Below are 260,505 nucleotides of genomic sequence, written 5' to 3'. Positions count from 1 at the left end.
GTTGCCGTGTCCTCCAGGGGATCTTCCCGATCCAGGAATCAAACCTGGGTCTCCTGCCCTGCAGGCAGACTCTTCACCACCTGCGCCACCAGGGAAGCCCTCCTGACCCCAAATCTCCTTTCTCGCTCCATGGCCTCCCCAGCCCCCAGGCTTGTGTTTTCCCTTTCTGGTCTCACTTTCCTCCTTCAGCCAAAGAAGAAAATATCTTCAAAAGAAGAAAATGACTTCAAAGGGTTTATTACAGTCAAATGAGTTCACAGATCCTAACAGCAGTCGCCAACTTGTATTGAAACTTTATCCCACATCTGACCACGAGCTAAGAACTTACAAGCATGTGAGTGCGAGCTCAGTCACTAAATCGCATCCGACCCCTTTTTGCCAACCCCATGGACTGCATTCTGTCAGGCTCCTCTGTCCATGGGACTCTCCAAGCAAGGATTCTGGAGAGGGTTGCCGTTTCCTTCTATAAGGGAATCTCCCTGACCCAGGGATAGAACCTGTGTCTAATGCGTTGGCATGAGCATTATTTTCCGCTGAGTCACCTGGGGAAGCTTTCAAGAGTCTCACATGGATTACTGCAATGAACTTTCTCTGAAACTGTGAGGTCAAAGGCCATATCCTCTTGGAGGTTACAGATAAGCAAACAGAGGCTCCAGGAGGGTAATTTATTGAGGTTTCCTCACTGGAAGAGTGAAGATCTGAGTCCAGTAGCTCAAGTTCTGAACTGCAAGGCTTTCCTCTCTGTATAAAAGGGTTCTAGACTGTGGTTGCCAAGGGGTGGTGGTGGGGAGAGGAAGGGCTGGGAGTCTGGAATTAGCAGATGCATACTACCGAATATTATATCAAGAATTCATAAACAACAAGGGCCTACTGGATAGTACAGGGAACCGCATTCACTCTCCCGGGTAAACTGCAGCAGAAAAGCATATGAGGAAGAATATCCACGTGCATCGCTGAGTCACTTGGCTGCAGAGCAGAAATTAACTATTGAAAGTCAACTACACTTCAATAAAATAAATAATTAAAAAGTTTTAATATCCTGGGGGTCCAGTGGTTAGGACTCCATGCTGTCACTGCCGAAGGCCTGGGTTCAACCCCTGGTCAGGGAACTAGGATCCTGCAAAGCTCACAGCACAGCCAAAAAGAAGGGGGGAGGCTCTGAGAACTGAACGAGGCTCCCTGAGTATAGGCATCATGGTCGTCATGGTTATTACACTTCCCTGTGTATGATCTGATCCCCGAAGTCGTCGAGTGATAGGTATCATGCTTCCGTGTGTGTGACAGGTTGTTTAGCCCCCAGAATACTCCACTAGTGGCACCCAGTGGCACTCGTAGGCATTGCTTAACCCCACCCAGACCCACGGCCCTAATCCATCAGCCTTGGAAGAACCGTTTGGCTGTGAGCAGTAAAGTAGCAGCAGACCAGCTCACCCCGAAGGACATTGTGCAGTTCCCAGTCCTGCCCAGAGCCCCTCCTCGGGGTCTAATCTTGGCCATGATGCCTTGGCTTTCCCAGGTCTGAGATGGGCAGGACCAGGCAGAGGGACCCAACAGGAAGTTTGGTTTCTGTCAGATAAGAGAGTCATCAAGATCCTTGTGGAGCTCTGTACTGGCACTAGAATTTGCTATCATCACATGTAAACAGGCGCGTTAAATGCCCACCTATGAGATCTGTATGAATCCATCTGCCCCTCAGGGGCTCCCGGGGCCAGCAGGGGAAGTTGGGGTGTCAGTGCGGTGTCCCGCCCTCCCCTACAGACACCCCTGTTTCATGGGCCTCCCTCTGCCCAGCCAGCGAGTGACCGATCCGACCGGACAGAAGTCCCACCGCTCTGCTTTGCATTTTCCCTCTTCCGGCCCCAGCTTTGCAGGGCCCCACTGGTAAGTGGGCGCCAATTTGCCTAACAGGCAGAAAGGCGGGGTTGTGTGTCATCAGTGCAGAGGCGGAGGGAAGTGACACCCCGAGGGCGCCCTGGAGCTGCGGGATCTGACTAAGGCAGTAAAACCACGAGGTTCACACATCTGAGGGACGGGGGCCAGCAGGTAGAAGAAAGACTTGCTTCTGCTGATACTGGCTCTGGAAAGCTGGGAGGAAAGCAGGGACCCCCGAACCTCCAGACCTCCTCCCAATCGGGGCTTTGGGTGGGAGGGGGGAATGTTGGGGAGGGTCCTCTTGTCCCGCAGGGGCCTCCCTGGTGGCTCAGACAGTAAAGAATCGCCTGCAACGCAGGAGACCCAGGTTCGATCCCTGGGTCAGGAAGATCCCCTGGAGGAGGGAAAGGCTACCCACCCCAGTATTCTGGCCTGGGAAATCCCATGGACAGAGGAGCCTGGTGGGCTACAGTCCACAGGGTTGCACAGAGTCAGACACAATTGAGCTATGACACTTTCACTTTCATTTCTCGTCCCCCTGAGGAGGTTGAGACCCAGAAGAGCATCAGGACAGGAACAGGAAGGCCCAGATGCTTAAGGACAGAGCCAGCAACCAAGCCAGGTCTGGCCCGGTCTCCAGCACGCCCCCACCACGGGTTAACCTCCCACATTCAAGGCTGAGCAAACATGAAGCTGTCAAATGAATACTGCATATGGGCTCATGCAGAAGCCATAGCTTAAGCCTGTCAGACAAGAACTCTCGGGGGAAGGAGCTCTTCTAAGACGGCTTGGCCGGTTGTCAGGACGTCTGCCTACCCAACGGGGCGGCCAAATACAGTCGTTCAGGTGTTGCACTGTGCAAGAGCGTCCTGCTGAGAGGCAAGTGGGCTGGTTCCCGGCTTTATCGCCACTCACTCAGCCTTGTGTCCTGGACCTGCAGTGGCTTTCCGCCCAAAGGAAGTTGGGTGCCATCAGCCCCCTAAACGGTGGGTGCACCAAGCTGCATTAGCCTGGAGGGGGTGCCCAGCTGTGGTTCACAAGGGGTCCCATAGAGGGTAGCTACAGTGCTCTGCAGCCATTCCCCCTTCTGAAAGTTTTTTTCTCTGCAGAAACCCCAACCTAAATTCAGTCCCCTGGTTTCGTGGAGTGGGCTGCATTCCCATCTCCAGGAATGGACCAAGGACTGAAAGCTGTGATCAGTTTAAGGTTGGGCGCCTCACTCAATGAGAATGCGTTCCAGAATCATTGCTGGAAGTCTTGGTAGGGCTTTCCTAGTGGCTCAGTAAATAAGAATCTGCCTGCCAAGGCAGGGAACGTGGGTTTGATCCCTGATCCTGGAAAATCCCACATATCGAGGAGCAACTAAGCCTGGGCAGCACAACCACTGAAGTCCGTGCTCCAGAGCCTGGAGCCCTGAGTACTGGTCCACACAGCACAGCCACTGAAGTCTGTGCTCCAGAGCCTGGGGCCCCGAGTACTGGTCCACACGGCACAGCCACTGAAGTCCGTGCTCCAGAGCCTAGAGCCCCAACAAGAGACACCACTGCCGTGAGAACTCCACACACCGCAGCTAGAGACCGGCCCCCACTCATCAAAACTAGAGAGAAGCCCTAGCAGTAATAAAGACCCAGCGCAGGAAATAAATAAAATTACAAAAATAAATAAATAAAATTTAAAAATTTTAATAAATCTTTTTTAAAAAGGAAGTATCCCAGGCAACCCTTTCATTGGAATTGTTCTTCTTGGCAGAGTCAAGGGAAGAAAGAAAGTGAATGGCACTGTTTGAGCTTCGGAATCAATTGTCTGGCCAGATTCGCTCTCTCAAACGTCCCGGGTCTAGGAACCGACTCTCTTCTGTGCTTAGGCTGGGCTGTACTGCGTTCTGCCTCCGGCAGAGTACCGGCCACTGGAGCGACCATCGGAGTTTCACCGTCCAGGGAGGCTCCTGTCGCCTCCTCCGCTGGGTCGGTCAAGCCTGAGCCGATCATAAGCACCCGGCCCGCCCGGCTTGTTAGGAGGACTGGGCAGTGGACTCTCGGCAGCTCACACCTGTCACTCTGCCCTTCTCCTGGTTCTGGGAGAGGCGGCCGCACTGACCTCTCACGTCACTAACAGGACTGTCAAGCAAAGGCCCGAAATTGAAATTCCATTTAAGCTCTTTCTGCAGAGCTGGGTAACCAAATGAGACAACCGTGGAAAATAGATGACTTTCATTTGACGTGGAAAGCAGAGCTGTCTAATTGCTTTTGTCCACTGGTGTATAAAGATTGAGACCAGATGTGTTAAAAAAAATAAATAAATAAAAGGGTGGCAGTGAGCTGGGGAAAGAGAGAGAGAGAAGGTTTCTGCTCGCTGTTGCTTGGAACAGTGCAGCCCGATTTCCTCTGTCTCTCTCTTTTTCTCCGTCTCTCTCTGTCTCTCCGTCTCTGTCTGTTGTCTCTTTCTGGGTCTCTGTTTCCCTGCCCAAGGCAAGGGCCACACGGAAATCTTCTAACTGCTTGTAAGTTTTCAGAGCCTCGTTGATTTTGCTTTTCACAGAAGATAAAATTGTGACATTGGCCTCAGAAACTTTATTTTCACTTTCCTCAATTCAAAGGGCCGCCTGTGGGAGGAAAGGGCTGAGCCGAGGTCGCCGCCTGCCCCTCTCGGGGGCGGCCCCGCCAAGCGCGGGGGAGGAGCTGTCCCCGCCCGCCCCGGCTCAGCGCCAGGAATACAGGCTTCACGTGTAGCTCCACGGGAACGGTGAGATGGTGATCGCCTTTAAATAGAACCACCCAGGGCTCAGCTTCTGGGTTTCATTTTGCAGAAGAGCCCTTAAATCTGCTTCCACATTTTTTTTTTTAACCTCTCCGGTTATTTTTAGCACCCGCAGCCACAGAGCCCAGCAGGGCCGCTGAGGCCGTAATGACGTCCTGAGTTGGACGGGTGGAGTTCATATCCTTCGCCAAAGATGCATTTGAAGCATAAAAAAAAAAAAAAAGAAGAAGTGCAGACTCCAGAGAGAGGTGATGGAGACCCAGGGTGCACAGCCCTGCTGCTTCTGTGTCTGGTGAGGGCGGTCCACCAAAAATGGAGTTCATTTCATTGTTACCTTGTTTTTTCCAAAATTAATTATTTTCCTGAAAATGAAGAATGGGTGGGGGGTATTGGGAAAAGAGAAGTCTTCCCAAGCGTCATTTCCTGAAGGCCACTGTGAACCTTGCCTGGGAGGAAGGAGAGGCAGACTCCGCCATGAAACCTCAGGGGGGGTCCCCCAGCCCCTTCCCGGGCAGTCAGCCTGTCGCTTGCCTGGCAAAGGTGCCCCTTCCCATCTCTGCATCTGACGCTGTGTAGTTTTATCTCCAAACATAAACAGGAATCTCAGAGCTGCCAGGGGTCCTTCTTGTGCTCTGCTAGAGTCCCCCACCGTTAATCCCTGGCTGGGGGAAGATAAATAACTTTGATTTATTTCCTTCACATGATTTACAGGCATCCTGCCCTCAGTGACCATACCAGAAGAGAAAGAAAAGACGGAGGGAAAGAGGCTGAGGTCCCCAAGCTTGTGCTGGGGCCAGCGGAGCCCCCACTTCCAGGAGGGCCCGTCCTCCACCCCCACTCCCCTCCACAGGCCTATGATGGTGCCAGATCAGAGTGCCGCAGAATTCAGGCGTCTTTTCTAACACGGCACCCTTGTGCACCCGTGCTACATAGCTTCAGTCTGGTCTGACTCTTTGTGACCCCATGGATTGTAGGCCCTCAGGCTCCTCTGTCCGTGGGATTCTCCAGGCAAGAACACTGGAGAGGGTTGCCATGCCCTCCTCCAGGGGGTCTTCCTGACCCAGGGACTGAACCTGCATCTCCTGCATCTCCTGCATTGGCAGGCGGGTTCTTTACCACTAGCGCCACGTGGGACGCCCACGCCACCCTTGCTATTAACGCCGACGTGATTTCCAAAGGGAGTGACTAGTGTGCGGCGTTAACAAAAGCAGTCATTACTGAAAAGAAGGTGATGGGATGCTGAGAAGGCGGCGGGCTTGTCTGGCTCTGTACTTGGCCGCCAGGTGGCCTCGGGCAAGTCATTTGGCGGCTCTAGGCCTCGTGTCCTTGATGGCTCCGTGGGGGTTGGGGCAGGGCTGGGGACTCCTGGGCAGTTCTGTTGCAAAACTTCAATGAGAAATGAGAGGGATGATGAATCAGTGGAAGGACCACTCTGATTACATCATTACCAGAGCCTCCCTTATAACGCGACCCCAGGATTCCGGCTGACGTCTCCCCGAAAACGTGTCTCCTTGTAAAAAGGAGTTTGGCACTTCAGTGAATGGAGCTCAGCCCCAGGTACAGTGTGGAACCCAGGATTCCACCGTGTTCTCCTCCAAGGGCCCATGCAAGGCTGTCTACCACGGCCCCCTCCCCTCCCCCTGCTTAAGGAGATGCTCTCCACCCCCTCGAGGAGCAGGCCTGGGGGACCCTTTCAGAGTCACATGTTTCTGCCATCCCCACCCTACAGGACCCCAGGTGACTGGTCCAAGGAAACACACCTGAGCCAAGATCAGCCTGTCCCGGGCTGGCCAGCGCCTGTCAACAGTTGGGAATCTGAAGGGGAAACCTGAAGGCCCTGGGTGAAGCAGGGGATCCAAAGCTGCGGGTCGGGAAGCAGGGGGCAGGGGTGCGGGGAGCATGGTGGGAACCGGGAGCATCCGGAGGAAGAAGACTGGGCAAGCGGTCCTTGAACCCCTTTCCCCATGCTGGTCCCCAGCCACGGAGCGCCCTTCTCCCGGGGTAGAGAGGGGAGGCGCACCCCACGCCTGGGGCAGTGGCTGACCTGGGCTCCGGGGAAGACAGGGCCGTGTCTTAATGCCTGGAAACTGTGAACACAACCTTATTTGTGATGGATTAATAATTAAGGAACTGGCCGTGACATCACCTTGGATCATATGGGTGGACCCTAAATCCAGTGACAAGTGTCTTTCTAGGAGAGAAAAGAAGATGTACAGAGAGACACGTGGGGGAGGCAAGGCCTGGAATTCTGCCCCCAGGAGGCAGATGCCTGGATGCCTGGGGCATCCCCCTCCCAGGCTGGGGGGCAGGCCAGGGAGATGCCCACCTCGAGCCCCTGGAGGTGGCCAGGGCTGCCCACACGTCCATTTCTGACTTCTAGCCTCTGGAACTGAGAGAACACATTTCTGTTTCCTTTTTTTATCATTGAGTTTTATTTTTTAATTTAGTTTTTATCTCAGGTTGGACTAGAGTTGATAAAAGTGAATCATATATATAGATATACATATAACTGAATCACTTAGCCTACAGCTGAAACTAACACACTGCAAATGAACTATACTCCCAACATAAAATGAAAATTAAATTGAAAAATAAAACCTAATGATAAAAAAAAAAAAAAAAGAAACAGAAGTGTGTTCTCTCAGTTCTAGAGGCTAGCAAGCTCCGGGAGCTGGTGATGGACAGGGAGGCCTGGCATGCTGCAGTCCACGGGGTCACAACAAGTCGGACGCGGCCGAACAACAAAATCCTTTTTTCCTTCGGGTTCTTTTCCTGTACAGCCCATTCGAGAATCCTGAGGAGAGTGTCCGGTGCTGTCTATAGGGCCTGTTGATCACCTACTTTATGTATAGTGGTGTGTGTGCGTTAATCCCAAAGTCCTTATTGGTACTCCCCACCCCATCACATTTCCCCTTCGGTAACACATCTCTGTTATTTTGAGTCACCACGTTTGTGGTGATCTGTACCAGAGGCCACAGGAAACTAATACACCTTGTGAACCAAAACCATCTGACTACACCTGATGTGTCAGAACTCAGGGAAAGTTTCTCTTTGAGGAGCCATGCCCTAAACACCTCCTTAGTTTTCATCCCTAAATTTTGCGTCCTGCTGCAGCTGCAAGAAAATAACAGAAATGGCTCCCATGCACCAAGCATGCACTAGGCACTGGGACATGGAATGTGTTTTATCCTTAACCCTCACCGAAAGCCTTTTTCTTTAACCCTGCCCTCATGCCATTCCCATTTCATAGGTAAGGAGATGGAGGTTTGGAGAAGAGAGGGAACCAGGGCTGGAAGCCAGAGGAAGCCCTCCAGCCCCAAGGCTGGGCATGTTCCCTGCTCCCACCCCTTGGGGCAGAGGAGGGGAGGGAAAGAGGGAGAGGTCCTGATAGGCTGACTCATCGGATTGGTACACGTGCCGGCGCCCTGGCCACTGGAAAGAAGTTGGTCTGAATCAGGTCCTGCTTCTCCTTCCTGGCTGAGGGACCTCGGGCCACCACCCACCCTCTCAGAGCCTCCGTCCCCTCCTGAGCAATGGGATTAGAAAGCTCCTTGTCTGGTTTTAGGATTAAGGCAGAACTCTGTTCAGCAGGGCTCAGAGGTCCAGCGAGGCTTGTGTGAGCAGGCAGAAAGCCTCAGGGCCCAGGCTGCTCTGAGAGGCGTTTACAGTCTCTCTCGGGGATTTCCCCCTTTGCCTTTAAAACTATTCATTTCAAGTATTGCTTAGCAGAGTTCTCTGAGCCGAAGACTCACAGGGAGGCCTGGTACAGATGCCCACTCCAGGGCCTCACCCTGGGTGCACTGGATTAACCTCTACTCCCCGGTTAGCCTAGGAATCTGAATTCTTTCATAAGCAATTCCATATGGTTGTTCAAATAAAAAAAGTTAGGAATCTCAGCACTAAGGCAGCACTTTTTTAAAAAGTTTTTAATTTTATAATGGTATATAGTTGATTCACCCCTGGAGAAGGAAATGGCAACCCACTCCAGCATTCTTGGCCAGAAGAGCCTGGTGGGCTACAGCCCATGGGGGTGGCAAAAGAGACACAAGTTAGCGACTAAATGACAGCAAATAGTTGATTCTCAGTGGTGTGTTAGTTTCAGAGTACCGCAAAGCGATGCAGGTATACATATGCATATATATTCTTTTCAGCATCTTTTCCATATGGGTCATTACAGACTACTGGGTAGAGGCCCCTGTGCTGTACAAGAGAGCCTTGCTGATTATCTATTTTACATATTTGCTGTTGTTCAGTTGCTAAGTCACGTTTGATATAGTGGGTGCAGAAGCTGTGCTTCTTAAGCTCTAAGTGAAATGTTAGTTGCTCAGTCGTGTCTGACTTTTTTCGACCCCATGGACTGTAGCCCGCCAGGCTCCTCTGTCCATGGAATACTCCAGGCAAGAATACTGGAGTGGGTTCCCACGCCCTCCTCCAGGGGATCTTCCTGACCCAGGGATTGAACCCGGGTTTCCTGCACTGCAGACCAACTCTTAACCCTCTGCCCAGGGAAGGCCCTTAATCTCCAGTGAGCTTGCCAAATACCTGCGGATCTTGTTGAAATGCAGATTCTGGTTCCTCCAACTGGGGGGGCCTGAGAGTCTGCATTTCTCACAAGCTCCTGGGGTATCACCGTGGGGCTGGTTAGGGAGCCACAGGCTGAGCTGCAAGAGGACTGACCGAGCCGGATGTGGATGGAATTTACAGGCTTTAGTCATAATCCTCAAGGTTTGTCAGCGCCTTCCAGGACCCGCACTGTCTGCTTTCAGTATCGGCGCAGTCATGGGGGGAACTTTACCCTCTTTCTACTCACGAGGGTCCCAGAAGCCCGACACCCAGGCAGCTTTCTGCAGGGGAAACGGCGGTGCCCACGGATGCGTGGATGAAAGTGCAGTATTGGTGCAAGCTCACTCCGCCTGCGTGCGCCGCAGGGTAGTAGCGAACCTCCGCCCAGACAGTGGGGCGCCCCGTGCGCCCTCCGCGTTCCCCGGGCTGGGTTTCTGGTCCTGGAAGTGCTGGGGTAGCACTTTCAGACTGTGTCACCCCTGACAGAAGTTTCCACTCCGGAATCTCGAGCTGCCCCACCTGACACTCTCACCCTCCCAGTCTCCACGACGGTCTGCTCGGTGGGGTTAAGCACTCGGCCCTTCCCACTTTCCCGAATTTTGGTTGCCTTTCCCTTCTGCCTGGGTGCACACACAGATTTGTTAACTTTTTACTTTGAAATAATTTCAAGCTCTGAGAAGAGTTGTAAGAGCAGTACACATAGTAAAATGACGCAGCCCCTTTGAAAACAGGCTTTGGCAGCTCCTTTTAAAAGTTAAGCCCCCATTTACCGTCGGACCCGGCAGTTCTACTCCTAGGCATATTCCGCAAGTGAAAACAGCGACTTGAACACCTAGCAGCATTATTCACAGTAGCCAAAGGCGGAAAACAGCACAGGCATCCACTAACAGACAAGTGGATAAACGAAATGCGGTCTCTGCACAACAGATACTAGTCCTCCAAGATAAGGACTGACGTTCCACAAATGCTGCAATGGGAATGAGCCTCAAAGAAACAATAGTAAGAAAGTAAAAAAAAAAGAAACCATATAAACCCACATATTGTCTGACCCCATTCGCAGGAACTCCAGAATAGGCAGATTCATAGCTGTAGAAAATAAACACCAGCGAAGCAGGCAAGATGGAAAGGGACACGGACTGCTTCATGGGTAGCAGGGATTTTTCGGTTGTTGTTGCTGTCGTTCTGGATTTTTGGCCACACCACCTGCCATGTGGGAACTTAGTTCCCTGACCAGGGGTCAAACCCAAGACCCCGGCAGCGGAGTCTCAAGAGTCTCAACCACTGGATGACAGTCCTGGAGGTTTTCTTTTGAGATGATGAAAGCGACTCGCAACTGGAGAGAGGGGGTGGGTGCACAGACCCGTGGCTCTATTAAACGTCCTCGAATTGTGCACTTTTACATGGACAACTTTATCTTGTGGGGATTTCACCTCGAATTTTAAAAATTGTGCTAAAATTTATGGGATTCTATTTTTTCTTTCTCTGAACCGTTTATGCCAACTAAATAGTTCAGCATGTATCCCCTAAGAACAAAAACAGCTTACATAACTCCAGTAAAATTATCAAATTCAGAAAATTTAATATTATGCCGTACTAATACCTAAGCTACAGTCCACAATCAAATTTTGCCAATTTCCCAAGGATGTCATTTACGGCAATTTTTCTCCCAGTGCCAGATCCAGGATTACGTAATGTATGAGTTGTCAAGTCTCTTTGCTCTCCTTCAATCTGGAACACTCTCTCAACCTTCAAATCTTTTTAAAAAATTATTTCTTTTTATTAAAGTATAAATTTGCCTTTTATTGAAGTATAAATTTATAATTTTTTGTTAGCTTCAGGTGTATAGCAAAAGGATTCAGTAATAACATATATATATATATATATATATATACTTTCTCAGATTCTTTTCTATTATAGGTTATTATCAGGTTCGTGCAAAAGTAATTAGGGTTTTGCATTGTTAAACTCTGCTGTTTGATATTGGATTACATTCTTAAATAAATGTGGTTATGTTATACCTCATTTTAATGTGCATTTCTCAATTCTTTTTTTTTTTTGCTAATGACTTATTACTAGCTATTTATTTTATATTTATTTTAGACTAGGGAAATGATGCTAGACAAAAAGCAAATTGAGAGATTTTCTCACTGGAGTTCAAAACGGGTCGTAAAAGCAGTGGAGACAACTTGCAGCATCAACACATTTGGCCCAGGAGCTGCTTCCAAATGTGCTTCAGGAAGCTTTGCAAAGGAGACAAGAGCCTTGAAGCCTAGTAGGGCAGTGACCGCCACGGGAAGCTCACAGTGACCAACTGAGAGGATCAGCGAAGCTGATATTCTTACAGCTACACGAGAAATTGCCAAGGAACTCAGTGTTGAGCTTTCTACAGTCATTCAGCATTTGAAGCAAATTGGAAAGGTGAAAAGGCTCAGTAAGTGGGTGCCTCCTCAGCTGATCACAAGTCAAAAAATCATCCTTTTGAAGTGTCATCTTCTCTTATTCTACAAAACAACTACAAACCACTTTTCGATCGGATTGTGATGTGCGACAGAAAGTGGATTTTACACAACTGGCAATGACCAGCGCAGTGGCTGGATTGAGAAGAAGCTGCAAAGCACTTCCAAAGCCAAACTTGCACCAAAATAAGGTCCTGGTCACTGCTCGGCGGTCTCCTGCCGGTCTGACCCACTACAGCTTTCTGAATCCTGGTGAAACCATTCCATCTGAGAAGTACGCTCAGCAAATCGGTGAGATGCACCAAAAACTGCAATGCCCATAGCCGGTACTGGTCCTCAGAGAGGGCCCAGTTCTCTCCATCCAACCCTCACCGCGTGTAGCACAACCAGCGCTTCAAAAGTTGAACAGATTGGCCCACACTCTTGCCTCTTCCGCCATATTCACCTGAACTCTCGCCAACCGACTACCACTTCTTCAAGCATCTCGACAACTTTTTGCAGGGAAAACTCTCACAACCAGCAGGAGGCAGAAAATGCTTTCCAAGAGTTCACAGAATCCCGAAGCACAGATTTTTAGGCTCTGGGGAATAAACAAAGTTATTTTTTGTGGGCAAAAATGTGTTGATTGTACTGGTTCCTGTTTTGATTAATAAAGATGTGTTTGAGCCTAGTTATAATGATTTAAAATTCACGGTCCAAAACCACAGTTACACTGGCACCAAACTCATACAAGGTATTGAATACAATTCCCTGTGCTAAAGAGTAGATCCTTGTTGGTTACCTATTTTATAGGTAGGAGTATCTGTTCACCCTAAACTTTTAATTTCTCCCTCCCCACCTTTCCCCTCTGGTAACCATGGCTTGTTTTCTGAGTCTGAGAGTCTGCGAGTCTGAGGGTCTGTTTCTGTTTTGTGAGTAAGTTCGTCTGTGTCATGTTGAGACTTCACATGTTGGTCTCTGACTTACTCCACTTAGCGTGATAATCATCGATAGCTCCCTTTTTCTCTGTGTGTGGTCTTTGCTGACATCGCCATTTCTGAAGAGCCTAGATCTGGGTTTTTTTGTAGCTTTTCTCTTGATATGAGTCTGTCTCACGTTGCCTTGTGACTTGATTCAGGACATGTACCTTTGGCAGGAATACCCTGAGGTGATGCTGTCCTTCTCAAGGCACCGGGTCAGTTTGTCCCCTTACTGACAGCATCTACTTTTTTGATATTTATTTATTTGATTGCTCTGGATCTTTAGTTGTTCCACGTGGGAGCTAGTTCCCCGACCAGGGATCGAACCCGGATCCCCGGTATTGGGAACAGAGTCTCAGCCACTGGGCCACCTGGGACGTCCCTGATGTTCACTTTAATCACTTGTTTTAGGCACTGTCTGCCAGCTCTCTCCATGCTAAAGCTTCCATTTTCTCTTTGCATTTAATAATAGTGTATAGTGTTTTTAAGGCCTAGAAAAACTAGCAATTCACAGAATCAGGTTTTGGTGCCAGGTGCTGTTCTTGCCATTCATTCACTCAGCCTCTGTTTCGTCTGCAGGTGTGCACGCCTAGTTGCTCAGTCATGTCTGGCCCCGTGGACTGCAGCCTGCCAGTCTCCTCTATCCACGGAATTCTCCAGGCAAGAGTGCTGGAGCAGGGCGCCATGCCCTCCTCCAGGGGATCCCAAGCATCAGACTCGTGTCTCCTGCGGCTCCTGCTTTAGTAGGCGGACCCTTCACCACTGAGCCACCTGGGCAGCCCCCTGTTTAGTCTAGGGAGAATATAAAGCCATATATATATATAATGATTTAAGGTAGTCCCTGCCTTCAAAGAGCTCATTGTTTTGTTGGGGTGACAAGTCTCAAAGTCTCCAAATTCTAGAGGAGTGATTCTGTCCATTATATTAACTACTTCTTTTATCAGTTTTATAGCTGAAGGCATAAAATGCCCCGATCCTGGGAAAGATTGAAGGCAGGAGGAAAAGGGAAGACGGAGGGTGAGGTGGTTGATGGCATCACCAACTCAATGGACATGAGTTTGAGCAAGCTCCGGCAGATGGTGAAGAACAGGAAGCCTGGTGTACTGCAGTCCGTGGGGTCACAAAGAGTCAGACACGACTGAGCGACTGAACAACAAGCTGAAAGCAAGAGAGACGTGTATGAAAACCAAGGACAGATGTGTTGTCAGGATGGTCATGCAAACCAAGTACTTGCTGAACCTCTTGCAAACGGTAGGACTGTTTGGTTTAGAATATTCCACTAGACTGAGCAAAGAACTGAAATAATCTTAAACAGGCCAATGCACCGAGTTTTATTGGGAAAACTGTTTCAATATTGTGTGCTTTTAAAATGATCAATACTTTTTCTTTAATATTTTTAGTGGACTGATTCTTTGAACTGTTGGAATAAAACTTCAAAGGAACTGAGAGTCTAGTGAGTCCCACCGAGAGGTGGGTTAAAGGGCTGCCACGTGCCTATAAACAGACTCGTCTTCATCTGTTCATTTCCCCCATGTGACTAATCTTTCTCGTCTTCCACGCGCATTGTCTGAAGGAGGGGGAAGAGCACACTGACAAAACCACGTGTCTTGTGCTGCTGGCAAGTACTTCTCACGCCGCATCACTTTGTCCATTTTGAGGGCTAGAAACGTGATAATGCCTTGTACAGTTAAAGAACAATATATATATGGCTCAGATATTTGAGAGTTCCCACTCTATTATTTGCTTGATTTTCATAATTTCAGATCGATTTTACTATAAAATTACCTATTTTACCGCATAATATATATATGTGTGTGCGCATGTAGATAAATCACTTAACAGAATGGAGGCTCAGTGGCTAACGATTGGACAGTGGCTTGGAATAAATGCACTGGAGGGTCAGGTTTTCCATGACTTTTTCTAGAAAAGGGCACAACCACCACCTTGTACCTGACAACAGAGACAAGTAAACAGCCCAGGGAAGGGAGGGGTCAATGGGCATTTCAAGTCACCACCTTTCAAATGTAAAAAATGCTTATTTGCTCTCAACCTGCCTTTGCATAGGTCTGGTTACATTTCTAAATCCGTCAGCTTTGATGTCATTTTAAAAGCAGCTCTTATTTTGTACTATTTAAGTCCTATATACTCACCGTAGAAAACGTAGAATACAGCACAATAAAAGAAAGAAATCACTCACCGTTCCCATCCAGAAATCATCTCTTAGGGACTCCCACAGCGGTCCAGGGGTTAGGACCCCAGAATCGCTGCTTGGGGAGCTAAGATCCTGCAGGCCACATGGTGCGAGGGGCGGGGCGGGGCCAGCGGGGGGGGGCGGACCAGAAATAATCTCATAGAAATGATTGCAGGTGTGAAACTTTTAAGGCGCGTTGTGTTCTCTTTCTATGAGAAAGACACGTGCGTGTGTGCAAAACCCATGAAAAATGAAAGCTCATCTCTCCACCCTTCCATCCTTCTCCCGCCAGAACTCATGCAGGTCCTCGGAGGCCCAGTCAGGGAGCAAGGGCATCTTTCCCTGCCCTCGATTCCCAGTATACAAATAGGGACTGTTCCGACTGGCCTCCCCAGCTCCAGCGCCGGCCTAGGATGGTCTAAGCCTCCGTGCTCCCAGTCCAGGGGTCCCGGGTTCGACCGCTGGTCAGGGAACTGGATCCCACATGCTGCAGGTAGAGAGACACACGCTGCAGCTAAGACCTGGCAAAGCCACGGAAGCACACATTTGGAAAAAGGAAAAAAGCAGTCACCGTCTTCAAGGCTCTCCCAGCAAAGGAGACACTGCTGGTTAGCCCTGACCACACACTTGGCAGGCCACACGTGGCCCCTTTGTCTGTCAAACGAAGCTGCCTGTCCAGGCCTTTCCAACCTCGTGGTACCTGACGCTGGGAGCCAGGCAGCCAGAGGGCGTGGAGGCCTCAGGTCACACCCAGGCCCGGGCCTGCTGCAGCAGCAGCAGCAGCAAGGCTGTCTCTGTTCCCAGACAGCCTTCCGGTGGCCTTGGGCTGGCAGAAGCTGGGGCTTTGCCCTCCGTACGGAAGATGGGCAGAGAGTCTGGGCAGTCTCTGGGCCTGGCACACAGCCCCAAAGGACACACAGATGTCTTTGTGGTGGGTGCCAGGGCCAAACCATGCCATGGAGAGCCATGTGACGGCTTTTAGGGGGAAAAAAAAAAAAGAGGCATCTTTCCTTTCAAAGGAAAACCCGTGTTTCAGAGCAAGCCAACAACACGAAATCATTATCCTCTGTCCCTCTGGGACTGGGGGTGAGATTGCAAGGTTCCCAAGGAACGCATGTGACTTTTTTCCTCTAAGGCATGACTCAGTCCAGAAAAGCCCGCCTTGTTCTCCGAGTGACAGAGTTAGAGGCAGTACCTTAAGCATATACCGGAGCAGTGTCCCCTCGTATCACAACACAGAAGGCACCCAACTCTGCAAGATTCTTTGAAAGAGGAAGAAAAAGGGGTTCCAGGTTTTCAGAACGTTATTACTATCTCAGATTGTGGGAAGATCCATTTTAGGTACACATCTCTATTTTACATTAAAATCTGCTTTCGCATGGGGCATGCTTTGAAGTCTGTTGCGGCAACTCTGACGGCAGCACCCGGGGGCTCTGGATTTGCAGGAAGGACCCAGGTCCGCGTGGAGCAGTAGGCAGCCCTCCACAGAGAACCCGCCTGCCAGTGCAGGAGACACAAGAGACTCGGGTTCGATCCCTGGGACAGGAAGATCCTCTGAAGTGGGAAACGGCAACCCACTCCAGTTTTCTTGCCTGGAGAATCCCACAGACGGAGGAGCCTGGCAGGCTACAGTCAGTGGGGTCTCAGAGAGTCAGACACGCACGCAATCCCCAGGTGGGCAGGAAGCAGCCCTCCTCGCAGAGGCCAGCAGGTGCCACCAGCCACTGGGCACCTGCACCGACCCCTTCAGGCTAACCTTCAGCAGCAGGCGCTCAGGCCTTGCTCCCCGCAGAGCCCACGCCGCACACGGTCCGGAAGGCAGGTCCCTTCCCGCCACTTCCAGCGCGCATGCGCTCTCCCACTCTCGGAAGCAGCCTAGTCTCTGCAGCCTAACCCTGTCCTCCCAGCCGCCCCCTGCTTGTGGCCCTTTGGAAAAGCCCACGGGCCCTTTTCACAGCGAGCTGACATCACAGATTGCAGGCAGGTACACGAGGAGGAAGACCCACAAACACGGGAAAGATTCTTTTTTTTAACCATCATCAAATTACAGAACGTATCTTGTGAGGATTCAGCGAGGTTTATAGAGCAAAAGTATCCAATCCGAGGGGAGAAGAGAAACGGTAGAACTGCAAGGTTGTGACGCGGGCTGCGCCGGGCTGAGACGTCTCGGCCGCCCCTTAACAGCCCCGCAGGAGGGGGTTAGCTCAGAGCCGTCTACAGGAGACAGTGCAACCCACGGCTATGATAGATTGTCTAGCAGCCGCATTTTAAAAAGTAAAAAGGAGCAGGTAAAATCCACCTTAATGGCATGTTTTTAGCCCACTATTATAACTTCAACTTGGAATCAATATAAAAATTATTGAGACCATTTACCATCTTTTTTTCACTAAGTTCTAAGTCATTTTTCTGCAGTCATACACAACGAGACCAGATATGTTCAGGTTCCACGGGCTTAACGGCCACGGTCATCTTTTTTTCACAGAGACTCTGAAATCTGGTATGGTCTGAGCCGGCTGGTCCCGGTTCAGACCAGCCGCGTGTGGATAGCGGCTGTCATACCAGACAGCCTTGGTCTAACGAGCCTTATTTTATTTCTCCTCTCCGCGGGCGAGAGCCAGCACCACTTGCATCGAACAGGGAGGGGACTGAGGCTCAGAGCTGATAGTGGCGGTCATGGGATCAGCAGCAACAGTGGTTTGCTCACTGAACAGGGTTCTGTTTGAGCCCTGATTTTGCCACTTCCGATTTCCGTGACCTCTGGCAGGCTGTTTCAAGTCTCCTAGGCGGTTTCCCTACAACTGAAGTAAAAGAGAAAAAATAACTCCTACTCATAGAGTGCAAGGATTAGAGAGCGTGTTTGCAAAGGACTCTCAGGTGGCTGGCACATACAAAAGGGTTAATAAATGCTGGCGATTCTGATAGCAATGGACCAGGCAGAACCTCTCCACTGGAGGTAAGTGACTCACTGCTTCCCCGGCTCTATGAGCCTGAATGGGCCCCTCTCCCTTTGTCAACCTGCCCTCGGCACCTCGTGCACCTGTTTGCCCGGCGCAGAACCAGGCTGCCCTGCCCGCTGGTACCTGCGTCTCTGGCAGCTCCCAGTCCCTCCTCTGGGGCCCAGGAATCCCTCCCCACCACCCCATTTTTCTCCCTGTGAGACCTGTTTTCTCCCGAGTGACTGTGAGGCCCATGGAACCTCAATATATCTGGTCTCGATGTGTAAGACTGCATAAAAACGACCATAAAACAGTTTCTTAGAATAACTTTTATTGTGCTCACAAATCTGCAAACGTGGGCATAAATCCAGCTGCCAAATTTGAGAGGTGTTTGTGTTGCCTGTTCGGTGCCAGGCACTCTGCAGATTCTGTGGACGTGGAAACATGAGGCCTCCCTGGGACATGCCTGCCTCCTCTGCTCCCAACAGCCATTCTACAAAACTCCTCAGGGAGCTCAGGCCTCAGAAATTCTGGGTCCGTTTGCGGGGTGGAATCTTTAATCCAGGTAGCCCCGTCAGCACTTCCCGGGCTCTGGAAGCCCAGGGTGAGGCTGAGAGGACCTCTGTGTAGGGAGGCTTTGGGTGGGACCTCTGTGTCAGAAATGGACCACCAGGAATTCCCACTAAGTATTTTCATTTGAATCCTGAAGCTGAAATTTTTTTTTCCAGTGGTTTAAAAAAATTTTTAATTGAAATACAGTTGATTTACAATGTTGTGCTGGCTTCAGATGTATAGCAAAATGACTCATTTATACGTAAATGAAAAAGTGAAGCTGTTAGTCACTCAGTCGTGTCCAACTCTTTGCAATCCCATGGACTGTAGCCCATAGGCTCTTAAGTTCCTGGAATTCTCCAGGCAAGAATCCTGGAGTGGGTGAAGTGAAGTGAAAGTCGCTCAGTCATGTACAGCTCTGTATAGTCCATGGAATTCTCTAGGCAAGAACACTGGAGTGGGTAGCCTTTTCCTTCTCCAGGGGATCTTCTGACCCAGGGATCAAACCTGGGTCTCCTGCATTGCAGGCAGATTCTTTACCAACTGAGCCACAGGGAAGCCCTGATACATATACACGTAGCCACATGTTTTCATTTTTACATTATCTTCCATTATAGTTTATTATAAGACATTGAGTAGAGTTCCCTGTGCTATAAAGGAGGTCCTTGTTGTTTACCTGTTTTATATATAGCAGTGTGTGTATGTTAATCCCAAACTCCTAATTTATCCTCCCCCTCTCCCCTTTGATAAACATAAGCTGGTTTTTTATGTCTGTGAGTGTATTTCTTTTTTATAAAGAAGTTCATTTGCATTGTTGGGATTTTTTTAAGTTAAGAAAACTTCACTGTGTTGTTGAGAGAGAAAACCCTAAGAGTTCTCAGACAACTAGAGACTTTGATGAGATCTGTGAAAGAGACAAGAGGGTGTTAGAGAGAGTGAGGAAGGGAAGGCTTCCCAGGAGCGGGGACATCTTTAGGAGACACAGAACCAGAGAATCATCCAGCAAAGTGAGGAGCTATAAGACGACCCACTTAGATTGAAGAAAAGCAAGAGCAAACACCTGGAAAAGGAAAAGGGCTTGTATGTCCAAGCAAGAGAAACAAGCAACCGAGCAAAAGGCAGCTGGGAGAGTGGGAGAGAGGTGTTGGTCTGAGAGCAGTGTCTGTGGTTGGGTTGGGTACCGTGACTGGTGCTGCCAAGACAAAGCTGTGATGGGAGATGGATGCTGGGGATGGGGAACAAGTTACTGACAGGTCAGGGAACTAAGAGACCCTGATGTGTGTTGAAATGACCCAGAATAGAGACGGGAGTCAGACGGAGAGGAAGCTGAGAGAGTAGATCCTTGGTGTATCGAGTGCAGCAGGAAGGCAGCAGGTTGACGGCTGTGTGGAGAGATGCCACGGAGCGGAGTGACGCTGTCCTGACAGTCCAAAGCCATTCAGGTCTTAAGAGAAAGGAGGCAGGTTGGTTCTGCCAAAGCCCTGGGGAGCAAAGTGAAAGTGAAAGTCGCTCAGTTGTGTCTGACTCTTTGCAACCCCATGGAGTTCTCCAGGCCAGAATACTGGACTGGGTAGCCTTTCCCTTCCCCAGGGGATCTTCCCAACCCAGGGATGGAACCCAGGTCTCCCGCATTGCAGGCGGATTCTTTACCAGCTGAGCCGCCAGGGAAGCCCAGGGGAGCCAAGTGAACATCTGTCCCTTTCCCTGTGGCCTAAAGGACATTTTTTTTCAACTCTTCAAAAATGGTCTGGAATGACATGACCCAACCTAGAAGCGTGGGGCTCTGGGTGTGGATCTAGGCCAGGCAAGGGGTTGTGGGGCTCTTCTGTTTTGACTTACATGCTTGTGTTTTGTTTGTTTGAACAAGAAATGTCTGTGCATGATATGAGCATTTTTAAAACAATGGAAACATAAGACAGGATTCATGGGGAGAAAGCCAACATAAAGTCTCTACCACCGCCATCCGATAAAGAATCTGCCTGCAGTGCAGGAGACCCAGGTTCGATCCCTGGGTCAGGAAGCTCCCCTGGAGGAGGGCATGGCAACCCATTCCAGTATTCTTGCCTGGAGAATCCCATGGACAGAGGAGCCTAGCGGGCTACAGTCTATAGGGAAGCAAAGAGTTGGATACAACGGAGGGACTAATACTTTCCTTTCTTTCACTCCCATCGCAACTATTAACTGAAGCCTTATCACAGGCTATAGTAGCTCTCAGGGTGTGCGGTTTGCAGGCCGTTTCCCCAGACCCCCTGAGCTCAGCCCCTGGGCGTCTCTGATGGAGGAGCCGGGCTCAGCTCCAGGTCACTCTTCTAGAGCCAGAAACGAGCAGTAAGAAACCAGAGCGGGTTCAGAGAGGCCGCTATAACTGACACGGTGAGTTCAAGACAGTCTCGAGTGTTAAAAGGAGGTATCCTTATCACTCTGTCATCTGAAAGCTTGTCTTGACAGGATTAACGAGAATTATCTTTTGATAATTGCCAGAGAGAGTTTGCAAAATGTCGGAGGCTTCCGAGTCAGTCTCTATTAAGTGCTGTATCTTGGGGTGTTTGTTTCTTCTCAGCCCCTTGTCTGCCCTCCTTTCTAGGGAGATCCCTCAGTTGGTTCCCGGAGAACATTCCAGAAGAGCTGTCTCAGCCTCAGAACCTCTAAGGAGGCCCTGGGTGGAGTCTGTGGCATTCGGTGGCGCGGTCCTCGCCTCGAAGGGATCCCGGCTCTCTGGGAGCTCCGCTGCACCTCACTCCAGGGTACCGGCTTTGCCAGCTCCCTCTCAGGGGGATCCAGATCTCGCTGCGTGGCGCCCAGGAATCCACACACACTGAACAGGACTCCCTAGGTGATTTTTTCCACCTCATAAAGTTTTGAGAAATATTGACCTAGGAGCTTGACTGAGGTTGTGAAGGGTCATTTCAGAGACATAACGTCCACTCGTGAAATAAACACGCTCCGTTTCTCCTGGGCTTCTGGCTTGACAAATGCCAGTCATGAAATTAAACAGTAGACTTGGTACATACAAAGATGGAAAGGAAGTTGTCAGGCCGGTGCGTTGTTGAGGGGGGCGGGGGGGCGCTCCGCAGAAAGAGGAGCAGTGGAACTTCCCTCAGCAAAGCCGAGGGGTCCCAAGGAGAGGTGAGCCTGCTGTCCGCCAACCCAGCCCCTCGGCGAACAAGAGACAGTCAGACACAACAATGATTCTGTCTAAACCGTTCCACTTTATTGTCTCAAGCTCTTGGTTTATATAGGCAAGCAAGGGGGTTTTGCGAGGGTTAGGCCAATCACGTTAAAGGTCAAATTGTAATATGCCGTAGTTGCACCAATCACATTAAAGGTCAAGTCGTCATACTCTTCATTGTAACAAGAGTCTATGGTGATCACGTGCTATCCACGTGCACGGAAATCAAGAGAGCCAATCAAAAGTTTTAACAAACTTAGGCCACGCCCTCATCTCGACCGCCAGGCGCCATCTTAGTGCTAAACCGCAAAGCTAGCCCTTTTTTAAGGTTTCCCACGTAGGGCCCCACACATTGTCAGTGAACTTAGACAATTTTTTAAATGCATTTATTTTTACTTACTTATCTGACTGCACTGGGTGTTAGCTGCAGCACGTGGGATCTAGTTCCCTGACCGGGGATCGAACCCCGGCTCCCTGCATTGGGAGCTTGGAGTCTCAGCCACTGGGCCACCAGGGAAGTTCTAGACAAGGTTTTTTAATAGGCTAAACCGAAACTCGGGCTTTCCAGGTGACGCAAGTGGTAAAGAACCCGCCTGCCAATGCAGGAGAGCCACAGAACCACAGGTTTAATCCTTGGGGCGGGAAGACCCTCTGGGGAAGGGCCCGGCAACCCACTCCAGTATCCATGCCTGGAGAATCCCATGGACAGAGGACTTGGGTGGGCTACGGTCCGTAGGGTCTCAAAGAGTCAGACACGACTGAAGCGACTTAGCACGCACGAAAACCAAACACAAGCTATCTGTTATACTGAGTTTTGCACGAATTTGTGACTTTTCAAAAAGTTTTTCCTTTAAATCAGGTTGAGGAAAGTCATCTCGCACCCCCTGAATGTTTTGAACCTTTGCATTTAAACTTCAGGCCTCATACCTGGCCCTACAGTCCCGCAGCTAAATATGGAAAACAATGCCAGAAGCCCTCCCAACCTCCGGCTCTCTGGCCTTCCTTAAATAACCCAGGAAACCCAGGCGCACAGGCAGAGTCAGATGGCCACTGTTCCTGAGCCTTGTTTGTGGAGCAAATGGAAAAGACTCACTTCATGTTTTATGACATTTCAGAATCGATTTACAACTGCCTACTCCTTCTGAGTCTGGATTTTCCTTTGAAATAAAAAACACTGTAATAAAAAATAATAGGAACATTGAATTGGAAAAATGGTAATGGTACAAAAATGGTATGAAAATAAAATAAAATCATACCATTGCTGTTCTTTAAGATTCATTCAATATTCACTTAAAAAAAAAATTAGAATGCAGGCAAGGTTCTAGGCCCTGGACGACAGCAGTAAACTGAGCAAGCATGCTTGTTCTCAGGGAGCTTCTTTTCTAGTTGGGAAAAGACAAAGAAACAAATATATCAAGTGTCGTGTGGTGAAAGATGCAATGCAGAAGAATAACGCAGGTTTGCGGGTAGAGAGGGCTTCCCAGGTGGCACTCGTGGTAAAGAACCCGCCTGCCAGTGCAAGAGACTAAGACAGCAGGTTCGATCCCTGGGTCAGGAAGACCCCCTGGAGGAGGGTACAGGAACCCACTCCAGTATTCACGCCTGGAGAATCCCATGGACAGAAGAGCCTGGTGGGCTACAGTCCACGGGGTCACAAAGAGTCAGGCACGACTGAAGCGGCTTAGCACATATGCATGCATGGGGGTAGAAAGTGGGGCAGGGTGTGGGCAAGGTTCCTGCTTTTGGGTGGACCAGGTAAGACATCTGAGCAGAGGAGTGCGGGAGTGAGGCGGGGCGGAGCCTGGGGTGGGGACAGAGCAGCAGGAGTAGAGAGAGCAGGGGCAGAGAAGCAGGAGATGGGTCAGAAGGCTGGCAGAGAATGCCACGTCACACGGGGCCGCGTCGATGTCGGGTCAGATTCTGCTCAGAGCCGGGAGGCCACTGCAGGGCTTGGGGCGGAGCCGCCACCTGATTACTGGGAATCTGTAGGCGCAAACGGGCAGAGGCTGCGGGTGGAAGCAGAGGGGTTCATGATGGGGGTGCAGCGAAGACCGCTGGCTGCAGGGGTGGCGGGGAGGCGGCGGGGGCTGCACCCCGTCTTGCTTCCTCTTGGTTGTCAACTGAAGAGCCAGCTGAGAGATTTAAGATTCTCCCACAAAGATGACAAGCGGCAAATCCAAGTTCCTGAGCCCCACCTCAATTCAGGCGTGTCTTCGCTCAGTCCTGCTCGCCACTAGCCCTTCCCAGAGCAAAAGTCTCCAGGTTAGCTATATGCCAACAAAAATTCATTTAAAAATTTTTAAAATAAATAAATACCATTTCCAGGCACACACACAGAGACACACACACACACACACACACACACACACAGTCTCCAGGTTGTAGGGGCCACATGGCCCTCACCAGATGATTCCATCCTTGCCAGGGAACAAAATGTCACACCCTAAGATCTTTCAGTGCGAAGATTCTATGATCTCTCTGCTTCAGACATTCCTCGAGCTTCCTAAGGCAAAGTCTCCTTGCTCCTGGAGACAATACCCTTAAAGGGCAGACAATTTATGAATATTCAAAAGAACAGAGAACTCAGTTTAGGAAGCTGGTTTACCTACAGTATTGCTGACTATGGCAAATGGGAGGAAAGCCTTTTCCTAAAATCCCACATCAACATATTTGCAAAGGCCGATAAATGTAACGGGAGTCCTCCCAGGGGTGCTCGGTTGTAAAAGCAGGCCCTTGAAGACTGCTGCAAGGAAGTAATCTCGTGGTGGAGCTTGAGGCACAGACAGGCCAAACGGGTGTGTGCACTTAGTCATGTCTGACTCTTAGTGACCACATGGATGGAGGCCCACCAGGCTCCATGGGATTCTCCAGGCGAGAATACTGGAGTGGGTTGACATCTCCTCCTCCAGGAGATCTTTCCTATCTGGGGATGGAACTCGGGTCTCCTGCATTGCAGGCAGATTCCTTACCACTGAACCATCTGGAAAGCCCCCCCAGCACAGGGCCAAGGGAGGGCAGAAGAGATGCCTTGTGTATACCCTTAGGCAGCGGCCCGCCTTCTCCACTTCCCTCCTTTATCCATTCACCAGCTCATGTACTGACCCATCCATTCACCCGTCAGATTTATTCCATCCCTACCACGTGCCGGGCATGTGCTGAGCACTGGGACACGGAGACTTAAAAGCAGAAACCAGACAGTTCCTGCTTGGAAGGAGTTCGCACAGTTGGAGCCCCAGATCTCATTCCTCACCCCACAGGTGGAGGGGCTGCGACGCCCAGAAAAAGGTGGGCTCCCACAGGGTCCTACAGTCTCCCTGACCTGCCTCCAGCCCCCCCACCCCCTTTTCATGAGCTTTTCACTCTAAACCATGGATTTATCTCTGAAATACTCAAGCACAGGGCAGTCTCAATTTTAATTCTTAAATTGATGGATTTAATTCTTTTCTTTTTAGTACTCAGAATTTTAATAAAAAAAATTTTTTTTCAGGTGATGATGGTTCAGCCCATCTGACTTGTGAGAAGCGCTGGAGTAAATCATTTGCTTTTGTTTTTCCTTGACATTTTCTTACAAAAGTTTTCAGGCATCCAAGAATGTTAAAAGCCTAGAATATTCCATCCTGATTTACGAGTTGTTAGTATTTCGCCATACTTTGTGTACACTTAACCAAAATTAAGAGTAGTCCATAATATGATACAATATCCTGTGCATATGAAAAAGCATATATATTTCTATACAGTGAAAATTAACACAACATTGTAAATCAACTGCACTTCAATAAAATTTACAAAAACAAACAAAACTAGGTGGAAAGAACTTTCTGACCCAGAGTCTGGGCCCTGGAAGGCAGTTTTTGTATTCACGAGCTTAAAGTAATTTTTAAGTGCTCATCATGTAAATGTGAAGAGAAATAAATTCAGGATATGAATGTATACATATAGAATGATCCCTATTTGGGAAAAATAATATATTTAATCATAAACATATACATGGAGAGAAAATACTGGGAAGAAAGTCAACTAAATGTTTCCTTGGTTATCTCAGGATTGTGGATTTACGGGAAAACTTTGTTTTCTCCATCTTTATTTTCCAAATCTCCTATACTGAGTGCGTATTACTTCTATTGTCATTCAAATGTAGCTTTTTGAAAATCAGGTTTTAATTATTGCTGCTAATTGCATAGTGCTGTTTACTCAAACTTCAAAAATGCTGCACAGAAACCTTTAGAAAGCGGCTGCTAAGTCCCACTGAATTCTCCACGACAATCGTGAGCCCATCTTCATGTTAGGGATAAGCAACTGAGCTTTCTGAGAACCCCAGAGGGTCAGGATAAGAACTGGGCTCAGTGCCAGAGGGGAAGGTGTAGACGGATCGCCCTGGGGGGCTTGTGAAAACACAGATTGCAAATACGGCTGAGGCAGGACCACACAGGAGAAGCAGGGCCTGGGGGCAGAGACCCATGTCAGGACCCCCGCTCTAAGACTGTGTCTCGGTTTCCTCACCTGTAGATCAGGAAGATTCGTTTCTGCCTCATGGGGTGGTTATGAAGGTCAAACAGGAAGCTCATGTCTATGGGCTTCCCAGACTGCAGTGGTAAAGAACCCGCCTGCCAATGCAGGAGACACAGGAGAGGAAGAATTGATCCCTGAGTCGAGAAGATCCCCTGGAGCAGGAAATGGCAACCCAGTCTGGTATTCTTGCCTGGAGAATCCCAAGGACAGAGGAGCCTGGCGGGCTGCAGTCCACAGGGTCGCAGAGTCGGACAGGACTGAACGCCCGAGCACACGCGCGCACACAGGGCGCTTGGCACAGGGCGTGGTCCTCGCGCACACTCCACCACTGTGAGATCTTTCTCACGACTCAGGGCTTGCTCCCTGGGTTACAGCATCCTCACGCCTCAATGCCCGCCAGCCTTACTGGAAGCTCTCAAAGCCTCTCTTATTTAAAGTGCCCGGAGCACAGTCTCCACTCACCCACACGTAGATGTAAATATTGTCTAAGGGGCCTCTGTTTGCAAGAAAGCTTGGGAAAATACTAGGTCTTTCTTTGCTGCAGAAACTTACTTGGCACTTTTTTTTTTAAAGGTAAGGGGAATCTTTGGTTGAAATGTTTGCTTGGAGGCTGAGAATTAAAACTTATGTTCCTGAACCCACCAAAATCATTTTCTGTGACAATTTCAGTCTTGAAAAGGAGTGCCAGGAACCTTGGAGGAAGAAGACAGCCTTGTGGGTTGTTTGTTTGTTTCGCAGATGCTTCAAGGGGTTTCCTCTGACACAGATGGAAGCAGAGGGTGGTGACAGGGAGCACGGGCGGGGACGGGGTGCAGGGAGGGGTAAGGAAGACCCAAGGGAGAGGCATCATTTATACGCAAGCTCCCCGCTCCCTGGGCGGTCCTTTCTCTAAGGCCTGCCGGTCAGAGCCGAGGCTGGGGGTCACACGTGCTCGGGGAAACCCAGCAAGGAGGAAAGCATCTTAGAATGGGAGCCATCTGCGTCTTATTTTCCCCCTTTTGCTCTATAGGGATGGAATTGCCCTAGGTGAAATAGATGGCCAGTGCAAGTTCGATGCATGAAGCAGGGCCCCCAAAGAGAGTGCACGGGTCAGCCCAGAGGGATGGGGTGGGGAGGGAGGTGGGAGGGGGTCCAGGACAGGGCGGGGGAGGGGGGACACATGTATACCCGTGGCTGATTCGTGTCGATGAACGGCAGAAACCATCACAGTATTGTAAAGTAATTATCCTCCAATTAAACTATGTTAATTGAATACATTTAAAAAAAAAAAAAGGCTGGATGGGGAGGGAAAGGTGGGGCGCTGCCTCCTCGTGGCTCCTGGACCGCCCACCTGGCCAGGTGCTGGGCTGGAGCCCAGCGTGTCTCTCAGCCCTTGCTGTCTCCAGGGTGACCGCACGGCTTAATTACACGGTCAGGTTGTTGGCTCCGTCTAGACAGCGAGGGTGGCGAAGGCTGAGACGGAGACGAGGAAGAGCAAGGGGCCTCTGGAGGTCTCTGAGGCGTCCAGGCGCTGTTTCCTGGGCCTCCTCCAGGTGGGAGCAGGCTGCTGGCCTCCTCTGCTCCTGGACGCACACGCAGGGCCTGGCTTCAGGGATGTCCTAGTCTGGCCCGTTAGTTTTGCTCTGGTAGATGGCATCAGGGAGCCCTGAATTCTCTCCGAGGCACCGCCCCCGGGCAGACAGGTCGCCCACCTCCACTGAAAGCGCAAAGGCCGCAGAGAGCGGGGGCTGGTGGTGGTGGGGGGGTTGCAGGGAACACAGGACAGGCAGCATCGGCGCACCGGCCCACGTGCCCTCACGGGACCACCGGGGCAGTCTGGGAGGATAACTTTTTTCTATCATACATGGTTTATTTGCTTTTTTTATATTATTATGGAAATATTGGAGATACAGATAAAAAGTAAATAAGTCACAGTTATCAAAGACAGTAACATCATTATCTAGGTATTTATGATTCCAGATATTTTTAATATGACAATGTACATTTTTTTAAAGCAGGGTTTGTTTGTTTGTTTTTTAATTTGGGGGAAGGATAACTGAATAACATCATTTTAGGGGACCTCCCTGGCAGTCCAATGGTTAAGACTCAGCTTCCAATGCAAGGGGCGAGAGTTCGATCCCTGGTCAGGGAGCTAAGATCCCACAAGCCATGTGGTACAGCCGAGAAAATATTTTAAAAAACAATAATCATAATTTTATAAGAAAACAAGGAGGAGAGATTAAGTGTCTGGCCCCAGTCACACAGAAAGTAAAGTACAGAATAACAAAGAGGGCTTCTCTCGCGGTCCAGTGGTTAAGAATCCAGCTTGCAATGCAAGGGACACTGGTTCGATCCCTGGTCAGGGAAGGTCCCACGTGCCGCGGAGCTACTAAGCTTAGGCATCACAACTACTGAGCCAGCGCTTTAGAGCCCGGGAGAAATACTGAGCCCACCAGCCACAAGGCCTGAAACCTGAGCGCCCTTGAGCCTGTGCTCCAAAATGAGAGGAGTCACCACAGCAAGAAGCCCGCACGCGGCGACTAGGAAGTAGCCCTCACTCACCAACTGGGGAAAGTCGTTCAGCAACGAAGACCCAGCGCAGCCGATAAATAAATGAAATTTAAAAAGAGTAACATTGAGGCAGCCAAGTATGCAATGTGAGTAAATAATACGATATCTAATGAAGAATAAATTAATGTTGCCCGACTTCATATGAAGTTTAGTTAAATCTATACTCTGGTCTTCAGACGGTAACAAATCAGCCTGCAGTGAGGATACCTGGGTTCGGTCCCTGGGTCAGGAAGATCCCCTGGAGGAGGGCGTGGCAGTGTTCTTGTCTGGAGAAGCCCCATGGACAGAGGGGCCTGGCAGGCAGGCTCAGTAGTTGTGGCTCATGGGCTTAGTTGCCCTGAGGCATGTAGAGTCTTCTTGGACCAGGGATTGAACCTGTGTTTCCTGCATCGGCAGGCGGATTCTTAACCACTGGACCATCAGGGAAATCCCCAAATGATCATTTTTAGTAGCTTTAGAGTGGAAATAGGCTATGTGAAATTTCAGGAAACTTTTCTTTTTGGAAACATCCAGGCATGACAAAAGATCCTCTTTCAATTTCGTGACATAGTTATCTTAACCACAGCTTGCTGAGATCTTGTCTCTCTCCCATATTAGGCTGATGTCTACACATTTTAAATCTGTTCCAAGTATCCTGAGTGTGTGTGTGCTAAGTTGCTCAGTTGTGTCTGACTCTTTGCGACCCCATGGACTGTAGCCCACCAGGCTCCTCTGTCCATGGGATTCCCCAGGCGGGAATACTGGAATGGGCTGCCATGCCCTCCTCCAGGGGATCTTCCTGACCCAGGGATCGAACCCTCGTCTCTTGTGTCTCCTGCACTGGCAGGCGGGTGCTTTACCACTAGCGCCACCTGCAAGCCCTCAAATATCTTACTGGTGTTTATACAAGTTACAGTAAATATTTCCAGGATTGGGATTATTACAGTTATCAAAGTAAACATACTGTTATTCCTGATATTTGTAGCAGAATGAAAAGGGCAGGAAAAAAACCTACTAGCGATTTCAGTGGCAGAAATCTGGTGAAGACTGCACAGAGTTTTCACAGCTATCTTTACTGTGTGTGGATGAAAAACGCGACGGCTCTGACTGAGGGTTCTGGGGGTTGCGATGCCTTTTGCCAAGTATGATTTCATACCTTGGAGAGGACAGATGCTCATCTGAGAGGTTTAACCCAGAGGACCCACTGACAGCCGTGCCTTTTAAAACTGACTCAACCACAGCCTTTAAAAGAGAAATTGCATGGTCATCGTGTTTGGGTATAATTGACCAACGAACTCTCTTGACTCAAAAATCCTGGGGAAGAGGAACCTAAACATCTTTTATAGAAACAGCAGAACAGATCCTTCCAAAAACCCACATGGTGTGTCAATATTGTTTTAGGACCACGTGAAGCTATTTGGAAATCAATATTTAAACGTTTTTATGAAGTGAGCCATATGTCAAATGAGAAAGGACAAAAGGAACTGAATTGCAAAGAAGAAAATAAAGAGTGTCTGTTTATGGCATCACTTAATATGTCTATTTTCCTCTAGGCAAAGTTTCTTTATTATTGTTGATGTGATTCTTTTTATTCCATTTTCTGTACCACAAGCAGAGTGCAGGTAAGTAGCAAATGATTCTGATGGTTATTTTATATCCATGCTGTATGTCTTCCTCTGTAAATGCCTATTCATACTGCGGTTATACAAGTAATAGGATAACATCAGTGAAAGGCTGAAAAAAAAGAGAAAAGAACAGAAACAGAAAAACACCTTCTCCATCTGCTAACGCAACACCCAGTGGTATTTCTGGTCACTGCTTCGCTATTATATGGTACACGCATATGGTGACTTCCCGCCCGGGCCTTGCAGTCAGGCGGGTTGAGTTTACACTCATCTCCCCTTCTCACCAGCAGTTTGACGGTGGCTAAACTGAGTTTGAGCAAGCTCCGGGAGTTGGTGATGAACAGGGAAGCCTGGCGTGCTGCAGTCTACGGGGTTGCAGAGTCAGACACGACTGAGCGACTGAACTGAAATGGCTTAAACTTTTTTGTGCCTCAGTTTCTCAGCTATACAACGGAGATGATAAGAATAGTACCTCTTGGGTTTTGAATCAGGGGATTCAACCAAGTGCAGAATAGAAATACTGGGGGGAAAAAGTGCCAAAAAGCAAAACCTGATGGATGGACACCAAGGAAGTGAGGGAGGGGCGGGAGGATGAGCTGGAAGGTTGGGGTTGACTTATATACACACACGATTGATATTATGTATGAACTAGATGCCTGATGAGAACCTGCTGCATAGCACAGGGGACTCTACTCGATGCTCGGTGGTGACCTGAAGGAGAAGGAAGTTCAGAAAAGAGGGGATAGGAGTCTGCTGCTGCTGCTGCTAAGTCGCTTCAGTCGTGTCCGACTCTGTGCGACCCCAGAGACGGCAGCCCACCAGGCTCCTCCATCCCTTGGGATTCTCCAGGCAAGAACACTGGAGTGGGTTGCCATTTCCTTCTCCAGTGGGTGAAAGGGAAAAGGGAAAGTGAGTCGCTCAGTCGTGTCTCACCCTCAGCAACCCCATGGACTGCAGCCTTCCAGGCTCCTCCGTCCGTGGGATTTTCCAGGCAGGAGCACTGGAATGGGGTGCCATTGCCTTCTCCGGGATATGCATATATGCATCGCCAATTCATTTTGCTGTACACCTGAACCTACCACAGCATTGTAAAGCGACTACACTCTAATAAAAGTTAATTTTTAAAAAAGCCTAAATATTAGGTGAAAATTTTTAAAATAAAAAAAAAGTTTTTAAAAACTTGAATTTGCTGCATCCTGGAAATTATTCACATAGCATTGACATTGCATTCACAATTATGTAGCGTTTATTTGTTATTTAAATAGCCTTTACATTGCTTTAGGTATTGCAAGTAATCCAGAGATGATTTCAAGTGTACGAGCGGATGTATAGGTCATACTTATATACTACGGCATTTTACATAGAGACTTGAGCATCCTTGGATTTTGGCATCAGTGGGGGACCAATCCCCCAGCCATACCGAGTGCCACCGAGTGCCAAATGTATTGGTTTTATCTCTTGCAAGCAAACTGAAGATCAGAGAGGCTAAATGACCTTCACAGCTCTGAATTCAGGTCCAGAGGTGTTTTTTAAGACACATGAGAAATGGTACGTGTTTCAGCTGCTCCAGAGATGCCTTTGAAGGAAGAAATCTTCGCCTCCTAATGTCACGCAGTAGGAAGGATCTGGTGTCACCCAGGTCTGGACTGTCTCGCTCCCCATGTTTAACTGGAATGAATCACACCTTTCTAGGGAAACTCAGGTTTACAAGATACAGAAGAGATAAAGGGGTCATGTAAACAGTACCACAAGGAAAACAGTCAAGCAAATCTAAACCACGGAACATTCTGCAAAACAAACTGGCCGAGTCTTTTCAACAAGCCAATGCTACGGTTGAGGGAAGGCAGGAGAGGTGGAACAGCTGGGCGTGGCTCTGGGTTAAAAGAGACGAAATAAACCCAGAACATGTGGTCTTGAATAGGACTTTGATTTGATCCTAAAGGGAAATCAGAGAATTGAATATATACAGAATATTTAGACAAAACTAGGGTCAAGGCTGTATACTGTCACCCTGCTTATTTAACTTATATGCAGAGTACATCATGAGAAACACTGGGCTGAAAGAAGCAAAAGCTGGAATCAAGATTGCCAGGAGAAGTATCAATAACCTCAGATATGCAGATAACACCACCCTTATGGCAGAAAGTGAAGAGGAACTAAAAGCCTCTTGATGAAAGTAAAAGAGGAGAGTGAAAAAGTTGGCTTAAAGCCCAACATTCAGAAAATAAAGATCATGGCATCTGGTCCCATCATTTCATGGACTTCGAGGAAATCCAAGCAGTCCATTCTAAAGGAGATCAGCCCTGGGATTTCTTTGGAAGGAATGATGCTAAAGCTGAAACTCCAGTACTTTGGCCACCTCATGCAAAGAGTTGACTCATTGGAAAAGACTCTGATGATAGGAGGGATTGGGGGCAGGAGGAGAAGGGGATGATAGAGGATGAGATGGCTGGAGGGCATCACTGACTTGATGGATGTGAGTCTGAGTGAACTCCAGGAGTTGGTGATGGACAGGAGGCCTGGTGTGCTGTGATTCATGGGGTCGCAAAGAGTCAGACATGACTGAGCAACTGAACTGAATTGAACTCAATAATGAAAGTAAAAAAGGTTCAGTCGAATTCAATTCTTTCTGACCCCATGGACTGTAGAGTCCATGGAATCCTCCAGGCCAGAATACTTGCGTGGGTAGCCTTTCCCTTCTCCAGGGGATCTTCCCAACCCAGGGATCGAACCCAGGTCTCCTGCATTGCAGGCAGATTCTTTACCAGCTGACCCACCAGGGAAGCCCAAGAATACTGGAGTGGGTAGCCTATCCCTTCTCCAGAGGATCTTCCCGACCTAGGAATTGAACTGGGATCTCCTGCATTGCAGGCAGATTCTTTACCAGCTGAGCTACTGGGTAAGTATAATGATGGCATGTGTTTTTTGTTCGTTTTTTGAAGAAGAAGCAGGTTGAAGAATTTAGGGTAAATTGTCTTGACATAGGTTTACTTTAAACTGTTTTAGTAAATTAAAAGACAAATATGACAAATATCAGTTCTTCAATGTAAGTGTTGAGGTGAGTGTAGGGGGATCCTTGTACTATGCCTTCTACTTTTATGAATGTTTCAAGTTTTTCATAATAAAAAGGAAACGAATGAAACAGACAGAAAAGGACTTTTCTAGAAAGCAGAAGCTATGTGTTAAAGATGTTGCAGAGAGGGCCTAGCTCCACACAAGACCAGGTGTGCACGCTCGGCGATGGTGCGCACACACAGCTCTGCCTTCACATCTTTCACATCACGCACATTCCACGCGTGCTGCTCACTCAGTCCTGTCCGACTCTGTGCGACCCCATGGACTGTAACCCGCCAGCCTCCTCTGTCCGTGGAACTCTCCAGGCAAGAAGACTGGAGTGGGTTGCCATTCCCTTCCCCAGGGGATCTTCCCGACCCAGGGAAGGTTTCATAAGAAGAGGACACAGAAGTCCCATTTAAAAAACTAAACTAAAACACCCTGTGCTCCTAAGGAAAACCTGTCCAGCCATTCCTATAAAGGGCCAAACCTAAATTATCTGTGTAGCATTTATGTGCAATAAATAAACAATGGGATGGTATCAATAATATGTGTTTATGATGCAAATATATTGGAGTACCAATACTTATTTTTTAAAATAAGAGGATGAGGGACAATTTTGGTAACGATGGATCCATAAATGGGGACAGAACTAAGAAAACCTCTATATAATTTGAGCTCCCTATTCTGGGCTCTGCTCTAAGCCATTCGTTTACAAGTTAGAAATTCTGAGCAGAGTAAATGTATGCACCTCCAAGTTCATAAAATCTTGATCTTACTCTCAAGCCAAGTTCAAGGAAAATCACAAGTTTTCATTTCATTCTCTAGCAGCTTCCAAAAATAACATCTTAAATACATACCTCTTTAGACCAACCACCATCCCAAGGATTTATTTTAAGCTAAGACACAACTAGAACTAAATAAACTCTAAATATCGGAACATAAATCTCAGGCTTAGAAAGGATCCTTCTCGTTTTCCCATCTCTGTTGCTGAAGGACACAGCAGTGCAGAGGGGTGACCCAGAGTTGTGAGTAATGAGCTTTTCCACTGTTGAAGGGTTTCCGAATACAAATTTCTATACAATTATATGAAAAAAAAAATCTGTTTTCAAAAAATGTTATGTTCTCAACTCCATAATGTAGTAAAAATTTAGAACTCTAAGAGGACAAATATTCCCCCCAGTTACCCAGTTCTAAATCTCTGTCTTAGAACAGATGGAACCTAAATAGCTCATAGACGGTGCAAAAAAAGACCTTTACAAACCCGAACTGCTGCTGCTGATGGTGTAGTTGCTTTTGGGAATCCAGTGTGCAAATCTGGCAGCAGAGAAGCATGTAGGCAGTGAGACGGTTCCACCACCATTTTCCACGCTCGACCACACTGTGATCCTCAAACTGTCCAGAGACACTTCCTTGCGTTTCAAGCATCTTTGAAAACCCCAGCTTACCCACTGCCAGTTTCCTTTCAGACCTCTTGATTTAACACTTTGAAGAGGCCGGACTAACCTGCCATCTACAGAGAAAGAGAATGAATTCCGTACAAGAGACACAAATCCTCTGGAATGACCCTTCACCTGACAGTTCTCCAAACAACTGAAGCGAAAGCGTCACATACTCGGCCGTTCTCACTCACTCACTGAGAGAGAGGAGGGCTTCTGGGCAAACTCAGACGATTTCTGACTTACCTGTTTGTTCAGCCTCTCAGACTCGCGCTACGATGCCCTCCACTCAGCAGGTGGCCATGCAGCTCCCTGGATGTGGCCTTGGGCTCAAGCTAGAATGGGGCAGAGGTCCCTCAAGGCAGTGCCTCCTGGAGACAGGAAGCAACCAAAACAGTGTACAAGTACAGGGTTGGCTGTATGTGCTTTTAATTTGTTAACTCTGGGACAGCCAAAGGAAGTCGAGGTTGCTGGATTAAGTCCTGAAAAATACTAATTAGACCAGAATAATGTGTTAGAGTCAGCGATGATAGCTCTGGTCATTCCAGGCCCTGGACTAAGCAGTTTATAGATGTTTCTTATTTAACCTTAAAAAAAAAAAAACATATGGATAAGCAACAAGGTCCTACTGTATAGCACAGGGGAGCCATATTCAAGATACTATGATAAACCATCATGAAAAAGAATGTGTATATCTGAATCACTTTGCTGAACAGCAGAAAGTAACCCATTATAAATCAACTACGCTATTGCTCACTCACTCCGTCGTGTCCATCTCTTTGCGACCCCATGGACTACAGTACACCAGGCTTCCCTGTCCTTCACCATCTCCCGGAGCTTGCTCAAGTTCATGTCCATTGAGTCGGTGATGCCATTCAACCATCTCATCCCCTTCTCCTCCTGCCCTCAATCTTTCCCAGCATCAGGGTCTTTCCTAATCATCAACTATACTTCTATAAAAAATGAAAAAAAAAAAAAAAGAAAGAAATCAGGTTTATTAACCCAGTTTTACCTAGGCAGCAGCAAAAGTTGGGCAGGCTGAAGAACTTTCCAGACGTCACTGTCCGTCAGAGGGAGTGTGGGTCTGGGAAGAGGCCTGCTTCTTCCTTAACTGTGTTCCTCCCCGGGATGGAGTCGCGGGGAAGGTCGGGGCCATGGGAAAACCTGGCATGGCTGATTTACAATGCTGCGTTCATTACTGCTGTACAGAACAGTATTCAGGTATTCATACATACACATTCCTTTTTTTTAAGAAATATATTCTTTTCTGTGATGGTTTATCATAGGACTTCCCTCGTGGCTCAGATGGTAGAGTCTGCCTGCAATGCAGGAGACCTGGGTTCGATGCCTGGGTCAGGAAGATCCCCTGGAGGAGGCATGGCAACCCACTCCAGTATTCTTGCCTGGAGAATCCCATGGACAGAGGGGCCTGGCGGGCTACAGTCCATGGGGTCACAACAAGTTGGAGATGACTGAGCGACTAATACACGCATAGGACTTTGAAGATTCTCCGTGCTATCCAGTGGATCTTGTTGTCCATCCATCTTACACTTTAAAACTTCCATTTGCTGACCCCAACTTCCCACTCCATCCCTCTTGGCAACCACAAGTCTGTTCCTAAAGAGACTTTTCAAGGAGACTGAAGTCAGGGATGAGGAAGGGCAAGCCAGGATATTTGCTTCTACCTTCACAGTCACGTGGGGCCAACATCCATCCCCACTCCACTGTGAGATTAAAGATTGTCTTCCATTCCGTGAGTGTAATTCAGGAAGCAAGGGGTGTGCATGGGTACGCACACACGCTGGAGAGGTGAGTCTGTGCCTGGCCTGATGTCTGCGGCAGAGGGTCTGTGAAGTGGATGACCCGGCCCAGTCTACAGAGAGCAGTGCCGGCTGGCTAGGACGGCGGTGCACTCAGCCCTTGGAGGTTCCCTCTGGCTGCGAGCGTCCCCACGGGCACCCCAAGTTTGAGGCGCAGCCATGTGGAAGCCACCAGTCCCCACAGTCCACTTGGATTCCTTCAAGGGAAAGTTCTGTGGCTAACCAGTTGCCTGACCTTAGAAAACTCATCCAGCATTTCTGGGGGGTGGCAAGGCGTCGTTTCAGGCCTCACCTTGGGGCCACGCATGCTTTCCTGGGAAAAGCAACACAGACCCAGCATGTCCCTTATTGAGAGCTTGATAGCATCATCCCACGCCTGTGAACCATGGGCCACTGGAAGAGGTAGGGGAAGGGAAAGAGGACACTATCCACGCCAAGGATGATGTCCATCCCCTGCCTTCTAAGACTGTGTCAGTTCAGTCCAGTTGCTAGTCATGTCCGACTCTTTGCAACCCCATGGGCTGCAGCACGCCAGGCCTCCCTGTCCATCACCAGCTCCTGGAGCGCGCTCACACTCATGTCCATTGAGTCAATGATGCCATCCAACCACCTCATCCTCTGTAGTCCCCGTCTCCTATGGCTGTGTACTGCGTGCCTACCAAGTGCAAGGCACTGTTCTAGAATACTTCTAAGGAGACATGTTCTCAGCTATCACGGGCTTTAAATTCCCAGAGCTTCAGCATTAAACGTGATTAATTAAAATGAGCGCAGAGAATTAGGACTCATGAGCAGGTTCCCTAAGCCCAGTCTCCCCCAGTGTCTTCCTCCTGGTTTGCAGACTTCTTCCTCTTCTTCCTGGCTTTCCTATCAAACTAATCTTCTTACGACACCCCTTAGGCTAAAATGCCTCTAGTGTCTTTCTCTTGTACTTTGATCCTGTAATGAAGTCTGGGCTTCTCAGCTCACCGTGGAACCCTCTGCAAATGCCAGGCGACTTCTTTTCACCCTTCCAGCCACCACTCACTTCTTTTGAACAAATTTGTCTACTTGTGGTCTCTCCAGTAACTTCCGGAGTTTTTCTGCCTCCATATATTGTTTTTATTATTTAAAGATATAATGGTTTGACTTTTACAACATACTAAAAGGCGGCACAGGCTTCTCAGGTGGCTCACTGGTAAAGATTCCGCCTGCTAAGCGGGAGACTGGGGTTTGATCCCTGGGTCGGGAAGATCCCCTAGAGGAGGAAACGGCAACCACTCCAGTGTTCTTGCCTGGAGAAAGAATCCCAGGAGCAGAAGAGCCTGGCGAGCTAAACTGCAAGGTATCCCAAAGAGGCAATGCAGCTGAAGCACACAGAGAATGCCTCTCAGACTTTATTTCTACCGCAACACCTCTCGCTGTGCTCAGCACACACAGGGCAGTTAATACGTATTTGCTGTTTAATTGATTTGGGGCTGAGCCTTGAGTCCTGTCTGCTGCAAAGACAGAACTCATCAAGTAGGCTTAGCAAGTCCACATTGGTGTCTTTGCTGCCAACTGCTTCTGGGCCTTGCAGTTACTGAGGTAACTTGGATTCAAAACTGGATCCTTGACTCGTGATTTGCCACACCAAGGAACCGAGGGGAAGTTGATCTTTTTAAAAAAGTTTCACAACAGCTACTTAAGAGCGTGAAATAATTTTCCCGTACTCTTTCATCCCTCCAAATTTCAGGAAACTGAAAATGTGTTCTGTTCAAGAAAAGGTTTCAGAAACTAATGGACCAACCTGCTCAAGCTGCAATCCAGTATGTTCGAATACAGTGTGTCCTTATGTTATCAACGTGTAGGAGGCTGAAGGCTAGTGTGTTTAGAGAACAGGTTCCTCAGAGGAGATGCTAAATTATAAACTGGGAAGAATGCTTCCATACTAAGTGCCAGCCATTTGTCGACATCAAACCCACCTTTTTGCTGTTGCCTGAGAAACCTTTCAACTCTTACCAAATCTTGGTAAAATTTGAAAATCACACGGTTGTTCAATGCCTCCATGTGGTAGAAAAAATAATTTAGCTCTGTCCTAGCTTTGTGATAGCAACCTTCAGGACTGAGTCAGACAATGCTTAGAGTCCTTGAAAGGAATTAGTGTCTTTTTGGGGAAAAAAAAAAAAAAAAAAACAAGCCTGTGGAAAAAACAACCCAAATTGAAGATAAAAACCCCAGATCGTATTAGGCCTCATGGAACTGATCTTCTTTGCAAACCTTCTTTATCCTTCTATCCTTCTGTATAAGGAATGACTTTTTTCAAGCAAAGGAGCAACGTAAAATAATACAAGTTGAATGAAATCTGCAGTGAGTCCATCTTTTCGGAAAAGCTTTATAGAAATTCTTTTTATATTCCCAACATGAGAGCTTTTTCCTTTTGACCAAAAAAAAAAAAAAAAAAAAAGTCTTTCTATCCAGTCATAAGGTAGCTTTAAAAAGTCATAGTAACTAATGTTAATTTGTTTGACAATTCTTTGCATGTGACATTGGCCAAAGAGAACAATCAGCTTCATGAAACATTTGAAGTTCCGTGCAAGCAACAAACCAAAAACAGCAGTGCTCGAAAGTTAGATGGGGTCTCTTTCTTTTGAATCAACTATGTCATTTCACCTCCTAGGGATCAGTCAATACATTGCACTTCAAGTGCTTCTACTTAAAGATACTCGATACGCTAAAGATGGCTTGAGGAAGAGAATTGGATCATTTTGAGAATCAGAAAGAGGCATTACTAAACCGGAGCCCAATTTTTCAAAGCCCAGGGACGGCAGAGTGCTGCACCACGTGGGCCTTTTGGCCTTTTAAATGTAGATTGAGCCTTCTAATCAAAGCAGCCACTATATATATGTGCATTTGCCTGCCCTTGACTTTCAGAGTTGGGGGGAGGGGTGGAGGGAGATTTTCCTGGCACACCCTTTGGTTTCTTCAGGATAATATAGCATGAGAATGTAGCACCTACTTAAAATATGCCAATCAATATGAAATAAAGACACAATAAGGATTATTCTGAGTAGGGAGCAGGGAACTTCAATAGTGATCATTAATTGGTTCAAGTACAATACATGTTATAAATTCAGCGATTCCCTTCACTTGCTTCCATTTCTTTCCACCTTCCCAACTACGCTGATGGCTTATGTTCTTTAAAATATTATCAGAGTTCTTCATATATTAAATATATTTAATATATTGTTCTTTAACATAATTGAGACTCTCCCTTCTTCCCCCTACCAGACATTGCCAGAAGAAACAAGATCATCTCTAGACACGATGGACCACAGCTGTAATTCTGCCACCGACTTTCTGCTTGACCTTGGATAAGACACTGGGTTTCTTGTCCTGAATTTCTTCATCTGCAACATGAAGAGTTTGAACTCAAAGATATTATATCTTAGGCCCCATTTGGTAAATAAAATCCTCTGATTCCTCCACTGTTATCTTTCTCCTGAGGAGGTTTCTTATACTATCATCAATTTCGAGTCATAAAGACCCTGTGTCCTAACAAAATTCCTGAGAAGTAGGATCAGGGTGGGATTATGAGCACTTTGAGCAACAGTTAATAAACCATCTAATTATAGATACATATTTGTTCTTTCTTACAACTTACCAGTCACTATGGCACAGGTATGGACCTTCATAGATGAGGAAAGGGAGGCTTAGAGAAGTCAGTTTGGCTCCTTAGGCCTTGCAGCTAATTAGCAGAAGAGCTAGAAGGTTATAAATGAATTATTATTATTTTTTTATGACAGAGACAACTGTCGATTTAAAATAATCTGACATAAAAAATAGTCTTCCGAGAGCAGCAGATTCTTTTCTTAACATTTTGAGGTTTTTATTCCCCCTACGGCAGGCAGGTCATTCCTGAACCCGTAAAGCACTAACCAGGGTTAGAGATAAGAAAGACACAAAAGAGAGCTAGTGTCCCTCCAGACTGGTGGTTGGGAAGGCACTCCCCTATGGAGGGGCCCTTCCATTGCATGATTTATTTCCCCAGGGCCCAGTGTAATCTAAGCATCAATGAAACACAAAATACCATGTTAGGTTTTTTTAAAAAAAATATTATTATAGTTAGTATCCAAACATATGATTTACGCAAACCAAAATTAAAGAAAAAACTCAGCCACCATCCTAGTCATGTGAGCACTTCAAACCTTTTCTTTTCCTGCATTTTTTACTGGTTGTACTCACCCTGTTCAGTTCAGTTCAGTCGCTCAGTCGTGTCTGACTCTGTGACCCCGTGGACTACAGAGCGCCAGGCTTCCACGTCCATTACCAAAACTCTTGGAAATTGGTCAAACACATGTCCGTCGAGTCGATGACACTGACAGTGTAGATATGTATTTCAAAGAATCAGGAACCCAAATTTTTGTTAAGAGGAAGTCTCAGTTTTAAGAACTATCTTCAGATTTTTTCATCCCTACTGAGTTCATGTTTGTTTACTGTTTTCCCTTAAATTTATATCTTTTACATCCAAAGTACATGTATACAGCCTGGTTTTAGCAGATTCTTTTGGATTGTTTTCATATAACATACAGCAGAGAATGTTATTATTTTTATATGTCTACTAGGACTCCTGAAATCAAACACACATCTGGGATCTTTTCAAAATTTCTAAGCATCTGAGTGACTGAGGGATTGCTCTGTCTGGAGATAGGAGGCTGAAATGATGACCTATATGTATTTTCTTTCTCAGCTTTTAGACCCCTTGATTCCATGACAATTCTTGGTAGGTACATGTTTCCTGGTCCCTCACAATTACTTTATGAGTCTTAATAAAGTTGGAGTTTCCTGTTGAGGGCTCGGAGGGGTTTAGGTGGGTGGTAAGAACGCTTGTTTTCCTGGTTAGCGGATACGCCTCGGGCTTTATAAATTGTGTTGTACTGTGGTAACTGCAGCCACACTGCTGCCATGGGAAAGGACGGCAATTTGGATGAGATAATTCAGTGGCCCATGGAAATCTGACTGGACAGTGGCTTAATGTACTACACTTCCTACCTGTAACATCATACCTATTTCTTCAATTTCCTTCAATTGAAATGAGGAATAAATGTGAAACATAATCAATTTGATGGCTTGAAAAAAGTAATCTTGTTAAGAATACTAAATGAACAATTCAGAATTAGAGGGACTTTTAGAAAAATTGTATGATTATTTGAATGGCGTTTGTATTGTAGCTGAAGAATGTACAGCGGTCCCCCAAACTTTTAATCCAAATTCTGACACCAAAAATTCTAAATCCAGTCTAATGCAGTAGTACAGAGTGTATTCCCATTGATTTCTCACATTCGTGAGACTGTCACACGTTGGTTGGTTTTTTCTGTCACGAAATTCTTTGTATCACTTTTAGAAAACACCACCTCTGTCTATAAAAATGACTGGAAATACCTAAAATTGTAAAACGGCACGTGTCTGGGCAGAAAAGTCCCGTTCCTCACAGGCGAGCCTGCACCTACTTCTGCTCCTAGCAGGTAAACCGTCAGAGGGAGAAGCCAGGTCAGCCCATAGGAAAGCCTGTCGTGGGATTTCTCATTTCCCCTTAGGCTGATCACTTTTAGGAGCAGTTCCCGGGGCCATTCTCTCGTCCAAAGTCCTGGCTACCGGATCACCTGTTGTTTTTTTTTTTAAACCAGTCGGCCACCCTCGAGTCTCCCTGGCAAAAGCCCCTCGCGGGAGGACTTCCTCAGGTCACCTCCCCACTCGGAGCAGTTCTCGGCACCCGCACCCACTCCCAGCGCGGGCGGGGGCGGGGGCGGGGTCCCCAGGCCACGCGAGACCTCGGCCCCCCGCCCGGCGCCCGAGGTGCTGAGGTGCGCGCTGGGGGGAGGGCGCGCGTGCGGGGGGAGGGGCGCGGGGCGGGGCCTGCGCGGGCGGGGGCGGGGCCTGCGCGGGGCGGGGCCTGCGCGGGGCGGGGCGGGGCGCGGGCGAGCGTGTGTGGCGGGGGAAGCCATTGCCTGTTTAATAGTTGCTGCTGCTGCACTTCCGCTTCTCTCCCGGCGAGAGAGAGACACGAGTGGCCAGGCCCAGCCGCAGCCGCAGCAGCAGCCGCCGCGGCGGCACGGAGCAGCCAGACACAAAGAGAGGTACGGGGATCCCCCGCGCCGCCCGCCGGCCCCCGGCCGCGCCGCCGGGCCTCGGGGCCGCCCCTAGCCGCCCGGGCGGCCGCCGGGCGCGGGGCCGGGGCTGGGGGACGGCGGGGGGCCGGGCCCGCCCGCGGGGGGATGGGCGGGGACCCCGGGCCGCGTGGGGCGCGAGGGCCGCCCGCGGCGGGGGCGGGGGGGGGCTGCCGGGGCTCGAACTGTCAGCGCGGCCACGGGGGGCTCCCGGGGCCGCCGAGGCCCGTGGAGGGGGAGGGGAGGGGCGCCCCGTGTCCCCGAGGCGGGGGCCCGCGGGGCTAGCTCCCCAGGGCGGCCGCGCTCATTGTTACCCCTCCGCCGGGGAGGCCCCGTACCCCGACCCCGGCGGCGCCCTTGCCAGTGCTGGGACCCCCGCCCGGCCGCGCCCCCGGGGGCCGGCCCGGGACTGGGGGGGGGGGGCCTGGCCTCGGCGCCCCCGCCCGCCGCCCGGCTCCCCACCACCCACCGGCGCCCGCTCCCCGTCCCCGTCCCCCCTTTCGGCTTCCTCCCTCGCCCCTCCCCGGCCTCCCCGCCCCGCCGAACTCCGTTCCCGGCCCCCGCGACCCCCGGGGGCCGCCGCACACCAATCGAGGCCGGCCGGCCCGGCCCCCGCCCGGAGGGGAGCCTCGAGGGCGGCGGAGGGGCGGCGCGCCGCGCTCCCGGCCGGTCCCCACCGCGGCCCCCACTCGGGGCCAGGAATATAGACAAACAGCCCGCGTCCGACTCGCAGAGGCCGTGATGGGCCTGGAGATTCGGGAAAGCGCGTGGAGGGCGGGGGGGCGGCCGGGGCCCGAGCCCTCCTGACAGCGCCCGAGTTCCGTGTCTACACCGGCCTTTCTGTTTTGTCTCCCTCCTCCTGCAGGGGCTGTTTGCGGGGTGGGGCGGGGGGTTCGCTATGTCGGATGACGATTCGAGGGCCAGCACCAGCTCCTCCTCGTCTTCGTCCTCCAACCAGCAAACTGAGAAAGAAGCAAACACCCCCAAGAAGAAGGAGAGCAAAGTCAGCATGAGCAAAAACTCCAAACTCCTCTCCACCAGCGCCAAGAGGTACCCAAACCCCACCCCCGCCCCCCAAAGCAGGCTTCCTATTGCCCGCACGGCCTCCGGTTGCATTGGGTCCGCTTCCAGTGAGGGTAGCTTACACGCTCCTCAGGGCTTATGTGTTCATAAAAAGGGAAAAAAGGACCTTGAAAGCCCGAATTATTTCTCTCTCTTGCTGCTTCTGTTTTTACTTCTGATCATTGTCTCCATGCAGCTGTTGTGGCTTGCCTTCCCCGTATCTTGCTGCAGTTTGTAAGAATCCGCATGAGTGTTACTAGTGACCTCCAAATCTGATTTCAAATTATTTGTCCTGTTAATCACTAATCTGTGACCCTCCCCAAGACTGTCATCCCACTTAATTATTAATACCTGCCCGGACAGCTCTATCACGACGATTTCTATCTCTGTCTTACTGCCTTCTCACCTGTTGCACATAGGATCTCTCTTTGAATAGTGCTTTCTCCACACATGGCGTAAGGAATAACTAACTCACGTTAGCAGAGTGAAAAATTTAATAGATGGAGATGGATGTTTTCAGATGGGATTTAAAGAGATTTTTCTGATTTAGAGAGTTGAGGCAAATTAATGAGTCAATAAGTGATGTAAATTAGTTATTCTAGGCTGTTTTGGGGATTCTTTGTGTTTTTTTGAGAACCTCCACTTAAATTTCCGGGAAGCTCAAATTTTTTTTCATGCTGTTTTCTTTTATGCTGTAAACAAAACAAAAACACTTTTGTCAACACAAGTTGAATTCAAGCAGTAGCTCTTTTTCTTTTTTCTCTCCCTCTTATGTCTCTGATAGAAGTTACTTTTAATCTCCATCATCCTTCAGTAGTATCCTCTGATCCTCACGAGCCTTAGTCTACAGCAGATTCCTTGGAGCCTCCATTCCTTTTCATAAATCCGGTTGTCCAGTGTACAGTCATTAAACTTTAAAGTGGCAAACCAGGAAGATAATAAGGAATTGAAATGGTAGCTTAGGTAAAGATGTCTGTCTTAAAAGATCGTTAAAAAAATGGAACAGGAGGCTTTAAGTCTCTCCACTGAGTAGTGAGCCAAAACTTTTAGTTAGAAAGTTTGTCCTGTCATTTTCCCTGAAATTTGGAAAGTTGATAAAATGCTTTGGTGACCTAAGCACAGGAGATGAAGAAAAGACTCTGGCTTACTGTAAACAGTGTATATGTGTAGAGTTACGTGGCAAGGTGCCTTGGCAAGATTCTCATTTTCAGCGAGGTTGTTTGATCGCATCTCAGCTTCCCAGGAGTCCTGAGCGGCCCTCCGCTATCAGCCCTGTGCTGGTTCTCCCCAAGCCTGGCATCTCCCCTGCCTGCTTTGGATGGACCCTTCTCTTCATTCCCCCTCCCTTTTTCTGGGCTCTCTGATCCAAGCTGAGGGCAGCTTTTGGCCTGACCTAAGGCAGAATATTTGCGTTAGTTCATTAGCACTTTTATATTTTGCTGGATTACCCTAGTGTCCAGGAATATATTTGGGGATAAAGGCACAGGTGTCAAATATAAAATTGTCTGCTTTATGTAAGCAAATTAGAGACAGTTTTTTTTCTTCATTAGACACAATTTGTCCATTTATGCTACGGGAGTTAAAAACTCATTTGGAAATGCCTGGGAAAGAGATGGTAGGTGTAAAATAAATGAAAGGTGGGACGCTTCCAACAGTAATTTTATCAAATTAACATCAGCTTTAGCTCCCTGGGAATCTTGCTGAAAGAGTGGCTGTTACCATAAAGCAGAGCTGTGGTTAATAGTAAAGGTGAAAAAACAGAGGAGGCCTCATATCCACAGAAGAACAAGGGGAAAAGAGGTCACTGGGACCCTGTAGCTGCTGGTCTGGGAAATTGATTTGGAAGGTAGGAATAGAATTGGGATGGGCACATATACTAGGAGATGGAAAGAAAGAAGCCTGAGTTGGCCCACAGAAGGTTACTGAACTGCATATTAGAAGGAAGCTGTTGGTTTTTAGTCCACAGCTGAAGGAAAAGCCCCCACTGCTGGTGGACTGGATAAGAAATACTCCGTGGAACATGTGTGGATTACTCTTAGAAATCTTTTCCCAGTATTCTAGAAGTAGTATGAATGTTTGCTGTAGAAATGAAGTGGATAAAGCTGTCTGGTATCTTTTTTAGGTATTAAAGAAACAGCTCCCTTTTCGGTGAATATTTTATCAGAGAGATTGGATTGACAAGGAAAATTTATACCAGTTGTGCTTAGGGGGAGGTGATTTTTGCCCCTGTACATAGGCCTTAACGTACACAGCCACTGTAGTAGATGCAGGTAAAGAAGCGGGAATCCCAGGATCCCAGCTTTGCCTGACATACAATAATGAGTCAAACACCAGGGATGCCAAGGGCCCAGAGCTGATAGATGATTGACAGCAAAAGAATTGAGCAGGACACAGATAAGTAGACACCAGAGATAGCAAAGCCCTTTCTACAGTGAGCCAGATTTGCAGGGGACAAATGTCCTCCACTCGGGAAAGTTTACGGAACTTCCCTAATCACCACCCCCAATCCGAAGTAAATTTCTCTTGACTTATAAATGAAAAAAACTGCCTTCATAAACCTTTTGCAATCGCAGCTAGCTAGTCCTGTCATCCTACCCTCAACACCTTTGGGAAGGGAAGAGCAGAGCATCCATTAGGATTGATTGCTTTTAGACTGTGTGTTTTTTACTCCTGTATTGCCTATGTGGGATTTTTAAATTGTAGCATAGCCCTTTAGGGCTTGATACGATAGGGGCGGGAAAGGTGGTAAAGACAGCAGGCTGGGTCTGGAAGGTGGCGGAGGCTTCACGGCCACAAACTTTGGTCTGAACTGATGCTCTGGGCGCCTAGGTAGGCCGAAGACAAAGGCCGGCCCGGAGTAAAGGCCGGGCGGCGTCGGCCCGGGGCGGGGGATGGGCTCCGTGCAGTGGCGGGGCGCTGCGGGGAAGGGGGGACGGGAGCCCGGGGGCGGAGGGGGGGGGGTCCCGGGTTCAGAACCCGTGCGGGTGCGGCCGGGGCCGCCGGGGAGTGCGGGCCAGCGGGGCGGGCCGGGGGCCGGGCCCGGTGCACCTTGCGGGCCGCGGGCGGGGTGTCCGGGCGGGGCGCGGGGGGCCGCGGCCGGGCCGCTGCTGTGTGCGCCGCGGGCGGGGCCCTCCGGGGGCGCCGCGCGGCCTGCGCCGCCCCCGCCCGACGGCCCGGCGGCGGGGCGGTCAGCGGCCATGTTGGCTGCGTCCCGGGCCGCGGGCGGCCGGAGGGGGGCGCCGTGCGGGGCGGGGGCGGGGGCGGCGGGCGGGCGGCTGCGGGCGGGAAGCCGGCCGCGGGCGAGGCGCTCCAGAAGGGTCGCGGCGGCGGCGCCGAGCGGGAGCCGAGGGGCGGTGCGCGAGGCGGGCCTCGAACCCGGGCGGGGGGTTCAGCCCTGCGCGCGGCCGCCCTGACGCGCTGTCTTTCTCTCCCCTCGCCTCCCGATCCAGGATTCAGAAGGAGCTGGCGGACATCACTCTAGACCCTCCGCCCAACTGCAGGTGAGCGCCTCTCCCCGGTCCCCGCTCTGAGCGGTAGGTCTCCGCTCCCTGTTGCAGACTGCTGCTTTTGTGCCTTGGCCGGCGGTTGTGGGCCGCCGACCCCGAGCTCCCGCCGGAAGCCGGCCGGGCCGGGGCCGAGTCCGCGCCGCCGCGCGCCGGGTCGTCCGAGGGGACCCCCTCATGGCCCCCGAGGGCGGTGAGCCCTGGACGCGTAGGGACGTTTCAGTTCAGAAAGCTGCCGGCTTTGTTCTTCAAGCTGATGGAGCCGCATCTTCACAAGTTAGGTTGTATGCATTTTTGTGTTGGACTTTGGGCTGAGCGGTTCAGGATGTAGTTTGTGGCTTTGATAAAGAGGTTTTTACTTTATTTCATAGATTTTAACTCTTCCGTAGAGATGTTTTTCCTCAAAATTGCATTACTCTGTGTGTATGTAATGCGTGTTTCAGTTTCAAAACAATTTGATACACGCTTTTGAAGGATTTGGTGATGACTTGATTTAAAATGGCCGCTTGGCTTTTGTTGGGTCGAGGTGGAAGACTGGATGATTTTACTAAATCAGCGTGAAGTGACGGAGGACTTGCTGCTGCTGCGAAGTCGCCCCAGTCGTGTCTGACTCTGTGCGACCCCGTAGACGGCAGCCCACCAGGCTGCCCCGTCCCTGGGATTCTCCAGGCAAGAACTCGGGAGCGGGTTGCCATTGCCTTCTCCAGTGCGTGAAAGTGAAACGTGACAGGGAAGTCGCTCAGTGGTGTCCCACCCTCAGCGACCCCGGGGACTGCAGCCCACCAGGCTCCTCTGTCCGTGGGATTTTCCAGGCAAGAGCACTGGAGTGGGGTGCCATCGCCTTCTGCGACCAAGGACTTAGGTGCTAGAGATTAATTATTCAATTCTGTTACTCCCACAGTCTGAAAATTAACTGTAACAGTGAAGCTGATTCTTAGTTCTCAGGATTGATAATTGGAATAGGATGTGGTGTTTTAGAAGTGTACTGAACTTACATGGCATAGGAGGAAGTTGTTACTAGCAGATAACAGTGGTGATAAACACAGAATTTAAAATGCGCCTGTGGAAATATTCAGGTTGAAAAACTAAAGGGAATGTTTTGCTTATGAACACTGAGCTTTCTAAGCTATGGTTAATAGATTAAGTGGGGAAAGCTCTAATACTGCCGTTTTCCTAACATGTTCTTACAGTCGGTCAGGTGTGGGGTGTTGCTTGGTAAAATCTTGTCCTGTTTTCTGAGTTTAAAATGCCCTTAAACTATAGTTTGTAGCCAGTTAATCGTTCTGGAGGATTTCTCTCTTGGCTTTTAAGAATCTTTTCAGACTGTCTTTCTGCGCAGTTGAGAAATGGGCCAGGCTTAGGCCTGGGATATTTTCCTCTTTCATCTTGGTGGCAGCCTCGTTGGGCTGGAGGCCTGTGGCTCAAGGTACGTCTTCTCCCGTCCTTATCACCCACACATCTGATATCACATCTCTTCCATGCGTGTCTTGTGCGTTCAGACAGCTTTAGCTGATTTAGGTACCAAGCTTTTAAAGCATGACTTCAAAACTAATAATGTTTATCAAGGCATAAACTGCTTTATTAAATTTACAGTTTAAAATTGTAAACAGTTTGAAGGTTTTCATGGGATTAGTCATTTTCTTTAAAAAATCAGTTCTCAGTACACTTTAGTTTCCAACCATTTTAGCTGAGTTCCCGTGCGAGAGATTTGTGTTGCTCAACATGTAGAACTTCTTATCCTTGGAAAACCTTCCTAAGGACCTTTCAAGGTGAAACCTCTGACCATTAATCACTTGGGCACGAGGGGAAGCCCCAAACTGGATGGATGTTGGGTTGTGGGTGGTGGGGACACCAGCTTTAACATGCTTAAACATTTTGAAAGAATTTCTCTTCAGTTTCAGAGAAAACACAAGACATTTTTATTTTGGGAGGGACATGTGTATTATGTTGTCTTTCAAAAGTAAACACTGCCTTATTTTTCTGAAGGTGTTTTCCAGTAGGGCTGTTTAAGTACCATGAACTGTGATTTCTACTTTTGGTTGGTTTACTAGTGTTACTGACAGAATGTTATACAATACCCCAACAGTCAGCTAACATAAACGAGTTTGGTTTTAGGTTTTGTGTTGGTACCTTATGGGATTGAATCATTTACTATTTTAATGTACATTGTTATTTGAGATGGAAATGGATAATTTAAAGCTACTTTTTGAAGTTCATGTTCAACTCTTTGTGATCCCATGGACTGTAGCTCACCAGGCTCCTCTGTCCATGAGATTCTCCAGGCAAGAATACTGGAGTGGGTAGCCTTTCCCTTCTCCAGGGGATCTTCCCCACCCAGGGATTCAAACCAGGTCTCCCGCATTGCAGGCAGATTCTTTACCTTCAGAGCCACCAGGGAGGCTGCTGCGAAGTCGCTTCATCGTGTCTGACTCTGTGTGACCCCATAGACGGCAGCCCACCAGGCTCCCCTGTCCCTGGGATTCTCCAGGCAAGAGCACTGGAGTGGGTTGCCATTTCCTTCTCCAGTGCATGAAAGTGAAAAGTGAAAGGGAAGTGGCTCAGTCGTGTCCGACTCTTCGGGACCCCATGGACTGCAGCCCACCAGGCTCCTCTGTCCATGGGATTCTCCAGGCAAGAGTACTGGAGTGGGGTGCCATCGCCTTCTCCGACCAGGGAAGCTAGCTTCCAATTAAAATGTGTGAATTAAGTGATAAAGTGAATGTATGGATGTTTATTTCTTTATAATGTTCTTAATGTTACTCAGCATGAAAACTTGATAGCTTGATTCTTAAAAATTTTTAATTTCGACAATTGTAAACTGCATTTTGAGTTAAATAATTAGCTTTCAATTAATGTATATTAAGCTTTTGTAGAACTTCCTTTTTTCAGACACTATTGAGTGTGTGGCTTTAAAATTACCTACGTTACTTTATTAAAGTATAGTAGCTGGCACATAGTAACCTTTCAGTCAACCATTGATTATTGCAAATCAATGGGAGAATTGCTTCTCCTGAAGGTGCACTGGATGTGTTGAGTACTTTCAGCACTTGACAAATACATGTGAACTTACTGAGCTTCCAAACCTGTGTGAAATGCAGTTTCTAACAAAGTTATGACTGAGCACATCAAGCTAAGCCCTCAGCGTTTTATGTTGAAGAACGGAATGAGGGCTGTATTCGATCGGTGGTGTTGGTTTGTGTGCTGCTGTGCGACCCCGTGGACTGCGGCGCCCCAGCTTCTAGTCCTTCACCGTCTCCCTGAGTTTGTTCACATTCATGCTCATTGAGTCGGTGATGCCGTCCAGCCATCTAATCCTGTCACCTCCTTCTCCTGCCCTCAGTCATTCCCACCACCAGGGTCTTTGCCAGTGAGTCAGCTTTTCGCATTTGGTAGCCAAAGTATTGGAGCTTCAGCATCAGTCTTTCCAGTGAATATTCGGGGTTGATTTCCTTTAGGATTGACTGGTTTGATCTTGCTGTCCAAGGAACTCTCAAGAGTCTTCTCTTGCACCACAGTTCGAAGGCATCAGTTATTTAGCGCTCAGCCTTCTTTATGGTTTAGCTCTCACGTCTGTATGTGACTACCGGGAGAACCGTAGATAGCTTCGACTAGATGGACCTCTGTCTCAGGTTTTTAAAATGCTGTCTAGATGTGTTACAGTTTTTCTTCCAAGGAGCAAGCGTTTTCTAGTTTCATGGCTGCAGGAACCGTCTGCAGTGATTTTGGAGCCCGAGAAAATGAAACGTCACTGTTGCCACTTTTTCACCATCTATTTGCCATGAAGTGATGGGATGGGATGCCACGATCTTAGTTTTTTGAATGTTGAGTTTTAAGCCAGCTTTTTTGTTCCCTTCTTTAATACAGTCAGTGACCTCAAAAGTATTTTAAACTGTATTTTTAAAATTACTGTGTATTGCCATTTAAATGAAATTCCTTGGTATCTCTGAACGATTACGTTTGTACGTATAAATACGGTCATAACTCGTCTCCCAGTTCATGTACTGTGCTTTTGGTGAGGCTTTTGCCCCTACATTTTGGCTCTCACTCATTTAGAAGAAGAATGCAGTCTTAACTACTGTAATGATTTCCTAAAGCATTGGATTGTAAAATGATGCCTTTTAGATAGCTGGTGAACTCTGGGCCCCCAGAGTCAGTTTTGTAGCTGTTACGTTCAGCCTGAGGCTCAAGCTTTGCTAAACTGACTAGTTATAGCTACATAACTAACCTGTATCCATAAATGTCTGTGGCCTGTATGTCTGCACATAATAAATGACACATTTTGTGCAAGTCCTTTAAACTTCAGATTTCTCTTATTAGATATATCAGAATTTTAAGTAAATACTCATTTAGTGCCTCAAAACCTAAAAATTAAGATTTGAGGCAGGGTGCTATCTAGGACAAAGTGTCTTAGAGAAGTCATTAAACATTTCAGGCATGTATGAATAATAAAAATAAAATTTCATTTTATATGAGATGACTTTATTACATTTTGAGCATTATTTTTCTAAGTATATAAACCCAACGAAGTCAGTGCTTTTTATTTTGGGGGGAGACCTAGAATGAAATCAGATACAGTGGTTTTAAAGTTTTACGGCTACACTTACCCTTTTTTTAATATGATACAAAGGCTAATGTCAGGAGCGTTAACCATAAAGCAGTGTTCTCAGCCCTCTTTTCCTCGGTCACTGAAAGGGCTGGGCCCCTGGCCAGCCTGCCTCAGGGTGTCGTACAGTTCATGTGAGATTGAGGGCTTCCTGATTGCGTTCTGCGCTGACGCTATTGGAGCTGCCCACTGAGCCCCCTTTACTAGCTCATCTTTTTTCCTAACGTTGCGTTTTGTAGCTTGTATTCTAAGCACAGTTTTAGGCTGTTACTTGATTGTAAGAATGGATGTTTTTGAGAGGCTGAGAGGCAGAAGTTGTGGAGTAAAGAGTGGAAGATACTCCTGGTGGTCTCCTCTGCCCTTGCCCTTACAGAGGTGCTCTGGGTCAGCACTGATGGTGTCTGTGACTTTACATGTTTGTATTCTGTTGGTTCTGTAAAGTCTCCTGGCGTTGGTGGTAATAATAGTGAGATATCAGTTTAGAAATCCCAGACTGCTAAGCTTGGACTGAAAAGAGATGACCCTCTTCTTACAGCAGTAAAGGCCGGTCATTTTGCCCAAGCATGTTTTGTGTGCTTGCTTGGGTTTAAGAAACAGGTTCAATAGAAGTCTTCCTGTACCAAAACCCTGTCTCACCTTACCTGCTGAAAAATAGCCTTCCTTGTATGTATCTTTCATTTATCTGTTACCTGTCTAAAAGTGAATTGTTTCCTAAATGAGTAGGAACTCTTGTGGGTGTTGTGCTTCCCAAAAGACCGCATGTGTAAATTGTAAAACTATACTGCTGTTGTTCCCTATAAAGCGGAAAAGAATTCCTGTGTGACCCAGCAATTCTGCTCCTAAGTGTTGTCCCAAAAGGGTTGAAAGCAGGGACTCTGCATTGAGTCGGTGTTCATAGCTGCTCATAGTAGTCAAAACGTGCACATAACCAAGTGTCCATCAGCAGATAAGTGGATAAACAAAATGTGGCCTATCCGTATAATGGAACATTTTTCAGCCCCGAAAAGCTGTCCCCACCCGCTGCTGCACTGCACAGCACATGGGATCTTAGTTCTCCCAGGGAAGTGAGGGGTGATCGAACCCTCACCCCCCTCAGTGGAAGTGAGAGTCAGCCATTGGACTGCCAAGGAAGCCCCGTGGAATGAAGTTCTGATTTGTGCTATACACCATGAATGAGCTGGAAAATAAGCTAGACAGAAGGACAAACATTATTACATGATTCCAATTACATGATGAAATAATTAGAACAGGCAGATTGGAGGGTTCCCAGGGGCAGGAGGAAGGGAGAATAGGTAGTTATTTCTTAACAGGGGCAGTTTCTGTTTGGGGTGATGAAAATTTGGCCAACGGATAGTGGTGATAGTTGCATGGTGTTGTCATTGTAATTAGTGGCACTGAATTTTACACTTTCAAGTGGTTTAAAATGGCAAATTTTGTGTTATATATTTTACCACACTAAAAGAGGGAAAAAAAAAAGACTATACTGCTGTTAAAATGTCGTTGGCATCTTAAGGGAAAATTGCCGGCGGTTTAGGAGGCAGCACTACAGTTTTTTTGGATTTGTGTAAAGGAATGTTAGGTTCCTGTCATAAACCTTGAGTGCCTGTCACATGTGGAAAGTCATTGCCTTCAGGGACTTCATTGTTTAGGAATCTTGGTGAGAGGCGCACATACAGATTTTGGGTTGTACTTGGAAGTGTCAGTAGTGCTTGGAAAGTAGTATGTGCATGTGACATTATTTTAAAGGTTCAGAGGAGTGCGCTATTTCCTGGTGTGAGGGTTTGTGTCTGGGGCCGTGCAGGAGAGCAGAAGTGAGTGGGGAGAGTGAGGGAGCCTGTTGGGGGAGAAGGGGCGCCTGTGCAGGCCCATGGGGTCACACAGGAAAGCAGCCAGGGCGCTGCTGGGCGCCAGGGAGCCAGCGTGTGGCCAGGGGCTTCCCAGGGGGCTCTGTGGGGAAGAACCTTCCCGATGAGTGGGAGCCATGGGTTCCATCCCTGGGTGGGGAAGATCCCCTGGAGGAGGAAATGGCAACCCGCTCCAGTATTCTTGCCTGGGAGAGCCCATGGACAGAGGAGCCTGGTGGGCTGTGGTCCACAGGGTTGCAAAGCGTTGGACGCAACTTGACAACTACACAACAGCAAACGAGGCAGTGGGAAGGGGTGGGAGAAGCGGCGACGAGACGCGTGCTCCTCAGGGTCGCCCCGAGGCTTCGGTGTGACTTCCTGGTGCTGGAGGGTTGCCAGAAACCCTTCAGACCAGAAGTATGGTCCAGTTAGAGCTGAGCATCCAGACAGAGAAGCAAGGGCTGCGTGGAACTTCTGCCGCAGGGTCCAGGTGGGAGGGCAGGTGGGCCTGGGAGGGGGACAGGTGGTGGCCTCAGTGGAGAGGGGAGAGCAGCGGAGAGTACTGGAAGCACAGACCTTGGCCCCTGATGGAGGTGTGGGCAGCTTGAGAGGGCTCAGGGGTCCGGGAGGACGGCGGTGCCATGAGCACAGGCCGGGGAGGCCAGGAGATGGCTCCCGCTCCCGGGGAGAGTGCTTGTGGACCCCGTACACACAGCGTACACACAGCGCCGAGCGCCCTGCTGCTCCCTGCCGGGCGTCAGCCAGGACTTGCATGCTGATGGTACACTTAGGCTTGTTATCATCAGCTGTCGAGCTCTCAGATCTTCCTCACCTATTGAGATTAGGCAAGCTACACTTACAAACTGCCCAGAGAACAGCAGCCACGATTCCTGTTTTTATTCTGAGCCTACATATTTTTTTGCCCCAATTTTTTAAATCTGGAAACTTGGAAACTACAGAAGAGCTGAAGGGGTGTTACAGGGAGCACCAGCGCTCACCCGCGCGCATCAGCTGTCAGACTTCTGCCTGTGCTTTGCCTCCGTCTCGTCTCTACTTTGCAGAACAGTTTGGAAGTGAGCTGTGGGCGTTGGGACGCCTGTGTGTGGGGTTCTGTGCATTGAGTTTGCGGTGGGCTGGCGGGGTGCTGGGGCTGGGGCTGGCTGTGGGCGTCTCCCGGAGATGCGAAGGTGGGGGATGAGGTGCGCCCGACCGCCCGGGAGGAGGAGAGTTGAGATTTGCGCTCTGAGGGATGGGGGAGCAGCGAGGCCCTGGTCAACACAGATGCCAAGTAGGGGAGAGCTCCGAGCCGTAGGGGAGGGCAGGGAGGCTCTTCCTGTGGACTTGAGGCACGCGCGTGCGCTCTGTAGCCGGAGAACGGAGGCGTGAGAAGGCAGGAGAGGCAGCGGCGGGGTGAGCACAGTTTGTAGGGAAGACAGTAGGATCGGACCTGAGACGGGAAAGTGAGCGCTAGGCCACTGCCGTCGCGCCCAACCCTTTGAGCCCCGTGGACTGTCGCCTGCCAGGCCCTCCTGTCCACGGGCTTCTCCAGACACCCACACTGGGGTGGGTGGCCATGCCTGCCTCTAGGGGCTCCAGGGACCAGGGACCAAACCCCTGTCTCTCCTGTCACTGCGTGGGCGGCGGGCTCTTTGCCACTAGCACCACCTGGGAGGAGGGCAGTGGAAAAGCGTGTGTTTTGGAAGGCTGCTGGCCCGAACCTGATGGTGGAGGGGCCGTGTCTAGAGCACTGATGCCTTCGTGGCCCTCGGGGAGCACTCCAGCTGCTGGAAAGGCAGTACCCGCCCCGTGTTCTTCCGTTCTTTCCTGGGAGACTTGAAGGTCCTTGAGAGCAGGGATTACGTCTTTGCATCCCTACATTGTCCGAGAGAGAGTAAACAGTACACATTTGTTAAATTAAAACACGAACACAGAACCCCAACTTGAGTCTGATGGTTTAATGGGATGCCCTCATTACCCTCTTCAGAAAGTACTGGAAAGAGCTGGAGAGACGGCCGTCGCAGTTTACAGCTATCCATTGCTGGCAGTCTTTCCGAGGTGGCATCCATCTGTCTTGGCAATTTTCACCTTCCCGGCATTACAGAGGAACTCGGGGGGGGGGGGGGGGGGGGGGCGGGGACGAAAGCCAGTGCTGTGGCTTGTGTGGGAAGATGTATGCGGAAAATGCTAGTACCTTTGTTCATGGGTTTTGACTTCAAAAGATTACTGTTTGCCAAGAAGTGAGCATGGGTTTAGGGGTGCTGAGTAAATTGGGCTTCCCCGAGCGGCTCCCTGTGCCCAGAGCCTTTCCTGAGTGGGGTGCGTGCAGGTGCGGGCAACGCCGGAGGCCTCTGACGGAGCCCCCAGCACCGGCGAGTGAGGCGGGGCTGCGCAGTGAGCCGTGCTTGCTCTGCCCCTCCCGTGCAGTCGTGCCCTGAGTGAAGCAGCAGGCCCGGTAATGCTGTCAGGGAGTGCTCCTCCCCCCGGAAACCCCCTTCTGCAGAGGTGAGGCTCTCCGCAGGGCTCCTTGCTGGAGAGCTGCTATCCGGGAGCCGCCCTGTGCGGACAGCTCCTTGCTGGAAACGTGCCAGTGACGGTGGGTTGTTGCAGAGGCCCTGCCACACTTCATTGTTGAATCGCGGAGTCATGTCCCACTGCTTGTGACTCTGTGGACTGTAGCCCACCAGGCTCCTCTGTCCATGGGATTCTCTAGGTAAGCATACGGGAGTGGGTTGCCATTTTCTTCTCCAGGGGATCTTCCTGACCAGGGAATCGAACCCACGTCTCCTGCATTCTGGGTGGACTCTTTACCACTGAGCCGCCAGGGAAGCCCTGTGCCACACTACGTAGCTTATGATAAACTTGCAGGAGGCCAAGGTGATGTCTCCGTCAGGAGGGCCCTGTTGACTTTGCGTGACTGTAAGTTATCACTGGGTTCTGTTACCTGGGCAGCATACTGTTCGCTAATACTGTAATTACAGGGGGTGCAGAGCTCTCCTGGGCCAGGCCTAAGCTGCTTTTTTGGTATTTTGGCGCATCAGTCACCTTCCCTGGTGGCTCAGATGGTAAAGCGTCTGCCTGCAACGTGGGAGACCCGAGTTCGATCCCTGGGTCTGGAAGGTTCCCCTGGAGAAGGAAATGGCAACCCATTCCAGTATCCTGCTTGGAAAATCCCATGGATGGAGGGGTCACAAAGAGTCGGACACGACTGAGCGACTTCCCTTTCCTTTTCCTGAGGAGGAGCATGGACTCGAGACACAGAGAGTTGAGGTGTGTGCGCTTGGGAGAAGCCAGCTTGTAGAGGCTCTCGGAAGCCTCCAGCTCACCTGGAGAGGAAGGCGCGAGAAGAGGGCCAGGCTGAAGACTCGGACGCCTTCTAGACAGAGGTGGTGGAGGCAGGAGGAGAAGCCAGAGGAGGAGACAGAGAGAAAGAAGGAAAAGGAAGAGACGGGGGTCAGGAAGCAGCGAGGGGGAAGAGTTCTGGGTGGCGTGGCCGTCAGCTCTGAACAGTGCCGCTGCGTGGGAGAAGCGGCGACCGGCAGGTGTCTGTCGGGTTTTATGCACCTTCACGAGGCAGAGCCAGTAGTGGGGCTGACTGTCGAGAAGGAGAAGGTGCTTATTTGTGTTGCTCTTCCCAACTAGCAGGTTTCATCGTGTTCATCCAGGGAAGTGGGTCAGTGTTGCCAGATGTCTGCACTAGTGTGATTGTTCTTGACATTGTGTCTGTTATTTCTCTTGGGAGGGGGTCTGCCATTTTCAGTGAATTCTCAGGATGAGGGGGGTCCTTTTCCCTCCCTCCACGAGAAAAGTTCCCGCTTTCCTAGATTCGAGGCTGTTGTGATCGTTGCGGCTAACACCTGTGGCGTGGATGCCACATGTAAACAGTGCAGAGGTTCAGATGTTGTGTTTTGATAAATCCCTTCTGGTGGACTTGGTTTGAAAATACTAGGTAGTGGGTAAATTGGAAAATCAGTGAATTGCTGCTGCCATCCTTAAACTTCCTTACCTGCTTTGATTTGCAGTGGTTCGTGCTCTTCATACCTGTGGATGCCCTAGAATAAATGGGTTTATGTGTTTACTTTTAACACAGCGGAAGTTATTCACCATAGTCGATTGTTTTTTCAGCCTTTTAAGGCTGACTGTTACGTTGTCTTACATGGAATGTACCTGGAACTCCAAAGATCTTACAAGCATCACCTTTCCAATCATCTTCCAGTCCTATTTTATTAATTTGTTTCAGATTATCCCAGGCACTCTTGGGGCTGTGTCACTTGGGAATTGAAAGTGACCCTTTTTCTGAGGTTGATTCTCAAGACACATACTTGTAAATTGCACACCATAAGCCACAGGCAGTAAGACACCTGGAGTCACCGCTGCGCGTGGGTAATAGTTTCATATAAGACAGTGCAAACGTTGGTCTTCCCTGGTTCTCCCCATCAGAGCCCCATGTTTAAACAGCAGTTACGCAGAGAAACAGACGCCAGGTTCCCATTCCGAGTTGGAGCAGGGGTGGGGGATTGCACAGCTGTCCTAAGGCGTCTGGTTGTTGTCTGTTTACTCACCTCACTAAAGTTGTCAGTCAAAGCACTAGCTCCAAAATACACTGTATTTCATTGACATTGTTCCACTGTGTTGAAAAGTGGAATTTTGGATTATGATTGATATTTTTCACTTTTTAAAACTGGCAGAGGTCATTATAGTAAATGAGTATTTGGAGGAGAAATTATTTATGATCTCTCTTATTCAAATAATTTTGACAAATGTGTAAGGTAAAACTGACGACACAGAGCCTGCCTTCACTTGTACGGTGGGGAGCTTCTGCCTTGTGTCCCGGTGCGGGCTCGCCTTGTGCGGCGAGGCGTCTGATTTAAGACTGGCTCAGGTCGTTTGTCGGTCTGCCGGTCAGTTCCTCAGCAGTGTCTGACTCTACGACCCCGTGCCTCCCTGGTGGCTCGGATGGTAAAGCGTCTGCCCGCAAGGCGGGAGGCCTCGGTTCCATCTCTGGTTCGAACCTGAGAAGGAAATGACAACCCGTTCCAGTGTTCTTCTCTGGAGAATCACATGGGCAGAGGAGTCTGGCCTCCAGTAGATGGGGTCGATTGGGTAAGTTAGTGGCTTAGACCACCTGGAAGAGTGAGAGCAAAGGTCTGGGGGTCGACGACAGAATAAAGAACTTTTCTGGGCTGGGAGACGACATTCAGCTTGTTCAGAGTATTTGTTGGCGTCACAGAAGCATTAGGTACTGGCAGAGGAAGACAGACAGTAACTGTGAAACCACAAGGGTTTTGGTTACTTTGCTCCCCCAGTAACTTAAATTTCTCCTGCCGCCACTCATAACCCTTCCTCCTTTATGGAGATGTATGTCAGTGTCAGGAAGGTTACTGGGATTGGCTTTGTAAAATTTTATTTCTTAGCTGAGTCTGCTAGAACACATTGATCCTAAAGAAAAGAAGATGGTTAAAGTGGTAACCATCAAAGATTCTGAAAGAAAATGTTTGTTGCATAACAAGCACCCAGGAGGATTTTATATACACACACACACACACACACACAAACATGAGAGCGAGCTTTTCCTCTAACCTGCGTAACCAGTTGGGCAAATGTGCCTTACGTGCTGATAGTGATGTGTGAGCAGAGACTGGCAGGAAAGGCAGCAGCGCCTTATATTGCTGATAGGATGCGGTTCTGCTTTGGCCTCAGTCCTTTCCTGAGTGACCCTTTTAAGGAAAGTCCTCAGAGTGCATACATTTATTTTTCAGCCTGATTGGCAGGCCCCCAGAAACAGCCGCTGCTTTGTAGCTCAGAATACTGAGATGTTTTCACATCCAAAATGCATTTCTTATATAGTAAACATTGCCAAGGGGTTCACAGGTGGCTCAGTGGTAAAGAATTCACCTGCCATAGCAGGAGATAATGGGCTTGATGCCTGGGTAGGGAAGATTCTCAGGAGAAGGAAGTGACAACCTGTTCCCTGGAGAATCACGTGGACAGAGGAGCCTGGCCTGCAGTCCGTGGGGTCGTAGTGAAAGAAAGTGAAAGTGAAATCGCTCAGTCGTGTCCGACTCTTTGCCACCCGGTGGGCTGTAGCCTGTCAGACTCCTCCGTCCGGGGGATTCTCTAGGCAAGAATACTGGAGTGGGTTGCCATTTCCTTCTCCAGGGGATCTTCCTGACCCAGGGATCAAACCAAGGCCTCCCGCCTTGCAGGCAGACGCTTTACCGTCTGAGCCGCCAGGGAGGCACGGGGTGGTAGAGTCAGATACAGTAACTGACCAGCAGCTTGGCAAATAATCTGGGCCAGTCTTACACCACACACTAGGGCGCAGTTCTCGTTAGAACCGAAGTTTGAAGTCGGTTCTTGTTCTTCCCGGCCATAGCTGCTGGGCGCTGTGTGGATGTAAGAATTTCTGTTACTGCCGTGTGCTCTGACTGCCTTCAGACAGACTGGGAGGAACTCCTGTCTTACAGTGCTCGCGAGTTAGAATGCGTGGTTATGGAAGAAGCCCTGAGAAGTTACCCAGGTCAGTTGTCGTGACGGGGACTCTGGGGCTTGGAGGATTGGATGTCCCCTTCTCTCTTTCTGTGGCCTGTTCACTGTGGGATGAGTGGCGTTTCATTCACAGGTGACAAGTACTACGTTTGTCTTTTTCCAGGGCTCCTCTTGAAACCTTTCTACAGTTAGAGGTCATAGTCCAACTCTCGTAGCTTTCCAGAGGTTAAACTTTGGAACCTGGTAGGAAGCCCCTCCAGTTCTGAAGCTTCTCTGAGGTCGGGCCAGCCCATGCAGTGCGATGATAACACTTGTCGGCTGACCTGGAGGTGCAGGAAAAGAAATGCTGTCTTGTTGTTTAAAGGGCCAAGTCAAATCTTGAGTCTTAATGACATAATGCGGGCTTAGTCTGCCACTTCCTTTCGGGCTGAAATCTTCACAGCTTTGCTCTGGCATTTCTGGCTTCCTTAGTCCTTGCTGTGCACCCTCCCTCCCCCCCGTCCCTTCAGAACAAAAAAGTTAGCCAGTTGGGGGAAGTTTTCTGTTTGTTCTGAACATGTTCACTTGAATCAGAAAGGTTTGTGACGCTGGACTTGTGAGGAAAAGACGTAAGTGTGAGTCGCTGTCGGCTGAACTGTGAAAGTGTGGTTCGTTCCCCAGCAGATGTTCACCAGGCCCAGTAGGTTAGTGAGTTATGTTCCTTGAATGACTTTTTACAGCATGTGACACCCTGAATACACGTGATTTGCATCAGAAGAATTGTCTGCGATAATGACAGATTTTTGTTTGTTCCAGTTCAATCTTACCACTAGCTTTGCAAGTGTCTTGAGGCCTGGCACGGTTGTCAGTGCCGAGCTGGGGTGCGCGGGGTGCCCCCGCCTGCCTGGCACAGCTGTCAGTGCCGAGCTGGGGTGCGCGGGGTGCCCCCGCCTGCCTGGCACGGCTGTCAGTGCCGAGCTGGAGTGCGCGGGGTGCCCCCGCCTGCCTGTGTCCCTGGGGCCCGTGGAGCGGTCTGCAAGTCTCTGCGCCGAGTCTGCCGCAGCGTCCTCCAGCCGGCGGCCCTTTGAGTTAAAACGCAGCTGTGTTAGGCTGTTCCACCCCACACTCAGTTGCTCGTCCTAACATATCTGGGCACTTCCTGTTGCGCCAGGTACATGAGATAGAGCCGTGGGACAGTGCTCGTGGAGCTTACGTGCATGCGGAGGAGGAACAAGTTAAAAACGTATGAAACCGTTCTCATCACAAGAAAAACAAGGTTTTCTGTTTCTTTAATTTTGTGTCCAGTATGAGATGATGGATATTCACTTACTGTGATCATCACTTCGTGATGTATTCATAAGTCAGAACGTTACGCTGTACACCTTAAACTTATGCAGTGCTGTATGCCTATTACTTTTCAATGAAACTGGAAGGAAAGTGTACAAAAAAGCAATTTTAGGTAGCAGTACTAAGAAATTAAGAGTAATGGCTTAACTAAGAGTAGTGAGTGACAGGGCCAGTGGGAGCATTGGTTGATGCCGGTTGGGAGAGATGGCCCCGAGTGATGACAAGGAGCCAGCCACGAGAGGACGTTTTTAAGCCCAAAGACAACAAATAGAAGCCTAGACATTATGCATGAGGGTCTAGAGGAGTAGGAGGTGAGGTGGGCAGCCGTCAGATTGTATTGATTTCAGTAGAAGGCCATTGGAAAGTTTTAAATAGAGGAATGGTCTATACCACCGTGATCGGCCTGCTGCTGCTGCTAAGTCGCTTCAGTCGTGTCTGACTCTGTGCAACCCCATAGACGGCAGCCCACCAGGCCCCTGTCGCTGGGATTCTCCAGGCAAGAACACTGGAGTGGGTTGCCATTTCCTTCTCCAATGCATGAAGGTGGAAAGGGAAAGTAAAGTCGCTCAGTCGTGTTCGACTCTTTGCTACCCCAGGGACTGCAGCCCACCAGGCTCCTCCGTCCATGGGATTCTCAAGGCGAGAGGACTGGAGTGGGGTGCCAACGCCTTCTCCAATGATTGGCCTAGTAGTCTCACACAAAATTTCCAGCTCATAAAAAGAGAGCTTATGGAGTTACTCTTTGTAAATACCCCTGTTGTTTTTTGGGTTTTTTGCCTTGTGAACAGATTCACGGGCATTTCTTCATGTAGCTTTCTGTTGTATCTGGATGGAGTAGCTCTGTCGTGCCTGCTGTGTGGGTAGCTCTGTCATGCCTGCTGTGTCTGGACATCTTACATCTGGAAATTTCGTAACAGTGAGAGATGTGCCGCCCAGAGTCTGTGTCTGAACCCGCGAGGGGCCGTGTCACGGCGCTCCGCTCGCCTTTCTGATGCACCGGGTGGGTGAGAGTGACTGCCCTGTGGCATCTGCATAGCTGACAGAAGCGGCTTCTTGGTTGGGTCTCTCCTGCTTGCCCAGCTTCCAGCTGAAGGGTAGGTGGCGTGGGGCTTCTGGGGGGAAGCCTCAGGACCTCGGCCTCTCTCCCCAGCAGAGCAGGGGCCGCAGACAGAGCTGGGCCGGCAGGCAGTGCAGCCCCGGTGGGCTGGGCACAGCCTGCTGGTCTCCCAGGCCCGCCTCAGTTCCCGCGGCCCTTCCAGGCTGGCTCTCGCAGCCGGAAGCGCCACGTCTGTGCCATGGACTGTGGGGCAGCGTCCTTGGCTTGGTAGACTCTTCGGTGGAGTGATAGTTTGCCCTACCTTTTAGTTAGTGAAAGTGGAAATACTGGAACTAAAAGGGACATGTAGGCCAAACACAGGTAGTATTACTAACAAATTGGTTACTGTTCTAATCATTCTCAGGTGTGTGTTTGAAACTTTAGCTACTGAAATTCTGATGTTCTAGAAATGACCTGTAAAATGTAATTCCAGCCTATTTAATAAATGATTCCAGGAGGTTTGGAGTTGGCATTGATAAGAAATTACATAATTTCTTACAGAAGAGTAGGTTTTCTTACTGAAGAAATGGTCCTCGTGATTTTTTTCGACTGACCTAATAACAGCTAAGTTAGGAGGCCTCTAGGAAATTTTCACTTATTTACCGTTATAGAAAAAATTACACACTTAGAATTTATGCATGTCATCCAAAATTTTTAAAAGGGGCACAATTTCAGTGCAAATGAAACATGGGTATTTTGCTCGAAGGGAAGCTACACCGATAATACAAAATAATCGATACAAAAACGCTTCAAGTTTTTTGACTTTTAAATGAACTGTGGTAATTATACTATAAAATGAATGGATGTGTCCAATATTCTGGGTATTCACTTTATGCAAAATAATGAAGGAACAGTGTGAGAAAGCCTGATTTATGATACTCTGGACAGCTCTTTTTAAAAAATATTTGTGTTTTTGACTGTGCTTGGTTTTAGTTGTGGCATGTGGGATCTAGCTATCCTGTTCAGGAATCGGACCCCAGGCCCCCTGCATTGGGGAGTGCAGGGTCTCAGCCACTGGACCACCAGGAGAAGTCCCCTGGACAACTCTTTATAGAGTTCACATACGTATCATATCTTGTTCAGCTTCTTTCTGCCTCATACTCTGTGCTGTGGAGATTTTTAAAATAGCTTAAAATTTAGTGATGATAGCAGCTAACACGTCAGTATGATTTTTATTCCCATTGTAAAGATGAGGAAAGAGAAACTTAAAATGGTCAGGTAGCTAGTCCAAGATCACTTGGCTCTTAACTGGGGGAGCTGGTGTTTAGGCCCTGGCCCATTAGAGCCTCCTCCCTAACCATCCTCTGAGTTAGACCTCACTTCACGATACTGCCCATTCAGTTTTTACTCAGCTAAGCTGTGTAGATTTAAAAAGACGGGGCTATTCACAAGTTAGCCCTGACTTTGTTTCATCAGGCTGGCCATTTACCCCTCTGTGTGTTCTCCAGCATAGTTTAATCACCAGTGCATTCCTCTTGAAGAGCCTGAAAGACTCGGGCTGCCCTTCGGATTCAGCGCCCCCATTCTTTCTGAGGGCCGAGCCGGCTCTTTGTTGCGTCGTGTGGCTGTCTGTTTCCGAGCGCGGCTCTGCAGCGCCCGGCTCCGCGGGTGTGGTGCGTGGCGTGGTTTAGTTGCCAAGTCGTGCTGCAGTCTGCCAGGCTCCTCTTTCTATGGGATTCTCCAGGCAGGAATACTGGAGTGGGTTGTCATTTCCTCCTCCAGGGGATCTTCCCGGCCCAGGGATGGAGCCTGGGTCTCCTGCTTTGCAGGCAGATTCTTTACCGACTGAGCTGTATAGAAATCCCTCACAGGCTGACTCCAGGAGGCCTGGCTCCTGTTCGTTACTCCCCCTCTGTAACTTGGCCACATTCCTCTCACTCCCCGGTGCATTCCCGCTCCAGTTTCCATCCTTACTGTTCTTACAGCCCAGACGGAGGTGATTCATCCCTCGCAGCGCTCTCATCCGTGCCCTGTAGCACTTCATAGTCTCCTCTTTACAGCATTGATCACACTCGGTTACCGCTGTTTATGTTTTCTTTAAGACCTGATTGCTTTATTTCTCGGGCTCCTCAGGTGGCGCAGTGGTGAAGAATCCCCCTGCCAGTGTGGGAGACACAAGAGATGAGGGTTTGATCCCCGAGTTGTGAAGACCCCCTGGAGGAGGGCGATAGTCCACGAGGTTGCTAAGAGTAGGGTATGGCTGAACACACACGCACTTTTTATTTCGTGAGCCCAACACCAGGAGACGCCTAAAAGGTTTGATTCTGAAACAAAATACTGATTAGCAGTAATTGTATAGATGTTTCTTTAGTCACTGAAGAAATTATAGTCAAGTTGAAGTGATGAAACCACAGTCAGTTTTAATCTTTCATGGATAGAAATAGGACTATTTCTGCTACTTTGCATAAATGTAATACATATCTCTAAGATTTTAAATATAGGTTTGGTTTTTAAGAAAATAGACAGTGTATCCAGTGATTGAAAATTCAGATCAGAAGGAGAAAATGGGATTGTGACTTGGGTGCTTAGCAGTGCTGGTCGAAGCATTGGCGGGTGAAGGCGTGGAAGTCGCTGCATTCTGTTAAAAGAGGTGGATGTGAATGACTTTGCAATAACATGCTAAGAGTAGCAGGCACCGTCAGGAAAAGAATCAGGAACGGCGCGTCCTTGGCTGTGCTGCGTCTTTGTTGCTCCTGTGCGGGCTTTCTCCAGTTGGCCGAGTGGAGGCCCGTCTTGGCTGCTGAGCGGTGGCTTCTCGGGGTGTGCACTTCAGCAGCTGCGGCCTGCGGGCTCAGTGTGGCACGCGGCCTCAGTCGCCCCGTGGCACGGGGGGATCCCATCTGTGTCCTCTGCTTTGGCAGGTAGATTCTTAACCACTGTGCCCCAGCGAAGTCCTGAAAGTTACTTGACTAAAATTGTAAACTGAGCATTTATATGTGTCTCTGTATGTATAGCACTGAGTTAGATTGTTTGGAGATAGATGTTCTCAGCATAAAATGGCATAGAGCAGGTCCTGAGCTGGACACTGTATACTAAGGTTCATAGGACAGGACTGTTCAGTGTTTTCTCTTCATCATACCTTCCTTCCATCCAAGCTTTCTGTCCTGTGACGGCAGTGATTCCCCGTCGTGCCTCTGACCAAGCACACCCGGGGGCTGGGGAGCCCAAGCCCGCCTTCAGAGCTGAGGGTGGAGAGGAGGGAAGAACCCCAGCAGTCCCACAGCCTGAGCGGGGCAGATGGGGGTGGCCGGCGGCCTGAGGGGCAGCCCCAGCCTCGCTGCTAGGGGCTGACAGGGAGGATGGGGGTGTGGAGGGTTCACGGGCTGGGGGCCTCCATGGAGGGGGGCTGGGGCTCTGGAAGGCTCTGCCCTGAGAAGGGAAAGGGTCTGAAGAGGGCTGACCTATTTCTCAAGGTTAGAAATGGGGCCTCGCTTGTTCTCCCCACAGGCTGCATTACATCCCTACATGTGCTCTTTTGTATAAATGAGATCCATCTGAAAGAGAAGCAGAAAAAGGCGTAGGAGAAACCCGGAGCTGGGTTCCAGGAAGAGGCGCCCGGACTTTGCCATCACTCCAGACATGCCTGGCCTGCCCTCCCCTGCGCTGCCTCTGCGGTGGCCCGCCGGGGGTTTGGGCTCTAGAGTAATTTTGAAAACAGTTTTGCCAAGAAAATATCTTTGGGAAAATCGTGTATGTATGCTTTGTGAAACTCGTTCTCTGACCCTTGAGAAACCTTTGTTTTCTGCGCCTTCCTTCCTCTCCCCGCTCTCGGTCTCTCTTCCTGATTTCTTTCTGGGGCGTGATTGACATGCAGCACATTGCCTTCAGGAAGACGGCGCAGGGACTGGGTGTTCGTGTGTGTTCTGAAATGATCGCCACAGCAAGTCCAGCTAATGTGTTACCATACGTAATTCCAGATGATTTTCCTTGTGATGAGAACTTCTGAGATACCCTCTGCTGCTGCTGCTGCTGCTGCTGCTAAGTCACTTCAGGCGTGTCTGACTCTGTGGGACCCCACAGACGCGGCCCACCAGGCTCCCCCGTCCCTGGGATTCTCCAGGCAAGAGCACTGGAGTGGGGTGCCATTGCCTTCTCCACTGAGATCCTCTCTGCCGGCAGCTTTCCGCACGCGGTGGTGCTGACTGCAGCCTCCGCGCTGTCTGTGGCCCCCGTGCCTTCTTACCGAGAACTTGTGTTTTCTGCCGCCCTTCACCCAGTCTGCTCTGTCTGTGAGCTTGGTGGTGGGTGTTGGGTTCTACGTGTCAGTGAGATCACGCGCCGTCTGTCTGTCTCTGGCTGACTTGGCTCAGCATCGTGTGCTCAGGTCCACTCACATCACTGCCGGCAGCTCACCGCAGGCTTTCCGCGGCAGAGTAGTACTGCTCTGTGTGTGTGCTGGCGCCTCTTCGTGCCTCGCTCAAGGGGGCACGTGGGCGGCTTCTGTACCCTGGCTGTCGTGAAGAGTGCCGCAGTGGACCTGGGGTGTATTCAGACAGTCCCAGAAGTGGGATTCCCAGGTCAGAGGGTAGTTCGGTGTTTAGTTTTTTGAGGAAGTTCCATCTTCAACAACTGTTTTCCTTCCCACCAACAGCGCACAAGGTGGAACCCTCTTCTTTTTTAAATTGAAGTATGGTCATTCACAATACTATGTTCCAGGTATACAACATAGTGATTCAGTATCTTTGTGGATTATGTTGCATTGAAAGTTACCACGTGTAATGGCTTGTTTCCTGTGCGGCCCAGTACATCCTTGTTGCTTATCTCCTGTATACATGGTGATCTGTGTCTTGACCCCACACCCTAACTCCCCCCATGCCCCCCTCCCAGCTGGGAGCCCCTCACTTGCTCTCTGTGTCTTGACCCCACACCCTAACTCCCCCCATGTCCCCCTCCCAGCTGGGAGCCCCTCACTTGCTCTCTGTGTCTTGACCCCACACCCTAACTCCCCCCCTGTCCCCCTCCCAGCTGGGAGCCCCTCACTTGCTCTCTGTGTCTTGACCCCACACCCTAACTCCCCCCATGCCCCCCTCCCAGCTGGGAGCCCCTCACTTGCTCTCTGTGTCTTGACCCCACACCCTAACTCCCCCCATGCCCCCCTCCCAGCTGGGAGCCCCTCACTTGCTCTCTGTGTCTTGACCCCACACCCTAACTCCCCCCATGTCCCCCTCCCAGCTGGGAGCCCCTCACTTGCTCTCTGTGTCTGTCTATTTCTGTTTTGTTACATGCGTTCTTTTTTTTTTAGATTCCACATGAAAGTGATAACTGGAATATTTGCCTTTTTCCTGTCTGACTTATTTCACTAAGCATAATACCCTGTGGTCTGCCCATGTTGTTGCAGATGGCAGAATTTCATTCTTTTTCATGGCTCAGTAATAATTACACTGTGTACTGTCCATCTTTATCCCCTCTGTTGATGGACACTAACGTTGCTTCCATATCTTGACTCTTGTAAATAATGCTGCAGGGAACGGTGGGGTACATGTATCTTTTCGAGTTATGGCTTTCTCCAGGTCTGCGCCCGGGAGCGGGGTTGCTGGGTCCTGCAGTGGTTCTTAGTCTCTCAGGGACTCTCCACCCTGCTCTCCGCAGTGGCTGCCCCGCTTTACGCCCACTCACGGTGCCTGAGCACCGCCTTCCTCCACACCCTCACCAGCACTTGTAGACTTTCTGCGGATGGCCGTTCTGATGGGTGTGCGGTGCTGTCGCGTCGTGGGTCTGGTTTGCGCTTCTCTGATGGCTGGTAATGTTGGGCGTCTTCTGGTGTCCCGTTGGCCATCTGTGTGTCTTTGGAAACGTTTCTGCGCAGGTCTCCTGCTCACTGTTTCGTAGCGGTTTTTTTTGGGTCCTGAGTTGTATTAGCTGCTTATTTATTAGCGCCATCGATTTCTTAGACGCTTGCTCTCTGGACCATGCCTGGGCCACGCTTCAGTCTAGCTCAGTGAGCCCTGCAGGATGGTCTTCAGTTTTATTCTCAGCTCTGTGTGTCAGGCCTTCTGATATCCCCTTGACAGGACCGCGGGTGGGTGTAGCGTCTCAGCCGTCAGACACTGTAAATGGATTCACGATCCACAGATGTCAGTAGTCTAACTGCCCAATTCCCGTTACACATGCAAAAATAAAATCACAAATAACGAAGTGACGTTTACACCAGTCGGGGATGCTTTGTTTCTGGCAAGCTGAAATCATCTGTTGAGTCTGAAAACGTGCTGAAATCTTCAGGTTTAGAAAATGGACAGAACGTAAGGAAGGGCCGTGTGACTGAACGTTGGGGTGGGACGTTCAGGTTCTGGTCGTGTGGTGTCTGGGCTGTGGGCACCCTCACTGCTCCGCTCCGCTCCATCCACCAGTGTGGAACCTGCCCCTCGTGAGGGTGGCCCTGCCAAAGGGGTGTGTGCTGCCCCCACCTCCCCCCCCCAAGAGCAGCAGGGGTGTGTGCTGCCCCCATGCCCCTGCCCCCACTGAGAGCAGCAGGGGTGTGTGCTGCCCCCATGCCCCCTGCTCCCTGAGAGCGGCAGGGGTGTGTGCTGCCCTCCTCCCCCGCCCCGAGAGCGGCAGGGGTGTGTGTGCCTCCCCCCCCCAAGAGCAGCAGGGGTGTGTGCTGCCCCCATGCCCCCCCCCAACTGAGAGCAGCAGGGGTGTGTGCTGCTCCCATGCCCCCCCTTGCCAAGAGCAGCAGGGGTGTGTGCTGCCCCAACCTCCCTGAGAGCGGCAGGGGTGTGTGCTGCCCCCCTCTCCCCAACCCAGAGCGGCAGGGGTGTGTGCTGCCCCCCTCTCCCCAACCCAGAGCGGCAGGGGTGTGTGCTGCCCCCATGCCCCCCGCTCCCTGAGAGCGGCAGGGGTGTGTGCTGTCCCCCCTCCCTGAGAGCGGCAGGGGTGTGTGTGCCCCCCCCCCCCCAAGAGCGGCAGGGGTGTGTGCTGCCCTCCTCCCCTGCCCCGAGAGCGGCAGGGGTGTGTGGCGCAGGCCTCGGTTGGAGCGCGGGCTGCCCCTGGGCTGTGCCACTGGAGCAGCAGAAGCAGGAGCTCCTGTGAGGCGGTTGCCGTGGGGCAAGCTTTGCTTCAGATGTAGAGAAATCATCCAAAATTTAAAGCGTCTGTATTGGTGGGCACTGTCAGGCCCATTCTACAGACGATAGAGTGAACGCACGGGTCCTAGGTGGTGAGTGAGCGGGGGGCTGAGGAGGAGCCCAGGCCCTCCGGCTCAGGGCCCATGTTCTCCACCCTTCCGCTTTGTTACTGCCTAAGACTGTCTGTGTTGCAGGTAACGAGAGTTCAGTTTTAATGCATTCAAATAGAAAGGGGTTGCTATAAGGACACGCAGGTGTGTGACGTCCTCAGTCTGACCTGGGACGTTCTGGGCGACAGCGGAGGCAGGTCCTCGCCCTCCGTCCCGTCTGTGCTGCTCTCTGCGCACGGGCCTCGTCTTTCTCACACCGCAGGTCGCTGCTGCCTGACCCCCTGCCTGCAGCAACGGCACTGTAGGGACTCAGGGAGAAGCTGCCTTTTTTTTTTTGGTCCAGTTCCAAAACTTCTGGGTGAGGGCCCAGTTAGTGCTGTTTGATTGACTCCTGGACCAACCAGCTAGTTTGGTCACTGGTCCAAATAACACCAGTGTTGATGGTTAATTTAAGAAAATGGAAGGAGTCCGTCCATTTGGTTCCTAATAACCGGCTGTTGAGGTTCCTGGGCACTCTGCGCCCCCTGAGGATGGGACCGTGCCAGCCACCCAGCCGCAGTGTCTGGGAAATGGTCGGTGCTCAGATGTTTACCAAGTGGGGAAAGGAATAAGTGAATGATCTTCCTGAAAAAGGAGCATGTCTAAAAATAGACTTCAGTTTTCTGATGGCGTCCAGGGAGTGCCGTAGACGCAAACCGCCTGCTGGAGCGCGCTCAGCGGGGAGCAGGGCTGCTGCTCCTGGGCCGGGAGCGCGCGTTCTGACTGCAGCACTGCCGTCTTTCCCTTCCTCTCTTCTCCCTCAGTTTCTGTCTCAGGACTGCCTAGTGTAAAGTGGAGACGTTTATTTTTTATTCTGTACTATTTGAAGAGAAGTTCTGTGCTGCTGTCCTAAGCGAAAAAAGAGTCGTGAGTGTGCCTCCCTTGGAAATGAACCATTGATAGCCATATGTTAAGACGTAAGAATTTAGTAGGCTATCCCAGGGGGAGAATTTGTTTCTGAGACACCTTTGGAAGCAACTACGTTAATTAATTACATGTGATACATAAATTACTTTAATTTGACTTCTTATTTTCGAGAACCTTTGTTTTCCCCATCTTTAGATGATTGACAGTGATTCAGGCAGCGCCGGCGGTCTGAAAGCCGTCCTGAAGCAGCGGCTCAAGAACGAAGTGTCAGCCGTAGAGAAGGGCGCTGCAGAGCCGCGGCAGCGTCAGCGAAGCTGGCGGGAGGGTGAGCTTCTGTGTTCAGCCGCAGACTTTGCTGCCCATGGGAAGAAATTGCAGGCTTGAGTGAAGAAGGCTGCCTCAAGATACCGAAAGTTTTACATCAGACAGTGTCAGCTTTTGGTATTGGCCACTTAACAGCTTGACTCTTGTTGTGTGCAGATGGGTTTTGCGATGTCTTGGGGCAAGACCTGCACTGCTTCGTTATTACAAAGCCAGCCTGTTGTCTTTGCTCTGAGGAGAGCTGGCTTTCTAGTCTCACAAAATGTGATTCACATCTTAACTCTGCCCCTTAGCGCTCTAACCTGGGCAGACCACCTAGCCCCTTACAACTTTCTCATCTGTGAACTGCAGATAATAACCCCTACCAAGTTCTGCGGAGGGCAAGCATTCGTCACCGTTTAGGGCAGTTTTTCTAAAACGTATCAAGTCGCTTCACTCTCTCATGCGGAGCCCTTCCTCTCCCCTTCGGGAGCCTCAGGCCCGTCTCAAGCCGCCCCTCTGAGGCTGCTCCTGACCTCCCTCCCCTAGTCTGCTGGTCCCGTTGAGATGAGAAACTGGACTGTGGGTTTTCCTACACTTTCCTTGCGCTGTCTTCATGATGGAGAATCCGCCTCGGGTCAGTCCTGCAGTCCCGATGCGCCCTGGGTGCGCACTGCACGCAGTGCCCGGAGCCCCGCAGCTCTGCGACTCTGTGGACCCTCTCTGGAGCTCTCCAGGCTCCTCTGTCCAGGGGATCCTCCAGGCCAGAACACTGCAGTGGGGTGCCATGCCCTCCTCCAGGGGGTCTCCTGGACTCGGGGATCGAACCCACATCTGGGTGCATCTCCTGTGTTGCAGGCGGAATCTTCACTGCTGAGTCACCGGGCCCTTTTGAGTTACCTGATAGGTAAGCGGAAAAGACAGACCAAGGCTGGAACCTTTTTCTAACTTTGTAATGTTTGAGGAGGACGTGTTTCAGAAACTTAATTTTAGGAGGGTAATTATGGTAGATGTCATTAGTTGGCTTTGGGTTTACTAAAGCTATTGACGTTTGCCATATCTTGGAGCTTTGAAAAGGAGCTACAGGGTTCCCTTTCCCCTTCTTTTACGTTGAGGAATTTCTTTTAAAAATTAAAGTAAATTTATATTGAATTTTGTTTTAGGACTTGTGGTATTTCCTGGAATACATACAAATCAGTATGAGGAATCAGTGTTTGAATCAATAATACTTAAAATTTAGAAGATGCTGAGTTAATTACTTGCTTAAAGCAAGTGAGCATTAAGTGTGTGTTTTATTTTAATATTCATTTATTTGGCTCTGCTGGGGCTTAATTGAGGCATGCAGGGCCTAGTTCCCTGAGCAGGGCTTGAGCTCGGGTGCTCTGCGCTGGGCCACCCAGGAAGGCCCGAGGGGTGTATGTTTAGTGCCGTGGTTCTTGAACTGTTTTCTCAGTTACATGTAACATTTTAAAAAATATTCAGAAGCCACTCAGCGACTCATTGCCAGAGGAGTGTTGAGACACTTGCATTAAGACTGCGCACAGGCCAGTTGCCAGAAGGCATGTAGTGTATATGCTGCCTGTGGCATAGCTTGGCTCCTAATTTCTGTTTTCATGGCAGAATCATAGATTACTGAACAAAATAAAAAGATAGTTGGTCAGTTTGGGAAACGGTTTTTTCTTTACTTTTTGAACTTTTAGAAAGAAAACCTCAGGGTAACGATGTGTATAGCTTTAGTCAGTTCATAAATAATTGAACCCTGGTGAATTGAGACTGTGTTAAATTTCAGTGTGTGGTTCTCTGCATAATCAGCAGAAACAATCCACAAAGTAAACGGTTTATTTCAGCTTGTAGCAGCTTTGTATCCAAAGGCATCCGGCGGAAGGTGGGCAGAGGGGTTCAGTACCTGTTCGCCCTGCGTCCTGAGCTGTGTCTGATGACTTCTGCCGCTGCTTTCGTGGCCTAGTCTAGGCTTAGACAAGATATGTGTATCTCAGGAAAAAGTTTCTGAGAGTTTACTACTGATGTTATAAGACTACGTTTTCTGTTCCATGGGCCTTTTGGAACAAAATTGCTTAGATGTAGTTGAAATATATTGAAACAGCAAGAACTGAAGCATTTTAAAGTCTTGTGAACAAGTTTTTAGAGCAGTTTTTATAACTTAAATAGATATATTTAAAGTGAACATTCAGCTAATAAAAGTAGCCATTCAAAAAAATTTTGGAAACAGCTGATTTAGAGTTCTCCATAAAAGTACTTTTTCATTTCATTTATTGCTCATAAATTTTCACTGATAATGCATTCACTCATTGAACATCAGATGCTGTCCCTGTAACACAAGTAAGTGACACAGGCTAGGCTGAGGCCCTGTTGAAGGTCTTAGTCTGGAGGAGCAAGCAATTTTAAACGAGAAACAAAAGGGCTGTAATTTTACGCTGAAAACTAAGCTGTTAGGATTCTCCTGGTCAGAGGCAACTCTGGTTCTTTCTTCCAAAGAGTGATACAGGCTTTTCTTGGAGTTTTTAGAGCTCAGTTTTTCTAGTCCAGTTCCTCACTTTATGAATGAGAACACTTAGATCTGGGGAGGTGACGTGACCTTCCTGCAGTGGCAGAGCTGAGGGCTGGTGTGTTTGGCAGAGAGCACCAGGCTTCTGTTTGCTCCCCATGCCCTAGTCAGTGACAGACCGAACCGTGCACGCCGGGTCCATCAGCACCTTCTGCTGACGGGCTTCACGCTCCCTGTGTGCTGGTGTCTCAGTTTACTCAGAAAGAAGGCAAAACTCTTAGCATTAAACAGTTCATAGTCCAGAGTGAGAGACTGGCAACTTTGAAAGCAGGTTTATGGAGCAGGTATTCGCTTAGCATGTGGATTAAGATGACAGGTTCTGAATTAGATCAGATTAAAATTGTAGTTCCCCACTTAGTAGATCTGTAAATTTGGGAGAAACATAAATCTCTGCACCTCAGTTTCCTTATTTGTCAAATGGAGATAAAAGTGCTTACGACCTCACAGGTTTTTAGGATTTGAGTACATATTGTACATAAAACAGTTTTAACAGAGCTCTATTCATAGTGAGCCCTTAATATGCAATAGCTACTGATACTAAAAATGCATTATTTAAAAAAATTTTCATTGGAGTATAGATGATTTTCAGTGCTGTGTTAATTTTCGGTATACAGCAGAGTGAGTTAATCACGCACATATATCCACTTAAAAAAATATTTCTTTATTTGCCTCTGTCACGTGGGATCTTTTGTCTTCGATATTTCTTTACTTGGCTGTGTCATGTGGGACCTTTTGGTGAGGTACAGGAGCTCTGGTGGTAGTGCACCAGGTTTGGGGGTGGGCAGACTTGGGCTTCCTTATCTCGTGGCACGTGGGAGTTTTGTTCCTTGACCAGGAATCTGAACCCGTGTCCCCTGCATTGCAAGGCAGATTCTCAACCGCTGGACCACCAGGGACGTCTCCACTGTTTTCTTTCTTTTTTAATTAAAAAAAAAATTTTATCAGAGCAGAGTTGATTTTGCATTGTTGTGTTTCAGATGGCCAAGAAAGGGAATCAGTTTCCCGCTTGCATACATCCACTCCTCTAGACTCTTCCCAGATGCGTCATTAGAGCGTTGAGCAGAGTTCCCTGTACTATAAATAGACCTTAAATAGATAGCTAATGAAAGCATTCTCTTCAGAAAGTTATACTCTTCTGGTTTTCCTCCAGTTTGCAGAAGAAGAAGTTGAAGCGTGAAGGTAGATAACTTGCCCCTGATCACACCGCTGGGAACTTGGGGAGCCAGGACTTACAGACTGGGAATCTAACCAAGTGCTCTCTGTGTAGACCTAGGCCAGTGTGTTCCAGACTCACTGCCAATACCAGGGAAGTATTTGGTTGGTTGGTTTTGGTTTTGGCTTTTGTTTTGTTTTTTAATAGGATCGCCTGCATATGATTTGAGTGAGAATGGTTTATTTGATAAATAGCATTTATTTTTTGAGGAACTTTTGACTTGAGGATTAAATGTTAATAGTATATGGTATGTACTTTCAATAGAAAACAGACTCTGATAATGTGGAAAATTGAAAATTATAAATCTTTGTCCATCTCCTGTAAATTTCCCTCCCTTTCCACCTACCCATTAATCGCTGTTGCTTTATACGGCACATTGATGTTTTCAGGTCTCTGCAGGTGAAGTGTTCATACTGTTAGCACATAAGCGGTAGCTGGTGCGTGACTCTCAAAACTGAATAAGGGTTTCTTTTCAGCAGCCTTGGCTTCCCCGGCAGCTCAGTCAGTAGAGTCTGCCCGCGTGCGGAAGACCTGGGTTTCATCCCTGGGTTGGGAAGATTCCCTGGAGAAGGAAATGGCTGCCCACTCCAGTGTTCTTCTGGACAGAGGAGCCTGGTGGGCTGCAGTACATGGACTCACAAAGAGCTGGACACGACGGAGGGACTAGCTTCCACTTTTCAAGGGTTCCCTTTAAGCAGGGCGGAGTGGCGATTTCTTTTCTAATCTGACAATCTTTGTGTTTAAATTGGAATGTTTAGCCCATTTACATTTAGTGTTATTGTTGATGTGATTGGGTTTAAAATCTATTGTCTTACTATTTGTTTTCAATTTCTCCCATCTGTTCTTCATTGCCTATTTCCTTTTTTATGCCATCTTTTAGGTTCAGTTTATCTTTCAGTGATAACATATGCTTTGTTGGGTTACTGGCTGTAACTTTTTTTGTTTTCTTGGTGGTTGTTTTAGAGTGTATAGGATTCCCTTGTGGCTCAGAGGGTAAAGAGGCTGCCCGCAATTCTGGAGACTTGAGTTCAATCACTGGGTGGGAAAGATCCCTTGGAGAAGAAAATGGCAACCCACTAGTACTCTTGCCTGGAAAATCCCACTGACGGAGGAGCCTGGTGGGCTGCAGTTCACAGAGTCAGCGCGACTGAGCGACTTCACGCTCGCATTCGCTCAGAGCTTCTGAGCCACGTCTCCGGCATGTTTCGGTCTGCCTTCAGGTGAAATCATGCCCTTCATGGCACAGAGCCCTTCAGCATTTATTCCTTCTGTGGATACGCTGTTGTTGTCATGAATTTTATTTCTGCAGGTGATAAACCCCGTAATACTTTGGTACTATTTCCACTTTACCCTTTGAAGAGATTTAAGAAATTAAAATTTTATGTTTTCCAAATATATTACTGATTCTGGTGGTGTTTATTCTTTTTTATAATTGCAGGTACACACCTATTATCATTTCCTTCCAGCTGAGAGATTGCCTTTTAACATTTCTTGCAATCAGGTTTGCTGGTGATGAATTCTTTCAGCTTTTGTATATCTGAAAAAAAGCTTTGTTTTGCCTTTGTTCTTGGCACGCTTGCTGGGTGTGGAGCTCTGTGGGAAAGTCTTCTCTTCGCACATCACACTGGCTCTCCTGCTTCCGGCTGGCTCTGTCTCCTGAGCGGGCCGCCGGCGTCCTCGTGAGCCACCCCACGCCTCCCCCAGCGCGCGCTCGGTGCTGAGCGGCAGTCGCTCCGCTTGGAGGGTGGTCGCGACAGCGCACGGCCTCTCAGCTTTGCTGTCGGTCGTTGCTGGGTTTGTTCCTGGTGATTGGTTTCTCTCCTTGCATTTTCAGACTTTTCTGTATCTGGTAGTTTTCACAATGCCAGACATTGTGAATCTGCCGTTGTGGGTGCTGGGTGTGTTGGATTGTAAGCTGGTCTGGGTCTCTTCCTCAAGGCTGTATTTCTGGCCGTCTCTAGCCTTCGCTGCCGCGTGCGGACTCCCCTAGCCGTGCTGCGGCTTCTCGTTGCAGTGCCTGCTGCAGCGCTCGGCTTGGGCGTGTGTGCTCAGCAGCTGTGGCTCACAGCCTCAGTTCCCCACGGCACGTGGAACCTTCTGGACCAGGGATCGAACCTACGTCCCCTGTCTTGGCACGTGGATCCTTAACCACTGGGACACTCAGAAAGCCCTTAAATATATTTTGAGCTTTATGTTGAGGTACAATTAAGTTACTTGGAAATAATCTGATCCTTTCAAACTTTGTTTAAAGTGATAAGAACAGCTGAAGGTTTAACTTTCTGTCGCCTCTGCAGAGGCAGTACCGTTCTGAGTGCCCTGGGGACTAGGAGATTCTTCTTCTCTGACAAGTGGAAACGTAGACTCCTCTTAGCCTTGAGGGAGCCCTGGGCTGTCCCCTCGTTCCCTGTGTGCGTGCTCTCCCTGGTGTTGTAAGGCGGCGCCTCTGGTGCGTGCGCCAGACCTCCGGGTTCTCCCGGGCAGCTCTCTGCCTTCTAGCACTCGTGTGCCCTGGCCACCTGAGTTCTATCTCTGCACCATAGGGAACACGGGTGTGTGTGTGTGCATGCGTGCGCGCGTTCAGGGTCTGCACCGTAGGGAACATGGGTGTGTGTGTGCGTGTGTGCGTGCATTTGTTCTTTCTGGGTCTGTTCCATAGGGAACACGGGTGTGCGTGTGCGTGCGTGTGTGCGTGCGTGTGCGCGCGTGTGCGCGCGTTCAGGGTCTGCACCATAGGGAACACAGATGTGTGTGTGTGCACGCTTGCGTTCTGGGTCTGCACCGCAGGGAACACGGGTGTGTGTGTGTGTGCGTGCGTGCGTGCGTGCGTTCTGGGTCTGTACCGTAGGGAACACTGGTGTGTGTGTGCGCGCGTGCGTTCTGGGTCTGCCCCGCAGGGAACACGGGTGTGTGTGTGTGTGCGTGCGTGCATTCGTTAATTCTGGGTCTGCACCATAGGAAACACTGAGTGTCTGTGTGTGTGTTTCTTTCTCAGGAAATACTGCCCTGAACTGCCTGATGTCCAGTGTTTAAAAATCCTTGTTTCATGTATTTTTTCCCTCTGTTGTTCACAGTGTTTGGGAAAATTTGGTCCCTGTTTTATCCATGTTGACCAGAAGTTGAAGTGACATAAAAAGGCCAGGATATTTTTTTCATGAATAAAAGTCATTACAAAGCAGTACTTTTTATGTTGTTCCAGTTTTTATACATTTATTATAGTAATACTTTAAGAAATGTAGGTGAACCGTTTCGAAAAGATATAAAGTTACTGGATTCTTGTTGCAATGATGGAGGGATGGGAATTAAGTTCATCTTACGTGGCTTGTGGTTCACATTTCATCTGCTATAAATGAATAAAAGATTATATTTAAACTTTATCTTGATGTTTGGAGACTAGTACTGGTTCTGGTGGATCAGCTGCACATTGCACTTGGAGAATTTTTAGTTATTTTGGACTGTTGGTCTCTTTTACTCCTACTTTTACTGACTTAGGATTAAGTGTGCTTTGAGTGTATACTAATTCTAATATGATTGTAGGTCAGATCACATCAGGAAGATGTGTTGATTATAATAAGACATTGTAAATTGTTAGAGATTACAGTTCTCTTTTCCAGGAATTTCTGTTGGATTTGCAGATGAAGTGTTCTGAATCCGATAGGAGATGTAAATGTCAGATACTCAGCTCTTGGCTTCTTTCATTTCTAACATTTGCCTCTTCTGAGCCAGTGCCCTTCAGCATGGGCTTCTGGAGCTCCTCTGTGGTCACCATCAGCCCCGAAGCCCGCGCAACTTCTGCTTTGAGCACAGCGGTGCGCTGTACTCTTCTGACTCAGACTTGAAATCCTGTGGGCTGGTGAGTGAAAGAGTCGCATGGAGCCAAGAGTCCCAGTTTTATATCACCGTCCTCGATCTGCTTGTTTGGTGGCAGTGTGTTTGTGGGTGGTGGTTTGGGGTTCTGGTAGGAGAGGGCTGAGGGCATTTTGAGGGGGAGCTGCTGTCGGGGCAAAAAGGACGACTTCATGCTGTGGTTACTCTCGAGATTGTTACACTGGACCAGAAGGTTAGTTCACCTTGGAACGGGTAACTAGATAGAAGTGAGGAGGGTGTGACTGTAACAGTCTGGCTGTAACAGACGGTAGATCTCAGATGTTCTAGGCTCTGTGTTTCTAGGATCAGGTGAGAAAATGAATCCGCGCTCCTTTTGGGAGCTCATTCTGGATTTCCTTTTGTGGTCACCTTTTATGGCTCATTGGGGGTTTTTGTTGGTTTGAGGTGAATAGCAGTTTTTATGACGAACTTGAAAAAACTGTAAGTATATTTTTACTTGTATTTCGAACTTTTCATTTTATGCTGGAGTATAGCTGGTTAGTGTTAGGATAGTTTCAGGTGAACAGTGAAGGGACTCAGCTATTCACATGCGTGTATCCATTCTCTCCCCAACTCCCTCCCATCCAGGCTGCCGCCCAACAGTGAGCAGAGTCCCCTGTGCGTAGAGTGGGTCCTTGCTGGCGATCCATTGTGGACACAGCAGTGTGTGTGTGTCCGTCCAGCCTCCCTGACTGTCCTTCTCCCATGCCCCCCTGATCTGGCGACCGTAAATTTCTCCAAGCCTGTCAGTCTGTTTCTGTTTTGAGAATAAGCTCGTTTGTTCCACGTCTCTTTAAATTCTGCATGTAAGGGATGTCATAAAGTATATCTGCTTCTCTGTCTGACTGACCTCACTCAGTGTGATTGCCGCTCGGTCCGTCGATGTTGCTGCAGATGGCATTATTTCATGCTTTTGATGGCTGAGTAGTATATTCCATTGTATATAGTTTACATTTTCAGAATTTTGGTTCTTAAAGTCATGTGTAAGATTTATACTTTTTGAGGGAAGGAAGATCCCATACCGCAGAGGGCTGAATGGGACAGACGCCTACAGCTTACGCTTCTGGGATGGGTGCTCGAAACTTTCGTTTCCCATACTTGGTAGTTGCGACCTCTGAGGAGAGCAGGGGCTTGTTTTACTGAACAGCCCTTCTGATGCTGTGCTCGCAGTAAATCAGCGGTAAAGTGTACCGTGCATTAGTGCGACGTGGTGTATGTCCAGTAATATAAACACGCGACACGATGCTTACTGCTCTTGTATGCCATGGTATGTGTGCTGTGCGTGAATGTCTAGATTTCAAGCTGTTTTATTAAAATGTAGAGTACGGCATGAAGCTCTTTCTCTGGCTTTGAGGACAACTTTCTTCAGATTTCTGAGATGGAAATTGACTTTCTTTCTGTCACCTCAGGGGAGGCTTTGTTGCGGGCGGGGAGAGGGACCAGAGGGCTTTTCATGACACTGTGACTTAGTCTGTGGACTTGTGAGGCTAATGCCAGTCTTGTCAGCTGTGATCCCTAACAGGCTGTCGAGCGCGTGTGCGCGTGCTGAGTCGCTCCATCGTGTCTGGCTCTTGTGACCCTGTGGACTGTAGCCCGCCAGGCTTCTCTGTCCATGGGATTCTCCAGGCAAGAATACTGGAGTGGGTTCCCATGCCCTCATCCTCCAGGGGATCTTCCCGACCAGGGATGGGACCTGGGTCTCTGGCATTGCAGGCGCATTCTTTACCACTGAGCCACCAGGACAGCCTGCCTACCACGCAGTGGATGTGGGATGTTTACTGACTGGCACTGCACGTTTCGTGGTGCTTGCTGCTACTGCAGGAACGTCAGGGCACTGGACCGCACGCCTCTGTGGAGCACCATTCACGTCAAGACACTGCAGGTCTTCTCAGTTCTCTGTTTGCAGAGATTCCTTAAATCTTTCAGTGCCTTCTGCTGTTAAAGTAGAATATAATGGCACATGAACTTAGCTTTTATTGAGTAAATGAGAGCTGTAGCTATTCACTCCCTGCCTCGTCTCGCACCTCTCCGTGCCCCCAGAGCGTCCGTGGCATTAGCCCCCCGCGTGTCCTCTGTGCTGTGGCCATCTCTAATAACTGTGGCAGCTAGAACAGCGGCGCACCCAGGTGAGTCTCAGAATCCGTGTCCGACCATCCTGGACTGCCCTCTGGAGGTAGTGCTTTCAGCCGAACATTGGAACCGAGCAGCGACACGTGTCAGACGCCACTTCCCCGGCTGCCCCTCCACGTTCCCTTCGCTCGTCCGTGGTGTCGTGCGTCCCTTCGCTCTCCGTGGTGTCGTGCGTTTGCCCAGCTTAGCGGGGCTGCCGTCCTCACGCTGCCTGCTGGCTGTTCCAGTGCCAGTGTGAGGTGTCCTTTCGATGTTGTTGCCCTTTTTATGATCTCTTCTTCTTCTTTTTTTTCCTTTATGATTTCTTGTGCTCAGACTCCTCCATCAAAGGTCTTTCAGATGTAAACTGGAGCGCGCGAAGACATCGCCCGGGCTGCGTGTGAGCGCGTGTGCTGTGCTTGGGCGGGCCCTCCGGGCTCTGCTGCAGTAGCCAGTGTGGTGTGCGTGAGCATTCCCTCTACTCCCAATGCCCCCCGAAGTCAGGAGTTTGTGTAAACTAGGCTCCTTTTCCCCTCTTCCCTTCTCGCTTGTCTTAGCCCCAGTTTCCCCTCTGTTGACGCCCAGAGCGCCCATCCTGGCGTCTCACTGTCATCAGTGCGTGCTCTTAACCAGGTGCTCAGTTTCTTTATAGCTCTTGCTTGCGTAAATGCCCCTCCCTCCATCTTTCTGGAGTGCTTTCAGCTCTAGTCCTTGACTTGGTCTGCTGCGTGGCGCTCCACCTTGGGGCATGCCCCCTCTGCCTGCACAGGCGCAGCCTCCCTGCAGCTCCGTCATGACCGGCCGAGCCCCGCCAGCGTTCCAGTACGTGTCTGCCTGCCGATGGCCTCTGTAAGAGTTGAGCGAGACTGTGGGGGTCGTGGGGGTCGCTTAAATTTCAGTTGTGCCAGGAGTACTGCAGAACGGCTAAGCCCTCTCCACGCCCCTGGCGCAGGGCGTGGGGGTCTGCACGCCCACACGTCCCTGTGGCAGTGCTGGGGTTCTGGATTTTGCCAGTCTGCAAGCAGAAGGTGGTGTCTGCAGCTTGGCGTGTGTTTCTGGGGTTAGGCCGCTTGTTGGCCTCTTGGCCCATCCTCGTCAGATTCCTGTGTGTCCTGTGCCGTATGCTGTCTGACCAGCATTTGTCCACTTTCCTACTGAAGTGCTCTTTGATACCTTAGATATTAAAGCTTTGTTCCAGACTTGGCAAATGTTTTCTCTCTGACCACTGTTAACTTTATGATACAGTATATCTCTTATATCTGTTCTTCCCCATTATAAGTTTTAAGTCTGTCTCAAATATCGTAAGGCAACCCTGTGAACTTACTGTAAACTTACACATGGGAACTATATCCAGGCAGCTAGGTCAGTCTTAGGAAAAAAAAAGATGTTGGGTGGAGGGCAGGAATTGTTGTTTTGCCAGAGGTGAAGGCATGCCCCAGTATTAAACTGTTTTATTGCCCTGGCCGTGCGGTAAGGTAAGGAAATGAAGCAGATTTAGGGTGCTTAGAGAGAGAGAGACGGGCGGGAACTTCGCTGGTGGCCCAGTAGTTAAGACTCCGCGCTTCAGTGCAGGGAGCACAGGTTTGGTCCCTGGTCAGACACTGAAGCGACTTAGCAGCAGCAGCAGAAACTTAAGGTCCTGCATGCCACATGGTACAGCCAGAAAATCAATAAATAAGTAGAAGAGCCGTGTGTATATAGCATTTTAATATATGTTACAGCGACAGAGGAAAACAGTGGGAGAAACAGTGGATTGGTCTGATAGATGATGTGGGGGAGACTGACTCACCCTGTGGAGGCAAATAAAAGTGGGCTCCTACCCAGCACCATGTGTGAAGAGCTCTGGGTGGATTAAAGGCCTGCGCTGGGAAGCTGAACTGCAGAGCCAGGGGAGAACGGGTGACCCGCAGGCCAGGAAGCACCTTTTCAGCACATGTTCAAAAGCAACAGACCTTAAGGTGAAATGAAATAAGTTTATCACATGGAATTAAAATGTTCGGGGTCGTGGACCGCTCTTTGCCTCAGGCTCCGATGACAGGTGGGGTGCCCGGCAGGACCCTTGGGGGAGGGCCGGGTGGCGGAGTGCGGCCCGGTGCGCAGCAGGGGGCTCAGTCCTGCCGTCCTGCGCGGCTCTGAGCACCTGAGGAGGAACAGTCCAGATCAGCCTTCCGAATAATGCACGGTCTGCAGCAGAATTGCTTGTGGTGGCTGTTTAAAAGGCGTATTCCTCTCTTCGCCATGTCTCCCTTCCTGTGTCTCAGTATGTGGAGTGGAAAGGATCTGCCTTTTTTCTGAAAGCCTCAGCGCAGTGGTGGCAAAACTTAAAGTAAAGATTCAAATAAATGGTGATTATTTTAGGACTTGGAGGCTCTGTTAAAACTATTCAGTTCTTCCCCATAGTATGAAGCAGAAGCGAGAGCCGTGGGTTTGACCCCTAGGTCCGGAAGATGCCATGGAGAAGGAAATGGCAGCCCGCTCCAGTATCCTTGCCTGGAGAACCCCACGGTGGGCCACAGTCCATGGGGTCACAAAGAGCTGGACATGACTTAAGCGACTGAACAGCAGAGTCGCCGCAGAGGAACTGTAACCGTGTGTGTGCTGGTGGCTTTTTCAAAAGCTACGAATCCTGTTAAATACCTAGACTTGTGATACTGCTTTTGTGGAAGACTGAGTTAAGTCCCAAGGTTAAATGAGAATAAACTGAGAAGTACATCTTTTAAGTATCTGCTTTTAATGAATGTATGGGTTAATTGTTCATTTGAGCAACCTCTTGATGGTATTTTATGTGAGAGTTAAATGCTTGATAGATGCTTCACATTTATGAAAGCAGTGTTCGCTGAACAGGTTAGAGTTTTTGAGTGTAATTTTTACTACTTTAATTATTTTGTGAGATAATAGCTTGAAATTAAAATGAGGAATACTCTCTTTCAACTTACAGATTCACAGAGCAGTTATCGGGGATATGTAGCTAGTGCATGATTGGAGCGTTCATTCAGTTCAGTCGCTCAGTTGTGTCTGACTCTTTGCGACACCATGGACTGTAGCACACCAGGCCTCCCTGTCCATCACCAACTCCCGGAGTTTACTCAAACCCATGTCCATTGAGTCGGTGATGCCATCCAACCATCTCATCCTCTGTCGTCCCCTTCTCCTCCTGCTTTCAATCTTTCCCAGCATCAGGGTCTTTTCCAATGAGTCAGTTCTTCCCATCAGGTGGCCAAAGTATTGGAGCTTGAGCATCAGTCCTTGCAATGAATATTCATGACTGATTTTCTTTAGGAAGGACTGGTGGGATCTCCTTGCAGTCCAAGGGACTCTCAGGAGTCTTCTCCAACACCACAGTTCAAAAGCATCAATTCTTCGGTGCTCAGCTTTCTTTATGGTTCAACTCTCACATCCACGCATGACCACTGGAAAACCGTAGCTTTGACTAGACGGACCTTTGTGGACAAAGTAATGTCTCTGCTTTTGAATATGCTGTCTAGGTTGGTCATGGCTTTCCTTCCAAGGAGTAAGCATCTTTTATTTATTTATTTATTTATTTATTTATGTAATTCTTTGCGTCTTTTAATTTCATGGCTGCAGTCACTATCTGCAGTGATTTTGGAGCCCGAGAAAATAAAGTCTCTCACTGTTTCCATTGTTTCCCCATCTATTTGCCATGAAGTGACAGGACCAAATGCCATGATCTTAGTTTTCTGAATGTTGAGTTTCAAGCCAACTTTTTCACTCTCCTCTTTCACTTTCATGAACAGCCTCTTTAGTTCTTGGCTTTCTGCTATAAGGGCGGTGTCATCTGCGTAGCTGAGGTTATTCATATTTCTCCCAGAAATCTTGGTTCCACTTTGTACTTCATCAGCCCAGCGTTTCTCATGATGTACTCTGCATATAAGTTAAATAAGCAGAGTGACAATATACAGCCTTGACGTACTCCTTTCCCAGTTTGGAACCAGTCTGTTGTTCCATGTCCAGTTCTAGCTGTTGATTCTTGACTTGCATACAGATTTCTCAGGAGGCAGGTAAGGTGGTCTAGTATTCGCGTGTCTTGAAGAATTTTCCAGTTTGTTGTGATCCAGTCAAAGGCTTTGGCATAGTCAGTAAAGCAGAAGTAGATTTTTTTCTGGAGCTTTCGCTTTTTCGATAATCCATCAGATGTTGGCAATTTGATCTCTGGTTCCTCTGCGTTTTCTAAATCTAGCTTGAACATCTGGAAGTTCACGGTTCACGTACTGTTGAAGCCGGTCTTAGAAAATTTTGAGCATTGCTTTACTAGTGTGTGAGATTAGTGCAGTTGTGCAGTAGTTTGGACATTCTTTGGCATTGCCTTTCTTTGGGATTCGAATGAAAACTGACCTTTCCAGTCCTGTAGGCACTGCTGAGTTTTCCAAATTTGCTGGCATATTGAATGCAGCACTTTCACAGGATCATTATGTGTTGGTAAAAATCAAACATGCTTAAAGTAGTCTTTGGGCTTAAAAAGGTCGATCTCTGAACCATCTCCTTTTCTGTGTTTGGGTAGCTAAAGGGTGTGATATGTAGCCCTCTCTGTAGGACTCAGTTCCATGTTCTTACTACTTAGTCTTATTTTAAATTTTATTGAATTGGTGCATATCTTAATAATCAATGTGAGGTAGTCAAGGCTATGGTTTTTCCTGTGGTCATATATGGATGTGAGAGTTGGACTATAAAGAAAGCTGAGTGCCAAAGAATTGATGCTTTTGAACTGTGGTGTTGGAGAAGACTCTTGAGAGTCCCTTGGACTGCAAGGAGATCCAGCCAGTCCATCCTAAAGGAGATCAGTCCTGGGTGTTCATTGGAAGGACTGATGCTAAAGCTGAAACTCCAATACCTTGGCCACCTCACGCGAAGAGCTGACTCATTGGAAAAGACCCTGATGCTGGGAGGGGTTGGGGGCAGGAGGAGAAGGGGACGACAGGATGAGATGGCTGGATGGCATCACCAACGTGATGGACTTGAGTTTGAGTAAATTCGGGGAGTTGGTGATGGACAGGGAGGCCTGGCGTGCTGCAATTTTGGGGTCGCAAAGAGTCAGACACGACTGAGTGACTGAACTGAAGGTAGCTTTTATTTATTTGATTTCAATATAATGCCTTCATGAATTATGCGGGATTTTACTATAATTTTGACCTTTGAAGTGAAAAGATTAACTTGATTATTGGGAAGCCAAAATGTAGCTTTAGATTTTTATGGCAGCCGTTACTGATACTCAGGTAAGCAAGTAAGCAGCCAGTATTTCTGTGGAAATTTGATCACTTACTGCTTTTTAAATACTTGTGTGGGTTCGGGTGTGCTTAAAGGCCCAGAGCCCCTTGATATAGTTTTCCTTTTCTCCTCAAGGCTCAGTTCAGGCCCGTGTCATCAGCCACACCCTCCAGATGAGGGCTGAACTGGGATTCGCAGGCGGTTCTGATTTTCAGATTCCTTGTGTGTTTGGTTGTATCGTACTGTGAAGTGTATTTGTGAAGCTTTTGAAAGCAGCGTAACCCTTTCTTGAGACAGATTTCAGGGAAGTAAATCACTTAGAACAGTGACGCCTCCTCTCCTCTTGGGGTACAGTGTGACCACCGCCGCCTGCAGGAGGTGTTTCCGGTGCGTCACCAAGGCCCGCTGGCTCGCTGTTGTAGGACGGCAGGCTGGGCTTCTTAACTGAGTTTGTACCAGATTCTGAGCTGCCTTCTCCCTTCTCTTTCCGTTGATGCCCACTGAAGCCGCTCTGCACCTCATAGATGCAAGCCCTTCCCGAGGCGCACCGCCAATTTATTAGACCATTGCCCAGGAGCTCCTGCTGGCTGGGCCCCAGGGCCCCCACAGATTAGCAGGGACAGGGCTTTGGAAAGGGCGGCGGGGAGTTCAGAGGTCAGAGGAGAACAGAAAAATCACGTTGTGATGGGCAAGAGGAAGAAAGTGAGACGCACCCTTAAGTTTTGAGACTGGCAGGCCGTTGCTCACCTTTAAGAGGGTTTAGGAGGCAGGGTTGCATCTCGGGCAGGAGGGTGAGTGTGGGGAGGGCAGGATCAGAAGTTGGCACTAAGGAGAGGAGAGCGCTGCACTGTAGCTTGCGGGGGACTGTCTCAGCCTTTGTCCAAAGAGTTGTTTTTCTTTCTCAGGGGAAGTTTGAACAGGATTTTTTTCCTTTGGCTGTGCCTCGCAGCTTGTGGGATCTTCATTCCCCGACCAGGACCGAGGCTGGAGCCTGTGCCCCCTGCGGTGGGAGCGCGGGGTCCTCAGCCCTGGCCCCCGCGGAGGCCCAGCCTTGTGTTTTAATTATTGGTTCTTGGCCCTTCTCTTGGCTGGCACTGTCATGGGAGCAGGCCCCCACTCTGACACTTTTGTGAATCTTGTAAGAATTTTGAACAGATACGCCTGTCTAAATAGGTAGTTTCTAAGTGGCTGATATGTGAGCACACTGGGGTTTATCTTGTCAGGCTCCCCTGCCCCGTGCTGAGCAGCCCCTGCTGCCGCTAAACTCTCCTTCCTCCCGGAGAAGTCAGCCACCCTCCTAGGCCGCGGCCTCTGAGCGGGCTCTGCTCGGGCGTGCCGTCCCCTGAAGAGGGAGGAGGGTGGCTCTGGTGGCGCAGGCTCGGGCGCCCTCCACTCCAGCGGCCCCAGCGGCCGTCCTGGTCGAGTTTCTGAGGGCAGCTTGGTGCTCCGGGGCTGCCACTGCACCTCGCCCTGGCTGAGCCAGCCGAGCGCCCTGACTGCCTCCACTTTCCCAGCCGCCGGGGCGCGTGGGTCGCTGCGCGGCGGAGCCTCCGTGGTGTCTCTGCATACGTGGTGTGGACTGTGCCTGTCTGTGGGTCTCCTACACCTGCTGTCTTGGTTCTTCATCAAGGCCCAGTCCAGCCAAACCATGCTGCCAGATAAACTGATTAAAAGGATCCATTTTGCTCAAAAGTGTTTCCTTCCAGTATTGCTTTACCTGCTGTAAGGCATAAACCCATTTAAATAAGTATTTTTCTAAAAAAATGTTAAACCTGATGTGTTTTTTAAAATTAATTTATTTTTAATTGAAGGATAATTGTTTTACAGAATCTTGCTGTTTTGTCAAATGTCAACATGAATCAAAACCTGATATTTTTAACTTCTTGAAATAAACACAGAAAATAACAAGTTTATAACTATTGCATAAATAGCAAACAAATCAAGCATATACCTAATGACATTTTCTGAGCTAAAATCAGGGTATATAGTTTTCTGAAATGTTACTGTCTGAAGCATGCTAGATTATATACATAAGCTCAGCGTTTCATTTTTTTGCAGATAAAGTAATGATGCGCCTGCATGTGCCTGGGCAGTGCTGGGGCAGGCGCTTGGGGTTTGTGCTGGAAGAGCCTGGGCACGCTGGGGGGACAGCTTGGGTCTGTGATTGTGGATGTTGGTGTATCCGAGGCTCTCTGCTTCACTGCTGACCCTTTGGGGTTGCTGCCATGAAGTGGCTGTGACTTTCCCAGGACAGTGCTGTCCTCCCTGTGCCTGCCCTAATCCAGGTGGTTCGGTCCCATCGCCTCTTGACTAGGCGCGCTGCTCTGTTCACTGAAGGTTGAAGGTGTGGCTTCCAGCTTCTGAGTGGGTTGATGTTTTCCCTGTTTGAGGTTTTCCACTTCTTAAAACTGTGCCTGTGTCTTCACTGCACTCCGGTAGGTAGTACAAAGCCATTAAAGTCTAAACAGCTCCTAGGCATGTAAGGTTCTCTGTGACCTCTTCTCCTTGTTTCTCCAGTTACATTTTCAGCTATATTCCTGCAGGAGACGCCCATCACACGCACATCGCATCTGTGTTCAGTCACCCCTTCCCCTGGAAAAAGCCTGTTGGCCCTCCAGACACGACTTGGATGGCGCGTCACTACAGCCTTCCCGTTTTACTCCGGGACGAGCTTCTGCTCCACGTCTGCTCCGGCTCGCGCTCCGTAGCCAGTTTGTGCGGCACCAAAGCGGCGCAGTGTGCACCACGCTACAGTGCACGCTCTTGGGCCAGCGTCTCACGCCTGTTTTCTGGGAGCTCAGTGGGTGACCCCTTGGAGAAACAGCTGACACACGCTGTCTTGTACTTGGAGGAGCTGGATTGGCAAAGACAGGCTTGTGTCACATGGTTTTAAAACGTTAGCTTTGTTTTCTCTTTCCATCTTTGCTTGGTTTTTGTTTTCATTAAAACTATACACCATGGAGAAGGAAATGGCAAACCACTCCAGTATTCTTGCCTGGAGAATTCTGTGGACTGGGGAGCCTGGTGGGCTACAGTCCATGGGGTTGCGAAGAGTCAGAGGTGAATGAAAGCCCAGCCCATGCTATGTGAATAGAAAGGACCTTGCTAATGCAGATGAGGCTGGCACTTGCTTATATATTTTTAGAATGTTAACTCTTAATAAGTTGAAGTTATTTTGAAAGGACGATAAGAACATTCTGAGTATCATTGGAGGAACGTGAATAATAGGATTTTGGTGCCTTCATCAGACTTTTTCCAAGACAAAGATACTTTTATTTTGATAGTGCAAGACTCTGGGACTCTGGGAATAAAATTGGCTGTATGTATACAGTTGTATGGAACTAGGTTCGTGTTATTCTGTGAAAGCTGCTACTCTATATAAAGGTTTTGTTTAGTAGTTTGTTTTAATCCCCTTTTATATTTGTATTTGGTAAGGCCCTCTTGATGAAAGTGAAAGTGGAGAGTGAAAAAGTTGGCTTAAAGCTCAACATTCAGAAAACTAAGATCATGGCATCCGGTCCCATCACTTCATGGGAAATAGATGGGGAAACAGTGGAAACAGTGTCAGACTTCATTTTGGGGGGCTCCAAAATCACTGCAGATGGTGATTGCAGCCATGAAATGAAAAGACGCTTATTCCTTGGAAGAAAAGTTATGACCAACCTAGATAGTGTATTCAAAAGCAGAGACATTACTTTGCCGACTAAGGTCCATCTAGTCAAAGCTATGGCTTTTCCTGTCGTCACGTATGGATGTGAGAGTTGGACTGTGAAGAAGGCTGAGCGCCAGAGAATTGATGCTTTTGAACTGTGGTGTTGGAGAAGACTCTTGAGAGTCCCTTGGACTGCAAGGAGATCCAACCAGTCCATTCTGAAGGAGATCAGTCCTGAGTGTTCATTGGAAGGGATGATGCTAAAGCTGAAGCTCTAGTACTTTGGCCACCTCATGCGAAGAGTTGACTCATTGGAAAAGACTCTGATGCTGGGAGGGGTTGGGGGCAGGAGGAGAAGGGGACGACTGAGGATGAGATGGCTGGATGGCATCATGGACTCAATGGACGCGAGTCTGAGTGAACTACGGGAGTTGGTGATGGACAGGGAGGCCTGGCGTGCTGCGATTCATGGGGTTGCAAAGAGTTGGACACGACTGAGCGACTGAGCTGAACTGAAGTGTGACAAAAGCTTTTGCAAGTACAAGGCAGGACTGTGTTCTGTTGGAATCTGAGTTCATTCATTGAAAGATTTATTTTCAAGTTTACCGATTGTTTATTTCCACTAACTTTTGAGCATATTATTTTTTTTTGAGCATATTATTTTATATATGATGGGATTCCAGGTTGGAAATGGAGTGCTTTTTCTCTTTCAATTTTTATTTTAAAAAATCAGTTAAACTCCACTTCAGTGTGGTGGTTTAGTAAACTTGTTTTGCTTTATGGAGGAATGTGTTAAATTTGATACTTTAAAACATTTCTCTATGATTAAATATGATTTCTGAATGTTGTTTTTACTTGTATTTTGCTTTTGATATGGCCAGATATTCAGCTTTGTTTTTTGATAGTTCCTAATGTTTTCAGAAAAATACAAATAAATTAGTTCCCTTAATTAAAAAAAAAAACAATTATACACCAGCGTAGTTTAAAGGATCTAATATTTCTTTAAGGTTTGTTTCAAAGGAACGACTGTTCCCGCAACTTTCCCCACGTTTTGCTCTGCAGAGGCACCTGCCTACGGGCTCGGTCCTGTCGTCTCCGGGTGAGCCCGTGGACTACAGCCCTCGGGGCTCCTCTGTCCATGAGATTCACAGGCAAGAACGCTGGGGTGGGTTGCCGTGCCTCCTCCAGGGTCTCCCCCACCAGGGGTCAGACCCGGGTCTCCTGCCTAGGCAGGCAGACTCCTCGCTGCTCGGAGCCCCCAGAGGCAGCTACCCGCGCTTTTTTGAGTTAGTTGTTTTGCTGTTTATCTCCCTGTTTTTAGGTTGCTGTTTAGTTGGTAAATCGAGTCTCTTTGCAACCCTGTGGACTGTAGCCCACCAGGTTCCTCTGTCCACGGATATTCTCTGGGCAAAGAAGACTAGAGCTGGTTGCCGTTTCCTTCTCCAGGGGATCTTCCCCAGCAGGGATGGAACCCAGGCCTCCAGCTTGGACAGGTAGACGTGTCCACTGCGTGATGGTCCCCACGCTGGGTTTAGGTAGCGTCCGCCGCCGTACAGAGCGGGCTGAGAGCCTTCGGAGGTTGCTCTCCCAGCGGCTCTCAGGCATGCGGGGCTGGTGCCTGCGGTCGCCCTGCTGCCCGTTGAGGTCCATGCTGCCTGACCACCGTGACCCGTGTGTGCCCCCCCCCACCCCCCCCCCACCGCCCGGTCTTCTCCCAGCAGCGGCGTCTGAGCCATGTTCCTCTTTGCTGGGTGCGGCCTCTTCTGTGTCTCTGGATGTTGATGGTGAGCTTACTCTGGGCTTCCCTGTGATCTTCGTGTTCTCTGGTTGGCCCTCTTCCCGTCTGTCTTGCTGTTTGTTGGCTGTGTTGGAGGAGCCTACCCCTCGGTCATAGTTCCTCGGGCAAGCCCTGGGGTCACTGATCAGGGGTCCTCCTGGACCATCCGTGCTCCCCTGGTGCCAGGGAGGAAGGCTTGGGTGTTGGGGGTGCCCAGGGCGTGCGGGTGCTGTCGGCTAGGCTAGGACCCGGCTTTAGAGCACCCTCAGTTTTAACCTCTCCAGAATGCAAACCCCCAGCTGGTGGGGTTTCTCTCTGGTGTGTCAGCAGCCCAGAAGAGTACGCGCTTGTTCTGTGGTGAGGGGGCTGCTGGGCTCTGGAGGCCACGGTCCAGGCCCGGTTCTCTTCTGACTCAGAGGCACGGGGAGAGTGGGGCTCCTGCCCCGCGGGTTGGCTGAGCCTTGGTCTCGGGTGCTGGGCACACGTGGCCTGACCCTGTGGGGTGACTGTCCGGGCACAGATGGCCCTGGGATGGGGCTCCCGTGGGTGCACTCTCAGCCAGCCCTTCCCGCCTCGCCTGGCACTGCCCCAGGCGCAGACTCCGGGTCTTCAGGGAGTGGACGTGGTCTGATGGCCTGCCTCTCTGGGGTCGCTGGGCGCGGTATGAACCCTCTTGTGGTGGCCGCGTAGGGATCATCCTGGACGGCACATCCTTGACCGCTGGTCTGCTCGCCTCCCAGCTCCCCCTTGGTGTCGTCTGCTCTCCTGTTTGTTCCATCTTTGTAGATTTGGCTGTTTGGGACACCACTTACTCTTAGGCAGGTGGTGCCTGGAGGAGGAGCAGCCTCTGGCGCCCGCGCTCACACCGCCGTCCCCGCCCACACTGCCTTCCCGGTGCCCGCGCTCACACTGCCGTCTCCGTGCCCGCGCTCCCAGACGGTTGTTTCCGTCCTGTGGTCCAGTGTTCACGTTAGGTTTGGGTTTTCTGTTTTTCCTGAAAAGTGAGAAAATTGAAACTGTCTCCTTCATTTTTCGCGTCTGTCTCTCTTTTAGCCTCCTCTCCAGCCGCACACTGGGCTCTCGGCTGCCTTGTGCTCTGAGCCTTGGGCCTGCGGCAGGCGTCTCCTGTGCTCGTCATCAGAACTTCTCTTGCCTTTTGATCTTTTCTCTAAAACTTTATCCTGAATAGGCATGTCCTTCAGTAGTTTTCTGAAAGTTTATCCCATGTACAGTTGCAAGTCACCAGCCGCCATTTTTGTTAGGACCCTTTTCTGTTCGGGGAGAATGTGCCTCAGTGTTGAACGATCAGAGTCCTTCGGAGGCGACTGATGTTAGCCTGAGGTGTGTGTGTGTGTGCGGCTTGTGGCGATTTGGGAGCCAGAATGGTGGCTGGCCCGTGGTCCTGGGGGAGAGCCCTGGGTATCTGTCGCCTGCCCCAGCGCTGGCCGCGCGCCTCTGGCGGCTGTGAAACGTCACATGTGGACGCCACGCCTGGGCCTCCGCAGCAGCTGCTGCAGCTCCTGAGCCTGAGGAAGCTGCTGCCTCTGTGCTCAGCCGGGAGGGCGTGTGCACGGCAGGACGGACCTGGCGATGAGGCTGGGCAGCGAGAGAGGCGCCGGAGGCCCCCCAGCCCCGTCTGTTCAGTCTCTCAGCCCTGTGCAGACAGCGGCAGCCGTCCCCTGTTCCCCCTGAGAAAGAAGCCGGCGACTCCCCGGTGCAGTACATAGCTCCGCTCACCTCCTGACCTGTGATTTCCTGGTGGCTCCGCGTGGCGATGGAGACGGAGGGGACAGAAGGCCTTAGAGGCCCGGCTTCCCAGAGCGCTGCGCAGGGCGGATATTGTGCCCCAGGCAGGGCTGCCCTGCGTTTCATCACAGGTCAGTTCAGCGCTTGCCAGCCCCCCGGGGCCACCGGAAGCCAGAGTGGATCTGACCTCCTGGGACCCAACTCGCTTCTCAGCTGCAGAAATAGGTGTCATGTTCTAACACACCTGCTTTTTAGTTTTGGGGTTGTTTTTTTCTATTTCCACCTGAAGAATTGTGTTTCTTTTTTCTCTTTGCAGTTGAGGAGCATAACATTTAGACTGTTACCCGGTTGAACTGATGCTCATTTCTCAAAACCATCTTCGGTTTTCATTAAACTGGGGATTCTTACCATTTTTTGAGTTGTCACATTGTTAGCAAAACCCCCTGTCCTTCTCACTAAGTATGCGCTGTGTGGGGTGTATGCATTTTCAGTTAATTCATTTCTGCAAGTAAAGTGAATCAGTTTTTTAAGAAATTTTAATAACACCTCTTAGCAGATGACAAGAGTTTCTTGTTCTTGTTTGATTCCAGCCTCCATCCCAATGTGGAAGAGAAATGAGATAATTAGGTAGCGCAGGCAGGCTGGTGAATGTGGTTAAATGAAAGTGGTTGAGTCCGGAGGCAGGTGATTTCATTAGAAGCTCCATGGATTATAGCAGAAAGAAAATACATGGTAGGAAACGTGTTAGTAGGAAAGCCTAGGTAACATTTTCCAGAGCTGGGACTTTCCCCTTTAGGACTTCGTCATTCAGGCACATTGCTTCACGTCTGGAATCTGTTTCCCCATCTTTAAAATGGGGATAATGTGACTTTGCCTGATCCAAAAGGTTTAGGTGAAGATCAGAGAATTCAAAGTTTATGAAATGATACGTTCCGCTGCAAATGTTGGGTATTGTTCTGCTTTGATTTCTGTTGGTTCTTGGAACGATATTTTAAATGTGCCTATGTTAGGTCAGAACAAACTGATACCTAATAAATCCTGGGGAACTGAATTCAAACTTTATTTTGCTTATAATACTTGGATAAGTCTTTATCTAATTTATTGAGGCATAACATTACATAAAATTAAATTTACCCACTTCCAGGTCTTCCATGTTTTGACTCTTCAGCTGAATTGAGTGTTAGATAAGTATTTCGGTGATGTGAGCAGATTATCTTAGCTGACCTTTTTAACATGTCTGCTGAGTGGCCTGTCCAGTCCCTGGCCTTGATTTGAAAAGGATTCGCTTCCTGCTCTTGGAGCTTCCTTGGTTGGCACTGAGCCTTCTCTCCACTCCACACAGGGGGCAGGGTGGGGAAGGGAGCGCGAAGGAGCCCCTGGCTGAGGGGGGAGAGTCCCAGGCTTCCCCAGGCTCCGTGTTGAGAGTCAGGAGGCCTCATCACAGGGCCGGAGGTGGTAGCGGCCAGTCACTTCCTGTGAAAGACCGTTTCACGTCGTCACCCAAAGATGCAGCGAGTCAGGAGGTCCCCAAGGAAAGTGTAATTGGGTTTTGGCACAGGAATGAACTTGTCAAAATCTCCTCTCCACCCCTTGGTGACTCTGTTCTAAACCACAGTCTATGAAAACTGGGCTTCTGTAGCCCAGATTGAGTACCCCCATCCCCGAAACCCTTAAACTACTGGTTTTCTGCTCAGAAACCCTGTTTACCCAGGACCACCACATTACTCACCTTCTCTGATACTTTCTCTCTTATCGGTGGGTTCAATTCCATTTCGTCTACTCTTTCTAAAATGGAAACACAGGTTATTGCGAAAGTTGCACACATGATTGTTTTAAATCCCAGTAATTTAGATCTGTTTGAAGGAGAAGGGAAATCCCCTGCCTCATCCTTCAGGTATAACCACTGTTATGGTTTGGCTGTATGGTATGTCTTACAAAAACGAGATTGCTTTACATACCCTTACAGAACCTGCTTTTGCAGTTAACACTGCACTGTGGGTTTCTTTAAATCTGACGCAGGATGCCTGCTTCATCTCGTTGAAGAGCTGTGGAGTGTGCCTTTACACGGTTGTACCGTGGTCTCTCTATCCTCTCTCCTAGTGATAATTTAGTTCATTACAAATATTTTTCTATCATACATAAGGTCCTTATAAATATCCTATGTGCACGTGTCCATTCATTACCTTAGGTTAATTTCTGAGAAGCAGAATTTCTGTGTCAGAGGGTATCCTAAATATGTTGCATCTGATCGCAGACTGCTAACTCACTGTTCACAACAGTGGAGGAGAGCGCCTGTTCCTCCTGCAGTTAACACCGGAGACTGTGAGTCATTTGAATCTTTGCCAGCCCTTACAGGTTGAATGTGCCTCATGTTGAATTTGCATTTCCTTGAGTCTAAATAAGACTGAGAGTCTGTTTATTGGCCTCACGGGTTTCTTTTGAGAAGTGCCTGTGTGCTTTGAGCGTTTTTCCGGAGTCGAGCCCCTAGCCCTGTCCAGTGCGGCCTCTGCGCCGCCCTGGGTAGACTGCTCGCGGCTTCTTCCTCTGAAAGGCCTTCAGCGTTGCTCTCGGCACAGGCACGTCTTTCCCTGTGTACCTTCGTTGGCGTCTCAGCTTTGGTTCCCGAGAAGGAGACCCTCGAGAATTGGAACGCAAGCTGTTTCTGTAGTGTTAGGAACGGAAGGAGAGGCGGGAGTCAGCCAGGGAAGGAAGGGCTGTCCACGAAGGACACCTCCTGGCCAGAGCCCACCAGGCGAGAGCCTCGGCCGCGCCGGGGTCACAGCCCACCCAGCCGTCAGCCGGTGGTGAGGCAGCTGTTGGAGGGTGTGCCCGCAGTTTATCCCTGCCTGACAGGAACATCCTAAACGGTACAAAACCCCCTCCGCCACGCAGTGTGTCTGGGGCTGGAGTCGTCTGAGGCTCCCTGCCACCACCCGTCGGGGACCGAGGGCGGGCGGCACGCCGGGGCTGCCGGGGCCGCCTGCGCCTGCCGTGTGGTCTCTGCCTGCCCCCCGCCCCGCCCCGCACCTGCCAGGCGGTCTCTGCCCAGGCCCCCCCCCCCCCCCCCCCCCGTGCCTGCCGTGCGGTCTCTGCACAGGGGTCCCCCCTCCCCTGCCCCGCGCCTGCCATGCGGTCTCTGCCTGCCCCACCCCACCTCCCGCGCCTGCCGTGCTGCCTCTGCCCAGGGGTCCGGTCCCCCCCTCCCCGCCCCGCGCCTGCTGTGTGGTTTCTGCCCAGGTTTCCCTGCCCCCCCTTGCGCCTGCCTGCCATGCGGTCTCTGCACAGGGGTCCCCCTCCCCTGCCCTGCGCCTGCTGTGCGGTCTCTGCCCAGGTTCCCCCCCCCCACCCCCGCACAGGGCCTCTGCAGGGGTCAGACGGCAGCGGGGGAGGGCAGGACCCCCTCCTCTAAAAAGGCGATAGCTTGGGGAGGCCCGCAGGCTGCCCCTGGTCCACATTCAGAGTGGTGGGAACCAGACGCCTGGGGGAAGAGTGTCGGGGTCTGTGGATTGTGCGATGAGCTCGCTGCAGGGAGCGTCCGGCCATACCTCCTGCCTGTGACAGTCACGAGGAACCGCGCTCAGGCACCGCAGGGCGCTTGGAGCCTACCGAGAGGAGGCTTGAGGGCCGCCTGGAGGCGCCGGCGGCCTCTGTGCAGGGCTTGGCGTGATGTGGCCCCACCCTCAGGTAGAAAATCCTCACCATATATTCTTCCAGTTCCTGTTCAAACTTCTACGGTTTTGTTTGTTTTAAATAGCTGATGAAATTAAGGATCAAACACTTGTTTTAATGGTTAGCCAGTTGTGTTAATATGATCTTAAAATAATTTCCCCAGCAGTTCTCAAGTTTTTAAAGAAGTTTCAGGACCCCGTTATACCTTTAAAAATAATTATAAGCAAGAGCTTTTGTTCATGTGGTTAATGATTACAGACTTTTATCCCATTCAATATTAGAGCTGAAACATTAAAAAAAATAGTTCATTTAGAAGTAACCCAGGACATGTTAGCATGCAACTCTGATTTTCCAAATCCAAAAAGCCTAGATGAGGGGCACTATTTTACGTATTTGCATATTCCTTCAGTGTCAGACTTAAGGCAACAGCTGTGTTACTCTCTCTGCTTCTGCACTGACTGTCCTCAGATCCTGCTGTCAGGAAAGCTCGACAGTGCAAATGCAGGAGCTGCGGAGGGGAAGAGGCAGATGGTGGCTCAGGGCTGTGGGTAGCGCTGGCCTGTGGACTGCCGCAGGGGACCCAGGATACTGCCCGTCTTCTCTCTTGCCTGATGGTGTCAGAGCCAGCTCTAGCTGAAGGTGCGTGTATCCTCCAAATCCCCCTGGGGCTGTGCTGAGGGAAGCGGTAGGGGCTGGACCGAGGACGCCCAGCACCTGCATGGGGCGTTTGCTCAGAGCCTGGGTTGAGGGGTGCGGGAAGAATCGGGAGCCTGGCCGGCCAGCCCCAGCCTGGTGCGAGCATGCGGTCTCAGATCCCCTCTGTGTGGATTAACCACAGATGAGCCAAACTGGAGTACTTTCAAGGGCAGTGAAAATTCTTAATTATTAAATAAAAGCTTTATTAAACAATGAAATTAATTGTAGAATTCACACCACATAATAAGTGACCCAGAAAGTCCGCTGCTGCGATACAGTTGAGGCAGGTCCTCCTCTGACTCTGGAAGGGCAAGGCTGGGCCTCACGCCCCCTGCCCACAGCTTCCTGCTCGCATGCCTGCAGCTTGGAGGTGGCACAGACGGCCAGTGTGAGTGGTGGGAAACCTCAGTGAGGGCTCTGTAGCCAGAGGTATGTTCTGGAGTCTTCTCTTGGAACCGAGGAGAGCCTGGGAGGTTCTTTTTTGAGGATAGTGGTGTCCTGTAAGTAAGTGGCTTCTCCTTGTGGCCCTGTTGCTGCTAAGGGTCAGCACTGAATGTGCGGAGGGCGCAGCATTAACAGGTGTGCCTCACCCCCACCCCACCTCCCGAGAGTAAACAGGAGGCTCTGCTCCACCAGCTGCCTCTCACTGACCCGCAGGACGGTTATCGTCTCCGTGGACAAGCTGGCTGTGCACCGCTGCCCCAGGGAGAGCCCAAGTAATTGCTGGTTTCTAGTTACAGTAGCCCCTGAACAGTGCAGGGATCGGGGGTCCCAAGTACAACTTTGGATTCCTCCCAGAACTTCTAACAGCCTGCTGTTGACAGCACGCCTCACCAGTAGCACCGTCGATCAGCACAGTTTGTATATTGTATGCGTGCTCACTCGTGCGCTCACTACATACACACGTGCAAGGGGCTCAGTCGTGTCTGACTCTCGCGACCCTCCGGACTGTAGCCCGCCAGGCTCCTCTGTCCACGGGGTTCTCCAGACAAGAACACTGGAGTGGGTTGCTATTGCCTCCTCCAGGGGATCTTCCTGATCCAGGGATTGCACCCATGTCCCTTACGTCTTCCAGTGTTGACAGGGGGGTTCTTACCACTAGCGCCACCCAGGAAGCCCATTGTATGTGTACCTGCATTTGCTTTATGCCTTCGTGACATACCTGTTCCTTTTTTTGATATTTCTAGGCTATGCAATTAGGCTATGAGGTTTTTCAGATTGTTAGCGATCCTCCCAAAGTTTCCTAATGTATCTATTGAAAAAACTCTGGGCATAAGTGGACCCCCACAGTTGAAATTTGTGTTGTTCAGGGGTCAGGAGTCCTCACTCGAATAGCAGTTTTACAGATGTTGGTGTGAACACCGCACCTGAAAACTCGGGGCTCCAAGGCTGGTACCCTGGCTCCGGCTGCTTCAGTGGGAATAGAGGGGTAGCGGCCTGAGAGCCTGACTTGCTCAGACCATTTCTCTCATTTCTCTGGGAAACACAAAACAAATCAGAATTGTTCTAAGTCATGCTTGTCTGGTTCCTGCAGAAAAGAGCTATTGTCTGGTCTACCTTAATTCTGAATAGCTACCTGTTTAACACCGTATAGGAACACAGCCTCTGATACACGGGGTGTGCTGATCTTCTAATTCTCTGTAATCCTTCCAGTGTGTTGTCCTCCCCATCCTCCGCAGTCTGATTTTTTTTAGGCCCTTCGTTTGGGGCTAGTTCGTCATTTCACATGCTCGATGCCTGCCCCCACTCTTTACTCAGTAGTTCAGAGGTTAAAGCCCGATTCTGGGCTCAGTTAACTAAAAGCTCTAAAAACTCAGCCACCCCTCATTGAGAGGAAGGGACCTCTGAGGGCGATGGTTTCTGAGGCCTGCAGCTCTTTCAGTGTCCCTGCTGGAGTCTCTTTCAAATTGTCTTAAAATCATTTTCTTTGTGTCCTTACTCCGTGTGTGTCTGATTTTTTTCAATTTGGAATGTGAATTTCCGGAAGGACTGGATGTTGCTTTTTCCTAAAGCAGTAGCCTGTGAGATAAAACTGCAGCTGACGGCCAGTTGGGCAAGATGGAGCTTTTGTGGGGTTTTGTTATTTCACCTGACTTGGAAGCATTGTCATATAATCCTGAACAGTGGTACATATTTTGACCAGCTAATTCAGTGTTCATCACTATCAGGCCTGCAGACCTGTACGGTGTGTGGGAAATTACTCTCTAGAAGACTTAAGAGTCTGATGTGAGAGAGTTTGTGCACCCACGTAGCTTGTAGTGGTTTAAGTAATCCACAGACAAGTCTTTCCTGATTGGAAACACATTTCAAAAATGAGCTCTGCCGCTTCCGCAGGCCCCAGATGAGCCCCCTGCTCCGTGAAGAGTGTGTCACGAGTGCCTCTGAGAGGCTGTCCGCTCTCTCCTGCGGAAGATGGAGGTCTCTGTCCTCAGTGTGGGCGCGGCCAGCCGTGGGGGCTTTGCAGGAAGGCCCCTCCCCTGGTGGACGTGGCCTGTGCTGTTTTCCATGTATGTTTGTTTGAGTGAGTTCTCCTTCCTGTGTAGGACAGTGTGCCCCCTGCTTGGACTCACTGTTACAGAGCAGCTGCCTGGGTACACAGACTTGAGCTCCTGCATGGACCCCGGCTCTCCTGGGCAGTCCTTTAGGTAGGCCCTTGGTCTGGAAGTTCCTCCCAAGGGACAGTGCTGAAGGGCATCCCAGGCAGCCCCGCCATGTGAGCCCGAGTCTGGATGGTCACTGTTTTCCGGAGGGGCGCCAGAACAGCATGGTTTCAGGGTCTGTTTTTATAAAATTCCTCTGGGTGTGTTCAGTAGCTGTCACCAAGAAGGTCGCTCTCATTCCCTGGACCGACGTCTTTTGGGCAGTGATCGTGGGGGATGAGGAGTCCCTGTGGTCACTTGAGAAAAGATTCCTGCTATTCTCTCATATTCATCTTGAATTTCTTAGCAAAAGGAGAGTAAGTTAAGAATGGACTTTGAGCCATATGTTTGTAGGGAACATAGATTTGATAGCAGGTCTCTTCCTGTAAGCACTTTCTCAGTTCTGTGTTTGGTTATTGATCTTACAGACTGAACAGAGCTAAGCATCACCAGGGTTGATCTTTTTTTTTTTTTTACTGCAAAGAAGTACAGATGGAGAAGGAGAGACCTAGATAACACGACAGGTCATTTGAATCGGTTACAGAACATTGGAAAGTGGAGTTGAAATTCGTTGCCGTTTGTTTTCCCCCACAGCCACCTTCTCAGACTCTGATGTGCTCAGGCGTCGTTTGGGGACTGTTAAGATATAGATTCTGATGCCGTAGGTCTGGGGCCTCAGAGTCTGCTTTTCTAACAGACACCCGGGGGATGCTGACGTTGCTTTTGTTCAGGGACCACATTTTGAGTAGTCGGGGTCTATAGAACACTGGGGCGTGTGCAAATCTCATTTTGGGGGATCTCAGTTTTCCAACCAGGAGTGGAACCCAGGCCATGTCAGTGAAAGCCCCAAATCCTAACCACTAGACCGCCAGGAACTCCTGCAAACCCACCTGTGATTGATAACCGCCTGGACCGCGTTGCGCCCGCTCTCTCTGTACCGGGCACTGAGCAGCAGACCCGCGGTCGGGAACGGCGGCGGCGTCTGACAGCGCGTGGGGCTGCCCGCGGACGCCCCCGTCCCGGCTGCGACCCGCAGAACCCTGCTCAGACGGCGTCGCCCACACCGAGCGCGGCTCTTCGGCTCGGCTCCCGTCGGGCGTGGGCTCCGCGGCTGTGACGGCAGCGGCGCCCCGTATGCTCGCTCGTTGCTGTCACATGCCTTCTGTGGGGCAGAGGGGAGGCGGGGACCAGCCCGTCCAGTCTTAAGTTTCGCTGGCGTGTGGTTGCCTCCAGGCGCCCGTCCTCCTGAAACACGGGTCACTGTCCTGTGGGGCGACACCACGGGTCTGTGGGGGCTTTGGGAAGAAGGAGCCGTGCCGGCTGACCTGAGCCCCTGCTGGCCTGCCCCGTGGCCCCCACGCCCGGCTCCCCAGCTGCGGCACGCTTGTTGGCTTTCTGTCCCCCAGCCTCGGCTCCCTCGCTGTTTTTAGGGTGTGAGACCAGATAACTAAGTCTTTTAGGATTATGTCTAAAATAGCATCTCAGTTAGGGATTTCTGTGTTTGTAAGCAGGGATCATCTCTCCCAATAAAAATTTTAAAAATTGATTGTAATATTTGCCTTGCTTTCAGGGTGTTGTTTTTAAGAAACTAATATAGCTTTTGAAAACTGAAGGGCAACGTTGGTTTCTTAACTGTTGTCGTGGGAGAATAGTCTAACAAATTGATACTGAGTGTGGGCATGGGTGAGGAGGAGAAAAACATCTTTAAGTGAAAATAAAATTTTGTTTCATTTGGAATGAAGTTTAAACATTCACATGTGTGGTTTTCTTGGAAAAGTCAATCCAGAGAGCACGTCAGATTCTATAGTAAGGCTGCTCTGATGACAGGTTTTAAAGATTGGTTTTATTAATTTCCTAGGATTATACCGTAAATGAGTTGCATTAGTTAGGTTCTGTCCTGTTCGCACTAGGACCCCAAGTGTTACACAGAAGTTACGCCGACTGATAGCTTTTGCTGTGTGCCTCCCAGGTCAGCACTGGTGAGACGTGGGGCCTGTGGCTGCCCTGCCCCACACGCTCTGGGAAGGCTGGGGTCCTTACTGCCCCTGCCCCACCGGATCTGAGTGACCTCAGAAACTACTACAGAAATGAGAAAGCTGCATCACAAGGAGAGGTTCCTCTTGCTTTTCTTGCAGTGTTTGCTGAAGCTGTGTTTGTTTTCTCTCTGCTTCTGTTTGCGTGCCGGGTCCTTGGTGCTGCATGGCGTGCCGGGGTGCGGGGCGCGGGCTCCGTGCGGTGCAGTGCCTCGGCTGGGCCTCAGGCTTGGTTGCTCCGCAGCTTGTGGGGTCTTCCTGAATCAGGGATTGAACCCGTGTCTCCTGCACCGACAGGTGGATTCTTTACCACCGACCCACCAGGGAAGCCCTAAAGCTGTGTGTATTTTGACCAGAGAGAAAAAAGCAGAATTTAGGTCACAGTTCTTTCCTTTGGCCTTGGTAAGAGTTTATTACACTCTGTGTCCCCTGGCCACGCTGCGTGGCTGCAGGGCCTCAGTGCCGCGATCAGAGCGCGAAACTGGGCCCTTGGCAGTGACGTCGAGGGGTCCTGACCACTGGACCGCCAGGGAATTACCGTGCGCTTTTATTTTGAAAAGTGTTTGTGTTACAGTAAACCTGAATTGAACAGAATCTGGAAGGCAGAGTCTCAGCCACTTTCGGAGATTGCAGTCACCGAGCAGGGACGTGTGGTGGTGGTGGTCCCATCTTCCCTTAATTCCTTAAATTCAACCTCCCATTTCCCAATTCAGAACTTTCCATCCCTTCTAAGGCCTTAGACTGATTCATGTACTTGAATTGGTGTTTAAAACTGGAGTTACATTTCTTATTGTACAACCGAAAGTATCTTCTGTTGCAGGGAGGGGACGGGAGGCTGGTGAAGGTGTGTGCTGACTGAGCAGGCAAACCAGTCGGTCGTTTTATGGAGGAAGAGGGTGGGGTGTTGGGACACACTTCCCCAGAACAGTCTCACTTTCTGAGAGCTGGAAGCTTCTGCCCTCAAATTTTGCCATGGGTCTGTCTAGCACCTTCTAGGCCAGTAGGATCCTGACTTTTTCCAGTGAGAATTAGAAAGAGGGGGAAAAGGCAAAAGTATTGCAGGTCCCTTACCATAATCTTTGTTCTGTGATCAGGAAGATGCGTACGACAGAAAGCTGGGTGACTTCACGCAGTAACAGGCAGCAGTCCTTGGTCTTTGCAGTAGATTCTCAGATGCTTCACGGTAGTTTCCAAGCCCGCTGGTTCAGGACCCACAGGTTACGGATCTGTGTTGCTCTTTTCCACAGCTCTTGTTTATGCTTCATGATTTCAGCTACTTTTGATCCTACCTCACTTAGACTGTTTTTCTTATAACCTACCTTCATTCTTCATTTTCTTAGTATAGACACGGTGTTAATCAAACAGTTCTCTTCCCGTGGACTTCCAGTTTATGTTACATGCTTGTAACTCTCTCTCTCTCTAATGTTGATTGATTGATTAGGCTGCTCCAGTCTGAGTTGCAGCATGTGCGATCTAGTTCCCTGACCAGGGATCGAACCCAGGTCCCCTGCCTGGAGAGACTGGAGTCTTAGCCACTGGACCACCAGGGAAGCCCTCAAACTCTCTCTCCAGACGTTTCCCTGAACTTTCAGAAAGTTCACACCGAACTGGAAGCTGCTCACAAATAGGCAGCAGTCTCGATTTGAATTTCTAGCTGTATCACAGGTGACAAGCTGTGAACTGTTGACACTTAGGTTCTGGACGGTTGTCCTCCTCCCAGTAACCTGTACAGGGGGCCCAGATGCAAAGCACCTGCTCTGAGGTCGCCAGAAGAGCTTTTTAAATATGTGGAGTCTTGGTTCCCCTTCTGGATGGGCTAAGCTCAGTAGTACCCCTGGCATGAAGGTCAGGAATCTGTCATTTTTAAAGTTTCACAGATGATTTTGGTGATGAAATTGAGAGACCACCATAGAATCTGCTTGTAGTGGCATGTTGTTAGACCACTGTGCTGCTGTCTTTTTTCTGTATTAAGGGCCCCCAGGATTGGGCCTTTGCCCGCATTTCCCCACCAGGGTGGGACAGACTGACTTGACCGTTATTTTTTTCTCAGTCTCTTAGCACCGCTAAGCTGACTGTGAGGAAAACAGCATGGCTCCCTACGCACCTGGAGAAGGAAATTCCCCCTCCAGGGTTCTTGCCTGGGAATCCCTTGCACGGAGGAGCTTGGCGGGCTGCAGTCCATGGGGTCACAGCGAGTGGGATGCAACTGAGTGAACAGCGGTTGGTGCGGTCGTGTTTTGGACAGAAGAAGGGGGTTTAGCGCGAATGCCAGCCTTTCGCCTTCGAGCCTTAGGTATTGTGAACGCGATAGGAGGGGACGGTGCGTCTTCTTAGCTGCCGCCTCTGTGTCGGTGTCCTTCCATCTGCTTAGACAGGAGTCCCAGCTGCGCCAGCCCGATCTGTAGACTTTCTGCAAACCTACAGGCAGGGCGGCACTCAGGACGCCTGAGGACCAGTGCTCATCTCAGGAGATGAAGCAGCAGAGTCGTATCCCTCCACGTGGAGGGGTTACCGTGTCTCCGGAGAGCGCGCTGGCCAAGGGCACTCCTTGCATCCCAGCTTGTGATAGCTGTGGTCAGACGTCTTGCAGAGTCGAGAGTTGTCTTTTTAAAACTCAAAGATGGTGTCTGCATATGTGTGACTTAATCTTAGAGATGGTGTTAAACAATCTCTCTTTCCATGCATGTCCATCGTAAAACAGGTTTTTAATAGTTCTTGGGACTATCCATCCCAAGGAGGTATGAAGGGGCCGTCCTGTGTGAGCCAGTGGTTATACTCAAGTCATTAGTAACAGAGGTGACTGCTGCCGTTTAAAGAGCGATCCCTGTGGACTTGTTGCTCTGCAGAGGTGGTCACCAGCACCTCCTTCCCGATGGTGTTTAGTTTTCGGACTGTTGCCGTGAGAAGCTGGCGACTTGCTCCAGGTCACACGGCTCGGCAGCGCTCCGTCCGGGGTCTGGGCTCTCTCTGCCTCCTGACCGGGTGGGCCCTGGCGCCCCCCCTCTGCCTCCTGACCGGGTGGGCCCTGGCGCCCCCCCTCTGCCTCCTGACCGGGTGGGCCCTGGCGCCCCCGCGGCCCCTGTTCTTCGCCCGTGTTTTCTCCTTCCTTTCCGGCCACGCTGTGCTTTCTTCCTCAGCTTCTCTCTTTTCTTTTCCCCTAACTTAGCTTGTTCCCCTAGCTTCTGTTGCTGTGGTTCCTTCTCCAAACTCCAGACTGAAAGAAAAAGTCTCCAGTGGGTTTGGGTAAAGTATGGGGCCACAAGACGGCTTTGACTTTTCCTTTTCTTCTCATCTCCCTTCCTCTTCATCTCTTTCTCTTAAAAGGAATTGAGCCCCGCCTCGAACCAGTTACCAGCGGGCAAGATGAAGACCAGCAGTTCTTGTCTTGTTCATTATGGGAACCCCCTGCATTCAGCGTCTGCCTGGTGCGCGGGCTCTCAGCACGTGTGCGAGCGAGCGAGTCCAGTTCACGCAGAACGCTTGTTTAAGAGAGATTTGCCTGCTCTGTAGAAAGTAAGGGTGTTGACTGGATCTGCAAGTCTCGAAGGGAAGATCTTTTTCTGTGTTTGGCTAACACACTTTACTGTCCTCAAAGCAGCAGTTAGTTAGGTTTGGGAATCTGAAATGAAAACACGCGAGTTAACCCCTCCACAGCGTCTCCCATGTCATCCCCATGCTGTGGGAAGGTCTTTCTACATCAGGAACCAAGACTGACTCCCAAACTCCTGGTATTTTCTCTTTTCTGAATACTAGAATGTTACACTTACTGTTTGGACGAGTGTGTTAAGCTTTCGGAGGTCTTGGTTACCTTTTCATTAACATGCCTTTATTCAGAGATGCTGATCAGACAGGGCCGTGCGTGGAGAAGGTATCCCGGCGTGACTGCATGTAACCAACAGTGTAAGCAGCAGTGATCTGGCGTGTAGAGAGCCGCTGGTGGAATTGGATTCATGCTGAGACGAAACCGAATGACTTGTAACTGGGTCGTTGTGCCCCCCGCCCACCCGTGCATGGTTGACGCTGTTCAGAGAACTGCGATCTGTGGGCTCCTTTCTGTTTAAGGTTATGGAGAAACGAAGAGCCCCCGTCAGAGGGTCAGAAATGATGCTTTCAGCAGAGGTGACACGGCCCTGCAGAGCTCTGTGTGCTGAGAGGTGTTTCTCCCTTTTAAGTGTGGTTTGCGTTTCCTGCGGTGCATGGAGGAGAGGGTTTCTGGCTCCTTCCTAGCCGGGCCGGTGTCGGGGCTTCGGCACCCCTCCCGGTGTTCCTGGGCAGAGGCCTGTTGGAGGCCCGCACCTGCGGGTCTGGAGGACGGAGGGCTGTGCTCTGCAGAGCACCCACGTTACCGGGGAGGCCGGGACCGCCCACGTTACCGGGGAGGCCGGGAGCGCCCCACGTTACCGGGGAGGTGGAGAGCGCCCCACGTTACCGGGAAGGCCGGGAGCGTCCACGTTACCGGGGAGGCGGAGAGCGCCCCACGTTACCGGGGAGGCCGGGAGCGCCCCACGTTACCGGGGGTGCCGGGAGGCCGGGAGCGCCCACGTTACCGGGAGCGGGCGCAGCGGCGTGCCCTCCCGGGCTGCGTCGCTGGAGCCGAGCGCCGGCGCCCTCTCACCGCGGTGTGTTGTCCGCAGCGCTGGCCCCAAAGGCGACAACATCTACGAGTGGAGGTCCACCATCCTCGGGCCCCCAGGCTCCGTGTACGAGGGCGGCGTGTTCTTCCTCGATATCACCTTCACACCGGAGTACCCCTTCAAGCCTCCGAAGGTAAGGTGCTCCCCCGATTGACGCTGAAGTTCAGATATTCCTGTGAAAGATGAATCCGGCTTTTGAAGTGGGGGTTTTAACAACTAAAAGCAGATCCTGACAAATCTCTTAGGCACATTTGAACATACATAAAACACGTCTGTGGGTTGACTGCCTCTTCTGGCAAAGGGCATTTCTAAGTAAGTGTGTTTCCACGGGGCTTAAAGTCCTGCACATCTGCCCATAGGTAATCTCCTGTTTCCCACTCATCAGGAAGAGTTTCTAACCAATGGAAACAGTGTCGCAGTCTCCACACACGGGCTAGGACAGGGACTGTTGGCCTGGCTGTAGGGCGCAGGTGACATGCAGATCCCCGAAGTGCTCCGAGTTTAGAGCACGGCAGCTGGAGACGCTCCTGCCGACAGAGCCTCGGGCCCTTCGGACCCCGGCAGGCTCTCCTCCCAGGTGGGGGCTGCCGGTCACTGTCCGCTGGGAGGCTAAGGGCCTCTTCAGAGTACGAAGCAGAGCCGCCTCCGGGCGGGGCGTGCTGCCGGGTGAAGGTGTGGTTGCAGCCGCAAGGGCTCGACGGACAGCCCTGTCACTCTAAGAAAGCGGCACGGCCACAGGTTATGCTCACTGTGGATGATGCGGCGTATTTCACAGTGAAAACTAGAGTCGAGAGAAAACAGCCCAGGCTCGAGCGGCTGACGCTGCTCTGTCTTGCTGCTGTGGCCCTTGGGCGTTTCTGGCTCCACCCCCGGAAACTGTTAAAGTGGATTCTGTGATGTAGGCCGGCAAGGCAGCTGCAGGATCTGATGTAAAGGTCAGAATGAGCAGAAACAGGCCGCATCTGCGGATCTACTTTTCAGCCTTTTGGGGCTGTGATCGGTGTTTGCTAAGCAGCTTGTCTTCATGTACCCACTGCTGCTGCTGCTAAGTCGCCTCTGTCGTGTCCGACTCTGTGCGACCCCATAGAGGGCAGCCCACCAGGCTCCCCTGTCCCTGGGATTCTCCAGGCAAGAACACTGGAGTGGGTTGCTGTTTCCTTCTCCAATGCATGAAAGTGAAAAGTGAAAGTGAAGTCGCTCAGTCGCGACCCCAGGGACTATAGCCCACCAGGCTCCTCCGTCCATGGGATTTTCCAGGCAAGAGTACTGGAGTGGGGTGCCATTGCCTTCTCTCATATACCCACTACGACGTTTGAATTAGGTGCTGAAGTTTGCTTTGAGACCATGTAGTTCTACCAGCTAACACAAGAGGTCAGCAAACGAGTAGTTATCCAAAAATATTTACATTAAAACTGCTAAAGATGAATTCAAGAAACATACAGGGAACTATATCCAGCTTCCTGGGGTAAAACATAATGGAAAAGAATATTTTTTTAAAAAGACTGTTTATATGTTTGTGTGTGTGTGTGTAAAATTGAGTCACTGCTGAAAAGCAGAAATTAACACAAATTGTAAATCAACTATAGTTCAAGAGGAAAAAAAGGAAAAATTGAAGTTACCTTGCTTTTTGTTGGTGATTACTTTTTAAATGAGATTGAAAATGCCTGAGATTGCATCCGTGAATACTTTCTAATCTCAATTTTATTAGTCTCTTAACACTTACTGGCTTTGTTAAGTTAAGCTGTTACTTTTTTTTTTTTTTAACCAATATCTATTTCTTTAAAAGGTTTAATTAGAGCCATTTAATTGAAAAGGTTTTATAGTAAAAAGTTTCATTGTTTGCTGTTTAAATTTCATTTAACACTACCTTATTTTTTAGGTTACATTTCGGACAAGAATCTATCACTGTAATATTAACAGTCAAGGAGTTATTTGCTTGGACATTTTGAAAGATAATTGGAGCCCAGCACTAACCATTTCTAAAGTCCTTCTTTCTATCTGCTCACTTCTCACAGACTGTAATCCTGGTAAGCTTATGGCTGTTTACCTTGGTTTATTCCTCCTCACCTGGGAAATAGTGGTTTTTTCCATTTAAACTAAGATTTTCTAAAGGTCAGATTTTATTTTTGTACACGCTTTCAAAGGAGAAAAACGTATCGTTTTTCAGAGGAATTTCTAGTCAACAGTTGTCTACTAGTTGAGAAACACAGCCGACTCACCATTAGCTGATGTGCTCTGGGAATAAGGAGTTTTAATCTGCAGAGTTCCCGTCAGATTGCCGTGGGTTCACATCTTTAGTCATATTCCCGCCTTCATGTGTTTCTGTTCCGCCTTCGCATATTTCCCGCACAGTTCTCCTGAAACGACACGCTTGTGTCTGCCTCTGACCTGCCCACTGCCTGCAGGCCCACTGTGCAGCTGCCCCTAACCGAACAGTGGCTCCCTGCTGTATACTTAGTGATGGCCAGACTGTGGTGCTTTCTGAACCTTCATTTCCTGTTACTAAATTTTTTTCTAGATAAGCCAAATACAAATTGAATTACTAAAGATTCTGTTTAGGTTTCAGAGAAGCATTGCTTAACTGAAAGTGCAGGTTTCCACCTGGCAGCTCTGGCCGTTTCTGGGTATAGTGGAGAGGCCAATGGTTTGATGCTGCAGGAGCCTCGAGGGCCTCGCTGTGCTCAGTGTCAAGACTGGGCGCCACTGAGCACAGGGTGGTCCTGTGCACGGAGCTGGGTGTTGACGGTGGTCGGGGCCTCGAGCCTCCCGGACCCTGCTGAACCCTGCCATGGAGGGGCGAACCCTGCAGTGGGGGGAGGGGCGAGTCTGGAAGGAGAGGCATCCGGAATGGTGGAGGGGCTTGATGACAGCCACCTGTCCACATTCTCCCAGGCTGCCACTGACCTACTGGCTAAGACGGAAACGTCCTTTCCTTCCCTCAGAGTAACATGCGGTCTTCTCTTCCAGCCGACCCCTTGGTGGGAAGTATCGCCACTCAGTATATGACCAACAGGGCAGAGCACGACAGGATGGCCAGACAGTGGACCAAGAGATACGCCACGTAAACTGGGCTCCACAGTCCTTCACAGCATTGTCTGTCACAGAGAGAGCTGCTTATGATTTTGAAGGGGTGGGGGAGGGTGGGAGTTGGTAAAGAGTAGGGTATTTCTATAACAGATATTATTCAGTCTTATTTCCTAAGATTTTGTTGTCACTTAAGGTATCTTGCTGCGGTAGACAGAATTGGTAATAGCAACTTCTAAACCTGCCATTAGCTCTGCAGTGTTAGCTGAGGTGCAGCACAGAGAGGACTAGGCATTTGGGTACAGTCGCTTGTAGACTGTAAATTTAAAACAGCTTAATTTCGTACAGGTTACACATGGACATTTATGTAAAGTCCTTCCAAGACTACACACTTTTTTGTCTTGAAAAATTGGAAATTGTTTTCCCTGCTTGAAAGGGAACATTGATATTTAACAGCTTTTAGAGACTGTCATCTCATATATAAAATGGACACGTGGCTATAAGACACCAATATAGAAAATGAGTAGTTATGTATTTTATTTTATATGCCAATCTACTTTATTGTGGAGAGAGAGAGGTTTGAATCAGGACTTCTGAAAACCTGTAGTAAAATACCTTAAGCTGTTAGCTGTCCGGCGTGGAGTAGGGTTGCTCAGTGGATTGGTTCTATGTTGTGGACTACTGAAGTCTGCATTTGTTACTGTGCTAATAAACAATATTAAAACAACCACCAACACTGCTGCATTCACGACTTTCTTTTGCCTTTTTTGGTAGTTTTTCTTCTTGCTAGATCTTTACTATTAAAACAATTACAGGTAATGCAGACTGAACACCTTGGTTTCATTTACCCAGCACCAACTGGGCTTGGTATGTTACTCTTAATTTATCCAACAGCCTTGCAGGATAAATACTGAGGTGCCTTAGAAAAGGTTAGATAATCTAAGTCATTTTCTTCCAAAGATAAGAGTTCTGCTCCATCTTTTAAAAGAATTCTCTAATTTGTAGATGCGGTGGTAGAATTCGATTGGTGCAGAAATAACTGTGGTTTTGCAGTGTTCTCTGCCATTTGATACTGGATACATTCTTAAATGTGGTTGTGTTATATACGTCATTCTAATGTGCATGTCTCAATTTACTTTTTTGTTTGCTAATGACTTATTACTTGCTAACAAAATGATGTTCAGTTCAGTTCACTCAGTCGTGTCCGACTCTTTGCGACCCCATGAATCACAGCACGCCAGGCCTCCCTGCCCATCACCAACTCATGGAGTTCACTCAGACTCATGTCCATCGAGTCCGTGATGCCATCCAGCCATCTCATCCTCTGTCATCCCCTTCTCCTCCTGCCCCCAAATCCCTCCCAGCATCAGAGTCTTTTCCAATGAGTCAACTCTTCGCGTGAGGTGGCCAAAGTACTGGAGTTTCACCTTCAGCATCATTCCTTCCAAAGAAATCCCAGGGCTGATCTCCTTCAGAATGGACTGGTTGGATCTCCTTGCAGTCCAAGGGACTCTCAAGAGTCTTCTCCAACACCACAGTTCAAAAGCATCAATTCTTCGGCGCTCAGCCTTCTTCACAGTCCAACTCTCACATCCATACATGACCACTGGGAAAACCATAGCCTTGACTAGATGGACCTTAGTCGGCAAAGTAATGTCTCTGCTTTTGAATATGCTATCTAGGTTGGTCATAACTTTTCTTCCAAGGAGTAAGCGTCTTTTAATTTGATGGCTGCAGTCACCATCTGCAGTGATTTTGGAGACCAGAAAAATAAAGTCTGACACTGTTTCCACTGTTTCCCCATCTATTTCCCATGAAGTGATGGGACCAGATGCCATGATCTCCGTTTTCTGAATGTTGAGCTTTAGGCCAACTTTTCATTCTCCTCTTTCACTTTCATCAAGAGGCTTTTTAGTTCCTCTTCACTTTCTGCCATAAGGGTGGTGTCATCTGCATATCTGAGGTTATTGATATTTCTCCCGGCAGTCTTGATTCTAGCTTGTGTTTCTTCCAGTCCAGCGTTTCTCATGATGTACTCTGCATAGAAGTTAAACAAGCAGAGTCACAATATACAGCCTTGACGTACTCCTTTTCCTATTTGGAACCAGTCTGTTGTTCCATGTCCAGTTCTAACTGTTGCTTCCTGACCTGCATACAGATTTCTCAAGAGGCAGGTCAGGTGGTCTGGTAATCCCATCTCTTTCAGAATTTTCCATAGTTTATTGTGATCCACACAGTCAAAGGCTTTGGCATAGTCAATAAAGCAGAAATACATGTTTTTCTGGAACTCTCTTGCTTTTTCCATGATCCAGTGGATGTTGGCAGTTTGATCTCTGGTTCCTCTGCCTTTTCTAAAACCAGCTTGAACATCAGGAAGTTCACAAAATGATGTTAGACAAAAAATAAAATCACTTTTCTTACTCGATTTCAAAATGGGTTGTAAGCAGCAGAGATAACTTGCAACATCAACAACACACCTGGCGCAGGAACTGCCAACACACAGCGCAAGGGCAGATCAAGAAGTCTTAGAAAGGAGACTAGGGCCTTGAAGACGACGAGCATGGTGGGTGGCCGGCGGGGGCTGACCACGGCCAACTGGGAGGATCGCCAAGGCCGATGCTCTCACAGCTGCACAAGAAGTTGCCGAAGAACTCAACGTCAGCCTTCCTGCGGTGATTCGGCACTTGAAACAAACTGGAAAGGTGAACAGGCTCTGTAAGTGGGTGCCTCGTGAGCTGACTGCAAACAAAAACTAACCATTCCTCAATCCCGTGCAACAGTGACGTGCATCAAAACTGGATTTTACGCAACAGCTGGCGACCAGCTCAGTGGCCGGACGGAGAAGCTGCAGAGCACTTCCAGAGCCACACTTGCACCAGAAAAGGCCCTGGTCACTGCTCGGCGGTCTCCTGCCGGCCTGGCCACGACAGCTTTCTGAATCCTGGTGAAACCACTCCATCTGAGAAGTACGCTCAGCACATCGGTGAGATGCACTGAAAGCCGCAGTGCCTGCAGCTGGCATTGGTCCTCAGAGAGGGCCCGATTCTCTCCATCCAATACTCACTGCGCGTAGAACAAACTGGCCCACACTCTTGCCTCTTCCGCCATATTCACCTGAACTCTCACGACCCGACTACCACTTCAAGCATCTTGACAACTTTTTGCAGGGAAAACTCTTTCACAACCAGCAGGAGGCAGAAAATGCTTTCCTAGAGTTCACGGAATCCCAAAGCACAGATTTTTAGGCTCTGGGGAATAAACAAAGTTATTTTTTGTGGGCAAAATTGTGTTGATTGTACTGGTTCCTATTTTGATTAATAAAGATGTATTTGAGAATAGTTATAATGATTTGAAATTCATGGTCCAAAACCACAGTTACATTGGCACCAACCTCATACAAGGTATTGAATACAATTCCCTGTGCAAGAGAGTAGGTCCTTGTTGGTTACCTATTTTATAGGTAGGAGTATCTGTTCACCCTAAACTTTTAATTTCTCCTTCCCCACCTTTCCCCTCTGGTAACCATGGTTTGTTTTCTGAGTCTGAGAGCCTGTGAGTCTGAGAGTCTGTTTCTGTTTTGTGAGTAAGTTCGTCTGTGACACGCTGGTCTCTGACTTACTCCACTTAGCGTGATAATCATCGATAGCTCCTTTGTTCTTTCTCTGTGTGTGGTCTTTGCTGACATTGGCATTTCTGAAGAGCCTAGATCTGGGTTTTTTGGTAACTTTTCTCTTGATGTGAGTCTGTCTCATGTTGCCTTGTGACTTGATTCAGGTTATGTACCTTTAGCAGGAATACCCTGAGGTGATGCTGTCCTCAAGGCACCCTGTCAGTTTGTCCCCATACTGACAGCATCCACTTTTTTGATATTCATTTGCTCTGGATCTTTTAGTTGTTCTACATGGGAGCTAGTTCCCCGACCAGGGATCAAACCCAGATCCCCCCTGTATCGGGAGCAGAGTCTTAGCCACTGGGCCACCTGGGACGCCCCTCCCCTCTTTAGACTAGGGAGAATATAAAGCCATATATATAATGATTTAAGATAGTCACTGCCCTCAAAGAGCTCATTGTTTTGTTGGGGTGACAAGTCCGAATTCCATTTGCATCAACGCAGCATTGCCACGTGAGAAGTGGCTCTCACGGAGAAGCAACCACCGCCAGGGTAGGAGGAGCTGTAGGGGCCAGGGGGGAGGTTCGCATCCGTTCACCGCATGTTCAGAAGGAACACAGTCCTGTTACGCACTTAGCCAGGCTGAGTTCAGCAGAGGAGCAAACTGCAGGACGGTTATTTGTGGGTCTCTCTGCCACACTGTGGCACGAGGGATCTTAGTTCCTGAACTTGAACCTTGCCCCCTGCATGGAGGAGCATGGAGTCTTAACCACTGGACCACCAGGGAAAGCCCCCCACCCCCATATATTCCTTATAAATACTGTGTGCTGTGCTTAGTTGCTCAGTTTGATTCTCTGTGACCCATGAGCTGTGTCCCATCAGGCTCCTCTGTCTGTGGGATTCTCCAGGCAAGAATAATACTGCAGTGGGTAGCCTTTCCAGTCTCCAGGGGATCTTTCCGATCCAGGGATTGAACCCAGGTCTCCCACATTACAGGTGGGTTCTTTACCATCTCAGCTTTAAGTAATTGTAAAAGTATTTATCTGTGTTTGGAAAAAAAAAAAAAAAACCTACAGGTTCAACACTCAGTAACTACGAGAGAAGGCAGGGAATGATTTAACCGTCTGAGTGATAGTTCTTTAACCAAAACAAGGTGATGAGAAATATTAATTATAAATCGGCCAGTGCTGCCAGCATGGAAGTTTTGTATCTTATATGCCGTAGTTCTTGCCTTGCAGTCACTTAACAGCCAACTGAGTTTAAATTCACTGAAGTTCATCATCTTGAAAGTATTCAAGATAACTACTGTTTACTAGACCTTTTAAATTACTATTTTGTTGTTGTTGGGCCACTTATCTCACATTTAAAACCAATAGTTAACTGCTTTCGTGGTTGAAATGACTGACTGGCTTGCTGCTTACTTCCAAGTAGTTAGGTAACTGTGACTTGTTCACAGTGGAAGCTTTACTAGTGTTTAGCAGCTTCCTAAAGAAGGAAGAACCAGTTTGAACGTATTTACACCTCCTACTCAATTCACGCTAAACAACCTCAACAAAGTTAAATCATACACTTTGTTCTGTTTTAGCAAGATCTCCACCAGATGAAGTTTAGCTTAACTCAGTACTCCAGTAGTTTACTGTCTGTGATCCAATCTGGACACATGTGAGGTGTCGTTTTAGAGCCCTAGACATGAGACGACGAGAAGTCTGCATAAAGTGACACAGGATGACCGCTTCTGAGAAAGGTTAAAGGTGAGTAGAGCTACTCAGTCACCTGCATACAGCCGGGCTTTATTCAAGTACAATGTGATGTAAATAGCACAGGTGCTCGATTCAGGGACAAGTTTCAAACAAGGAGGGTGCAAATGCATGATTTAAAATCAGGCAATACAACTTGGCCCGAGTAACTTGATGATAAGTGAAAGTGCATCAGAGGTTTCTTAGGAACCAAGGCAGGCGCAAACGGCCTGGCTTGAACACGTTCACAGACACCTAGAGACAGTCCCGACTGAAGGGCGCTGGCGCGCCTCAAGCTCTAGTTCTCCGCGCTCGAGTTGCCTTTGCTCTTCCTGCCGGGCAGAGGGAAGCTGGATTTGCTCTGGGGCTGCGAGAGCTTGCTGGCCAGCAGGGTGAAGGGCTCGATGAGGGTCTTGCGGTCGGTGACTGTCACCTCCCACAGGCGCACCTTCTCGCTCCTGGCCCACTGCTGGGCCACCTCGGCGTCCACCTGTCTCTGCTCCGAAAGGTCGATTTTGTTCCCTAGAACAACGATCGCCACCTGGAGGAGGGACGGAGGGGAAGGTCACACACTGCAGCGCCAGCTCCTAGACCAAACGGAGAAGGAAGACTGTGCCGTGTAACAAGCCGCTTTATCTGAGCTGCTTCTCAGACGTGACCTGCGTGGTAAGACGGCAGGGCAGCACCTCACCGCTTTCTTTGTGCATTTTGTTAAAAACAGGAATGCTCAACCGGCTGCTGTGAGACGCTGTAACCTGTGAAATAACCTGGGGTGTGAATGGAAGGGAGACGGGAGATTGCTGCCTGGGGTACAGATAACAGTCTGACTGGAGCGTGCCCGCGTTTCACTTTAGCTCTTACCTGCTGTCTGGGAAATGGGTGAGATGTCCTTGAAAACACAACAGGGCGCCCGGAGCCAGGAGAGGTCTGCACCCGGGGGAGCTGACTCTCCACTCACGTTCAAATCACAGCAAAGCGCCTGAGGCAGGCACTGAAGTACCTGCTGAGCGCGTGCCCCAACGGGAACACTGCGTTAAAGGCAGGGCGAGCGAGCCTTCTCTCAGTGGAACACTCGCCACGCTGGGCACACTCGGCCGACGCAGGCAGCAGTCACAGGGCAGCCAAAGCCGCGGGGAGGAAGCGGCATCCGGGTGTTGAGAGGCCCGCCAAGCTGACTCAAGCCGGAGGTGGGGAGGCGGCGGGGCCACAGCCCGGAGCCCCGGGCCGCCCCGCCTTCAGAGGCGCTCTGGCCGGCCTGTGACGCCTGCTTCTCAGCAGGAGCCGCCCTCCCGGCCGCTGCTACCCCCGCCCAGCTTCACCTGCGCCGATCCTTGTCGCCGGCTCTTCCCGACTGCAGAGGCGGCGCGCTTTGCCCGCAGACGCCCCCGCGGCCGGCGTCTGCACAGAGGCCTCCCCTGCGGCCAGTGGGACAGGCCCTGCCCTGCGGTGCCGGCGGGGAGGGGGTCCCCTCGGCTGCGCGCCGCCCCTGCCCCGTCCCCGCCGCTCTGCGGCCCCTGGTCACCCCACACGCCCCCCCCCCCCCCCGGCGGGATGCCTTCAGTCGGGCGGATGACCCGTCGGCACGCTTCAGAAGCCAGAAGCAAGTGTACTTCCACCACCGCACCTAACAGCCCTCCGCATCCTCTAAGCCCACGTGCACCCTCTGGATCAGGTGTCGCTCCACCAACCGTCCCCTCGCTGCTGCACCCCTCCGCTGCGCCATCCCGCACACAAACAACTGTCTCACCTGAGAAACCCTCCCAACATCCTTCTCCAGCCCCCGTCTCCCTCTGCGCTGTGTGCCAAGTCGTTTCAGTCCTGACTCTCTTGCGACCCCACGGACGGTAGCCTGCCAGGCTCCTCTGTCCATGGGGTTCTCCAGGCAAGAATGCTGCAGAGGGCTGCCATGTCCTTCTCCAGGGGATCTTCCCCACCCAGGGATCGAACCCGGGTCTCCTGCACTGGCAGGCGGGTTCTTGACTAGGTTCTTGCGCCCCTGGGAAGCCCTGCCCCGTCTATGGGACAGGACACCTACCCTCTGACTCCAGGCTCTTGAGCTGTTTGCTGTGCTCAGCTCCCTCACAGCCGGTCCAGCAGACTTTGAGGTGCTCCGCGTTTAAACACGACTTGACTTTGTTGATCTGCCTTCAGCATCTAACAGCCTGGTCACTCCCTCCTTTTTCAAGCGCCGACTTCACTTGCCTTCCGGTCTCTCTGCCCTCATCCCTTGTCTTGCTCCAGCTTCAGAGGCCACTTCCTGTGCAGACTCCTCCGCCGCGGTCTCAGCGCTAACCACTAAAGGTCAGTGTGCTTGAGAGCGAGCTATGGGACTAAACGCGGCTTCGCACCTTGTCCCCCACGGTCAGAGTCAGCATAGAGCGGTCAGTTTAAAACTAAGTCAAAAGGAAGTTCAACTTCCTTCACATGAAGGAAAAACGAAGCTACGAAGACACCCTTCACCTAGAAGAGGCACGAAATCCAGACATTTAGGCACAGGGTTGTCAAGACTGCACAACGGGCGCTTTCACTGTCTCCCTACAGCGGGCAACTCTGCACCGTCTTCACCCTCGACTCAAGCTCCTAACTTGTGCTGGTGGGTCTTCAACTATCTGCTAAAGTGCATGTGCAAAATAATAAAAGTCTAAGACTAGTCACTGTAGCATGGTTCATAACAGCACGTGACCCGAGGTGACCCGTGTCCAGCCACCGGAGGCTGGTTACATATGATACATCTATAGTCACGCAATGAATACGAGGCAAGCTTAAAAAAAAAAAAAAGGAATCCTGAGTCCTCCTAGGGAAGGACTCCAAGGTGTATTACATGAAAAATGCAAGGCGTAGAACCATAAGCCACCTCAGGCATAACAGAGAAGACTAAGAAAAAATATGTGCATTTCTATTTGCTTGTATTTATATGCAGAGACTGCAAGGGTGCCCCTCGACTAGGAAGGTGGGAAAATATTAAAAAACACACTTGGGTGCCAGAAATGGATGGCTGAGGACAGGTGGGAACCAGAGTTCACTGGAGTCCTTTTGATGTACACTTTTTATTTATGAACCATGCGCAAACATTCATTTTCTTAAAAACAAACATGAAAATAAGTCATCTAACCCAGGCTACACCCTGCCCTCCCTTTGCCGCCACCCTCGCCTCCCGCCCGCCCGCCAGCACCCCCCATCCCCGCCTCCCGGAGCAGCCCCTCTGGAGGCCGGCCTGGCGCCCCTCACGTCCCGGATCTCAGCGAGCAGTCCCCGCAGGGAGGCCTTCCCGCGTGGCCGCCCGCCTCCCGCCAGCAGCTCTGTGGGAGCAGGGACTTCCATTGTCTCCTGTGTCCCCAGCCCCTCACCAGAACAGTGCCGCCCACAGCCCGGGAAACTGTCCAAACTCGTCTACACGGAGCTACCACCTCGCCCAGGCAGAAGGGCTGTCACTAAGAAGTCTGTAGACGGGCTTCCCTGGCGGCTCGGCGGTACAGCCCGCCTGCCACGCAGGAGACACGCGTCCCACCCCCGACCCAGGCAAATCCCACCCGCCGCAGAGCAGCTAGGCCCGCGCGCCCGAGCCGGCTCCGCAGGAGGAGAAGCGCAGTGAGCAGGCCGCGCCGCAACTGCAGAGCGGCTCGGCTCGCGGCGACGACAGCCACCCGGCAGCAGCAAGGCCCAGCGCGGGCAGGAATAAACGATAAAAAAGAACAAAGTAATGCCATCCGTAGCAACATGGATGCACCTAGAGACTGTCATAACTGCAGTCTGAAGAAGACACATACCACAGGAAATCACTTACATGTGAAATCTAAAGTATGACACAGCTGACCTGACACAGGAGGAGACTCGGGGAACAGACCTGCGGCGGTCAGTGGAGACGGCGGGGCGCGGGGGCGGGGTCAGATCGGAGAAACAGGGTCCCGCCGCACAGCAGTGTGTGACACACTACAGTCCCACCTATGTCAGCATTCTTGAAATGACAAGGTTACAGAAATGGAGAACAGGTGAGCCAGTGACTAAGGAGGGAGGGCTGGGCAGGGAATGCGTGTGGACACAAGAGGTCCTGCCGCTGCTGCCAAGTCGCTTCAGTCGTCTCCGACTGTGCGACCCCAGAGACGGCAGCCCACCAGGCTCCCCCGTCCTTGGGATTCTGCAGGCAAGAACACTGGAGTGGGTTGCCATGTCCTTCTCCAATGCATTAAAGTGAAAAGTGAAAGTGAAGTCGCTCAGGCGTGTCCGACCCTCAGTGTCCCCATGGACTGCAGCCTACCAGGCTCCTCCGTCCATGGGACTTTCCAGGCAAGAGCACTGGAGCGGGGTGCCATCGCCTTCCCCAGTGCCTGCACGCATGCTAAGTCGCGTCATGCTAAGTCTGCGACCCCGCAGACGGCAGCCCACCAGGCTCCTCTGTCCCTGGGATTCTCTAGGCAAGAGCACTGGAGTGGGTTGCCGTCTCCTTCTCCTGAGGGACCCCTGCAGTGCTGGGAAGGCCCCCAGCTGTGTCAGCGTCAGGGTCTCGGCTGTGTCATCTGCCACGCTGCTGCTGGCGTTTAGTCACTAAGTCGTTTCTGACTCTCTGACCCCGTTATTTGCAGCCCACCAGGCTCTCCACGAAATTCTGCAGGCGAGAATACTGGAGTGGCTTACCGTTTCCTTCTTCAGGGGATCTTCCCGACTCAGGGATCAAACCCGTGTCTCCTGCCATTTCAGGCAGATTCTTGACCACTGAGCCAGCAGGAGGCCCTGTTCTACAATAGTTTTGCAGGGTGTTACCAGCACTGGGGGAAACTGGTGAGAGATCTCTGCTGTTTCTTAAAATTGCACGTGAATCAATAATCATCTCAAAATTAAAAGTCTGACATGCAAAAATATGTAAAAATTAGGTTAAGACCATCCAGTGGTGTTAACAGGTTCATGACATGGTTCCCTAAGCACTGAAAAGGTGCTTGACCAGGAGAAAGCCTGCAACAAGAGAGCTCCAGGCGGGGAGCCAGTGGCTGAGGAGGACTGCCAAGGGGACAGGACCATCCCACTGAAGAAGTGTGCAGAAAGCAGGCCCCTGGCGCGGCCCTGGGGTACAGGGACAGAGGAACGGACACGGGCCAGATCACCAAGGGCTCCACAGACCATAGGAAGAGCTTATTTTCAAGTGGTACATCAATAGAACCCAGTAATTATTCATTTTTTCCATTTCTTTCCTTTCTTTTCCCAAGGCTGAAGACAATCCTATTTATCCAAGGAAACAATAAAAAGCCCTAGGAAACACTGGTCCCAAATGATGTGAAATGAACTATGTATGTGAGACATGGAGTCATTAAAGTTCAATTTTACATGGAAACAAGCAAAGGCAGAGCCAAGTGCTGGTCCTGGTTGAACCCAGTCAATCCTGTATTTCCTGGGCTAAGAAAAAAAAGTCATGACGATTACAGATATTATGAATACAACTGAATGCTTTTAAAACATTTTAATTGCCCGGAAGTCCATGCTACAATTTAAACAGAATTCACAGTTGCTTTTTTTTTTTTAACAGCCCCACTTACCTCTTTTTTATCTTTGAACTTATCAATTTCCTTCTTCAGAAGCTCCACTCTTTGAAAGGATTCAAGGTTATTCACACTGTACACAAGAACAAAGCCGTCTGCAAATGAGAAATAGTGCTTCGGCAGCTCCACGCCTTCCTGCAGGCCTCGGGTGTCGTACAGGTGCAGCTGCTCCTTGACGCCCCGGTCCGTTTCCACCGACGCCATGTACACGTCCTCCAGCGTCTCGCAGTCCCCCAGTCCTGGGCGAGAGGCCAGTCATTCTCTTTTAAGCCTTTCCTGCACCTGTTACCACACTGCCTCTGCTTTTTGGCTGCCTAGCGCACAGAATCTCAGCTCCCTGGCCAGGGACTGAACTCGCAGCCCCTGCACCAGAAGGTGGAGTCACAACCGCCGGACCACCAGGGAAGTCCCCGGAAATTACTTTTGTATATACCAATATGAAATCGCTGCGTTAGTCATCTGAAACGAAGAATGGTGTCTCAACTTTACCTCCATTTTTTAAAAAAGCTATTAGTTTTTGGACAACTCTACCAATTTTTGAGTATTTTGTTGTTGTATACAAGTTGGCTTTCTAGGTTCCTTATTCACTATACCAAAGAATCATATTTCCACTTACTAACTTATTTAAAATGAAAAGTAGTTAAGATTCTTTTTTCCATATAGGAATACTTAGGAATAAAAGATAAAAAGATATATATATATGTATAATACATATTTCTATATAGGAATAAAAGATAAAAATTTGGCAATGAGGTTTACTATTACTTGTTTTTAAAAAGTAACTTACAAGAGGCAGAGAACTTAACATCTAAAATGGTAATTAAAGTCTGGTTTTTAAAGTAGTTTCAACAGCTAAGCAGCCCTGTTTCCTTCATCAGAGTCAAGGACAGGACTTGGGTAATCTTGACTTTTCTCTGCACAACTTCCACTATTTCCAGGGTCTGCTTAAAGGACTCAAAACTGTGCATGCCCAGTCTGCGTCTAAGCACCAGGCCTTAGTTCCCAAGTACCTACTGTGCACTTTTGTGTGGCGTCTTCCATGTCCTTCACACTAACAAAGACTTGTTACCCTTCCGCCCACACCTGTACCTCCTCCCTGATTTGTCCGGTGATTGCCATCCATCGGTTCAGTGCCAAGCATTCTCTCTCAATGAAGGAAGTATGGGTGAAAGTTAGTCACTCAGTCATGTCCGACTCTGTGTGACCCCATGGGCTGTAGCCCACCAGGCTCCTCTGTCCATGGGATTCTCCAGGCAAGAATTCTGGAATGGGCTGCCATTTCCTCCTCCAGCAGATCTTCCCAGCCCAGGGATCAAACCCAGGTCTCCCGCATTGCAGGCAGACTCTTTACCGACTGGGCCTCCAGGGGAGCCTGGTGCACACGGATGGAAGTATGGGTGAATATGCTCCCAAACCAGCCCCTTGACTGCTACGGTCTCTGCTCAGCCCACCACCTGCTCCCACTCCCCTGCCTTGTGCCCTTCTCCTGAACCACTATCAACAGCTCATCCTCTCCAGACTCTGCTGAAATGTCAGCTCTGTAGGTTTTCTTTGGATTATCCTCTATTCTCCATCCTGCGCTTCCTGTGTCTTGCACAAGTAAGACCATTTCACCCGTCCATCTTTTCATATCTGTCCCCTCAGAAAGTGGAGGGTAAACTCCTCCAGAGCCAGGGCTGTGGCTAATCTCTCTCTAGTTCTGAGGACCAACAAATCGACTTACGGACGTAGAAAGTCCTCAGAGATCATCTGAGTGGAATGAATGAGTGAGTGAGTGAGCTCACGCCTGGCGCCCCAGTTTCAACCCCCTGCTCCCGGGAATGATCAGCCTTACAGGCATCTTACTCTGCTCCATCGGTGTGCATTTTGTCTCTGCAACTCATCCGTAACTTCCTTGAGAGAAACACCCATTCAGTGTACATGGCAAGTATTCAACAACGGTTTGCTGACAAGGAGGTTAAGATGAGAAGATGAACACTCTGAATTTCCATGACTAGTGTGACGGGAAGTCCATGAAGACACAAATTTGGCAGGGCTTTGATTACAAAAAAATGTTAAAACAAAAACTACCAAGACTTTGGTCACGGTGAATGTTTTCTCCACCAAAAGCCAGTCTGCTTCCCTTCCTCCCATTAAGCTTAGACCTTTTGAGCTTCTCTCATCCTATAAGCCGTGTGAAGCCAGACTCCTCGCCAGCTCTCCGGATCGCCTCTCCCACTCCCACTCCACGCTGCCCTGTCCCAGCGGGAGACCAAGCTGCACTCCTGGAAAGGACAGAATAGAGGCTGCTGGGATGGCAAACAGAGGGCAGAGTGGAAACAGGCAAGCCAGTAGCCTGCTCCCAACTTGGGGCCAGCTCTTCACCCTCTAGGCAGAGGAATCTGGGGAATCTGACCACTGAAAAAGTTGAAAATCCTAAATATGCTAACCTCTCAGGTTAACTATTAATGACAAACGCCCCACCCAGGTCACCTTATAATGAAGCAAAGTCACGAATCCTACCCACGGGCTCAGAGCTTTAAATTAGCTTTTCAGTTTGCCATTGTTAATTACTAAGCAGACAACCAAGGGTTACCAGACCACTGAGAAAGAAACCAAAAAGCAGGAAAGAGCGCCTGGAAAGAAAGAGACTATGCAAAGAGGAGAAAACAAATCAAAAACTACCAAATATTACACTTAGAGAGTGCATTCATGAAATAAGAACAAGATACTAAGAAATGAAAACTGAATATAAGGGCTAAAAAATAAAAGTGAGGAAAATTCCCATAAAGTAGAACCAAACACTGAGAGACAGAAAACAGGAGAGGAGAAATTTTAAACATCAGTGGGTTCGTCCAAAAGATCCAGCATCCAAAAAAGAGTTCTGGGACTTCCATGGAGGTCCCGTGGCTTAAGACTCAGCGCTTGCAACGCAGGGGGCGAGGGTTCGATCCCTGGTCAGGAACTAAGACCCCACACGCCATGCGGTGTGGCCAAAGCATTTGAAAACAGCGTGTAATCACAGGAAGACGTTAGATTCGGAAAACCACCTCAGCATGTGTGCGCTCAGTCATGTGTGACCCTGCGACCCCATGGACTGAAGCCCTCGGGGCTCCTCTGTCCATGGGATTCTCCAGACCAGAGCACTGGGGTGCGTCGCCATTTCCCTCTCCAGGGGATCTTCCCGACCCGGGGATCAAAGCCTCGTCTCCAGCATAGAGAGTCACAGGGACAGGAGTAAACAGTTTGGATGCCCCAGGGTTACGACTATGCCCAGGCACAGAGGGCTGTCTGAGGCTGTCATCGCCCAAGGCCCCATTTCATCATGAAACATTTTTCACCCAAAGAAAGGACTGGAAGATATGCTCCAGCAGACGAAGGGTGTAAACAAAAGATAACAAAAGGTCTAGAAACAGGAACTGAAACCCAGAGAGAAGAAGCCAAGAGAAGTCCTGTGGTGATAGCTGTGCAACAGGCCGAGAGGACGCCGGGTCCCAGAAGGTCTCAGCAAAAACTGTGCAACAGGCCCAGAGGACGCTGGGTTCCAGAAGGTCTCAGCAAAAAGTGTGCGTGTGTGTGCGCGTGTGGTGGGGGGTTATCTGATACAGCAGACCTCACAGAAAACAGAAACATCTGGACACGCATAAGAGTTAGGGAAAGGTATAAACAAAACTAAAGAAATGACCGACAGGGCAGACGTCAGCCTCCATAAAGAGAGAGAGAGGAAGGAGACACGGGCATGACACTGCTCAGCTGAGAACACCCACGGTGCCAGCAGCTCCAGGTGGGGTCTGCCAGAGACCCCTCGAGGCCTCCTTCCAGGGAACCCACACGGGCCAGGGGTCAGACACGAGTGAGCAACCAAACACAACAACACGGGCAAAGCCTCTTTCATAACAATACTAAGGCGTTCACCTTTTGCACTATGTTGACATTTGCTGATGATGCAAAAGTAACGGTGGGTAAAACCAGCGTTGGCTTAGTACAAATTCAGGCAGGGGCATCTACAGTGTTAGTGGCTGCATTCCTCACCACCTCCTACTGCAGTTTAAAAAGAAAAAGTCGATTTCATTTAAGAATATCCTTGATAAAGCAGCAAAAATTACCAAATTTATTAAATCTCAATCTTTGAGCATGTATCTTTATCTTTTCAGTATTCTACGTGATTAATGGGAAGTCTGCATTAAGTATTTCGCTTAATCGATGATGTGACTGGAGGGAAAGTTCTTGTGTCCGAGCTGCAAGCTGAACTAGGCTTCCTTTTTTAAAGAAATGACACACAAAAAGCCATGGGTTTTTTGGGTATCTGACAGACATTTTCTCAAAGATGAATAAGCAGAGTCTATCGTTCCAAGGAAAATAACTGACAGTATGTGTGGTTAATGATAAAATTTGTGAGCTTTCAAGCAAAAAGGAGAATTCTATCCATTGGCATGAACTTGATAGCCTCCCAACAGCAAGGACACTGGTGATGACATTAACAAATGTTATTCGGAAAATCAGTATTTTCCAAATGACCCATTCATGATAAAAAACCATGCTTGGGTAAAAAACCCATTTGATGTGCAAGACAGATCAATGTGATTTTAATGTAATACAAGCTCACTGATGTGGTTTCAGGGTTCACACTGCGTAACCATCAATGACCGAGTTTTGGTGAAATACCAAAGCAAATCCTGAACTATCTGCAAAGCTATCTTTTTCAACCACATACTTGGGTGAGGCCAGATGTTCTTCATGTATTTCAACTAAAACAACACACAACAGCAGGCTGAATGCAGACACAATCGTTTATGATAATCCAGCCGCCTTCTACTAGGCTGGACATTCGATTTTCAGAAATGTAAATCAACAATCATGTCACTAAATTATTTTTGAAAATATAATTATTTTTCATAAAAATGTGTTCCCTTAGCATGTAATAAATTTATTGTTCTTTAAGTAGTACATTTAAAATTTTCCTCAGTTTTAATTTCTAATGTAATAAAAATGTCGCAAGACATAGTCTACATAAACAAAAGCTGTGGGGGTTTTGACAGGATAAAGGGCTTCTTTTTTCCCCCTTGGGCATAATTTGTTTTTTTGTACAAATTAGAATCTGAGGGTAAAAATTTCACAACTATTAATGCAGCATTTATGACAGGAGCTATGGTTTTGGGGAAATCAAAAAGTTTTCGGAATTTCTGAAACAGGCATCGTAAAAAAACTGAATGTGGAGTTAACTAAAGTTGTTAAATATTATTTCGGGAGGGTAGAAGAGAATCAGAGCTCATCAAAATGGTTAATAAAAATAAGATAGAAATGTGCTCCAGAGTTCTTGCCACTGACAAACATTTCAAAGATCCATGAGTCTACCTAAGAGAAGCCTCCTTTCATTCTGTCTGTGACCTCCTTAAAGCCAGAGAGGCCTCATCATAGCCTGGATCACAGGGGAAGTACAGAACATTTTTAACTCAATGAATGGATAAATGAATGAGATAGTCCAATTCAAAAAGTAGGTCATACTGCAGCAAACAGCTGTCTCTTCCATTCTTAAAACCCATTCAGCGGTATTGGAAAGTTGTGTATGAAATGAGAATGAGAGATCAATGTATCCCGAAGTCAGTGGGTCTGTGACTCCAAGACTGCTATTCATGATGTAAATAATCTACTGGAAACCACAGACAACATTGTCTTGCCTGTTATAACTCCTGTTCTAACAGAGTAAGTGTGAGCACTCTTGAATGTCGACAATATAGAACCGTTTTCTCCTTGCCCCAACATCCCCCTTCCGTCTCTGTCGACTTCTCCAACCCTCCCGGCCCCTCTAGACAACACCTCACCCATCTCTAGGCCATCACGGCCAACCAAAGATCCCAACCAGTTCCCAGAGCCTACAGAGAAACTAGAGAAAAAAATCTTACCAATAGTATGGTTCCCATAAAGGAGCTGCTCCAAGATTGCTGTCTTCCCCACAGACAGCAAGCCACAGACCACCACCTTGCAGCCTTTTCCCATCTTCTCTTCAGAGACGGCTGTGAAGAGAAGAGAAGGCCTTTCAAAGAAAAAAGCCCTTTCCTGTTTCTATGTTTAAATGTAATTAGTAATATGTACACAGGGGGATACTGGGTATTGCAGGTATAAAAAAGAAATAGAGAGTAAAGTTTGTTCTTCCAAACCCCATTCCCTGGTTCCCACATGCCCCCTTAGAGCAATCAGCGCTATGGTTCCATAAATATCCCTGCAGAGGTGACCTAGAGAAACTCAAGAATACACGTATAAACACGCTTGTTTCAAAAAGAATAGAGACATATAAAGACTATTTCAGTATGTATTAAAGTCTACAGCAATCCAAATAGAATCCTAGGTGAATCCAGTCCTTGAAAGACTGCCTGCTCATCAATGTCTACCTGGAGAAACAAGCATTTAAGTAAAACTTTAAGGAGCCATGAAGATAAAAATTTGGATAGAGAATGGACATCATTTTTTAAAAGAAGCATTAACACTATCAATGCCAACATTAGTCTTTTCTCAGGAGAGCGAGACACTGGATTTGGGGCTGTCTTAGTCACAATTCTTTCTGAGTCATGGTTCTTCATGCTAGAAAAATTGCTCAGGCACTTTAAACTGAAATAAAAGGAAAACTCATTCCTCTTTGCTGCCTCAAATATCCAAGGAAGAGAGAGATCAGGTAACATTTTATTGAATTTTCCTCAAGGTTTTTTTTGTTTGTTTGTTTGTTTGTTTTTAATTTTCCAGAAGGCAAGGTAACAGAAGACAAGGCAGAAACAGAAAAAAGACTCATTAACTACATCAAAATAGCCTGCTGAGAGGATTCAGACTCCCACACTGCCTTTTGTCACCTTCCAACACAAATCTTAAGCATCGCGTCCTCCAGCTCTCTCACCTAGAAGTGTGGAGGGGCTTCCCGGGGGGCTCCGTGCTAAAGAACCCACTTGCCACCCTAGGAGACGTGGGTTCAGTCCCTGGGTTGGGAAGATCCCCTGGAGCAGGAAATGCAACCTACTCCAGTGTCCCTGCCTGGGAAATCCCACGTCACAAGAGTTGGACATGACTGAGTGACTAAAACAGAAGTGTGGAACATGCGGTAACTCTGACTTAAAAGGCATGCCACAACTCCTTCAAGGCAGAAAACAGCAAAAATGTTCAAATAAGCATCCGCGGAGAGACCCGCGAACAGCTTTCTGTATGCGCATGTCCCACAGCACTCGTTTTTAACCACGATCTAAAACACTAAGCGAGAAAGAACTTTCCATCAGCCTTCTCTACTTTCTCAGTCTGTGATTCTTTTAAACTGAGGTATAGCTGATTTCCTTGGGCTTTCCCAAGTGGCACTCGTGGTAAGGAATCCACCTGACAATGTAGGAGACACGAGAGATGAGGGTTCAATCCGAGTCAGGAAGATCCCTCTGTGGTATTCTTGCCTGGGAAATTCCACGCAAAGAGCCTGGCAGGCTATAGTCCACAGGGCTGCAGAGTCAGACAACCGGGCACGCACAAGGCACATAACTGATTTCCAATATTAGCTTCAAGTGTACAAAGTGATTCGAAATGTTTATGGATTATACTCCATTAACAGTTACTATTAACTTGGCTATATTCCCTGTACTGTACAATATATCCTTTTAGATTGTATTTATGTGAGTTGTATAACAGTTGTTCCTCTTAATCCCCTCCTCCTGCATCGCCCCCCTCCCGCTTCCTTCTCCCCATGGCAACCACTAGCTTGCCGTCTGGATCTGTGAGTTCACGTCTTTTCTGTTATATTCACTAGTCTGTTTTTTTTTTTTTAATGCCACGTGTAAGTGGTAACATACAGTATTTGTCCTCGTTTCATACGCTCCAGGTCCACCCGTGTTGTGGTAAACGGCAAAATGCCATTCTTTTTATGGCTGAGTAATATCCCATCGTGTGTGCGCATACCGTGTCTACTTTATCCATCCACCTGTGGGTGACCGCTTTGGTTGCTTCCGTATTTCGGCTGTTGTAAATAACGCTGCAGTGAACGTTGTGGCGCATGTACCTTTTCAAATGCGTGGTTTTGTTTTCTTAGGCTGTAAACCCAGGAGTGGCAATGCTGGCTCATTTGCTAGTCCTTTGTTCTTTGAGAAGCCGCTAGGCTGTTCTCCACAGAGGCTGCACCAATTTACCTTCCCATCAGCGGTGTAGGAGGGCCCTCTTTTCTCCAGTTCCTCAGCAGCACATGCTCTTCGGAGACCTCCTGGAGACAGCCATGCAGACAGGTAAGAGGTGCTCTCTCACTGGGGTTCTGATTCGCATTTCTCTGACGATGAATGAGAAAAGCTGAGCATCTTTTCATGTGCCTATTGGCCACCTGTATGTCTTCTTTGAAAAACTGTCTATTCAGATCCGTCACTCATTTTTACACTGGATTGTTTGGGTTTTTTGATAATGAATTGTTGTATTTTGGATATTAACCCTTATCAGTCATATTATTTGCAAATATTTTCTCCCATTCAGTGCGTTGTTTTCATTTTGTCCGTGGTTTTCTTTGCTGAGCAGAATCTTTCAGATTTAAACAGGTGCCATTTGTTTATGTTTGCTCTTGTTTCCTTTGCCTTAGGAAACAGATTCAAACAAACACTGCTAAAATTTATGTCAGAGCGTTCTGCCTATGTTCTCTACGAGTTTTATAGTTTTCAATCTTGCATCTTTAGTCTGTTTAGAGTTTATTTTTGTATACTGTGTTAGGGAATGTTTTAATTTCACTCTATTATATGCAACTGTCCAGTTTTCCCAGCACCACTTACGGAAGAAATTTTTTTCCCCTCCATTGTATATATTCTTTCCTTTGTCATAGATTGTCAAAGTCTACAACTATGTATAACCCAAGTCAGCCACAATGCGAATCACATGAGATATTTCAAAGCTACTATTATTATAGTACAGTAATAACACAGTGCTCATTTCCAGAGATGTTACATTTTACCAGTAGATGAATAATCATCACTTAAGTGATATAACAGGTGGCATGCTCGCAATCTTTCTGAGAAATCTTCCCAAGAATATTTATCACCTACTTCCAGGAGAACCACTTCTCATAGGGGACTTTCAGTTTCCGAGTACTTGCAACAGAAAAATTCTCAGTCTGTCTTTATAAGGGCAGGGTTTGGTGTAACACTAATCATCTATGGTGTGGTAACACCTATGTCAGCAGCTATGGCCTATATTAAAAGGTTTTCTACAGATCCTTCTGAATTTGTGATTAATGTCATTTCCTTTATCATAGGATTCTACCCTCTCTCCATATTGTGGTCTTCTGTAAGTTATACTACTGAATCTTTCCTTCAAAGGGTTTTTAATATTAGTTAAAATCTGGGACTTCCCTGGTGGTCTAGTGGTGAAGACTCTGTGTTCCCAATGCAGGAGCCCTGGGTTTGATCCCAGGTCAGGGAACTAGAACCCACACACCACAACTAAAGATCCCACATACTGCAACTAAGAGCTGGTGCAGCCAAATAAACTTTTTTTAATGGGATTTGCATGCCAAGTGAGAATTATTAAAAATAATAATGGTTAAAATTTAAAGAAAGTTGCCACCTAACTATGAGAGAAGAGAACAAGAAAGTGATGGCAGCACAAACTACTTCTGTTGTCAGAAAAGGTTGCCGTTGGAATCTCAATTCTGATTTTTCTACTGTTTTCTATTGTTACTTCCCTTCCTCCAAAACATCTCAGCCCCACAGAATTTGTAAATACCAATCCTCACTTCTTCTCCCTATACTGTTCAACCAGAAAAGTCCCCCATTATCACAGACTATGCCAACCTTCAAAAAAAGTTCAAGTGCTTTAAAAGAGTAGGTACGTACTGTAGTTGAGGGAAGCTGCTGTTTTAAGAGAAAAACAAAAAAACCAATGATTACCAACAATAGACTCTGTGAAAGGGAGGCGGGTACGAGTGCCAGGGACTGTAGAAAACTGAAAAAATGCTGAAATCGACAGACTCCTGAGAAATCCAGAAGTCAAATATTCCTGAGACTCTTTGGAAGTAGTCTTAATTATCTGCTTTAAAAGTGTACTTTAATCCCTTGTGACTAGCAGATAAAGTATGTTAAAAATATGCATTATTTTGTATTTGTGTATAAGAAATTGCAGGAGTTAGTTATTTCAATACCTCAGAGGAAACTTCATTAAGGGCAAACAACAAAAGGAACTGCAAATGAGGTAATTCAAACACTAGATAAGGACTTTAAGGTTTTTTAGGAAAGAAAGAAAACAGAACAGATCATGATAAATATTTTATACCACCAAAAGAAAAACAAAGATGAGAGTGTGATTCCTTAAAACACACCTGAGACGTTCTAGGTTCTTAGTTGTCTTCACGTGGAAAACAATAACACTACATAAACCCGAAGATCAGTGCCCTGCTTTACCATCAGATAAAAAATATGAATTCTGAGGCACAAGCTACTGTGTGTAAAATAAATAAGTCATAAGGCTACACTATACAGCACAGGGAATATAGCCAAATATAATTTAAAACTGCAAATCACTGTTGTACACCTGAAACTGGTGGGGTCGCTAAGAGTCGGACAGGACTGAGCGACTTCACTTTCACTTTTCACTTTGATGCATTGGAGAAGGAAATGGCAACCCACCCCAGTGTTCTTGCCTGGAGAATCCCAGGGACGGGGGAGCCTGGTGGGCTGACGTCTATGGGGTCGCAGTCGCACAACTGAAGCGACTTAGCAGCAGCAGCAGCAGCATATCAACCATGCCGCTATAAAATTCATTCCTTAAAAGTATGAATCCTTCAAAAAAATTAACATCTAAGGTCAGATTCTGAATGAGTAACATTAAATACACACAAAAACACTTCATTTTTTATGCATGATCATGATGGTAGGGACTCTCATGACGTACAAGGAAACTGTTCTCACACTTATTTATATATACTCATATTTACAAACAAAAATTACTAAAAGCTCAGTTCTCTAAGCATTATAATATTTCATAATTCCCAAACATAATAGATACGCACCATTTCCTTCCAAATATAAAAGGTCATCTTCAATGCCCTAAATGGGCCGGGAGTCACAGGAAGAGACGGGGTGGCCAAGCCGCTTACTAAAACCAGGTTTTGAAAGTCTGAGAGGCTCCAGAGTAGACAGCTGACCTCGAAGGCTCCTTCTAATGCTCTGAAGTTACGAGCGCGGAAACTACTTACCCAGAAACCACGTCAACACGAGGTTAACACCAAAAGCGGTAGCTAAGGATGCTTGTACAGTTCCTACCCTAAGAAACTGCTGGACAATAAAATTCAATCTGGGATCTATGCATCCCTGATACTCTGATGGATTAATAAATGACTAAGAAAATATGCTTAACAGACAAAATCTGATAGTCTTAAATACATATCGGTTTGCCTTCCAGGCTGATCAATAATGTGGTTAGAGAATAAAAATGTGATCTAATCCATTCTGTTGAAAATAAAGCCCTGTCAGTATTCTCTTTGAAGAGCCATCAGAGACAGCTGACAACCTGAAATTGTGAGTATCGCTGTTTTAAGGAAATTATTCTAGTTTTAAAGTAAAAGACAACTTTTTTATGCAACTGAAAAATATTAACACTGAAACACTGTTGACTTCATAAAGAGATGTTATGGATCTTATCGTGTAAGCATAGCAGGAGGAAAATTTCTACTCCTGCGCGTTGGTTCATGTAAACATAATGGATTGTGTGCAGTACTGCCACTTACCCATATATGAATACATTTTATTTACATAAATATATATTAAGAGTTTTGCAAACAACATTACACATAGTAAATACAATAAGCACATTCCGGTTTACCATTCTTCTACTCATTCAGTAAATATTTACGGAAGGATTACCATAATGACAAGCATTAGGGATAAAGCAGAGGGCAAAACCAGAAACGATCACTGCCCTCAGAGATTTCAAAATCAATTGAAAATACCATCCCAAATCTTGCAAAATTACTACATGAGACATTGCAAATTAAGAAACAAAACTGCAAAACCTAATTAAGAAATTAGCAGTCATTAATCACATGGTTTTTCCAGTGGTCATGTATGGATGGGAGAGTTGGACTGTGAAGAAAGCTGAGCGCCGAAGAATTGATGCTTTTGAATTGTGGTGTTGGAGAAGACTCTTGAGAGGCCCTTGGACTGCAAGGAGATCCAACCAGTCCATTCTGAAGGAGATCAGCCCTGGGATTTCTTTGGAAGGAATGATGCTGAAGCTGAAACTCCAGTACTTTGCCATCTCATGCGAAGAGTTGACTCATTGGAAAAGACTCTGATGCTGGGAGGGATTGGGGGCAGGAGGAGAAGGGGACGACAGAGGATGAGATGGCTGGATGGCATCACTGACTCGATGGATGTGAGTTTGAGTGAACTCCGGGAGTTGGTGATGGACCAGGAGGCCTAGGGTGCTGCGATTCATGGGGTCACAAAGAGTCGGACATGACTGAGCGACTGAACTGAACTGAATCACATTGCCAGAATCCTCTTTCCAAATGATGATTCCAACTTTGCAATCAATAGTTCTTGACTAATCTTTCTCACACCCCGCATCTGATCAATGAGACTTCTACCTTTGGAATGCATCCATGGCTGGACCAGTTAGCACCTCCATCACTAATGAAGTAGCCCAAGGCACCATCTTCTCTCACACGGTCTCTCAAAGATGCCCATGTCATATTTCCCAAATCCGTGAGTATTCTACTTTACATGGACTTCTGGGTTACAAGACTTCTGAGGTTGTGACTAAATTAAGAACCTGAGAGGGGGAGATCACCCCGGATTATCTGAGTGGACCCAACATCACCACAAGTGTCTTTACAAGGAGGGACAAGAGGGTCAGAAAGCGAGACAGAGATTTGAAGATGCTACAATGCTGGTTTTGCCAATGAAGGAGTAAGGAGCCAAAGAATGCAGGTGGCCTTTAGAAGCTGGAAAAGAAAGGAAATGGATTCTCCCCTAGAGCCTCTAAAAGAAAACACAGTCCCAAGAGACAGCCCGATTTTAGCCTAGTGAGATTTCTGACCTACAGAACCGTAAGACAACAAATGTGTACCGTTTTAAATCTGTAAAGTTGCTGTAATTTGTTTCAGCAACAATAGGAAAATGAATACAACTTCCTAACTGGCCACTTTTTCCTTTCTTCCTTTTAGCCTCAAATGATCTTTTCTTTTTTCGGCTGCGCTTGCTTGTGGGATCTTTTAATAATTCCCCCCAATCAGGGACTGAACCCGGGCCATAGCATTGAAAGCACTGCAGAGCCAGAGAATTCCCCCAAACGATCCTTTTTAAAATGTAGGTCACATGAAGTCACCCTTCTGCTCAAACCCTTCCAGCGGTTTCCAATCTCAGAATGTCTGCAAACCCACAATCCTCATAAGAACCTCCACCTCTTTGATGTCGCTTGCTAGTTTCCCCTGTGGCTCGATTCCAGCCACACGGCTGTTCTATTAACGCAGGTACTCGCGAGCTTGGCACTGTTCCCTCTGACTGAGATCGGGCCCGGGGCTCAAGCCTTTCCTCAAATGTCACCCTGAAGATTCTGGCCGAAATTTCTACCCCCATCCCAATACTCCCTACCATTTCGCTCCCGTCAACGTCTGTCCTTAGCACTTACCACAGAATACAACATATGTATGTTGAATGCCCTATTCCAAGAAGCTAGAATCTTTGCCACGACCCCAGCCACCTTCCCAGCAGCAGGGCGCAGACAACGCATTTCATAAATCAAAGTCCCTGTCAGGGCTTTTACAAGGGTACCACTGCAACTAGGGAAGAAAACAAGCAAGATCGGAAATGGGGCTGGAAACTAACCAAACCCGTTAATTTAGACGACAAAGGGGTCTCCTACACCTTCGCCCCATTTCAACTTAGAACGTGTAAGAGTTAAACCTCTTCATTTTTAAAATGAAGATACTCTGGAGGTGCAAAAAAAAAAAGAACGAAAAAAGCCAGTATATAAACTGTCAATGAAGAACGCAACACAAAAGGTCTGCATTTTCTCAGCTTCCCCCCACCCCCGAAAACGCTCGCACCTGCCGACCAGATTGTGGCATATAAATAGGTTAAAAAAAAAAAACAAACACCAAACCCATGGTTCTGACGGAGCAAACCCAGGGCCAGACCTGCACGCAGGAAAAGCGCACCCGGGCGGGCCCCGTCCCGGCCCCGCGCCCCCGCAACCCCATCTGGAGGAAACCCCTCAGAGCGGGGTCTGCGACCCCAACTGCTCCGGGAGGAGCGAGGCCGCCGCCGCGAAGCCCCCGCGCCTCCAGCGGCCCACCCGGCGGGACCCCCGGCCTGTGCGCGCGTCCGTCCAGGGAGAGGGGGCGCCCGCAGCCCCCCGCAAACCCGCCCGGGAGCGCCGCGGCCCCGGGAGCCCCGCCCCCAACCTGCCTCTCGGCCGCAGACGCCCGGCTGCCCGAACCTCGCCGCGGACGCTCGCCGCCGGCTCTCAGGCGCGCGTCCCGGGCAGCAGGGGGCGGGACCCTGAGGCAGGTCGCGCCCAATCCTGGCCGAGCTCCGCCCACCGGCTCGCTGCCGGAACTACACATCCCATGAGGCCCTGCGCCACCGCCGCTTTCCACCGGAAGGCGGCTCGCTGTCGTGGGGGTGCGGGGCGCCAAAGGGATTGTGGGAGAAAGGTTCAGTCCTTTCCGTCAGGCGGCAGCCATCAGGTAGGCAGCGTCAGGATATTCGCCGCCTCATCCGCCGCCGATCTGCCTTCACGTCGGCCATCCAGGCTTGGGGGCCCTACGTCCTGGGAGTTTCTCCTGCCCTCTGCGCGGCGCGGGTTCGATTGAGACGCGAGGCAGCGCGGGCGCGGAAAGGCGGCCCCCCGGCGCGGGCTGGGGGGGATGCGGTGATGGCGGCGCGGACCCGAGCTGGGCCCGGGGCGCGGAGGAGAGGGACGCGCGGGGGCTGAGGTGCGGGAAGCCGGGCCTCGGGCGTCCGAAAGCGAGGCCGGCGGGCCGGGAGGACTAGGCGTCTTGACCCGCGCCGCGCCGTCACCGCGCCTGCCGTGTGTCGGCGGGCGCTGAGGCGGGCGGCTGCCCACGGCGCGCGTGCTGACATCCGCGTGTCCCCAGGGTGAGCCGACATGGGCGCCTACAAGTACATCCAGGAGCTGTGGAGGAAGAAGCAGTCGGACGTGATGCGCTTCCTGCTGCGGGTGCGCTGCTGGCAGTACCGCCAGCTCTCGGCGCTGCACCGCGCCCCGCGCCCCACCCGGCCCGACAAGGCGCGCAGGCTGGGCTACAAGGCCAAACAAGGTGAGGGGCCCGCGGGGCGGGGGGCGCGCCTGAGGTGGCGGCGTGGGAGACCCGTCCCGAGGCCTCCACCCTCACGGCCTCCCTGTCCTCCACTCAAACAGGCTATGTCATATACCGGATCCGTGTGCGCCGCGGGGGCCGCAAACGCCCAGTTCCTAAAGGTGCCACCTACGGCAAGCCTGTGCACCATGGTGTCAACCAGCTCAAGTTCGCTCGAAGCCTGCAGTCGGTTGCGGAGGTAAGAGACTTTTTGAGTGGCGCGCGTGTTGGTCACCTCCTGGAGGTGATGGAGAAGGATCTGGGCCGCTGTTCGGTGGTTCATTTGTACCTAGGTGAGCCGTGTTGTGTTTGAAATGTGGCTTGGTGATTTTTATTCTTGCTAACCTCAGTAAATCTTTTCCAACACCTACTTAGGGAAAAAAGTGCAAGACCTTTATAGATGCAGTATTTTTTTTTTAAAGACAACTCTCCCATCAACATTTAAATTGGACACATGGGGAGATAAAGCCTTTTGTAAGGAGAAGAGAAATACATTGTTAGGTGTCATCCAGTTAGGTTTGTAATGATAGGATTCCCATTTTCTAACACATACACAGGTGGAATTAAGTTCTGACATGATACAGAAACGGATTTCTTGCCCATCTCCCCCCACCGTCCTCCCAGCTTAAGTGGTAAAGAATCTGCCTGCAGTGCAGGAGATGCGGGTTTGATCCTTGGGAAGGGAAGATTCCCTGGAGGATGAAGTGGCAACCCTCTCCAGTATTCTTGCCTGAAAAATCCCATGGACGGAGGAACCTGGTGGACTGCAGTCCATGGGATCAGTAAGCACAAACATGCAGTCTAGCTGAGTTGCTACCAGAATTTAGTTTTCATTTGGGACTCTCTCATAGGTCGTATAAATTAATGTGAACCTGTGGAGCCTAAAACTTTAAATAGGCAATTGGACATCTTAAAGAGGAAGTTTCCCCAGGTGTTACTGGTTATGAATTGTCTTTCTTGGCTAGTAAATTAAGCTATGCCCTGTTGAAGAGGTTGGCCAACATGGGCCTGTTGCCCTCCATAAGCTAAAAGTATTTTGTTTTAAAAGAAAAGGCATAGAAGACCAGACAAGAGACCTTTGTAGCCTTCAGAATTCTCTTAAGTTTGCTAACCCTTCTGTTGTACTAGAAAAGTGCAGGGTTGTAGAATGCTAAGTTTGGTTAGGTAGATATTCATATTCACACCTTAATTGGCAAGAAGGTAGTGAGAGAAAGGTTTCAAATAAGCATGTTTGTGTTATTTTCTAGTAAGCCTTCCTGTGGGGAGATGCTGAGTATTTGGGTAGTTTAATTCAGAAGCTTTAGTCTCTTGTGTAGTGAATTGCTGTCTAATTTGTTACTGGGATGTGTGGAAGGCTGACCTTGGGCCTTTGTTTCCTGTCCTAGGAGCGCGCTGGCCGCCACTGTGGGGCCCTGAGGGTCCTGAATTCCTACTGGGTTGGTGAAGATTCTACGTACAAATTCTTCGAGGTTATCCTCATTGATCCATTCCATAAAGCTATCAGGAGAAACCCTGACACCCAGTGGATCACCAGACCAGTTCACAAGCACCGGGAGATGCGGGGGCTGACGTCCGCAGGCAGAAAGAGCCGAGGCCTGGGCAAAGGCCACAAGTTCCACCACACTATCGGTGGCTCTCGCCGAGCAGCGTGGAGAAGGCGCAATACTCTCCAGCTCCACCGCTACCGCTAATATATGTGATGTCTGTAAAGTTCTTACCTAATAAACAATTTAGGACGTTCTTGTCTGCTTAAAAGTGTTTTTTAATTTGTTTGTAAAACTAGTTGTCTGCAGATTGCTTCATTGAATGCATTGTCAAATTATGAAAGTGCAATAATGTTTGAGACTTATTGAAGTTACTTACACATATAAAGTGTATATGAAGTGATGGTGTATCTTGCTTTTAATAAGGGAAATGCCTTTGTTTTTGCTTTATTAGGGAGTTGTGTCTGTGTTTAAAGTACTGTTTGGTACAATAGGTGTAAAATTCTGTAAAAGAGGAGTGCAGAAACTTAACCCTGTAGATTTGTTGATGCATGTGGTGAGACCTGCGGCTTTATTGGGGTGATGCAATGCTCTGCAGTTTTATGGAGTTTGGCAGGGACGTTTTCAGTTGGATTTTCATTGGCAATGTGAAGGGTGTCCTGATCCTTTCTCGTGATCATATGCAGAAAAATAACGAAATTTTTGACTAGGGCCCACTTTTAGGCTTAATCTAATACTACATTTGTGTAACTGCTGCTTCGGAAAAGCAAGTAATCCCACCATTTTTAAGAGAATTGAATAGACCTGTTGTAAGAGGGTTCTGACAAATGAATCAAATCCTGGTTTACCTAAATTAAATTGCCTTGGCCTCCCATGGTACCACTGAAGTTCATATAAAGCTCCTGATTCAGGCTTTGGGATCTGTAGAATATGGAACTTTGTGCAAAATGGTCGTATTTACACTGGTGTCAATTAAAACTGATGGAAATTGAACATTAGATAAGTGTGTGTGTAGAGGGGGTGTTAATTAGCCCTAAGGTATGTAAGGTAGTAATGTTAGGATTGGGAGCTTGGTGTTCATCAGATCCCTTTCAAGTGTAAGACGACAGGAAAAGCTTGGATCAAAAAGTTAAAATGTTTTCTCTGAAGTATTTGTGACCATCATGAACTCTAAGCCACATTAGGGGATGGGGAAAATTGGGGTGGTTATATTTAAAAGTGTCATTGCTAAGTGTAATCTATTCTTTAGGGTCAAGTCACTCCATTCTTAAAAGGCTATTGAGAAAACTCATCGTTGGTGTCAGTGCAAGTTCAGCTGGCTTCCAACTTCATGTTGTCTACAGTTCCTATCCCTGCTGAAACCAGCCTCACAGTTCCAGACTTGCTGGGCCACCAGCTGTGGTTGCCCTTACCACCTCATTCTGCTTGTTCCATCACGTCTCCCTGTAGACTAGGCTTCTGTTTCCCAAGGTGGATTTGAGTGTAGGAAATACAGAAGAGGAATTACCCCTCTTCTGGCTGGCTATCTTCATAAATAGTTTGATTTTGAAATTTAATCGCTGGTTTTCTTGAACCAATTTTTTTTCTTCAAGGGTCTTTAAAAAGGCCCACTTAAGTGATTTCCAGAAGACAGGCTTGCAAAACCTTTTAAGAGCCAAATTCGTTCCAACTCAAAAAAATCTGAAACCATATTTTGTATGTAGAGGTTGTTCAATTACATAATAACAGAATAAATGTCTATTAAACCAAAACAAATGGACCTTCTGTTATCTTTTGTCATTTAATACTGGTAGGCTTTAACACCAACCTGCAAGAAGACACAACAAAATTATGGCAGAAACAGTTTCAGGGGAAATGCACTTAGTTTTTCTCGCACTTTGGTCCTTGCATGAATTAGAAAAGCTTGTTTGAAAGCTTTTTTTCCAACTGGGTTGTCACTTGGGGAGGGGAGGTCAAAGGTCGGGGTTCCCTATATTAAGATCACAGCCTGAATAGCTTCCACAGTCTTCTTGCCCCCACCCTGTGGTCTCACTGCTGACCTCATTCTGTAATAGCTCATCCCACTCTCCTGGCAGTTTCTCAGGCACTTAAGGCCCTTTCTAATGCCTGTATTACAGGAATGCTTATCAGGCGATACATGTCACGCCAGAAGCTTTCCCTGACAACCCCATAAGTTGTACCCATTGGAAAGATCACCAGTTGGTTCAGGTATACCCCAACTGATTATTAGGATTTTCTTCAGCAGTAGGGCAGTTGGATTTTTACAACTTCAGAAGATGGAGACTTGTCATTAAAGAAGCAGACAGGAAGCAGCTGTTCAAGGTCGCCCAGTGGCATTCTGAGTTACTAGCCTCTCAAACGTTTAAAGTTTGGTTACGTAATACACTGACATGGCTGAAAATTCAAAAAAGACTACAGTAGAAGTCTCGCTGCCTCTCCAGTTCCCATTCTGGAGGTAGTGTGATCAGTAGGTTTTTCCCATCAGGACGTAACTCATAAATACAATATATATGTATTTTTTCTTTTTTGCCTGAATGGTAGGCTATTATATACATGTTGATTTTTTTTTCATGTAGCTATATATCTCTGAAGGTATCACTCAATGGACGTGAATCTGAGCAAGCTCTGGGAGATGGTGAAGGATAGGGAAGCTTGGCGTGCTGCAGCCCATGGGGTCGCAAAGAGATGGACACGACCGAGTGCGTGAGCAGCAACATACCTGAGCTTATTCTACACCAGCTCAGCAAGCGCTTGTTCTTTTTTATGAGTGCACAGTATTTGTCATATTGATGTGCCATAAGCTGTTTACTGTGGCCCCTCTGATGAATATCTTTTTTTTCCAGTCTCTTATAAAAAGTTTTTTGCATATATCTTTGTTTATCTGTAGGATTAATTCCTAGAAGCAGAGTGGTGGAGTTAATACACAGTGTGTATATTGCTGTATGATTCCATCTATATCACATTCTGGAAAAGGCAAAATTAGACAGTAAACAGGATCAGTTCAGTCACTCAGTCATGTCCTGAAATATTTCCTGAATATTTCCTTCCAGTGAATATTCAGGACTGATTGACTAGTTTGATCTCCTTGCAGTCCCAGGGACTCTTCAAGAAGAGTCCTCTCCAACACCACAGTTCAAAAGCATCAATTCTTCGACGCTCAGCTTTCTTCACAGTCCAAGTCACATCCATACATGACCACTGGAAAAACCATAGCCTTGACTAGACGGACCTTAGTCGGCAAAGTAATGTCTCTGCTTTTCAATGTGCTGTCTAGGTTGGTCATAACTTTTCTTCCAAGGAGTAAGCGTCTTTTAATTTCATGGCTGCAGTCACCATCTGCAGTGATTTTGGAGCCCCAAAAATAAAGTCTGTCACTGTTTCCATTGTTTCCCCATCTATTTCCCATGAAGTGATGGGACCGGATGCCATGATCTTAGTTTTCTGAATGTTGAGCTTTATGCCAACTTTTTCACTCTTCACTTTCATCAAGAGGCTCTTTGGTTTTTTGCTTTATGTCATAAGGGTGATCATCTGCGTATCTGCAGTTGCCAGTGGTCAGAGGGAGGAAGGAATGAATAGGCAGAGCACCGAGGATATTTTATGGCTGGAAGCCATGCTATATAATATCACTATACGTTTGTCTAAGTTCACAGAACGTACAGCTCCAAGAGCGAACCCTACTGTGAACTATGGTATTTAGTGATAATATTGCAATGCTGGTTCATCAGCTGTAACAAATGTACTGTGCTGAAAGAGGATACTGATGATGGGGGAGGCTATATGCATATAAGGGCAGAGGGTTTATGAGAAATTTAACTGTGAACTTAAAACTGTTCAAAAAACAGTTTATCATAAATAGCAAGCAAAAAAAAAATGGATGTACTGACAGAGATTCTGCTCGTCCAGTCTGATAGAATTGTCATCTACTTTTATTTTTACTCTTCTGAGTGTGGCAGAAGCAAAGCCCCACACCATAGCTTTTTTCCTGGGCGTACGGCTGAGCTGTTTCACCCAGTGCCCCTACTTTAGGTAGGGGTCTTAATGACATTCTTGCCAATACATGAAAAAAAAAGGCACATCTCCTTCCAAGGTAATCAGGGGCTGGCAAGTCAATGAAGGCCAGTGATTCTGATCTTGTGGCTAGAAAATGGTAGAAAAAGCTGCTCAACTCCATCAGCCTGCACGAACCAGAAAGCTTTGTTGCGTTAAGCTACTGTTAATTGCCCTCTTTCTTATGACCGCAAAGCCTGTTTGATGCTGACGAATTCAGGAAGTCGAGCCTGCTTTTTATATTCGTCTTACTTTGTCTTATGGTGACCTTCTATCGTAATCCTTTGGCCATTTTTCTGTTAAAATCCATACACCTTTAAGTGCCATGCGTATTAAATCAGCTGTAGGGTGGCTGCTACCTTACTGTCGCTACGTTGCATTGTTTCTCTGCTCTTAAGTTTCTTGAGGGTGACTTTACATAATGAGCTTCCCTGAGAGCTCAGTTGCTAAAGAATCCGCCTGTGATGCGGGAGATCCAGGTTAAATTCCTGGGTCAGGAAGGTGCGCTGGAGAGGAGTTAGGCTGCCCACTCCAGTATTCCTGGTGGCTTAGCTGGTAAAGAATCCGCCTGCAATGCGGGAGGCCTGGGTTCAATCCCTGGGTTGGGAAGATCCCCTGGAGAAGGGAAAGGCGACCCACTCCAGTACTCTGGCCTGGAGAGTTCCATGCACCGTACAGTCCATGGGGTCTCAGAGAGTCGGACACGACTGAGCTACTTTCACTTCACTTTACTTCACTTGTGTAGAATAAGCTCTCAAAAGTTCAGTTGTTTGTTTTATCCTTTCAATTCTAAGCTCTCATTCCATCTCCAAATTCTGAAATTCCTAAGGGAAATTAGGTATATTGCATCAGTTAGGTAGACTAGATTAGGCTACAGTAACAACCTCTACATCTCAGTGGCTTAAAATTATAAAGGTTTATTTCTTGAGCAAACTACATGTTCATGGAGGGCTGGTTATGGTCCTCATCTCAGAAACCAGGCTACTGGAACAGCCGCTCAGCACAGCACCGGCCGTCCATGGCCAAGGGCAAGGGAGCGTGGTGCAGCATGCCCAGCTTTCAGAGCTTTTTCTCAGGGAGTCGTCTGAAGCAAGTTCCATGGCTCTACCTGAGTTCAATGCGGGGAAGTGAGATTTCACTGGGTAAGAGAGAGAACCGACTATGTGAACAGCTGAGCTTTTATAAATGTCCATCATTTGGAGAAAAACACACATTATTTGGATTTGTTCTGGAAGCATCACACAGCCTGACATATCAGCAGTGAAGTGACATGCGACATCCATATGCTACCAGCTACGTCTTGACCACCCCACAGAGACTCACCCAAAGTGGTAGTTTTTACCCAGGAATCCTTTCTCCACCATCATCCTCCAGTCCAGCCTTGGGAATGTTGGTTGGATGTTTAGCTTGTTCATAGATTTTTAGCTGTTGTTCTTCATGCTGCAGTGAAAATACTCAGTATACATATAGTTTTCAACCATTTTCATATAGGAAAAAAAAAACTTAGAGCCTGCTAGGAAACACTGATCAAGCTTCCTAAGAAACAAAATCTGCTGCAAAGGCGGCGTAGTTAGCCTGTGCCTTTAAAACACATCGTCAAAGCACTCAGATTTAATGAAGCAGCTAAAACACACGGTCCACAGCTCACTCTCAAATCCTGGGAAAGGGCAATTGACTGCCCCGCCCACAGAAATCGATTAATCATTTAATATAATTGGTATGCTAGGAACATCTGAACTCACATGCTTGCGATTCTCATTGTCATTTAGAGAGAGGTTCATCATTTGGCAGTCCTAGCTGGTTTAGAAACAGTAATTGATGGGTAATATAATTATCTAATCACTAAACGTCTTTCTGCAGAGACCGCAAACATACTATTTAGGTTCCAGAAGTTGATTATTAGCTGAGTGAGGAAATTTCACTTATCAGAAAGGAAAATTGAAGAACTGATTATCTACAGCCCATTGGCTTCTAGGTAGGTAGATTCTGTGGGGAGGGCCTGTTAGAATCCATTGCTGTCAACACACCTAGTATAACATTGTGACCAGAACGAAAAATGGATAAATCCTCTGCCTTCCTCCCAGTTTAGTAGTTCTCTGACTTGTTCATTCTGGCTCCATTTTTGTGTGAGATAAGTCGGTACAGCGCTTACAGATGTTGCCCCTCTGTGCTCCATTCTATTCCTTTCTTCTCTTCTTTTTTTACACAGTCCATCCGTGGAGAACTGGAGGCCTCCAGAGTCAGATCAACAAAAAAGCCTAGGGCGAGACTTCTGCTGCTGCTGCTAAGTCACTTCCTTCGTGTCCGACCCTATGTGACCCCATAGATGGCAGCCCACCAGGCCCCTCCGTCCATGGGATTTTCCAGGCAAGAGTACTGGAGTGGAGTACCATTGCCTTCTCTGAGGGCAAGACTAGGAAGGGCCAAACCCAAAGCTAGAAACCACCATGAAAGCTGTTAGCTGCCAACAGAAAAGCTTTATCCTTTCCTAGTGGAACAGTGTGACAGTAGAAATTGATCTGTTTAGTTATGCAACAATATCATTGATTTTTTTTTCTATTTGGGTATTTTTGGTGTTTTTTTCCTTTCATTTTTTTGCCCCACTGTGCAGCATGTGGGATTTAGTTCCCTGACCCGGGATCAAACCAGCACCCCCTGCATTGGAATCACAGAGCCTTAACCACCGGCCCACCGGGGAAGTCCCTCATTGATTCTTTTTCTGTGATTTGTAAAATACATCTGAAGGTCTGGAAATGCTTTGAGTAACAGCATTCTCATTGTTTAAAAATGGTGCCTTTGGTCTTCATGAATGTCACCAGGTGCTAGAAAAGCCGCTGCCTTTTTTAATAAAACTCTCATCGCAAGGTCTGGCAGCTTTGTAACAGATTTTAAGTAGGATCAGGAGGCCGGACTAGCTGGGATTCCTTTGACTTTTGAGGGCTCTTAGTGGTCACCAAGTGATCCCTGGGTCGGGAAGATCCCCTGGAGAAGGAAATGGCACCCCACTCCAGCACTCTTGCCTGGAGAATCCTGTGGACAGAGGAGCCTGGTGGGCTGCCATCCATGGGGTCACACAGAGTCGGACACGACTGAAGCGACTTAGCACAGTGGTCAGCGTGGCCACCTCCATGACACCCCTTCCCAGCCCGACAACACTCTGTAGTGTCGCTGGGACCAGGAGAAGTTATTTAGAGAAGACTTTTATTGAATCTAGAGGGTTTAATTGGTTTGGTTGAGTCACTAAGTCGTGTCCAACTCTTGAGACCCCATGGACTGTAGCCCACCAGGCTCCTCAGTCCATGAGATTCTCCAGGCAAAAATACTGGAGTGGGTTGCCATTTCCTTCTCCAAGAGGGTGTAATTATGAGGGTTTAATTAAGTAGAGGAAGGAAAGGCATATATCCAACTAGTTTTACAAGACAAAAAATACTTTCTGGGACCCACTCTTGAGGATTTCCCTGGTAGCTCAGTCGGCAAAGAATCTGCCTGCAATGCAGGAGACTCGGGTTTAATCCCTGGGTGAGGAAGATCCCCTGGAGAAGGAAATGGCCTCCAGTACTCTGGCCTGGAGAATCCCAGGGACAGAGGAGTCAGGGGGGCTACAGTTCATGAGGTCGCAAAGAGTCGGACACGACTGAGCGACTAAGCCGCCACCTGAGGCCTTCGGCAAGCTTCTTTGCTCCACCTTGTGCGTGCACCTCTCCTGATAAACATGAGACAGCACTGTGAGTGTTGGGGGCAGCGGTTAAAGACAAGGACGCCAGAGTCAGAGCGCTTGAGTTCAGCCCCTGCACTCCCATTTCCTGGACAAATCAGGGTAAGTGGCTTCGCATCTTTCAGTATAAATCCTGTCATTTGTCAAGTAGGTAAAAGTCCACCCAGGGTCAGTCAGCATTTCTCAGTGCTACCTTGGGAGAAGGAATACTCCGAGAGTCTGGGCGTCTAGTCAGACGTGGTAGAGGCGAACAAAGGAGTCTATTAAGTCATGACGGCCTGCGTGAAACCTCTCTTAAGAGCCGAGTCCCTTTCCCCTGACTCTGCTTTTCCCCAGGTTACCACTTTCATCAAAAGTCGAGTCTTCCAAGTGGACTGGGAAGAGCCCTTTCTCTGCAGGCCTCCTGAGGGTTGTCTCCTGAATTGCAGGCAGATTCTTTACTGATTGAGCTACGAGGGAAGCCCCCACGAGTGGGTCCCAAGAGCCCTTTTTCTGCAGAGCAAAGATCTGGATTGTCGATTTATGGACCACTGATATAAAATGCTCTTATCCAAATGTTGTTAATTCTCAGTAACCCTCTAATCCTTAATAATTCCTCAGTGAGCTAACATTTCTAATATGTAAAGTGTCTTTAACTCCAGCATATGTCATAATCGACTTGGATATAAAAATAAATCCTGTTGCATCCTCAGTACAACCAGAGGAAATTTTTATACTAACATTTTTCCCTAAAGATCTGAACTTTGAGACAGAAGCGGATTCCAGCTCAGGAGTCCCCGTGTGTGGTTTATCACAGATGTGCGTGCTGTCCGGGAAGTGGACAGAAAGAGAGAAGCCAAGTCCCAGGGGTCTCGGTCTCACAGGGTGGGTTTCTGCCCAATTCCAAGGGGAGCACTGGAGAAGGAGTGATGCCTCGGAGCACATCCTGACACATGGCGGGGAGACTGGGCTTTCACACTTTTCCCTGCACCGGCAGGTCACGAGCTGGGGTTACCCCAGGCAAGGGGACCCAGGAGGCCAAGCGGCCCCTGTAAGTCCAGGGCGGCCTCGCTGAGGGTCACAGCCACCCAGAAGCTGGGCGGGTGGTGGTGGTCATCAGCCAGAACCAGACGCCTCTGGCACAGCACCCACAACTCCACACCCAGCAACACAGGGATTCTATCACCCCCCTCGATAGCTGCTTTTGTTTTTGTTCTTAAAGAAAGCATTGTCATGATCAAGTTCTTTGCCAACATTTCAAGTATAATAAAATCAGCAAACAGTCCTGCATGAATTAACTAGCTTTGGGTGTTTTGAAGCTGTTTGTAAAAGTAACCAGTTTCAGGTAAACATTTGAATGTGGTGTCGCCACAAACGTGTTTGCATTCCTGCCTCCAGTGGGGGAGTAAAATTATTTAGGTATTTAGTCTCTTGCCTGGAAAATCCATGGACGGAGGAGCCTGGAAGGCTGCAGTCCATGGGGTCACGAAGAGTCGGACACGACTGAGCGACTTCACTTTCACTTTTTACTTTCATGCATTGGAGAAGGAAACGGCAACCCACTCCAGCGTTCTTGCCTGGAGAATCCCAGGGACGGGGGAGCCTGGTGGGCTGCCGTCTATGGGGTTGCACAGAGTCGAACACAACTGAAGCGACTTAGCAGCAGCAGCAGCAGCAGCAGTCTCTCCTACATACGATGGGGTCGCACAGAGTCGAACACGACTGAAGCGACTTAGCAGCAGCAGCAGCAGCAGCAGCAGCAGTCTCTCCTACATGCGATGAATATTTTTTAGTGGCGTGCAGTTGATTCACAGTGTCGTGTTAGTTTCTGGTGTACAGCAGAGCGATTTAGTTATGCGAGTATGTGTGTTCTTTTCTGCGTCATTTTCCATTATGGTCTATTATCGGATATTGCATATATACTTCCTCTGCTATCCAGGAGGACCTTGCTGTTTATCTATACAGTAAGTTTCTAGTCAACTAAATATTGTAATTTCTAAGCCAAGGATGTTCATGAGGCTCTCACATCTCAAAATGAACAAAAACATTCTTAACAGGCTTACCGTAAATCACTTTTAATTTTGAATAAGTGGTAAACATATATTTGACTTACTGGCCAATCAAGTGTGGAGAATATTCTAAGGAATAGTTCAGCTGCTTTACATTTTTCACATGAATATTTAAGGGAATATTTAAAATGTAAATTAACTTCAAAAACCATGTTCTAGATTATCTATAAAATTATTTCTATTTTTAAATATGCTTACAATGTGTGGGGCTCTCAAACTTCTTAAATATAATGCTAACAAGCAAACGTTTTTCTTAATTACCGAAAATATGCAAAGGATAGAAAGTAAAAAATTTTGTGAATGCCATTCTTCAGAGAGAACCGTGTTGTTTTGGTTTCTTTTCTTCCAGTTTCTTTTTTGTAAATTAAAAAATCTTATAAAATTGCCACCTGTCGTGATGACAGTCAGTAGTCGGTGGAATAGGTGATCTGGAGAAGTTCTCTCTCTGAGGACGATTAAGAGGCAGAGCACACTCACATGCATATAATACTCTCTCTATATATATATCCATGTTCAGTAGCTAAGTCGTGTCTGACTGTTTGTGATCCCCTGGACTGTAGCCCGCCAGGCTCCTCTGTCCCTGGGATTCTCTAGGCAAGAATACTGGAGTGGGTTGCCACTTCCTTCTCCAGGATATATATATCCACACACACACACACACACACACACACACACATATCCATACACACACACACATACATAAGTATGTAAAATAAATATAAGCACATAGACAAAGAAAATATATGTGCACATATATGCTATATACACTCACATATATATGAGCTCAGAAGCAGTGGAGAATCACAGGGCCCAGACCCGGGATGGCCCAGGGAGCTGCGAAAGCAGCGAGCACGCGGAGCTGCTTCTGGAAGGGGCAGCTGAGGGGCAGAGAGGCTGAGCGGCGCTCCAACATGCTTGCTGGGAGACAGGGAAAAGGTGGAGAGCTCCAGGCCCAGGCATTACGGGAGCAGGAGGCCGACAAACCGTCCACACTGGCGCTGGGCATCCCCCAAATCTGCTGTCCACAGAAGCAGCAGGAGCGGCCTTGCTGAAACTCGCCACACTATGGCACTCTTGGGCTTGACACTCTCCAGGAACCTTAAGTCTCAGAGGAAAATATAAGAAAAAAATTTTTTAAAGGACAAAAGGACTAAAGTACTCCTACACTAGCCGTTTTCAAGCCTATTTTTGTGTCCAAAGGACTCAACACCCTCTTTTATAATAGGAATTGATAGTGTCCTCTTGACTATCATGAAATTTATATGTGACAACTAATCTACAAATCTAATTTCAGAAAAATCGATATAGTGCCCAAGCCTAATATGAGGAAAAATGAAAGTATGATAAAACAACATGTATTGCAAGATCTAGGTTTCTGCATGCAGCTCGATCAGAATGTACTGTGAAACACTCAAGTATTCATTCCTTTGCACAGAATTCCCGTGACTATGAGCTGATACAGGTGTCTTAAGCTGCTCAGATACCATAAAAAAAGTGTTGCCTCCAAATTCTTGGTAAGGACTTCCCTGGTGGCCCAGGGCTTAGCAACCCAGCTGCCAACGCAAAGGACATGGGTTCGACCCCTGGTCCGCACCACAGCCCCTGAGCCTGCACTCGAGCTCGTGCTCCACAGCAAGAGAAGCCCCCTGCAGTGAGACTCCCCTGCGCTGCGACTAGAGAGCGGCCCCCACTCGCCCACCCGGAGAGCAGAGCCCACTCCCTGCAAGCAGAGACAGTCCGCGTGCAGCCACGAAGAACCCACGTGCTCGAAATGAAGACCCAGCACGGCCACAAACAGATAAACTAACTCATTCAAAAACACTCCTGGTGAAGCTCCAAACAGAACCCACAGGGAGCTTCACTGGCTTCACAAGGAAGTCACACTCCTAGAAAACACAGGATGCATTCAAACTGTGCAAAAAAGCAGTTTGCGTTTATACGTGAAATGAAGTTAAGTCCCAGGCTTATATAATAAGACAGATTTTTCAACTCATCTACAAAACAGAAGTAGAGTCACAGATGTAGAAAGCAATGTAATGGTGACCGGGGAGAAAGTGCGGGGGGTGGGGGATAAATTGGGAGGCTGGGACTGACATATACACACTGCTACATACGCAACAGATGACCAGTACAGACCTACTGTGTGGCACGGGGAAGTCTACCCAGGACTCCATAGAAACCAGGGGATACGTGTGTGCATAACCGAATCACTTTGCTGTACACATGAAATTAACACAACATTGTAAATCACCTGCACGCCAATAAAGACTTTTAAAATACAGCAAAATTGTCTTTCCCCTTTAAAAATGTAGCAAGACATTTGAAAGTCGTTAAACACAGAACAGTTCCCCAAGGAGTGGGACTGCCCCACATGTTGGAAGGGCTTCTGTCTTCCCTGGGCCCTCCGCATAAAATACCAGGAGCGTCTCTGTCATCACGGTGACAAAGCGTTTTTGATAAAACACTCCCACCAATTTTCAAAGTGTCCTTGAGATGGGACCTCCCTGGAGGTCTGGTGGTTGAGACTCTGTGCTTCCACTGCAGGGGGCGAGGGCTGGATCCTGCTGGGATCTGAGGGTTTCCATGGGAACTGCAAACCTCCTGGTGTGGCCAGAAAAGTTTTAATTAAAAAAAAAAGCCCTGAGATGGAGGGACAACTGTCTTTGAGAGCTACTCTGACAGTGACCCGGGGCACAGTTACCTCCTGAACCTGCTTTTTCACTGCCTTCTCCCTTGCCCCCGCCTCTGGAGCCTGGCCTCCTCTTGCGTGTTTTTAGTCACTAAGTCGTGTCCAACCCTTTTGTGACCCCATGGACGGTAGCCCACCAGGCTCCTCTGTCCATGGAAGTTCCCAGGCAAGAATACTGGAGTGGGCTGTCATTTCCTTCTTCAGGGGATCTTCCCAGCCCAGGGATTGAACCCGGGTCTCTTGCATCTTCCGCTCGGACAGGCGGGAATTCTCCACCACTCCGCCACCTGGGCTCCTTCCTGTTCCTCAAGTTCGACGACACACACTCCAGCTTAGGGTCTTTGCAGTGGTCGTGCAGTCTCTTGTCACCTGGAACACCCCTCCTTCAAACGCAGACATGACTCCCTCCCTCACCTTCAAGTCTTTGCTTAAACATCACCGTCTCAGCAAGGCCCTCCTGGACCCTTCACCCTGCACCTTGGCTTTCCCTCTCCTCCCCTCTTTATTCTCCCCCTCGGCAAGCACGCCTGACACCCTCTTTGTTTTGCTTATTTACTGTCTGTCTGGCCACCCTCCACCCCAGGTGCAGCCAGGCATCCTGTCTGTCTTGTCCACTACGAAGCTCAGTAAGTGTTACGGAAGGAGACGGGCTGCAGAGTTTACGCATGTGCTCCTGCAATAAATACACACAGGCCCGGACCTACAGGCCTCCCAGGTGTCTCAGGGGTAAAGAATCTGCCTGCCAGTTCAGGAGCTGTGGGTTCGATCCCTGGGTCAGGAAGATCCCCTGGAGGAAGAAATCGCAACCCACTCCAGTATTCTTGCCTGGAAAATTCCATACACAGGGCAGCCTGATGGTCTACAGTCCCTGGGGTGACGAAGAGTCGGACACCACTGAGCACAGAACAAGCAAAACGGACCTACACCTAGAACGTGGAACACAGTAGGCAATCCACATGACTACTTACAATAAAGAAAATTTCATTCTAAAAATCTGAGTTGTTCAGAAAAAAGACATTATGGTTTTTGTCTACTTCTTTATCAGGAAGCTGGGTGTCGTGTTTGTGGAGGTGGTGACTGATTATGAAGTAAGATTGTAGACTACCACCAACTAGACTGTGAAGTTGGCAAGCAGGGGGACAGGTCTTAGCCATCCCCCGTCTCTTCCTTCCTAACAGAGCCCCAAATGTGTCTGGATATCTGTCTTTCTCCAACAGATCCCAAGGATGCTGTGACTCACCCCTAGCGCTAGGAGAACATCCTGTTTCCATCTGTGGTTCCTTAATGCTACTGAGCTTATATTAATGAGTCCATTTGGCATTCGTGTGTCTTTGAATGCTCAAATCTTTTGCCTATTTTTTATAGAGTTGCTTGTCTTTTTATTGTTGAGTTGGAAGAGCTCTTTGTGTATCCTTGATACAAGCCCTTCCCTAGATAATATATATTATAAATATTTTCTCCTGGTCTGTGGCTTGCCTTTTATTTAAAAATATAGTGTCTTTCAAAGAGTAAAAAAAAAAGAAAAGAGAGGGATGGCCAAGAAGAAGCAAGGAGAGGGACTTGGGGAAGGGAAAGAAGGGTGGGCTTCAGGAAGTGACAGAGGGTCACCAGACTGAGATTCATCTTCTTGCCCTCAGCCAACCAGTGAGTTCAGAAACACTGGGGACAAATACCACACTCTCTCATATGTGGAATCTAAAATACAATACAGGTGGTCTTATCTACAAAACAGAAACAGACTCACAGGCATAGAAAATAAATTTACGGTTACCGATGGGGAAAGGATGTGGAGGGTTAAACTAGGAACTTGGGATTAGCACATGCAAACCACTATATACAAAGCAAAAATAACACAAAATCCTACCGCACAGCGCAGGGAACTATAGTCAATATCTTGTAATAAACCATAATAAAAAAGAATATGAAAAAGTATATATATGTAAATAGAGAACCTTCCTGGTGGCTCAGCTGATAAGGAATCCTCCGGCAGTGCAGGAGACCTGGGTTCGATCCCTGAGTTGGGAAGATCCCCTGGAGGAGGGCATGACAACCCACTCCAGTATTCTTGCCTGGAGAATCCATGGACAGAGGAGCCTGGTGGGCTACCGTCCAGGGGGATCACAGAGTCAGACACGACTGAGCAACTAACACACAGTGGGTTGTTATTATTGGTCAGCGGGGCCTGCCCCTGGATTCTGTAGTTTTTCTAAGTGGAGAGGTTAATTTTGAGGGGAGAGAGAGGGAAGAACCTCTGTAAGTTATATCACCCCATGGCCAACTGGTGCTTAGCAGTCAGAACGGCTTCAAGCCCTCGATTCTCTTTGCAATGTGAGGGGGTTTATGGACCCCCGAACCCCACAGCTAAATGGAAGTGTCAGAAGTCGTCACAGACCTGGCACAGCTTTGAGGGTGTTTCGAGTTGGTCACGGGAGGCAGCTTCCAATAGCAGCTATTGTGAGAATGCATATTAGATCGGGCTAAATTAAGCGGTATTCAACAGCTAAAGAAGTTACACAGTGAAATTCCAGCCATCTCCATACTATACTAAACGATGCCTGGAGGTCTCCGTCTTCTTTTTTTTTTAATTGGACTGTAGCTGACTTACTATGTTGTGTAGTTTTGGGTGTACAGCGAAGTGATTCAGTTATACATATATATATATAGATCTCCACTGTTTTTTTTTTTTAGATTCTTGTCCCATATAGGTCATTACAGAATAGTGGGTAGAGGTCCTTGTTGATTATCTATTTTATATACGGTGTATATATGTTATATACTATAATATATACACACACCAGGGTATACATGTTAATCCTGACCTCCTAGGTTATCCCTCTCTCTCTTTCCTCTTTGGTAACCATGGATTTGTTTTCTACATCTGTGACACTGTTTGGTAAATAAGTTTGTTGGTATCCTTTTTTTTTGATTTCACACATAAGCGATATCATATGATACGCGTCTTTCTCTGACTTCACTTATTATGATCATCTCTAGGTCCACCCACATTGCTGCAAATGGCATTATTTTGTTCTTTTTTATGGCTGGGTAGTATTCCATTATATGTAGGTAACACATCTTTATCCACCTCGCTGTCTGGTGGTCTTTGCCTTAACCTGAGACTTCACAGGCTGAAGTGTACATGCTCAGTCAAACAGTCCACACGAGGCCCATGTAGTATCACCTGATGAAGGAGAACTTCTGTTGTTTCATAAAGAAAGGAGCAGAGAGTCTCTCACTAGGAAGAGCAGGAACCAGCGTGTGTTTCACTCTGACTCTTCCCTTCAAAATGGCTTGCGTTTCTGGGCTGGGCATCAGGAGGATCGCTGTCTGTGGGGTCGTTACAGACTTACTTGGGGTGGGCGGGCTCACGCCCCTCTCCCAACAACATCCCATCCCGGACATCCCTGGCAGTACAGTGGGTGAGAATCTTCCTGCCAGTGTGGGGGACATGGGTTCAATTCCTGGTCCAGGAAGGTCCCAACATACCAAGGAGCAACTAAGCCTGTGCACCCCGACGACCAAGCCCGTGCTCTGCAACGAGAGAAACCACCACAACGGGGAGCTCATGCACCCCAACTAGAGAGCGGCCCCCACTTGCCACAACTAGAGAAACCCCGCATGCAGCAACCAAGACCCAGCAAAGCCCCCAGTACACAAGCAAACCACAGTAACAGAGATTTCTCCTTCTAACGCCTGAAACCCGCGCGTATGTTCAGTCACAAAGCAAGGGGGGATTAGGGTGCAGGTAGAATAGGTTTGCTGATTGGCTGACCTGGCAATGGGGCAATGACCTGGGCGGGCCCGGTGTGATCACAAGGGTCTGTTTAATACAAGAGGGAGGGCAACGAGCCTGAGAGGCAGAGAGATGGCAGATGAGATGGACTTGACGGGACACCGTCGGTTCTGAAGAAGCACAGAGTATGAGCCAAAGCCCTGGGGCAGGCTCTGGAAGCTGGGGGAGGCCAGGAAGCAGGTTCCCCCCTCAAGGTCCCGGAAAGGCCCGCGGCCCCGTTGACGCCTTGATTTTAAATTTGGGGAGAGCCGCGCTGGACTTCTGGCCTACGGAACTGTAAGGCAGCAAGTGTGCCTTTTGGTAAGCCACCTAGTCACGGCCACTGGTTACAGCGGCGGTAGGCACGCTGCAGAGTGGTCCTGCTGTCTGCATGTCCGGGTCTCCCCCGCTCCAGACCCCATAGCTCCGCCTCTCCCCTCTGTGGCTGCTTCGTGAGTCACTCTAGGCCAGTGTTTCTCAATGGGGGTCATTTTGCCCCCTCCACCCCCGCCAGGGGACATTTGGCAACAGCTAGAGATATTTCGGATGCATGATTGAACTAAAGTTGCTCTGTTGTGTCTCTTTGTGACCCCACGGAATATACAGTCCATGGAATTCTCCAGGCAGACTACTGGAGTGGGTAGCCTTTCCCTTCTCCAGGGGATCTTCCCAGCGCAGGGATTGAACCCCGGTCTCCTGCATTGAAGGCAGATTCTTTACCATCTGAGCCACTAGAGATATTTTTGTCACACTTGGGAGTTGGGAGTTTGCTCCTGGCATCTCTAGAGGGTAGAAGCCTGGGATGCTGCTAAACACCCTATAATGCACAGGACAGCTCTCCACACCTCCCACCCCCACCAAAGAATTATCCAGCCCCAAATGTGAACAGCATCACTCCTGGAAAACCCGGCTCCACACACACCTCAGTTTATACACAGAATAGACGGGGATGGGGGAAGGGCCTACATTCAGATCCCTTCCTTCATCCTTCCCCCGCCCTTCTTTGAGTGGGTGGGTAGGTGGGGCAAGAATGTTTACTTTGTTTACTCCATGTATTTCCAAGTGGGTCAGGTCATACTGCCTCCAAGGGGATGAAAATGGGTTTTTGAGGGGCAAAAAAGATACAAATATTACAATGGTTTGTGGCCCTCTGAAACTCAAGCCCACCTGATAAAACCTTATTCCTTAGTATTTCATTTTTTCCAGTACAGACAATTTAAATGATATGTAGTTTTTTCCCCTCAGGTGAGTGACAATGAAAAAAAATGTTGGGAAACACTGCCTTCCACTGAAGCATGTCATCAGTCTTCTCCAGTGATGGTCTTTTCTTCCGATCGTTTGTTTTTTTGTTAGGTTCAAGGGAAATGTGGCCACAGCTTTTAGAGTAGTTGCTGTATTGTGTAGCGAAGAACATGAATAAGTGTTTTTGCAAGCTACCAAACTGTTTAAAATATGTATGCCTATGGGTTTTTAAAAAATGAACATAAAGATACACAAACATGCCGTTCAAATTCTAACATCTAATTTGAGATGTTTTCTCCTGTTTTTTCACCTCTTCTTCTAGGACAGGTCATTAATTTGAAGAAGGAAAATCTAGTAGAATGCCACAGTACTGAATCTAATCACAAATACCAGACATTCTAAAATAGAATATTTTCAGTTTCACACCACAATATACTCCTGTTTTCTGTTAAGAATACTTCCAAATTTACCTATTTATATAATATTTATTAAATGCTTAAGTTTTCCTTCTTTTTTTTTTTTTTCAGAAACATCAATAGTTGAATGGACGGAAGTTAAGAAAGGTTTCTAAAGTTAGCTCAAGATAAGGCAGAGTAAATGACCAGAACTTTCTATTAGCCCAGCAGAGGTGCTGAGGGTTTGTATCCGTGTGTGTGCAATAAGGAGGGACAAATCTGACTCCATATTGGATCCATTTATTTACTTTAACCTTTCTATCACTTTTGCTACAAAAGGGATGTGCCTATAAACTTAAATTATACACAGAGGCCCATCTCTGGGAATCCTGCCTCCCGGATCATGAGCATTATACCTTTGTTTAACTCACAGGAAACTTCCTAACAAGGCCCATCTGTGATTGACTGCGGGGCAGAGAAATTCACCACGTTCCCTCTAGAGGCTGATGAAACCAGGAAGTGTTTGACTTGACTCCCTTCCCTTTTTGTATAGAAAGACCCCGAATTCTAACTCTCTGTCAGCTGGCTTTCCGAATAAAGTCACTATCCCTGGGGGACCTCCCTGGTGGTCCAGTGGCTAAGACTCCAAGCTCCCGATGCAGGGGGCCAGGGTTCGATCCCTGGTCAGGGAACTAGACCCACATACTGCAACTAAGAGTTCTCATGCCGCAGTCAAAGACCCTGCATGTGGCAATGACGATCAAAGAGTCCGAGTGCCACAACTAAGACGGCACAGTCAAATAAATAATCAAAAATAAAGACATATAAGTCGCTCCTCCCTGCCCCAGTGATTTGTCCCCCGATTAGGCCTGTCGTGCAGCGAGCAGTGTATCGTCTGTGCTTTCTTCCTGCCGCATTCACCTTTTTTCACGAAGAGAAACGAAACATCTTTGTACCTTTCCTCACCTCCAGACAAGCCACTCCAACAGGCCGAAAGCAAACCGCAAGCGTGCCTGTATCCTCAGCGTTTTGTCCTGGGTCTGCAGTGAGAAGGAAGCCTGCCCCTTGGGCAGCTGTGCCCCGTGCTGTCCTTCACAAGCGCGGAACGACACTTGTGATACCGGTTCTCTGAACGATTGAAGGATTACTCGAGTTGTTCGAATGATGTCATTCTGCCGCAGTTCCTCTGGCTATTTGGCTTTCATACTGCAAATGCACTAAAAATTTAGGTCCCAGCTTGAACTTTTATTTATGCTGAGGTCAGCTGTGTGGATTGCCTCGTTATACAGAGCCTGCAGGGGCAACCCTTCCGGGCAGGCAGCCAGCACTCTCCGTCGCAGGAACAATTTCAGCTCAATTTACAAAACAAAAGAGAGGGATCCAGTTGATCTATAAAGACCAGCTCTGCAAGAATTAGTGCAGAATGGTGATCAGTCACAGTTTGCCCATCTTCCTGAGAGAATAAAACAGTCTTCAGAGATTGTATCCCTCTTCTTTCAATGAAAGCATCCACTCTTGTTCTCTTATTAAAAAAAAAAAAAAAAACTCAGACTATCAGAAGACTTATTATCTAATGTTGATAGATTTGATGGATAAAAATTGATGAAAGATTGCTTAAGGGATGCATGTAATAAGTGATTTCTAAATCCTGGGGAAACTTGAGGGTAAGCGGTGCTGACTGCCCCCGAGGACCCCATCCAGTCTCATCCGTTCACTTTTCTTTTGACCCTTGCAAGGGGATCTGAGGTCCCCAGGCCCTCTAGGTTGTTCTTGCAGGTTATGCAAGCACAGATGAACCAGGTAATGTCAGCATTCTAAACGTGGGATTCTGCTTCTCTGCTGCTACTGAAGACTTCCCATCCCCCAGAATGTAGGCTCAAATGAGCCGTGAGCATTGCTTTTCCCTTCCTCATCCGACTGCAGTGATGAGGCGTCTGTGTTTGGTGCCTGTATTTGTTCTCTGTTGCTTCTATAACGAGGAACCACAACGCAGTGTCATAACACAACACAAATTTATGATCTTCCAGTTTCGGAGGTCAGAAGTCCAGAGAGGGTCTTGAGAGGCGAAAATCCAGGTATTGGCAAGGCTGTGTTTCTTTCCAGAGCATCTAGGGGAAGACTTTTTTTTTTGTCGTTTCCAGATTCCAGAGATTGTCCCCATTCCTTGTTGGTGGTTCACTTCCATCTTCAAAGCCAGCAACGGCCATCCCTGCCCCATAATTCCTCATTTAAAGAACTGTGGTGATTACACTGGCCCACCTGCATGACCCAGGCTAACCTCTTAGGTTTAAGGTCAGCTGATATGCAACTTGAATACCATCTGCAAGATTAATCCCTGCTCTCGTGAGCTGTAAGATGCTCTGAGTTTCCGGGGAATTATGGCACAGTTGTGCCTTTGAGTGCGTTGTTCTGCTTGCTGCCGCGACTGTCAGGCAGTAATGAAACCATATCGCTGTCGCAGTGCTCAGTAAAGCTCTCCCTTCTTCCTCGTTTCATCTGCACAGACCTCACCTTGCCAGACCTCGTGTCCCTTTCTCTCATCTCTGTTCACGCACTAGGTCCCCTTCTGAACTGCCTGCCCCCACCGTCTGAATTCCTCCTCACCCTTCAATCACAAGACACCTCTTTAGTGATGGCATTTCCGACTCTTCCATGCCATTTGTTCCTTCTCCCGTTGCAGGCCTTTCTATACCTCATTCGTCTATTCCACAAGTATTAAGAAAACATGTGTTGAGGAACACACACGTGTCAGAAGAATGAAATGTCCTTGCTCCCATGTGTTCTGCATTTTAGTAGTGGAGATAACACACAGGTAAATAAGAGAAATAGTTTCAGGCAGTGACAAGAATTGTGCAGCAAGGGTGGAATGAAATAGAAATCGGGCCTTTCTCCAGAAGGAGAGGACGCTGAGAAACCATGGGAGGACAGGAGCCAGCTTACGATGATCTGAGGGAAAAGTGTTCCAGGCAGAAGGAACAGCAGATGTGAATGCTCTGAGCTGGGAATGAGCTTGGGAGGTTGGTGATGAGGAAAGGAAGCCAGGGAAGCAGGAAGTCAGAGAGAGCGGAAGGCGAGGTATTTTTTTAATTTTTATTTTTAACATTTTGGCCATGCTCCATGGCATATGGGATCTTAGTGTCCTGGCCAGGGAGCAAACTCCTGCCTCCTGCGGTGGAGCTAGGAGTCCTAACCACTGGGCTGCCAGGCAATTCCCTAGAGGTTTAAAAATAGAGACCAATAGGCCACAAAAAACATTCATGATGACTTTAAAATGAAACTGACAATGGCTAAAACTGAACACGACTGTTCACTCAAAAATAACAGAATTAAATCTTGGCAAAATGAAAATCTGAAAACTTGATAAGGCAGATGGACAAAATAAGTCATTGACAGAAATCTTAATAGTTGAAACTCTGATTGGGAAAAAAAATAATGAATCAACTCCTTTAAGATTTTGGGGGAGAAATTTGATTTTTATGAAAAGAGTTCCAGCAAACAAAGTAAAAATGGGAACTATTTGAAATGGTTTAACTTCACCATACACAAAACTGGTCAATTATTGATTAGTTTTACAATAAATTATTCAAATCAAGTTGGCCTAATGGATTTGTCCAGTTAATACTTTCCTGCTGAAAATGTATCAATGTCAAGATAATTCTGACTAAAATGTACTCATAAACTTGTCAAAGAATCAACTCTCTATGGGTTTGAAATGACTGCCATTAAAAAATCCTATGGAATCATGCTGGGTGAAGTGAGTCACACAGAGAAAAATGTCACTCCTATGTGGAATCTAAAATAAACAATATGGATGAACTTATTTACAGAACAGGGACAAACTCACAGACATGCAGACAAGCTTATGGTTCCCCAAGGAGAGGGGGCGAGGGTGGAGGAGTGATGTGGGAGACTGGATGGACATGTACACACTGCTCTATATAGATGGTGCAATCACTCACCCAGAGCCAGACATCCTGGAATGCAAAGTCAAGTGGGCCTTAGGAAGCATCACTACCTACAGGGCTAGTGGAGATGATGGAATTCCAGTTGAGCTATTTCAAATCCTGAAAGATAATGCTGTGAAAGTGCTGCACTAAATATGCCAGCAAATTTGAAAAACTCAGCAGTGGTCACAGGACCGGAAAAGGTCAGTTTTCATTCCAATCCCAAAGAAAGGCAATGCCAAAGAATGCTCAAACTACCACACAACTACACTCATCTCACACGCTAGCAGGGTAATGCTCAAAATTCTCCAAGCCAGGCTTCAACAGTACACGAACCGTGAACTTCCAGATGTTCAAGCTGGTTTTAGAAAAGGCAGAGGAACCAGAGATCAAATTGCCAACATCTGTTGGATCATAGAAAAAGCAAAGGAGTTCCAGGAAAACATCTGCTTTATTGACTACACCAAAGTCTTTGATGAGGGCTTCCCAAGTGGCTCAGATGGTAAAGCGTCTGTCTGCAATGCAGGAGACCTGGGTTCAATCCCTGGGTTGGGAAGATCCCCTGGAGAAGGAAATGGCAGCCCACTCCAGTATTCTTGCCTGGAAAATCCCATGGACCGTGGAACCTGGTAGGTTACCGTCCACGGGGTCGCAAAGAGTCAGACATGACTGAGGGACCTCACTTTCATTTTCAAAGCCTTTGACTGTGTGGATCACAATAAACTGTGGAAAATTCTGAAAGAGATCGGAATACCAGACCACCTGACCTGCCTCTTGAGAAATCTGTATGCAGGTCAAAAAGCAACAGAACTGGACATGGAAAAACAGACTGGTTCCAAATCGGGAAAGGAATACATCAAGGCTGTATAAGGTCACCCTGCTTATTTAACTTATGTGCAGAGTACATCATGAGAAATGCTGGACTGGATGAAGCACAAGCTGGAATCAAGATTGCTGGGAGAAATAGCAATAACCTCAAGTATGCAGATGACACCACCCTTATGGCAGAAAATGAAGAGGAGCTAAAGAGCCGCTTGATGGAAGTAAAAGAGGAGAGTGAAAAAGTTGGCTTAAAGCTCAACATTCAGAAAACGAAGATCATGGCATCCGGTCCCATCACTTTATGGCAAATAGATGGGGAAACAATGGAAACAGTGACAAACTTTATTTTTTTAGGCTCCAAAATCACTGCAGATGGTGATTGTAGCCATGAAATTAAAAGACACTTAACCCTGGGAAGAAAAGTTATGACCGACCTAGACAGAATATTAAAAACCAGAGACGTTACTTTGGCAACAAAGGTCCGCCTAGTCAAAGCTATGGTTTTTCCAGTGGTCATGTATGAATGTGAGAGTTAGACTATAAAGAAAGCTGAGCGCTGAAAAACTGATGCTTTTGAACTATGGTGTTGGTGAAGGCTCTTGAGAGTCCCTTGGACTGCAAGGAGATCCAACCAGTCCATCCTAAAGGGAATCAGTCCTGAATATTCATTGGAAGGACTGATGCTGAAGCTGAAACTCCAATACCTTGGCCACTTGATGTGAAGAGCTGACTCATTGGAAAAGACCCTGATGCTGGGAAAGATTGAAGGCAGGAGGAGAAGGGGACGACAGAGGATGAGGATGAGATGGTTGGATGGTATCCCTGACTTGATGGACATTAGTTTGGGTGGACTCCGGGAGTTGGTGATGGACAGGGAGGCCTGGCGTGCTGTAGTCCATGGGGTCGCAAAGAGTCGGACACGACTGAGTGACTGAACTGAACTGAACTGATGTATAAAATAAATAACTAATAGGAATCTGCTGTGTAGTACAAGGAATTCTACTCATTACTCTGTTATGGCCTATATGAGAAAAAAAAATTTTTTTAAAGAGAGTGGATGTATGTATACGTGTAACTGAATCATTTTCTGTACACCTGAAACTTATACAGCATTGTGAATTAACTAGACTCCAGTAAAACTTTTTAAAAAATTCCATAGGTTTTAGTACTATAGATAAAACTAACAACAAAAAGTGACTTACTCTATAGCACAGTGAGCTCCACTCAACACTCCGTAATGACCTATATGGGAAAAGAATCTTTAAAAGAGTGGATACATGTATATGTATAGCTAAAACATCCTATATAGTTATATCCTGTATAACTAAAACCTGAAGCCAACACAACATTGCAAATCAGCTGTACTTCATACATTTTAAGGCTAAACTGGCAAAATCAAAATGGTAAGCTCCAAAGTTTTAAAAATATAAAAACTGGTTTTAATTCATATTTTCAAGTATTTTTAATTCATATTTTGGTTGTAGTAGTAATAAAAATTTTGAAACATTTTTGAGAATATACAAAGTAAAAAGAAAAAATTATCCATACTATCACTGAAACAAAACTATTGTAAATCTTTTGATATATTCTCCCAATCTTTTTATGTACAGATATTTTTAAAAGGCAGTTGTAATGCTATTTCATATGCAATTTTCACAGATTGTCACTTAACAGTAAATTATCAATATTTTCATGTCATTACTTCACCTTCATAAACATTCTTTTTAAAGACAGGAGAATTCAAATTTTCTTATGTTTGAGCAGTTAAAGATTTGCCAGATTTACACTAATATACTGTTGTTGTTCACTCCCTCAGTCGTGCCCGACTCTTTGTGACCCCGTGGACTGCAGCACACCAGGCCTCCCTGTCCATCACCAACTCCCAGAGCTTAGTCAAACTCATATCCATTGAGCAGGTGATGCCACCCAACCACCTCATCCTCTGCCGTCCCCTTCTCCTCCCGCCTTCAATCTTTCCCCAGCATCAGGGTCTTTTCCAATGAGTCAGCTCTTCACATCAGGTGGCCAAGGTACTGGAGCTTCAGCTTCAGCATCAGTCCTTCCAGTGAATATTCAGGACTGATTCCCTTTAGGATGGACTGGTTGGATCTCCTTGCAATCCAAGGGACTCTCAAGAGTCCTCCAACACTGCAGTTCAAAAGCATCAGTTCTTTGGCACTGAGCCTTCTTTATGGTCCAACTCTCACAGCCATACATGACTACTGGGAAGGCCACAGCTTTGACTGTATGGACCTTTGTTGGCATTATTATATAGTGATGTATAAACAGCGCTGTATATCATTTCACATAAAGATTTTTCTATTTTTAGGATAATTTTTCTAAGATTGAGCGCCAGAAATGGAGTTTAGTGCCAAGGCTTCTTTATTCTTTCAGTTTGGAAGAAAGAGACTGATTTTCACCAGTGATACCCTGACCACAAATGGAGACAGTGAGGAAGCAACTCAAACACCTAGTAATTCAGATGCTGTATTATTTAACTGTTACCCTGGGAGACTGTGGTGTTTAAGGGGAATTGGACGGGGTTTTTTTGCCAGTTTGTTTTCACTGAAGCGTAGTTGATTCACAGTGTCGTGTTAATTCCTGCTGTACAGCAAAGTGAGTCAGGCAGACACAGGCATTTATCCTTCTTCATATCCTTTTCCATTATGCTCCATCATAAGATGCTGAGCAGAGGTCCCTGTGCTGTTCGGTGGGATCTGCTGTCCACCCACTCAATCGTGTGGCTTTGTATGTATATCATACACATGTAAATATTAGAATAGTGTATAATAATTTATACCTGCTGATGAAAGTTCTTGTTTTTAAACTTTTATTTTCATCAAACTAATGAATTCACCTATTTTAAGAAATCATATGGCCCTATCTGGCTTATGATTAATAACAGAAGTACCTGGCCCTATTCGCCCCATCCTTCAGTCCCCAGCTTTCAGCCTCTCAGTATCTCCTTCAGTTCAATCGCTCAGTCGTGTCCGACTCTTTGTGACCCCATGAATCGCAGCACGCCAGGCCTCCCTGTCCATCACCAACTCCCGGAGTTTGCTCAAACTCATGTCCATCGAGTCGGTGATGCCATCCAACCACCTCATCCTTTGTTGTCCCTTCTCCTCCTGCCCCCAATCCCTCCCAGCATCAGGGTCTTTTCCAATGAGTCAACTCTTTGCATGTGGTGGCCAAAGTATTGGAGTTTCAGCTTCAGCATCAATCCTTCCAATGAACACTCAGGACTGATCTCCTTTAGAATGGACTGGTTGGATCTCCTTGCAGTCCAAGGGACTCTCAAGAGTCTTCTCCAGCACCACAGTTCAAAAGCATCAATTCTTCAGCGCTCAGCTTTCTTCACAGTCCAACTCTCACATCCATACATGACTACTGGAAAACCATAGCCTTGACTAGACGGACCTTTGTTGACAAAGTAATATCTCTGCTTTTCAGTATCTAGGTGGGTCATAACTTTCCTTCCAAGGAGTAAGCATCTTTTAATTTCATGGCTATAGTCACCATCTGCAGTGATTTTGGAGCCTAAAAAAATAATGTCTGAGACTGTTTCCACTGTTTCCCCATCTATTTCCTATGAAGTGATGGGACCGGATGCCATGATCTTAGTTTTCTGAATGTTGAACTTTAAGCCAAGCTTTTCACTCTCCTCTTGCACTTTCATCAAGAGGCTTTTAGTTCCTCTTCACTTTCTGCCATAAGGGTGGTGTCATCTGCATATCTGAGGTTATTGCTATTTCTCCCAGCAATCTGATTCCAGCTTATGCTTCTTCCAGCCCAGCATTTCTCATGATGTACTCTGCATATAACTTAAATAAGTAGGGTGATAATAATCTGGAATGGGTGAATTTAAGTCAGATGACCATTATATCTTCTACTGTGGGCAGGAATCCCTCAGAAGAAATGGAGCAGCCATCATGGTCAACAAAAGAGTCCGAAATGCAGTACTTGGATGCAATCTCAAAAACGACAGAATGATCTGTGTTCATTTCAAAGGCAAACCATTCAATATCATGGTAATCCAAGCCTATGCCCCGACCAGTAGCGCTGAAGAAGCTGAAGTTGAATGGTTCTATGAAGACCTACAAGACCTTTTAGAACTAACACCCAAAAAAGATGTCCTTTTCATTATAGGGGACTGGAATGCAAAAGTAGGAAGTCAAGAAACACCTGGAGTAACAGGCAAATTTGGCCTTGGAATACAGAACGAAGCAGGGCAAAGACTAATAGAGTTTTGCCAAGAGAACGCACTGGTCATAGCAAACACCCTCTTCCAACAACATAAAATAAGACTCTACACATGGACATCACCAGATGGTCAACACCGCAACCAGATTGATTATATTCTTTGCAGTCAAAGATGGAGAAGCTCTATACAGTCAGCAAAAACAAGACCAGGAGCTGACTATGGCTCAGATCATGAACTCCTTATTGCCAAATTCAGACTTAAATTGAAGAAAGTAGGCAAAACCACTAGACCATTCAGGTATGACCTAAATCAAATCCTTTATGATTGTACAGTGGAAATGAGAAATTTAAGGGACAGAGTGCCTGATGAACTATGGACGGAGGTTCATGACATTGTACAGTATCTCCTTAGTATTTCTAAATGATCTCTTTATAATGCTATTGCTTTTACTCACATGTTTCAGGCATTATCTATTGACTTTCTATTGAATTGGCCAAAAAGTTTGTACAGTTTTGTTTTGTTTTTCTGTAAAGATGAGAATGAAATAAATAACACTTCTCTAGCACACATATTTCTTCCTCCGCACCTTGTCTACTCCTCCCCCCCAACACACATGTAATACCCTCCTCTTCCTTCCATCCTCCTAATCTATGTTATATCACCTTAGTAACCTTCTAGAGAAGATGTCTAGAAAGGGAGTTTTTGGAAAATTTATCTGTCTTAAATTATCTTTATCCTACCCTTGCACGTGACTGATGGTTCAGTTGGGTTTTGCGGTCAAGTATTTTTATTCCAAAAATTGGAAGGCATTCCTCAGGTGTTCAGTGCCACTGTTGAGAAGTCCCACGATAGTCTGATTTCTATGTGATCATATTGCATGTGATCCGGTCTTTCTTTCTGGGTGTTTTTTATTATTCTTTCTTTGTCCCTGATGCTTTGAAATTTCACCATGATGTGCCTTGAAGTTAATTTTTTTTTCATTACCTGTGCAGCATAATCTGAGAGTATTCTAATCTGGAAACGCTTTCATTTAATTCCAGGAAAATTCTCTGGAATTATTTTTTCGATCATTTTCTTTCCAGAACTCCTACGACATCTCCTGGATTCACCTTTTTTTTTTTCAAGATTTTTTTTAATCGAAGGATAATTCCTTTACAATATTGTGTGGGTTTCTGCCAAACGATGTGGACTATTTTTAAAGTCTGTATTTAATTCATAACAATAGTGCTCTGTTTCATGCTTTGGTTTTTTTGGCTGTGAGGCCAACCAGGGACAAAACTCTTGCACTGGAAAGTGAAGTCTCAACCACTGGACGGCCAGAGGAGTCCCTCCTGGATTAATCTTTAAGTTTAAAAAAAAAAAACTGCTTGTAAAAGTCCATTTTTTTTTGGTATTTCTGTTCTGCATAATTGTTTCTTTGCTTTCTAATTTTTCCAATAGAATTTTATATATTGTCTTTATTACTCAGTAATTCTTGCTTTTCCTGTTTCTTTTTTGTAGCATCCAGTTCATGGGTGCTCTGTCTTCTCTTATCTCTCCTATGATAAAGTGCTTTTCTTGCTTCTTGTATTGTTCTTAGTTTCTATGTCCTTTCCATATGGTAGCCTCTTCCCTCAAAAGTCACTGTTCTCTGTTTATATCTGAATGAAGCATTAGAAAGCTGATGTGTGTGTGTGTGTGTGTGTGTTGGGAAGCTCTAGGGAGCGGCACTGATTGTTATAAAGCCTCACTGGAGGGTGGGAGCTGGGTGGGACCTACTGCTTCACTTATGCAAACGTTGAACCAGTCCCATTGTTTTCAGTTTCATACTCACCGTGGACTCAAAGATTTCCTTTGGAAATTCCCAGCTGTTGGTTCTACTGCTCACAGTGTGTGCATTCAGTCATGTCTGACTCTGTGCGTCCCATGGACTGTAGCCCTCCAGGCTCCTCTCTCCATGGGATTCTCCAGGCAAGAATCCTAGAGTGGGTTGCCATTTCCTTCTCTGGGGGGATCTTCTCGACCCAGGGATTGGACCACAGTCTCTTAGCATCTCCTGGATTGGCAGGCGGGTTCTTTACCACTAGCGCCACCTGGGAAGCCTGTTGGCTCTACTGGGTGGTGTTTGTTTATCCACAGGTCTGTTAGGTCCCTGTGACGTTAGGGGAATTTGGACACGTATGAATTTTCAGTGTCTTGATCTGCTGATTGCCCCCTTTATTAGTCAGTCATCAACTGCTGAGTAGCCAATTACCCTAAAACTTACCAGCTTAAATGACGACATCTATTATCTCACATTTCTGTGGGTCAGACGTCTGCTTAGCTGGGTTCTCTGCTTCAGGGTCTCCACGGGTTGCAGTCAAGGTGCTGAGTGTGGCTGAAGTCATCTCCAGGCGCAGCTGGGGGAAAGATCCACTCTGACCTCACGCACTGCTTGTTGGCAGTATCCAGTCCTGGCTGGTTGTTGTTCAGCCAGCAAGTTCTTGACCACAGGAGTCTCTCCACAGGGCAGCTCCTAACATAGCTAGCCATTGATCGGGGCGAGCGGATAAGAAGAGCTGGAAAGAGAGAGTGTGAGGAAGACATGTTCAGTCTTGGATGACAGAATCTCAGCGGCGGCACCCGTTGCTTTGTCATATTCTGTTTTTATTTTTATTTCATAGTGAAGCACAGCTGATTTACAATCCTGTGTTAGTTTCAGGTGTGCAACAAAGCTATTCAGTTACACGTGTACATGTGTCTACTCACTTGTTTTTGAGTTTCTTTTCCCATTTTGTTTATTACAGAATATTGAGCAGAGTTCCCTGTGCTGTATATAGTAGGTTGGCTATCTACTTTTTATATAGTAGTGTTTCTATGTTAACCCCCAGTTCCCAACTTATCCCTCCTCCGTATTCTATTTTAATTTTTTAAAATATTTTTTTGATGTGGACCGTTTTAAAAGGCCTTATTAAACTTGTTACAACATTGTTTCCCTGTCATGTTTCAGTTTTGGGAGGCTTGAGGCATGCAGGATCTTAGCTCCCCAACCAAGGATTAAACCCACACCCCCTGCATCGGAAGAAGTCTTAACCCGCTGGACCTCCAGGGAATTCCCGCCGTATTCTATTTTTAGAAGCAAGTCACTCTGTCCAGCTCACACTACTGGACCGGGAGGTTGGATTACACAAGGCGGTAAACACCAGGAGGCAGGGATCACCGGGGACTGTCTAAGAAGGCTGCCTACCCCATCCCTACTGATTCTGCTGCAAAGTCTCTGCTTCACTGTGCGCGCGAGTCACGGGAGCCCTTGTTAGCACGTGGTCCCCATCCAGTAACTGGAGAGGGGGTGGGGTGCCACAGTTCTTCATGGCTGCCTGGCGCAGGCTCGGTAGCGGAGGCACATGGGTTTAGTTGCTCTGGGGCAAGTGGGATCCTCCCAGATCAGGGATCAAACCCTCGTCTCCTGCGTTAGCAGGTGGAATCTTCACCACCGAGCCCGCAGGGAAGCCCTGGAGCTATATTTCGTACCCGATGTTTCTGCTTTCTTCACCCTCACCCCAGGAAAAATTACTGTAGGTTATTTTTCTGTTATTTTTTAATTCATTTTTAACTGAAGTGCAGTTGATTTACAATGTTGTGCTCATGTCGGCTGTACTGCAAAGTGACACAGTTTTATACATAAATACATTTTTTATACTCTGTCCACTATGATTATCACAGGGTATTGAATACAGTTCCCTGTGCTATACAGTAGGACCTTATTGTTTATCCCCTGCTCCCTTACTGTAGGTTTTTCTTTTCAAACTATGATAGAGAGTATTGAAGATGATTGGGCATTTTTATTTATTGAACTGTCAAGCAACTGTTTCTTACTTTTTAAAAATTTGTTTAGTGTGTTATTAAATCAGTGGAGTACTTAACAAAATTCAACTAGGGTGTCCAGATGGCATTAGATATTTTCCGACTGTATTCAATGAGGCCCCTTGGCCAGATGACTTCTGTTGAGGGTGGTCTTGGGTTTTTCTGTAGCGCTGTGAAGATTACACCCATTATGTGTGGACTGCACTTTTCCTATCAGATGCTTCTCTGAGGGAGCGCTCCCATTCCACTGCCATCAGACATTATTTTGTTAAATAGTTACTTATTTATTTGACTGTGTTGGGTCTCACTTGTGGCATATGGGGTCTTTGTTGTGTCAAGAGGGATCTAACCTCAACAACTGAGCCCTTATTTGGAGTGGGAGCCTTTCCAGGCCCACTTGTTACCCGATTCATCCCTTTCTCTTTATACTGAGCCTCAGAAAATGCCACCAGGCAGAGGTTGTGGAAATGTTCACCTCAGGAAGCACAGCGTCTTAGAGAGGACACTTGGAACAAGGTCCGCGCGTCAGGGTGGACTGTGTGTGTCACTGTTCCCGGTTTGAACAACGATAGCGGCGCAATAGTCTCCATCTCACACGTGACTCACAACAGGACCTTGATGGTCCTCTCATGAAGAGGTGGAGTGTGTGTGCTGGTCCTTCAAATCTGGGTGTGCTCCTGACTTCCTTTGTAACTAAAAATGCAGCAAAAGTGGTGTTGCGTGACTTCTGAGGCTCAGACAGAACAGGTGATGTGGCTTCTGCCCTGTCCCTGAAGCACTTGTGCTGGAGCCCTGAGCGGCCCGACGGACGGGGTGCCCAGTTACCCCCCCGAGAGACAGGCTGGGCTGGGCCTCAGGGGGCCGGTTCCTTAGGCCCTGCCCACTGTCTGATCGTCAGGAATGACAGACCCTGAGCCATAAACGCCCAGCCAGGAGGCCTTCCCCGCAAGTCCTGACCCACAGGCACCACTCAATGTCATGAAGTGATTGCTCCGTTTAAAACCACTACGTTCTGAGGGGCTTTCTTGCACTGCGGTAGTAACCAGACTACTCCCTGGAGGAGGGAAGGATGAATTAAAGCATTATCAGTGAGGGGGTCCTTAGCGACTAACAGGAAAGACAGGCTCTGGCCAACCAAAGCAAACTTAACAAGATGCATGCCCTGCTCCAGGGGATCTTTCTGACCCAGGAATCAAACCGGCGTCTCCTGAATCTCCTGAATGGCAGGGGCATTCTTTACTCATAGAGCCATCTGGGAAGCCTCTAACAAGATACAGGTCCAAACTAAGAAGTTAGAAAAAGCAGATGAAAACAGAACAGAAGGAGGGCGACCAAATCAAAAAGCAGAAATCAGAGTAGAACAGAAGACAAATACTGTATAGTGAATCAATAAAGCCCCAAATTGAGCCTTTGAAAAAGCCAGTTAAGTAGATATGCTTCTAGTAGGACTAATGGGGAGAGGGGGTGGGAAAGCACAAATAAACAAAATTAAGAATGAGAAACCACAAAATTGATGGAGGTTTAAAAGGTAATAATTGAACAACTTTTAAATTTGAAAACAAATAAATTTGAAAACAAACATCATAGACAAATTCCTAGAATAATAATTTCACGCATCGACTCAGGAAGAATAAGAAAGTCTCTAAAACTGTAATGACGGATATGGTTGCCATGAATTACATGTGTCTTTTGACCCTTGAAACATAGCTAATGACACTGAGGGACTGAATGAATATTTTGTTTTAACTAACTTAAATTTAAAAACTGGAATAGCGTAGAGTACTTTCTGTTCAACACAACCTTGACTGTTTTGGTAGACTGTGTTTTGCTTTATTGCATCTCATAAGATATTGTTACTGCATTGGAGGGTGTTGGGTGTGCACCTCATTTCTAGGATTGTGCATAAACACTTCACTCATCTTGGTGTCCATGGATTAATTCAGATTGAGTGATTTTTTCTATGCACAATGTAATACTGAAATGTGTTTGACTGAATGTTCTATGAAGATATAAGGTGAGAAGACATGGTTTACACAGTGACGATACCTAGTGACGATGAAAGTTCTCCAGGCCGGGCTTCAACAGCTGTGGGCCGTGAACTTCCAGAGGTTCAAGCTGGTTTTAGAAAAGGCAGAGGAAACAGAGATCAAATTGCCAACATCTGCTGGATCATGGAAAAAGCAAGAGAGTTCCAGAAAAACATCTATTTCTGCTTTATTGACTATGCCAAAGCCTTTGACTGTGTGGATCACAATAAACTGTGGAAAATTCTGAAAGAGATGGGAATACCAGACCACCTGACCTGCGTCTTGAGAAACCTATATTCAGGTCAGGAAGCAACAGTTAGAACTGGACATGGAAAAACAGACTGGTTCCAAATAGGAAAAGGAGTACGTCAAGGCTGTATATTGTCACCCTGCTTATTTAACTTATATGCAGAGTACATGATGAGAAATGCTGGCCTGGAAGAAGCGTAAGCTGGAATCAAGATTGCCGGAAGAAAGATCAATAACCTCAGATATGCAGATGACACCACCCTTATGGCAGGAAGTGAAGAAGAACTAAAGAACCTCTTGATAAAAGTGAAAGAGGAGAGTGAAAAATTTGGCTTAAAGCTCAACATTCAGAAAATAAAGATCATGGCATCCAGTCCCATCACTTCATGGCAAATAGATGGGGAAACAATGGAAACACTGTCAGACTTTATTTTGGGGGGCTCCAAAATTACTGCAGACGGTGACTGCCGCCATGAAGAGCTGACTCATTGGAAAAGACCCTGATGCTGGGAAAGATTGAAGGTGGGAGGAGAAGGGGACAACAGAGGATGAGATGGTTGGATGGCATCACCTACTCAATGGACATGAGTTTGAGTGAACTCCGGGAGTTGGTGATGGACAGGGAAGTCTGGTGTGCTGCCATCCATGGAGTCGCAAAGAGTCAGACACGACTGAGAGATTGAACTGAACTGAACTGATACCTATGTAAGTCATCACTGGTCATTATGTTGTAATGTTTATTATTTATGTATAATATAATGATATTATGCTTCTAGTTAAAAAATAAGTATTCAAAAATTTTTGTTTACAGTAGAGGCGTGATTGGGCAATGATTCTAAAAGCTAGTGCTGTGACCAGAGCAGTAAAGAAAAATAAAAGCCTCAAGAAATTACATCACAGCTATCATGAGGTTGAATAGCAACTGCAACTTGCTGAGCAGAGGAAACCCCCAGAGCTGTCTGTTGACATCTGATGATGTTGCTGTTTTGTGACTTACGCACTGTGTGTGCTTGGGTTTTAAATATTTCCCTGTTTTCATCTCTAATGGTTGACAGGACAAATATAGTCCGTGAAAAAGTGCTCTGCTGTTTTCAAAAACTTAAGAGTGTAGAGGAAATGCCAACCCACTCCAGTGTGCTTGCCTGGAGAACCCCATGGACCAGGATCCTGGTGGGCCACAGTCCGTGGGTCACAGTCAGACACGACTGAGCGGCTAACACACACTAAGGGGTTCCGAGATAAAAATGTTTGAGAACTGCTGATCTAGGGCACAGAGAAGGCAAAGCTAAGGTGGAAAGTTACTGAGGTGCTGGGAACCAGCAGGGTTCACTAGAACAGTTGAAAATGAGGAAAAACACTAGACATCTCTAATTGGCCTTGACTATTGGGAAACCATCTCATCCCCTTTCCCCACCTCCTCACGTCTCTCCTGCACCCAGGCCCTTAAAGGAAGGGCCCTGCTTGACCTGCTGTACTGAGTTTGGGATCAGAGGACTCTAATGGTAGGCTTGTGGTTGTTTATTGTCACTAAGTCGTGACTGACTCTTTTGTGACCTCATGGACTGTAGCCCACCAGGCTCCCCTGTGCTTGTGATTCTCCAGGCAAGAACACTGGAGAGGGTTGTCATTTCCTCCTCCAGGGGGTCTTCCCAACCGAGGGATCGAACCTGCACCTTCAGCTTTGGCAGGTGGGTTCTTTACCACAGAGCGTCCAGGGAAGCCTGCTGTAGGCACCCCACTTCTTTATCCGCATCCAGACTGAATGGTCCTGTGTGCAGTTTCCCAGGGCCTCGGTGTCAGTGGTTGATAAGGTGATTTTCTCAGGAAATCTGCCTCTTTTAACAGACGACGTTTGAAGACACAGTCACTTTGTTCAAGAAAGTGATTGTTTTTGTCAGAGGAAAGAGAAAGGAGGAGTAGGTAGGAACCCACACTGAATAGTCTGGGAATTCCTGTGGACTGAGTCACAGGCTCCATAGGGTTAAAAACGGAGGCTCCTTAGAAGACAATAGCGACAGGGGCTCCATGGCAGCTCTGGAACTCTGGGGACCGTCCCCCAGGGCGCTGCTCTGCCCCTCCTCTGGCTCTGAGGAGCCCCACTCGACTCCGGGGGCCAGTGGTGTGGCTGTGACCGATCAGGGCTATCTATGGCTTTGCAGGCTCTGACAGTTAACCAGCAAGCCGCACAGGATGGAGGCAACCTTTAAGAGCTGGGAGGCTTGAAGATAACAGATTTTATTTCATAGGCATTATCATGGAAGAGAAACCTTATTTCCATTCTTCTTTTCCAACTTAACTGGTAGCATCTTCTCTATTATTGTTTTGTTTTTAACTGGAGGACAATTGCTTTACAATGTTATGTTGGTTTCTGCCTACAAGCACCCCCATCAGCCATCCTCCCTGTTGAGCCTCCCTCCGCTCCTGTACCCCGCCCCTCTGCTCATCACAGAGCACCAGGTGGGGCTCCCTGTTGCACAGCGGCTTCTCACCAGGTATCTATTCGACACGTGATAGTGTATGGATGTCACCGCTGCTTTCTTCATTCATCCCTCTCTCTCTCTTTAAAATATACTCTACTTTTTAGAACAGTTGCAGGTTCACAGCAACGTTGAATGACGAGTACAGAGGTCCCACAGACCTGTCCCCCGACACACACACACCTCCTCCCCCACGACCAACACCCTACAGCACAGGGGAACATTTGTTGCCACCAGGGAACCTATATTGACACATCCGAAGTCCACAGCTTATGTTAGGGTTCCCACTAGAGGCGAAGAATCCATCTGCCAATGCAGGAGACATAAGAGATGCGGGTTTGATCCCTGGGTCAGGAAGATCCGCTGCAGGAGGGCATGGCACCCCACTCCAGTATTCTTGCCTGGAGAATCCATAGACAGAGGAGCCTGGTGGGCTACAGTCCATGGGGTTGCAAAGAGTCAGACATGACTTAGTGACGTGATTTATCCACTAAACAGCACTGGGCAACAGAATAGCTCAGATTTCTTAATGGATTGCATAGAGGTATAATAGGCAGTGAGAGAGACAGACAGAGGGACAAGGAGAGAAAATGGCTTCAGGAACTGGCAAATTTACCAAAATGTGAAGATTAAGATGGAGTGGTGTGTGTACTCATGGGGTGGTGGAGGGAGAAGGGATGTCTCACACATTACAGTTCCCTCAACGCTGTACACTGAAAATTTGCAAAGAGCAACTGAGGAAGACATTTACCAGTTGTGAATACCCACATATGACATCTACAAGGGCCATCTTACTGTATTTCTATCCACGTTCTTCAGCCCATCTTACTTTTAAAAACATTTTATTTTTTATTAAAAATATTTATTTATTTAGGCTGCCCTGGGTCTTAGTTGCAGCGCATGGGCTCTTTAGCTGCGCCATGCCAGATTTATTTCCCTGACCAGGGATCGAACCTGGGCTCAGCGTCTCAGCCACTGGAGCACCACGGAGTTCCCTCACTTGCGCAATTCATTTAAATTGCAGACATCAACACACTTCCCTCCCCAAACCTCAGCACACAGGATTCCGTTTCTTCCTTTTGACAGGAAGAAAAAGGCACCTATTTACTCCTGAAACTTGAGCTGTCAAAAGGACATCAAGGTGGCATAATCAAACGGGGTACTGGGTGCAAGCGCCTGAAGCTCATTCAGAACACAGATGTCTGAGCTCTTGGATTGGATGAAGTCACCGAGCGGTGCAGAGGAGATTCCGGCAGAGGCGTCTGTGGGAGTCCCGACCCCCGGGGCGGTCAGCAGTCTGCCCAGCCTGGATCCTGAAAAGCGGGTCTGCTCCGCGCCACCCCACGGTCCTAGGCGACCATCGGAGGTGACCCGCGGAGTCACCAGGTGAAGGGAAGGGGGGTCCTAGGTCACCATGGGAGGTGACCCGCGGAGTCACCAGGTGCGGTGGGGGGAAGGGGTCTAGGTCACCATGGGAGGTGACCCGCGGAGTCACCAGGTGCGGTGGGGGGAAGAGGTCTAGGTCACCATCGGGGGTGACCCGCGGAGTCACGAGGTGGGGGGGGGGGGTCCTAGGTCGCCATGGGAGGTGACCCGCGGAGTCGCCAGGTGAGGTGGGAGTTGCGAGGTAACCATCGGAGGTGACCTGCGGAGTCCTCGGGGGGCGGGGTGCAGGGTTGGGCACCCCCGGCCAGGCGGGAAACCCGGAGGCGCGGTGGCCGCGGGTGCAGGCGGCGGGCGGGGCGGGCGGGAGGGCGGAGTCGCCGCAGCGGCCGGCCGCGGGCGGGGGAGGGTGTGTGCGCGGGTCACATGGTCGCTGCTGCCCTCCCGTCAGCCGCCCTCGCCGCCGCGGTGCGCTGGCTGCAGGAAGCCGCCGCGCCGCCGCTTTGTTGTCGGGGCCCGCGAGGAGCGCCGCCCGCCGCCGCGCGCTCTCCCCGAGCCAGCTCTCCGGCCCCGGGGCCCGGCTGCGGGCCCCCGCGCGCCCCGCCCATGAGGGCGCCCCGCGACCACCGCCGGCGGCGGCCCGGGGCGGCGCGGCGCTGAGGCGGCGGCGGGGGCGCTGCCCGCTCTGCGGACGGGCGGCCTCGGGCCTCCCCGAGGGCACCATGGAGGTGAATGCGGGTAAGAGCCTACAGGGCGGGGGGCGCGGCGGCGGCGGGCGCGCGGGGCCGGCGGGCGGGCGAGCGCGGCAGCGGGGCCCCTCACGGGCGGCGGCGAGGGGGAGCCCGCCCGGAGCCTGGCGCTCGGCGCCCCCCGGGCCGCCCTCCCAGCCGCCCGCAGCGCCGCAGCGCGGCAGCCCGGCCCCCCCTCACATGGCCCGGCCGCGCGAGCCACGTGCGCGCTGTGTTTACGTTCGGCGGCGCGCGGCCGCCGGTTGGCTGGGCGGGCGCGTGACGCGGCATTACATAATGGGCGCCGGGGCGGCGGCGGCGGGCGGGGACACGTGAGGCCGCGCGGCTCCGTGACCCACATTCGCGGGCCGCGGGGGCCCCTGGGGGCGGGCGCGCGCCGGCGGGAGGCCCCGCCCCGCGGGAGGCCCCGCCCCCGCGCCCTCGGGCTCTGACGTGGCCGCCCCTCCCCCGCGGGGTCGCTCGCTGAGGAGAGGCCGGGCGTGCGCGCGCCCGGGGGACCCGCGGCCCGGCGGCGGGGAGGCCGCGGACGCCGCAGTGCCCTCGGCCGGGGCGGAGCGGAGAAGGCGGGCCCCGAGGGGGACCCTCCGGGGTCGCCTGGGGACGGCTCGCCGCGGGTGGCGCTGCCTCATCTCCACAACAAAGAAGAACCCTCTGTTTCAACGACCTCCTCGGGAACGCGGTCGACCTTGTGGAACACCTCCCGTGACGAATACGCCCACGGCGCCTGCGGGCCGGGAGCCTCACCCTGGCCGGTCCCGCTCGGTGACCCCCAGTGACCCCCAGGTTGCTGATCTTGCCTGAATCCGATAACAGATCCCGCACCCCAGCCCCGCATCCCCGAGGGCTGGAGATCTTAGTTTCTCAACCAGGGTTGGAACCTGGGCAGTGAGAGCCCTAACGGCTGGACAGCCTGGGAATTCCCATGATAACAGATATGACCTTATTAATCCTTTTCTTGTCCCATTTCCTGTTGCTTCCCCACTAGGGAGCAATATTAGGGTCCCTCCTGCCCTTTTGTCTGTCTCCTCCCCCCCGCCCCCGCAAACCCCCAAGAAGAGCCTTGAATCCAGTGAGGCTGCAGAGGCAGCCTGTGATTAAGTTATGTTTGAAAAACCATGCCCCTGGTAACAGACTGTGAACTTTCCACCAACAGTGAATAATAAAGCCATTTTCTTGTCTGTTAATTACCCGTGGGCCTACATAACCTTGAGGATAGTTTAAGAATTTGAGTAACTGTTATGGAATAAAACTTTTACTTGCTAGGGATTTCAAGATTAAGAAATTCATCCTCATCTATCTCAGTGTGAATGAATTCTTATAGTTTTGAGATCAGATAAGGTTAGAAAGTTTTTCTCAGATTTGAACCTTCCTGGAACATTATCACTGATCTTAATTTTGATTTTACGGTGTGATTACAAATTGTAACCTTTTCTTGGGATGACTGCTGACTCCCCCAACCCCCCTTCCATATCCAGTTCACATCCCTTGGTCCTAGCTCCGTTTTTCGTTTTTGTTTTGTTTTTTTTTTTTTCCCCCCTGATCATCATCCTTGTTGCCCTTTGGGATGTGGCATCCAGAGGTGGAAGTCGTAGAACGGTTAATGACTGCTATAAAGGAGTTGTCTGGCAGGTTGGGCTTTTGTGGCATGCTGCTTTGCTGACTCACAGTAACCTTGCCGTCAACTAGACCCTTTTCATGTGAACTGTTTTGCAGTTAAGTTTCATCCCTTGTGCAGATAATTGTTTGACCTGAACTGTAGGAACTTGCAATTATCTTTCTTAAATTTTCTCTTTCTCCATTTGGCTCCAAGTTCAAGCTGTTATCCAGTATAGTGTTTCTGCCATCCCTCTAAGGGAACTTAAGTAAGCATTCTCTTTCATTTCCTTCACGTACAGCTTGCCCAGGGTGGGGCCAAATTCAGTGCTGGTGGCAGGCCTCTGGCCCCTCCCTTTGGGTTGATATCATTTTATTAGTCAGTACATATTCACCCAGTGACCATTTGGTGAAACTGCCCTATATATCATGACTCATTGTGTGACCCTTTCTGTGACAAATACAGAGGAGAAATAGTGAAGCTGTGGAAATGGACTCGATACATTTTTGTCACAGATTTTGATTGAAGTTCTTTAAATGCCATTCTACTTGATGTTTTTACTATAAAGAGAGAAACAGTAAGATAATAGGAAGAATTCTAAGTGAAGAAGGAAGTTGCCTGACTAGACAGTGGAGTTGAGGAGTTCAGAAGGTGGCCTGGAAATAAGAACCTGCAGAGAAATCTGGGTCCACATGACATATTCAGAATTGAAGGACGAAGAATCTGGATGGGGAGGGTTAGAGTTGTTTGAACTATTGGGATCCAGCTCTCCCAGGATATGATGGAGAGTGTCTGTGGAGCGTGTATGTGACCTGTTTTGGGCCCTGCGCGTGTGTTAACTACTTCGAGCCGCCCCTTAACGCTGTCGGAAGGTGCTGTTGCCACTGGAAGGGGAGGGTCTAAGTTCTGTGAAGTGAGTACCATACCCTTAGGGGCAGGTCCGTGAAATCCCCGTGGGGAGCACGGACTAATGCCTGTGCTGTAGGCACAGTTGGGGTTGAAGCCCCCGTCACTCCTAAAGGTGTATGCGAGGCCTGGGGGTCCTGCCCCTGGGGGTGCGGGGACGCTGAGTAGATGGGCGCAATTTGCGTGGTATAAGGGTCGGCAGAGCCTCCCAGTCTCATCATTCCTCTTCTTGAATCTTGTTGCTGGTCCTTAGGGTCCCCCCCAGGCTCTAGATTACTCTTGTCCCCCTTGTCCCCTCCCCACCTTTCCAGCAATTTACTTGGAGACAAGAACTGTGTTTTTCAAAATGAGACCTATTTGTTTTTGTCTTCTTAAGTAGTCTCTTACGTGGCACATCATTCAGTCACTCTCATATTCTTTAAAACTCCGCGTGTTGTCTGTCACCTTAGCTCTCGACCCTTGGCTTCTACAGCACCCTTGTACGCTCAGGACTTTGTGTGGACTGTGGCTCACGTTGTGTGAACGAAAGGTCGACAGAGCTGTCTCCCCAGGTCTGTGAAGTGCTCTCAGGAGAGCACCATCTTGCTCTCTGGAGCCCGGACAGTGGGACCCAACCGGAAGCTTAGGGCTTCGATAGGTCCACTCTGTCATACCGTGAGTAGAAGTTATTGAAAACCTGCTTTTAAAATGAGAGAACTCATAAAGCTTCTTGAGTCAACATGTTTTGTTCTAAGTCACAAGGCAAAAAAAAAAGTCCAGTCGTGACCTGATCTCAAGCGTGTATTTTCCAGGATGGTGGGCAGAGGGAGTGGGGTGGTGGTGATGTTGGGCCAGCCTGGAATCTGGGTGAGAAAAGCCCAGGCTGTGTGAGGACCGCGAGTGCCTCCCAGCGGTACAGAGTTGGATGCTGACTTCTGGATTGTCTGAAACTGACCACTGGGTAAGCCCTAGCCTGGGAACCTGGCCCAACTCCAGGATTCTTTTCAACTAAAAATAGAGACAACTCAGCCTCAGCTAATTTTAGCTTGAGGCATCTGAGAAGTATATTCTGCCTGTTTTTGGAGGTGTTGGGACTTGCTGGTTCAGGGATTTTACCTTCTTGCATTTTCGTTAAAAACTCTCTGTAAAAAGGCACTTTCTTTAATAGTTCCCTTTTATGAACATCATTTCATTTCAATCTTATACTAACTCTGGCAGATATTCCCATTTTGTATTAATAGAAGATGACTCAGATTTAGAGAGATTGGAAGTTACTTGCATGCCGAGGGCTTCTCACTAAGAGATAATAAATAGTCTGTGCTCTGGAATTGACGTTCAACCCTGGCCCTGCCGCTTGGTAGCTGTGTTAACCTCTCTGAGCTCCTCTTCTGTAAAATGGAATAATGGAAGTTAGTTGTACAGGGTTCTTATAAGGACTAAACGTGGTGTGGAATCGTGTCATTTCATTCTTGACGTTTTATTTACTTTTGGCCAGGCTCCGTTTTTCCTGCTTTTGCGTGGAGTTTTCCTGGCTGTGGCGAGTGGAGTCACTCTTGGCTGCGGTGCGTGAACTTCTCATTGTGGCGGCTTCTCTTGCTGCGGGGCACGGGCTTAGCGGTTATGCACACGGGCTTCATTTCTCTGCAACAAGTGGATTCTCCCCAGACTGGGGATAGAACCCGTATCCCCTGAAAGGCATGTGGATTCTCAACTACTGGACTTCCAGGGAAGTCCTTATTTTCAGTATTCTTGCTGACTTGTAGTCTTCACTTCCCTTCTTCATTGGATTGAGGAGCTGCTAGATGTACATCTTACCTTCTAAGAAATTAAATTTTAACCTTCTTGGGTTGCTAATCATCAAGTTGGCAGCATGATGTCTGGTTGATGCTAAGACAACTATGTCAGTGTTGAAGGTCTTGCTTAGAGAATGTAGCTGCTCCTTGACGGGTCATCTTTGGTTCCATGGTTCCTGGCACAATTGCTGGTTGTAAATTATTATTGATTCCCTAAAAGACAGGAGTTGCATCTTAACTGAATTGATAAGAGCGCACTAATTTTTCTTGGGTTTGATTTTGGAACTTTTGCAAAGGAAGGTGTGTTTTGAGTAATTAATACCTTCCATTGCCCGGTCAGCTTTAAAACACTGCTCAAGCCATCAGAACAGCTCAGATCTCCACTCAGAAGAGCTTGTGGATGTAAATAGCTGCCTGAAATCCTGGCCCTGGAAAGGTCTAACTTCCTGACCTTTTATCCGCTTGAGACATTAGTGGATTTGCTACCTAAAGTAGTAGTTTAGTCTCTAAGTCATGTCTGACATTTTTGTGACCCCAGGAACTATAACTCACTAGGTTCCTCTGTCCATGGGATTTTCCAGGCAAGAATACTGGAGTAGGTTACCATTTCCTTCTCCAGGGGATCTTCCTGACCCAGGAATTGAACCCATGTCTCCTGCACTGGCAGGCAGATGCTTTACCCCTGAGCCACTAGGGAAGTCTCCCACTAGGTAAAGTAGTCCTTTAGAAAAGATAAATAGCTGTGAGCACTTCCTTTGGGGATTTGTTGAGGACTAAGAATAATCTTTTTCTTTGTATCCTATTCTCAGTGGAGTTAAATATGAAAAAAATATCAGTTGCTACCACCCGAGATTTCTAATGTGATCTTCAAATCTAAAATTTTATGAAAGCAGTGGTGATTTTACCTAGCAACATGACTTTTGAGAGACTTCAAGGTTGAAATATTTTTCCTTTGGATTCACAGTATGTTAGGGATATTCAGGCAGTTAGTGAGAAGACCAGCCTTGAAAATTATGGGCCAATTTGTGCTTGAATTTACTAATTGTAACCATTCTTAAACTTCTGCCTGCAAGGGCTTGCCTTGAGAGCTTGTTCAAAGTGCTCATTTCTGGACTTCCTGGGTGGTCCAGTGGTTAAGAACTTGCCTTACCACGAGCAGCTGAGCCCGTGAGTTACAGCTGCTGAGCCTGTGTTCTGAGCCCAGGTGCCCTTGAGCCTGTGCTTCGTAGCAAGAAAGGCCACCGGAGTGAGAAACCCATACCCTGCGACCAAGAGTAGACTCTGCTCGCCGCAACTAGAGAAAGCTCAAGGGCAGCACAGCTGAAAGAAAGTTCCTTCCTCAGGGTGCCTTCTCCACTCGGGGCAGGGTCTTGGAAATGTGTATCTTGAGAAAAACACTAGGCGGTTCTGATCCGTATTTCACATCATCTCTTTGGATAGTGAGAATAAACTCAAAGTTAGGTCTCTTTCTTGTGTTTGGAGTATTGAAGAGTCTTCAGATTTTAAAATCAGTGGTTAGATAAAATTACTGTTACTGAGATTACCCTGGGTTGCTTTTTCTCCCATTGAGCACAGATGAAGTCACTGACCTGTGACAGTGACCCTCAGACTTCCCTGTGCATCGGAAGAGTGAGGCCTGAGAACCTGCGTTTCTAACCGAGTTCCAGGCGATGCTGAAGCCACTGGTGCAGGACCACGCTCTGAGAGTGACTGGTGTGTATGGGTAGGGACCAGGTTGCAGGACAGGTATCAATCCTAAAGCTCAGGCTTCACTCTGGGCAGGTGGGAAGCGCAGGTTAAGGGCATCGGGAAGTGGGTCAGACTTCAGGAAAAGCGGATTCATGCTTCCAGCTTCAGTGCCGATGTCAGGCGTATGCTTCTGGAATGGAAAAGTGGATGGGATTGTCCGCGTTGTATTTTTTGTCTTTTTAAGACAAGTGCGGCTGAACCACAAGGTCCTCCTGTATATAGCACAGGGAACTATATTCAATATCCTGGGGTAAACCATAATGGAAAAAAATTTGAAAAAGGGTGTGTGTGTGTGTGTGTGTGCATGTGTGTGTGTGTGTGTGTGTATGTGTGTATGTAACTTACCAGGGTCCAGCCCCAGTGGATCCAGGGAATTCGAAGCGAGGACGGTGTTGGCGAGGAAAGACTTATTTATTTATTAATATAAGGTTAGATTAGGGAGAAATAGTGTAATAGGAAAATTAAGTGGAGAAAGAAGGCTGAATAACTTGGTTTACGTGGAAAGCCAATAAAGTTCCAGACAAGGAGCTTGCACCATCTACGTTGGGCCACCGGCGTCCTCTTGAATATCGGGGGTGCCCCGCCTTGGGCTCCCCCTCGCGTGGATCTTAAAAGCCGGGACAAGTAAGTAGACATGGTGAGCCTCCACGCCCCAGATGGGAATTCAGCCAGAAATTAGAGAGGAGACACGGGGGAAACCAGTCCAGTGACTGGCCCGTCCTCTATTGTTCAGAGGGCCTTTTATACTTTTTGATTATACATAGAGATCAATGGGTAACACAAAATTATGCAGTGTTAGCAGCCCAGACTCTTATCAAAACCAGGCTTTTCTCTCTGCATACCTAGTTGTATACACAAGTCTTAGGTAATTTATATCATCTTTCGGCCAAAAGGGCCAATTAACATTTTACAGCCTTTTTTCTGATAAGGGTTTGTCAACCAGAAGACTTACTTGTGCTGATCTTCCCAAAGTCTGGTGCCACTCTCAGAAAGCACTAAATAAAGTTATATTCTTGCGTAGCGAAGATTCAGCAACTTAAAACAAGTAAAAGGAGTACAGTGATTTGTAACAAAAGAAAAGTAATTAACTCAAAAGTCTAGTGTTGCTAACATCAAAACTACTATATATCTTTTCCATATCCCGTTTACATTGATTAACATCCTCCTAGGTGCCTAAAAGATAAAGAATATGGAGGCCTGGCAGTAGTCATTGAGTCAACAGTAAAAACCCTCTACCAATATGATTTTTAACTCTTTAGAAAAGGCTCTATGTCTTTAAGATGCTTTAAGCTTTGTGCCTCTTGCGGTTGGGGGGCTATAAGCAATTCACAAGCTGTAAGAGGTCTGGGGGAACCTGTCAGGCAAGCTAGAGAGTTATCAGAGGGGGTTTAACTGAAGCATCCCTTTCAAATGCAGAAGACTAAAGCCCTGATTTGACTTTTTCCAGAGAATATCAGAAGAGTGGAAAAGCAGGCAGATTCTTATTTTTTGGGGGGTGGATGCTCAGGAAATTCCAGGGGGAACCCCTGAAGCCTAATCACGTCCTTGGTCCTTGCGTTTTGTCAGGCTTCCTTCCTCATGACCTTGTCACGGGCGGGATTCCTCACGCTGGCTCCTGGCAGTAACTGAGTCACTTTGCTGTATAGCAGAAATTAACACAACATTGTAAATCAACTATATTCAATAAAAAATAAATTTCAAAGCTGTACGAGCAAGACGATTAAAAAGACTCAGGTGCCTTTGGCTGCACTGTGCGTTTTAAGTTTGTGTATGACGAACTCTGTTGGGTTTCTCATGACACAGCTGGCGCCTGCTCTCACTTCTTTTCTGGGTTATAACCAGAGCACTGTGGTTGAGGCTCTACTTCCTAGGGGCTTCCGAGTCTGGATTTGTGTAATTGGTACTTAAATACATGTCTGGTTCCTAACGTCATCATGACAGACTAAAAGTGACTTATCCCCCTGCCTTTTTTTTCCTTCTCTGTAAGTGGAAATGACTTTCTGTTCTTTGGAATTGATTTGGCCTTAGCATTTTGCTGTGTGTTTGTGTACATGTGAATGACCTATAAAGTCTGGCTGTTATTTAAAAAGAGACTGGGGAGTCTTTTCCCTTTAGTGGACAAAGCTTTCATTTCAGAGTGAATGCTTAAATTGCAGTTGTTACTTTGGAAACCTGTGAAGTCCTCTATTTCAGAATGGTCATCTCAGGTTATTCTCAGAAATGTCTGTTTTACTTGTTACTGCCATGGGGTCTCAAAAGAATCAAATGCAACTTAGAGACTCAACAACAGCAGCAGTAATACTTTATACTGTTTCGGATCTGCCCATGATATTAGATGTGGGCTTTACAAAGGCAGAAAAGTAGGTATTAGAAATAATTTATGTCTTGGAACTTCCCTGGCGGTCCAGTGGTTAGGATTCCATGCTTCCACTGCAGGGGGCACCAGTTTGATCCCTGGTCAGGGAACTAATATCCCAAATGCCACATGGCACAGCCAAAAAAAGAAAGAAAAAATTTATCTCAGACTTATATCTGTAAAGCATGTATAGAGACTTAAAAGACACTCTACACCTAGGGGCTCGTAATCTTTCTTGTTGAGAAGTAGATGGAAACAGGTAAACAGTAGGTTTAAATAAGAGTTCAAGACAGTGATGGAAGAGAGATAATTAACGTTTATATGTGATGCACATTGGAAAAAGCCAATAAATGTTGGCCGATGATGGAGGAGAGAAGAAAAGAAACCACAGGAGGCCTTGGCAGAGAAGATGAAAATTACTTGTTTGGCCTGGGATTTGGAAAAATAATACTTCTGACCATGAGGTTACTCTTGCAGCGTTTTATCACTTTCAGGGAAGAAGTTTGAAATTATACCCTGCTATTTCTTAAGCTGGAAGGTTCGCAGTCTCTTAAGAGGTCACAGCCAGTTTCAAGGGGAGTTGTGGAGTTTCCCTAATGAAGTGGTACAGAGTGTTCTGAAGGTAGCTCTGTGAAGGGGGAGTTAGCTCAGAGCATGCCTTCCGCCTTCCAGCCTCTTGGACACTCACTGTAAACAGTGAGTCAGGAGAACAAGCGGTGCGTCTGGGTTTCTCAAGAGCTGCTTTGGAGGGGAGTGTGTCTGCAGGTCCGATGGCAGGAGGAGGGAGAAGGCAGGTGCGGAACTGGGGTTCAGTGGGTAGTGGTGGAGTCTTTGGGGAGCATCAGAACACAAAGACTGTGAGAGCAACAGCTGTGAAAGGCTTTGTGTTTCCAGATAGATTCCTTCATCCGGGTTCCAGACGTTACATCTGTGCCTGACTGACCTGAGCTTTATCCAGATGCTGGGGCGTGGGGTGGGCAAGCGATGAGCCCGTTGCTCTGGGACGGCGTCACGTGAAGGGATAGTGAAGGAAGCAGAGAGGGGACCAGAACCAGATTTCCACGCGGCCCAGGCAGCGTGGCGACTGGCTTTATGTCTCTCAGGAAGGTCTTGCATCCCCTTTTAGGAGCAGTTTGGAAAATGGAAAGCTTTCAAGTTTGGATCGGGACATGATGAGAATAACAGAGCCAGTGAGAGCCTGCCCACTTTTAAACCAGGGGGGATTTCATAGCTTTGAACTTTGTGGAAGCAAGAATAGTAGGAAATAGGGAAGAAAATAAGCTACTTTTCCCTTTTGCGATAATTTTGATCATTAGCCTGTTTTCCAGCGTAGTGACTTTACTGCTGAGATTTGCGAAAATAGGAAATATGCGTTATCACGTGTCTGATCACCTGGCTCCCCCCTGTTTTCCAGGAGGAGTGATTGCCTACATCAGCTCGTCCAGCTCAGCGTCCAGCCCAGCCTCTTGCCACAGCGAGGGCTCCGAGAGCAGCTTCCAGTCCGCGTCCTCTTCTGTCCCGTCTTCTCCAAACAGCACTCATTCTGACAGCAATGGGAACCCCAAAAACGGCGATCTGTCCAGCATTGAAGGCATCCTGAAGAATGATCGAATAGATTGTTCTATGAAAACCAGCAAATCGAGCGCCCCTGGGGTGACAAAGAGTCACAGTGGAGTGACAAGTGAGTGGTCTAGCTTTCTGACAGTTGATGCCACTAATTGCAGGTGGGGCTTACTTTATCACCTGTTCATTTGGTGGGGACCATTTTATTTCTGGGTATACTTTTCACCCCCTTCTGGGTAATTATAGTTCAGTAGTTATTCAGAGATCAGTGATGACCTTAATTGAGAGTTACAGCCCAGGGCCTGTCTTAGTCTGTTCTCTGTGGTGAGGGGGTCTGTCTGCCTGTTTCCTCTCGGGCGCCCTCTTACCTTCCTCTCTTGTCTTCCTTCTGCACCCCTCCTGCTGAGTCTGGTTCTGGAATGGAGCACTCACTCAGGGAAAGGCGTTTGCTTTCATGAAGCTGGCGCTAGGAACGTTTGGAGGATTGGAATATCCCACAGAGTGGTGGGAATGTGGCTCCGTGAGTGAGTGCAGAGGTCACAGGCTGGTTCAGGGTGCGGTCAGGAAGGGCTGGCACCTGGCTCTGCCCACAGGTGGGTCGGACTCTGCCCACAGGTGGGACTCAGCCTGTGGAGACCCCACTTCGCACCTTTTGTTGGTTGACGCCCCTGGCACTGATTTCTTTACTCTTAACCCCGTAGGATTGGTTTCTTAGTTCTGATTGCATATCTGATGTAGAATAATTCTAGATTTACAAAATTTCAGTGTCTGTCCAGGATCTTCAGCCCTCTGAGAGAGTTTTGGCCCTTTTGAGAGAGTGCCATCAGGCATGATTTCTTTTGATTCGTCAATTTGGTATAAAGATTTTTCTCTGACATTATATATTTGTGTATTTTTAAAAGTATTTACAAGCTAACAAAATACAGGACTCCGTTGGAAAGAACCAGTTTCAGCTTTTCTTTTAGCTTTTCCCTTTCGTGTCTATTTTTGCTTCAGAATTCAGTGGCATGGTTCTGCTGTGTAAAGTCTGTGGGGACGTGGCCTCAGGATTCCACTACGGCGTTCATGCCTGTGAAGGCTGTAAGGTAATGCATGCTTTCATTTGTTTAAGCTGCTGATTCTGGGATTAAAGAAATTACATGGTTGATAATCCAGGAGGAGGAGAGAAGTCAGCTACTCCTTAAAGTTTTGAGTATTTTATGTTGTGTACAAACATAACTCATTTTGAAAAGCATATTTTAAAACTACATTTAAATATATGTAGTATTTCTTTTTCCTTTAAGATTTTGATCAAAATAAATGTGTTATCTCAAACTTGAGTGTGGTGTGAAGTGTTCACTCACCGGCGTGTCAGGCACTGTCCTGGGTGGGAGCGGAGGGCAGGGAGCACGCGGGCGGGGCTGCTGCTTTCTTGAGACTTAGAGTAAACCAGGCTCGGAACAGATCTCATCGGGTCCTTTGACACGCCGACCTGTCAGGTGCTGGGAACGGGGAGCAGTTCCTAGATGCTTGTAAAAATGTGATACCCTCGGAAGCGATGCCAAGTAAGTGAAAGAGTCTCAAGTATAAATTGAGCCCTGGGTGAGCTCATTCGTAAGTTGCGTTAAGTATTTCTGAGTCAGGTAGCTCCAAGGGAGAAGTCTGTACTTCCTGCTCACATCTAGGGAACCTCTCTTCTCATCTGGTCCTTCCTCCTGAGTGTCTAACACTAACGCAGCCGAGACTGTGCTTGACTCTTCTCTGCCTGAAAGGCGGAAGCAGGGACCCAGTTGGGCGGGATGTGGTGGGCGAGGAAACAATGTCTATCCATGAAGGGGAAATACTTTCTGGGGTGGCTCTGGATGAGCTGTGAGTGTTGTAGCTCTTACATCACAGGACTTCTGTACTTTATTCAGAAATAGCACTTTTTCATTGTGTTAAAAATTCTATAAACAGTTTTTCTTTTTACAAAAGATATGAAATAACTATGTTTATAGCTAGAGAAACCAAAGCACAAGCAAATGAAACTAAGTGCATATTCTTGACAAATGCCACACATAATTGCTCTTAAAGATCTAGCTCAGATATAGTGCCCAAGTATAGTATTACAGTAACAAAGTATAACATGCTATATCCCACAATCACTAATACAGATTCATCCAATAGTGTGGTTAGTTAGGACAGTCAAGGAAACTGCAGTTTAAAATAATTTTGGTGATTTTGATTTTCCTGAAAAAGTCAAGTGGAGGTCTTTGCAGACCACTCACAGGACATGAACTTGAATTATTGTGTAGTAAATACGGGCAGCTGTGTGCGCTCATCCAGCTGGGAGCTGTGTGTGTGTGTGAGACACTTAACCTGTAGCTGATAAGTAACCCGGAACATCTGGAATGTGTAAGGTGTCAGCAGATGATAATCCAGGAAAGACCAGGTTCTCCTAACATGATCCTTGGATCTAGTGAGGGAATTGCGGTATGGAACGCCATTCTCTGTCATCTCGTTGAGGGGGTCCTTCTTATTGCAAGAGTTTGGGAATGTGTAAGTGACTCCAGAATGAGCTGGAGAGCATGGCTGCAGGCCCGGCTGGCAACAGGTGATCGGAGTGAAGGACACGGGGGCTTTGGCAGCACTGAGACTCTGAGAGGGAAGGGGAAAAGAGCTCTGCGTGGCCGGCAGGCCCTCGCGGGCACCGCTGAGAGCTCGGTGACATCTGAGTGTCAGTGTTGTCTCTCCCCTGCTCCAAGCCAGAATAACTTCTCAGGCCCCTGGTAGCATACTGGCTAATGAGGTGTGGGGGACGCTTAGAAGGAGTTCCCCTGGATGTTTTTAATCAGATCCCTACATCTTCCTTTGTTCTTAGGGTTTTTTCCGGAGAAGCATTCAGCAAAACATTCAGTACAAGAAGTGCCTGAAGAATGAAAACTGCTCCATAATGAGGATGAACAGGAACAGATGCCAGCAGTGCCGCTTCAAAAAGTGTCTGTCTGTTGGAATGTCGAGAGATGGTATGTCCCCAGTTCAGAGAGTGCTCCTCTTAAAGCGCATGGGGCTTGGCTCTATTCCTCAGTGTGAACCAGAGCTGTGAGTCAATCACCAAAGGCCCCCTTGTGCTCAGGGTGAAGTGGATTTTCAAAAACACATTTCGTTGTCTTACAGGATGCCAAATTGATTCAAGTCAAATTTTAGCATCATCATCTCAGAAACAGCTTTTGACTCACTTCTTTTTTTGTTTCTTGCCTGTGAAAAGACCCACTTTTCCTCTGTGTGATGTGAATACTTTTTCTTTTTCAAAAAATAAAGGTGCAGTTTTTCTTGATATAGGAGTTCTTGGCTTTTCCCCCTGATTTCTTTCTTAGTCGTTCCGAGGAGCCCATTTCTCCCTCTGTGAATTAGCACTGTGACTTAGTCCTGAGATGACACCGTGCTGTTTGGCACCGATTGTGAGTACTTTCGAAGGTGATGCAGAATTGAAAGGCACGCTGTGGTCTGGTGTGGAGGTGGTTGCTTGATCCTGGCGTGCTCCACTCCCGTGGGAAGCAGAAGTGGTGGTGACTGGCGGGACCGTCAGTGTCCTGTGTGGACGATGTCACTGGGAGACCTGACTCTTCTGTGGTGCCTGGGGAGTCTCATTCTCTTCCAAGTAACATAGCCAAGGACTGTGAGGCTTTCAGAGGGGTCAGGGTAGGAGTTCATTGAGAACTGCTAAGAATGAGCCTTGTATTTATCTAGGGAAGGGTGATTTAAGCAGTCCCTTAGGTTACTCTAGCTAGTATGTACTGACACAGAAATACAGTGTGGGAATAAGTAGGTTCTTGAATGACAGGTTTCAACAATTGATGTTTTATGTTTTCACTTGCTTAAAATAAAAATTTTTTTTATGGCTCTAGAAATACTAATCCAAACTTGATGGATATTGTGATTTCTACAAGAGTAGAAATGGTCATCAGTCGTGCAGAGGGGAGCGAAGGTAGACAGTGCAAGAGGATAAAGTCATGTTTGTGGTTGCGACAGTGTAAGAGGCTGCAGCTGGAGCAGTGAGACCTCCTTGCTGGGTGGATATATTGAATTTTTACTATCTGTGTATAAATACTAGAATAGAAAGAAGCTTTTCTTTCCCTCAGGGATAGGAATGTTGGAGACAGGACTCATTCTAAGACTAGCCTCTAAGATATTGCAAATGAATGCTTTTATTTTTGTTTCATTGATTTTAATTAAAATCCAGCCAGTTTATTTTCCAATAACTACATTTCTATCGACTGTGATTTTTTTTCTTTCTTTTTCTTATAAGATTTTCTCTTAAGAAGTTGGAAAAGGTGATCACTTAATAGTTGGGTCTTGAGGATAAGGTTACAGAAGTGAATGGACAGAGGTCAGGAAGTGATTGTACCTATCCATCCAGCGTTGATGGATGTGGGTAGCTGAATGCCTTCCTGAGGACACAGTCTTCAGCCTTGTTAGTAAGGTGCTGTGTGGTAATGCTGGTTTGTTTCAAACTGATTTTCATTAGTTAATTTCAGTTTTTTTTCTTAGACTTTGCTTATAAAATACCCAAGAAGTCTTCTCTTTAGCTTTATTTTGAGAGAAAAGTGAAACATTTCTCTCCCACTCCCGCTTCCTGTGGTACCTCAGAAACATAGCCGGCAAGTTTAGAATGATTTTTGGCCAGACTCAAGTGGGCATTCTTGTGTGATCAGAAGCTGTAGCTGTCAGAGCCAGTTCTGTGTTACTCTTCGGAATAAACGGGCCTTCTTTAACCTGTGGATGTTGGATCTCTTTTTCTGCAATAGCCGTGCGGTTTGGGCGCATTCCTAAGCGTGAAAAACAGCGGATGCTGATTGAGATGCAGAGTGCAATGAGGACCATGATGGACAGCCAGCTCAGCGGCCGTTTGCACAGTGACCCTTTAGCAGACCATCATGAGCAGATCGCCTTGCCAGCCCAGGAACAACCGCGACCCAAACCCCAGCTGGAGCCAGACAACAGCAAAAGCTCTTCTCCCTCCTCCTCCGATTTCGCGAAGGAGGAAGTGATCGGCATGGTAACCAGAGCGCACAAGGACACCTTCATGTATAATCAGGAGCCGCGCGAAAGCTCAGCGGAGACCGCGGTGCCGCCGCGAGAGCGGCTCGCTAAGAACCTGGAGCAGTACAGCGTGAACCACGAGCCCTGTGTGGGCGGGCCGCACGGCCGCTTCCCCTGTGCCGAGAGCGCGCAGCATCTCGGCGGACACTACAAGGGCCGGAGCGGCGTGCACTACCCTGGCGGGCACGGCGTCTGTGTCGCCGGCGGACACTGCGTGAGCTTCTCCGGCGCCTATACTCAACGAGTGTGTGATAGAGTTTCCATAGATGGGTTTTCTCAGAATGAGAACAAGAACGGTTTCCTGTGCAACACTGGAGCGAGAATGCACCTGGTATGGTGAAATCACGTTTTCTGCTCACTTTGTGTCGAGGAAAAATGTGAAGGCTGGCTTTTGTTCCGAGCCCATTCCAGCTTCAGAGGCAGGGGGTGAGGGTCAGGAAGGCTAGGAGATTTGTTAGAATCCCTTTTGCGTGGTATTTTAGATCAAATATTTTGAATAAACAGCATTTATGGGATGACCTGATTGCATACAGAGCTAGGTACACAGGCACGTTATTTGATTGATATTATGATCAGAATTAGGATTTTATGTAAAATATGGGTTATGAAGAATCGATCCTTTAATTCTTAGAAAGCCCTTTCAAAATGCAGGTATTCAAGTTAGTCTTGGCCTTACTAGCATTGGGATTTCCTCAAGGGACTGATCCTATAGGTCGCCACAGTCACTGGGATGGAAAGTGTCTTCTTTAACCATCATGATATAAAAAGGTCTTTGGATATAGAGCATGGGTGTTTCATGGTTTGAAGACTTGGGAATAGTTTAAGATAATCCGCTGGTTTCTAAGAATTTTCTCAGACTTCGTCCTGTGGGATGAGTCAGTGTTAGCGTCATTTAAGTGTTTTATCAAATCCAGTAGTCTGCGTGAAAGCACGCTGTTTATGCTCAGCCAGACTTTCACCCAGAGCAGCAGTCCCGAGGCTCTGTCTACACCATCAGGCCCTTTGATAGTGCTTGTTGTTTTCTGCAGCTGGGTAGTTCAAATCTTCTTTTTTCATTTTCAAAATAGTTGACTCTACCCCAATCCTAATGTTAAGTGTTTTTTTTTTTTTTTTTCCTGTCCCTTGAAGTTGTTTGATTCCATGGATCTGGAAGGTAACCTCATTTTCCTCAGGCTTAGTGACTGCTGTAAGGAGGGGAAATATATAAAGGTTTAGGTTCCCATTTGTGATGTTCTCCACGGGTATGGAGCCACCCCATTTCTGGATCTCCTGGGTTTGGTCTGCACGTGAGGGCTGATTTTGTCAGCGTGCACAGTGCGTGTTTCGTGTCTGTGTGGTGTGCCGGGGTGTCCCCATCACCCTCAAAAGCATCCCTTGTGCCTGTTGGCAGACAGCCCCTGCCCCAGGCCCAGCCCCAGCCACTCAGCTACCTTATGTTTCTATAGATTGTGCCACCAGGGTTTTGAACCAGCTTGTAACCGATGAACTTTTTGCTTGGGCTACTTCTTTTATGATAAGTTGACTGCTGTTTAGATTAGGCTGCTTTGAGCCTTTCTGTCACAAGGGGAGCAGCCAGTAGAGAAAGTGCTAGCTAATATCGGTAGATTCTATGGTGTTGGAGAGTGCTTTCCTGTTGGGGTTTCCACTGACTGATACACTACCTTTGAAGTTTGTTTCCCACCTCTCATAATCGAAGATTTCTTCTGTTTTGTGCATATTAGGTTTGTCCGATGAGTAAGTCTCCGTACGTAGATCCTCATAAATCGGGGCATGAAATCTGGGAAGAATTTTCCATGAGCTTCACCCCAGCAGTAAAGGAAGTGGTGGAGTTTGCAAAGCGCATCCCTGGGTTCAGAGATCTCTCGCAGCATGACCAGGTCAACCTTTTAAAGGCTGGGACTTTTGAGGTAGGTTTTTATTTATCTTGAATGTTGTTGATTTTATTTTCATTCTTTTCTCAACAAGTGTTTGTAGTCTAGAGGCTGAAACTACCAACAAAAGCATGACCATCCCAGGATCTTGGGGAGAGACAAGGTAAACTCTGCGTGACTCAAGGCTTGAAACTCAAACATGCTGGGTTCGCAGCACAGAAACTCCCAAGTCCTGGAACTGCCTCCAGGTGTGAACCTGGCAGGTTCTCTGGAGTTAGACACCTACCAAACGCCCAGCCCAGCATCTCCTGGGTTCAGTACCAGACCAAAGGGCAAACAGATCGTGGTTTTGTCTCAAGAGATCGGGAAATATTTGGCCAATGTAGCAGATATTTCATATGTGCTCCCACAATCCTCTTGGCCGCGTCAGAGTCCTTGGCTGCTCTTTTGACTCCAGCTTCTCTTTCTGGGATGCCGTCTCCTGGGCCTGGGGCAGCTCTTGTTGCCAGCTTGAGTAGGACCCAGACAGAGCTGCTCCCTGTGCTTGGCTAGGTGCCTCTCATCTGTTGGCCCGGGGCTTCCCTGCCGCAGCTGAGGTGGCCGAAGGCACAGGACTGCCCTGGAGCTCATGTGGGCATTGTCCTGAAATGCAGGGGAGGGTGGGAGCTGATGTTGGGCGGCCCCAGCCTTTGATCAGCAGAGGAAGTCGGGGGGAGCTTCATGTCCTTGGATGGCCCCACGTGGCCCAGATCTCGGTTGTGCTTGATGTCAGGTGGTGTCCAGCTTGGTGACATGTCCTCTGCTACAGACTTTTCTTTTATCCCATTTCCTTCTTCCTCACACCTGTTTTCACACATGCACCCCCCCACAAAACCCCTTGCCTTTGGCTCTGTTCTCTGGGCCTCTTGGACTAGAATAGAGACGATGATGTTTTCATAAATAAAATAGCTGTGATGTAATTCCAAAGAAACACCTATAGGTTAGAATTTTCAGTTTAAAGGAAAACATTAGACTTAAGGGTCTTTGGCTGCGTTGGGCCTTTGTCGAAGCTCATGGGTTCCTCTAGTCGGAACATTTCGGATCATAGTTCCCTGACCACCGTGTCCACTGCATTGGAAGACAGACTCTTGACCAGTGGACCTCCAGATTTAAAGTCAGAAGGGGATGTCGGAGATCAAGTTCAGTTCACCCAGTTATGAGGTTATATAACCATAGCCCAGAGAGGTGAAGAGACTTTTCTTTCCTGGGTTACCAGTGTATTCATGACAATCAGCATTAGAACACAGATCTCATAATCCAGGACGTGCATTCTGTTCCCCTTATGATCTATCTGGAGACAGCTGGTTGCAGAGCTAGCGCTGTCTTCTTGGAAGGTTCCCCCTCTCTCGGGCTGTCTTCTTAGAAGGCTCCCTCTCTTTCGGGCTGTCTTCTTGGAAGGCTCCCCCTCTCTCGGGCTGTCTTCTTGGAAGGCTCCCCCTCTCTCGGGCTGTCTTCTTGGAAGGCTCCCCCTCTCTCGGGCTGTCTTCTTGGAAGGCTCCGTCTCTCTCGGGCTGTCGTCTGAGAAGGCTCCCTGTCTTGGGCTGTCTTGGGTGAAGCACATCTTTGCTTGGGAGCTCTGCAAAGGGCAGGTGTTCGTTCAGCGTCCCTCTGGTTACGCGAGAAGTAAGGGACATAGTCGTTTGCATTGACTAGGGTGGAGCGAGCCCTGCATGTCTGCAGTGACTCTGGTTTGGATCTCCATCATAGCTTGATATCCAGAACGCCTGCTGTAATAGTTTGTGTCTCTTTGGGTTACTGTTTCTTGAAATAGACTAACTAGAGTTCATCTTTGCTTGTCTACATTTGGTGTTTGGATGTTTCCAAGTGTTGTTGCATTGAAACACTGCTGTTTTTACTTCGGGCTTAGAGATCATGTGATGTACTTGATAGCTTAATAGAGTTTCTTTAATACCTTTGCCCAAGGCCCAGTTTCAGACTTCTTGGCATTATTGCCTGCTTTAATTTGGGGTTTTTTGGCATGCTTTAATTTTGAATCTGCATTTCAGAATCTTTGTTAATAACCTCAGAGTACCATAGGTATTGACTGTTTTGCTGTTGGTGACTAGAATTTTATTTTTTGATGCCTCTTCCTAAAGTATTGCTTTGATGGAGAATTTGCCTTAAGCAAGTGGTTCTGGGTAAAAATAAAATTTTTCTTCTACAGCTTTTTAAAATACGTAGGATATCTCTTAACTGACTTGAATACTGAGTTATTTTCTCATATTACGATTGAACTGCCCCATATACATTTAAGTCTTTTTCTTTTTCCAGGTTTTAATGGTACGGTTTGCATCATTGTTTGATGCAAAGGAACGCACTGTCACCTTTTTAAGTGGAAAGAAGTATAGTGTGGATGACTTGCACTCAATGGGAGCAGGGGATCTGCTAAACTCTATGTTTGAATTTAGTGAGAAGCTAAATGCCCTCCAACTTAGTGATGAAGAGATGAGTCTGTTTACGGCAGTTGTCCTGGTCTCTGCAGGTAAGGAAGCCGGTTCACAATCGTGCCACACCTGGAATGTAGTGAGCGGCCTGGGGACAAGGCTGCAGTTGCCTAGGTTCTGGCCGGTCGTGTAGAGGGACGAAGGCCTTAGGGAAGATGCTGAACTAGGGGTCTGTTATTTTTGCATGATGAATTTTTTTTGCCATGACAGTAAAAGTCAAAAGTGCTGTATAGTGATAAGCGGATGTTGAGATCTGGGCCTCATGTCCACCTCTCTTAATCCTTAGCTTTTGTTCATATTTCTTTTTTAAAGTCTTAATATCTCATAGATCTATTTTTTGCAAGACTGTGTATCACCAGGTAGGTGGTGGTAATCCAAATCTAAGTTTTAATTAAAAATACCATGTGGGTTACTTGAAAGTGTTGTAAGTATCAAGATGTATGCTATTACTGTCTTTTGTTACAAAAATCAGAATTAAGAGTTGTAGGCTTTCATTCAGCTTTGCTCCTGAGTTCTCTGGGTGGCTCGGTAAGTATCCGTCTCTCTCTGGGTCTTGGTTTCCTCCTCCTCCTGGGAAAGGAGGCGATTGTGCGTGGGAGCCTCACGTGCCGTTGGCGCAGGGCAGACGCAAGCCTCTGCCTGAGCGAGTGCTGCGGCTGCTGTGTCCCAGCATTTCCTGAGGCTCGTGAGGCACCGACGGTGTTTCCCAGTTTCTCTGCCACCCGGTGTTACATTGCGGTTGTTTCTGACCCACGTATCTCAGCTCAGACAGTAAGAGAGGGATTACCCCTAGTAAGAAATTGGGACTGAGATGGTGACTTCCTTGGGAACGTGTGAAAAAGTGCCAGCCATTTTTAGGTATCCCTGACTTTATTTTAAACCATTCGTGGAGAATTAGACAGTATTTTGACATGACTTACTTTAAGTTTCCCATTGACTTCGTGCTGTGTAAAAGCCCTTGTGCTGAACACAGGGAGGGTTGTGAAATGTGAGTATGGCCCCTGGTTACGGGCTGAGCTGTCAGTCAGTGACTCTTCACACCAGTAATCCCTGGAGAGGGTAAGTTTTTTGTGTATCTTGAAGGGCCCATTGCACGTCAGTGGTTAGGCCATTTGTGAGCATTGTTTGGCCCCCTTTTCTGACCTGCCCTACCTGGGCTTACAGGATAATATGATGGACCGTGTCAGGGAGGGAGGCCTGGTTTCTCAGTAGCCTTTCAATGCCTCTTGCTCATGTGTGTGTCAGTCACGCGTCGCGTTGGACTCCTTTGTGGCCCCCTGGCCTCCGCTGTCCGTGGGATTCTCCAGGCAGGAATACCGGAGTGCATTGCCGCTTCCTCCTCCAGGGCATCTTCCTGACCCGGGGACCAAACCTTTGTCTCTCGCATCTCCTGCCCTGGCAGGTGGGTTCTTTACCACTAGCGCCACCTGGGAAGCCTCTTGCACATAACCCACCGTTTTGCAGAGTCTCTTGATAAGTAATTAGTAATAGTTTGAGTTGGCATCAGGTTAGTAAATCTATAATCGTGAAACTACAAGTGATCCATACCCGCTAACTTCTTTATCTAGTGAATGGGCCTGGAGTGCGAGGTGCTCAGGGTGACAGGACCAGGTTGAGGACAGCGCGGTACGTTCCATCTGGAGAGATAGAACCAACACAGAGAGCTTTGTGTTCTAACCGGTGAGGCTCTGCCTGCGGTAGATGGGCGTCTTGCGAAGGAAGAAGGCTTTGCGGGCAGGATCGTGGTGGAGTGGGACCGTGCGGGTGGACTGTTAGGCCTCCCCAGAGGAAGGTGAGGACGGCCCGAGGGGCGGGAGGCGGGAGACGGGGAGCCCCGGGCTGAGTGACCGCTGTGAGCGCCCGGCCTGGGCGGCAGTGTGACTCCACGGTGGGGGCGCCCGGGCGTGAGCGCTGAGCTGCTGTGACGTGGGTCCTGTGTTTATCCCGGGGCGCCGGATCGGCGCGCCTGATCCGTCAGCTGGAGGGTCGGCTTCACAGGCTGTGCGGGTGACTTGAGGGGTGAGGAGGCGGGGAGGAGGGGCTGCGCTCCCCGGCCAGGTCAGGGGGGATGCGGCCGGCGAGGGGGCGCTCCCGGGGCAGTTCACGGGGGGCGGGGACGGTGGCCCCCCGCTCCTGGGGCAGGTCAGGGGGGATGCGGCTGGGGGCGCAGGGGCGCTGGCCAGGCACCATGCTCCTTTGTAGTTTCCACCAGGAATGTGGTTCTCTGTTGTTTTAGATTTTAACTTGGAGAAAGCCTTGTTTTGTCTTCTAATCATAAGAATAATACAGGTTCTTTGAGAAATTAGACAGTGTCAATACTAAGATGAAAATAAGGGGTGATAATATCACCACCAAAAAAGAGCACCATTAACCTTAGGGATCTCTCTCTAGCCATTTACCCACCAACCCATTTGTCCCTTTGCCTGCTTGTGGATATATAGTACTAAAGGAGAAAGACAAATTGTAAAAAGATACGGCCGCCTTATTTTTGTTATGCTTATACATGAGGATATACAAGCAACACAAAAATACCTGCATCTTAAAATGATACATTTTTCTACTTGATAATGTTCATACCAAATTTAAATCTTTGTCACTTAAAAAAGGGCTATTATTATTTTTAAAGCAGGAAAATAAATTCCAGTAATGGTGGAAGGGTATAAAATGGAAAGTCTCTTTATTCTCCTGCTAGCCTATTCTTCAGGCTTATTCTGATGATTGCTGATCCAACTCAAAATACTACCCTTATGCCTTTTTATTTAGTAGATGTAACGGATCAGTGATAGCTCAGCTGGTAGAGAATCCGCCTGCAATGCAGGAGACCCTGGTTTGGTTCCTGGGTTGGGGAGATCCCGCTGGAGAAGGGAAAGGCAGCCTGCCCCAATATTCTGTATAGTCCATCGGGTTGCAAAGAGTCAGACACGACTGAGCGACTTTGACTTTTCAACTAATAAATGAAAGCACCTTCTCATTTTTCCCTCTGAAAGATGTTTGTTCTCTCCCTGGTTACTTCAGTTATCCAATGACTGTGACATGCCCCCACGCTGTCCCTTTGCTTGTCCGTGACCCTCAGGAGTTGGCTCGCGCGTCCTCGCTGTCCGGGAGGCACCTGCTTTTCCTGCAGCCTGACTGCTTTTGTCCTAGTGCTTCTTCTGTGTCCTCGAGAATGAAAACGTTTGCATTCTGTTCTAGAGACGTGACTGTCTTCTGTGCTTTACCAGTTGATCCTAAAGATTAAACAGTAAAGCATCCGTATTTACGTGTTATGATTACAGGAGTAGTGCTCATAAGTGTCCCCTCAGTGGGGCCGAAAGGGTAACGAGGCAGCGTAGACTCTCCCCTAAACCTGTGCTTCCTGACTGGAACGTTCCGGCGTCAGGTAACAGATGGATTGTCTTTCTGCATTTTCTGCTAGCTGCTTAGAATTAAGCAACCTTATGGTTTGCTTTATATTCGAAATAGCTTTTGTTTTTCTTAGAATCTACCCTTGCCTTCTGGTTTTCGCTTTGTTTTGGTTGTTGTCAGATGATGTGCTGGTTAATGGTCTCGTTATGTAATTTTGTCTTCACGACAGACCCTGCATGTGAGCTAGGACATGCTATCCTCAGTTACACGGGCGAGGAGGTTGAGGAACGGCGAGGGCGGGGGCTTAAATAATTTGTCTGAGGTTACATTTTTAATAATCGGCTGATCAGGCATTTGCACCCCTACTAGTCTAGCTTCAGAAGCCTTCCCCCTGTACTGCTTGTTAACAGAACAGCTCTAGCTGCCAAGAGAGAGAGAAGTCTCAAACTCTCACTTGCCTGAGTGATGGGGAGGATCTTGATGCCATGAGGAGAAGAGCAGTTGCACCCGGAGGGTTAGTTCTTTTTCAGGCTGTGTGGAAGGGCAGAGTCCTTTCCAGGTGGAGGTCAGACTGGCCTGTGGGTGTCAGGCTGGGCTCGTTGGGGTGTGGGTGTCAGTTGTCCCCATGGGGGGCTGGTGGAGGGGGTTTCACGTCCATCTCTAGGCGGACAGTCGAGGAGTTGACGCGGAGAGCTGCGTCCTGACGGCAGTACAGCTCGCAGTGCGCCGTCTGGAAGAGGAGTTTCCACTTCAGTGGGTTCCTCTAGTGTTGCAGTTGCTAGGGGACTGTTTATGATCAGCTGGGTTTGTAGTTAGGTCCTCTGGCCTCGAAATCACGAAACCGTGGTTTTTTATGGGTAACGTTCTTAGGTACAGTGAAGGGAGTTGAATAGAGAGGCATAGGCCACAGAAAGTCCAGATAATCACTGGAGGATCAACCACAGATAAAACTAACTCAAATGTCCTTTTCCACTTACTGTTTGGTACTGGTACGACTGCCATCTAGACTGGTTTGTTTTGGGGGATCATTTTCATTTTTCCCCAGTTGTTGTTATTGTAAATTACAGAAGATGTAGTGTAAACCAGCTACTTTCTTCTGTCAAAATACCAGCTCTCTAAATAGGAGGACTTGCAGTTTGTCACGGTGACTGCTTATTCCCTAGCACCATAGGAGTAACCTGGAGAAGGCAATGGCAGCCCACTCCAGTATTCTTGCCTGGAAAATCCCCAGGACAGAGGAGCCTGGTGGGCTCCGGTCTATGGGGTCGCAAGAGTTGGACACGACTGAGCAGCTACTCACATACCGGTAACCACACTCATTCAAAAGTGTTTGGTGAATGAATTCATGAATTGTAAGACTGTTAAAGAAAACAATTGCTTGAACATTAAAGGCAAGGGAGGGTCTTGGAAGCATTATTACAAAGCTTTAAGTAGTTTTCCAGAGATGATCCTGTGATTGTATGGCCGAAGTCAGGTGTCGAGAGAAGAGATCTTTTGTCCATCTTGCAGTTTTGTGTGGAAAGTTGATTTCCCTCCCTGCCGCCCCAGCCAGTAGTCAGCATTCAGTTTGCTTCTGTTTCTTTAATAATTAGCACAGTTGTGGCAATAATCCACATTTTATTAAATGTAATACGAAACTGTTTTCATCGTTTTTTTCCTGCATTGAGTTAACCAGCCTCCCATTGTTTACTATTAAATTTTAGTCCATGTTTTGAGCATTCCCATTCCAAGTGGCCTTTTTCAGCTACCAGTCACAATGGAAGACCTCCCCGATTTCCTTGTTAAAAAAAATGAAACAAGGGCGTAAATGGCCAGAGAATTTTGTTTCTTTGAAGAAGTTTTTTTCTTGGCTAATTACAACCCCCTCTTCTTGGAGCCATTGAATATTTCTTGTGTACAACTGTCTCCTGTTGTAAAGGGAAGAAATAGCCCTTGCTGATGAAAAAAGTCCATGGTTTGGTTCTTTTAAAGGTAGTTTCCTTTATTGCTGATTTATATTAAATCACTAACATTAATATTTTTGTGTGATGAATTTAATAAACACAGTATGCTAAATGAAAGTAAATGCAACTTAATACAACTATTAGTAGGGAGTTGGTGATGGACAGGGAGGCCTGGCGTGCTGCAGTCCATGGGGTCGTGAAGAGTCGGACACGACTGAGCAACTGAACTGAGTTGAATAGATAATAAAGTTGCGTGCTATGTTAGATAACTGCTACTGCATAACAAGTTACCTTGAGATTCTGGGACTTGAAAATGTGTATATTTATTCTCTCTCAGTTTCTGAGGGTTGGGCTATGGGTGCCTCTGGCTCAGGGTTTCTGAGGAGGTTGTGTTCAAGCTGTCGGCCATCCATATGAAGGCTTCACTGGGGCAAGATCGACCTCCAGGCTTATTCACGCGGTCGTTGGCAGGAGTCAGTTCTTTGCGAGTTGTCCCACTGGGTGTCTTGGTCGCTGGCTGCTGGAGACAGCCTGGGGCACCTCTCAGGGCACCTCACAGGGCATCTGGCTTTCCTGAGAGCGAGCAGTGAGAGACTGTCTGAGGTGGAAGCCACGGTTTTTCCTGTGATCCTGCTTTCAGTAGTGAGTCTGGCCCACTCACGGGGAGAGGGGTCCATGCGTGGGTCCCGGGTGCCTGCCACCCGTGGTAACACGCAGATGTGGAATGTTCTGTATGAGGTGAAAATACACTTCCAAACCACATGACTCATCTCGTTTTGCTCATTAGAAGCAGTTGAAATTAGGTGGCATCGTATTTAAAAAATCAGAACCTCTAGATTTTTGTGAGCAAAGATACCCAAGCGGTATAAAGCATTTTAATTTATCAGGGGCGCTATGTGACACGTTTTATAAGGGGATTAATAGCTACGAACATTTGCCATTGGGCTTTAGAAAACTCTGTCAGATATCTTTTGCCTTTGTTCCCATGTGTAAAACTTGGTTTGAGCTCATTACTGAGACCGACAAGTGTGAGCTATGACTGTTTATCGTTAGTAACACTGTCGTCTCTGCTCCTCGCTCTCCGCAGATCGATCCGGGATAGAAAACGTCAACTCCGTGGAGGCTTTGCAGGAAACGCTCATCCGCGCGCTAAGGACCTTAATAATGAAAAACCACCCGAACGAGGCCTCTATTTTTACAAAACTTCTCCTAAAGTTGCCAGATCTTCGCTCTTTAAACAACATGCACTCTGAGGAGCTCCTGGCCTTTAAAGTTCACCCCTAAGGCCTTGGCTGACTCGGACACGAACCGACGCAGGCTAACTGTACATTTTGTGCTGGAGCGCCGATCGCTCTGTGCGTGCGGTCCGCGGCGGCGGAGGAGGAGACCTCGGCGACGGCGAGCGCGCAGGCCGGCCGCCGGCTCTCCTCGGCCCGGGCTGGGGGCCGCGCGCCGGCCCCGAGACCCGTCGGCTGTGCAGCGCTCCACTGGACGAGCTACACTGAACTACAGTCACACTGAATGTTAGACTCGCTCATCTGCCAAAACCAAAATCCATTTCGATCTCCCTGTGACATAAATGTAATGCGTAGCCACGAGTTCCTGAGGCCTGAAAGGTCCCCCTCTGTGGTGGAGGGTCTCCCGTGGGACGGAAGCTGGATTTCCGCGCAGGACTCTGCTCTGCCGGCTGAGGCCCGCGCGCTAGGGGAGCTCGGCGTGGGTGCCCCGACATCGTGAGCGCGGCCGGGAGGCTCCCTGCGTGCGGAGACGAGAGCCGATCCTCCCCCAGGCGCGCCCCGCACCTCCTAACCAACGTCTGTAAAGCATCCTTACCTCTTGGGAGATAGGCACTATGTAAATACGGTAAAATTTTTGTTATAATTATTCATGATAATTATCTTTTTTTTTTTAACTTCTACTCTTTTCTGAGAAATCATTTCAGTCCACACCAATCTGCTATTCAGGGTTCCTGCATAGGTGTGGGGTATCCTCTGGCACACACATATTCAAAGATTATGGGTACATCAAATACATAGTACGTGTACATAATATCTATGTGAATATAGTCATACATAAATATATCTCTTCACAATATTTTAAACTGTGAAGAACTTTATCATACAATAAACTTAAGCGGTGTCAAAAGACCCAAATTAGGTGCATTTTACCTGTTGATAACATAACCATTGCTTTAAATGTCTAGAGAGTAGAGAGCTGAATTTATGCTCCATTTTTATTTAAGAACCACTTAATGTAAAAGTGCAACAGGCAGTTGAATCCAGATTTTCAAAAAATACGTATTTTAGAGTTCATCTTTAGTAAAATTTTTGGTTCAGGTACTGATCATTTAAAAGTTCATTCAGATTCATTGCTGCCCCTCACTACACATGCTGCAGCTTGATGATAAACAGTTTGATTCTTTCTGGAGAACCAGTGTTTAAGAAAACAGTTTCACATGTTGATGTGTGCCTGTGTGTGTGAATGTAGGTGTGCAAGTGTGTTCTGAAGCCACTTTTTTTTTCCCCCTAAATAACACTACAGGGATTTTGTCAAATTAGATTTAACCTATAATTTGAAAAATCATTTAGTGTGTGACCTGCAGGCTTAGGAATAGTCCAGTCAAAGACATTTCATCCTTATTTCTATTCTTGGGCTTTATTAAATAGGTAAGACTGGCATTTTTGTGGCAGCTGGAAAAATCACCAGAAAGTTGAGGATCTTATGTATGTTTTTCTGTTGCCCTGGAAGATAGCGGCTAATTGGATTTTTTGAGTGAAGATTGCCTTCTGTATAATTTTCAGATTATATAAAATTACAAAAATGAAAAGGTCCCCTTTACTATCTCAGCCTGTTACTTTAATGACATGTGAGCAGAATGCCTTATTTTGTAATCTTGTTTAACTTGTTGCTACTAGGACTTGAATTTCTGTGGCACTAGTTAAGTAAGTTAAAAAAGAATTAAACCCTCTCTTTATTAAAGAGGAAAGGTGATGGTGATGTCTGTAGTACAATGTAAACCATAATTGTGATTTACCTTAAATAGGTAGGACTTTTATGGGATATACAGTATAGTTTTTGTGAATTCTTTACATGATAGCATTATCTTTTTATAATTTTTTTCCGAAGATAAATGCATAGTTTTCTTCTATGGGAAATAGAAACAGCTTTTTGACGTAATACTGAGAACCTCAAAGACCATGTTGTTTCTTAATTTTTGCCTTTTGCATAAGCCTCTTTATAACATATATCTTTAAAGCAGTTACTAAGTCTTTAGGAATGTGTAACCAGAACTATGTTAGTATTGCTTATAAAACTTTAGTTAGGTTCAATATATACATGTATACATCTATATATAGGTATAGAGATTTGCATTTTGTCTTGTAAAATTTTATTTGAACAAATTCTTCCTGTAGGTAATGGGAAACAAATTTAATAGTTCATATACCACTCTTAGCATTTCGATATCTGAAAATAGCCCACGATTGAAACTTGTAATTCTAAAGTTAAACCAGCAGCCTACTACAAGCACATTCTTTGATTGAGTCATTGGTTATAAACTTACTATTGATAAAAGCGGAGAAGACAGCCAGTTTGGGGAACTTCTGAGTTGGTGGGACACTGTTGATTAACAATGTACTGTATGAATTAAGTGATGCTTTAACTCTGATTTTACATTTTAAAGTTAAGACATGGGCATTATGTCAGCAAACTTAAGGGCATTATGTCAGCAAGCTAAAACATTTTTTTCTTGTGCTTTTAACGTATCTCTTTACATGATCTGAGAGACGATTCAAGCCTTTAGAGAGAAATAGCTGAGAAAAAGGGGAAACATCTTCTTGGGATGAAGCTTTTCCTTATGGCGATGGTTTAATTGCAGATTCAAAAATCAGAAGGGAATTTCAGTGGATTAAGTGTATAGCTTCCGTAAACACATTTCAAGAAATTACCATTGTAACTTGATAAGATACGATTTATTTTATGTAAACATCATTGCAAAGCAAGGAGTAGAAGCTCAGCTAGATTTATTACTGTGCACGAGAGTAAGTACCTATCTCAATTATTCTTTTTCTTTTCCAATATAAAGTTTGCTGAATGTACAAGAAGAGTTTATCACTTAGAGTATAGAATTTTTTAGGGGGTGGGGGTGGGGCTCTGTCAGGCAATTACCTAGAAACAAAGATTGTCTTGGTTTGATCTGAAATGTAAAACTTGAAGCTATTCTTGAACTAACATGGAAAAATAAAATGGCTATTGTTTAAAAAAAATGATAGAACTATATTGTTGACAAGATATGAATTAAGTTTATTTTCTACAAACTGTTGTTGATGAAGACATGGATAATACGTTCATGTTTCTGAAAAGTAATCTGTACATGGCGGGAGGGAATAATAAATATTATTTCTAACCAGGTGTGGTATTTGGTATTTTCCTATCCTGAGTTTTTGTAAGACCATCTGTAATTACCTTACTGCATTCCCTCGAGCAGAGCAGCGTCTCTTTTATGTAGATCTCCGATTCAGCATGGGGTGGGGTGGGGTGGGATATAAATATGTAGGACTTTTTTAAAAAGGAGACTTCAGAGTTTGTTTAGAGATTCCAGAAAAAACTGTTAGTTTTCTATGATGTCAGCTGAATGGAGGTTTGCTGTGTGAGATGAGGTGGTCTTCCTGGTTAGGGAATGTGGAGAGGCGGGGTGGGGGACCTGGTGTAGACAGGGCTTGGCCGTGACCGTGAACCGGGACGGGAGCCTCCGCACGACCACCGCCTCCTCTCACTTTAACTAGGGGGTGCAGCCATACGGGCCACTTAAACCAGCAGTTGTTTCCAAGACTGGTAACATCCCCTACTTTGCTGTGAATGTTAGTTGATGTCAGGTGGGAGGCATGGGCTTCTTGATGAAATGAATGTGGAAATACTGGGGTAACCAAGGTTACCGAGATGTGTTTTACGGCACTCGTGTTCTCTGACGAGCAAATGTGCGTGTGTCCTTTGAGGAAGGGTTTAGGGGGATGCAGATTTTCTTCCCAAACGTTCTCCACCAGATAAACAACACCCCCTCCACCCCATTTTTTTCTGTGCTGAGCTTTTCTGAGGCTTTTTGGAAAGGGTGCTTTCAGGAGAAAAGTCCCTGGTAACCCACTTCAGGTTTTGATCAGGATGTTGGTCATATTCTGTTGAGTATTGTACAGATTTACATCGGGTTTTGCCCCTTTTTTGCACAGGATGAGAAACAATGAACTTGAAATAAACGTGTGGTTGATGGAAAGCAAAACAGATGGAAATCCGTGCAAGTTTTGGAAATACTGCTGCTGAATAACTGAGTAAAATCAGCCAGTTCATGGATCGGGTGTTAGTTTTAACACTCACTCAGGCCTATTAAAACTTGTTACATGTGCTTTTCTTAATTCTTAGTCTGGGGGCTTCCCTGGTGGCTCAGACAGTAAAGAGTCTGCCTGCAATGCGGGAGACCTGGGTTCAATCCCTGAGTCGGGAAGATCGCTGGAGAAGGAAATGGCAACCCACTCCAGTATTCTTGCCTGGAGAATCCCATGGACAGAGGAGCCTGGCAGGATACAGTCCATGGGGTCGCAGAGTCAGACACGACTGAGCGACTTCACTTTCTTTCTAGAAGTTGAGGAACAGCTATGGCCTGTGTTCTGGGAGTCTTGTCAGAGTCGCCCTTCACGGTGTGAAAGTTGCTGGCCGTGGGGTGATTTTTAGACACCGGGGTAGTAGAGTCACTTAGAACAACACTTTGAATCGAGCGTGTGTAGAAGCCATGAGCGCAGGCTGGGAGGAAGCTCAGAGCCTCTCCACAGCCTGTTATGTGGGGCACATTCCCCAGAAGGTGATCGTGCTCTCAGGATGAGCATTGCCCCTGCATTTTAACACAGAAAACCAAAGAGAGTGAGCCCAGTGTTACAGACTCCAGTATAAACCCAGGATAACTGTGTTCTTAGTTGCTTGCTTGTGTCCCGACGCTGCGAACCCATGGACTGTAGCCCACCAGGCTCCTCTGTCCATGGGGTTCTCCAGGCAAGAATACTATAGTGGGTTGCTCGCCCTCCTCCAGGGGATCTTCCTGACCCAGGGATTGAACCTGGTTTTCCTACGTTGCAGGCAGACTCTTCACTGCCTGAGCCACCAGCGAAGCTGGCACAGAGCTGAATACGACCCTCTAAGGTCTCTGGGGTTAGCTGTTTCTCATCTGTTGCTTCGTTTTTCTCTGAACTCCTCTCTTCCTTAACCTCAGCGGTTCCCCCCGCCCCGTTACTTTGTTGCTTTGCTTGTACATTTTCATCTGTTTTTCCCTCCTACAAGAGATTTTTCATTTCCTGTGCAGATTCTGCAGTTAAACACAAGTAGGGTAGTTTCCAAACTGGAAAGCACCCGCACTTGCCTTCTGTCTTGACTATTTTTCTGTGGGCCCTCTGCCCCCCACCATTGCAGTGGCTGCTCTTTTTCAAAGCTGTTTTGTCGGACAGGATTTTTGAGGAATAAACTGATGGTTTACTTCTTCATTACTTACAGTTACTGAACATCTGTGTCTCAGGATTCTTTTTTTTTTAAATGCAAAGTGAGGCTCCATGAAAATCCAGGGCGCCAGTCCAGACAATGTTCTAAAGGTGTTTGCCTGTGGAGCAGGTGGTCCCCAGTCACAGCGGCCGAGTCCTGCAGGGGCTGCCCTCGCTGTGCTGTGCAGGGCCCAGCTCGGGGGCTCCTGAGGTCTGGTGTGACCTGGTTGGTAGAAACAACCATTATTAAAAATTAAGTTATGTAAGTTTACAATTGAGTTATATTTGAAGGGGTAATACTCAAAGCTCATCTCTCCCTAGTTATTTTAATTGTATTATTAATGTTTTATGTATGTGTAAGTGCATGGTGGGAATCCTTTATGTCAGCGTGTTTCTGCACACCTTCCCATCTCCCTGCCAAGGGATTATCTGTACCATGAAAATGTGCACATGCTCTGAATCAGGGCTTGATTTTTTGTTTTGTTGATTTTCTAGGCTTGAGAAAGTGATGGAGAAAATGATACAGATTAAACTTAGAAGTGTCTCACGTCTGTTGCCGTGAACCATTGCAAATAGCATAGAAACGTGGAGAAATAGTCCAGTAGTTGAAAAGTATTATCTGGTTCAGCAAAGAGATTTCTCACATCATTGATAAACAAGTCAAGTTCTGATGTTGTTTTTATTGTTTGTTGTATTGGAGGAGAGCATGGCAACCCACTCCAGTATTCTTGCCTGGAGAGTCCCATGTACAGAGGCGCCTGGTGGGCTACAGTCTATGGAGGGTCGGACCTGACTGAAGTGAAGGAGCAAGCACACAATTATTGTATTAATATATTTAAAATATCAATCAGCACGCTGGAACTACGTTTGTCAGTTGCAACTTTGGCAAAAATAAAGGCATGCATTCTGTGAGAATTGTGTATATGGAGTTAACGGTAAAGAGGATCGTACACTTTATATAGCGTGTGCTGTATAGCCTTTCAGTAAGAACAGTAGGTGAACACTCATATGTATGATACTCCTCCTCAGGGAGCTGGCTGTTAAACACTCCCAGCACACCACTATTACTTAACCCCAAGAGGTAATTCTGTTTTTCTAGATGAAGAAACCTAGGCTAAGAGTTTAGGTAATTTATTCAAGTTTGCACAGCTACTGAGTGCAGAGTCGGATTGCAAAACCCAGATGTCTGGGCCTTGGAGTCTTCCCTCCGCTGTTCTGTGTGACAGAGGCCGGGGCCTGGGGTCCCCTCCTTGCAGAGTGGTTTTTAGTAAGTCTGCTTGGCTCTGTGCAGATGTGGGCTGTTGAGAGGGGCTAAAGGGGAAGCTCTTAGGCAAGGAGTCAACACCTAATAGTCTAATGTTATCCCCCCAACCCTTCAGTAAAACGTTCACTCTTCTGTAAAAGGACGGGGTGGTTGGGAGACTAGATGAGAGGTAGTAAAATCTTTGCCAACAGTGAAACCTATTTGGACATGAGGTCACTGCCCGTATGCAGGAGGAGGAGAGAGGGGTGGGCCCCAGGGGAGGAGGCCTGGGGGTGCTCTCTGGGCTTCTTTCAGAAGCCCTGGGCTGGAGTGAGGAGAAGGGCGCTGAGCGGGTGGCTCCTGGTTTACGCCTCCTCAGCTGGAAACTGCGCTGTCGGGAAGGCCTGACCCGGTGGGGACCGCCGCTTCCCACAGGCCGATTCCAGTAACTTCCTCAGGAGCATCTGAAGCAAGGGCCAGAGGATGACCAGGTCCGTGTCCTGTCACCTGCCCCTCAGGGAGGGTCCTCAGTCTTCCGGTCGGTGCTGGCCTTGCCCAGGGGGGACTTCTACCTCAGAGGCTGCGGTCGTCGGCTTCTTGACGGTACAGACACCTTCCGTATCCCGAAAGGGAAGCATTCCGTGTCTCTTAGTTTCGAATGTTCTCAACGTTTACTGAGGTTGGAGGTTGGAGGACACCTTTCTCCTCACACTTTGGCTCTTCGAGGAGCCGAGGGCGTTGAGCCCTGTGCCCTCCAGCATCGCTTCCAGGGCTGACCTTTGTGGCGTGATGTTCTGGAAGCACCACAAGAGCCGCGGCAGTGGTGACCGCTGGGCGGCTGGGCAGAGGCCGACCGGCCGCTGCCTTTCGCTCCAGGTCACCTCTCGGGGCTCGGGGACAGAAGTGTGCAGGGCCTGGGGGTGTGTCAAGGAGTTCATCCCCCCAGGTTCCAGGGAAGCCGGAGGAGGGCCCAGGGCGGGAGAGACGCCAGGAGCGCCGTCGGCTCAGGCTCCTGAGTTCTCAGTGAACCCCGGGCGCTCCATCAGACTTCCTGCGCAGCAAGCAGCACTTGCCTCTTTGATCCTAACCAAAGAGTAGTTTTTATAGTAGCAGGGTAAAAGAGTGTAAAATATTTGCTGTTGATTCTCTCATCGCCTCACCTACATCCTTTTAATTTTACTCCAGCCCTCAAGGAATTCAGAGAAATTTTTTACCGTGTAAAACCAAAACTTCCAGCTCCTGTCATTTTCCAACACTCTCAGCTGGTGATGTCAGAAGAATCTTACAGGGCACACCCAGACGCCTACAACCGTGCCTTACCATCATCATTCTGTACTTCTCACACGTCTGTCCGCCCGTCCATTCACCTGTCGATCTTGATTTTTTAAAGATCCTTTTGCTTATTTTTGGCAGTGCTGGCTCTTGGTTGCAGAGGGCGGGGGCTCCTCTCCAGCTGCGGGGCGCTGTATTTGCATAGCTGAGGAGCACACGCTCTGGGGCTCCCAGGCTCTAGGGCACTGGCTGGGTGGTTGGAACGCCACTCAGCTGCTCCACAGCACATGGGGTCCTCCTGGATCCGGATTGTGACCCTGTGTCTCCTGCACTGGCATGCGGATTCTTTACCCACTGAGTCACCAGGGAAGCCTCATCGATTAAAAAAATACTTTAATAAAGTAAACTGCAGTCATCAGGAAAGTGCCCCCTAAGATTTTCAGCTTGCACACAGTTCGCTAGAGTTGAATATTAATTCACAGTTTGTTCCTTTGATGTAAAGTTTACAGGGAAATGCACACATCTTTGGGTACAGTCTCCACTCTGCGTGACAGGCATTTTGCCCCTGCAACCCCCAACCCAGCTGAGACAGAACGTTACTGTCACCCCTCGAGTCTCCTTGTACCCCTTCCCGGACAATCCCCCCTGCTAGGGAGACAACAACTACTGCTCTGATCTGAACGTTGCTGCATGGTATCCCTTTGTAGGGGTGAACCGGTATATTTTTCCTATTGATGAGTATCTGGCCTTTTCCAGTTTGGGGTTATTACAGATAAAGCTGGTTATGAGCACTCCTCTGTATTTGTATAGCTCTATAGAATGACTTATCCTGGGGTAGAATTTGAGTTAGGTTCCAAGAGTGCAGGAAGCAGCACATAGTGGAAAGTACAGTAAGCCTCCTACAGACAAAGGAGCTCCATTCTGAGAGCACATCCATAAGTCCAACTTGTTCCTAAGGCCAACAGAGTTAGCCTAGGTAGCCAGCTACCACAGTCAGCTCTATCCTGCTGCTTTTACATTTGCTTCTGGACATCCTGGGCTTGAAATAAAGATACTGTGCTCCTATACTGGGGGCAACACTGTACAGCAAGCACACACAGCCACATGCAGCGGACGCACACAGGTGACTGCACACCAGACATGAGAGCTGAGAAGCGACTGGGCATGAGAGTGCAACTTCACATCTGTGAAAATCCGAACCTGAAGGTTTGCATCTAAAGGGAAACGGATTTAAATTCTGAATTAGTCTTTTCTGTGTGGGGTCTCATGGAAAGAGCAGTGCATCAACTAGAAGATACTTAAGACCTACCTAAACGGGATGAGAGCAATAAAGATATTTGTTGCTTATTTCCCGCATAAGATCTCTGGAGGCAGGGCAATTCCAGGCTGGTTCAGTGGCTCCAGGTGCCATCAAGAACTCAAGAGTACCCCTCACACCCATTAGATAGCTGTTGTTTGTTGTTCGTCAAACAGAAAAACAGTAAAAGAAAATACGTGTTGTTAGAGATGTGAAGCTTCGGAACCACTGTGCACTGTGGGCGTTAATGTTAGGTGGTGCAGCTGCTGTGGAAATGGTATGGCAGTCCTTAAAACTTTTAAAATAGGATTACCATATGGTCCAGCAATGTCAGTTCTGGGACTATACCCCTGAAGAATTGAAAGCAGCATCTTGAAAAAGTAATTGCACATCCAGATTATAGCAGCCTTTTTTCACGGTAGCCAAAGGGTGGAAGCAGCCGAAGTGTTCGTGGATGCCCGAATGGATGCACAGCACACAGTCTATGTGTATGTGATGGGATACGAAACGGTTTTAATTTTATATAATTTTTACATTATAAAACACATTATATGTATATGATGGGAATACCATTCAGTCGTAAAAAAGAAAAATTCTGGCACAACCCACAACTAGGATGAACCCTATGCCAAGTGAAATAAGCCAGTTATAAAAGGACAAATATTGAATAATCCCACTTATATCCTTGGAGTGGTCGCATTCACAGAGATAGAAAGTAGGAAGCAGAATCGTGTTTGGGGATGAAGGGTCGGGGTGGGTCAGGATGGTGAGGTACCTCAGAGCTTCAGTTTTGCAAGATGGAAAAAGTTCTGGAGACAAAATCATAATTGAGAAAGGTACATGCACCCCTTTGTTCGTAGCAGCACTATTTACAGGAAACATAGAAATCCCCCGAGTGTCCGCTGGCAGGTGAGTGGATGAAGAATACGTGGTACATCTGTACAATGGAATGTTACTCATCAAAAAAAAAAAGAGAATGAAATGATGCCACGTGCAGCACCATGGACGGACCTCGAGATCATCATCCTAAGTGAAGTCAGAGAAACACGAACACCGTGTGATCACTTGCATGTGGATTCTAAAATATGACAGAAATGGGCCTATGACACAGAAACAGACTCACAGACACAGAGAACAGGCTGCTGTTGCCAAAGCGGGCGGGGGAGGGGTGGGGAGGGCGGCTGGGTCAGCAGATGTGACCTCCTTACACAGGAGGGACAGACTGAGGCCTCCTGCCGAGCACAGAGCACGATACCCAGTAGCCCGTGGTAAGCCGCAGCGCAAAGGAACATGAAGAAGAGAGTGTGTGTGTTTCTAGCGGAGTGACTTTGCTGTACAGCAGAAATGAACCCAACATTGTGGAGCGAGTACACTTCAAAGAATGGACACGGAAACAGTTCTGGAGACTGGTGGCACAATGATGTGCTTGAAAATGGTTGGTTTTATGATATGTGTATTTTATCACAATTAAAAACAAAACAACAAAAGAAGTTTCTTTGTCATCTTGCGCATGTTTGTAACACTGCAAGTGGGCACCTTGTCAGGCATCACGGCAGAATTACTATGTCCAGAGGAGAAGAGGAGAAACATGCCCCTTGTGTATGAGGGGAAATTTCTTTCAGAAGGAGGTCCCGCAGACTATGTGTCTCAGCTGCCACTGGCCAGTTGGGTCTCATATGGCAAGAGAATCTGGAAAACAAACTTTGACTCTCTGTGGAGAGCAGCAGGCTCTCCTGGAAAGAACAAGGGGCTAGGGGGCAGCTGTGAGGTAGGAAACCAACAGTACTGGCTTCTGCACGGGGGCCTGTTAGGGCGGAAGGCCCTCCTTCGTGAGCTCATCGACGACGACCGCAGCCGGTGGTGACCAGGCCAGCCTCCCTGTGGACGCAGGAGTGATGCTGTTTTGCTGCTGTTGTTTAGTTGCTACGTCGTGTCCAGCTCTTTATGACCTCACGGATTGCGGCATGCCAGGCTCTCCTGTCCTCCACTGTCTCCTGGAGCTTGCTCAGATTCATGTCCATCGGGTCGATGATGCTATCTAACCATGTCTGCTGCTCTTCGCATCACGTGGCCAAAGTATTGGCGTTTCAGCTTCAGCATCAGTCCTTCCAATGAATATTCAGGGTTGATTTCCTTTAGGATGGACTGGTTGGATCTCCTCGCAGTCCAAGGGACTCTCAAGAGTCTTCTCCAGCACCAGTTCAAAAGCATCAGTTCTTCAGCGCTCAGTTTTCTTTGTGGCCCAACTCTCACATCCATACTAGACTATTGGAAAAACCATAGCTGTGACTATACGGGCCTTTGTCAGCAAAGTGACATCTCTGCTTTTTCAATGCTCTGTCTTGGTTGGTGCTCTTGGCTCCCTGCTAATAAACACAGGACTGAGTCACAAGTACAAATGACGGCCGCTAGCCTGCTCTGTTTTCCACACTCTGCTTTTATTCCATAGCAAGAGAAGCTATTTTTTTTTTAAAGGAATTTTGTGACCCTGCTGATTTCACACTGGTGTCTTGAAATTGGCCCCAGTGGGAGTGTTGATACTGTGGAAATCAGTAATACTCAGCTTAGGGCTCCTTCCACCACAGGTAGCAACACACTGCTCAGAGCTTTGGATACTGGCTGTGCGGTCCGACGACGACAGCCGAGGAAAGAGGCTTGTGCAGGCCCTGGAAGGAGTCCAGGCCGCTCGGGCAGGGGGCTCAGATCTGGAGCTGGCCTAGAAGTGCACGCCCTTGGCCGCGGAGGGGCCAGAGGAGGCACAGGCCTGGGCCTTCTGGAGTGTGACTCGGGGGCAGGGCCCAGAGTCACCTGGGCTGTAGGGAGGTCAAGAGAGGGCGATCCTTCTGTCCCCTCCCTCCCGTCCACTGTCTCTGGCTGGATGGGGCAGCACCTCCTGATGACCTCCTCAAGCCGGTGTAATAATAGGGAGGAACAGCTCGGAGTCCACACGAGCTCTGCTTCTCTCCTTTTTATTGGAGCATAATCGCTTTACGATGTTGTGTTAGTCTCTGCTGTACAACCAAGTGAGCCAGCTGCACGCACACATAAATCCTCTCTCTCTTGCGCCTCCCCCTCCCCGCCCCCCGCCCCTCTAGGTCATTACAGAGCACCAAGCTGAGCTTGCTCCGCTTTACAGCGGGCTCCCACTAGCTATTTTACATACAGCTGTATACGTGTCGCTTCCAATCTCCAATTCCTACCCCGTCCCTGCGTCCCCACATCCATTCTCTTCATCCACATCTATTCCTGCCCTGAGTATAGGCTCATCTGTGCCATTTTTCTAGATTCCACATACACGTGTTAATATGCAGTATTTGTTTTTCTCTTTCTGACTTACTTCACTCTATGACAAACTCTAGGTCCACCCCTGTCTCCACAAATGGCACAATTTCATCCTTTTGATGGCTCAGTAATATTCCTTTGTGTGTGACACATCTTTATCCATCCATCTAACCTTTGTATTCTATTGCTTTGGCTTTAGGTTAAGAATGTTGCCTAGAGCCGGAAATAGACAGAACAGCCCATTCTCAAGGCTCTGACCTTTAAGGGGATAACACTTTTCCAGTTGTATAGCAATGAAAAGTTTCAGAATGGAGAATTACGTTTGTCTTGGTGGAGGTCTACAGGAACATTGTGGCCAGCTCTACACGGACAGCTGCAAGAACAAAGCATTCCTACACAAAGAAATTTGCAGAAACTAACCATGCCCCTTCCTCACCTTGCCTTTAAAAATGCTTTGCTGGAACCCTTTGGGGAGTTCTGGATTTTGGGGGGCATGAGCTCGCTGTCTCCTTGCATGTTCCTGCGATAAACCTTTCTCTGCTCCGAACTCCATCGTTTTGGTTAGTTTGGCCTCGCTGTGTGTTGGGCACATGAGCTGGGGTTCAGTGGCACGGGGAGGACTGAGCTCAGACCCTGTCTGCCCACCCCCCGACCCGATGGCCTTGTCAGTGCAGGGAGGACTGCTGGTCTTACTGCTCAGAACCAAGAGTCGCCCATGGCCGGGTTGTAGCAATGGACACGGCTGCCGTGTCCTTAGGATCGAGACGCTGTACCTTTGTGACTGTGACCGCCCCTGGGTCGAGCACACCCGGGCAGCCCACCTCCTGTTCCGGCACGGGAGTGACGCTCAGGCTTGAAAACTTCCCATTTTAGACTCGAGGGGAGGGAGCAAGAGGCCTCCTATCTTGATTCTGCCTGACTAGAGATAGCCTTAATCTTGACTTTGTACCCCGTAAGACAGTGGTTCTTTGGACGCGGTCCTCAGACTGGCAGCCCCAGCATCACCTGAGAACGTGTTAGAAATGCAGATTCCAGGGAATTCCTTGGCAGTCCAGTGGCTAGGACTCTGCATGTTCACTGCCCAGGGCTTGGGTTCCATCCCTGGTTGGGGAGCTAAAACCTGGCAGCGTGGCATAGTACGGCCAAAAAAGGAAAAAAGGTAGGTTCTAGAGTCGCCCCTAGAGCTCCTGGACCAGAAACTCTAGCTGGGACCTACCAGTCTGTGTCAAGAAACCCTCCGGGGTACTCTGCAGCAGTTGAACGAGCTCTGCTGCTCAGCAACCCACTCCAGTCTTCCTGCCTGGAGAACCCCCTGGGTGGACGAGCCTGGCGGGCTACAGTCCTTGGGGTCACACGGAGTCGGACACCACCAAAACGACTTAGAATAGCGCCAGAATACAGTCTGGTGCGTTAGTTTGCAGGGCTGCTGAAGCAGAGCATGACAGACTGGGCGGTAACCCACAGAAGCTTCCTTCTCACCGTTCTGGAGGCAAGCCCAAGATCCAAGTGTCTGCGGGCCTGGTTCCCTCCCTGGGCCGTGAGGGGAGGATCTGGCCGGCCGCTCCTGTGGGCTCTAGACAGCTGTCCCCTCCCTGTGCCTTCACGCCAGCTTCCCTCTGTGCTTGGCTGTGTCTGAAGTTCTCCTTCATGTAAACATACCAGTCAGATGGGAGTAGACTCTACCCTAATGACCTTGCTTTCATTTGATTTCATCTTTAAGGATCGTGTCTTCAAATACAGTTACATTCAGAGGTACTGGGGATTAGGATGGAACGGATGGATTTTGGGGGGGACACGATTCATCCCATAGCACTTGGGAAACCTTGTCATATAATTTACGTATCTATCTCCCCGCCCCACCCCCTGCCCCGCACCCTCCCATTCCCCAAATGCGAGCTTGTAGAGGTCAGAGGGCTTCCCAGGTGGTGCTAGTGGTAAGGAATCCACCTGCCGATGCAGAAGACACAAGAGATGCAGGTTTGATCCTTGGGTCTGAAAGACCTCCTGGAGGTGGAAATGGCAACGCCCTCCAGTGTTCTTGCCTGGAGAATTCCACGGACAGAGACGCCTGGTGGGCCACAGTCCAGGGAGCCACAAAGAGCTGGACACGACCGAGCAACTGAACACACACACAGCACACAGAGTTCAGGGACGGTCTTTGTTTTTTGCGTTTTTATTTTTTGGCCCCACCACGTGATATACAGGATGTTAGTTGCCCAACCAGGGATCAAACCCACATCCTGTCCAGTGGAAGTGCAGCATCTTAACCACCAGACCGCCGCGGAAGTCCTTCCCTGTTCTTACAGCTCTGTGCTGTGCTGTGCTTAGTCACTCAGTCGTGTCCGACTCTTTGCGACCCCGTGGGCTGCAGCACGCCAGGCTCCTCTGTCCTTGGGGATTCTCCAGACAAGAGTACTGGAGTGGGTTGCCATTCCCTCCTCCAGGGGGATTCTCGACCCAAGAATCGAACTGGGGTCTCCTGCATGGCAGATTCCTTACCAAGTGAGCCACCAGGGAAGCCCTCTTACAGCTATATGTCTTACAAAATGCCCAGTCGTCTTTAAATAAATGTTGTTTAGATTGGTTGACTGTTGGTGGAGGAGCTTTTTGATGTTTTATTGGGATTATAATCTTAAAAAAACACTTCTTGGTGTGCAGAGCCCACATGTCGAAGCTTCGTTGGGTCTTAGACTTTTCCAAGGTGGTCTCCTGAAGGCACTTGTTGGGTGAGGTCTGACCTCTTCCTGTGGACGTGGATCTCTGAATTGCCTAATCCTGCTCGCCTTAGTGCAGTGTGTGTGTGTATACAGTGGGCGCCTTCTCCTGGGGCCATCACAGAGGCATGACATCTAAAGTCTCTCAGAAACTTGTTTGTTTTCTTCTTTTCTGAGAGCTTTTGAAAGAAAAGAGAAAAAAAAAAATAGCCCTGCTTCATTCACATATGGCAAAGGATTCTAGATGTTTTTATTTTTCAGTACTCAAAGCCAGTTGGTAATAAATAATTGTCACTGAGAGGTAGCACACTTTATTTGATAGGGATTTTCTATTGTTGCTTTTCATTTAGTTGACAGCAGAATTACAGATTGCCATGGTAACCTATCCGTTGCCCAAACTGCCTGGGTCTTAAAGACGTAGATACCACATTTGGTTTTATTCCATAGAGTGGACATTGTTGTAAAACAGAGCAGAGCCAGGCGAATGTGGAATTAGGGCAGCCATCCTATCCTGCTCCCGCCTCTTTCCTTCCCTTCCCTCTTGTGGTTTCCGTGTTTACCAGGCCCCTGAATAGCCCAGTGTTAGAAATTGTATAATTTGGTCTCCGGAGTTCCTTCAAGAAAACAACCAGTTTGCCGTCTCCAGGCAGGTCTGTTACCTCTGTTGGTAGATACCACGCGGGAGCTAAGGCGTTCTGGGGGTGGCTGGCGTGGAGGTATTAAACTCCAGCTCCAGTTCAAGGCTGGACACATGATAAACTCCTGTGACCACACTTTCTCCATTCAGATAGGACATAAAAGAAGGATCCAGAGAAGCGAAAGAAGAGTTCTTGAGACATTTTCACACTCAGGGGAGCCAGAACAGCCTGGTGGATCTGGGGACCCATTCTTGGCTGTGCCAAGAAACTGAATTAGCCAGCTAGGCTTGAGAAAACACTGGGGCTTCCGGCAACTGCTCTAAGCAGACTTTCCACTCTTCTGAGCTTTGCCCGCAGTCACATGTGTCGTGTCACAGAACTAATTATAAGAGATCCTGAGAGCCAAGGGGAGACTGATCACCTGAGAAGCTAATTCCAGGAGCAGAGGATGAAGAATGAAATGAAACAACTTCCATTCCTAAATCCCACTCTTCTCTGTAGAAACTGTAATTGCCCGAGGGTTGCTGGCTATGGAAGTTTAGATTTTACTGGGATCTTTCTGCTTTCAGTCTTGCTTAATTTATTTTCAGGCTTCAGACCATTGTTCAGTGCTGACTTTTATGGCTGCTTTCTGGGAGGAGGGGGTTTGGGGTGCAAGCAGTGCTTTTTATTTCATGGGGAAATGGGAGCCACTAAGGGAACCCTGACTGTCCCCTCACCATCCCTTGCAATGGGGAAATTTTGGCTTTACCTGTGACTTCTTTGAGAATGCAGAGTGATCTCAGACCGTCTCAGCTGGCCCAGTCATGGAATGAATGATGACGAGAGCGGGAATTCAGGCTGGGGAAGGGCTTTCAGACCACCTGCTGCAGCAGTGCTCAGGGCCTTCTCTCGCCAGGACATGCGCAATGAGTGTTTGAGTTTGCATCCTCCTAAAAGCTGATGACAGGCTTCCCCGGTGGCTCAGTGGTAAAGAATCCGCCTGCCGGTGCAGGAGACATGGCTTCGATCCCTGGGTCAGGAGGATTGCCTGGAGGAGGAAATGGCAGCCCACTCCCGTATTCTTGCCTGAAGAATCTCATGGACAGAGGAGCCTCGAGGGCTACAGAACATGGGGTCATGTAAGAGTTAGACAGGACCCAGAGACTAGACCAAAAGCTGAGGACAGGATGTTGGGTGCTGGGAAGGGATGTCAGGAAGCAGAAGCGAGGCGGAAGAGTCGGAGAGGCTGTGCTCAGGAGCTGGCCGCCCCCGGGCCAGCCGCCCCACCGTGGCGGCACCACCTGACAAGGCTATAGCGCTGTCCCCGCAAGGGGCGAGGAAGCTGGGGATTTATCCACTGATGCCATCTCTTTTGGTTGGGGGCTGCTCCTTAGGACTGAGCTTCTTCCCCCAGCCCAGGGAAAGCCCTTGGGCTGTGAGACAGAGCGGCCTGAGCCCCCACGGAGGGCCATGGCCAGCAACCCCCCGAACCGCCCACCCTCTGGAGCCAGAAGGGGCCGCGGGAAGAGCAGCAGCAGCGTCGGCCTCCAGGGTGACTTCCAGCTACAGAACAGACTGGCATCTGGAGTTCTTGGGGTGGTTTTAGTCTCCTTTGCAAATCCTTGGCATCCCTTCCATCGAGAGGTGGGGGCTCAGTGGATTCTTTCCCCAGAGTCCAGGCAGGCTTGTGACTGCTTTTGTCAGGAGACTAGAACAAAACTTGGCCTCTGTCCACCGGTGCCAAATAGAAACAGTTTGGGGTGAAGCAGGAAGAAACAGCTTTATCGCTTTATCAGGCAGAGCGGGCCACAGCAGGCCAATGCCCTCAAAACTAAGTGCCCCAACCCTAGAGGGGGTAGTGGAGAGTCGTGGTGTTCGAGGAGCAGGGTGTGGCCTTCTTGTGGATGCTCTTCTGACTGGCTGGTGATGATGCCATTGGGAGTCAGCATCATCAGGCTTCTGGTTCCGACCCGTCTGGGGTCTGCAGAACAGCTCAAAGGACATGGCTCGGAATATTACCCACAGCTCTTGGGGAAGAGCTAAAGCTCGTCGACTTTAGTCAATGGTTAAAGTATTATTAACTTGTCTTGCTTGACTGTTTTCCTTTCTTTCTGCATTTTCTCACTTCTCTGATTATTCTTTGACTGAAGCTTTCCTGCAGACAAAAGGCAGGTGGAGGACATGGGTGGAGAGAGAGGTCTATTCTGGGAAGTCCCCATAGGGGCCTGCTCAGTCACAATCTCTGTCATTTCCAAGATTACATCATCCAAAGCCGCGCCGCCTCTGCCCTGGCTGCGAGGATGCGTGCACTGGGGCTGTCCTGGGGCCGCCGCGAGGGAGAGGGGCCGTGGGGAGCTCTTCAGTCAACAGCCCCACTGAGTGCCCCTCTGATCTGCTGGCTAGGGTCAGCTGCTGGCTGTGTGGGTGGACCATCTTGGCTGTGTAACCCTGTTGTACCTGCAGATATCTGCAGTTTCAGCCAGTATCTGACTGCAGCCTCTTGTGGGACCCCCAGTAGAAACGTCCTCGTCAAGCTCTGCCTGAATTCCTGACCTACAGAAACTGGGAGCAAAATAAAATGATTATCGTTTTATACGCTGACATTTGAAGTACTTTGTGATGCCATAATAGTAAGTGGAATAATGCTTACGCGGCTCCTTTGGGGGCACAGCCTGTCCCTTCTCAGAGAAGGCTGTGGAAGCCGGGGGTGCACATTGGCAGGTGTTTCCAGCAGTACCATTAGCAGTCCTCCAGCTGCCTTCTGAAGAGGCGGCAATAATGGGAGGCAGTATTTTGAAAGGGGCTTTGTGAAGAGTCCAGTGGCGCCTTGCACTCACATGGTGCTTTTTCTCTCCTTACCATGGGATTCTCCAGTGTCATCCTATTCCATTCAGTTGCAGAGAGGGTTTATAGATTGTACTCTCTACTGCCTCGTAGAGAAGCCATTTCATTCTCTATCCAAAGCAGCTAGAATCAAGGACAAATGGGAAAGGAGCTCTAGAAGGGGAGGGACTGGTTTTACGAACATCTACTTTGTTTTAGAATCAGGGACAAAGGACAAAAAAGAAGGGGGAAGGACTGGCTTTACTAATTGGGAAATCCTTCCACCACATGACTGTCAAGCGTGGACAAACATTTAAGGACTGGAAGTTCCCTGTGGTTGCCAAGGGGGAGGCGTTGGGGGAGGAATGGATCCAGAGTTGGGACTAGCAGATGCAAATTATTATATATAGAATGAAAACCAGCAAGGTCCTACTATATAGCACACGGAGCTATATTCAATGTCGTGGGATAACCACGAAGGGAAATAATATAAAAAAGAATGTATATATATGTACAACTGAATCACTTTGCTGTACCGCAGAAATTAGCACAACATTGTAATCAACTATATTTCAATAATAATAATAACAAAAGAAACTGATGTGCAGTAAGGAGTCAAGAGTATGGTTTACAAATTCTGGGACTCTTTGAGGGACCAGGAGAAGAAAGTTCTCTAACATTTGAGCCTCAGAATCACTTGAGCCTTGAAATAGCTCCTACAGAGGAGAATGTCAGTGTCATACAATGTAATACCTATAACAAACAGGTTTAAATACATTCGACATGTAGGTTCCATATTGCTTGATAAGGCACTCGGATTTAGAAATAAAGGAGAAAACCCTTCAGAAAATATGATTTAATACATTATTAAAAAAATGTATTCAGTTCAGTCGCTCAGTCGTGTCTGACTCTTTGCGACCCCATGAATTGCAGCACGCCAGGACTCCCTGTCCATCACCAACTCCTGGAGTTCACTCAAACTCATGTCCATTGAGTCAGTGATGCCATCCAGCCATCTCATCCTCTGTCATCCCCTTCTCCTGCCCCCAATCCCTCCCAGCATCAGGGTCTTCTAATGAGTCAACTCTTCGCATGAGGTGGCCAAAGTATTGGAGTTTCAGTTTTAGCATCAGTCCTTCCAATGTACACCCAGGACTGTTCTCCTTTAGAATGGAAAAAAAAAAACACCCAAAAACAAAACCCCAAACCCCCACATTACAGCAAATGCTTGCTGGGGCACGTGCCTTAGTGAGATTATAAACAAACAGATCATTTGCCTCGTGAGATGATACATCTTCAGCATCCCAGCTGTGGGATAGGAATGTCTGGTTAGCTTACTTGGGAATATAACTACCAGGAGACAAAACCTGCACAGAATATACTATGGACGAGTGCACTGAGATAGCAGGACTCTGGAGAGGAGCGTCACTCTATAACAAGATACCATAGTCTGGCTTGGAAACTGAAAGTGCAAGTTAGTCGCTCAGTCGTGTCTGACTCTGTGACCCCATGGCCTGTAGCCTTCCAGGCTCCTCTGTCCACGGAATTCTCCAGGCAAGAATCCTGGAGTGGGTTGCCATTTCCTTGTCCAGGGGATCTTGCCGACCCAGGGATTAAACCTGGGTCTCCTGCACTGCAGGCAGATTCTTTGCTGTTTGCACCACCAGGAAAGCCCTATACACTGGCTTAAACAACAGAATTGTATTTCTCACAGTCCAGAGGCTGGGAGGTCTGAGATCAGAGTGTGTGCATAGTTGGGTTCTGATGAGTGCCCCACTATCTGGCCTGTAGACACTGGTTTATGTTAATTGGGGAATGAGAAGTATTTTGAATGTTTAGGGGGACATGGTAACACATTTCAAATATTTAGATGGTGAAGAACAGGGAAGCATGGTGGGCTGCAGTCCATGGGGTCGCAAAGAGCCAGACAGGACTGAGTGACTGAACAATAACCCTCGTGAAAAAGGAAGGGGCTTCCACAATGGCTCAACGAGTGAAGAATCTGCCTGCAATCCAGCAGACAAAGGAGATGCAGGTTCGATCCCTGGGTTGGGAAGATCCCCTGGAGGAGGAAATGGCAGCCCACTTGAGTACTCTTGTCTGGGAAATCCCATGACAGAGGAGCCTGGGGGGCCACAGTCTATAGGGCTGCAAAGAGTCTGAAATGACTGAGCAACTGAACACACAGAACACAGTGGGAAAAGTAAGTAAGCCCTGCAGTGTCTCAGAAGGGGGCTGGACAATCACAGACAAAAGCTGTAGAAAACCACAGAAAGCTGTGCGTGCGTGCTAAGTCGCTTCAGTCGTGTCTGACTCTTGGTGATCCTGTGGACTGTAGCCCACCAGGCTTCTCTGTCCATGGGATTCTCCAGGCAAAAATACTGGAGAGGGTTGCCATGCCCTCCTCCAGGGAAGCTTCTAGACTCGGGGATCGAATCTGTGGGTTTCTTAAATGTCCTGCATTGGCAGGCGGGTTCTTGACCACTAGCACTATCTGGGAAGCCCCATAAAAAGCTGAGTTGTTTATTATAAGAAGGACCTTTGGAATCATCTGGGCTCCCTGCCTTATGAGGTCGTAGGTTCCATATCATTAGCTGGTTCCGAGGGAAGGGTCCCACCCCGCTTGTTGGCCATTCTCTTCAATGTGGGGCCTACATATTACTAGTAAGTACTGAGCAGACAGTGGTGAAAAGTGTAGTCCTATCATACTGTGGTATGATAGTTGGAGAGCTGTTGGCGATCATGTGACTTCTGCAGATTAGAGGAGGACTACGTCAAGAAGATTACACTGAATATTACTCTGACGAATCTGCAGCTGGGATGAAAGCATGGCCACCCAAGTTCAAGTTTCTCGTCCTCTGGGGACCAACGGCAGGATGACAAAAGGCAGGCTACTTCCCATTTATGCAGCAGGGGGCGCTCCAGCACCAGGGATTGCATAGAAAGGGTCACTCGTGAAACAAGGACTTTGGTTAACGTTTGTTTTTCAGGCGAAAAAGGAAAGCTGTTAGGAAAAATAAACAGTTTATCAGGCAATGCGACAAAGACGCTGGAGAGGAAAGACAAGCTGTCACTTCAAGGATAGGAAGAAAAATCCTGTCATTTGTAGGGGCGTCACATGCTGTGTGAGTGCCTTGTAAAGAAAGAAAAAAATCATGAAATGAGGAAGCAAAGAAAAACGGCAGAGATAAAAGATAAAATGGAAAACAACTGAAATCATTTTCAAGCAAAAATTCATGAGTACTGCCTGGGGAGGTGGATTAGGAGGAGGGCTGTACAACTGGAGAAAAGGAAAACTACTTAAATATAATTGAGAATCATTCCAAGTATTCAGATGTACTGTTTACTTCAGATGCCAAATTTCCTGCATAATTGGTTTCAGCTGCCCAGCCAGCATCGGTTTTTGTTTTGTAGCTTTCAATATTTTCAGGTCTTTCAGCACAGAAACTTCTGCACCTAACAAGTGCCTAATTTCTGGATCAAAATTGCTTCACTGTTTCCCAGATCTTCAGGTTAGGAAAACAAAACACCTGAATTAGGAAATAAGTTTTAGTTAAAAGGGTTGGGGGCAGGAATAGCTACATTAAAACAGTATTCACTGTGAAAATGATAGAATTTTTGAAGTGTCATTTGTGCTAAACTCTCACTGGGATTAGGGAAGAGGCTCCCAATTTAACCACTTTCTCCTCTGTGCCACTAAAGTGACTTTTCTCAAGGAGAACTCTCCGTTTCTCTTTTGTATCAAATCAATAGCTTGGTGAACCTCTTTTTAGAATGTTTTTAATGCAACATCATTTCACCTCGTTTTACTCTTTCCTGTGGAGAGCCTGAATCAGCAGAAAACGTTAAATAATCTGAAAACAATCCATGAAAGACAAGGACGAGCAAGCGTCAGATTGGTTATTAGCATCCCCGCCCAGTCTATGCAGTTAAGTAAACTAATGCAGAGGCAGAAGGACCGTACTTGTGGTTCTGAACCCTTCAGCGTGTATCAGACTCATCGGGAGCGCCCGAAAACAGACTGCTGGGCTCATTCCCAGCATTCCTGACTCAGGACCTGTGGGGCAGGGTCAGAAAGTGTGCATCTCTAACAAATCCCAGGCGCTGCTGGTGCTCCCGGTCCAGGGACCTTGCTGGCACATGCATTTGCTGAAAAGCCTTCTGTGTGATTCGGCTAAGGCTCTGCTATGCAGCCTCCTACCCAAGACAAAGAGCTACCAGAGGAGGAGGAGGACAGAGGCCTTATTGAACACCTACTGTGTGCCTGGCTCTCTTCTGGGTTTTTTACATTCTTCATCTTCTCACTTAATCTTCCCTATTGATTTCCCTTTTCCACTCAACATGCATAGAACCCAAATTTTCAAGAGATGGGGAATTTCCCAAAGGCAAACACCCAGCAAGTTGCTGAACTGGATTTGGACATAGGTGTGCCTGACCGCAAAGACAGCTTGCCTCAAGAGGACTTCAAAACACTCGACACTGATATATCAAATTTTCAGAAATTTCACTTCTAATCGACCACAAGCAAACTCCTTAATTTCTGGACGTAAGTGCTTCCATTTCTAAGGAGCATAGGCATCTGTCTCTCCGGCTAGCAGAAGAATTAGGTGAAACAATGTATGTCAGAGTGCCCAGCGCATAGCAGGTCTCATTAAAGCTTAACTCTCTTTTCTTTTCTTAGAAATGCAAGTATTTAATCCAGGTTCATCTGAGACATAAGTGAGCAGCTGTAATGATAGAGACACTCACATTCTGATTTGTCCCAGGGAACTTTGTAACTCAGTGAGAAGGAAAGTAGCCATTCTGTCAGATGACAAGACCTACACAAGTCTTCAACATTTTTCTTTTTCTAGTGGAGATCCCCACTATATGTGCCACACGTCACCCAGCCTCTCTGATAATAGTGGCTGTCTGTCCTGAATAACCTATTCTCACCAATGCCACCAAAAGGAACTGGATACTCTCCAATGAGCTCTCCAGAAACCCCATGTATTCCAGCTACTCTCTTGGCTTGGATTCCATCTCCTTCCTACACACCGTCCCTTGTAATTCCATTTCTGTTATTTGTTATTTCTAAGTCTGGGTTGTTTTTTTTTTTTTTTTGGACTAGTCTTTCTCCTGGATGTGCCTCACATTTTCCTGTTTTTTGGCACCCCTAGTGAAGTTTTAGATGTTGACCATATAAGTGATACTTTGTTGTGTGTTTGGATTCTGTTGTCTAAGCAGAATGTTGATGTTTGTTTTGGTAGGCAGTAAACTTACTTTGCAGATCAGCTTGATCCTTTGTAGGTTTGTTTTTAAGCTTTGTTGCATCTGGTCTACCCCCTACTAAGGCATGACAATTTTGAGGTCACTCTGAAGGTCCTTGAACAATGAATGAGTTCTCTCCATTCTGGCGGGGGGACTCAAAACATCTCCTAGCCCTAAGCTGGCTCTGAGAATGGTTCAGCTTTGACCTACTCGGCAGTCATCGTGTCTTTGCAGGGCTTTGCCTCATGGCTCAGTGGTAAGGAATCCGCCTGCAATGCAGGAGGCACACGTTCGATTTCTGGGAAAACCTTTCCGGGTTCCAGTAATTTGACTTAAGGACCGCACTGTCCTCTGCTCATTTAAGCTCATTTGTGCTCCTTTATGGGGCTTCCCTGGTCTCTTACAAGGTAAAGAATCTGCCTGCAGTGCAGGAGACCCGGGTTCCATCCCACGGTTGGGACGATCCCCTAGAGAAGGGGATGGCTACCCACTCCAGTATCCTTGCCTGGAAAATTCCACGGACAGAGAAGCCTGGTGAGCTACATCCATAGGGTCGCAGAGTCAGACACGACTGAAGCAACGCGGCACTGCCCGTAAGCTCCTTTCACTTACCCCCTACCCCCCACCAGAACTACAAGGACCTCAGGGAGTGACAGTGAGAGCCCAGCGCCTCCGGCCCTAGGAAGGTACTGAGGAAACAGCAGGTGCTCAATAAACGCTCACTGACAGTGGGGCAACTGCATGCAATCGTGACCTTTGACCTGACGGTTCGCCAAGAGCGCTCCTCATTCAGCCTTACTCACGTTAGGCTCCTTCTCCCTGGGCTCTCGTACCTGAGAACAAATCCCTGGAAACCCTGCCTCTCCCCGCTACCCTTCACCTGCACCCGCAGTCTGCGATGCCCCCTCTCGGCAACTACACGAGTTCAGTGCGTGTTGCGTCACTTCCGGCGAGAGCGTTGTGGGGGGGCGTGTCCTGCACTCTCTCCTTCCGCTTCCGCCTGGACTCGCGGGCCCCTGAGGCGCAAAGCCCTGAGGTGCGCGCAGGGGACGGGGGGCCAAACGCACTTCCGAGGTGTCGTCAGCACAGCCGAGGGGGTGCTTGTGAGAGCAGCTGGTATTGCTGCGTCTCATGTCCTGTTGGAAAAGTGAGGCGTATTTTGCATCAGGTCCTACACCGCCCCCTTGGTAGCTCCAGTGGGCATCTCGGGAGGCCCCGGACCCTGCCTGTCTGAGCCTGAGCTCGCGGGACATCCCCAGCGCGAACCTGGTCCTATGCACCTCATCTCAGCCAAGGGGGCAGCCGTCCAGCCATTCCTGGCACCTCTTGTTCTTTCAGCCTCAGCGTCCAGTGCACTGTCACCTCAGGCCCATTTACCTTCCAAGTGTGCCATCGTCTGCCTTCCCCCGTGTCTGTTTTCAGTCCGACCACTCTAGGCCTAGCCTCTGAGAGGACCGCACTGCCACCGTCCACCTTCTGTTTATCCCCTGACCCAGGACTGCCTCTGAACCAACCCATTTTTCTGCCTTGCAGCCACGCTTGATCTTTTCAAAGCCAGCGTCCCCTCCGAAGTCAGTTCCCACTCTCTGGAATTCTCAGAACATAAATAGCATTTTTTAGAAGCTCTGGTCACAGTAGTCGCTTTTATTTATCTGTGTGATTCTTAGATTTGATATCTGTTGTCTCACCTGTTAGCTCTGTGAGAACAGGAGGGATGCATGCATGCTCAGTCCTGTTGGACACTTAGTGACCCTGCAGACTGTAGCCCCCCAGACTCCTCCTTCCATGTATTTTCCAGGCAAGAATACTGGAGTGGGGTGCCATTTCCTACTGCAGGGGATCTTCCCAACCTGGGGATAGAACCTGAGTCTCTTGCACTTTCTGCATTGGCAGGTGTGTTCTTTAATACTATGCCACGTGATTCTTAAGATTTAATATCTGTTTGTTCACTTGTTAGCCCTGTGACAATGGGAAAATGCCTTCTTTTTTGGTGCTTACCACTAGATCTTCAGTCAGTATTTCTGTCCAACTTAAATGTTTTCTGAATAAGTATCCAGTTGTTCCTAAAATATTTCTTGAACAGTCTTTTCTTTCTCTATTGACTTTAAATGCTTTTTTTCCTCAGGCAGAGGATTATAATCAGTTTGTCAACTTTCATTAAAAAATATTGGGACTCTGGGTGAATTTGCATTGAGTTTATGGATGAATTTGCAAATAAAATGTCTTTAACAAAAATTATTCAGGGACTTCCCTGGTGGTCTAGTGGTTAAGACTCTGGACTCCCAAAGCAGGGGGCACAGGTTTGATCCCTGGTCAGGGAACTTGATCCCACATGTCACAACTAAAGATCCTACATGCGGCAACTAAGACCTGGCACTGCCAAATAAACAAATAAAAAAAATTTTTAAAAAATGATTCACGTTTAGGAGCATGGAATGTATTTCTCTTTATTCAGGCTACATTTTAAATTCTAAAGTAATTTTTCATAGTTTTATTCACATAAGTCATATATTTCTTTTAAAGTATATTCTTAGATATTTAAAAATTTCCTTTGCTACAGTGAATGGAATTTTTTAAAATTATAATTTCTAATTGCTGGTATATAAGAATGTGTCTTAAAAAATTTTTTTTGTTTATAATTCTTTTACAGTGTTTTCTTAATTTCTGCTCTATAGAAAAGTGACTCAGTTATAGATATATACACATTCTTTTTCAGACACTTTTCCCGTATGTTTTTTTATAGGGTATTGGATATAGTTCCCCGTGCTGTCCAGTAGGACTCAGTTGCTCATCTGTTCCATGTCTAATAGCTTGTATCTGCTACTCTACTCTGCCCTTTCCCACCCCACCCCCACCTTGTCAACCGCAAGTCAGTTCTCTGTGTCTGTGAGTCTGGTTTGCAGATAAGTTCATTTGTGTCATCTTTTAAATTCCACATATACGTGATATCACATGATATTTGTCTTTTTCCGACTTACTTTAGTTAGAATGAAAATCTCTAGGTCCATCTACATTGCTGCAAATGGCATTATTCCATTCTTTTTTATGACTGCGTAGTTAGTCCATCACATACGTGTGCCACATCTGTATCCACTCGTCTGTGGGAGGACATCCGGGGCTCTTCCGTGTCTTGGCTTTTGTGAACAGTGCTGCAGTGAATGTAGGGGCGCGTGTATCTTTCCACATTGCGGGTTTCTCTGGGTGTGCGCCTGGAACTGGGGTTGCTGGGTTATTGTGGCGACTCTATTTTTAGTTTTTTTGTGGAGCCTTCTTACTGTTATCCATTGTGTTGGTGCCAATTTACATTCCCACCAGCAGTGTAGGAGCATTCCTTTTAGTTCCAAGAACATGTTTGTTTTTTTATATATTGTTTATTTTACTGGCTTAATTACTGAATTCTATTTTCATAGTTTTTCGGTTGCTGTGTTTGGGTTTTTGAGGTTGCTTTCTGGAGTATTTCCTTCTAGATTAGTGCCTTTTTATTCCCACTGTACATTTTGTGTTATCTCTTATTTAAAATGGCCACCATCTGCATCCATACACTATTTAAAAACAGTGGAGTTAAGGGGAGCCAACTATAGCCTGGTAGGTATTTCTTGATGTAGTGAAGCTTATAGCATAGACAATGGAAGGACACTGTCCCTTCTTCACCAGTTCCTTTTTGCAGCTTTTTCTCTGGTATCTCTTCCTTTTCAGTGTCTTACTAGTGTGAGTTCATCCTGATTTGCCAGGGGTTTCCCCAGTTTTAGCACTAAAAGTTTCATAATCTGAGAAATCCCTCGGTTCAGTTCAGTTCAGTAGCTCAGTCGTGTCCGACTCTTTGCGAAATCTGAGGATTGAGAAATCCCTCAGTGGCAGCCAAATGGGGACATTTGATCTTCCCAGCTTTTGGCTTGTGTCATTGCTAAAGCTTAGCCTGAGACCAAGAGTTGGTACAGGTAGTTTATTTGGAAGATGCAGCCAAGGAGCAGAGGTGAGGGGCCTGGGTGAGCATGGGAAGAAGGGAAAAGGTGCATTAGTAACGTCAGCACCGAGAGTACCTGGGACATCATCCTGCCTGGAACATTCTGGTGCGTGCGTGCTAAGTCGCTTCAGTCATGCCCAACTCTTTGGGACCCCATGGACTGTAGGCTGGCAGGCTTGTTGTCCATGGGATTTTACAGGTGAGAATACTGGAATGGGTTGCCATTTCCTTTTCCAGGGGATCTTCCTGACCCAGGGATCGAACCCACATTCTGGGTAGTGTTTCAAATGCCTCTCAGAAGGATCTGAGGAGTGACTGGGAGAGAGTCTATGCAGTTCCCCTCATTGGTTAACACTTGCCTGGGGGGTAATAAGAGCCCCCATGTGGGGGCTTGATGAAGCCTCTGGGGTCTGGAATGCTGGAGCCCCAGGGCTTGCTTGAGGCCAGGCACTGTGTGAAGTGGGGAGAAGCCCATGGAGGTCTGAAATGAAAGGGGGGCTGAGCAGTGTGAGCTGGGGAGCGGGAGGTGTGTACACGCGGCACTCGCGTGTGTCTGGAATCTGGTCTTTTACAGTCCTGTCTCTGGTATCAGTTCTTCACGTGTGTGCGTGTGTGCGTGTGAGACAGTCCCCAGGATGCCCTCTGAAAGTGGAGCACAGAAGAGCAGTCAGCTGACTTGCCCACTCCAGCCAGTTGGCTCTTTGTTAATCCAAGTGTGATTTCGACAGATGAGGTGCTCACCTTGAGGCTTCTCGTCAGCTGATACATGGCTTGCTTTCCTCTTCTTTGCAGGCTGGCAGCAAATGCGTACCGAAGAGTAAAAGTTTGTCTGGAGAAGGCAAACTAAACGATTGAGAAAGACGAGACGTGTGAAATTCAAGTGCAGCACAGTGTCTTTAATTAACTTGAAATTGCACTTGGAGGAACCACATGAATGCAAGTGTATGCTAGTGCAGCCGTTGACTGGAGGATGGGGTTGTTTTATTTATTCACTTCTAAATCTCTAAAGGTAGTTAACTGATTTCTGGTCGCACTGTGTCTTGGTTGCTGCGCGGGTGGGCTGCTCTCTGGCTGCGGTGCGCAGGCTTCTCCCTGTGGCAACACCTGCTGTTGGAGCATGGGCTCCAGAGTGCGGGCTTAGCTGCTCTGCGGCACGTGGGCTCTTCCCAGATCAGGGATCGAATCCCTGTCCCTTGCTCCGGCAGGCAGATCCTTAACTGCTGGATCACCAGGGAAGTCCCTGGGCTTGTTTTAAATGGAAGGTGTTGATCCAGTCAGCCCTGAAGAGCAGTCCATAATTAGGTTGCCTTGATGCTGCCCCCTATCCCCGCCACCCCTCCCACCTTCAGGCTCTTTGGGGTTGAAAAAAATGGCAGTGGTGCCTTTTTTCCTTATAAAGAACTCTTTCTTTATTCCATTCATTATTAAAAATTAAATTTATTTCATTAACAAAGTCAAGAAAGTCAAATAGGACCCAAGAGCTTAAAAATGATTCTTTGTCTTAACCAACACACTGCCCCTGCTTCTGGGAGGGAGCCACTTTCTGTGGTTGCTTCTGGGATTCCTAAATATTCATCTTCCTCAGTTCTATCTTGATTCATTTCAGTTGTTTTCATTCACTTATTGATTTACTGATTTCCTCTTAGGATAGATAAGCATTCAGCTCTGGAGGCTAATTACTCCCATCCTATCCTGTCATCCAGCCACTCTGCCTTCCTGTTTCAGACAGTCTAGGCGGCGTTTCTGCTTACAGGAGTATCAGCGTTTACATGTTTGCGTGTGTGCGTGCGTGCTCAGTGGCTTCAGCCATGCCTGACTCTTTGCAACCCTGTGGGCTGTAGCCCTCCAGGCTCCTCCGTCCATGAGATTCTCCAGGCAAGAATACTGGAGTGCACTGCCCTCCTCCAGGGGATCTTTCCTACCCAGGGATCGACCCGCGTCTCTTATGTCTCCTACATTGGCAGGCAGGTTCTTTACCACTAGCAGCCACCTGGCAAGCCCCAGTACAAATATTGTTTATTGCTATACCAAGTACTGCACTAAGATTACAATCCCTTTCCTTTTATGTTTTCCAGAGTTGTTAATTGTATCCATTTATTTTGCTTAGTTTTCTTTGTACCTATCTCTAATCTGTCTTACACCCCGGAGCAGATAAGCCACTAAACCCAGACCTCCCTCTTGGGGCCCTTCACCTTTCTACTTGAGCCTGAACTCTCTCGTCCTGGGGTTTCTTTTTGTTCTAGAAGCTTCTCTCCTCTTCCCTCTGTTGGGTCCTCTGTTTCCTGGGTTCTGTACCTTCCCCTGTCTTGACTGTTTTCCATTTCTCTCTGGAAGCTTTTACAATCTCTTTGTTATTGTGATATATTTGTGATATATTGTGGGTGTATTTTTTTTTCATGTATTGGTCTGGGTTATAAATGCCTGTTTTCTATCAAAAGAGTCACATCTTCCAGTTCTGGAAGCTTTCTTCTTCTATTTTAATTTCTTTCCTCTCATTTTTTTCCTTGTTTTCCTTTCTGGAACTCCACATAGTTGGAGAATGGGCCTCTCAGATTACTCCTTTCTTTCCTTTTTGCTCATTGTATTTCCTTTCCTTTTATTCATCATCTAGGTGATCTCCCTGGTGGACTTTCTATGGGCTCTCTTTCTTGTTCTTTCTTGCTCTTGAGAAACAGCCACCTGCCTTTCCCTTATGGAGGTGACAGTGCCTCTTCTGATTCTGTGCATATCATTTGAAGTTTGCTTTTCTACAAGGTGCTTTTTGAGCTTTTCTTTAGAATTTTTTCAAGTCGCTTTTTAAATGTCTTGCATAGCTCGGTTTCTTCCAGTTTCTTTCTGTTTCTCTGCTTTTCTCTCTGTATTGTATGTGTGTTGCTGCCTTTAAATGTTAGGCACTGTGGAGCCAGGCATCTGTTATGAAAAGTGAGGCCCTGAAAACTGGTTGGGAGACCTGTGTGCTGGTGGGTGGTGGGGCAAGCTTGTTGTCTGGTGGCCTCCTTTGGGGGTGACTTGGGGTGAGCTGGCTTTCCCCCCGGGAGATGCTGAGATTGTCGGTCGGCATGTCTCTTCTCTGGAGCTGTTCAGGTTCTCCTGAGAAGGCTCTTTCTGCCCTTGCTTTGGAGGCTGTCCTCCTTGGCTGTGGGTGTTCTGGAAGCTGGTCTGGGAACGGGAGCTGGGGAAGAGCTCTTGTCATTCAGGTCGCAGAACTTCACCGCATCCTCCATGGCAAACCCAGTGCCTCATCCATTTCCTGCCGTGCTGGTCTGCCCAAGTCCGAGTCTCCCTTGGGGCCTTTTTCCAGAGGGTAGATTCTTCCTGGCAGGGGTCAGGGATGGGTAGGGCCCAGAGATCTTCAGTTCGGTTCAGTTGCTCAGTCGTGTCCCCATGGACTGCAGCATGCCAGGCCTCCCTGTCCATCACCAACTGCAAGGAGATCCAACCAGTCCATCATACAGGAGGTCAGGCCTGAGTATTCATTGGAAGGACTGATGTTGAAGCTGAAACTCCAATACTTTGGCCACCTGATGCGAAGAACTGACTCATTTGAAAAGACCCTGATGCTGGAAAAGATTGAGGGCAGGAGGCGAAGGGGACGATAGAGGATGAGATGGTTGGATGGTATCACTAACTCAGTGGGCATAAGTTTGTGTAAACTCTGGGAGTTGGTGATGGACAGGGAGGCCTGGCGTGCTGCAGTCCATGGGGTCACAAAGAGTCGGACACGACTAAGCTACTGAACTGAAGTGATAGTGTCCCCCTGTAGCCTTTCAGTGAAAACTTTTCTTTGTCTGTTGTGTACCCAGTGATGTGAAAATGCAAGTGTTAGTCGCTCAGTCGTGTGCGACCCCATGGACTGTAGCCCTCCAGGCCCCGCTGTCCAAGGGATTTTCCAGACCACAGTACTGGAGTCAGTTGCCCTTCACTTCTCCAGGGGATCTTCCCAACCCAGAGATCAAGCCCGGGTCCCTGCCTTGCAGGCGGACTCTTTGCCATCTGAGCCCCCAGGGAACTGACTGTACCCGGTGATATGCCACGCAGATTCCCTGAAGGAAGGACTTGGCGTCCCAGCTGCCGTCGGCTGGCAGCCTTCAGCCTTCATCCCTTTACAGGCTGCCTCAGGGCAAGGCCGTGCTTCTCCCTGGTGGCCCACGTCCAGTGACGGATGGAGGGTGGAGGCGGGTCATGAACGCTGGCCCTGCCGCCTCCCCGTGGGCAGCTTTGGTGGGCCGTCTCAGCTTCAGAGCTCACTGGGGTTGGCAGTGCCTGTCGGACTTGACATCCTCTCTGGCAGATCCCTTCCACCGCTGTCCTTCCAAAGATGCTCCCTAGTGTACAATCCTGCTCTCTAAGCTCCATCTTGGACGCTGCTTCCTCGAACGCACACCAGGCTCCTCTGATCGTTTCCCCTGCCGGGCCCTCTGCTGCAGCTCCAGGCACCCTCATGGCTCAGTGGCAAATCCTCCCTTGAGAGGCCCCTGGAGGCATATCGGCCTGCCTTTGGTTCTCTCTACCAGAGTCCCTCCTTTGGCCTGAGGGCAGTTTAACTGAGGATCTTTGTTCTCAGTGGTAGAGCAAGAAGTTACCTGTTATGGGAGGAGCAGAACAGGCTTTGGAAGTCAGAGTCAAATTTGATAATCCTGGTGGGCCACTTAAAAACCGTGATTTTGACCAAATTACTTCACCTTGCTGGGTTTCATTTTTCTCATGTGTGAAATGTAAAAAACAATGCCTTTAGGCCTGTTGGGCTTCCCTGGTGGCTCAGCTGGTAAAGAATCCGCCTGCAATGTGGGAGACCTGGGTTCGATCCCTGGCTTGGGAAGATCCCCTGGAGAAGGGAAGGGCTACCCACTCCAGTATTCTGGCCTGGAGAATCCCATGGATTGTAGTCATGACCGAGCGACTTTCCCTTAGGCCTGCTGTGCCAATAGAGTCAATAATGTATGAAAAGTTGCTTGAACAGTGCCTGGCACATAATAAAAGCCTCTCGCCTCACCTGAATTCCAGAATCCTCTACCTGTCAGTGATTCCAGAATCTTCCTGAGAAAGTATGAAGACTGGAAGCATGGGCGACATGTCTGGCTCAAAGCAGGTCTCACGATATGGAAAATGTTTCTGGACCTGTTTATAGGAAGGTTTCCAACAGTGTGTCATAGAACTCCAGCCTTTTCCTTAGAATATTTTTATTTGTTAGTTTTCTTTAAAATTTTTTTTCCTTAATTACACAAGCTATGGAAGAATATAATGTAATGTAATGTAGTCCATCAGATAAGCTAAAATTACTCTTGACAGTTTCCTTGGAGGTGATGGCTGTTACTGGTTTGGTGTTGGATTTATTGATCTACCTACTAGTATCTACCTATCAGTCACCTACCTACCTACCTACTTACCTGCCTATATCTGTGCATGTTAAGTCGCTTCAGTTGTGTCCAACTCTTTGCGACCCTATGGACTATATAGCCTGCCAGGCTCCTCTGTCCATGGGATTCTCCAGGCAAGAATACTGGAGTGGGTTGCCATGCCCTCCTCCAGGGAATCTTCCCGACCCAGGGATCAAGCTTTGGTCTCTTACATCTCTTGCGTTGACATGCAGGTTCTTTAACTAGCACCACCTGGGAAGCCCATATCTATCTGTATCTATCATCCGTGTATCTATCTATTAATGTGTATTATCATCTATTTTACCTAAAATTTTTGTACTTAAGGACATGTTCCACTGAGGGTGTGGGGAGATAATTTTAGGTGGTACATCAACCCAACATCAAATAACTTTGAACAGGGTGAGAAAGTTATTGTTGTTTTCCAAAATCTTCTTTTGCATGTAAGACCATTTAAGTTCTTAGTAAATTTTAGTTATCAGTTATAGCCACCATTTCCACCTTAGATTCTCAGACCTTATTCATCTCATAGCTGAGAGTTTGTGCCCTTTGACTAACCTCTCACTGTATACTCCATCCCCCAGCCCCTGGTGGTGGTGGTGGTGGTGTTTTTTTAAGATTCCACAAACTAGTGATAACCAGCAGTATTTGTCTTTCTCTGTCTGGCTTAATGCCCTCAGGGTGGATTCATATTGTAAAAAATGACAGGATTTCCTTCTTTCTCAAGGCTGAATAAAATTCCATCATATAGTGTTTTTTTTCCCACACCTCTTTTTAAAAAGTATTTACATAATAGATGGACATATAGAAATGTATAGTTTTTGCTTTTATAAACATGATATCACTCTTTACATATGTTCTGAAAATTGCTTTTTGCTCTTGAAGGACTGGGAAGCCTGGCATGCTGCCATCCATGAGGTTGAAAGAGTTGGACACAACTGAGCGACCGAAAAACAACAATTAAAAAAAAGCTCCTATAAAAAAAAAGACGACCCCAAATACTCCTCCCTCCCTCCTTTCCCTTCCAAACTGTTTCCCCATATTACTTCCATTAGGGGAGGTGGTGTATGGGGGGTAATGTCCAGTGTTTCCTGCATCGCAAATAGCGCTCTGAAGGGTCTGCTCATCCCTGCGGTCCTGTGGACACTGGCCAGTGCTCCTCTGGTGTGGGGACTGAGCAACGGAACTGCTGTAACCAAAGCACATCTCAGTTGATAGCACATTCTTCTAAGTAATTTCACCAAAATCTGGTAATTTCACTAGAGTGGTGAGTTTTGCCTCATCTTTGACATTTGATGTACAATTTTTCCAATCTTACTAATCAAATGGGCCTCAAATGTTTTTCCATTGTTATTTAATTTGCATTTTACTGATTATTAGTGAGATTCAAAGCCTCTTCATGTGTTCAAAGCCTGCTCATTTGTTTTTCTGCTTCTACAAATCGACTCATTTGCTGTTTTCTTATTGGGCTGTTGGTGTTATTTATATGTAGAAGTCATTTGTATAGCAAATGGGTATTTCTCATTTGTGATACATGTTACAGTTACTGTAGTCTGTCTCCTTTTAAACTCAATTATGGTGCTTTTGTGGTACAGAAATTAAAGATTTTTGTTGTCAGATTGATTAACATTTTACTTTCCAGGCTATTATTATTATGAGGTACAGTTGACATGTAACATAACAGCTTTATGTGTACACTATAATGAATCAGCTTTTGTCATATATTGTGAAATGATCACCACAGTAAGTCTGATTAACATCTGTCATCATATACAGTTTCAAAAATTGTTTTTCTCCTGATGAGGGCTTTTAAGATCTGTTCTTTTAACAACATTCAAATATGCAATACAGCATTATTGACTATAGTTACCATGCTTTACATTGCATTCTTGGCCTTCCCAGGTGGCACTAGTGGAAAAGAACCTGCCAGCCAGTGCAGGAGACAAGAGACACAGGGTCGATCCCTGGGTCAGGAAGATCCCCCGGAGGAAGGCATGGCAACCCACTCCAGTGTTCTTGTCCAGAGAGTCCCATGGACAGAGGAGCCTGGTGGGCTATAGTCCATGGGGTCACAAAGAGTCGGACATGACTGAAGTGACTTACCACACGTGCACGCATATTACATCCCTATGAGTTACTTATTTTATAACTGGAAGTTTGTACCTTTTCACTGCCCATGGGCTCCCCCTTACCCCTGCCCCTGCTGCGCCCCTGACCTCTGCTCTGGCAACCAGTCTGTTCTCTGTATCTGTGGGCTTTTTTTTTTTTTTTCCTCTTGTATCATTTGTTTTGTTTTTAAAATTCCACGTGTAAGTGAGATTGTATGGTATTTGACTTTCTCTGACTTATTTTGCTTAACATTCCAGTTTTAGTACTTATCTAAAAATCTTATTTAAAAGAGTCTTTTTGAACTCAAGTTTATAAACACATTCTAAATTTTCTTTTTAAACTTTACATCTTTAATTCACATGGAATTTATTTTTGTAAGTGGTAGAAAGTCTAATTATTTTCTTCCAAATTGACAGTCAGTTGTTCTCAGAACTATTTATTGCATACTTGATCTTTTTGCCAATGATTTTATATACAACATTAAATCATATACTAAATTCCTGTCACACTTCTAGGTATATTTAGGGTTTTTCTCTTTTTGTCTATCTGCTCCAATGCCCCACTAAAAAAAAAAATTCACCAAAAGCTTTATAGTATTGTCAACTTAAAAAGGAGTCACAGCCTAGAAGTTGAGAGTTATGCTTTATTTGATGGGAGTTTTTAGGACTTTAAGCCTGGGAGACAGCATCTCAAGTGACCCTGAGAAAACTGTTCTGAGGAGGGAGAGGGAGGAGGCAGGTTATATAGAAGCTTGCAGCAAGGGGCAGGTAGTCTGAACATCAACATCATTATTGTTAATTAAGGAAAACCAGATGTCTCAAGAATTTGGCGCTTACCTCTGTATGGGAAGACGCAGGAGTCTGGGCTCACTGACTCCTTCCTTTCGTACGCACCCCATCTGTCTGGGGCCAGCATCTCGCGGTTTGATTGTTCACAGCCTTGGCTCCTTGCTCACCGTAGGGAGTGACTGCAGCTGGGTGGCTGACAAATAGCAGGCGTCGTTCTTCCCAGGCTCAGAGATTCGAATGTGGAGGGCTGGAGTCCCTGATGGCCACGACGTCCTTGTTGGACATGGCAAAAAATACTCCATTTCACGGGATACCTTTGACAATTAGTATGGCAAATCCTCTTCCAGTGCTCTTTTTCAAAATTATCCTGTCTTGGGCATTTTCTTACAATTTTTAAAATCAGTGTGTCCTTCTCTGTGAAAATCATTTGGGGATTTTAATTGAGATTTGTGTTTGTAGGTTATTTCAGAGAGCTGTATTGAAGACTACTTTTAAATAGTAAATTCAGTAAATTTTATAGGTTTCTCTATGTAGGTATTATATATTTTTTGTTTATTTATAGTAATAATAGTTTTAATTGCTAGTGTAAATGGGATATTTCTTTTTTTTTTCCCCCCAACTGGTTATTATTATAGTAGAGCTATGGGTTTTTGTATCTTGCATCTGCTACCTTGTTAAAGTTTTTTTAATTAAATGAATTTACTTTTTGGCTGTGCTGGGTCTTTGTTGCTTCTCTTGTTGTGGAGCATGGGCTCTGGGTGTGGGGGCTCAGTCGTTGCGGCACAAAGGCTTAGTTGTTCTGAGTCATGTGGAATCTTCCCAGACCAGGGATTGAAATTGGCAGGTGAGGGTTCTTCACCACTGGACCACCAGGAAGTTCCTTCCAGTGTGATTTTTAATAGTAGCAGCGATAGTAGGCGTCCTTGAGTTGAACCTGATCTGAGTGCCAAGGGTTCTGATTTTCACCGTTAAGTATAATCTTTGCTTTGGTTTTGGGTTATTTTTTCCATTCTACATTGTTGAGTTTTTTTTTTTTTTTAAGAAATATGTATTAACTTTTATCTGCTACTTTCCTGTCATCTATTGAAATGCGTTTTTTTCTCTGACTTGTTAATATAACTCAGTGTATAATAGATTTTAAAAATGTGATCTAACATTGAATTCCTGGAATCAGTCATATTTTTTCTAAATGTTTGATTAATTAAATATTATTTAAATGTTCTGGTACATACACATTCTACATGTATGTTCATACATGAGATTGGCTTGTGGTCTTTCTCTTCGTATATTCTTTTTTTTGGTTTTGGTATTGTTTATGCTCACTTCATAATATCAGTTAAAAATGGTTTCACCCTTATCTGTGATTTGAACTTGATTATATAACATGGAAATCATAACCTTTAAGGTTTGGCTGTTGCTGTTTTTAAGTTGCTTCAGTCATGTCCGACTGTGAGAACCCACTTATGACGTCCTATGGACCTGATGCAGTTTTAGGGAGGGAACATTGGATTATCTTTTGTGATTAGTGTTCTGTTTAGGTTTATAATCCCTATTTTATTTTTTCTTTCACCTGGGTGTTTTTTTTAAGAGTTTACATTTTCCTGGGGATAGGTTCTTGGCTGGAGGGAGAGGGAGGGACTGTCCATTTTTTTGTTTTGTGAATTTTTAGATTATGTTACAATATGACCTGGATGACTTTTGCTTTTTGGAGTGTGTGACGCTTTCCCTGTGGCCGGATACACATGGTTTTTATAAATGTGTCTTGTGTGTTGGCACACAGATCATGGCTACAAAATCCTTTTTTTTCACCTTTAGTTTAAGTCTGATGGATATGTTATTTAAGTCTGCGATATTGTAAACAGATTATAACCTCACATGAGAGGTGATGATAGAGGCACACACAGAGGAATGGGGGGTGTGGAAGGGAGGATGTCTCGAAGATGCTCCCCAGCGGCCACCCCTCCCAGTCCTGTGTGATCCCCTCCTCTCCACTCTGGGCTTGGTCACTAACCTGTGATTTGTTTCTTACCAGTGGAATGTAGCAGAAATAGCGCTGTGACTGTCATTTCATATTTTTGATCTTGGAAAATTTGGGCAGCGTTCTGAGAGAATTCCTTGGTTTATTAATTACTCCTCAGCTGTATCCACTGTGCTATTCGTTTTCATGTTCCATAATCACTGGTTGGTTCTTTTCCCAGTACTTCTTTTAATGTTTCTGTTTATTCGATTAACTCTGTTTCCTGAGGTGTTACTGCTGTTTATTGAACTTAGTACCTCTTTTTCCTGATGTTCACTTCCTACAAACATTAGAACATTATTGCTTCTGTACTCATCTGGATATTGGAGATTTCCTGTCTTATTATGTCATACGAGTTAGGTGCTGCTACCCAGTTACCTGACGGTGAGAGTCCATGTCACTGCTGGGTCTCTCCAGCTCCCCCAGGCTCTCGGTGATCCCTTTTGTCCAAGCACTCATCCCTGTTTCACTCCGCTTGGCATAGATGGTGTGTGGTGATGCACCTGGCTACCTTACCTGTTAATCTCACCAGGCATCTGGTCAGTTGCCCCCTCCAGATCCCAACTTGGCTCACCTTTTCCTTGATCACCTCCAAGCTGCCCTCCTGGGCCAGCTCCCACCTTGACAGAAGCCTTCTGGCCTCATGAATTGTGCTGGGGTTTCCTTCTGTGATCTGATGGCATCTTCTCTCTGTCTTTTCCTGAGATATTCACCTTTAAGAAAAATGACTTGGGATAAAAATATAACCTGGAGTTGAGAGCTGGCATGACAGCATGACAGGAAATTTTGATTGTTAATTTCAGCCCAGAATTCAGACCTGTTAAGATCATTTTGCAGTTTGAGGGTAACAGAAATAAATGTAGGCCCTGGAATTTAGCTTTAATAGCGCAATTATAACCAGCATGGAATGAAGCAAACCCAGTTTGGTAGTAATTCATGAAAAAAAAAAATCTAGAGCCTTTAGTTTATTACAGGTGTTGGAAGGTGTGAAACAAGCCTGTGAACATGATTAAAGAAGGCAACACAGGACACCATGAGGATGGCCAAGGGGGGACCCCATCCTCTGCCCCCCAACAGAGGTTAATAGTTAGACAGCTATCCACCAATAGAAATAGCTCTAGAAGAGATGAGGCGTCCACTTAAGAAACTTCAGCAACACAGTGGATCAAAAGCCTGAGAAAAATGGCTCAAAAAGGAAAGGAAGAGCAGTTTCAGTCTGCCTGCATCATCCCATTCCCCTCTGCTCCACTCCGAGAGGGAGCTCCCCACCCAGAAAGAATTTCCCTGACCCGGAAAGGGAGGCAAGATGAGCTACTAGCTCCCCAGCCTTTTGGGTCACCGTGTGGAGGACGCACTGTGGTTTTATCCTATTCAGAGCAAAGCTGAGACATGTAGAGATGGCTGGGAACAGGGAAGAAGAGCAGGGGCCCCCAGGATCAGCCATGCTGTGGAGGCTACTGAGGCCCCCAGTGTCCGGCTCTACTGAAGGCTGGCCCAGCCACCAGGCCCCTGAAGATTTCAGCACGCACAACAGCCAAGCCAGGGAAAGCGGCTTCCCTGGGGCTCAGACAGTAAAGAATCTGCCTGCAATGTGGGAGACCCAGGCTCAACCCCTGCGTTGGAAAGATCCCCTGGAGAAGGGAGTGGCAACCCACTCCAGTGTTCCTGCTTGGAGAATCCCATGGGCAGAGGAGCCTGACAGGCTACAGTCCATGGGGTCGCAAAGAGTCAGACGTGACTAAGCGACTAACACTTTCACTTCCACTTTCAGGCCATGGACACAGTCTGAGTGTCCATCAATGGATGAATGGATAAACCAAATGTGACATAGTGACAAAGTGTTAGTGACTCGGTTGTGTCTGGCTCTTTTAGACCCCATGGACTGTAGCCCACCAGCCTCCTCTGTCCATGGAGTTCTCCAGGCAGGATTACTGAAGTGGGTTGCCATTTCCTCCTAGTGGCCTGCTAAATACCTTTCTACTTAGAATCCTCTCTGTGGCAGAATTTTAAAAGCTCCAAGCTTGCCTTGAAATGTATGCATACAGACATGTAGAAAGGCATGGAGATATTGCTGTGAGTGTGAAAAGGAATTGGGCATAAATTAGCCTATGCTGTTTGTGAGAACAGGAGATACTTAAGAACAGAATAAACTGTGGTTAATCTATTGAAACACACTGAAAGTGTTATGTTTTCTGAGCTAGGCTTTCCCCTTGGTGTCAAGTAGCTACCAAATGCATGTTCAAAAAAGTTGCTAAGGGAAGACAAGAACCCTCCAGTTGCCCACCGAATGTAAAGTCTGCAGAATGGAATTTTGCCTAATCAGCCTTGCTGTCTAAGCTTTCATGCAATCAGTAATGCTGGCTTCTTCTGAGGCCTCATTTTAATCTTTCCGGGTTTCTGGAAACTGAAGTTTTGCCCAGACTGAGACAAGCGACTCCCCTCTCAAACGTTAATTTATTTCTTATTTTGGGGGACTGTTTCCAAACATAGACCCCTTTCTGCACTGCTTGTCCTCATACAAGGGTTTATACTTCTCTCATGGAGGGTTTTACATGAAAATGTCCATATGTTGTCGTTTTAGCAAAAAATGTTTGGAGCAGTGAGATGGAAATGGGTTATAGCCAAGTCCTTGTGCAGAATGAAAATCCCACTTTTAAAATATAACTGTTAGAGGCAGTAATCAGGGTGGCAAAGAGTGTGGGCCCTGTTGTCAAGGAGACAGCAGTCCGAATCTAATTTTTGTTAATTATTATTATTTTTTGAATTCACCTGCAATGCAGGAGAGCCAGATTCCATCCCTGAGTTGGGAATATCTCCTGGAGAAGGGAATGGCTACCCACTCCAGTATTCTTGTCTGGAGAACTGCATGGACAGAAGAGCCTGGCGGGCTACAGTCCCTGGGGTTGCAAAGAGTCAGGCGTGACTGAACAATTAACAGACACATTTTCTTCTTTTTTTAAATTAATTTTTAACAAGTCACTTTACCACCAGACATAATTTCATTGTCAGAAACAAGAATATAAGTGGTATCTCCTGTTGATTTTTAAAAAAATTTATTTATTTATTTATTGGCTGTGCTGGGCCTCTGTTGCTGTGCCTGGGCTTGCTCTCCTTGTGGTGAGCAGGGGCCTCTCCGGTTGCCGAGCTTGGGCCCTGGGGCACATGGACTTCAGTGGTTGTAGTCCACAGGCTTCGTTGCCAGATCAGAGATTGAACCCATGTCTCCTGCACTGCCAGGTGGATTCTTAACCACTGGACCACCAGGGAGGTCCTCCTGTTGATATTCTGATCCATGTTTTACTGTGGGGTAAAAGTTATTTTACAAATCAAATGGCTTGGAGCATCCCTCCCAGCAAACCCCACCCCCCCACACCCCCCCCCCACCCCCGCAAAAAGTCTCCTGTTTGCCTTTCTAGATTGACTCTTCATCCACCATCACCTTGCTCTGCCCTGCGATGCTGATAGTCATGAACTCTCTGGACTCCGGGCTTCGATGGGGTTCAGCCAATGGGAAGCGTCAGGGAGATTTGCTGGGAGGAGGGACGAGCGCTCAGGGTATTTCTTAGGTTCTTCTCTCCAATTCCATTCGCTGGTCTTTCTCACCCCTTCAGGGGTGGTGAAGGCAGGTGTCCCCAGCTAATCGAGGCTCCTTCACCTGTCTTGGTTTTCCTGAAGCCCACCTCCATCTTTGTAAACAGTGCCGGCGTGAGACTCTGCCCGGCCGTCCCATCTGAAAGGCTGCCAGTTTCCTGCTGGGAGCCTGCCTGGAGACGTCCCCCGACCCTGGAGCTCCTTAAGGGGCCCCTGAGGATGCCTTCTCAATTCCCGATGGAGTCTTGCTTGGCACCGCTCAGTGAGCAGGCTTGGGTTGTTGCTGCTGAAACAGGGACCCTGGTGCCTCCCTTCCGTGTTCCTTCCTGGAGTGAACCGTGTCAATCCATCTAGTCCTGCTTCTCTGGAGCCTGGTGGACCCAGCAGGTGCCTGTGGAGCAGCCGGGGGAGGGGGCATGCAAATGCCACCCGGGGACAAGATCCTCAGGAGCCGTTCTCCCTGCCACGGTCTTTGGCCTCTGGGCATGCAACGCACACGTGATGCCGGCCTGGCCTCACCCAGCTTGGCGGCTGGTGGCTCTTTCTCACACACACACTCAGCCTCCAAGCGCGAGGCTGTGGGGCGGGGTGGCTCTGTAGCACGTGGCCTGTCTAGTTCTCACACGTGCTTCCGGTGGAACCAGCCTGAACTCTACCAGGAAGCCCTGAATGTTCCATGGAGTCCATGCTTAGAACTGTGATCTAGTACAACTGGTTTGCTTTGTTTTATACATTTAAAAACATACTTCTAAGGTGTTGGTAGATTTCACAAGACTGCCCAAAGGGCCACGGCACACAAATGTCACCTGCTGCCTGGCAGGCAGCATCCTGCCTGGTGGGCGTGGCCTCTTTCTAGGATGTGACGTCGCGAGTCAGTTTCCACGCTGCAGTGGTTGAGTGAGACGACAGACGGGAAGCACTCGATTTCCACCTGCTCACCTTGGCAGGTACTGTGCTGTTATCTAGTCTCATGAAGATTCGGAATACCTCAGGTTCTCCATCTCATTTAAAGCAATTTGTTGCTGTTTAGTTGCTGAGTCATGTCCAACTCTTTTGTATCCCATCCAGCCCACCTGGCTCTTCTGTCCGTGGGGTCTCCCAGGCAAGAACACTGGAGTGGGTTGACATTTCCTTCTCTAGGGGATCTTCCTAACCCAGGAATAGAACCCACACTTCCTGCCTTGACAGGTGGATTCTTTACCGCTGAGCCACCGGGGAAGCCCTCTCAAAGCAATAGTCTCCTTCAGCTGTCAGAAAATGGGAAAGAGGATCCTTCTCCTCCAGCTTTCCTGAGCGCCGCACTGCCCCACTGGTATCGACTGGCGAGGGAATCCGTGTGTCCAGAGTGGGTGACGCCTTCATGTCTTTCCTCTGCTTTCTCCATCCCCAGCCTCCACCGTTGCCCTGGCTTTCAAGACTCAAGTGTGTGTCTGCCAGGAACCAAATCAGTAAGACCCTTGCCCACGGCACCAGGTGTGCAGGTTAATCCTGCTATCGTTAGTTGGTGCCTGCTTTGTCCTGGCTCTGTGCTTATTATGAGGTGAACCCCTGATCTTGGTTTAATTATTGCGTGGTTTCACCCATCTGCATCAAGCTGCCATGGAATGCATTGTATTTCTAGCTTGTTACCTCAAGCCAGAATGATGTTCTGAAAAGCTGGTGAAATATATACTTGGAAGAAACTGAATTAGGAGAGATGATGATTTAATAAAAGGAGACAAAGGAGAGGAGAGGAAATTGATTTCAACATGAGTTAGACAAGGGATAGAAAAAAACCACATTTTGAACCTTGAGTAAGTTTGTCTGCTCTAAATTTTTAATGTTGTTTTTATAGTAATTCTTTTCTTGAGTTTTATTTCCTAGAAGTTGAAGGGTGGGTTGAATGATGTATTATGAATCAAGAAAATGTAAAGTGAGTATTGTTTGGACATTTGATACCTAAGGAGCTGATTTTTGTTGTTTTAAACTTTGTCTGAAGCACATTTTTACAATTGAATAAGATATCTGTGGGGATTGGGAGGAAAATATTTGCAGTGTTTTGTCCTTAGAGCAAAGCCTTTTATTAGTGGAGGGATAACATTAATGTTCCTTTGTATAAGATTGTATTTTGGACCCATTATCTTAGTATTGACCTCAGGTTCCGTCATGCTAGAATCTCCAGCAGATTCTACGTTAGAAACATTAGGCTTAACGGGCTTTCCACAAGCCAGGCATTCAGAGGGGAGGCAGGATCTCTTGGGCCTTGGGAAGCTGGGCAGCACTGAGTGCGCCTACGCGAAGAGTTTCCAGCCTGCAAGGACAGTTTTCGTAGTTTACTGTGACCTCCAAAGTCTAGTGGCACATGTGTGAACTGTGGGATTAACAGGCTTGGGTCCAGACACTGATTCTGCTACTTACTAGCTGTGTGATCTGAAAGGTTTACATATCTTCCTTGGGCCGGGGTTTACTCATCTGCAGTGTCACTGGCAACCTTGAAGCTTTGCTTTAAGGACTAGCATTAGTGAAAGTCAAGCTCTTCATGGACTTCCCTGATGGCTCAGATGGTAAAGAATCTGCCTGCAATGCAGGAGACCTGGGTTCGATCCCTGGGTCAGGAAGAACCCCTGGAGAAGGGGATGGCAACTCATTCCAGTAGTCATGCCTGGAGAACCCCATGGTGGGCTGGTGGGCTACATGGGGTCACAAAGACAACTAACATAAGCTTGTCATATGAAGCTGGACACAAAGCCAACACTCAATATATGATGGAAGTCATTAGGATTATCTTTATCTTTTGTTTCTCTGCAATTTTTTTCAATGTTTAAATGTTGTGTGTTTAAAAAGGCACAAAAGGATCAGAATCTAGATACATAGTTGGCACAGAATGAATTACTGTTGAGTTAAATTGGATGAGTTCCCACCATTTTCAGGTGACTTCCAACATCCCATCTAATGTCAACTTCTTAGAGTCCATGGATGACCCCTTATGGACAGCTGGTGTCACTGCTGGGGGCTGGAGTGTTGAGTGTGCAGCCCGCAAGGGTCTGTGGGAGAGGAGGTGGGGAGGCGGGGGACAGGGTGGCCTGTCTTTCAGGAGGGCGGCTCACCCAGGCCTGAGGAGATGGCTGGGAGAGGCCCTGGAAGGCATCGTAAGGCCTCTTCTGCCCTGAATTGGGAATGTAGTTTACGAAGGGAGTAGAGTTGTTCTTTTTTTTAAATTGAAGTATAGTTGACTTCACATTCCAGGATGTCTGGCTCTAGATTAGTGATCACACCATCATGATTATCTGGGTCGTGAAGATCTTTTTTGTACAGTTCTTCATCAGAAAAGACTCTGATGCTGCAAGGGATCAGGGGCAGGAGGAGAAGGGGATGACAGAGGAGGAGATGGCTGGATGGCATCACGGACTCGATGGACGTGAGTCTGAGTGAACTCTGGAAGTTGGTGATCGACAGGGAGGCCTGAAGTGCTGCGATTCATGGGGTCGCAGAGTCGGAGACGACTGAGCGACTGAACTGAACTGATGGTTGACTGATAGTATTATATGAGTGTCAGGTGTGCAGCACAGTGATTGGATATTTTTATTATTGCATGCTACACAAAGTTATTACAACATTATTGAGTATTCTCTCTGTGTCACACAGTATATCCTCCTGATACATTTATTTTATAACTGGTGGCTTTTACCTCTTAATCCCCTCAACTGTTTGGCCCATCCCCTCCACCACCTCCCCTGCCAACTACTAGTTTACTGGGTCTATGAGTCTCTTTCTGTCTTATTGTATTTGTTTTGTTTTTAGATTCCACATATAAGTGAAAACACTTATTTCTGGCTTATTTCAGTTAGTGTAATACCTCCTAGGTTCATCCTTGTCACAAATGGCAAGACTTCATTCTTTTTTTCTGTGGCTGATTGATATTCATTATATACATTAGGCATGTATATTGTAAGTAATATTACATATCATATCTTCCTTATTCATTTATTGATGAACATATATATATCAGATCTTCTTCATCCATTTATCTGTTGATGAACGTATATATATCAGATCTTCTTTATCCATTTATCTGTTGATGAACATATATATATATATATACCATATCTTCTTTATCCATTTGTCTGCTGATGAACATGTATATATATCAGATCTTCTTTATCCATTTATCTGTTGATGAACATGTACATATCTTCTTATTCATTTATCTATTGATGAACATATATATATATGTCTTCTTTGTCCACTTATCTGTTGATGGACACTTCTATATCTTGACTACTGTGAATATGCCACAATGAACATTAAGGTGCATATATCTTTTCCAGTTAGTGTTTTCATTTGCTTTGAGTGAATACCCCAGAGTGGAATTGCTGAAGTGTATTGTGGTTCTGGTTTTAATTTTTTGAGGGGTTTGGATACTGTCTCCCAGAGCAGCTGCACCAATTCACATTTCCAGTGTCCGAGGACTCCCTGTCTTCCGCATCTTCTCCAGCACTTGTTATCTGTAGTCTTTTTGATGACAGCCATTCTGACAGGTGTGAGGTGATGTCTCATTGTGGTTTTTAAAATTTTGATTTATTCATTGGAATTTGTGTTAGTCCAAATAAACAATGTCTTAATACTGAGCTTATGGAATAGCATTTCATAAATTAGATTAACTTCATGAACTTGTAGCTGGTATGCAATCATGCTTTCTTGGGAAGAAATGATTCTATTGATTTCGCATTCTTAATGAGCTTGGACCTTGGTAAAAATAGATTGTGAGACACTCTAACAGGCTTAGGGATTTCACAACATTGGTCTTTCACAGAATCTTCCAGTTGTTGCAATTAAAAACAAACGCCAATTTGCCACTGATACTTCAAATCTCTAAGTGTCATACTTTATTCCTACTGAGGGTAGATGACTGACTTGTAATTCAAAGTCTGCCCTAGAATAAGCCTTGGATGTGGGCAGACTGGATCAGGAGGCCTAGAAGCCAGCACAGGATAAAGCAGCAGACTTGTCAGCCTCCTGAGGCGCTCACTGTGGTTTTGATTTGCATTTCCCTGATGATTAGTGATGTTGAGCATCTTTTCATGTATGTTGTCTTTAGAAAAATTTCTATTCAGATCCTCTGTCCATTTCTTAATCAGGTTTTTTTTTTTTTCAGTGCTAAATTGTCTGAGTTCTTGTATATTTTGGATATTAACTCCTCATCAAATATATTGTTTGTAAATATTCTTCCATTCAGTAGGTTGCCTTTTCATTTTGCTGATAGCTTCCTTTGCTGTATAAAAGCTTTTTCATTTGATGTAGTCACATTTATTTTTGTTTTTGTTTCCCTTGCCTGAGGAGACAAGTCCAAAAAATATTGCTAAACTGAATCAAGGAGCATAATGCCTATATTTTCTTTTAACAGTTTCATTGTTTTAGTTCTGACATTTAAGTCTTTAATCCCTTTTGAGTTTATTTTTGTATGCAGTATGGGAAAGTAGTCCAGTTTCATTCTTTTACATGTAGCCATCCAGTTTTCCCAGTAGCACTTACTGAATAGGCTGTCTTTCCTTCATTGCATAGTCTTGTCCCCTTGTAGATTAACTGACCGTATAAGTGTGGCTATGTTTTTGGGTTTTCTGTTCCATGTCATTGATCTATGTGTCTATGTTGATGTCATTACCATGCTGTTTTGATTACTGTAGCTTTGTAGTATAGTCTGAAGTCAGGGGGCTTGATACCTGCAGCTCTGTCCTTTCTCAAGATTGCTTTGGCTCTTTGGGAGTATATTTTTCATTTCAGTTATTGTATTCTTCAGTTCTGACTGGTTCTTTTTTTTTTTTCTAATGCTTTGTTGAAGTTCACAATGTGTTGCTCCATTCTGCTGAGTTTGGAAAGCATTTTCAGTACTGTTGCTTTGAACTCTTTATCAGGTATATTACTTACATCCATTTAATTAGGATTTTCTCCTGGGCTTTTATTTTGTTCTTTCATTTGGAAAAAATTACTTAAAAAGCTTTTTTTTTTTTTTTTAAATTGGAGTATGATTGATTTATAATGTGTGTTAATGTGTATAGCAGAGTGAATCAGTTATACATCTATCCACTCTTTTTGAGATTCTTTTCCCATATAAATCACTACAGAGTATTGAGTAGAATTCCTTGTGCTACACAGTAGGTCCTTGTTAGTTGTCTGTTTTATATATTGTAGTGTGTTAGTCAATCCCAGCCTCCCAGTGTAGTTCTGTCCTCCCTGCTCTCTCATTACCCATTATTATTTTTGTTTTAAACAGTTCATATTTGTCTAGGTTTCCTCACATGTTTACTGACATCTTTGACCACTATCTTTGAGTCTCAGATCTTTGATCAGAGATATGTTCCCTTAGGCCTGAAGTACTTCCTTTAGAATTTTCTTTACCAAAGGTCTGTTTGGGATAAACTCGTTCAGTTTTTGACCTGAACTCCTTCAAGAAACTGACTTTAATTCTTTTTTATATTGTTCTTGTTCTTGAAAGAAATTTCTTGGGGCATAAAAATCTAGGATGACATTTATCTTCTTTATGCACAGTAAGTATATTGTTTCACTGTCTTTCAGCTTTCACTTTTGCTTCTTTGAGTTGAACTATAATTGCCACTCCTCTGTAGATGATATATTTTTTTTCCCTCCCTTTTAATAATCTTCTTTTTTCTTTGGTGTTTGGAAGCTCCGCTGGTCTGTCTTAGTGAGAATTTCTAAAAACCCTAGTGGTATGAGGACTGCTGTCTTTTACCACTTCTGTAAATTCCCAGTCATGGGTTCCTCGACTGGCGCCTCCACTTTAATGCTTTTGTTAATTCCTCCTTAAATGGGACCTACATTGGACCCTTTCATATCGTCTGCTTTCAAACCTCTATTTACATTTCTGTCTGTGTCTCTCTGGAATGCATTCTGGTGCATATCCTTCAAAGTCACTTTCCTTAAATGCGTAGGATGTTTTTCTCGTTTTGTGCGGCAGAGTTCCAGCATCTGGAGTCCTTTTTGGGTTCGCTATTCAGTCTGTTGTTTGTCCTGGCTTTCACTCACGGTGTGTTGTTTCTCTGTGTTTTGTGCTTTTAAACGGTAAGCCGCTCATTTTCCTTGGAGCTTTATCTGTGAGAATTTTTTGAGGCTTGTGATGATGGTGTTACTCCAGTGAGGGTTTGTGTTTACTTCTGCCATTTACCTTGGCATATCGGTAATCCGACGCTAACTTTTAAATTAAATTCCATACTTGAGATATGTGTGCGAGTGTGTGTGTGTGTGTGTATCTATCTGGACCACAAACCTGTGTGAGAGATGGTCTGTGGTAGTGAATTCTTAAAAATGTAAAAAATTTTAGGCAGGGCTGAGAATGAATCAGACAAGGTTACTTTATTCTCTTTGTGTATTTCCACCAAAAGATATAGTTAGATTCTTTATGTGAGTGGCCCTAAATTTCTCCTCTCTTATCTACTTCCCTATAGCTTTGAACACCAAATCTTTCTTTCCATTTAGGCTGTTGCTTCAATTCAAATATTTATTTCCTTTTTCCGGCACTACTATAATAGCTGCTTTGTTTCTTGGTCCAAGCATCCCCGCCGCCCCCAACTCCACCCAGTGCTCATTTTTATTTTGCTGTCAGGGTGATCTTTCTAAAAAGTAAAATGGATAATCTGATTGTCATAGAGACAGAGAAGAAACATTTCATGTGCAGAGAACTTCACAGCTGTCTGTAGGCTGCAGTTGGGCTCTCCCCTCATCTAGGGCAGACTCTCAGACTCTCAACCGTTTTCCTGCCTGTTGTGTTCTGCACTCAAGCCACCCTAGGTTCTGAATAATCTCCAGCATCTTCTTGCCTTTGCACCTGCCGTGATCCCATGTAGGACACCTCCCAACCTCATGACTGGAGCTAGGGTGAGGCAAGTGAATGTGGAGGCTGCAGAATTTAAGGAGGCACTCAATGTCAGGTTCACACGTATGCTGTATTGCTTCTGAATGAACTGCCTAATGCAGTTGTCAAAGTCCCGCTCATGTGTTACCTGTTTGCATGCTTGTGCTAAGTCGCTCAGTCGTGTCTGACTCTGTGACATTGTGGACTGGAGCCCTCCAGCCATGGGATTCTCCAGGAGAGAATACTGGAGTGGGTTGCCATGCCCTCCTCCAGGGGATCTTCCTGACCCAGGGATTGAACCCATGTCTCTTAAGTTTCCTGCATTGGCAGGCAGGTTCTTTACCACTAGCACCACTTGGGAAGCCTTCCTACAAAAGGAATGTAGATTGTGCTGAATACCAAATGCCACGGGGACCAGAACTATGTCTGTCAGGTCCTGTATTGCCAGTGTCTGGAATGATACCCAGCACAAATCTGGTGCTCGGTAAATATTTGGTGAATGAATAAGTGCATTCTGAGTTTCTTGATGGCAGGGAAGAAGTCATATTCGTCTGTTCCCTGCTGTCTTATGATGCATTCACACTCGATCCTTAAAAGGTATTTGTTAGTTAGTTGACCACATGGAAGAAGGAGAGCCTGCTGAGTCCTGTCCAGGCCTGGGAGGTTTCTAGGTGAACCCCAGTACTGAGACTCAGGCCTGGTCTGCTTGCTCACAGCTCCTTCCTCTTGGTGTTTTATGGAGGGTGTGGGTGCAGTTGGGCTGACACTATTGGAGCTGGCTGGCTGTCAGATCACTGGGAAGATGAGTTCTTGAACCCCTTGCCCAGTGTCTCTTGCATTTTTCGGGCAAAATCCAGGAATTTGCACTTTTTCAAAAATCTCTAAATCTAAACCTAGAATCTCCCAGCATCACAAAGAGTCAGCCAAGTCTGATGATAGATGAAGTAGAAGTTTTCTTTTGAAAACTTCCTATTTGTGAGTTCACATGTAAATAAAAGTGGAGTAAAGATTTGTCTTTACTATAAAGATTTGTCTTTACTAAGCGCAGGTGGCGGCGGCAGCCGGCGCACTAAGCTGAGAGGAGCTACCCCGCGTCCGAGGTCAGAGGTGACGGCCAGGAGGAGATACACCGCGTCTGAGGCCAGGGCGGTGACCGGGAGGAGCAACCCCACGCCCAAGGTAAGAGAAACCCAAGTAAGATGGTAGGTGCTGCAAGAGGGCATCAGAGGACAGACACACTGAAACCATACTCACAGAGAGCTAGTCAATCTAATCACACTAGGACCACAGCCGTGTCTAACTCAAGGAAACCAAGCCATGCCCGCGGGGCAACCCAAGACGGGTGGGTCATGGTGGAGAGGTCTGACAGAATGTGGTCCACTGGAGAAGGGAATGGCAAACAACTTCAGTATTCTTGCCTTGAGAACCCCATGAACAGTATGAAAAGGCAAAATGATAGGATACTGAAAGAGGAACTCCCCAGGTCAGTAGGTGCCCAATATGCTACTGGAGATCAGTGGAGAAATAACTTCAGAAAGAATGAAGGGATGGAGCCAAAGCAAAAACAATACCCAGCTGTGGATGTGACTGGTGATAGAAGCAAGGTCCCATGCTGTAAAGAGCAATATGGCATAGGAACTTGGAATGTCAGGTCCATGAATCAAGGCAAATTGGAAGTGGTCAAACAGGAGATGGCAAGAGTGAACATCGACATTCTAGGAATCAGAGAACTAAATGGACTGGAATGGGTGAATTTAACTCAGATGACCATTATAGCTACTACTGTGGGCAGGAATCCCTCAGAAGAAATGGAGTAGCCATCATGGTCAACAAAAGAGTCTGAAATGCAGTACTTGGATGCAATCTCAAAAATGACAGATGCTCTCTGTTCGTCTCTGAGGCAAACCATTCAATATCACAGTTATCCAAGTCTATGCCCCAGCCAGTAGTGCTGAAGAAGCTGAAGTTGAACGGTTTTCTGAAGACTTACAAGACCTTTTAGAACTAACACCGAAAAAAGATGTCCTTTTCATTATAGGGGACTGGAATGCAAAAGTAGGAAGTCAAGAAACACCTGGAGTAACAGGCAAATTTGGCCTTGGAATGCAGAATGAAGCAGGGCAAAGACTAATAGAGTTTTGCCAAGAAAATGCACTGGTCATAGCAAACACCCGCTTCCAACAACACAAGAGAAGACTCTACACATGGACATCACCAGATGGTCAACACCGAAATCAGATTGACTATACTCTCTGCAGCCAAAGATGGAGAAGCTCTATACAGTCAACACAAACAAGACCAGGAGCTGACTGTGGTTCAGATCATGAACAACCTTATTATCAAATTCAGCCTGAAATTGAAGAAAACAGGGAAAACCGCTAGACCATTCAGGTATGACCTAAATCAAATCCCTTATGATTATACATGGAAGTGAGAAATAGATTTAAGGGCCTAGATCTGATAGATAGAATGCCTGATGAACTATGGAATGAGGTTCGTGACATTGTACAGGAGACAGGGATCAAGACCATCCCCATGGAAAAGAAATGCAAAAAAGCAAAATGGCTGTCTGGGGAAGGCTTACAAATATCTGTGAAAAGAAGAGAGGCGAAAAGCAAAGGAGAAAAGGAAAGATATAAGCATCTGAATGCAGAGTTCCAAAGAATAGCAAAAAGAGATAAGAAAGCCTTCTTCAGCAATCAATGCAAAGAAATAGAGGAAAACAACAGAATGGAAAAGACTAGAGATCTCTTCAAGAAAATTAGAGATACCAAGGGAACATTTCATGCAAAGATGGGCTCAATAAAGGACAGAAATGGTCTGGACCTAATAGAAGCAGAAGATATTAAGAAGAGATGGCAAGAATACACAGAAGAACTGTACAGAAAGGATCTTCATGACCCGGATAATCACGATGGTGTGATCACTCATCTAGAGCTAGATATCTTGGAATGTGAAGTCAGGTGGGCCCTAGAAAGCATCACTATGGACAAAGCTAGTGGAGGTGATGAAATTCCAGTGGAGCTATTTCAAATCCTGAAAGATGATGCTGTGAAAGTGCTGCACTCAATATGCCAGCAAATTTGGAAAACTCAGCAGTGGCCACAGGACTGGAAAAGGTCAGTTTTCATTCCAATTCCAAAGAAAGGCAATGCCAAAGAATGCTCAAACTACCACACAGTTGCACTCGTCTCACATGCTAGTAAAGTAATGCTCAAAATTTTCCAAGCCAGGCTTCAGCAATACGTGAACTGTGAACTCCCTGATGTTCAAGCTGGTTTTGGAAAAGGCAGAGGAACCAGAGATCAAATTCCCAACATCTGCTGGATCATGGAAAAAGCAAGAGAGTTCCAGAAAAACATCTATTTCTGCTTTATTGACTATGCCAAAGCCTTTGACTGTGTGGATCACAATGAACTGTGGAAAATTCTGAAAGAGATGGGAATACCAGACCACCTGACCTGCCTCTTGAGAAATCTGTATGCAGGTCAGGAAGCAACAGTTAGAACTGGACATGGAACAGACTGCTTCCAAATAGGAAAAGGAGTACGTCAAGGCTGTATATTGTGATCCTGCTTATTTAACTTCTATGCAGAGTACATCATGAGAAACACTGGACTGGAAGAAACACAAGCTGAAATCAAGACTGCCAGGAGAAATATCAATAACCTCAGATATGCAGATGACACCACCCTTATGGCAGAAAGTGAAGAGGAACTAAAAAGCCTCTTGATGAAAGTGAAAGAGGAGAGTGAAAAAGTTGGCTTAAAGCTCAACATTCAGAAAATGAAGATCATGGCATCCGGTCCCATCACTCCATGGGAAATAGATGGAGAAACAGTGGAAACAGTGTCAGACTTTATTTTTTGGGGCTCCAAAATCATTGCAGATGGTGACTGCAGCCATGAAATTAAAAGACGCTTACTCCTTGGAAGAAAAGTTATGACCAACCTAGATAGCATATTCAAAAGCAGAGACATTACTTTGCCTACTAAGGTCCATCTAGTCAAGGCTATGATTTTTCCAGTAGTCATGTGTGGATGTGAGAGTTGGACTGTGAAGAAGGCTGAGTGTGGAAGAATTGATGCTTTTGAACTGTGGTGTTCGAGAAGACTCTTGAGAGTCCCTTTGACTGCAAGGAGATCCAACCAGTCCATTCTGAAGGAGATCAGCCCTGGGATTTCTTTGGAGGGAATGATGCTAAAGCTGAAACTCCAGTACTTTGGCCACCTCATGCGAAGAGTTGACTCTTTGGAAAAGACTTTGATGCTGGAAGGGATTGGGGGCAGGAGGAGAAGGGGAAGACCGAGGACGAGATGGCTGGATGGCATCACTGACTCGACAGATGCTAGTCTGAGTGAACTCCGGGAGTTGGTGCTGGATAGGGAGGCCTGGCGTGCCTCGATTCATGGGGTCTCAAAGAGTGGGACACGACTGAGCGACTGAACTGAACTGAAAGATTTGTCAAGGGTCTCTAGCGGTTTAGAAACTAGGCCAGATGCCTGTTCTTTAAAGAGGCGTTTAGGGTGGGGTTTGTTTCCATGTGTGGGCAGACAGTCTCTAAGTCACCTAAGAACCCTCCACTGTGGGGAGGCCCCGGGGACCCCCGCCCGGGAAAGAGGTGGGGGCGCCAACAGACCTGCCTGCCCCGGGAGTGCAGCGCTCGGTCGGCTGGCAGGAGAGCGTGTCCCCTGCGGTCAAGAAACGGTTCTGACGTGTGCTCTTGGCAGCTCTGCCAGCAGCCATTTCAGAGCTTTCGAAGGCCTTGGTTGGTGGGCTGGCATGGGTCTCAAGAGAAAGTTGCTCTGAGTGTGATTTGAACAGCAGGTGGATCAAGCTGCTGCTGGCAGAAACTTCCGGTTCTGGAGCCCACCTGGGCTCTGGAGCCCACTCCACAGGTAGCTCATGGCCTACCGTTCACGGCGGTCTTTGGGGTTCCAGAGTGTCAAAAGGGACTTCACTGGTGGTTCAGTGGTTAAGACTCTCTGTTCTGTTTAGTCAAGTGTAGACATCAGAACACACAGCGCCAACAGTTGAATTTTCCAAGTATTTCCTTGAGTTTTTAAAAGAATAGCGATTGCCATGAAGATTTCAGATCTTACATTAGCAAATCTTGCACATTACCAAGTGTTCCTTAAATGTGCCACAAGACATCCTGAGCATGTGGAGCAGGAGGATGAGACATGGCCATAAATATGGTATTTGTACATTGAGATCTCATCTCTGTTTATTATCCATCTTCACGAAGATTGTAATGCCGTCCCAGGTGATACCATCCTAAATGGATGGACTGGAAAGTGTTGGTAGTGAAGAAAGCAGCAAGGAAGAAAAAAAGCCAAGTTTAAAAAATAACAGTTCTTAAAGAAAATAACTTCCTCATCGAAGAAGGAATTCCAGAAATAACTGAGATAGCTGATGGAACATTTGAAATAGCTGAAGGGATAGCAGGCACATTTGAACCTTGACCCTGCAGTGGTGTTGAGGTCTGAGAAGTACGTTGCAGGCATTTGGCAATAATAGGTGTCATGGAGGCATCACAGTCAATGGCGTTAAAAATAACCCACTCCCCAGGAAATAAACCCCTAAGCTAAGTCGTCAGGAATTCTCAGAGAAAGACAGAAACAGTGCCTGTCGTCCCCACTGCTCTTTAATTTCTGTTCCTACTGCTTCATCATTCACGTTTCTGTGCACTTCATCTATTTCTTTAAAATGTGATTCCAGACGACAGGCAGCAGTCCCAGGGTTCTGCGTCTCACACAGCCCTTTCCGCCGAGAACAGAAATTATATAACTTGTTTTCAATTGCGCAGCCTAGGAGGATTCACATGTTCAGTTTGCTGAGCTTCCAGGAAATAATTTTAAGTGTTTATCTAAAGTTTATTCAGGCTTTCTTGATAGAAGTTAGACAGGCAAGCTAGCAGAGAATTGAAAGAAACCAGGCTCTGAAGAGGCACGACTCTTCAGTGCAGCCCGAGGGTTGAACCGGGACACCCCAGGGCCTTCACGCGGGGGAGAGCGGGAAGCGCGATGCCAGGGCTTCAGGGACCGAGGGCGGCACCAGTATTGGTGTCACTGCTGCTGCCTGCTGCTCACTCTCCTGGTGGCTGTCGCTGTGTCGTAACCTGCATAGCACGCCAGCCCATAAGCTGTTTCACTTCACCCCTGCCTGTGGCTCAGGAGTCTGGAAGGGGCCAGTGGGGTGGCTCTTGTGTGGGTTGCAGTCAGACGCTTGTCATCCGAAGGCTTTCCTAGGCTGGGTGGCCATGCGGGCTCCCTCACACGGTGAACAGTTTGCTGGCTGTCTGCTGGGGGCTCTGCGGGGCTGATTCCCTGAAGCATCTTTCTGTGGATGCTCCATCGTGCTGAGCTGGATTAGTCAGACTCCCTACATGGGGGCTGACTTCTCCAAGAGCCAGGGTCCCAAGAGAGCCAGGCAGAACCTGTATGGCCTTTCCTGACCTAGCCACCAAGAGCACTTCCATTGCACTCTGCTCGTCAAAGTGATCACAAGTCCTCTCAGACTCAAAGGAGAGGACATGTACTTCGCCTCTCGACAGGAAAGAGGGGAAGGCATTTGTGGCCCTGAGAACATGTCACAGGTAAAATCCAGACATCAAATAAAATAATAGCTTACTTAGTCCTCATAAAAACCCTGTGAGGTAGGCACTGTTATCATTCATGTTTTATAGATAGGAAATCTAGGTTCAGGGAGGTTAAGTAATTTGCCCTAGATTGCCCAGCTGGTAAATGATTGTCTCCAAAGACAGTTGCATAGCTGTTGTCTCCAAAGCTTTACTGTCTCTGTTAAGTTGCACAGTGTTTGAAAGGCTCAAATTTTGTCCCAAATCTCAGTCATTGCAGATGTTCTAGGCAACTGGAGAATTCCACTGCGTCTGGAATGTCGGCACATGAAGTTTGGGTAACCTGTCAGTCTGCTGGAAACAAGGAGCCTTCATTTGAGGATGTGGTCCATTGCCCCGAGGTAGGGAGGTGTTCGGTTCCATTATTCGGAGATGGAACCTGGGCTGTATTACTCAAGTAGCCCAAGATAAAACTAGAATCTTGTGTGCTACTGGGGGAGGTGATGGTGACTCCTCTGAGGTGAATTAACATGAAACAGATGTGGTGATTGTAGGGGAGGTCCCTGCAGCAAAGGTGGACACTGGCCATTGGCCTGTCCTGTGTAAACTCTGCCAAGTGCCCACATGGACAGATAGATAGAACCGCAGTGTTTGGGGGCCTGCCTGGTGACAGCAGGTGCTGTCATGAGGGGCCCGGGCTGAGAGGGGCCCAGAACATGCAGACTCTTAGGCATTTTATTTCTAATGTGGAGTTTCTTGGGAGGTATGCCAAAACAAGGGTGTAGACCAACACGTGGATCCGGGAAATGCGGGGATCAGTATAAGAGATAAATAAAGGATTTTCTAGTTTTATAATTTATGAGGTTGTGAGGTGATAGCTATCAGTGGTCTTAGAAATCAATCAGCACACTTTGAACAGGGGGATATGGAAGACTTTAGACAGGAATTTTCTAGAGCAAATAAAATAGAACTGATGGTTAGCCATATGCATCTTAACTATGTTGAGAATAGTATTGATAGAGGCTTTGAAAAATTGGGCGCTTGAGGGAGAACCAGCGATTTGTTGTTGTTGTTTAGTTGCTCAGTCTTGACCGACTCTTTGCGACTCCATGACTGTAGGACGCCAGGCTTCAATGTCCTTTGTCTCCCAGAGCTTGCTCGAACTCACATCCAGTGAATCAGTGATGCCATACAGCCATCTCATCCTCGGTCGTCCCCTTCTCCTCCTGCCTTCCATCTTTCCCAGCATCAGGATCTTTTCCAGTGAATCAGTTCTTCACATCAGGTGGCCAAAGTATTGGAGCTTCAGCTTCAGCATCAGTCCCTTCAGTGAATATTCAGGGTTGATTTCTTTTAAAATTGACTGGTTTGATTTCCTTGCAGTCCAAAGTGAAAGTGAAAGTGAAAGTGAAGTCACTCAGTCGTGTACGACTCTTTGCAACCCTGTGGACTGTAGCCCACCAGGCTCTTCCATCCATGGGATTCTCCAGGCAAGAATACTGGAGTGGGTTCCTATTTCCTTGCAGTCCAAGGGACTCTCAAGAGTCTTTTCCAACACCACAGCTCAAAAGCATCCATTCTTTGGTGCTCAGCTTTCTTTATGGTCCAGCTCTCACATCCATACATGACTACTGGAAAAACCATAGCTTTGACTAGATGGACCTTTGTCGGAAAGTAATGTCTCTGCTTTTTAATATGCTGTCTGGGAGTCGGACATGACTGAGCAACTTCACTTTCACTTTTCACTTTCATGCATTGAAGAAGGAAATGGCAACCCACTCCAGTGTTCTTGCCTGGAGAAGCCCAGGGACGGGGGAGCCTGGTGGGCTGCCATCTATGGGGTTGCACAGAGTCGGACACAACTGAAGCGACTTAGCAGCAGCAGCAGCAGGTTGGTCATAGCTTTTCTTCCAAGGAGCAAGTGTCTTTTAATTTCATGGCTGCAGTCACCATCTGCAGTGCTTTTGGAGCCCCCCAAAATAAAGTCTGTCACTGTTTCCATTGTTTCCCCATCTATTTGCCATGAAGTGATGGGACTGAATGCCATGATCTTAGGTTTTTGAGTGTTGAATTTTAAGCCAGGTTTTTCACTCTCCTCTTTCACCTTCATCAAGAGGCTCTGTAGTTCCCCTTTGCTTTCTGCCATCAGGGTGGTGTCATCCGCATCTCTGAGGTTATTATTGGTATTTCTCCTGGCAGTTTTGATTCCAGCTTGTGCTTCAACCAGTCCGGGATTTATCATGATGTACTCTGCATATAAGTTAAAAAAGTATGGTGACAATATACAGTCTCAGCGTACTCCTTTCCCAATTTGGAACCAGTCCATTGTTCCATATCTGGTTCTAACTGTTGCTTCTTGACCTGCATACAGGTTTTGCAGGAGGCAGGTACAGTAGCCTGGTATTCTTATCTCTTTAAGAATTTCCCACAGTTTGCTGTGATCCACACAGTCAAAGACTTCATTTAGCCTAGTCAATGAAGCAGAAGTAGATGTCTTTCTGATAGTCTCGTGCTTTTTCTATGATCCAATGGATGTTGGCAATTTAATCTCTGGTTCCTCTGCCTTTTCTAAATCCAGCTTGAACATCTGGAAGTTCTCTGTTTACATACTGTTGAAGCCTCTCTTGGAGAGTTTTGAGCATTACTTTTCTAGCATGTGAAATGAGTGCAATTGTGCTGTAGTTTCAACATTCTTTGCATTGCCCTTCTTTGGGATTGAAATGAAAACTGACCTTTTCCAGTCCTGTGGCCTTTGCTGAGTTTTCCAAATTTGCTGGCATATTGAGTGCAGCACTTTCACAGCATCATCTTTTAGGATTTGAAATAGCTCAGCTGAGATTCCATCACCTCCACTAACTTTGTTTGTAGTGATGCTTCCTAAGGCCCATTTGATTTTGCACTCCAAGATGTCTGGCTCTAGGTTAGTGACCACACCATCATGGTTATCTGGGTCATTAAGATCTTTTTTGTATAGTTCTGACCTATCAGAGGGCTTCCCTTATGGCTCAGCTGGTAAAGAATCCACCTGCAATGTGGGAGACCTGGGTTCAATCCCTGGGTTGGGAAGATCACCTGGAGAAGGGAAAGGCTACCCACTCCAGTATTCTGGCCTGGAGAACTCCACGGACTGTATAGTCCATGGGGTTGCAAAGAGTTGGACGCAACTGAGCGACTTTCACTACCTATCAGAATCAATGTTAGGTAAAAATGAGTCAATTATTAACTGCTGGAAAACTGTGACTTGTACATGAAAGGAACTGTTGTACAGTAATTGGCTCAGTGGAAATCAGTATTCATAAAACCTTAATGAAATGAACCCTGAATGTTGGCTTAACTATATATTGGTTGTAACTGTATTCTATAAGAAGAGGGGAAACAATGAGGTATGTGAGAGAGATTTGTAAGACAGGAAAGTGCAAAGAAAGCTACCGTCATATCAATTATAATAGGAGGTCAATCAGTAATAACTGAAATGTATGAATTCAGAGATAGCAACATGAGCACGTCATGTGAGAAAGTGGAAGTCAATATTAGAGCTGAAAGTGTTTAAAGCATTTCTTTGGAATGCAGGATTCAAGGATGGATGGAGCAGAACAGATGTCTCCTACTTTGTTTTTATTTTAGAGCCCATGTCTGA

The 260,505-nt window shown here is 47.7% G+C and overlaps 4 protein-coding genes and 2 long non-coding RNA genes across 14 annotated transcripts; 5 read left to right on the top strand and 1 right to left on the bottom strand.

Annotated features, from left to right (window-relative positions):
* The first annotated feature begins 17,532 nt into the window (after window positions 1-17,532).
* On the top strand, window positions 17,533-40,002 carry LOC106990476 (uncharacterized). Of its 2 annotated transcripts, XR_009598704.1 has the most exons (3): window positions 17,533-17,751; window positions 20,871-21,119; window positions 39,678-40,002. It is a non-coding gene; the product is annotated as an uncharacterized LOC106990476 (long non-coding RNA). The 2 variants fall into 2 exon arrangements; XR_003587158.2 differs by lacking the exon at window positions 39,678-40,002 and having other exon boundaries at window positions 20,871-22,658.
* Window positions 40,003-42,360: 2,358 nt separating this feature from the next.
* UBE2E1 (ubiquitin conjugating enzyme E2 E1) lies at window positions 42,361-110,432 on the top strand. Its single transcript, XM_027962725.2, has 6 exons — window positions 42,361-42,523; window positions 43,419-43,603; window positions 47,065-47,115; window positions 106,675-106,807; window positions 108,554-108,701; window positions 109,642-110,432. Exons 2-6 carry the CDS (start codon window positions 43,452-43,454, stop codon window positions 109,737-109,739), a joined length of 582 nt encoding a protein of 193 aa, XP_027818526.1. The 5' UTR covers window positions 42,361-42,523; window positions 43,419-43,451; the 3' UTR covers window positions 109,740-110,432.
* Window positions 110,433-115,041: 4,609 nt separating this feature from the next.
* On the bottom strand, window positions 115,042-135,013 carry NKIRAS1 (NFKB inhibitor interacting Ras like 1). Of its 3 annotated transcripts, XM_042241347.2 has the most exons (5): window positions 126,455-126,564; window positions 124,467-124,592; window positions 121,662-122,836; window positions 120,570-120,811; window positions 115,042-115,585 (listed from the first exon to the last, which is right to left on the bottom strand). In XM_042241347.2, the coding sequence occupies exons 3-5, from the start codon at window positions 121,711-121,713 to the stop codon at window positions 115,343-115,345; spliced, it is 537 nt and encodes a 178-aa protein (XP_042097281.1). In that variant the 5' UTR covers window positions 121,714-122,836; window positions 124,467-124,592; window positions 126,455-126,564; the 3' UTR covers window positions 115,042-115,342. The 3 variants fall into 3 exon arrangements, with proteins under 3 accessions (XP_042097281.1, XP_014960142.1, XP_014960141.1); XM_015104656.4 differs by lacking the exons at window positions 121,662-122,836; window positions 124,467-124,592 and adding an exon at window positions 134,950-135,013 and having other exon boundaries at window positions 126,455-126,565; XM_015104655.4 differs by lacking the exons at window positions 121,662-122,836; window positions 124,467-124,592 and adding an exon at window positions 134,954-135,013 and having other exon boundaries at window positions 126,455-126,565.
* Window positions 115,581-130,040, top strand: LOC132658690 (uncharacterized). Its single transcript, XR_009598614.1, has 2 exons — window positions 115,581-119,820; window positions 120,243-130,040. It is a non-coding gene; the product is annotated as an uncharacterized LOC132658690 (long non-coding RNA).
* Window positions 135,014-135,208: 195 nt separating the features above from the next.
* RPL15 (ribosomal protein L15) lies at window positions 135,209-137,607 on the top strand. Of its 2 annotated transcripts, none has more exons than XM_015104654.3 (4): window positions 135,209-135,234; window positions 135,646-135,828; window positions 135,930-136,066; window positions 137,253-137,607. In XM_015104654.3, exons 2-4 carry the CDS (start codon window positions 135,657-135,659, stop codon window positions 137,556-137,558), a joined length of 615 nt encoding a protein of 204 aa, XP_014960140.2. In that variant the 5' UTR covers window positions 135,209-135,234; window positions 135,646-135,656; the 3' UTR covers window positions 137,559-137,607. The 2 variants fall into 2 exon arrangements, with proteins under 2 accessions (XP_014960140.2, XP_027818465.1); XM_027962664.2 differs by having other exon boundaries at window positions 135,209-135,350.
* A 37,032-nt stretch (window positions 137,608-174,639) lies between these two features.
* NR1D2 (nuclear receptor subfamily 1 group D member 2) lies at window positions 174,640-203,992 on the top strand. 5 transcript variants are annotated; one of them, XM_027962719.3, is made up of 8 exons: window positions 174,640-174,928; window positions 184,731-184,997; window positions 185,876-185,964; window positions 187,719-187,863; window positions 189,646-190,271; window positions 191,662-191,847; window positions 194,122-194,332; window positions 200,670-203,992. In XM_027962719.3, exons 1-8 carry the CDS (start codon window positions 174,913-174,915, stop codon window positions 200,864-200,866), a joined length of 1,737 nt encoding a protein of 578 aa, XP_027818520.1. In that variant the 5' UTR covers window positions 174,640-174,912; the 3' UTR covers window positions 200,867-203,992. The 5 variants fall into 5 exon arrangements, with proteins under 5 accessions (XP_027818520.1, XP_042097367.1, XP_060262919.1 ...); XM_042241433.1 differs by having other exon boundaries at window positions 174,863-174,918; XM_060406936.1 differs by lacking the exon at window positions 174,640-174,928 and adding an exon at window positions 175,431-175,722.
* Window positions 203,993-260,505: the final 56,513 nt, after the last annotated feature.

Source organism: Ovis aries, chromosome 26 (genome assembly GCF_016772045.2).
Source record: "Ovis aries strain OAR_USU_Benz2616 breed Rambouillet chromosome 26, ARS-UI_Ramb_v3.0, whole genome shotgun sequence".
NCBI classification, from domain to species: domain Eukaryota; kingdom Metazoa; phylum Chordata; class Mammalia; order Artiodactyla; family Bovidae; genus Ovis; species Ovis aries.
This window is presented reverse-complemented; position numbering and strand designations above follow the sequence as displayed.

What these genes read in the sequence shown, in the direction of transcription:
- UBE2E1 (XM_027962725.2), top strand. Translation starts at nt 43,452, where the DNA reads ATGTCGGATGACGATTCGAGGGCCAGCACCAGCTCCTCCTCGTCTTCG. An exon ending in CTCTCCACCAGCGCCAAGAG is followed by an intron (nt 43,604 to 47,064) that starts GTACCCAAACCC and finishes CTCCCGATCCAG; the next exon opens with GATTCAGAAGGAGCTGGCGG. An exon ending in GACCCTCCGCCCAACTGCAG is followed by an intron (nt 47,116 to 106,674) that starts GTGAGCGCCTCT and finishes TGTTGTCCGCAG; the next exon opens with CGCTGGCCCCAAAGGCGACA.
- NKIRAS1 (XM_015104656.4), bottom strand. Translation starts at nt 126,548, where the DNA reads ATGGGAAAAGGCTGCAAGGTGGTGGTCTGTGGCTTGCTGTCTGTGGGG. An exon ending in TTATGGGAACCATACTATTG is followed by an intron (nt 120,812 to 126,454) that starts GTAAGATTTTTT and finishes CCTCTCGCCCAG; the next exon opens with GACTGGGGGACTGCGAGACG. An exon ending in AGTTCAAAGATAAAAAAGAG is followed by an intron (nt 115,586 to 120,569) that starts GTAAGTGGGGCT and finishes TCCCTCCTCCAG; the next exon opens with GTGGCGATCGTTGTTCTAGG.
- RPL15 (XM_015104654.3), top strand. Translation starts at nt 135,657, where the DNA reads ATGGGCGCCTACAAGTACATCCAGGAGCTGTGGAGGAAGAAGCAGTCG. An exon ending in GGGCTACAAGGCCAAACAAG is followed by an intron (nt 135,829 to 135,929) that starts GTGAGGGGCCCG and finishes CCACTCAAACAG; the next exon opens with GCTATGTCATATACCGGATC. An exon ending in GCCTGCAGTCGGTTGCGGAG is followed by an intron (nt 136,067 to 137,252) that starts GTAAGAGACTTT and finishes TTCCTGTCCTAG; the next exon opens with GAGCGCGCTGGCCGCCACTG.
- NR1D2 (XM_060406935.1), top strand. Translation starts at nt 180,882, where the DNA reads ATGCTGAAGCCACTGGTGCAGGACCACGCTCTGAGAGTGACTG. An exon ending in TGTTGGAATGTCGAGAGATG is followed by an intron (nt 187,864 to 189,645) that starts GTATGTCCCCAG and finishes TTTCTGCAATAG; the next exon opens with CCGTGCGGTTTGGGCGCATT. An exon ending in TAAAGGCTGGGACTTTTGAG is followed by an intron (nt 191,848 to 194,121) that starts GTAGGTTTTTAT and finishes TTCTTTTTCCAG; the next exon opens with GTTTTAATGGTACGGTTTGC.